The sequence below is a fragment of the Dromiciops gliroides genome, chromosome 2 (genome assembly GCF_019393635.1).
Source record: "Dromiciops gliroides isolate mDroGli1 chromosome 2, mDroGli1.pri, whole genome shotgun sequence".
In the NCBI taxonomy this organism is placed as follows: Eukaryota; Metazoa; Chordata; class Mammalia; order Microbiotheria; family Microbiotheriidae; genus Dromiciops; species Dromiciops gliroides.
Window position 1 is genome coordinate 431,294,744 of NC_057862.1, and position 288,358 is coordinate 431,583,101.

Here is a 288,358-nt window from a genome sequence, read left to right on the forward strand (position 1 = left end):
CATCAGAGGAAGATACATGCCATGTGAATACAAAGTTGAGAGAGCGTGCTAAGAATTGGCTGTATCTGGTAAAGCCTCATGTAAAACATGGCACTTGAGCTGAGCCTTGAAGGGAATGCTGAGGAGGAAGGGCACTCCTGGAATGGGGAACAGCCATGGCAAAATCACTGAGGTGGGGGATGGAATGTTGTATGGAGAGAATGGCAAATAGGATTATTTGTCTGGAATGTAGAATATGCGACTGGGAGTAATAAGAAATCTATCTAGAAAGGTAGGCTGGAGGCAGACCAGGAGGGGCTCCAAAGTGTAAAACAGAGAAGTTTGCATTTTTAGAGACAAAAGGGAACCACCTAAACTTCTTGAGCTGGGCAGTTATGTGACCAGAACAATGCTTCAGGAATATCCATTTGAATGGGGTAAAAAACTGAATGAGGTGAGACTATGATGATAGTTTAGGCAAGAGGTAATGAGGGCCTAGAAAGGGGTGGTGGTTGTGTGCTTGAAGAGATGGGGATGGGAGCAACTAGGTAGTGCAGTGGATAGAGCACAGGCCCTGGAGTCAGGAGTACCTGAGTTCAAATCCGACCTCAGACACTTAACACTTACTAGCTGTGTGACCCTGGGCAAGTCACTTAACCCCAATTGCCTCACCAAAAAAAAAAAAAAATGAAGAGATAGGGATGGATGGGAGGAAAGGTAGGAAAAGGTAGAAGAGTTTACCTCCTCTCCCACAATTTGAGGTTACAGTTTGCTCTATCTGGGTAGCTTGTGCTACCCCAAAAGCAGATATTGCTAATTATGTTTCTGACCCAGCAGCCAGAAACAGTGAGAGTGTCTTTTCTTTAGGCAGAAATGGAGGCACAGGCTTCAAATCTGGGATTTTCTTTAAGGAAGAGTCAACAGAATTCAGGATCAAAGATAGATTGCCTAAGCCCTCGAAAATGCCCTTCTCATTAGATCCAGGATCCCAGAGTATTGATAGGTTTCTGTAGACAAGTTTCTGTCTTTCTCAAGTACCCCCAGACAGAACAGACTAGGAAACAAGACCACTCTAGGCTCATTCCTGCTAGTTTCCCAGGAGTGTTATTTGCCTCTGCTTTGGGGATAGGTGGATTCTAAACTGGGGTATGTATGGGACTTGTTGAGAAGCAAGGGAGGGAAATGAATTAGCTATGGTAGGGACTTGCTGGAGGGCCAGGGAGGTTGTAAACTGGTGGGAAGATCTGGAGTTGTTTCACATATTGGTTTGGCAGATGGTGAAGGGATTTGGATGGGGCCTGCGAGCAAGATTGCAAGGTGTTAAAATAGCCAGTCAGAGCTCATTAAATGAAAGTGTGTGTGTGTGTGTGTGTGTGTGTGTGTGTGTGTGTGTGTGTGTCTGTCCCACTGACAAATGTAAAGAAGGTTTATTCTTGCTGGGGCAGGTCCTGAGGCTGACAAAAGGGTCAGACCCTCCTGCAGGCACGTGAAACATTCAAATTATCCATACCATGACCCCCTATCCTCCTATCACCTACTCTAGGAAAATATCCTACTGAGGCTCAGGGGCCAGAGAACTTAGGGTAAGAATAAGTCACTTGGAGGCCAGACTTAGGGGATGATCTTCCACCATCCTCACTCCACGTACTTTCACCTCATATTTGAGGCTGAGATCAGAGGAAGGAAGGAACTAGGCAACAGCTGGTTTCTCTAGTACCTGCTCTGAGGCAAAGACATTCTGAAGATTGTTCCCTATCTCTCCAATTCTGTCCAGCACCACCTCCATAGCCCTACTAAAACCAGTAAGATCAACTCCTCCTTTCCCCAAGTCTTGGCCCTAATGCAGAAAGACTTCATTCTAGGCAGTTTAAATAAGGGTCCTTTGTTGAATCACAATCAAGTTCTAAATGCCATTCAAGAGCAATACTTTGGAGTAGCATAGATAAAAAAAGGAACTCTAGAATTTAGTGCAGAGCAGGAAGGACCATAGAGTCTGGTTGGGTCAGTGATGGCCTTTAGGCTCAAAACAGTTTTCACTACAAAAATAAAATCTAGTTAAACTTAACACATGTATTTGCAGGTGTATGTATGTATGTATGTATGTATAGAATCACAGAATGTCAGGACTGGGAGGATCCTTAGAGATTTCTTAGTTTACCTATTTATTTTACAGACAGGGAAATTGAGATCTAGGGTGAAAAAATATCTTGCTCCAGGTTGCCCAATGAAATCAGTGTCTGGATCTACTTTATTGATTCCCCATCCAAAAGTTGGGTCAGGCTCAAGTTATTAACTTTACCTGAGAAATGAATAGGGTAGACAATTTAATGTTTGGCTACTATTCAAAAACGCACGGTCGTCTTTCCAGAGGCAAGGACAACAGTTTCTAACTGCTTACCATCTGGTAAATAGAAACCTGGAACTTGAGAGTTAAGGGCTAACTCCCAAAAAGTCCCCGTACTTTCTTGCCAAAATCATTCTCTCTACTTATGCTCTTTTTTTTTTTTTTTTTTTGCGGGGCAATGGGGGTTAAGTGACTTGCCCAGGGTCACACAGCTAGTAAGTGTCAAGTGTCTGAAGCTGGATTTGAACTCAAGTACTCCTGAATCCAGGGCCGGTGCTCTATCCACTGTGCCACCTAGCTGCCCCTACTTATGCTCTTGATCTCCTCTTTCCCTGTCTCCTCCCTTCAATCATCTTCTCTGTTTCTAATTGTTAATCTCTCTTTGGTTCTTTGTCTGTTGACTACAAATATACCCATATTTCCCCCATCCTTAAAAACCTTTCATTTAGCCCTACCATCTCCTCAATCTGTCATCCTATATCTTTTTTTTCCCTTTTACTGCCAAACTCCTAAAAATAGCATCCATCATTTATTGCCTCCATTTCCATAGAGCCCACCTATTTCTCAATCCCTTGTAGTCTGGCTTCCAAATATACAGCTCCACTGAAACTGCTCTAATCAAGGTCATTATCATTTTTTTTTTTTAGTGAGGCAATTGGGGTTAAGTGACTTGCCCAGGGTTACACAGCTAGTAAGTGTTAAGTGTCTGAGGTCGGATTTGAACTCAGGTACTCCTGACTCCAGGGCCTGTGCTCTATCCACTGCCCAACCTAGCTGCCCCATTATCAATTTTTAATTGCTAAATCCAGTAGCCTCTTCTCAGTCCCCATCCTCCTTAATCTCTCAGTAGCATTTGACACGGTTGATTATCCTGTACCTTCCCAATACACTCTCCTCTCTCTATTTTCAAAATACCCATCACCTGGTTCTCCTACATGTCTAATTCCTCCTCTTCAGTTTCCTTTGCTGGATCATTGTCTGGGTCTCAACCTCTATACATGGGTGTACCCCAGCATTCTGTCTTGAATTCCCTTCTCTTCCCTTTCTAAATTCTATCTCTCAATGAAGTCTCATTTCCTTTCAGTTTTATACCACCTTAATGAAAACTACTCCCAGATTTATATATCCTCTCTCTCCACCCCCACCCCATCAGAGTTCCCATCACACATTACCATCTTTTCCTGTTATCTAATTCTACTTGGAGGGGCAGCTAGGTGGCACAGTAGATAGAGCACCAGCCCTAGAGTCAGGAGTACCTGAGTTCAGGTCCAGCCTCAGACACTTAACACTTACTAGCTGTGTGACCCTGGGCAAGTCACTTAACCCCAATTGCCTCACTAAAAAAAACAAAAACAAATAAAGGTACCATCATCACATATTCCTAATGTTAGAATAATCCAATCAACATGTCTTGTAAATTCTACATCAACATCTTTCTTCTCACTACTCACATGACTATGGCCTCATTTCAGGATCACTTCTTGCCTGGACAATTACAATAGCATACTAATTGGTCTTCCAACATTCAGTCTCTCTTCTCTCTAATCTATTCTCCATTCATCTACAAAATTGATATTGCTAATTGATTGATATCGATTGATATTGATATTGATATTGCGTAGTGTGGTCAGACCATGTGACTCCCCTACTAAAGAAGTTTCAGTGGCTTCCTATTGCTTCTTTTTTTTCCTTCTTTTTTTTTTTTTTTTGTGGGGCAATGAGGGTTAAGTGACTTGCCCAGGGTCACACAGCTAGTAAGGCCAAGTGTCTGTGGCTGGCTTTGAACTCAAGCCCTCCTGAATCCAGGACCAGTGCTTTATCCACTGCACCACCTAGCTGCCCCCTATTGCTTCTAATATCAAATACAAATGCCTCTATTTGTCATTTAGAACTCTTCACAATACAGCTCCAACCTGTCTTTCTAGACTGATTTTGCCTTACTCCATCTAGCACATTCTATAGTACATTCCGACCGAACTGGCCCACTTGCCATTCTCTCTATAAGCAATACTGCATGTCCATGGACCTGGGAATATGCATGGGCTATTTCCCTGCTAGGAATGCTCTCCCTCTTCATTTCTGCCTTTTGGAATTCCTAGCTCCCATTAAGGTTCAGTTCAAATGCTTTCTCCTTCAAAAAAAAAGACCCTGATTCCCCAGTTGTTAATGCCTCACCTTTTCAGAAATATTGCCTTTTGTTTATTTTAGGTCTATGTTTTATGTATTCATCTATGTACATGTTGCTTTTCCTTAGTAGCATATAAGCTGTAGGAGGGAAGGAACAATTGTTGATGGTTTTTTCCCTTTTTATCCTCAGCACTGTGCCTAGCACATAGTAGATCCTTCCTTTTCTTTTCTTTTTCTTTTCTTTTTTTCTGGTAGGGCAATGATGGTTAAGTGACTTGCCCAAGGTCACACAGCCAATAAGTGTCAAGCTTCTGAGGCTGGATTTGAACTCAGGTCCTCCTGACTCCAGGGCGGGTGCTCTAGCTGCCCCTCAATGAGCAATTATTAAGGATCTACTAAGTGTGGGGGCAGCTGGGTGGTGCATTGGATAGAGCACTGACCCTGGAGTCAGGAGGACCTGAGTTCAAATTTGACTTCAGACACTTGACAATTTACTAGCTGTGTGATCTTGGGCAAGTCACTTGACCCCAGTTGCCTCACCAAAAAAAAAGGAAAAAAAAAAAAAGAGAGAAATGGAAATGAGGGTTCTGGGCTCCTCTTACCAAACTTAAATTTAGATTTCTGGAAAATCCTGTTATTCCCCTCCTTATACTTCTTTAATCTCTTTCCCAAATCAGGAAACTGATTGTCCCCAGCCCAGATGCTTGGACAGGAATAGTGATCCATCTGTCCTGATGAGAGATGTAATCATATCAGCTCAGCTCCCAGCCAAGTTGACCAAGAGAGAGTCTTTCTGGTTGTTTATTGAAGCTGAGAGAGCCCTGGGGACAGGGGTAACCTTTGCAGGAGTCAGACCTCTTTGGGTCCTGAAGCTATCCTGAATAAGGGCAGGTGTGAAGCAAACAGCTGTAGGGAAAGAGTTCTGAGGCAGACCTTTTCCAGGAAAATGGCTCCTCGGTACTAGGACCTTTGCCAGATGGCAGGATGGTAGAGCTGACAAACTCTGAGAGGGTCTGTTCCAATACCTAATTTCAAATAGAATCCCGGAATTTCAGAGTCCTTAGAGAGTATCTAACCCATCCTTCTAGAGTAAGAATTTTTAACCTTTTCCTGTGTCACGGACCACTTTAATGATCTGAAGAAGCTGGTGGACACCTTCTCAGAAGAGTATTTTTAAATTCATAAAATAAAATACATAAGATTGTATTGAAGTATCATATCACAACAGTTTGAAAAACAAGTTCACAGACTCCAGGTTAAGAACTTTTGTTCTGGAGTCACAGATCATTAGAGATTAAAGGGAATTTAGAAATCATCTCGTTCAACACTTTATTTTACAGATGAGGAAAAGGAGACTTAGAGAGGTGACAATTCCAGGGCTCACTTCCTCTATTGTGAGATAACTGATAGGATTAGGGTCCTCTCTGTGATTGAGCTTAAGAGTCAGCCTGGGGTGTAGTCCCTGACAAGTACAATAACTTTTTTTTTTAATAACATTTTAAGGTTAAAAAAAAGTGACACAGCAGAATCCTGTGGTTGTCCCTAGCTGAAATCCTCTAGTTGGTCTAATGGGGTTCTCAGTCATTTCAATTGTCAAAGGATAAGAGAACCTCTTCTTTGACTGCTCCCTGGCCATCTTCTTGGTCCAAGACACTGTTACCTATCCAAAAGCATTCGCTAATTTCTTCCTTCTTTAGTTTTGTCTAGAGCAATAGAAACAGAGCTCCCATCTCTGCAAAGGACAGGTCAACAAATTGCCCAGTGACTGCTCACAATCCCACTGATTTAGCTGACAAAACACTTCTCCCAGACCAACATTCCCCCATGGTTGTCTTTCTGCTATTAGCTTCTTGAGGACATGGATGGTTTTGCTCTTTGTTTTTGGCACATAGTAAATGCTTTTTCATTCATTCATTCATTCATTCTTCCTTTCTTCCTTCCTTCCTTTCTTTCTTTCTTTCATTTGCATAGATCTAGTAGACTTTCAGGCATACACCTTCTCAGTTCATCACTACCATAGCTTCCCACTGTAGAATAAATGTTTTATTCTCCTGGACTGACCAGGCCAGAGGTCCCAGATAAGCATAGAGTGAAGGCGAAGGATCTGCTCAATTTTGCTGTTCTTATTTGGTACTAGGGAAAGAACCTACACTACCAAGACCCTTTTTTATTTTAAATGTGAAACAGACTTGACTGTAAAAGCACTGATGAAGACCTGGGCTTTAAGGTTAATTAATCTTCTGGCCAAAGAAGCCCATTCACTCTACCTTGAGCTCTGTACTTAGAGAAGACCCAAGATACTAAGACATCCCACCTTGTTTGGGTTTTTTTTGTTGTTTTGTTGGGGTTTTTTAGTGAGGCAATTGGGGTTAAGTGACTTGCCCAGGGTCACACAGCTAGTAAGTGTTAAGTGTCTGAGGCCGGATTTGAACTCAGGTACTCCTGACTCCAGGGCCTGTGCTCTATCTACTGCTCCACCTAGCTGCCCCGTTTGTTTGTTTTTTATTTGATTTTTTTCCTCAATTATGTGTAAAAACAATTTTTAACATTCATTTTTTTAAAATTTTGAGTTCCAAATCATCTTCTTCTCTGCATCTCCTCCCCCTCCTTGAGAAGACAAGCAATTTGCTATAGATTATACATGTGCAGTCATGCAAAACATATTTCCATATTAGCCATGTTGCAAAAGAAAACAGACTAAAATAAGAAAAATAAAGAAAGTTTGGTTTTTTTTTAGAGTATCTTTTGATCTGCATTCAGATTCCATCAGTTCTTTCTCTGGAGGTGGACATCCCACCTTGTTTAAGCTTCTCCCCATATTACATTAAAAAATTTCCATCATTTCCTGCCAGCTAGATTCGGCTTCAGAATGAGTCATTTAACTCCCTTTCAACATCTAGGGAAACCAAAGGCCATAGGGGTCAAAATGACTTGTCCAAAGTCACTTAGGTTGTGGGTAGCAGGGAAGACTCAGTCTCAGGATCTTGGCTCCTAGTCCTTAACCCTCAGTCTCCTTTTCCTTCCCCCATTTCATGGGAACCATCTTTCCTACAGTCAGCCTGAAGGAAAAAAAAAAAAAAGCTTTGTAATGTATTTTGTTCTGCTTGGCTCTCATTCATTCTACAGCTGCCTAATAATAATAATCCTTTACATTTGTACAGCCTTTCCCCATCCATTATCTCATTTGAGCCTCAACCACAGTTTCAGGATAGGTATGATTATTCCTACTTTACATAGAAGACAAGTAAAACCCAGAGAAGGGAAATGATTTGTCTAAGGTCAAACAGATAAGAAACCAAGAAATTTTATCTCCAAACTTCTGATTCTAGTATTTATTAATAATTAATACTCTGGGGGCAGCTAGATGGCATAGTGGATAGAGTACTGGCCCTGGATTCAGGAGAACCTGAGTTCAAATCCAGCCTCAGACACTTAACACTTACTAGCTGTGTGACCCTAGGCAAGTCACTTAACCCCAATTGCCTCACCAAAAAAAAATAATAATAATAATTAATATCTGTGCTTGGTACCAGAGATACAAAAACAAAAGAAAACCAGTTTTTACCCTTGAAGAATTTACATTCCACAACACTAGCTGCTTTTGCTGTTTTAACTGTGGGAATGGCCTGCAATTCATATAGACAACTCATTCAGAGTGTCTAATCTGGAGGTTGTTTTTTTTTTTAATGAAATACATGTACTCCTCTGACTCCTTTACAAGCCCAGTTCTGAGCTTGTAGAGCTTCTGGGAACTGATGATGGAATCCCATTACAGTAGTGTTTTGGCCCAGATCATTTTCACATTGCCTCCCCCGACTGGAAATATTTTTATCCTTTCCTAGTTGCCTGGAGTGATCTATGAGGGGCTGGTTTGATTTATGTTCTTAAAAGGTCCTTCAATGGTTCAGGCTAACGCATCCTTCAGTGACTGGGAAGCTAAGATTTGAGAAACCACATTTCTCTACTGAAAAATGAGGACCCTGATCATGGCCACATTAAAGTCTTTGGATTTCAAAAAAATAATGGCTCTAAAATATTTATCTGTGAAGTATTGATTGTGATGATAAAGCCTTGGAAGGGGTCTAGAAAAAGAAGGAGGAAGATTGCAAAACAACCCTTTCTTGGTCCAATCAGTAGTAATCGCTTCTCCATTTACAAGCTTTTGCCCCTCAAGTGCCTGTTTTTATTTAAATGGCCCAGGGCAAATCTCTGACTAAACCAACATTCCCACGCCAACACTCTCCGGGGCCTCTGGTTTTTGGCAAATTTTTTCCTTAGCTGTCAAGGCAAAAATATAGAAGAATTCTGGTCTCACTTAAGGGCTAGGTTTTTTTTTTCCCCTCTTGCCCCTGGAGACATGAAAATAACTCACAGATGTGCTGTACCTGTTTATATTTGCACAAAGTTTTGCCTAGTGAACACAATTCTCTGTGCTCCCTGTAACCCAAACCCCAGTTTGCTAACCCATTTTTATTTTAACCAAAAGTTGGAGGAGAAAAGAAGAGAGTGGGAACCTGGGGGTGGGGCGGAAGTTCTAAACAGGTTTTAAATGTGTCTGGAGCAAATGGAGGCAAAATTCCAGCTGGCTTCATGGAAGCCCTTACTCAGGTTGCTGGGACTTCTACAAGCTTGGATGCAGAAGCGATTTGTAGAATACCTGAAGTCACACCGACACAGAAGCCAGAGTGATTCACGCCATACCTTAGGTCACGCTTTTTTTTTTTTTAATTAGAAATCCTCACCTTTGAAAAGTTTGTTGGAATATTTTCTTGGAAAATAAAAGGGAACCTTGTTTGCATTCTAAAAAAAAAAAAGATTTCTTTCTGGCTCTCAACAACAACCCCACCCCCCCAGGCAGGACCTGGATAATTCTTAAAGTATCGACCCCAATTTATAAAATTAGTGGGTGGGAATGTAAAGGAATAGAACAATACAATGAAACTGAATGTTAAGTAATCATAATGAACAAGCTTGGCTCCTGGGAGGAAAAAAACAGAGGATAAATTACTCTAATTGGAGAAGTAGGAAACCATGGATGTGGAATAATGAAAAAGCATTTATTAAGAACTTACTAAGCCCCAGAAACTGTACACACACCCCCACACCCGAAGGGAATGATGGGTAGGGAGGAGAATTTTGGTCCAATAAGTCACTGAGATGCTGAGTGGAGTCAGAGCTACCTGAAGATGGCTGGGACAGCAATGTGTCTGTCATCTGAATAAGGGCGGAAAAGTGAAGTTTCATCCCAAAAGGCCTTTCAGAATGTTGTGTATGCTGTCAAGCCTTGTTGATATATTGGGTGGTTTTATTGAATTGATTTTTTTTTCCTTTTCTTTTTTTTTTTTTGGCGGGGCAATGGGGGTTAAGTGACTTGTCCAGGGTCACACAGCTAGTAAGTGTCAAGTGTCTGAGGCCAGACTTGAACTCAGGTACTCCTGAATCCAGGGCCGGTGCTTATCCACTGCGCCATCTAACTGCCCCTCCTTGGAACATTTTAAAAATAAATTCAGGGGGCAGCTAGGTGGCACAGTGGATAAGCACCAGCCCTGGATTCGGGAGTACCTGAGTTCAAATTTGGCCTCAGACACTTACTAGCTGTGTGACCCTGGGCAAGTCACTTAACCCCAGTTGCCTCACCAAAAAAAATAATAAAATAAAATAAAATAAAATGTTCCAAGGAGAATTTCCACCAAACACTGATACACCATGCTATAGGATGAGTGAATTAGATACTGAGGTACAATGTGACATTTGAGAAAGGAAGGTCCCTATGGACAGGAAGAGTGGGTGGATGAGGGAAGACTTTCAGGAGAAGTTGGCATTCAAGCAAGATACTGAGGGAAAGATATTGAAGAAGAATTGAGAATACAACGTCCCTGCCTTTTGGGGAATGGTAGCCTAATTGGGGAGCTGACATACACATGAAATAATTAAAAGATGAAATGTGATAGTATATGTCCAAACGCTAAAGTTCAAGACTTCAAGGGTTAGAATGCTTGACTTAGGCAGTTACTGCCAAATTCTCTCTCTCTCTCTCTCTCACGCACATACACACACAGCCTGACCCACTAACCAGTACTAAAACACATTATTCCATTAACATAAACCAGAACTGACCTTAAAAGGAATCTAATCAGGGGCAGCTAGGTTGCACAGTGGATAGAGCACCTGCCCTGGAGTCAGGAGTACCTGAGTTCAAATCTGGCCTCAGACACTTAATACTTACTAGCTGTGTGACCCTGGGCAAGTCACTTAACCCCAAATGCCTCACTTTAAAAAAAAAAAAGGAATCTAATCGATTTCCCTGTTCACTGAGTAGTACCCCATTTTAAATATTAGCAAACTGAGACCCAGAGCTTAAGCAACAGGAACACCCCTTACTCCAACAAGAAATTTGCCACTCACTTGCTTATACAGGCTACCTGTCAGGGATTCTAGGAACATGTCTGGGCATATTTTGCACAGGGTTTCTGTTCAGGGCTAACTATGAGATAGTTGCTAGCTGTGACCTGGGCCATGGATGGTATGTCAAATATGTATCCAAGAGTCTTCTCACAGACCAGTACTCTAGGCCTATACCTGTCAAAACAATTCAATTTTCTCCCAAAAGCTATTAATGGTTTGCATGGAGAAGCCCAAAAGAATATTTCAAAAAACTACAACCATATTAAAATAGAACACATTACAAATCCTAAAATGACCTTGTCATCTTAGACAAATCTAACTCTCCATGTGAGCCACTTACTTTCTCTCTTCAGAAGGCCACTAATAAAGCCGAGATAAGGGAAGTCAGTTTTCTCTGAGCCAGCTTTCTATTCTATCTGCATGCCTTCTCCCCAGTAATCTCCTAAAGGGTCTTCTTGTCTCCAGTCTCTTTTTTCTAATTCATTATCCTCACCACTACCCAAACAATCTTCCTGCCTTACCATTTTGATCTGGTGATCTCCTGGATTGATTGTTTGATTGATTATGTACACCCTCTATTCAAAAATCTTCAGTGGCTTCTAAATGCCTTCTGAGTAAAGTATAGTCCCCTATCCTTGAATTCAAGGTCATCTAGAATATAGTAAATCCGACCTAGCTTTCCAGTCTGATATTACATTACTCTACTCATTTTGTATTTCAGTTGAACTAGATGACCCTCATTTCCCTTTTTCCATGCTGACATCTCTGGCATCCCATGTCCTATCTATTTCTATGTACTGGGGCAGCTAGGTGGCGCAGTGGATAAAGCACCAGCCTTGGATTCAGGAGTACCCGGGTTCAAATTCGGCTTCAGACACTTGACACTTACTAGCTGTGTGACCCTGGGCAAGTCACTTAACCCTCATTGCCCCACAAAAAAAAAAAATTTCTATGTACTGATGTTTCTTACTTCAAAAGCCTTCTCTCTTTCTCTCTCTCCCCCTTCCCCCACCCCACAGGTGAAACTGGAATCTCAATCCTCAAATATCTCATAGAACATTTCCATAAATTCTCCCTTTTAATTTTCTCACTTTTAAAAAATCAGTTTCTTTGTCTTGTTCCCGTAAAGCTGCTGAAGACTTTGTTTCCTATGTCTTTGATCTTTGTATCTGCAGTGCCCAGCACAGTGACATATCTAATGAATGCTTGATATGTTTTTTGGGGAGAATCACTTGTGTTCCTATATAGTTGATTCAATTCTCTATATATTTTAGATATGAGGCCTTTATCAGAAACACTGTCTGTAAAAATTGTTTCTCAGCTTTCTGCTTTCCTTCTAATCTTTTTTGCATTGGTTTTGTTTGTGCAAAACCTTTTTAATTTAATGTAGTCTGCATTTCATAATGTTCTCTATCTCATCTTTGGTCATAAATTCTTCCCCTCTCCATAGTTCTGACAAGTAAACTTTTCCTTCCTTTTCTAATTTGCCTATGGTATCACCCTTTATGTCTAGATCTTGCACCCATTTTGACTTTACTTTGGTGTATGGTGTAAGATGTTGGTCTATGCCTAGTTTCTGCCATATGATTTTCTAGTTTTCCCAGCAGTTTTTGTCAAATAGTTAATTCTTATCCTGGAGGCTAGAGTCTTTGGGTTTATCAAACAAGAGATTGCTATATTAGTTTACTGCTGTGTTTTGTGTGCCTAACCTATTGCACTGCTCCTCCTTTCTATTTATTAGCTAGTACCAAATAGTTTTGATGATTGGTGCTTTATAATATAGTTTTAGATCTGGTACAGCCAGGCCACCTTCCTTTGCCTTTTTTTTTTCATTAATTTCCTGGATATTCTTTTTTTTTTTTTGGCAGGGCAATGGGGGTTAAGTGACTTGCCCAGGGTCACACAGCTAGTAAGTGCCAAGTGTCTGAGACCGAATTTGAACTCAGGTACTCCTGAATCCAGGTCCAGTGCTTTATCCACTGCACCACCTAGCTGCCCCAATTTCCTGGATATTCTTGACCTTTTGTTCTTCCATATGAATTTTGTTATTGTTTTTTTCTAGCTCTATTGAGAAATGGTCAAAGGATATGAACAGGCAGTTTTCAGATGATGAAATTAAAACTATCTATAGCCATATGAAAAAATTTTCTCAATCACTACTGATTAGAGAAATGCAAATTAAAACTACTCTGAGGTACTACCTCACACCTATCCAATTGGCTAATATGACAAAAAAGGAAAATAATAAGTGTTGGAGAAGATGTGGGAAAATTGGAACACTAATGCACTGTTGGTGGAACTGTGAACTGATCCAACCATTCTGGAGAGCAATTTGGAACCATGCCCAAAAGGCTTTAAAACTGTGCATACCCTTTGCACCAGCAATACCACTACTAGGTCTATATCCCAAAGAGATAATAAAAAAGGGAAAGGGACCCACATGTACAAAAATATTCATAGCTGCTCTTTTTGTGGTAGCAAAGACTTGGAAACTTAGGGGATGCCCATTAATTGGGAAATGGTTAAATAAGTTGTGGTATATGAATGTAATGGAATACTATTGTGTTGTAAGAAATGATAAGCAGATAGATTTCAGAAAAACCTGGAAAGATTTACATGAACTGATGCTGAGTGAAAGGAGCAGAACCAAGAGAACATTGTACACAGAAACAGCAACACTGTGTGATGATCAACTGTGATAGACTTAACTCTTCTCAGCAATATGTAAGGGGCTAAAATTCTAGCTATACTATCTAAAATCTAATGAGTGGTCACCAATAAATTATAAGTGTTAGCAAGAGTATTTGAGTGTTTAAGTATTTATTAAAGACCATTAGGATCAGAGAGAAAGGTAAAAATCTAACTATTTCTAAGAAACCCCATTATCTAACCCACCATGGTGAGGTCAGGAACCAAAAGAGAAAGAACCCCTCCACCAGCTTCGGCTTCCTACTTCATGTCCTCCTCCCAGAAATGGGAGGCTCCTCAAGTTGATTGGCTGGTAGCCTTGATAGACAGTACCCATGAGCAAACGTGACTCCAAGGACCTTGACAACATGGCTTGCCCTCAGAGGCCTTCTCCTCATTGGCAAAGCTTTTCTACAGTAAGTCTCCAGCAGGTGGCATCATTCCAATCATTACAAATACAATGATCCAAGATAGTGCCAAAAGACTTATGGTGGAAAATGCTCTCCACATTCAGAAAGAGAACTATGGAGTCTGAATGCAGACTGAAGCATACTATTTTCACTTTTGTTGTTGCTTATTCTTTCTTATTTTTTTTCCTTTTGTTCTGATTAATATGTACATATGTATAACATGATTGTAATATATAACCTACATGCTTGTTGGCCTCAGGAGGGGGGAGGGAAGGGAGGGTGGAAAAAAATTTGGAACTCAAAAAAATCTTTACATGTAATTGAGAAAAATTGAAGATAAAAATAAAATAGAAAAAAAAATTTATGTTTTTGTTGAATTGAATTTCTACCTCCATGCCTTTTCTTATGCTCTTTGCATGGCATGTCCTCTTCCACTAAACTCACCTCCCATCTCTACCTGTCTGAATTATTCTCATCCTTCAAGGCTCTGCTCAGCTTCCAATTTGTTCCTAATGCCTGCCCTGGTCCTACCAGGCAGAGGTCTTCATTTCCTCCTTAAAACTGCTGTAGCATTGTTGAACATTTACTTCTGAACTTTGTACTTGTCACACTCTACCTCATATTGTCATTATTTTTGTTTTTGTCATATCTCTCCTACTAGACCCTGAGCTCTCTAGGGGCAGGAATCCTGTTCTTGTATCCTTATACCCTTATTCTCTAGGTGTGTGTGTGTGTGTGTGTGTGTGTGTGTGTGTGTGTGTGTGTGTGTGTGTGTGTGTGTGTGTGTGTGTGTGTGTGTGTGTGCTGACTTCCTCTATTAAACTGTAAGGTTCCTGAAGTCTTATTCTGCTTCTTATTTTCTTTTTCGCTCCTACTGTAGAACCTAGTATTGGGCTGGGGACACAGGAAAACAAATTGGCAGCTTGACTCACCCCTAACCCTAGCCATACATTTTATAAATGTATAAATGTATACTATTGATGACCAGGAGAGGAGGGTAAGAAAATAGGAATGGTTCAGGAGAGTATCTCTGAAGCCAGAGACTCTGCTCAGAGTCAAAGTCAGAGTCAGAGTCCCATTGCCCCAAGGTTAGGATTATCATCTGTGTACATAAAGGATTATGCTTTTTAAAGGAATTTGAATGAGCTTCTCAGGGTTAGGAGGGAACTAGAGGTCATCTAGTCTAACCCCTACCAGATCCTTCTCCAGCAGGGGTTCTTAACTTTTTTTGTATGTCCTGGACCCTGTTAGCAGTTTGGTGAAGCCTCCAAACCCCTTCTCAATGTTTTAAAAATTCATACTTGAAGGAAATGCTAAATTTCAGTTAGAGGTTAGTGAAAATGAAAATGTGATTATTTTTTCCCATCCAAGTTCAGAGATTCCTCAAATCTATACACAAATCACCCCCTTACCTTTCCCCCCAACCCCTCCAACTCCCCCAAGTTAAGAAATTTTATTCTCCAGCTTCCCTGATAGCCCATCCAGCCTCTGTGGCTGGGATTCTTAACCAAGTTCCTGGAGTCCATGAATTTATTTTTTGAAAATATTTTGGTAACTATATTTCAACATAATTTGTTCCCTTGGTAATCCTATGCATTTTACTTTGTATATTTAAAAACATTCTGAGAAGATCTCCTTAACCAGATTGTTAAAGGAGCTCATCTCTCTCTCTCTCTCTCTCTCTCTCTCTCTCTCTCTCACACACACACACACACACACACACACACCTTAAGAACCTTTGTTCTGTAGTCTCTACTTGAGCACAGTCAATGATTTGGAGCTTACTGTCTACTTGCTAAGGCTGTCCATTCCATTGATGGTCAGATCTAATTCTTAGAAAATAGCTGCTTACATCAAGGTGAAACTTCCTCAAAACCCTTTGCAGAGATTGAGACCACATTTAGTAGGTAATGATCTTCCTTCTCCAATCTTACTTAGTATTTACTTTTTTTCAAAGCCTCTACTTATGATTTCATTGGCTAGGAAGCTACCAGAGAGGAATACAGATATGTATCTGTTCTGTAATTTCTCATATTTCTTTAGGATGCTTATCATGCACAGTAATATAGCATATTATATTTATGTATAATTTATCCTCCTTCTAGAATGTAAGCTCCAAGATGCAGAAACCATGTCTAAATTTTGTATTTTCCTCAGTCACTGGCCCAGTGCTCTGAAACCTTCTGTGGGTCCATGATCTCACTGATGGGGATGATTTTGTAAAGGCATAGATGTTAATTATCTAGGCTTGAATATATCCTTTTATTGCCACTCATCCTCCACAGGGAGTCCACCAAATATGCCAGGGGAATCCCTTTAGTTCTTTTAACAATACCTGGGTTCCAGTGAAAAATGCATACTGGCAATCTGCTATCCCTGGCTTTTGCTGGATCACCAGTCTTTTTTCCAGTAACATATCTCTCTGATGTCTTTTATGATCTTTTTGCATATAATTGTTAATATAATAAAGCATATATGTGTGTGTGTGTGTGTGTGTATTCATCTCCATCTGAATGACTCAAATTTTTATTCTTTGGAAATACAGTATTTTTTTTTAACAAAAGGAAATACAGTATTTCATGATTTGCAGTCAGATAATATCATTAGAATAATATTGATGTAAAAAAATAAGATGGATTTTTGTTTCAGAGGAATTTAAGGCCTTTGAAAGTGCTATACAATTTCTCAAATACCGACTTTTTTTTTTTTTTGGTGGGGCAATGAGGGTTAAGTGACACAGCTTATAAGTGTCAAGTGTCTGAGGCTGGATTTGAACTCAGGTCCTCCTAAATTCAGGGCCAGTGCTTTATCCACTGTACCATCTAGCTGCCCCAAATACAGAGTCTTTTTCTTCTGTTCATCTCGGTGCCTGGTTCATTTTTCATTTGAAGGGTCTATACTAATTTGTGTCCTGATTGATCAGCTTAATGGGCAATAGGTATTCTCCATCCATTTTTAAATTTCCTGCCTGAACTGTTAGGCCAAATACTCTTTTTTAAAAAATTATTTATTTACTTATTTATTTGTTTGTTTTTGTGGGACAATGAGGGTTAAGTGACTTGCCCAAGGTCACACAGCTAGTAAGTGTCAAGTATCTGAGGTCAGATTTGAACTCAGGTCCTTCTGAATCCAGGGCCAGTGCTTTATCCACTGTGCCACCTAGCTGTCCCCAAGCCAAATACTCTTGATTGGTTTTCTTTTCTTTTTCTTTTTCTCTTTTTGGATTGCTTTTCAATCTCAGTTAGGAGACTTTTCAATGTTCTGGGTTAGATACTAGCAACTAAATATCATTAACAATCGGGAGCATCTGGAGGACCTCACTATGGACATCATCCAATGCAGTGGCAAACATCTTTAGAGAGCAAGTATCTTCCAGTTTTATGTCTCCCTTGATAACCAGAGGAATCTTGGAATAAAGTTGCATCTATCAAGGAATCTTGTATCATCTTGATATTTATAAGGGAGACAACTTGTGGAAGGAAATCCTTTAAGGCTACATTTTACCCAAAGGAATCAAATGTCTTCTGATAGTCAACAAGCAATAAACACAATGAGGCCTTGTATTATTTATACATTTTAGATATAGTTCATTATCGAATAACATTTACCAAGGCCTTCCTGTTCTTATATTTTTATCAATGATGTGCCCCATTCATGTGTAGAGTAAGGTGAGAATACCAATATTCATCCTCATAAAAGTTGTCTAGAGGTAAGAAAGCATGCATGGCACATGGTAGGCACTTGATAAATAAATAAATAAAACTAAAAGAATATTTGCTAATCGACAGTCCTGGCTTGTTCCTTCCTGAGAAACATTTGCTCTGCCCCACATACAATGGGACTAGTCTGAATTCATTTCTGGGGTTACAAAGAGACAGTGGTCCCAAAGCTCAAGGCTGTCTTTGGCTTACTTCAAACCCTATCTACCTCTCCCTCCCACCCATCAACAAGGCCAGCTCCGGGCAGACTGAGCATATTTATGTTAAAAGCACCACTGAATGTTGCCTGCCTGTGTGTGTTTAAATTAAAATTGAAGTTTGCCAAACCTGGTGGGGGCTAAAGTGTAAACAGTCTGGACAGAGTACAGGGTTCTTTCTGAGTCACAACAAAATGCTCTCAGGTTACCTAAGAGCCAGGTTGTTTGTTACAGTCAGTCTCAGACTGGGTAGGGCCTCTATTTGAGCTGCTAGAAAACTCAGAAGTCATTTAGTTCAATTTGGCCATTGCACAGATGAAGAAACTGAGGCCAAAAGAGGGAAAGTGACTCACCAGATGTCATGCAGTGTATTAATGGGGAACCCAGGACCATAACTTATGGTTCCTGACTCCCAGATCAATTCTCTTTTGATCACCATATCATGAGACCATCTTTAAAAGTTTAGTAGGGTGGGAGTTACAGAAAAATGTGAGGCACCTTTGAAAAATAAATAATTCACAAGCCTTTAGGGGATGGTGATTTAGGACAGGTCAGATTCTTCTTTACCACTTTCAAAGGAGAATGCTTTCTATTCTTTCTTGTTATGCTGGAATCTTCACCTTTTGGCCCAATACCTCTCAACCCAGAATTAGCAAATGCTCTTCTCTTTTCTCCCCTCCCTCTGTTTATCTAAATCTTCCCCTATCCTGGAAGGTTCAGTTCTAGCCCCTCCTCCTCCATGAGTCCTTCCCTGGCTCCTCGGGACCAAACAAATCTTCCCTTCTCCGAGCTCCTTACAGTCTATCCCAGATCCCTTTGACTTTCATCATGTTACTTCTGTTTCCAGTAAATTTTGTGAGAGCCGGGACAATGTCTTGTTATATAAAAAAGCGTTATGTTACAGTGGACAACATGGCTTCTTGAATCCTGGCTCTGTTCTCAGTGCCTGCATGACTTGGGACAAGTGACTTCAATTTTTGGAACCTCAGTTTCCTCTTTCATGAAATGAGGAGTTAGACTTGATGATTTCCGTGGTTCCTCCCTTCTAGCTCTAAATGTATAAACCTATTCTCTGCCTCCTCCTCCTCCAACTACCACCCCCCCCCCCCAAGCTGATACAGCATTAGCTTGAACACATAGCAGGCACTCGGGAAATACTTGTTCTTTAATTGAATATGAATTATTGCTTGAAATAAATTAGTTGTTGTATACATCTTGGAATTTTTTTCTTATATAAAAACTTTGTAGAGATTTTTTTTTTTTTAGTGAGGCAATTGGGGTTAAGTGCCTTGCCCAGGGTCACACAGCTAGTAAGTGTTAAGTGTCTGAGGCTGGATTTGAACTCACATACTCCTGACTCCAGGGCCAGTGCTCTATCCACTGCGCCACCTGAGATATTTTTTATAAGTGTATAATTTCTGCCTTGAAATAGCTTGTAATATGGCTACTATTGGCAAGTCAGGTTTGAAAAGGACATTTTAATAGTCTGCTACTGCAATATCAGTAGTTCATTCCCCAAAATCCTTTAGGCTAGTGCCCTTAGTCCTGAAAAAGTTGAATTCCTTCCATGTCTTCCTCGAATGAGCTCTGCTGAGAACCAACAGCTAAAAATGTATTTTCTCTCCAAATCTGTTTTCAGGATAAAAGCTAGGAGTCCCTCTTGAGTTCGCTGCAAAGGTGAATATAGGTAGTTGCAAGATGAACTCAAGTGAAGAGTAGTACATACAAACCTGAAATGTCAACAGGAATCCAAGGCTGAAGATCAGCCTTAGGAAGCAAGGATGTGATAGCAGTTTCCCCTCTGGCATTCTTGTCAGACCACAGCTGTACTAATGTGTTTAGTTTTGGACACCACAGGACACTGATAAACTGGAACACATTCAGAGGTATTAAGTTTAGCATAATGAAATGGGAGTCAGGAAGACCTAGGTTCAAATCACCTTCAGACACTTACCTGACTGAGGAACTCTAAACACTTAACCTTTTGGTGTCTTAATTGCCTCATCTGTAAAATAAAGGAGTATAAAATAAAAAATATGGTCTCTCAGGTCCTTTTAAGTTCTATTTTTTCCCCAAAGAAAAGGCATTTATTGAAATAAGGAGTAATTTCAGGAGCAACAAAACATCTCCACATGAGCCTGGAGGTACATTCTCTGTAAAATGCATGCACACCAGTGGGAAGCAACTCTAAATCTAAGATACTGGGCATTATCCTACAGGGTAACTGGATGGTGAGGATTGGAAACAAAGCTATTCTAACCAGGATAAAGTGAAGGGATTTGGGGATATTTATCCTGGAGAAGAGATGACTTGGGGAATCAGGAGTAAATAATTATTCTCTTCAAATATATTAAAGGCTGTCTTCTGGAAAAGAGGTTTGACTCCTTTTACTTAGTCCTCAAAGAACAGAATGTGGAATAATGGAAAGTTACAGAGAGGCAGATTTTGACTCTTATGTCATGAAAAACAAACCAAAATAAAACCTTCTAACAACTAGGGCTATCTTAAAGTGGAACAGAGTGCCTCAAGAGGCTGGCAGTCTTAGTTGGAGATCTTCAAGGAAAGGGTAGATTACTTCTTCACTTTGAAGGGACATTGTCAAGAGGATTCCTTTTTAGAAACAGAAGTAAGTATGATGTTCCATCTTACAACCATCATTTTGGCAAAGATGACCAAAATTAGAAAATGACAATTGCGGGGGCGGCTAGGTGGCGCAGTGGATAAAGCACCGGCCCTGGATTCAGGAGTGCCTGAGTTCAAATCCGGCCTCAGACACTTGACACTTACTAGCTGTGTGACCCTGGGCAAGTCACTTAACCCCCATTGCCCCGCAAAAAAAAAAAAATGCTATAAAAATAAGAAAATGACAATTGTTGGAGAAGCTGCAGGAAAACAGACACACTAATAAATGTACTGTTGAGAGAGCTGTGAGTTGGTCCAACCATTCTGAAAAGCAATTTGGGACCATACCCCATCAAAATCACTAGCCCATTCATATCCTTTGACTACATATTGGGTTATACCCCAGAGATGAAGGGAAGAGAAAAGCGGATTAATTTGTACAAAACTATTTAAAGCAGCACTTTTTGTTGTATCAAAGAACTAGAAATGGAGCGTGGCTGAGTAATTTGTGGTGTATGTTGGGGATGGATTCAGGAAAACATGGAGAAGACTTGTACATATGATTGGATATAGAGTGAATTAAGTAGAACTAGGGAAGCATTTTTTTTCTTTTTTCTTTGGTGGTAATTAGGGTTGAGTGACTTACCCAGGGTCACACAGTTATTAAGTGTCTGAGGCTGGATTTGAACTCAGTTCCTCCTGACTCCAGGGCTATCCACTTATCCACTGAACCACCTAGCTGCCCCTAAAACTATTTAATAACTATAACATTGTAAAGGAAAGCAACTTTGAAAGACTTAATTAAGTACTTTGATCAAGCAGAAAACCACCATCAGTCCAGAAGATTGATGATGGATCATAAGTTCCCACTCTTGACAGAGAGTTCTAAAAGGTTAAGAATGAGACATGCATTTTCTGACTTGGCCAATGTATAGATCTGTGCTTCTTGTCATTTTCTTGACTATATTTATTAGTGGAAAGAATGACTTTTTTTTGAGGGGGGAGAAATCATTAAGGGTAGGAACAGTAATAATGATGCCAAAATAAAGAGAAAAAAAGATCATTAATGAAATATTTATTAAATACACAGAAGAAATCAGAAGGAAATTCAGAAAGAGACACAGGCAAACGATAATGTATTGGAATTACCATGTTGAATTTATTATAGACTTAAAAAAAATAACAACCATGATTTCAGTATCTGAGATTCATGGTTTCATATGCAATTCTCTTTCTTTCTTTGCATATGCAAATAATCAAGGAGGTAGATATCAAGTTAATAAAATAATTAAAACATTTAATATACTTTTGAAAAATGTATTGAATTAGATAGCCTTTGAAATGTTTTCTAACTCTGGTCTAAGATGGATCATTTGCTTCCAGTTGGCCAAGCAAATTCTGGGATCCATCCTATGATCTTGTGGGACAGAGTGGGTGGAAAGATGGCCACTCAGCTGTGAAGCTTCTGTACTTAACATCTCTCTGCTAAAGTAACCTTTAATGTTAGACTTTGGTTTCCTTTGGTGAAATGATGTTCCAAACAAACAGACTCAAGAACCTAGGAACCCTCAGAAAGTGCTTGAGAATATAATCTGTTAACCAACTTTTGGGAATTGTTTGTAAATAAGGTAGAGAAAGTTTTCAGAAGCTTGATTTGTAAATGAAAAGGTTTCCTAGTTACTCTGGTGAGGGTGGTTGTGATCTCCAGCTTCCTAAAATAATGCATCCAGGCAGGCTCTCTGGTTTCTTGGAAAGAGATTCGTCTGACTAATTTTTGTATAAATCAATGAAATATCTCCTCCAACATCTAACACAGTACAAAGTAGGTGTTTAATCAATGATTGTTTCATGGAAACAAAACAAATATAGACCATAGTACCATGAGGTAGAAGGGGTTTTGACACTTCAATTTATTTTTGAGTGACCCTAACTGGCATAGGTGACAAATATTTTAAGCGTGTTTTCACACATCTCAGACGCTTTCTGGACCTTTGTTGGGTTTTTGACATGGAGTCTATTTATATGGATACTGTTTCCTTATCCTTTGCTCTGAATTGCCCAACTTCACACTGGGCTTACAGGGCCCAGTTTGGAGAATGTAGAAGGCAGGAGTTGGAGGGTGGGGATGGGGGAAATGGGGGGGGGGGTGGTAATACTACATTCTTTGTCTGCACTTCCTCTCACTTCTCAAATCCTTGCGATTTGGCTTCTGACCTTATTGCTCAAATGAAACTCCTCTTTCAAAGTTACCAGTGATCTCTTAATAAGACAAATCCAATGGCTTTTTCTTAGTTCTCATCCTTCTTGACCTCAATGCTTGACACTCTCTGCTCCTATCTATTCTCTTCTCTCTGGGTGTTGTCATCTAATTTTCCATTTGTTTGGCTACTCGTTTATCAAGAGTGAGCATACCCCTCAATCTGCTCTACTGGGTCATCATTCATAGCCTATAATCTAACTGGGTATGCCCCCCAGAGTCTGTCCTGTAATCTCTTTTCTTCTCTTTCTACACCCTTCACTCTCTCTGACATGATCTCATCAGCTCCCATGGATTCACTTATCTTTTTGCTGATGACTTCCAGATCTACATCTATAGACCTCCCTCCCTGACCCCTGGTCCATCATTGATTGCTAACTGTTGGACATCTCCACTGGGATGTCCCATAGGCAGCTCAACTCAACAAATACAAAGAAGGTAGAATTCATTATCATTATTTTTTGTCCCCCCCCCCCCAAACCCATCCATCTTCCTAAATTTCCAGTTTCCTTTGAGGATACCATCACCCTCTCAATAACTTAAGTTTGAAATTGAAATTTTAGGAGTCATCCTTGACTCTTCACTCTCCTCCTTGCCCATATCTAATTAGTTGCCAAGTTTTGTTGGTCTTCCTCCATAAAATCTCTGGCCTCTTCTCTCCACTCTTTTTTTTTTGCTTTTTGTTTTTTGTTTTTAGTGAGGCAATTGGGATTAAGTGACTTGCCTAGGGTCACACAGCTAGTAAGTGTTAAGTGTCTGAGGTCAGATTTGAACTCAGGTACTCCTGACTCCAGGGCCGGTGCTCTATCCACTGCCACTGCGCCATCTAGCTGCCCCCTTCTTTCCACTCTTGAAGCTACCACTCTAGTCCAGAGCTTCATCCCTCTGGACTGGGCTAATGCAATGGTGTCCCAATTGGCCTCCCTGACTCCAGACTCTCTTCTCTCCAAAACACTCTCCACCAGACTGTGGCCACATCCTAAGACTAGGCTCTGTCACTTGTCTTTTCTTTTCTTTCCTTTTCTTTTTTTTGGGGGAGGCAGTTAGGGTTAAGTGACTTGCCCAGGGTCGCACAGCTACTAAATGTCAAGTGACATTTTCTGAGGCCGAATTTGAACTCAGGTCCTCCTGAATCCAGGGCCAGTGCTCTATCCACTGCGCCACCTAGCTGCCCCCTGTCACTTGTCTTTTCAAAGAACTCCAATGGCTCCTTGTTGCTTCTAGGATAAAATAGCATCTCTTTTGGTATTCAAAGCTTTTCACGGTCTGGCTCCAAAGGACCTTTCCAGACTCTTTGCACATTATTCCACTTCCCGCACACTATATTCCTGTTAAAGTGGCCTATTTGCTTCTCTTGGCATATAACATTCCATCTCCTGCCTGTGCACAGGCTTTCCCCCAGCTTGGTATCCCTTAGCCCCTTCAAAATCCAGCTCAAGTTCCTCTTATATATATAGCCCTTCCCGACCCTTTCCCAATGGCTAGTGTCTCTCCTCTCCTCCACCCTATCTACTTTTTATTTACCGGGTATGTATTTCGTGCTTACTTGTATGTGTAGATGTTTCACCCACCGAATTTGTAAATTTCTTGAGGGCTAAGACTGGTTGGTTGTTGTCTTTGTATCTCTAGAGATATAGTTCCTGATATATAGTAGGTGCTTAAATACTTGCTAATTGATTGGATTCGGAGTTTTAGGACCTGCGTTCAAATCCCGCCTCTACTACTCACTACCACGGTGAAGTTGAACTAAACAACTTAACCTCTCCAGGACCTTGTTTCCTTCATCTGTACAATGAGAGGTCTGAATAGGTGACCTCCATGGCACCTAAGGACCTATCTCCTCTAAGAGAGTCAAGTGCATGCTGACGTCATGGCCCAAGGTGTTCAAGTCCCTAGCCGCCTTTCACTGGACCCGTCCTGTCTCCTCGAAGGCCCCAGAGTTACCGAGGGGCGAAGGGGGAAGACGGATGGGAACCATGATGGGTGCACAAACATGCCTGTACTCTACGATTAATTCCGGCGCTGGGAAAGGGGGATTGAGGTCACCCACGAAGTCATCCCCTATCCACCACCCACTGCAGGAAAGCTCTCGAGGGTGCGGCCCGAGACTACTCCCTCCAAACCCACGTCCCCCGGCCCAGCTCCCTGCCTTTTATGGCATTCAGATCAGACAGCCTTTGGGACAATCCTCAGCTCTTCGCCCTGACATTCCTTCCACTTTCCCTATGTTTTCCACCTCTGCAAACAGAAGCCCCCAGAGAGCAGCCCGTAGAGGGAGGCGGGAGACTAGGTCGCGAGGATAGGAGAGAAAGGTTGCTGGGGCTGAGCACACCCTAAGCTCCACTCTCCCGGCCCCCGGGGCCCCCGGTACCAGCCGCTCCTCCATTGACATGCAAATGTATAAAAGACTAGGCGAAGAACAGAAACTTTCTAGCAAGAGCCAAGAATCCCTCCGCAAGCTCTCAACAAACTTTCAGTAGTTTCAGAAACTTTCAAACGAGAAGTAGTCCCTCGGCACGGGACGCCCTGTCAACCCCAGAATAGTGCTCAGGACCCTTTGGGGAGAGCTCTGGACACCCCAGAAAGCATCTTCGGCCCGAGGTCTCTCCGGGGAGCTCTGGAACTGAGAGAAGCGAGGCTCTACAGGGAGGGGGTGGAGGGGGAGCGGAAGGATTCGGGTAAGAGAAAGGTTCACAGCTGGGGGGGAGGGGGAGGAGCAGGAGGAGTGGGAGAGGCGCCGAGCTCGCCGCTTCACTTAGTGTCTTGGCAGCTATAGGTTACGTAGGGCTGAGCCGGGCGCGGCGCGGAGAAGTCTGCGAGGGAGCAAGGGAGCGAGAGAACGAGTGAACTCTGGCAGTGCATGCGCGCCCGCCAGCCTGCAGAGGAAAAGGAGAAGGCGAGGGCGACATTGGCTCCTTGTTCGAGAGATACTGCCTAGGATTTCCCTGCCCGCCCGGAGACCTTATGTCACTTTGAGCCTTTCTGGGATTGCCCGAACGAAGCGCCGCTGGGGGAGAGCTGGCCGCTGCGGGAGGCATGCGGCCGCTCCTAGTGCCCGTCGTCTGTCTGTCGCTGCTGCCAGTTCTCGCACGAGGTAGGACGTGGGGCTACTCCAATGGAGATTGGGACCCGGTGGCTCCGGGGATGGGGAACAATCAGGCAGGGCGAGCAAGCCCGCAAACTCTGTGCGCCGCTGGAGAAAACTTTTCCCCCTTTGGGGTAGGGACGCGGCTGCTCCAGCCAGGATTGGGGAGAGGGCGAACAGGCATGGATAGTCCAGGGGAGGGGGAAGCAACCTGGCTTGGGCGCTGGGGGTCATGGTGGTGGTGGTGGTAGCGGCGAAACTGTGGGGGGATGTCAGTAGCTCCCTGGCAGGGATGGGACCCGATGGAGCACCTTTTCCCAGCTTTGCGCCCCTGGCTACGTCCAGGATGTCATCCATCCCCAGTCCCCCCCTCCCCCCGCTTTTTCGGGAAACTTCCCTTCCACTTCAGGGAGGGCTACTCTTGCCCCATGTTTGGGGGCTCTGTTTAGGGTGGGGATTGAAGTGGCACCAGGAGAGGAAGGTCCGGGAGTCTGGGTTGGGTGTCTAAAGCTGATGGGAGGTGTAGGTCGTGTGGAGGGCTCCAGCCCCCTTGGAGGCTGGGGATGAGTTCTTGAACAATCCCTCTCTGCCTGCTTTCTCTCCCGCCCCCTGCCAAACCTGTATCTCCCCATCCATGGCCAAATCTGCATCTCTCACCCACCCACCCACCAGGACCAAACCTGCACCCTCCCCCTCCTCGCCCAATCTGCATCCCCCCCCTGCCTTTGAGTTTCTTCTCCGCTGGCTGAGTTCTTTTTCTATTCGAACTTGAGTCAGGTTTCCTGTTCTCTCTGGCCTTTTCTTCTCCGTCTGCCCACTGCACTTTCGGGTCGAGGGCTGGGGGCGGATGTCAGCGGCGCGGAGTTTTTGGGCTCAGAACAGTGTTGAGTTTTTGGGGAGGAAACCGACGGAAGCCCGCTCCCCGGGGCTGTGGGGCCCTGCACCCCGGCCGTTCTGCTGACCCTGGCCACCTTGGTGGGACAGCCCTCCCACAAGCTTACAGGAAAGTTGCTTGAGGCTTGGGGAACGGGTAACTTTTTTGCCGAAAACGGGTCAACCTTTTTAAGCATCTGTGACCCTCCCTGGAAAAAGAGGGGGAAAAGTTTCAGAGAACATTCTCAGGCTCCTGTGGTCTCACTCTCTATTTTGGAGTTTCCTTTTCTCCTGGCTTTAAGGAATGACAACTCACGGGGGATTGTGTGAATGATCACTTGCTGGGGGCCCCCCATACAGCTTCCTCCTCCCTCTCAGCCCGAGCAGCGATGAGTCAGGCAGCCCTCTGTCGGGTGTCCTCCACTCACTGCCTCCCTCCTCTCGGCTTCCCACGCCTCATGGGCGCCCCTCCCCGAGCGATGCAAAGAAGAACAGGACTGCCGAACCCTACTCGCCCCTCTTTGGGAAAAAAAAAAAGTGTAAAAAGCCCGCAGACTCCGGGCACAGCTTTTCCCACCCCCTCTCACCCCAAACTCTTAGCTTGAGTTGACTCTTCAAGAAAGGAGTCCTCTAGCTGGGACGGGGCCACTACTTTCTCTTGCTTGATTAATGTTGCTCGAACCCTAATTTGGGGTTTTGGTTTGGGGAAACGCTCACTTCTCTCTGCCCAGGAATGGAACGGCTGGGGATGGGGATGGGGGTGATGGAGCCAGGATTCTGTGAATTGGCCCAACTTTGGACGGGGGAGGGGGGGAGGGAAGAGGGCGGGAGGCGGGTCCGTTGGTGCGGCTCAGATCTTCCCGGGAGCAGGTATTGAGTGTCCCGGGAGGTAAGAGTATTCAATCCCAGCCCTACAGTCAATAATGCAACAAGAGGTGTCTTTAAACGAGCTACAATGGGCGGCTCTGATTCCCGCTTTGTTGGAGTTCAGGGGAAGCTGGGCCCCGCAGCTGTCGCATTTTCCCACGAGCCAGGAGGGGAGTGTGTGCGGCTTGCTTTGGGGCTATTCAGACTCCCCCTCCAGGACTGGCTAGATAAGTCACTTTACCATGGATGTTTGAACAGGCAGACAATTCACTGCATTTCTGAGCGCTCACTGTAGTCTCAGCTCCCCCTCCCTTCCCTCCTCCCTCTCCTCTCCCCTCCCTTTTCCTCTCCTTCCCTTCCCTCCTCCCAGTTGGAGAGATGTGGGTCTCCCCTAAAGTATAGGCTTCTGAGCGGGTGGGTGAGAAGGGAGATCCAGAGAAGGTTGGGAAAGATGCTGGTGGAATTTTTGAGTAGTTGAGTTGGTCAGATTGGCTTCTGGGTAACTTTACTGTTCTTTGCCAAGCTATTGTGTAATTTAGAGCTAGTAGTCTGGGATAGACCTTGGGTAGTTGGCATTATAGAAACAGCCCAACCTTCAGTCTGCCATTCTTCCTTCCTACCTCCTGTTGACTTCATTAAGAATATCAAAGGAAGTCATTAGAAGGGTGTCCACCCCTAAGAAATCTGGTACCTGTGTTTGTGTGTACAAACATACATACAAACATATTTATATATGTGTGTATACACAAATATATGATATAGAATATTGAGCAGATGTACATTTTTCTATTATAACTAATTCAACGATTTCAGCAATAATGAACATGTATTGAGTGCTTATAGTGTAAATAGATTATAGTACTATGGTAAATTGGGTGGGGTGGGGAAAGATACAGAACTGAGGTCAAATAAATAAGAATAAATAAGGGAGTTGGACAAGATGATTTCTAGGTTTCTTCCAACTCCAAATCTATGATTCTATGACTTTTCCTGGGTGCAACAAGGGGGCGGGGATGAGGAAGAGACAAGTTTTCTGGAAGGTTTAAGGGTTAGACACCCTTAAACTCTTGAGGTCTCCAGGGTTGGAAGCAGGTTGGTATGTTAATTAATAGATTTCAGCCCATAAATTTGAGGCTTGATGGGCTTCTTGTACATATCTCCTAGGTTTGCGGTGTTCACAACCTTCAGAAACCTGTCTGAATGGAGGCAAGTGTGAAATCTATGACAATGGAACAGAATCGTGCATGTAAGTATGCATGCACTTGGAGTGGTCTGAGAACCATCCCTTCTGCTTTTATGGGGTCTTGAGTATAGTAGTCTTTGATAGTCTTTACAGTAAGTCATTGTCTTTCCTCTGAGATATACTGCAAGGATGAGAGATCATATGGAAACTTTCATTAGAAAAAGTCTGGCAATCACTTAAAAGTTATAACATTTGCAGTGGTTGGTTTAGTCTAAAAGTTTTTCTTTCCATTTTGGGGTGGAGGGTCACTTTAAGAAACTATTTATGTTTCTTATTAGGGGCCAGAACCTGGATTTACATATCCCTTCTTCCCCCAAGTGTTTCAATAGGGTTGATCTTCCAGTGCACATAGTTCACTTTTTTTTTTTTTGGTGGGGCAATGAGGGTTAAGTGACTTGCCCAGGGTCACACAGCTAGTAAGTGTTAAGTGTCTGAGGCCCAATCTGAACTCAGGTACTCCTGACTCCAGGGCCGGTGCTCTATCCACTGCACCATCTAGTTGCCCCTACATAGTTCACTTTTACAGAAAGGCATACTGAGACACAAGTGGAATTGGTGTTTAGCTTCCACTCCATCTGGCTCATAAATCTCAGTGGCTAGAGCAATGTTCCTGGAATCCATAGGACCTAAGTTCAGGTCCAGCCTCAGATAGTAGCCACGTGACTGAGCAAGTCACTGAACCTTTATCTGCCTCAATTTCTTCAATTGCAAAATGGGAATAATGATCAAAGGAGACAAGATTTGTAAAATTCTTAGTACAGAGCCAGGCGCATTGGAGGTGCTTAATAAATGCTTCTTCCCTTCCTCCTTTCCCTTTTCTGTAGACAAATTTCCATTAGGATAGATTTAATTTATATATTTTTTTAACATTATATGATGTAAGTACCTGAGGTTTAGTTCTCCTGGACTTTTCTAGTTCAAGCATTGGATTCTGAAAAAGATCTCCAATAATACCTTATTGGCCAAATACTTTATTGGCACTTTTGTTTTGGTTTGGTTTTGGATTTTTGGGGGTTTTGGTTTTTTTTGGGGGGGGCCAGGCAATGAGGGTTAAGTGACTTGCCCAGGGTCACACAGCTAGTAAGTGTCAAGTGTCTGAGGTCGAATTTGAACTCAAGTCCTCCTGAATCCAGGTCAGTGCTTTATCCACTGCCCCACCTAGCTGCCCTTATTGGCACTTTTGTTTTTGTTTTTGTTTTTTTAGTGAGGCAATTGGGGTTAAGTGACTTGCCCAGGGTCACACAGCTAGTAAGTGTTAAGTGTCTGAGGCCAGATTTGAACTCAAGTATTCCTGACTCCAGGGCCGGTGCTCTATCCACTGCGCCACCTAGCTGCCCCTTATTGGCACTTTTGAAAGTAAAACTTGAAAGGGGGGGGGGTGTTTGGATCAGGGCAATGAAGAATTCTGAGTTCCTTGAGGGCAAAAACTGTCTTTTACTAGCATAGGGTCTAGTATATAGTAGGTGCTTAATAAATGTTTATTGACTGACTGCATAACTTTTTGAGATCAGGATTCTAATTCCCAGATTATTTGTCTAATCATAGCTAAGACATTTCTTCCTGAGCCTCAGTTTCCTGTTCTGTAAAATGGGGCTTATAATTCTTACTTTTCTTCACTGGGGCTTTCCTGAGGCTCAAGGGAGATAAACAATGAGCATAAGTACTTTTAGCAAGCCCAAGACAGGAAAAAAGAGGGAGGAGGGACTATTTTTTAAAATCTAGTTTGATCAAGTTTTGCCTCTAAGCCAGATGCTCTTCAACTTGAGTTCATCCTTGATGTGAATAATGAGGGAAGCATTTGGTAGTTTTGGGGAGAAAAAAAAAAGAGCGAAGGCATCCCTACCACTGAGGCTTCAGATTAAGAAGTAGCCCCTTGCTCTGCATCTCAGAGGCCCTCTCATTCCAACTGTTGACTGGCTGATTTCCTTGACAACACTGGGCATCATGCTTGTGCATCTGTTTCAGTCCAGCTACCCTGCCTAGTTTGGTAGCTCTCTTCCCTGCCCCTCCTCACCCCACCCCCTTCACCCCCTTCCTCCTCCAAAACTTCAGCAAATTAATCAGGCCCATGAGCAGTTTAATGGACAAAGAGGAGACCTCTTTGTGAGCCACTAATGAATGAACGCTGGGGTTTTTTTTTCCTCCTTTTTGGCTTTTTTCTCCCCCTGCAGAAGCCTCACCGACGCTTGATGCCCTAAATCTTGTTTTCTTTCATTCAAAGACCGACAGCTGGGATTCAGTCGAAATTCGGCAGCTATTGTTGAGGGAGGCAGATTAATGCTGTGTGACTAATCATGTGTGGCTTCCCAGAATGCATAACTCTCCCCATACCCTTCTACCCCACAATCTCTTCTCCCACCTCTACTTTCCTTCTTGGCTATTTTGCCTTACCCCACCCCCAGCATATTTACATATGTACAGAGTTTTCAGTATAATATAATTGGAGATTGAAAAAAAACTTTGGAGAGGCAGCACGACATAGCAGAAGGCACATTCCACAGGGCGTTAGGAATTGGGAGACTTGGCCTCTAATCCTGGCTCCTCTCTCTCTCTCTGTAGCCTTGAACAAGTCCCTCCTCTTCTAGACTTCAATTTCTTAATCCCTAAAATGACTGGGTTGGACAAGGTGTTCTCTAAGGTCTTTTTGAGCCCTGCCATTCTATTCTTGTAGTATATATTCTGGGTCACCAACTTAGATAAGGATACTTCTCAGGTGCTACCGTGTGGTCCCCTGGAGGGAGGGAGGGAGAGAGAGAGAGAGAGAGAGAGAGAAAAGAAGACTCTACCTTGGATAGTCAGCAGTGTTGATGGAGATTTGGGTTGTCAGACATTGAGGTTTTCTCCTCTGGCTTGCTGCCCTCTGTTGGAAACGGAAACTCTGTTGGGGTAAAGCAAGTGATTTCCCTTTACTATGCCTGTGGTCACCATAAGGCACGACAGTGTTGCTAGTGTCAACATAGTCCTTGTGGTTAGAGCTTTGAATTTTCATGGTAGTCATGGGCCTTTTCACAGGAGACCCCTTTTCTCATTGCTAGAAGATAATTTGGCTATTGTAGCCCCTAATCCTCTGCCTTAAGCCCTCTAACATGGAACAGAAGACGTGACCTTGAAAGAGCTATCCCTTAACCCCCCACCTCCTTCCCCTCCTCCCTTCCCAAATATCTCTTTACTGGGAACTCTACTTCCAAGCTTCCTAAGTGAAGCCCAGTCTAAGGCAGAGATAGCAGAAGCTGAGTTGGCCCCTTCCATTTTTGGCCCAGGGCCACACCTCAATTTGGCCTGGCACTTAACACGGTTGGGCCATAAAGGCCCTATTGTGCTTCCCCTACAAATCCAATTAGAAAATGGAGTGAAATAAATACCCCAGGATGACTCTAGTAGGGCAATGTTCTGGCATTTGGGGGTTCTCTGTTACAGCAGGAAAGCAGGGAGCTGTGGCCATACTGAGGCAAGCTGGGTCCAGAATTACCCTTTTTCGATAAGTGCATATCAGGGATTCAAAACATAATTGTTTATGGCACTAACACTAAGTAACCTTTGTCACTGGATGAGAATTCTGGGAGATGGTGTTTGCTGCTGTATATCGTTTCACCAGCAGGTTTTGAAAGCCTAGTTTGAAAGCCTTAACTTCTGTATTGCCAAATTCCCTTGGATAGGAGAAATCCTTATTTGATGTAAGCTGACTGGGAGGCAGCTGCCCCACTGTGGCCCTCTCTGGGAGAGTAGGGAAAATAGGGGTTTGCCCTAGGATTCTTCTGTTCCAGAAACTTTGATAGCGGAATGGCAGATTTCTTTGCAGGGAGAAACAGGCCTTTCGTGTATACATTTAGAAAGGCAAAGAAGGAGGGAGAAGAATGAGAGATTTTGCCTAAGAAGTCATTGAGAGGGATTTGGTAGAGGTACCATTTGACTTTTGTACATTTCTGTGAGCTAGACAGGACAAGGGGATAATAAATCTCCATTTTACAGGTGAGGGAACTGAGACTTGGAGTGTGACTTGCCCAGGGTCACTCAATGGTAAGTAGTAAACTGAGAGTTGAACCCAGGTCTCCTTATTCCTGGTTGAACACTCTTTGTACTATCACTGGGTACCAATGTTGTTTTGGATTGAAAGGGGTGAAGGAGGAAGAGAGGTTAAATCTAATCATTGGTTTCAAGCTGGGAGAGAAAAAATGAGTCTGTTACAGGACTTCCTCTGTTTATGCAGCAATTCTGTCTTATAGCTAGAGGATGTAAGGGTTAGAAAAACACGTGTTTAAAAATACTGAGTGTCAAGTAGAAGAGATTGCCTATAAACTGTGGGGGGGGGGGGAATAGCTAAAAAGATGAGTAATTGGCAAGAAAGAAGGTGCTGCAAAATTTGGGTCTATAATTCTGCTCCTAATGTTTTAAGAAGAACATTTTCTTATGGTATGTATTGGTTCTGTGAGTTACCCAACAGTTTTCCCTGAAAAAAAAAACAACTTTTTTGGGGGGGGGGAACTGAACTGTAGGCTGGACAGGAAGAGGGTGGAGTTGAATGAACAATGGATAAAAGGAAGCTCTGAAATAACTAAACCAAGATCTTTCTGGGTAAAGGGACTCAGAGGCTGTAACCTTGATTTCAGAAGAGACTGTGAGGGGATATAACCCTTTGGTTTTGGGGGGAAGAACAGGAGATAAAAGTGATTCACAGTAGCATGAGGACCCAAGAAACTGTGCCATGCCACAAGGAGAATCAATCCATTACCTTGTGACAGACAGGTCTCTGAGGTGATGTAATTTAGAGGTTATCTACCCAGGTCTGATTAGAGGATGGGGAGGGGACACTCCATCGAAGATACAGAACCATTGAGCCTTAGCATTCCACTAGCCAAACTGAGGTTGGGAAGAGTGATTTCTCCCCCCACTACTTAAGGAAAGGAGGGACCTTTCCTGTTTCTCATGTCTGTTCTATAAATAGTGAAAGGATGTGGCTTTTCTGAGTTGATTGAGAATCTAGATTGCTTTCCTCAATAATGTAACAATAATAACTTTGCACTTTGACAGAAGCTTTCATCTGGAGATCATAAAAGTACTCTTACAGATATTTTGATCCCCCACAAGGTGGTGGTGGGCAGTATAATTATTTCCATTTTATAGATGGGAAAACTGAGGCTGGGAGAGATGAAATGATTTGCCCGAGGCTATGCAGTGAGTCTTTGTGTGAGAACCTAGGGCTGAACTTCCCAATACTCCACTTGTCGGATAGGTCAGGTCTTTTGGACCAATTATACTTCTTGAATTATGACATTCATGCCTTAGGTGATCTCCTATTGCAGTTGGGGCCAGGAGGGGCCCTTTTCCTAGACAAATAGCCTACTTCATCTAGTAGCCAAAAAAACCCAGGGGTAGGAGTGGAAATCATTATTCTATGGCTTGACAGTTACAGATTTCTTTCTTTCTTTTTTTTTTTAGTGAGGCAATTGGGGTTAAGTGACTTGCCCAGGGTCACACAGCTAGTAAGTGTTAAGTGTCTGAGATCGGATTTGAACTCAGGTCCTCCTGACTCCAGGGCCGGTGCTTTATCCACTGTACCACCTAGCTGCCCCCCAGATTTCTTTCAATCTGCAGAAAGTTCAGTTCATTTTTGCATGTCCTCTATTTAGAGCTCCCTGCCCAGGCCTCAGCCACTCCAGAAACCACTCTGGAATGACCCCAAACTGGAAGGGGAAGAGAGATAGCCTTTTGCAAAATATGGAATTATAGGATGATTCCCCCCCCCCAAAAAAACCAAACAAGAAGAAGAAGACACTTTTATTTTCCATTTGCAAATCCACAGAAACAGCAGCCACATTACAAAGAATAGGTTGGTCAATTCCTAGCTAATAAAAGTGACTCACCTTTCTGCTGAGAGGGAAGTTCTTGGAGCCACCTGTCCATGTAGACTGAGAACATCCAAGAGAGGAATGTGGATTGTAGGAAGCATAAACAAATTTAACTAGCGACTGGCCTCAGGGGACAATTAATGTGGTCTGTCATACTTTTTGATCATTTATGGCCTGGTCTTATAACTGAGCTGTCTCTGTCAGGTGTGGCTGGTTTTCTCCCAGAAGAGGCTTTGAGGACAGTAGAGAGGAGATCTGACATTTCTTGGCTTGGGAGCAAGACCAAGTCTCCTTCATCCCCTCTCCCTACTCGACTCCACTTCTATCACTGAGACTTGGGTCCTGGTTTCTATTTTGTCTTGTGGTCAGGGCCAAGTCATTTCCCAACGTCTGGCTTTAGTTTTCCCATCTGAAAAATGAAGGTTTGGACTAGGCATTATCCAGGTCTAACAAAGCTAAGTAGGATGCTAGGAGTCACAGTATTGTGATTGAAGGCAGCGCTTCAGTTTGATTCAGGAATGATTGACAGAAGCTTTGGTTATTCTCCAGGAAAGACAGCTGGTCCCAGGTAGGGGAAAGGTTCTCTTCCAGGTGATTGCAAATGCATATAAATCCTTTTCTCAAATGCAGAGATGTTCAGGGCTAGGCTTGGCTTTGTGCAAGCTTTCTCCTTCCTTTCTCCTTCAATCTTCTGGGGAAAACTTGGGTGTACACTCTAGAATAGGGGGCCTGAGTGCCCTTTGGCTCAGAGATAGTGGTGTCTTTAGGTTAGGGAGCCAAGTGCTAAGGCATTTAGGACAGGCCTCTGGAATAAGGCATTGCTCTCAGGCACTCAATTTGTTGAATGAATTTTGAGTATTGTTTTTGGACTTATTTAAAGTAACATTATTCATAGATTGCTAGAACTTTAAGAGACTTTAATGATCATCTAGTATAACTAGATCCTTATTTTGCAGATTGGTGAAACTCTAACCCAGAGGCTAGGCATTTTGCCCAAGGTGACATAGTAAATTGGGGGGTGGGGGGTGGGAAGAGGGATCTAGGTTAGGTAGCCCAGTGGATAGAGTGCTGGGCTTGGAGACAGGAAGACTCATCTTCCTGAGTTCAAATCTAGCCTCAAACACTTACTAGCTGTGTGACCCTGGACGAGTCACATAACCCTGTTTGCCTCAGTTTCCCTATCTGTAAAATTACCAGGAGAAGGAAATGGCAAACCACTCTAGTATCTTTGTAAGAAAACTCTAAATGGAGTCACAAAGAGTCAGACTCAGCTAAACAATAACAGTCTCCAATCACAGAAATTTTTGTTTGTTTGTTTGGTTTTTGCAGGGCAATGAGGGTTAAGTGACTTGCCCAGGGTTACACAGCTAGTGTCAAGTGTCTGAGGTTGGATTTGAACTCAGGTTCTCCTGAATCCAGGGCCAGTGTTTTATCCACTGCGCCACCTAGCTGCCCCCACAGAATTGTTTTAAAAAAAGAAATAGTTTTATTTTCAGCTAAGTGCAATAACATAAACTAGGTTAACAAAAGTGGTGCCTGTGTTTTAGTGAATGCATAATTTTTTAAAAAATGCTTTAAGTTTAGCATCGCACCATGCTAAGCAGTATTCTGGAGGCTCTTATTATATTTACATTGTTTGCACGTAAATAAAGTGTTTCTAGAGTGAAGCAGTTTGTTCTCTTAAGTAGAGTAAATATAACTCTTGTAATCTTGTTTACACTGCCAATTTACTAGTCCAAAAAGTATTGCTAAAAGTAAACTCAATCCTGTACCTACTTATACTGAGGTAGCCTGATATAGGGAAAACCTCTGTATTTACAGGGACTTAAGTGATAGTGGTTTGGATTGTGGTCCCAGCTCCGCTACTAATCAGCTGTGTGATCTTGACCAGGTCCCTTCCCTTCCCTGAACTTTATCTTTAAATGAGAGTTTAGAACTAGATGATCTCTGTGGCCCTTTCCAGTAGAAAACTGTGAACTCATGTTCTTAGATTCACCTGCACAGTGCCTGAAAGAGTGGCCTGGGCTAGTTAAGGATTGGTTGGGTCCCAGAAAAAAAGGTTTCTTTCCCCTCCTTCCCCTCAGTTGCTTAAATTTAAGAGAATGGAATGCCAAGGTAGGCCAATGTTTTGTGTGAACAGGCTGCGGCCAAAGAAGAAAGTCATTTTCTAATGAAAAGTAATGGGAACTAAACTGGAGGTGCTCTCAGTCCATTATCCTTCCTTTGGGAGTTAATCTCATGCTCCAGTTTAGATCTCCTCCCCCTGATGCCTGGGGCTGTCTGGAGTTAATATTAGGAAAGTTACTCAGTGAACACCAGGCATTTTTCTGGGAGTCAGGACTCTCCAGCCAGGGAGGGCTGGATTTCATAGGGAAACTTTCATGCTTAATCAAGTTGAAGAGAGAAATTATTTGCACATCAATCAATTCCTCTTTAACAAGTTTTCCCTGGTTCCCTGATGGAAGCAGTTGGTTATTTTAGGCCTTATTTGCACACAGAGTGGATATTTAAGGCCTCCCCATTCCTAGATTCACTAGCTGCAATCTGTCAGACAGACAAATAGGCATGGGACTCCCATTGTAAACAGTGGGAGGAAATACTGCTTTGAGAGCAATCTAGTATTTTATTTACAAGGTACAGACAGTGGGTGTTTGGTAAGCACACAGGCCTTGGAAAGATGAGCCTCGACCTTTGTTAGAAGGAACCTCATTTCTACACCTACCAGTTCCTTTCAGTTTTGGTCAGTAAGTGGAAATTATGCACTTACTGGAAACGTGAAGTTTCCAGGGGGATTGATTTTTGTTTTTCTTGTAACAGCTTTTCTGTAAGAAATGTTTAGTGAATGGAGGAGGTTGGCTTTCATCCCCCACCCCACCCCCACCCCCACAGGACCCTTTAACAGGAGCTGGTGTGGCCTGTGATTCTTAGGGAAATTTTTTTTTTTTGAGGGGTGAAGCAGTTGGGGTTAAGTGACTTGCCCAGGGTCACACAGCTAGTAAGCTGTCAAGTGTCTGAGGCTGGATTTGAACTCAGGTCCTCCTGAATCCAGGGCCACTTAGCTGCCCCATAAATGATAGCTGGGTTTTTTTGTGGGGCAATGAGGGTTAATTGACTTGCCCAGGGTCACATATCTAGTTAGTGTCAATTGGCTAAGGTCAGATTTGAACTCAGGTTCTCCTGACTCCAGGGCCACTTAGCTGCCCCATAAATGATAGCTGGGTTTTTTTGTGGGGCAGTGAGGGTTAAGTGACTTGCCCAGGGTCACACATCTAGTTAGTGTCAATTGGCTAAAGCCAGATTTGAACTCAAGTACTCCTGAATCCAGAGCCTGTGCTTTATCCACTGTGCCACCTAGCTGCCCCTATAGTCTCTATTCTTAATGTATGTGTAACATCTGTCGATTTAAGACAGTCTATAATTCCCCAGTCTGTAGTGACTGGGTTCATTCCATAGCCTCTATTAGATAAGCAAACAGATGAAAAATTCAGAGGATTGTAGCATCTTAGACTTGTAGCTAGAAGGGATTTCAGAAGCCATTTACTCCTAATCCTCTCACTTTATAGATGAGAAGAAACTGAAGCCTGGGGAGGTTAAATGACCTGCCCAAGATCACACAGATATTATCAGAGGTAGAATTTGAATCCAGGTCCTTTAACTCCAGAGCCAGTGCTTATTTCTACTGCTCCACGTTGAGAAAGACCACCAGCAATGAGGTGCTTTGGAAAACAAGTTCTGGTCTAGAACTTGGTAGATCTGGGATCTAGTCCAGTCTCTGCAGCTCAGTAGCTTTGTCATCTTAGGTTAGTCATCTCTTGTCTCTGAGCCTCTTGTTTCTTCTCTAGTACAAGAAAAAGCAAATGCTTTTGAAGGCCCCTTCTAGAGACAACGCTTTCAGATCAGCTTGAGTTGCATTTGTCAAGAAAGTCTTTATGGAGGAGATAAGACTTGAAGTAGGACTTGTAGGATGAGCAAGGGCTTAAATCGGTTGGTTTTTTGTTGTTGTTTTTTTGGTGAGGCAATTGGAGTTAAGTGACTTGCCCATGGTCACACAGCTAGTAAGTGTCAAGTGTCAGGCTGGATTTGAACTCAGGTCCTCCTGACTGCAGGGCCTGTGCTTTATCCACTGCGCCACCTAGCTGCCCCCTTAAATTGTTTTTTTTTTTTTTAATGGAGAGAGCATAAGGGAAATCTGATCCTCACACCTAAGAATAGCTCAATTTGTATGGCACTTGGCAAGGATGTAAAAGTGGCAAGTGTTTCCATCTTTCCTACCTGTTACACTGTGCATTTATACTATCTTGCATGTGTTGTTGGGGGGGGGGGAGGTTTCACATGTGTCATAAATTCGGTAAACATTTACTGACTGCTTTTGTGTGCAAGCCATTGTTTCTGTTAGGTGTTGTGGTAAGGGAGGAGGAATACAAAATGAATAACAGTCCCTGCTCTCCAGGTCTCAAGGAGTTAAGCAGTTTAATTGGGGAGACAAGACAGATACACAATTATAAGGACCTGGTTTCCCAAATAGAATGGAAATTCTCTGAGGACTGGGGCTGTCTTCTCTGTATCCTCTATAGTTCTGAGCACATAGTTGATACTTAGGAAAGACCTGTTGATATAATTCATGAATGGTATCTACCCAGACCTTCCCCCACTAGTGAGTGACTGTTACAAATGTCAAGGATTGCAGAGACTGATTGTCTGAGAAGGAATATGCAATTCAATTAGATGCATGAGAGATGGACTCTGTATCCTGGGAGTCCATGATTCTATAAGGTTGATGAAAGACAGAAGCATCTAAGGTCTAAACAGTCCTGTTAGAAAAGAGCAGATTGGATCCAACTGGATACCGCTTATAGTGATCCTTCATTGTTCCCTTTGTAGAACTTTCAGAAAGGATATTATGGGGGTAGATGAGCTGAATCATTCATGGAATCTCTTCATTCCTGGCTCCTTCTCTTCCCGTTTGTCCAGCTTCTGCTCTACTGACTGAGCCTTCTTGGGACAGAGCCATTAGTCTGCTTGGATAGAGAGAAAAGGGGGCTGCCGGTGACAGTTGCTGGCTAGAGAGTGACCCTGTGACAAGCTGACCCTGGAGATGGTCTCCTTGGCCTCTTGGGCTGCTATTAAAATGTTAGACAGGCCTCAGAGTCAAAAGGCGGAGGCGACAGACGGCCCTTTTCATGGTGCCTGTTAAAAGGGGAGGGGGGTTTCTAAGGAGCAGTGTGGAAGAATGCAGCAGAGGCCAGAGTCCCTCCTATTGTCTTCAGTTTTCTCAATAAGGCTGTGGCTGACCCAAGGATTTCTGTAGACTGGAAGGAAGGGACAGAATATAAAAGTCTTTTCAGCATTTCCAGTGTACATGGTTAGGTATAGTGCATGCAGTTCTCTTTTGGTCCATCTTTCCCCTGTGTTCAACCCTCCCCTCAATTCCCCACTACCATCACCAAAAGATGAAAAATGAAAACACTCCTTTTCATTAGACTTGTAGGATCCCTCGCATTTTCCTTTTACCTCTTTTTTCCTGGATGTGTCTCTCCCTTTCCTTGCCTGTCCATCACCTCCTGGGTCTCCTCTGTATTTCTATCTATCCCTTTTATCTGTTCCTGGCCTCAGCCCTGAACCATATGTCTTTTCTTTTATTCTGTGTCCTATATGTCTTGTCTATCCGGGTTTCTCTGTTTTCTCACTCGCCATCCTGTGTCTGCCTATCTTCCCTTTCTGCTTGTCTTCCTCATCCTGTGCCTCTTTGTCCCATCGCCACCCTTCCTTCACCAAGATAAAGACTAGAGTTTGCATCTTTCTTGCTGCATCATTGAAAGAGCTGTCCACACTAGATGCCTTCACTTCTCCTCTCAAACTCAGCTAGACCCTCTGCAGCTGGCTATTGACCTCATCACTCAACTGAAACTGCTCTCTCCAGAGGAACAAATGATTTCTTAATTGCCCAAATCTACTGACCTTTTCCCAGTCCTCATCCTTCTCAGACTTTCTGCAGCATTTGACACAATTGGCTACTCTCCCCGAATACTCTTTCCTCTCTAGTTTTTTGTGAAACTTCTCTCTCTTAGTTCTTTTGCTAACTATCTGATTGCTCTTTAGTTTCCTTTACTGGATATCCATGTCCTAATTGCAGATGTATTCCAAGACTCATTCTTGGGTCTTCTTCCCCTAGCTATACTTTTTCTCTTGGTGACTTCTTTAGTTCCCATAGGCTTAATTACCATTATCTCTATCCAGATCACAAATCTATGTATCCATCCATAATCTCTCCAGAACTCCAGTCTGGAATCACAAGTACCTGTTGGACAATTTCAAACTGGATGTCCCTGTGGCATTTTAAACTCAACCAGTGCAAAACAGAACTTATTATCTTTACCTCTGAATCTAGGTGCTCTCTCTCTTAGTATTTCCCTATCTATGTTGGAGGCACCATCCTCAGACTTTCAAACTTGGTGTTATGCTTGACCCCTCACTCTCTCTCCTCTACATATCTAATCAACAACAAATCTTGTCATTCCCACTCCACAGAATCTCTCAAATCCACCCCCTTCTTTTTATTCACATAGCCACTGCCCTAAATTACCCCTACTTACCATCTTATTCCTGGATTATTGAAGTAGCCTCCAATTTGGCCTACCTGACATAATCCTCTCCTTATTCTAATCCATCCTCCACACTGATGACTGTGATTTTCCAAAGTAGTGCTGCAACCATGTCACCCTCCTGTTCAGCAAATTCCAGGGACTCTTGAGGTTCAAATATAAATTTGGTATTTAATGATCTTAACCTGTCTCTTTGTAGGCTTATTACATATTACTCTCTTCCACATGCTTCATGGTTGGCTTTCTTGTTCCTCAACACAGCATTCCATTTCCCATCTGTGTCTTTGCCCCAGCTGTTCCCCATGCCTTAAATGCTTGCCTTCCTTATCTCTGCTGCTTGGAATCCCTGATTTCTTTCCAGGTTCAGCTTAAGCATAAATTTTTTACATGGGCCCTTTCCTGGTCTGCCCAGCTGCTAGGGCCTTACCACCCCATCCATAATCTTGTATCTACTTGGTATATATTTTGTATATGCCTAGATATATTCAGCTAGGTGGGTCAGAGGATAGAGTACTGGGCCTGGAGTCAGGAAGACCTGAGTTCAAATCCAGCCTCTGACCCTGGGCAAGTCATTTAATCTGTTTGCCTTATTCCACTGGAGAAGGAAATGTCAAACCACTTCAGAATCTTTGCCAAGAAAACCCCATACCAAGTCATGAAGAGTGGGACATGACTCAACAAAAACAAGATATGTTCATGTTTTCTCTCCATTCAAATGTAAGTTTCTTGAAGACAGTGGCTGTCTTTCTGTCCTTTTATCTCCAGCACCCAAGGCTCATAGTAGGTCTTTAATAAAGGTTTGTTGATTGATTGATTGTCTTTGTCTGCCCCATTTGGCTGGAAGTGGAAGAAGATTGAGCTGTGGCAGGCCCCCAAGAAGAGCTCCCATGTCTTTCTCTTTTCTAAGTTATTGACAACAGCTCTGGTCCCCCTCCCATGCCTGCAGTGAGTTTTGTATTTCAGCCTTAGCATGTCAGGATGTAAGAATGCATTGTCTCCCTCCCGGGTCTTTTTTGTCTCAGGAGATCAGGTGATGTTGCATAAAATCTGGGTGGGGTGGCCTGGCACAGGAAAACACACAAACATACCAGGAGGAAGGGAAGACTAACTGCCTTCAACTGTCACTTTAAAAACCATTCTTGTGCTTTGAGAGCCAGAGGGAAAATATGCTCTCTCCTGTCAGTGGTACAGGGTGGGTCTGCTGGAAAGACACATGATTCAGCTTCAGTTGGGAGTTCACCTCTGCCACCAGCCACCAGCCACCAGCCACCAGCTCTAGCCATGACTTTGAGCAAAGAACTTGAGCACTGAGCCTCATTCATAGAATGGGGAGGGTGATACCTCTGACCACCTTCACAGGGCTGTTCTGAAGACTAGGGGGTGTGAAAAGTGCTCTGAACAGCATGAAGAACTTTACAAATGTAAGAGTCTTCTTATCATTGCCTTGGAAAGCCATTAAACTCCCAAAAGCCTCCCCTTCCTGAATTCTACCCAGAAGACTCTCCAGAGATTATAACCTCCAGGCTCCCAGACTCTTCCCATAGATCATAGTGGTTTAGTTTAAAGGAGGAATGAAACTTAATTGTCCGAGGTTCATCTTTTTTAGGAGGGTTAATTTCTTGGTGAAAGGAAACCCCAGGCTTCTTCTAGCTGCCATACATCTTCAGAGATAAACTTGTTGCTTCCATGAGATGTTACCAAAACTCTGTTTGCTTTGGACAAAGTGTGACTGAAATTGCTGATTTAATTTCAGACTCAGCCTTGCTTTGCTCTAACCTTCAGTTAATCCAAGTGCATCCTGTGTGCCCAACCCTGTGCTAGCTGTTGTGAAAGAGGCAGGAGGAGAAGGGGTTCAGTCCCTTCCTCCAAGAAATTCAGAGTGGTGGAGACAGGCCTTCACACAGATAACAAAACATTCAGTTTGATTCAGCTTAATTCAACAGGCTTTTATTAACCGCCCACCAGGCATCAAGGATACAAAGCTTTCCTAGACTCTTCTTGCCCACTACTTTAGTGGGGAGAAATATAAATGGAGCTGAACAGCCAAACACGAGATGAGCATTTAGCTGGGGTTTCTAGGAAGAGATTTCATGGAGGGGGAGAGGCAGGTCAGGGGGAATAGATGGGAACTCCATAGAAAAATCATCCCCAAAGTGGAGGGAAAGGATTCCCCTGCGATTTTCTTTGTGTGAAGTACAAACTTGGCCCTAGGCATGTGCAGGTCCTGAGTGGCTCCTCCACTGCTGGCACTGACTCATCTCACTCCTCAGGGTAGTGTGGAATGGTAGATATCAACCGATATGGGCCTAGTCCAGAGAGACCTCATAGGCAGGGCTCTAGGGAATCTTGAGTTCTCTTCCTGGGACCTCTACCACACAGGGCTAAGTGACCTTTGGCAAGTTGCTTGGCCTCTTTAGGCATTGGTTTTCCTTACTCTTTCTCTGTTTCCCTTGTCGTTCCCCCCTCCCCATTTCCCTCCCTTCCCTCCCCCATACACACAGACCGAGTAAGCCACGTAGCCATGTTCTACACACTTTTGGAGCTGCTCCGAGGAAAGAATAGGGAACAATGAGAATTATTAAGGCATTGTTTTCATGATGGTGGGAAAACAGGCTTCCAGAGATCACCATTCCCAGCTCATTCCTCATCCATTCTCACTACACAAAGGGATTTCTCCTCTTTTCTCAGGCCACACTGCTGGGAAGGAAGGTGTGTCTGTTTTCCTGCATTTCCTCTTTCTCAGAGGAGGAGGGTCGAACAGAGTTAAAAACTTATCTAAGGATGTAACCTGTTGAAAAATATCAAAGGGAAAAGATGACAGAGAATACTAGTAAATGTACTACACTTGGGTGGTGGCGGGGAGGGTGGAAGACAAGAAACTCCAAGGTTTTGGTCTTAGCTCTGCTATTGAGGACTTCCATGAACTTGGCTAAATTCCCTTTTGAGGTTTATGGTGAGACAATTGGATTGGGGTAACTCCTTTAGATCCCTTCTAGGCCTACAGTTGAAAAATTCTATAATTCTCACCTCTGGGCTGACTATGGTTGCCCCTGGTCTACTTCCCAACTCATGGCTGGCCTGAATGGGAAAGAATGTAAATTCAGAATGACCTTTGGGCTGTTTTTCTTCCTTTCTGTCCTCGTAGACTAGGGAAGAGAGAGATGTGCAGGTGGAAGGAAGCAAAGGGATTCCCCAGCCTTCCTCTCATAGACATAAACTCTTTAGGGAACTGCTGTTGACAGGACAAAAAAAAAGTCCCTATACTTGTTCTTACAATGGATGTGATGAGAGCAGAGCCAAGGATGCAGGATGAGGGAGTCTCTGAGGAATTAGAAACGAGTTTATTTTGTGGGAGGAGGTGGCAAGGTGGGAGAAGGAAGAACAGCATTAGGGGCTAAACAGGGGCTGAGGGGGAGAAAGAGGAAAGTTCAGGTGGGTATTGGCTCTGCTCTGCCCTCTCCTTTGGTGTTTTGTGTTCCCAATGAGTAGTCGGTACTGAGCCTTTTTTAGGGGACCCCAGAAGGAGGACACATAAATTGGGACACAGAGAACTTTCTCACTCTGGTTTCCTTTCTCCTGCTAACCACCAAAGCCTGAACTCACAAATCTGCTAGTCCCTCTGCTACTTCAGTCTCTCAGTAGGGAGCTGCATTGAAGCTTGCTGACCACTTGGGACCAGTTTCTCGGGAACACCATAGTTCACCCTCTTCTTCCTCTTTCTTATCTCCTTATCACCTTATCTCCTGCTCTGGGAATCAGCAGGGATTTTCTCCCCCCAGCCCCCGGCCCTCCTGCTTAACACCCCTATCACAACGGCTAAGAGGCTTAGCAGAGACCGCAGTACAGGAAGGCTGCAGGTGGATGGCTCTCAGTAACTCAATCCCACCACTGCCAGGCAGGGTCTACCATCTTGGTAATTAGCCCCCAGAGAGATCAGGTGGAACTAAAGTTTGTGGTTTGAAAGAGCAGGTGTTTGGGGGTAACTGATGTCCCACCACAGCCTCCGCTCAGGTAATCCTTATGACTTGCCTCTTTATACAAACAAAAACCCCAAGTCTGTCACAGTGGGTTAATGCTGGGTGCCCATACTCTGCGGGGTATCCCCCCTCCCACTCTCCAATTCCCTGATGGGGAAGAGAGTAAAAACAGGAGAAAGACACAGTGAGATTTGGAAGAATCAACTTTCAAAACCTACTTCCCCATTTCCCTCCATTCTGCCTACCTCCCCAAAATGTCGGGATATTCCAGATAATTACTTGGGCAGGTGTTCAGACAAAGGCTCTCAAGGACACTGGTGGGGACAGCAGAGAATGGAACTGGGTCTTGGGAGGAGGTCAGCCTTTCTGAGCATGGCCCAGAGAAGAGTTAAATACATATCTCTTTTTGTAATCCCTTCTCTCCCACTGGTTCCGAAAGGAAGCTGGAGACTGCATATGGAAAGAGAGCTGGCAGGAGCGGCTAGGTGGAGCAGTGGAGAGAGCACCGGCCCTGGAGTCAGGAGGACCTGAGTTCAAATCCGGCCTCAGACACTTAACACTTACTAGCTGTGTGACCCTGGGCAAGTCACTTAACCCCAATTGCCTCATTTAAAAAAAAAAAAGAAAGGAAAGAGAGCTGGCTTGAAAAAATAGGATGATATTGAGAACTTCCATTTACTTAGTGTTTTATGGTATACCTAATGTAAAAACATTAGCACCAAAAAAAAAACATTAGCACCCCATAGAAATAGGTAGTGCTCTTCTTCTTCATGGGGCAATGAGGGTTAAGTGACTTGCCCAGGGTCACACAGCTATTAAGTGTCAAGTGTCCAAGGCCGGATTTTGAACTCAGGTCCTCCTGAATCCAAGGCTGGTGCTTTATCCACCTTACCACCTAGCTGCCCCCGGTAGTGCTCTTCTTAATCGCTGTCCTGCCTACTTCCCTAGGCTTTCATAGATGTGGAAGAACTGGGAAAAGTCTAAGAGCATGCTCTGGATTTAAGGTAGTCCTCTGATCTGCTTTTCCCTGGAGATCTATAACTCTAGGTCCTGGCATCCCCTCATGGGAGCATGTTCCAAGTTCTAGAGAGTGTAGGGATTGGAATTAGAGTTGAGGCTAGACTCCAGCATTTTCTGATGAACCAGTGTCCAGTTGAGGTTAGGGCTTAGATTGTGGCTAAAGATAAAAATCTGCCTATGACCATGGAGCACAATGGGCCAACTTGACTTCTAATAAAAAGCTTGAGTATTTCAACACACATTTTCGAATTGGCACAGAATTCTCATCTGCTGTAAACCCTTTGTGAGTGGGAATAAGCAATGAAATATTCCAAAGGATATTTTTTTTTGGTGAGGCAATTGGGGTTAAGTGACTTGCCCAGGGTCACACAGCTAGTAAGTGTTAAGTGTCTGAGGTCAGATTTGAACTCAGGTACTCCTGACTCCAGGGCAGGTGCTCTATCCACTGCTCCACCTAGCTGCCCCTATTCCAAAAGATCTTAAAGGAAATTTGGGGATGGAAGTGGAATTCTTTCAGGTGTTTAGGGATGGCTTTCTTTTCAAACCTCAGAAGCTCCTAATTAGGACTCCTGCATTGTGCTTTTTCAGGAATTCTCTTCAATGTGACATGCTTTTATTAAGTGTCTACTCCATGCCAGGCACCATAAGAGTGTGTCTCTTCATATTTGTACAATGCCTGGCACATAGTAGGTGCTTAATACTCATTGGCAGAGTGAGTTGGGGGAAAATGAGCCTCTGGGAGAGTGTCAAGAAAGGCTTCATAAAGGAGGTGGCGCTTAGGCTGAGCTTTAGGAACTTAAGAGATTCCAAGAAGTGAGGAGGGAGGAAAATGTGCCAACCCTGAGTGACAGACCACTTGTGCTATCCCTGCCTTCAAAAAACTCACATTTTGTTGGGGAAAAATTAGAATGTGCTTGCAGTAGTCTTCTCTTTGGGGTGCTAGATGCCTCTAGACTTGGATCAGGATTTTAGAGCCAGAAGGTATTTTCCATTTTGTGTGTGTGTGTGTGTGTGTGTGTGTGTGTGTGTGTGTGTGTGTGAGAGAGAGAGAGAGAGAGAGAGGCAATTGGGGTTAAGTGACTTGCCCAGGGTCACACAGCTAGCAATTGCCAAGTGTCTGAGGCCGGACCTGAACTCAGGTCCTCCTGACTCCAGGGCCAGTACTCTATCCACTGTGCCACCTAGCTGCCCCTCCCAGAAGGTATCTTGAAATCCAAAGAAAGGAATGTGATCACCCCAGGTCCCATAGGCAATGTCAGAGGCAGAATTTGAACCCCAGTTCTCTGATGCTATCACCACTGTTTTCTCCACCCATACTCTTGGCTCATTACTCTGTCCCTATACCGTGTTGTGTAGCACCTATCTATTGCTAACTGTTGAAGAGTTTAGCCTGAATGCATTGATTGACCTTGCAGGTAAAAAATTACTTTCCTTCCCCAGTTTGAAATCACAGTTAACCTTAAGTAGGTTGATTGAGACGGTACTTCAAGATGGAAGTAGTAGAAGCAGACAGATTTAGGGATTTGGCCTCCCAGCTTTGATCCTTCCCCAGTGCAAGAGAGACCCCTATTTTTATGACGCGGTGAATAACCCATGAGTGGATTGGCACACGGCCACTTAGGCAAACTTTGAACTCTGCTCCATGGCGGTAAGATAAGAGATGGACAAATGCACAAACTAGGAGGCTGATTACTCAGAATGGTAGTAGCAACCTGGACTAGAGAAAGAGCTGTGGCCCATCGCTGGTGCTTTTAGATTGGTGTGCCTGGCTAAACCTGAATGGGATTGCTGGGGCCTCACCCGCCAACAAACAGCACCTGGAAGCATTTATAGCTGGCTGTTCCTGGGGGTGGAGGGCGGGGAGAATGGTTGGGAAGAAGGTATTATTAATTAATTTGAAAAATCAGGCAAGGAAGGAGCCAGGCTAATTAAAGCCATGACCCTTTCCTTCCTCCACTTATTCCCACGGGTCCTTGCACGGCAAGGACGATCTGAAGCAGGGAGTGACCAAAAGGTTACTTGATGGTGCCGAAGAGAGACTTACTCAGCAATCTCAACTCCACTGCAGGGATTTTTCCCCCCTTTTTTGAAAGATGCTCTCCCCTAGCATGAAGCATAGAGTCCTGCTGTCCTGCTCTAACTCTTTTCCTGAACTCCATTGCCTTTTCTTTTTTTTTTTTTTTGTGAGGCAATTGGGGTTAAGTGACTTGCCCAGGGTCACACAGTAAGTGTTAAGTGTCTGAGGCCAGATTTGAACTCAGGTACTCCTGACTCCAGGGCCGGTACTCTATCCATTGTGACACCTAGTTGCCCCTACTCCGTTGCCTTTTGGGGGAAAAACTTCTAGTCTGAGAGTATCTGATAAAAGCTGCTAAGAGATCTCCTTAGGGCTGGTTCTTTCTATTCTCAGATCATGGCTAGTGGACCTCCTGACTTTTTTTTTAATGAACTTGCCTAAGCTCAGCCAAAGGAACCATCAGAATGAAAGAGACACCATGGAATCTAGTTCCCTTCAGTATACAGATGAGTAAATAAACCCAGATAGAAAGTGGCTTGCCTAAGGTCACAAAGCTAGGTAGCAAACCAAAGACCAGAACTACTTCTTAATTTCCAGCCCCAGCCTCCTTTGTGGATACCATGTTCCTTGAAGTCTTCATCACCATTCACCATTCACCAAGTACTTACTGATGTTCTGCTAAAAGTTCCAGTTTTGTGGTTGCTTTTCATAGGAAGCATTATCTAGTTAGACCAGATCTCCTCTCTTCTATTCCCACTGATCCCTAGCCTGTACTTGTATGGTCGATTTATATCTTAACACCAGTGTAGAACTTGACATTTATTCCCATTTGAATGAATGTATTTCTGGTATGTCAGTATCTTTTTGGATACTGACTTTGTCGTTCTATGTACTAGGGATCCCTTTCTGCTTTGTGTCCAGCTGCAAATTTGATAAGAAAATCATCTATTCCTTCTCCAAAGCATCATTAAAAATGCCCAGCAGCACCAAGTCAGAGATAGAGCCCCGAGGCAGTTTTTTGTTTTGTTTTTAGTGAGGCAATTGGGGTTAAGTGACTTGCCCAGGGTCACACAGCTAGTAAGTGTTGTGTCTGAGGCTGGATTTGAACTCAGGTACTCCTGACTCCGCTCTATCCACTGTGCCACCTAGCTGCCCCACCCTGAGGCATTTCAATGGAGACTTCCCTGCAAATTGCTCCCTGCTCATTAATGCATCACTAGTCTCTGCTTCCATCATGAATCTGCCTCTTAGCTACCTAAGTGATACTGAGCAAGTCACTTAAACTCTCTGGGTCTCAGTTTCCTCATCTTTAAAATAAAGGGATTGGGCTAGATGTTCCTTGAGGCCTTTTAAAGTTCTAAATCCTCAAATCTTCTGAGTTGTTTTTAAAAATGCCCAGGGTTTCTCAATTTATGCATTAGGGATCTTTCCATTTGGACAGAAACCAAATGTTTAAGTCATTTTACATGCCAAATAGGTACTGTCCTGAAATATGTTCTCTTTGTAAAATAAAGATTCTTTTTTTTTGTTTGTTTGTTTTTTTGTTTTGTTTTTTTGTGAGGCAATTGGGGTTAAGTGACTTGCCCAGGGTCACACAGCTAGTAAGTGTTAAGTGTCTGAGGCCGGATTTGAACTCAGGTACTCCTGACTCCAGGGCCGGTGCTCTATCCACTGTGCCACCTAGCCGCCCCAAGATTCTTTTTATCAAAGAAACATTCCATAACATCAATTCAAGAGATAATCATTCAATATCAACTGTGTGCAGAGCTGGAAGAGGGATAGAGGAGGGATATGAAGGAGAAAAATGAGGCTCTTTCTTCAAGGAATTTATATGTCCCATACACAGGTTAGCACTGCTATAAGATAGACTGGAATAAGGGCAAATGTGAGGGCTAGACAGAACACTGTAAAAACTTTCAGGAGGAGATGATTTTTAGCTGGGAGGCTTCTGGGTAGGTTGTATCTGAACAGTGGTGCCTGAGCTACACTGTGAAGGAGGATTCACATGTATACTAGAGTGTTTTTGTTTGTTTTTTTGTGGGGCAATGAGGGTTAAGTGACTTGCCCAGGGTCACACAGCTAGTGTCAAGTGCCTGAGGCCGGATTTGAACTCAGGTCCTCCTGAATCCAGGGCTAGTGCTCTATCCACTGTGCTACCTAGCTGCCCCCAGGATTCACATGTATAGAGATAGGAGGAAGTTGATTTGGGGCCTGGAATGTCCGGGAGAGGGAGAACACCAAGGTAGGAGGGGGCAGAATGAGACTGGGGAGAACAGTGGGTAGTTCAGTTTGGCTAGACAGAAGAAAACATAAAGGGGAAACAGTGATAAAAGGCGGGAACCACAGGGCAACGCCAGATTTGGTAGACTATAAATCCTGATCGTCTTAAACTAGGTTTGCTTTAAAGTGAGGCAAATGGATGGAGCCTTGCTAATTCCCTAAGGCCTCAGTGTCATTTGATCCCATGGGTAGCTTGGTCAAGCTTCCCCCAAACCTCTTTGTCTTGGGAATAGGGGTGCTCTCTGATACCCCAAGAAGGTTGGTTCTGTCCAGTTAGATATCAGTGCCCATATGGGTTTTTCCAGTAGGTGGTCTCCTGAAAAGTTTCCCAGACAGGGCCATGGCCCACAGACAACAGGATAAGGAAGTTGTGTTCCCCCACTCTCTCCTCCATACCCCCATGCTTTTGTATGAACCTCAGTGCAGAACAGAGAACTCTTCTGTTACAGGGAAGTCCCTGGTTTTGTGTGTATGTAACAGGTATCTTTTCTGCCTCTCTTCTCTTCCTTATTCCTTTCTCTCCTTCCTGTCTCTGTCTTTCCATCCTTTCTATCTCTCCCCATTAGCGGGTGGAGGGAATTGTCATCTGTCCCCTGGGGGTGGCAGATGGCAGCTTAGCTTAGAAAGGAAAACAGCCAAACTTAGAATTAGTCTTGGGTGAAAGGTCACAGCAACATCTGCCTGAGGATGCTTTCAGGAGTCACATTTCTATAGAGAGCGCGCGAACAGGGAGCCAGCCCAGTGCTGGTGGGGGGAAAAGGCAGGAGCCCAGTACAGGGGAAATATTGAAATGAGGGAACAAAGGGGGAGGCAATATTTTTTGAACCACAGACAGAGCACTATTTAACTTGCATCCTCCCCCCCCTCTGCCGGAAGCCTGTTGCTGCTGGGCCAAGATTGGCTCTGAGGTAGCTTCCTTCAGTAAGTAGTCTGCTCAATTCCCTCCACACTGTCTGAAATTCCCCTTCATCCCCCACAAACCTCCCTTAGAAGTAGTGTGGAGCGGGAGTTTTCATCCTCCTATAGACCAAGGACCAGAATGGTGTGGAGGGAATAGAAAGAGCCGAAGACTGAGAGTCAGTTGTTGACAGGGTTCTGCCTTTAACTTTTGCCTTTAACTCACTGTATTCCCTCGTACAACTTATTTCACCATTCTGGTACTTGGTGATAGATCACAGAGGGGATTAGTAGATTTGAAAGTTCTTTGGGAAGTTAAATGGTATTTTGAGAAGCAAAATCAATGTCCAAGGAAGGGTAGGCATCTTTTTGTTAGTGCAACTTCTTTGTCCACCCATCCCTCTCCCCTTCCCAAAAAATATGACAGTGACAGTGGAGACTGTATTCTGCTGTATACATGGTAGTCACTTAATAAGTTCTTGCTGATTAAAGGGAGTTTCCATCTTGAAAGAGGCTAACTAGGGAGGTTAGTGAAGACTCCTTGTAGATATTATTACTTGAAGTGCTCAACAGATCGAAAACATTTCTGTGCAGATCTTGTAAGTAGAGCCAGTGGTTCATGGTGACACACAATTCTCACCAGAGCACCTTAGGATTGTACAGTGAAGGAACAAGAAAGGCCCTTATAAAGGTCCTTTAGATCAAGTCTTTAATTTTACATAAGGAAAAATTGAGGCCCAGAGAGGGGCAGTGAGATCACACAGACATCTAGTGACACAGCCAAGACTTAGATGCCAGATCTTATGACTCTTATTTTAGTGCAATGCTTTTTCCACCACTTTTTAAAGAGAGGTGAGGGTTTAGCAGCCCTGTGGCACAGCATTTCACATCTGATATCAGTTATGTGATCTTGACAGGCATCCATGATTTTTACAGATGTGATTATACTTGATGAGAAAACTTGAAGAGCCTGAGCTGGTCTTGGGAAATACAGGTTCGGGCTCACTCATCAAAGTGAGGAATGTTGGAGGGAGATGGGAATTCTATGGTCTTTGCATGAGAGAAGTATAACAGAAGTATAACAGTATAACTGCCCATTCTCTCCAAGAAGTGCTTCCTTTAAGGAGCGGGGTGCCCAGTTCTTCTTGCTGAAGCATTTAAAATGTAAAAGACAAGAACCCAAGATCTCTTCTTCCTAAGTATCTTTAATCATATAATGAAGCAGCTGCTATAGACAGATGTAATGAGGTAGTTAAGTCAAGTTTAGTTATCTATTCTGGTACTATGTGCTTAGGGTATGGGGGGGGGGCGGCTCGGTGCTCAATGGAGAGAACACTGGACCTGGAGTCAGAAAGACCAGAATTCAAATTTGAACTCAGACATTTATAGCTGTGTGACCTTGGGCAAGTCACTTAACCTCTACCTGTGTAAAACTAGAGAAGGAAATGGCAAATCACTCCAGTGTCTTTGCCAAGAAAACCCCACGGACATGGACAGAACAACCACTATGTGCTCAGAGACATAGTCTCTTACCCTTGTGGAGCTTACACTTTTGTCTGGCAAGCAGATTTAAAGACCAACAAGAGATATTTAAACAACAATATAAAAACATTTATGATTTGCAAACATGAATGGTTCCCACAATAAGTGTCATAGGAGGAGCTGAGGAGAAGGTAAATCCATGTGAGCTGGGATTTAGGGAAGGTGATTTAATGACTCTAGGGGAGTGAATTATAAGGAGGGACTGATTAGAGGGAAGGAAAAGCAGGCCCCTATGGTGCAGAGTTAATGGCAGCCTGGATTAGAATTTAGGTCTCTTGACCCTTAGTTCGATGTCATTCCTGTGCATTTTATGTGGAGTATCCTCAAGGCCTTTTGTCTTCTACCCTCTCTTTCCCATGTTAGTCTCACTAATCCTTGCTGGAATACATTAGACCAAAATGCATCCTGTGGGCTCTGGCTTGGTTGGCAGATGACCTGCTCCTACCCGCATCTATCACATTAAGGGATTTCTAGTCTTTGGCTGGGTTCTTTTGAAGATCCGGTGTCTTCCTGATAGTCCCAAAGTTTCCCTTCCTCCCTCCTTTTAGGGTGCAGACATTGCCCACCAAGAGGGCTCTGAGTAGAAAGGGACTGTGTATAGGTTAATATGGAAAAATAAGGTAGGGGAGGGGCAGTTTTGCCCCTTGCTTGTTAATAAGTGTGGAGGGGCTGCCTTTATAAGTGCCTCCTTTGAGAGGTTCCTCTACCTTTCTCCCCAACTCCAGGCTGGTTTGAAGGCCTCAGCAGAAGAAACTCTAGATTTTCTTCATCCCCCCCCCCTCATTCCCTGTCACATACACTTAGAATGTAAACACCTAGTGAATCAATCTTCTTTGACAAAGGAGCTCAGTCTAGAATTTTTCTCTGAGATCTTATTACTAACAGGCAATTCACACCTCTAGGAGTTTCCCTTCACAAACGACCAGGACTGGGCTATGATCTTGCTGTCTTATTTGCCCATCTTCTGGAAGTGGGGAGTGGGGGGTGGGGGGATGGGGGGATGGGACACTTTTCCTTTATGATCTCACCAGTGAAGCATTTAACTTTATATTAAACAAAACAGAAAACATTCCCTCCTTCCTTTCATGACCCAAACCTGTTTTCCCCCATGGTGATCCTTAAAGAAACAAACAAAACTAAACTACCCATCCTGGTAGTGAAGCAGGGTAGCACCCAGCATACGGACAACGATGACGGGAGTTTGGGGACAGGCAAACATGCCTTCACTCTTTCCTTGCTCCTGGGCCCACAGCCCCGATGGACAATGGTCTCTCTCATAAGAGCAGCCAGCTCCCAGAGGCAGCCTGTTGCATTCTCAAACTGGAGGATACTATTGAGCCACCCAGAAACCTAGCCTCCTGTCCCTCCCCGCCCCCCATTGCCTTGGTCGGGGCCTGGCTATTGGCCGTCAGGCTCAGCAGCTGCTCTTCCTTATTAAAATGTGCACCTGCTCCCTCCAGCCGCCCTTTGTCCGGAGAGCAGATGCCTGATTTATTAGACACATTTTCCTTCACATTGGTCTGGGATAATACAATCTCATTAACTCAAAATGTCCCTGAATCCTTACAAATTCTCACACAATCCTCAACAATGAAATCCGAATTAGAAAAGTGGAGCGGGGAGAGGAGGGGAGGGGGGAACATAGGAACTTAGTTGTACATGAGGTCTCTCTTCCCTTCTAATTCTGGTTTTGGAAACCAGGTTGTGAAGAGGATGGGGGCTCTCCCAGGTTTCATCTTCGCCAGGTGATGTTAAGTGTTTGGTAAAAGCCAGATGGGATACTGGATTGATTTTTCCTTTTCATGGGGAGGAGGGGGGGGGGAAGAAGGTGATCACTGTGGGGCACTGCATAAACCGAGGTCCATTAGTGATAAAGGCAACTGAGTGTTCTCCCTCTGCCTGCTATGAGAAATTGAGATTGGTTAGAGAGTAAGGGTGCATGCATATATAATTCCTGGATATGAGTCTCAGGGTATTCCTGGGAGGCCAAGGCAGGTCTGGCCCATCTCACCCTTCTCAGCTTCAGTAGACATTCCCCAGTATTCTCAAGTTCATCGTGATGGGAGAGTCCAGCCAGAGGTGGGATTGACATTTCATGTTGAAAGAGGAGACAGGCAAGAGGAAGATGTGTGCCAGCGGGTGTTGATGGGGAGGCCTCAGAAATCTTTGATCAAGTGCCCTCTGTCTCTTCCTAACTACCCACCCCCCCTCCCCTTTCTCCTCCCCATCTTCCTTCCCACTCCCTTCCAGCCATCCTTGTCATCAGCTTGGGAAAGAAAGAAAAAAGAGCCTTTTCTGCAGTGCCCAAACTCCTATCTAACAATAGAGGGCATTGACATTCGCTGGGGGGGAGGGGAGGGGAGAAAAGGGGTGGTGAGTGGGTAAAGATCCTTTTTCCTTTCTAATCCTTCCTCTTGCCTGCTTTCCAAACTGGCCAGACAGAGGGGTATGAAGAGGATGGAGGAATGACTGCTGGTAGAATTAACCCCAACATTCTCTAGTTGGGGCACTTATGCTTATAGGGAAAAGAACACTGGAGGAGTTTAAAGATCTGAGTTCAAATTCAGCATCTGCTGCTCTTGGCTTACTCCAGACCATTTGGTATGACTCTGGGTTTGGACAGTATAAAAGAAATGGGGTTGGCCCCACTGGGGTTGGGGGCCCACTTTGTTAGTTTGGGCCTCTGATAGAAGCAGGACTCTCTTTTCTCTCATACTGATAAAAGAGCTGATGACCAGCAACAGCCACAACTCTGTCCTGTGTCAGGAAACAGGTTAACTCCCCAGGCCATCCCCCCATCCCTCCCACCCCTGGGGGCTTTTGTTTCACTCATGCCAGTTGCTTTGGCCCTTTTGGCTTCTGGCAACAGATGGTGGGGCTGAGTGTCCATTTTGAGTCTCTTTTCTTGATCACCCTCCCTGAGCTCATCAGACAGAGATAAATGACTGGCAGAGGGAAGACAGATTGATTCTCCAACTCAGGTTCAGTTTAGAAAAGAAGGTTGGGGATAAGGCAATGTATACAGCACCTATTGAGAAATGCAGCTCTGTTCTGGGAAGCCATCATAGGCACCCACCTGTCAAAAGGACCCTATGTCAGGGCTCCCACTCTATAAGCTGACTTCACATTGATGCTCTGTGGCATATTCATCTGGGCCTTGACTTCTTCCTGTAAAATGAGGACAAGAAGTGATGTGCTGGAAGATCCCTTCCAGCTCTGAGATCCCCTGTAGCTTGAAAGCCAGTTCTCCTTTGATCTTCTGAATGTGTCCCTCCTCCTGCTCATCCATCCTGGGGGTCCCCCCAACCCTTACGGCTTCTTCCATCACTTCTCTGCTGAAGTCTGGTTTCTATTTTTGTTTTCAAGCTGATCTTGTAGCTGGAAATTAAACTAGAAAGAGAAGAGGAACCCAAAGGGGAAGTTGTTTGTTTTTGTTTTTTTCTAAAAATGGTTTGTCTGTGCAAAGGGTTATAGGGAATTCAGCCTGCTTTAGGAAGAATCCAAGAACAATGGGCCAAAGAAAGGTCCAAGGCAAAAAGGAATTATGTAAGGCAGGCCTAGCCTTTAATTACAAATAAAACCTTATAGGATAGAGCACCAGCCCTGGATTCAGGAGGACCTGAGTTGGCACTTACTAGCTGTGTGACCCTGAGCAAGTCACTTAATCCTCGTTGCCCCACAAAAAAACAAACAAATAAGCAAACAAAAAACCTTATAGTCCTGTCCACAAAACCTGGAATTTCTCCTGGAGATAGCTCTGGCCAATGTGAGTGTTAAAATTAACAGGCACAGGGCCTGGGTGTGCCTTCCATTCCCAGTGACTTGTTAAGGGAAGGTGAGAGAGAAACATAGTAGGCTGGATAAGTCTCATGGGAGTAAGTTAGGTGGTTTGAAATTCTGAGTAGCTGGTTAACTCCTTTTCATTGCTGGAGAGGTTTCCATTATCCTTTGGCAGCTGTGTTCAGAGTAATACTCTCTTCATAGAATACTATTACTGAACATTTGTACGGGGTTTAACTTGGCAGAGAATTCTCAAATCCATTTCAACCATAGGATTTAGAACCGAGGAAAAAAAAACCTTAAAAATTATCTAGTCGATTACCTAGATGAGGAAACTGAATCTCAGAAAGTTTTAAGTGACTCCTCCCTAAGGTGATAGGCAGGTAGTGAACAGCAGAAGTAGGATTTGAACCTGAGTCCTTTGATTCTTTTCACTTCACCAGGGTCATTTCATACTTTAGGACAGAAATGTCTGACAGGATGGATTTTCTTATCCTCATTTTTACAGATGAGAACCCCAAGGCCCGGAAAAGTGAATTAACTTAAACAAGCTCCCAGGGTTAGAGCAGGGACTTTATGTCCCAGGTGCAGTGCCGTTCACATATGGAGGTCTGAGCATCAAGGCTGCCCTGAGCAGCGTACCTTATTCTAACCAGCTTGTGTGAAGGACACCTGACACTGCTCTGGGTAGGGGTGTTGGGCTGGGAAGGGTGATGCTCTGTTGGTCCCAGGGTTTTTTATTTACCCTTCTCTAAGGGGAGGGAAATGGGTGGCAGAGGCGGCTGAGAGATGACCTATCACTTCTTTTAATCAGGTGATTTATGGCTTCACTCATGCTCTGGAAAATGTAGTGACAGGTGGCAAAGTCGGATGGCTGGCGCAGGCAGGCAGGCAAGCATGAAAGGGATTTCCTTGCTGCAGTGTTTAGCAAGGAAGAGAACAGAGGGGACTTGAGGCTTTAGGAATAAATCTTGGGGTGTCCAGGATTGTGGAGTTGCAGGATAATTGCAGAAATGTCTTTTACTTGGAATTTGGACTTTTCTGCCTTCTTTAGTCTCTTGTAAAAGAGACTTTTCTGGAGGCCCTAATTTTTGTAGGGCCACTCTGGTTGAAGGTACTTTCAGTCAAGAGCGTGTACTGTGTGGAGAGTCATGAAGGTGTCCCTGTCCTCAATGGGATCCCCTAGTGTGGTGGGAGAAGACATGGTCTGTGCCTTTGGGGAACCCCTAGTGTGATGGGAAGACAGTCACTTTCCACCCATTTCATCTGATGGGTGGGTATGAGAGCCTAGCTTTTGGAAAACTCCTGATCTGAGGGAATGGGGAGGAAATCATAGAGAAAATAGTTAAAGTCCCAGTGAGAATTGTGGTTCCTAAGTAGCAAGGGTCTAGAATTGGAATTTTTGCTTCTGCTATGTAAGTCATAATTTATTCCAATCTCACTCTTTCCTCTTTGTGAAACTGGTTCCAACAACCCATCTCTGAACTTTGCAGAACAGCTGAGACAAAGAGCTGCCTCTATTGGCTAGGAGGTGGGGGAATTGCTGGACTAGGGACCAATCACTTCTATGTCTTCCACCTGACAGTTGCAGCGGGCCCTATGTTGGTGAGCGTTGTCAAGCCCCCAACCCTTGCCTCAGTTCCCCATGCAAGAATGCTGGGACCTGCCACACTGTCATCCAGGGCAACATCGTGGACTATGCCTGCTCTTGCCGCCTGGGCTTCTCCGACCGGCTTTGCCTGACGCCAGAGGACAATGCCTGCTTGAATAACCCTTGCAGGAACGGAGGCACCTGTGAACTCATCACACTCACTGACTTCAAATGCCGCTGTCCCCCGGGATGGTCAGGTAAGAAGGAGCCTGAACTTCTGTGGTAGGGGTTCTTAACTTGGGGGGTCTGGGAATTTTCTTTTTTTTTTGGTTTGTTTTTTTTATTTTTTAATATCATAATAACTATATTTCAATATAATTGATTCTCTTTGTAATCCTATGTATTTAAAAACACCATTCTGAGAAAAGGGGTCCATAGGCTTCACTGGGCTTCCAAAAGGGTCTGTGACAGAGTGAACAACTCCGAACTTGGGGCTGGCTCCACTCTTTAGCTCTCTCCCCACTCTCAGCCCTTGAAGAGCTGAGGCTGTCCCCAAACCCCTATTTCCACATACTCAGCAAAAGGTACATTCATTGTCCCTTCTTTTACTCACTTAGCCCTCTCAAGGGGTATAATCACCCCAAACTGGGAACAGTATCACCTGAAAATATAGATTTCCCCCCACCACCACCTTTATATGGAGGGGCTGTAATTTTCTTTAAATTAGAGAGGAGTGGTGACCAGCCAGAGGTTCTCCAGCTGGTAAATATTGGATCATGGATCAAAAACTCAGGTTTCCTGATGTCTAGTTGAGTGGTAATATCTGCAATAGATTGAACTTCCCCTTCCAGTGGTGACAAAGGGGAAGAGAGTGCCAAATTAAGAGTCAGACCTTTTTAAGCCTCAGCTTCTTTAAGTGTAAAATGAGGGGGCAGCTAGGTGGTGCAATAGATAAAGCACTGGCCCTGGATTCAGGAGGACGGACCCAAGTTCAAATCCAGCCTCAGACACTTGATACTAGCTGTGTGACCCTGGGCAAGTCGCTTAACCCTCATTGCCCTGCCCCCCAAAAGTATGTAAATTTTAAATGAGAGCATTAGAATTGACTACAAACATCCCTTCTAGTTTTCGATCTATGATCCTATGGGTTTGGATCATGGCTCTGTTACTCTACACCTGTGTAGCCTTTTGCAAATCATTTAATCTCACTAGACCTCAGCTTTGTTGGATTAGTCCTCTCCGGCTCTAAATCCTGTGAAAAATTGCTCAAATTACTCAGCTTCTTGGGCCTTCAGTTTCCTTCTATAAATTTTGAATGACTATACCTGCCCTGTCTACATACCAGGGCTATTGTAAGGATCAGGTGAGATAATACATAGGAAAAGCAGAATGTTAAGTGTGAAGGGTTGTCATTCCTTCCTTCTATCTCTTTCCCCCAGGTAAGACATGCCAACAGGCTGACCCTTGTGCATCCAATCCCTGTGCCAATGGTGGGCAGTGCCTGCCCTTTGAGTCCAGCTACATCTGTGGATGCCCATCTGGTTTCCATGGCCCTACCTGCAAGCATGACGTCAACGAGTGTAACCAGAACCCTGCCATCTGCAAGAATGGGGGCACCTGTCACAATGAGGTTGGCTCCTACCAGTGTGTCTGCCGATCAGCCTTCACCGGCCAGAACTGTGAGCTGCTCTATGTACCATGCAACCCATCCCCCTGCCAGAACGGAGGCACCTGCCGTCAGACCGGAGATACCACCTATGAATGTACTTGTCTGCCAGGTACTGACTCCTTCCCAGCTTCCCCCTCCTTTTTCTTATCCTACCGTAAGTCTTTACTGAGTATGGACTTTGTAGCCAGCTTTGGGCCCAGTCCTGGGAGGGAGATGGGAATTGAAAGCTATAATCCCTATCCATAGAGATGAGTTGTTTGGGAGGCTGAGGCTTCAAATATTTGGGAAAATTGGAGGTCGGACCAAGAGAACATGAGGGTGTACGGTGTTAGACCATGTGCAGAAGGGGAGGCAGCCCGGTGCAGTAGGTAACACAGGGCCTGGAGTCCCATCCTGTTTCTGATGCTGTCTGTGTGGCCTTGGACATGTTCTCTCACTGCTTTGGCCTTCAGTTTCCTCAGATTTGTCACCATGTGGGCTTTGGAAGGGTCTTGAAAGGTCCCTTTCAGATCTTAGAGTGATGACTGCTGTCTTTGTCCTTAGAAAGCAAAGCTAGTCTAAAAACCTTCCTAGAAGAGCTTCCTCCACCTCAGGGTAGCACTCATTGGTGCTGCTCTCCACCAACATTATCCAGCCTGTCAGTTCAGTTGATGGTTCTTGATGGGGGTGGTGTGTGTGTGTGTGTGTGTGTGTGTGTGTGTGTGTGTGTGTGTGTTAAAAAGGGGAAATGAGAGGCCTCTTCAGCCTCAGTCAAAGCTTGTGCCCCAACAGTCTGTTCTCAGAGATTCAGCCACCCCCACAAACAGCTGGGGGCCCCCTGCGTGCAGACACTTGGTTTATGCACTTCCTGAATGTCAACAGCCAGCTGGGGTGGGGGTAGGGGGCAGTGCTGGTGTGCTGAGGTGGGGCTTTGTTTGGCTCAGGGACAGTTTCTTTTCATATCGAAATTGCCTTTCTTATTGTCAGGGACCCAGTGAAAAGCAGCATCTCTTCCCCCTAGGGTTGGGAAATGGTATCAGAAGCTAGTGCACAATCCTTGTGCATGTTATGTCCATCCTGGACTACAGAGAGGGAAAGCTTTCTGTGAGATGAGCTGGGGCACATAAAAGGCCATCTTGTCTGCACCAGGGAACAAATAAGAGCCCTAGATGGGGAGTCAGAAGACCTGGGCTGTAGTCTCATCTTTGCCACTACCTATTTTCTCAACTTTCAGCAGGTGGTATCACTTCTTTGGCCTCCATCTTTTTTTTTTTTTTTTGGCGGAGCAATGGGAGTTAAGTAACTTGCCCATGGTCACACAGCTAATAAGTGCCAAGGGTCTGAGGCCGGATTTGAACTCAGGTCCTCCTGACTCCAGGGCCCTAGCTAGGTGGCACAATGGATAGAGCAGATATCCAGATATGGCACAATGGATAGGGCCCTGGAGTCAGGAGGACCTGAGTTCAAATCCGGCCTCAGACCCTTGGCACTTATTAGCTGTGTGACCATGGGCAAGTTACTTAACTCCCATTGCTCCGCCAAAAAAATAAATAAACATTTCTATTTATAGTTTTGAGTTCCAAATTTCATCCTTCCTTTCCTCCCCTCCCCTCTCCATCTTTTAAATGGAAAGTGGGAATTAGACTAGATATCTAACATTTTGTGCTTCTGTAAGTTTTTATTGAGCACTTCGGTGCCCAGCCCTGTGCTAGGTACTATGAGAGAAGCAGAAGAATGAAACAAGCATCCCTTCTTCCTTCAAAGGGTTCCCATTCTAGTTAGGGGGGGGGAGATGTGACTGACACATCTGAAACCACTAAGTAGTATAGCTGTGTACCATAGGAGTCTGGCAAAGAAAGTGATCACTGTAAATTGATGTAATAATTCATCAAATATTTACTAAATGCCTTTTGTGTGCAGTGCAGGGTGCTGGGGGAAGATATGAACTTCAGATAAGATATGAACCCTGCCCTGATGGAGCTTACAGTTTAGTTCCCTCACCCCCCCCCCCACCCCGAGAGGGAGATAAAGGCATAAACAAAGATAATCATAATCAGGGCTGTAACTAGGGGTGGAGTAACTGATGCCTTGCTTCTGGGTGATGGATGTAGTAATTGGTTGCAGCTTTCAGCAGCCACAGAACTTAACACCTAGTTAGAATAATTAGTTAAAACAGGAAGCTAGCAGTTGTTGGTTTGGGGTAGGTCCGCACAGGCTTTTCCTACTGTGTCTCTCTCCTCTCACTGTCTGCATAAGCATCATCCTATTACAACACTTTCTCCTCTCCTTCCTTCCCCCCCACCCTAAACTGAGGTTGAAATTTTTGCTGGTTGCTCCAGGTGTGGTTTGTGGTACTTGCCCTAGGGACAAAAAAAAATTTCTTTTTATAACTCTGATTATAATAGGTAACAGTATCCGATAATCAACTAGCATTTATTAAGCATCACAGTTAAGTGAATTAGCAAGGTAGATGGCTGCACAAATTCCACAGATCATAGGGAACATACATACTGTTCAGAGCTGGAAGGGTCCTTACATAGATCTAGTCCATCTCTATAATTTTACAGAGGAAGAAACTAAGCCCTAGAGAGGTAAGGTGATTTGCCCGAGTTCGAACAGATAGTAGTATATAGTGAAAAAGCTGAAATTTGAACCCAGGTCTTCTGAATCCAAGTCCGGAGCTTTCCCTCTTTCAGGACAGCTGAAGGAACATTTAAATTGTTTTTTTTTTTTTTTTGGTGGGACAATGGGGGTTAAGTGACTTGCCCAGGGTCACACAGCTAGTACGCATCAAGTGTCTGAGGCTGGATTTGAACTCAGGTCCTCCTGAATCCAGGACCAGTGCTTTATCCACTGCGCCACGTAGCCGCCCCCTAAATTGGTTTTTAAAGGTGTAGGCAGTAATTCAGCACATAGAGAACAGAGAGGGAATATTGCCTCCATAGAAAATGGAGTGAGCAAAGGCACCAAAGTGGCAAATGTTGGTCATGTTTGAAGGGATGTGACCTGCCCATTTGGGCTGAAGCATAGGGTTCTCAGAGAAGAGATAAAGCTGGATTAAGTTTGGATGTGCCAGCTTCTGGAAGACTTTGCATAGAAGGGAAAGAAATATGAAATGTACTTGATGTGTAGTAGGGAGCCAGAACAGAGTTTTGAGCAGAGAAGTAACTTGCTTTACGGAAGAGATAGGTCTTGAGCTGGACCTTGAAAGATGGGTAAGAGGAGAGACCCACCACTGGGATGGTGTTGGAGACACCAGAAAAAGAAGTCAAACTTTCTCAGTAATTGCCTGTAGGGCAAGTTTCTAGCTTTGGACCTCCCCATGATCACCACTGGAAATAGTCCAGTGGACAGCTGGGTCTGGGTGAGGCGGGAGGTAGGGTGAGGGCGGGAGGTAGGGAAGCCATAGCTAGGCTCTGAGGTCTCTTTTCCTGCCTTGGCCTCTGGACTGGTTTAGCTGTCCCCGTTCACTCACAGTCTGTTAGGGCTTGGAAAGATCAATTGCCTTCTTGGAACTGTCTTGCCAAAGCCTACTGTTGGTCTAATTCTAAAAGATCTAGAGCCGAAACCCCCTCTTGGAGGTGGGGAAAGGGAGAGGAGACATTGGGGTTTAAAGGGCAGGATCCTTGCTTTATTCGTCCTGATTGTGGAAGAGCTTGAGTGGCAGGTGAACAAAGCATCGATTGTTCTCATCCCCCTCCCTAATTAACAATTAAGCAAACACCGAGCCCAGGCCCAACCCTCTGTTAGGTACTGAGAGGCATAAAGGAGCAGAAAATGAGAATCCCTGCCCTTCTGGAGCTCACAGTCTATTTAGAGAATATAAAACAACCCAGACAAGACCATCTATCCCAAGGTACTAGAAAACATGCGTGGGACAGACTCTCACCCCTGTGGATCTCTACCTATTTCTAATGTAGAATCTGAGGAGTCTGGTTCAGGTGGGAGGTGGGGATGAGTTCACCAATTTGTTCCCAATTTCTCTGGAGCACAGCATAATGCTTTATCTCCACCAACCACTTTTGTGAGCTTGTGTAAATGCAAAATGATTGGATTCTTGCATATTCCTAAGAGGAGGAGGGTGCCCTATCATTTTCTGTCTGGTATGTTCCATTGTCTACACAGCCTTTGAAGAGCAGGGAACACATTTCACACCACAGGAGGTGAATGTGTCCTGTCTTCCCCTAGTTAAGGCATTTAGGAAAGCACAGGGTTGGATGTTTGTCCCTACTTTGCTGTAAGAAGTATTTGGCTGTGATAACCCTTCTCTTATTTACTATAAACATACCATTGCTCAGAGGAGTATCAGTGATGAGCACCAGGTTATACATTAACAAGCTGGCTTCCTGGTTTCCACTTCAACACTTGGCCAACAGACAGATGGTTTGAAGTCTAGCTCCTTTTTCTCTGTCCTGGGACACTTCCCCCAGCCAAAAGGGGTCAGAAGTTCCTGCCATTTTCTGAATCCGCTATTAATGCATAAGGCACTACTTGATTGGAGATGGGGTATGCTGATTGTCATTGCTTTGGGTCCCTTAGTGGATGTCTGGTAGATTGGTTCATGGGGGGAACAGGGGTGGTCCCCTGATTGTTATGTCCCAGGTCTGAAAAGCACCTTGAGAATGCAGACCTGGAAAGGGATACTTGTTTCCTTACCCGGCCCCCAATTTCCTACTTGGCCCTTCTTCAAGGCTATTTCAGGAGAACGCTCCCTAACTGGCTGGAACTGGAAGAAGAATGGGTATCTGTAAAGAATAGCAGTGTCTGTTCCACAGAAATGCTGCTCATAAAAACATAAGGGCTTCCTTTTCACATTCAACCAAGACTTTTTTCTTCTTGTTGCCAATTTCCAGCTTTGAGTGGGCATGGCTGGAAGGCAGGTAATGGGGTGTCATTGACACTCCTGCTCCAGGGCAAAGCCCAGAGGGAGGGGGCTGAACTAGCTTGGCTTTCTCCAAGGGCATGAGGCAGTTCAAAGGATTCCTTTACTGGGCTAGAGTGTTAATCAGTAACTGGCCACAGGTTTGCCCTGCAGTATAGCAGCCTGAAGCAATTAGAATCAGACCCTCCTGAGTTGATCATTGAGCCAGAGGGAGTGGAACAGATTAATAGGTAACCTGGTAGCCACTATGATTTAGCTATTGGCCCCCCAGGTGTTGAACAGAGTATAAGGACCTCTGTAATTAAGGAATTAAGCCTTATATTATTCAGGGAGCAGACAAGTATTCCTCTTTCTCCTCCCACCTCTGCTACCCTAACACCCCCCCCCCCAAAGCTACTGGCAGTGGGGTATATCACTTTATGAAATAGTCATGTTTCTAAAAAATTAAATATAAATTGAATTTCTGTAGTTTACATTCTTCCTATCTTAGAAGAATTGAACACGGTGAGCTTGCCCAGATGGAAGCACCAAGAAGGGAAGTAATTTACTTAAGGTTGCACAGAGTTGGGCAGAACTAGATTAGAATTCAAATGTCTAATCAGTCCAGTGATCTCACTGATGTGTCACCCCCCCCCTTACTCCACCAGTCTAATCAAGTGATTGAGCACATAGACAGCATATGCCAAGTGCTGTCCTTTAAAGAGAAGTAGACAATTGTCCCCTAATTTGTTGGTAAGCTATGTTTTCATAATAATAGATTTCCAGAAAAGAGAGGTTACTCCTGGGAGTTTTTGTTTTTTGTGTTTTTTTTTTTTTTTTGCGGGGCAATGGGGGTTAAGTGACTTGCCCAGGGTCACACAGCTAGTAAGTGTCAAGTGTCTCAGGCCGGATTTGAACTCAGGTACTCCTGAATCCAGGGCCGGTGCTTTATCCACTGCGCCACCTAGCCGCCCCCCGACTCCTGGGAGTTTTGAGAGAATAGTAGAGATTCTAAATGAGACTATCCCAGCTTGGTGGGTATTGTTGGTATGGTTCAAGTTGAAGAGCTACCAGATCTTGTTCACCTTGGGGTTTTTTGGTTTGTTTTTCTTTTTCCTAAAAGGAAGTAGTAGAACCTGATTTATCCTCCTTCTGTTTCCTTCTTCAGGTTTTACTGGCCAGAACTGTGAAGACAACATTGATGACTGTCCTGGCAATAACTGTAAGAATGGAGGGACCTGTGTGGATGGGGTAAACACCTACAACTGCCGCTGCCCTCCAGAATGGACAGGTGAGGGGCAATTGACAAAAATCTGGCTGACTGAGGGTAAAGCTAATTAATATTAGAGGGGCCAGCCCAGGGAATGGGGTAGGCTCATTCTTCTGTGCTCACGACTTCCCTAGATCCATAGGTATCCTAAGTATTCTAAGTATCCTAAACAAAGGAAGATGATCCTCCTCAGGCCCAAGGTTTTAATGGGGGGCCATTTACCCCAGAGCCAGAGCTCTGGAACCAGGGGTTTGTGACTATCTAAAGCCCACCTTGTCCTTTGTCCTCACCTTGTGAGCCCTTATCTACTCAACCCTTTCAGCCATACCTTTACCAGACATATCAAGCCCACTTATGTGGGAGTGGGTTTATAGCAGTATTGACCACTGCCTACCAGCCAGGTATTCGGAGACATCCTCTTGCCAGTGTTTGACCCTAAGGCAGGATTAGGGTAAGGGTGTTGGTGACCATGTTGAAAATGAGAGGACTCTTCTGTGTCCCAATAATGTATATTCATGTGGATAAGTCTGAGTTGTCCAGAAAAAAATTAAATCAATTTGGTTTATTCTATTTAAGAAGATCTTATATGCATGGATCTCATTTCTGCTTTCCCCTCTTCTCCCCTCCCCTGTTTTGAAATGAAACCTTCTTTAAAGTTCCAACCCATTGGACACACTTAGTACAAAAGAAAGATTTTAAAAAGTGCTATTTGGCTTTGTGTCATATATATAGGATTATTTTAACACACAAGCAAATCACTTATTTCAATTTTTACATGCTAAAACCTTGGTTTTCTGGAACCATTAAAGAACAAATGAATCCTTTTTGGACTTTGGAGTCATGTCTTTTGTAACTTATTTAGTACTTTTCGGGGTTTGCCCCCATAAGTAATAGTACTTTGTATTTATTTTAGTTGGACGTCGTTGTAACATGATTTGTGTAGAGTGTCTCTTTTGCCCTAATTTCTTGCTATTGCCTGTGAAATCACTTGGCTTTAAGGAATAACCTCTTCTAGCTCTCCTCTCCCCAGGGATTGGGTCTGACATCACTCTCCTCTCAATCCCTCCTTCCCAGGTCAATATTGTACAGAGGATGTGGATGAGTGTCAGCTCATGCCCAATGCCTGCCAGAATGGTGGTACTTGCCATAATACCCATGGTGACTACAATTGTGTGTGTGTCAACGGCTGGACTGGTGAGGACTGCAGTGAAAACATAGATGACTGTGCAAATGCCGCCTGTTTCCATGGTGCCACCTGCCATGACCGAGTTGCTTCCTTCTACTGTGAATGTCCTCATGGCCGAACAGGTAACTCTAGGAGGGGAGACTATTTGAAGAGTACTATAGGAATGTGAAGTATTAATACAAGCCCCCACCCAAACAGTTTAGAAATCCAGATAGCTAGAATTTTTATCTGGGTTCTAGGAATGACAAAAATAAGAGCTTCTTTTGGGAACTTATTTGAATATATAATACAGAAACTTTTTAGGTATTAATATACATTAATAAACATTTATTAAGTATCTACTGGGTGCCAGGGTCTGTATTAAACTCTGGAGATACAAATATGAAAAAGAAAGATAATTGCTACTCTCTAGGAACTTATGAAAATCTGATAGCTAAAGACATTCAGCCCAGTCTCCTATGCTGTCTCCTGCTCTATCTTGTGTCTGCAAGGGGTCCTCAGTCAAGAGGACTGAGAAATTAAAATTAAGTCTAGTTTTGATGTTAACCTAGTTTGTGTTCTATCGTCAAATGGATGATGGATTTGTCATCGATTGTCAGGGATATAATAGATAAGATTCCTTTACCAGGTAGGAGTTGAACTATCTCTCAGGGAGCCTTTCAGTTTAAAGCTTTTTGATGTTTTAAATTATATTCTGATTCTTTAAAAACACAACTAGCAACTAATTTATTGAAACATAGCATCACCATCCAAGATACTGGAAGGACCAGAGGACTTGATCCTTCAGTCACTTGGGATCTTAATGCAGTTAAGTTCACATCTCATTTCACATTTTTTTTCCACTCAGGTTTGCTTTGCCACCTCAATGACGCATGCATCAGCAACCCTTGCAATGAGGGTTCCAACTGTGATACCAACCCCGTCAATGGCAAAGCCATCTGTACTTGCCCCTCTGGCTACATGGGACCAGCCTGCAACCAAGATGTGGATGAGTGCTCATTGGGTATGTGGCTGGGCAGGTCCATGGTGGGGAACCTTCTGTCTGCCAGAGGGGCACCAACTGAGTGCTTGTGGTATTGCGATCATACTCAGGGGAAGTAGGCCAGGAGAAAGAGGAGACAGTTCCCCTTGTTACTGGGGACCCCCCTGGTCTGGATCTGGTCAGGAGAGGCATGGTCTAGTCCCTGTCACTTTTATTTGTATCTTTTGGGAGTAGCCTTGGGGTAAGCAAGAGCCACTTAGGGTTCAACTCCCAGGTTTAAACCCATTTTTATATTTGTGTTTCCCCTTAATAGGTGCTAATCCTTGTGAGCATGCTGGTAAATGTATCAACACCCTCGGCTCCTTTGAGTGTCAGTGCCTGCAAGGGTATACTGGCCCCCGGTGTGAGATCGATGTCAATGAGTGTATATCCAATCCTTGTCAAAATGATGCCACCTGCTTGGACCAGATTGGAGAGTTCCAGTGTATCTGCATGCCAGGTCTGAAATGCTGGGTATTTTCTAACCCCATTCGGGTGGACACTTTTAATGGACGTGCACAGGTTCTTGCTTGGTGTGGGGATGTAATGAGTTATGCATACAGGGTGAAAAGTTGGAGTCAAGGAAACTGAGTAGAATTTGGCGCGGGACTTGGCAGTTATCAAAAGTCGGAGCCAAAATAAGAGTAGAAAACTATAGTTAGAACACAGGGAAACTGGGCAAGAGCAGAAAGAATCCTGTTATAATACAGTAAAGCAAGTTATGTGGTCAGAAGCCCAGGAAAAGAGATGGGGAAATAGGAGATACTCGGGAGTAGGATGACATAAAGAAGGGTAAGAACAGGAACATTAGGAACATCTTTTACTACTTGCCCAGACTTGGCTTCCTGATGTACAAGGGAGCGCTGGGCTGTGTGTTAAGTTCTAGACTTGGCTTAGACACTTGGTGTGTGCATAGGCAAGTGATTTCTTCTCTCTGGGTCCTAGCATCCACTCCTAGAGAATGAAGGGGATGGGGGTAAACTAGATGGCTTCTCTAGTTGCTTCCAGTCATGGCATTCTGTGATTGATAATTATGATCAACCTTTGCTGTATCCCAAGAACTTCCTTTTAAGGCATTACTCTCTCCTCCAGCTGGATTCTCCTGGGGCTCATAGGTGGAAAGACAGAGAAGTTCCTGACAATTGCTTATGTACTGAATGCTAGAAACCCTTTCCTCTCTCCCACCATCATCCTTACAACACCAACCCCATTCTCCTCTCCCTTCTCCCTCCCACCTCCTAGGCTATGAGGGTGTTTATTGTGAGATCAACATAGACGAGTGTGCCAGCAGCCCTTGCCTGCACAACGGCAACTGCATCGACAAGATCAGCGAGTTCCACTGCGAGTGCCCCACGGGTAAGGACTAAGGATGGGCTGGCTGGGCTGGCTGGGCGGTCGATAGCCTTGCCTCTCAGCATAAGCCTTTGTAGTGGAAACAAAGTTGAAATTAATCCCCTTGCCAGAGGCAAGTAAGGAAAGGTGGATTTCCATGCCGGCTGCGGAGGCCAGCCCCCTGGAGTCCAAAGCAGCCCACTCCTCTATAGTCAGAATCCTTCATCCACATCAGGGGATGCTGACATTTTGGCCAAAAATGTCACTGGATCAGAGGCTCTGTTCTTCCCCACTTACTCATCAAGGTTCTCAGAGGGCTTGTGTGCTCAGGGGGAGTGTGTAGTAGTTGGAAGGGCACTGGATTTGAATTAGCAGAACCAGGTTTGATCCTGGTTACCAAGTTTGTGATCTTGGGCATTTAACTTCTGAGTCTCAGTTTCCTTATTGGTCTGAAGAGGTTGGACTAGTTGATTTCTGAGGTCCCTTCCAACTTTAAAAGTTAGTAAACCCAAAGAATCATTCCTTTTCCTCCCCTCACTGCTTCCAGATAAACTGAAATTTCTCTGGAAATCATAATTCACATGTAGGCTGTATAGCTGGTCTAAAGAAGTGAGAAAGAGAAAGACCTTGGCTCTATATAGAGCCGCATGGTAGGGATAAAAGGGGAGACATGATGGGTGAGAGAGAGAGAGAGAGAGAGAGAGAGAGAGAGAAAGGAGCACCAAGGAAGAATATAGGGTATAGAGCCAGGAAGATTTGAATTCCAGTTCAAAATCTTATTGTTAACTAATGGTGACCTTGAGCAAACTACTTCCTTTCTCTAGCTTCAGTTTTCCGATCAGTAAAATGGTGGTGTTAGCCTGAAGTGTCTCTCTCAGACCCAGTGCTCTATGATTATAAAGCAACACATGCCCTGTCTTTGGCATGTGCCCTCTTTTATTGGGGAGGAGATGGTTTCTTCCAAAGAAACCTGCACAAGATCTGGGAGAGAGAGATCAGAGTTTCTGAGTACCAGGGGGACAGAGAGGAAAATAGGCATCAGAGCAACTGGGATATTTTTTGAGGAAAACCTTTATTGCTTTTCTCATCTTTGAGAGAGCTAGTTAATATAGAAAAGGGTAGATGTGCTTTTCCTGGATAGATGAAAGATGTCCAGTCATCTTTTCAATCGAATAATTAACTTCAGTACTGCCTGTTGCCTGGGCATGCGCGCGCGCGCGCGCACACACACACACACACCCCACCTTGGCCTCTCCCTCCCCCCACCCTGAGGTGTAGGGGAAGAGAAAAGAGAGGATGGGTAGGCTGGGCCTTCTAAAAAACAGTTAAAATTTAAATAAAAAGTTTGTGATTGAAAAGTCTCCAGCGTGGGAAGCCTAGAGGGAGGACATGCTAGAGAGCTGGTCAGGGGCTTTACTAAGGTGTCAGTATCCCAGGGGAGAAAACAGAGTGGGGAGGAGGGGGGTGGACAATCTGTGAAAGGATTTCGAAGTTCAGATCCTTCACTCCTCTAGAGATGTAAATAAGATGTTCCAGACATTGGGTCAGGTCCCCCCATTCACAGCCCTATGTGGCTGTAGCTATGGCAACCCAGAGTGGGTTTGAAAAAAAATACCAGCTTCTATAGGCTAGCCTGGGGTTGGGGGGTGGGGGGCTGGCAGGATGCAGGGAAGGGACAGTGATCAGAAGGGAGTGAGCTGAAAGAAATGAAGGGGCTTTGGGATAAGAAAGCTTTGGGCTGGGGCAGGAGGAGACACTCAAAGGCAGGAGTTTGAACAGTGTCCTGGAGGGGTATTTTCTGGGATTTCTTGAGTTTGGGGAAGGGAAGAAAGCAAGTATTTGGAAAAATATGTATAGTGTGTTTCATAGTGTGGGGTATGTTGTGAGCAGCTTTGGGGGAATGGGCTGATTTTGTAAGGATGGACTAATTCACAGTGTAGGCTGTTCTTGACGGGGGATGGCCTCACTTTCTGAGGAGGAGCTTTGGAATAGCACCAGAGAAAAGAATCCTTGATGAATTTTCCTGAAAGATTCCTGCTTCCCTGGGACTTAGTCTTGGAAAGAGGCTGCAGATGTTTGGGATAGGAGAGGACAGGCAGTGGCTGATAACTTTTCTCTGCTGGATTTCAGGCTTCAATGGGCATCTCTGTCAGCATGACATTGATGAGTGTGCCAGCACACCTTGTAAGAATGGAGCAAAGTGTGTAGATGGCCCCAACACCTACACCTGCGAGTGTACTGAAGGTACCTGTTTTGGGGGTGGAGGGGTGGGGAGGGTAACATGGGCCCCGGGGGCTTGGTAGGGAGAGGGCTTGGGGAGCTGTTGCCAGGGCTCAAGAGACAAAGAAGGGGAGCCATGACATATAACCAGGATCCATTCAATCCCAGTTCATGAAGTCTCTGTAGCTCCTCATTTTTCTGGTAATAAACCAAAAACCAGGAAGACCCAAATAGATGTGACAAAGCCCTGGACACTAAACCTAGTTGAATCATAGGAGACATTGTTCCTCCCCCGTTCCCCATCCTAGTTACTTTGTATCTCTGAATTTCCATCTTCTCATCAGTAAAGTGCACTAAGGACATTATAAAAAAGCATGCTTTGTCGGTCTCAATGCTGTGTAAATTTTGTGAGCTACAAGTTTATACGTAGTTCTAACAAGCATAGTTATCTGGATTCTGAGCTTGTTGTAGATCTTTGGGGCGACATAGGGGAGGAGTGAGAAACTATTACAAGCAGAAATTATGACAATTTAGAATCGTGTGTGTGTGTGTGTGTGTGTGTGTGTGTGTGTGTGTAAGAGAGAGAGAGAGAGAGAGAGAGAGAGAGAGAGAGAGAGAGAGAGATGAGATTGATTCATCCTAAACTCCAAAAGCCCAGAAGTGTTGCAGAAGTGAGGTCCATGTACCCTTAGACTCTGAGCACAGTATTTGTATCAACCCTGAAAGTTGGTGTATTCCATTTGAAGAGGAAGGGAAGTGTGTGAACATTTCAAATAGATAAAGATTTTCATTCTACTTTTTCCGATAGAATGAGTAAACCCTCAGCTATCTGAAAGACTCTTTCCCTAAGAGTTCTGGAGAGCTAAGGTTTCAGTTTACTCTAATCATAGTAATACTAATAAATCAAAAGATTTATTAAAAATCCATAAATAAAAACAAATATATGTAAAAGATATTTGTGGCACTTATAGCTATTTCTCACCCCCATAAATGCAATGTTTTCTTTTGTAAAAAAAAATATTGATATTTGAAAAAAAATTGTTTTAATTTAAGATTCATTTACCAATGGCTTTCTCTAGCCCCCTGTAGATTCCTCTCTGTAAGAAATTAAGTGCAATCAACCAAAATGATTGATTATATTGGCTGTCTGAAAATATATGTCTCATTCCACGTCTATAGTTTCCCACTTTTCTGAGGAGCACTCGGCATGCTTCTCTACCTCTCTCTGAAGTCATGATCAGACTGTTTTGCTTGAAGGTCTAGTTTTTTGTTGGAATCTTCATATTCGTTGTATTATTGCAATCTCTTTGTAATTTTTCCTCCTGGTTCCAGTTACTTCACTCTGCAGCAGTTCATATAAGTGTTTCTAAGTCAGGTATAAGTCTTTCTTAGATAATTCTTCATTTCTTATAGTGTAGTAATCCATCATTCAGTAGTAGTAGTAGGCCTCCACCAGTCGCTGACTACCATGGATGAGCCCCCTGAAGAGCCACAGACCACAATGTGGCTGTGTGTTATATTTACCCCATGAGGTGTAGCTGGAATGTCCTCTTCAGGGTGCTGGCCTAGGCAGATCAATATGGAAAACAAGCTGTTCCCCATGGAGCAGGTTTTCCCTCTCCACGACATTGGTGGATCCAAAGGAAAGGCAGAGCCAGTACAGTTTGGCACCAGTGCCACCGCAGGAGTTGCCAGAGGGATGTGATGTCCAATATCCAACTGCCTAAGGGGCTCCAACTCCTGAGCTAAGATTTATGCAGTTATTCCCCAGGTGATAAACACTTAGGTTCCTTGTAGTTCCTTGCTATTTCAAAAGTGCCACTAAACATTGTTGTATATGTGGAACATTTTCTAGTGGCATCCTTGGGGTTGATGCCTGGTAGTGGTGTTTGCTGGGTCAAACATTTTTTTTTTCAAGTTATTTTTATACCCTAACATTCCTGTGAGTTCAGTAGCAAAATTGGCATCTCTATACTCCATTTCATAGAGGAGTAAACCAATGTAACATTTCCCTCTGACTAATCAATCCAGGCCCCCTTGAGTGATGCTTGCCCATCTCAGGTGAAGCTGTTGTTTCATTCACAACCCAGTAGTGCTTTCATAAATACTGGGATTATTCATTGTTAAAAACGCCTTTATAAACACTGGGGTTATTGGTTGTTCAAAACGCTTTGAGATCACCATGTGGGAGCAGCTGTTCGGGGGCAGCTTAGGCAAGCTGTTGGTCGTAGCAAAGCATGGGCTTCTCTTCAGGCACAGGGCCCAGAGACCTGAGGAACAACTGGGCAAGCCGATGCCAGCAGCCTGGTGTTCAACAGAGCAGCCTTTGTGCAGCTTTTGTGGGGCCTTCCCGCCAGAAGTCAGAGTGGAGCTGTCCTTAATGAGCGTGCACACAGTGCCGAGCCCAGATGAGAGGCGGGAAGTGTTGGGTGGGGGTGGAGGGTGCTCTTAGAGACAGTCCAAGCCAAGAGACAGTGCAAGGGGAGGAAGAACACAAAGGAACGCTTGTAGTAGACTGGAAAGAGCCCTGGACTTGGGAGTCAGAAGATTTGGCTTTAAATCTTGGCTGTGCTTTTGATTTGTCGTGTGACCTTGAGTAAGTCATTTTTCTTTTGCCTGGGTCTCAGTTTCATAGAATCATAGACTTTTAGAGCTGAGAAGGATCTTGGAGATTATCTAGTCAAATCCCCCTCATTTTTACAGAAGAGGGAACTGAGGCCCAGAGGCATTGTGACTTGCCCAAGATGACAATTGTGTATATAGGTTTAAGATGTGAAGTTGGACTTTCCAAATGGCAATGCAGTGTTCTTCCCATTAACTGTAAAGTCCCTTGGAGGCAGCTGAGTGGCTCAATGGATAGACTCCTGGGTCTGGAGTTAGAAAGACTCAAGTCCAAATTTGGCCTTGGACACTTACTAGCTGTGTGACCCTAGGAAATCAGCAAACCTCTTTCTGCCTCAGTTTCTTCAGTTGTAAAATGAGAATCATAATAGGACCCACCTCCAAGAGTTGTTGTGAGGACCCAATGAGATAGTATTTGTAAAGTGCTTAGCACATTGTCTGGCACATGGTGGACACTTAATAAATGCTTATTCCCTTTTAATTGTAACATTGCAGTTCTAGAGACTGCGGCCATGGCCCACCTCGCAACCTTGGTCCCTCCAATTCAAGGAGGTCTCTTGGTCTCACTTTGTCCCCTTAAGCCTGTATCTTTCCAGGGTTGAAAGCGATGTGGAAGAGTCAATGCTCTAAGGGCTTCTAGAGGGAACTGTCAGGAACAATGTTTTTGGATGGGCATTAGGCCTGGATCTCAGCCATCTAGGTCTTCCTTGGCCTCAGCTGAAAGAAGTAGGAGGTGAGGGGCTTAGGAATACATAACACAGCCACATGCTGACAGCTCCTTCCATTGTCTCCTCCATCAATCAGGCTTCACAGGTTCCCACTGTGAGGTGGACATCAATGAATGTGACCCTGACCCGTGCCACTATGGAACCTGTAAGGATGGCATCGCTGCTTTCACTTGCCTCTGCCAGCCTGGTTATACTGGGCATCGCTGTGAAACCAACATCAATGAATGTCAGAGCCAGCCTTGCCGAAATGGGGGCACCTGTCAGGACCGCCACAATGCCTACAACTGTCTGTGTCTCAAGGGGACCACAGGTGAGGTCTTTCAGGGAGAGGGTGGTAAGGCAAGAGAACCAGAGGAAGGAGTAAGGCTGAGCATGAAGGGTGTGAGGAGTGTGTGTGTGTGTGTGTGTGTGTGTGTGTGAGCGAGTGAGTGTAGGGTTATGACAGAGGCTGAAGGCTTCAAGGGTTGGGGGAGGCTAGACTTTTAAACGTTTTAAAGCTTAAAGCTGCACTAAGACTTTTGGGACAGGCTATATTTTGATAGATCCCTTGGTGAGGCAGTGGGGGAGTAGAACAGAGTAGGAATCAGGCTGGACACTGACCATTGGTTCTCTCCCCACTCCAGGGCCCAACTGTGAGATCAACCTTGATGACTGTGCCAGCAACCCCTGTGACTCTGGCAAATGCATAGACAAGATTAATGGTTATGAGTGTGCATGTGAGCCGGGCTACACAGGTGAGAATCCAATTGAGGAAAGGAGCATGGGGTTCACACCCTTTTGGGGTTCTCTGACACTAGCAACCCCCTGCATCACTATCATGTGTCCACATTTCCTCCATTTAGGCCATATTGGCCCCGCTTCCCAGCACCTGGTCTTGTTTTAGGTCATTCCTACCCTTATGGGAGACAGTCTAGTTGGTTAACAAGCAAGGTTAATGTGTTCAAAGTATAATAGATTGCATGTGAGTTTTACCATTAGTAAGGAACTTGGAAGGAGGGAGAGATCACTGAAGCCTGAGGTGGTCAGGGGAAGCTTTGTGTGGGACTTGAGCTAGGTCTTGAAGAACAGGTGGGATTTGGACAGGTAGAAATTGGGGGCAAAGCATAAACAAAAGCCTAGGTGTTTGAAAAATACAAGGTGCATTTGCAAGTCTGACATCTATTTTGACCACAATAAAAGGAGATTTTTGTAGAAAGTAGGCTGAGGAGCAGCTAGGTGGCGCAGTGGATAGAGTACTGGCTCTGGAGTCAGGAGTACCTGAGTTCAAATCCGGTCTCAGACACATAACACTTACTAGCTGTGTGACCCTGGGCAAGTCACTTAACCCCAATTGCCTTAATTAAAAAAAAAAAAAAGAAAGAAAGAAAGTAGGCTGAGATGAACTTGAAAAGGTAGGCAGAAGCCAAATATGGAAGGTGAGAAACTGTGGCTTAAGGAGTTTGGACCAACCTGTAAACAATAATAATAAGGAGACCTTGAAGGCTCTTAAACAGGAGAACAACATTAGGAATGCATTCTATATTTTAGGGAGATGAGTCTGGTTGCCTGGGGGCAGAGAGACTTGATTAAGAGAGTATCCTAGGACGTTCTCTCTTGGCCATAGGATACCAACCAGCTCCCTGATCAGCACCATTCTAACTGCTCACCGGCCTCATCCCTTCATATAGCTTGGGTTGGGGTGCAAGGGAGCTGTGAGATGTGTTGTCCACAAGAAAGAGGACAGTGTGGTCAGTGAACCTCATTTAATCTCTATGGGTCTGTTTCTTCCGACAAGATGAAGGGGCTGGCCTAAATGATCTCTGATATCCATTTTGGCTCTAAATCCTGTGATTCTGTGATTCCAGACTTCTGGGTCTCAGGGCTATCAGGTTCCTTGCCTTGTTTGACTGGTTGGTTTGATCACCCTGGGCAGAACTGTACCTTGGATCAGACTACTGCTACTTACCAGTGCCTCCTAGGCCTGACCTGGGGCACTAATAAAGGACCCACATCTTTTATTAGGCCCTCCTTGTTGCCTTGAATAAAAACTCAAGAAATGGTCCCTCCCCTAATCAACCAAAACCAAGAATATGCGTATAAGATGTATAGCTGGAGGGGCAGCTAGGTGGTGCAGTGGATAAAGCACCAACCCAGGATTCAGGAGTACCTGAGTTCAAATCCGGCCTCAGACACTTGAGACTAGCTGTGTGACCCTGGGCAAGTCACTTAACCCCCATTGTCCCGCCCCCCCCCCCAAAAAAAAGATGTATAGCTGGAAAGGACTCCTCTATTCCAAGCTCCTTCTGTCTTAATAATAGTATTTTTTTCCAGTTACATGTAAAAATAGTTTTCAACATTTGATTTATAAGATTTTGAATTCCAAATTTTTCTTCCTCCTTCTCTTCCAAAGATGCATGTAATCATATTAAATATATAAGCTCCTTATTCTATAGGTGAGGAAGCAGAGACCCAGAGGAATGGGATTCCTGTTTGGGAAGAGAGATTATATAGAAGGAATGCTGAGAAAGAGAGAAAGAAATAACAAGATGGGGGGAGAGGCACGTCAGGAAAAGACAGATCATTCAAGCATTATTAACAATCCTTTCCAAAGTTCTTGCACACTTGTTTTTTGTTTTGTTTTGTTTTTGCCAGGCAATGAGGGTTAAGTGACTTGCCCAGGGTCACACAGCTAGTGTCAAGTGTCTGAGGCCAGATTTGAACTCGGGTCCTCCTGAATCCTGGGTCGGTGCTTTATCCATTGTGCCACCTAGCTGCCCTTGCACACTTGTTTTGTACGACAGTTCATGTCACTCTCATGAGATGGGTAGGGCACATATAATTATCTGAGCCATAGAGAGGGAAAGCAGTGGATTAGTCGTAGAATTGGAACTAATACCAGAACCCTAATACTCAAGTCCAGTGCTCTTTGGCTATGCTATATTCTAGAACCAGGAAGGGGTCATGGGTAAACTAAAACAAATCCCTATAGCTCCTATGAATGAGGTCATGATATTTAGAGTTTTAGGAGACCTTGAGAGGTCATTTAGTCCAACCATTTTATTTTATTATTTTATTTTATTTTATTTCATAGACAAAGAAACTGAGGCCCAGGAAAATTAAGGGATCTTCTAAGGTTAAGTAGCTAGTAAGCAGGAGAACCCCAACAAAAGCCCAGGTTTTCTGACACCAGAATTACTTCCCTTTCCACTTAACCACCAAGATGCTCGTCATTCTTTACCAAGCTGATGATGGAGAGAGGCTGGAATCCCTTGAAGAAGGCTTAGGGGGTCACTGTTCCACTGATTCTACCCTGTCTTCTTTCTCCTCCCCAACAGGAAGTATGTGCAACATCAACATTGATGAATGTGCTGGAAACCCATGTCACAATGGAGGCACATGTGAGGATGGCATCAACAGCTTCACCTGCCACTGCCCAGATGGCTACCATGATCCCACATGCCTGTCTGAAGTCAATGAATGTAGCAGTAACCCATGTATACATGGGAAATGTCGGGATGGCCTTAATGGGTATGTCAGATGGTTTGGGCTTTTTTATCCCTACCCTATTTCATTAATGGAATCCCTTGGCTTCATTCACATGGCCCTGATTTTCTACCCTCCCTGGATGGATTTGGTCTTCTTCATGACTTCAGAAATGAACCCAACAGAATCTCCTCTTTTCCACATGTACTTTATATACAGAAAAAATAGAAAAGCCTCTGAGTAGTCTAGCATTGTATCTAACTACACACCCGTGCTCAATTATGACCATGCATTTCAAGGTAGTCAGTGAAAAATGGGAGCATGCTTAGGCAAACAAAATGGCTAAGAGACTTTGTTCTTTCTTTAGGTACAAGTGTGACTGTGACCCAGGCTGGAGTGGCACCAACTGTGATATCAATAACAATGAGTGTGAATCGAACCCATGTGTTAATGGGGGGACCTGCAAGGACATGACTAGTGGATACGTGTGCACTTGCCGTGAGGGCTTCAGTGGTGAGTGGTGCCCTGTTGGCACAGGGAGGTATCATGGTATAGAATTGAGGGCAGTGTGGGAGTTCTTTCAGTTTCCCCTTTACTCCTTTGCTATTTTCTGATAATCTACTGATCCTTGGATGTAACTGTTGGCCTCAGATGCATAGGTCAGGGGAGCCAAAATTTGGGGGCCACCCCAGCTCATGGAACATTCTACTTGGATTCCATTCACAAAAAATGTTCATTAACCATTGCTGGGTGGGAAATATCCATTTAATAAGTCATTATTAGAGCACATCCAGAGCCCTCTGGAAAGTGTTAATGGAAATTTCAGAGATAAATAAAACACAGCCTCAGACCTCCAGAAGCTTGTCTATGTGAGTAGACCAGACTCACATACCTAGAAAGTTACATACCACTATAAGAATGTAAGAGATGGCTAGCCATGAGTACCTAGGAAGCAGAGAAGGATGGTTGTCAGTGTTCTATTGTCCTTGGGAATAATGCTTGGAGCAGTGATTCTTTTTACCTAGACTGCTCTGAACGGTATAAATGTGAAATACATTACTGAGGTTGGAGCTCAGGGCAGGACTTTCTTTTGCTCAGAGTAGGGCCCTGGTCAGCCAAGAGAGACTAGGGAAAACAAATTTGGGAAGGGAAATGAATGAGGGTGTGCAAAAAAAAGAAAAAGAGAAATTCTGAGGAGATAAAGAAGGCTGAATGGGACCTTATGCATAATCTAGTCCAATCAATAATGAGGAGAAACTAAGCCCTCAAAGGACTTGCTTGAGGTCAGTTATTGAGTTCATGGCAGAGCTGAGGCTAGAACTCAGGTATTCTTCCAAATCTAGTACTCTTTATACTGTGTCATAAGAAGGAAAGGACAGGAAAAGGAGGAAGGAGAGGGCCCCTTAATCTCAGGGGCCATGCCCCAAAAGCACCTGGGCCTTTATACTGTAGCCATTTATCCTAAGGAAGATTAAGGCCATCTCTGAGAAACTGGAGTTTGATGGTTTGTTTTCCTGTCCTAGGTCCCAACTGTCAAACCAACATCAATGAATGCGCTTCCAACCCATGTCTGAACCAGGGCACCTGTATTGATGATGTGGCTGGCTACAAGTGTAACTGCCTCCTACCCTATACTGGTGAGAAAACATGGAATTGGGGGTAGGGAGGAGGGGACATTGGTAACTGTGGTCCCTTACTTACCAACACAGGTATATGTAGTAGCTACTTCTCCTTTTTATCCAGAGCCTAAAGAAGCTCTTTTTTTTTTTTTTTTTTTTTTTACTGGGCAATGAGGGTTAAGTGACTTGCCCAGGGTCACACAGCTAGTAAGTATCAAGTGTCTGAGGCCGGTTTTGAACTCAGGTTCTCCTGAATCCAGGGCCGGTGCTTTATCCACTACGCCACCTAGCTGCCCCTTAAAGAAGCTCTTTCAAAACTCCTGATCCACCCTCAGGACCACTTTTTGAGTGATTTTTTTTTTTTTTAAGGGAAATAAGTTTGTGGGCAAAACTCTGGGCTAGAGAATAAGGAGGATTAACACACACAATACACACACACACAGCCCCCCAAAAAACAAGGTGGCCCATAGGGAATTTTGAATCATAATCATACTGGGGAAACTAACAAATTATAGAAAGTGCCTGTACAGTGGATTTTAATTTTGGCCAAAGATTTTGTGTATCTTTTTTTACTAAGACAGCCAGACTAGTGCTCACTGCCTTGTCCTATTCACCTGCTTCCTAATGTCTGCTCTGCATCATTTTTCTCTGTCCCTGAAAGAGCCTTCAACATTTCTTTTTTTTTTTTGTATAAGAGTAATCAAGGTGAATAGTAAAGTGATTGGAGATTCCAGTGGTTGGGGGAGGCTGGACAGGATGTGGATATATTTTTATGGGGGCTGAAAACAACTATCAGAAAACACAGTCAAGTAGGGTTTGTGTGAAGGTGAAAAACTGGGAAAGGCTTCCTTCAGAATCATGAGTGTTTGTTCACTGACCACAGGTCCAGTGGTGAAGGCCCATGCAAAGACTTGATTGAAAAAGTCTTTAAACCAGGCTCTCTGAGTTTTTGTTGTGAGCATGGGAATGCATGGATTTCTGCAGTTTGGAGGGAAGGCGACAAATGCAACTTCCAGAACCATGGTCCTAAATCTGTTATTTTAGCCGTGATGGATGCTGCTAAAGGAACCTGACTCAGAAGGGGAGGAAGCTTCCGGATGAGCTGTACTTTGATTTCCCGTGACATAGGGCCATAAGAGAAATATTTGCTTTGACCAAAGATAGGGGCCTGCATTCTCAATTGCTCTCCCAGAGTCAACCGGGTGTTATTTAAGAAAACAGTACAGAGCCCTTGTCTGTTTGGGGGGTCCTGTCCCTTTCCGGGCCTGTAGATGAACAGCATTCTCTCTACTGTTGATGCTCCTTTTTGGAAAAACCTACATCAGAACCCCCTGAAAAACAGGGCCTGGGGGCAATAGTATGAGGGAGAGCAGAGGGAATTAGTGCTGATCTAGTTCCTGTTGGCCAGCTTCCTGCTTCCTCTTGCACAAAATGGCAACATGTGCACAATTGTAGGAAACTCTGGCGAATTTCCTGTCTGCGCAGATCACCATGGAAACAGATAGGAAAAATCAGCTCTGGAAAAATCACAAAGGTCTACTTGGAAGATAACAGTTGACAAGGAAGATAAGATTTCCTAGTCTTTTTATTCCCCCCATATGCCCTGTAAACAGGAAAACTATAAATCAGATTTTATTTTCTTTTTACTAAAAAGCCACATATATGTATCTGTATGTCTATGTAAAGATTTTTTCCATGGGTATGTTGAGGAAGAAAAAAAAATTATTCAAGTAGAACCTAGGGTCCCGGTGCCAAGGCTCTGGTTTACTCTTAGATGACAAATAGGAATGACTTTAGGAACCAGGGGGATGCTTCTAAATGACTGGCTATCTTGGAAGACTGCCAGGTACAACTGGCTAAGTCCTATGTCCTTGCTGGGTGGGAATTCCAAGTGGAATTCTGTCATAGGAGTGACAGTGAGCAACCAGACCAGATGTGATATCAGAGCCAAATAGGATGATGCTGTGAAGTACCTCAGTTCATCACCACATTCCTTCTTCCCATTCTAGGTCTCATTCAGATTGTTAAGTACTTGTGCTAAATCCTTAATAAAGTGTTTTTGTTTTTGTTTTTTTTTAGTGAGGCAATTGGGGTTAAGTGACTTGCCCAGGGTCACACAGCTAGTAAGTGTTAAGTGTCTGAGGCCGGACTTGAACTCAGGTACTCCTGACTCCAGGGCCGGTGCTCTATCCACTGCGCCACCTAGCTGCCCCAATAAAGTGTTAACTAATAATAGCTTAACGGGAATGCATCTCTCTGAAGAGTATTTTTATATTAATTAGGGAACTTTTAAAGACCCTTGGAAGTCTTTGAGAGAAATTAAGCCATACTATTAAAATAACAGACAATTGGATTGATAATTGGGAGAGGGGAGAGAGGTGGAGCCTGGAGCCTAGTAGTATCACAGCTGCACTGGACTCTGGATGTCTTATTCAAGTAAAGCCATCTCAGTTTCTTACCTTGTGATTTCTCTCCCAATGATCAGGTGCCAGCTGTGAGGAAGTGCTGGCTCCATGTGCCAAAGACCCATGTAAAAATGGTGGAGAATGTAAGGAGTCAGAGGATTATGAGAGCTTCTCGTGTATGTGCCCCACAGGCTGGCAAGGTGAGGCTTTAAAAAAATAGCATCCCATGATGCTTCCTGGGGCTCCTCCATTTGGATTTGTGGGGACCAATTTTTAATTGGAGTGTTAGCTCAGTGACCTTTACAGATTCATCTATTAGGTTGTATTCAGGAAGACCACAGGGCAAAGACTCTTGAAGTAACACAGTTCACAATAGGAGAATCATAAGGCCAAATTGGGTCCAGGGTTGGGATCGTTGAGGACCAGTCAGACCAGAATTTAGTAGTCTATGAGGGTCTTAATGTACAGTTTCCCCAGAGCACTGTTCTCTGACCAAGGGTCTCCTATAACTGGAACAAGCATCTACAGCCATCCCAGGAGGCAAACGATTCTTGGCCTTGCCTTTGGCTCATTGAAGGATGTGCTTCCTTCCTTGGAACTTTTAGAATCAGGATAGAAGCCCCAATTCCTTCTAAACTCTCAGAGAATTCCCAGGACAAGGGGGCCGTGTATGTGAACCTCCTGAGCTTGATAGGGATGGTTTTTCATGTTTTGAGGTGGCTAGCTCCTCTGCAGGTGGAGAGATAGGTGGTCCTTAATATGACATAGGCAGTCTAGTGGGGGAAAGGCTGGATTTGAATTCAGATCAGAGTTTGAATCCCAGCCTTGCTATTCTCTAATAGTCTATGAGACCCCAAGCAAATCACTTATCATCTCTGGGCCCATTTCCCACTCTGTAACATTAGTGGGTTGGGTCAGATGACCTCTAAAGTCTCCTGGCTTCACAGCTATGTCCCTGTGATCCTTCATCCACCAGGACAGACCTGTGAGATTGACATCAATGAATGTGTGAAGAGCCCATGTAGGAATGGCGCTACCTGTCAGAATACCAATGGAAGTTACCGCTGCAGCTGCAGAGCTGGCTACACTGGACGCAACTGTGAGACCGATGTGGATGACTGCCAGCCGAGTAAGAGGGGGCTGGGGTCAGGTGTGGGAAAGAGGAACATTAGGGAACAGGGAGGGATTGGTGACCATCTGGATCATTACCATGACCCTTTACCCTATGGGACTCTCCTGGTGTTGAGAAGTAGTTGAGACCCTCCCATGGAGGTGTGGTGGAATTAGGAGTACTTGGGTTCTCTCTAATACCAGCTCTCTGCAATTTATAAGTTTTAATGAGGCCTTTTGGTTTTTTTACACAATAGTTCCCCTTAACCATCTTTTCCCCTTCTCATTTGCATTTAAAACATTTAACCAAAACCATCAGACATATTGGTAATCATGCTAGAGATTATATACCACGGGGCAGCTAGGTGGTGCAGTGGATAGATCATTGGCCCTGGAGTCAGGAGGACCTGACTTCAAATCTGGCCTCAGACACTTGACACTTACTAGCTGTGTGACCTGGGCAAGTCACTTAACCCCAATTGCCTCAAAAAAAATAAAAAAAAAAAAGAAATGTGTTTCATTATTAGTTTTCTGAGACAGACCATTCATTAAAATTAATTTAGAGTTCAACCACCTTTTTGCAGTTTTAGTGCTCATTTCACTTAGTTCTTCCTGTGTATTTTAAATTACCTTATATTTGTTATGGCGCAATAGACCAGAATATATTTTGTCCAAACCATAATTTGTCCAGTCATTCCCAATTGACAGGCACCTACTTTTTATCTTTTTTTTTTTGCTACCACCAAAAAATGTTTCTCTGAATGTTTTGGCTTAATAAGACCTTTTTGCCTTCGACCTCCTTGGTGTATATGTGCCCAGTGGTGGGATCTCTGGGTCAAAGGGTATGAATAATTTAGTGACTTTTCCTACATAGTTCCAAATTGTTTTCCAGAATAAGTGGATCAATTTACAGGACTACCAATTACTTGTTAGTGGACCCCTGTCTTCCTTTAGCCTTGCCAGCCTTTGACTATTTTGGTCTTATGTTTTCTTAGCCCCTTTGTGGGGTGTGAGTGGAAAGTTTAGAATTGTTTTAATTGGTGATTTGAAGCAATCTTTCATATGGTTGTTGATTTGCATTTGACTGCAATTGACTGTTGGTGTGTAACCCCTTAGATCCTTGTCACAATGGTGGTGCCTGCTCAGATGGTATCAATGCTGCCTTCTGTGACTGTCTGCCTGGCTTCCGAGGTCACCAGTGTGAAGAGGACATCAATGAGTGTGCCAGCAACCCATGTAAGAATGGGGCCAATTGTACTGACTGTGTGAACAGTTATACCTGTACCTGTCCATCTGGCTTCAGTGGAATCCACTGTGAGAACAACACTCCAGACTGCACAGAGAGGTGAGAATTGGTGCAAAGGAGGCAGAGATTTCCAAAATGCCCATCTGGTCAGCCTAATGTAGGGAAAAAACTTTGTAAATGTTACAAAACTTTGTAAATGTGGGATGTTTTGGTTATGAAAGCAACACTGGATGGAGAATTGAGAGATTTTCTGGTCTTCTTTTGGTTCTGTTTCTTTCACTAATTTACGTGCTTTGAGACTTTGGGCAAATGACTTCAGTCCCCTGGTATCTTTCTTCATCACTAAAATGGAGAAAACAATAAATATTCTGCCTGTGTCACAGGGGTGTGGTGAGCAAGTAATGAATATGAAAGTGCCTTCTACCAAATGTGAAGTTGAGTTAGATAATGCTGCCTGCCTCATGTCAAAAAGATGATAGACTAATAGGCAGAATAAGAAACCTTTTTGGATGTGACTAATGTGGGATTTTTTTTTTTGCTTGACTATATTTATATGATACAAGGGTTCTGTATCCCTTCTTCCCCCTTCCCCCCGTGGGAGGGTTGGAGGGAAGGAATGCCTGACAATTAAAAAATAATAGTAACAGGGGCAGCTGGGTGGAGCAATGGATGAAGCACTGGCCTTGGATTCAGGAGGACCTGAGTTCAAATCTAGCCTCAGACACTTGACTAGCTGTGTGACCCTGGGCAAGTCACTTAACCCTCATTGCACTGCAAAAAAACAAAAACAAAACAAAAATAATAGTAACAAAGAATTGAATTTACCCTGGCATCTTAAAGTAATAAGAGAAGGAAAATATACTTGCTGCAAGAACTCTATTTTTGGACAGTATCTAGTGCTTGGAGAGCAGGTTTGACTATACACTGAGATGTTTTTGCAGATGGCCTTGAGGTTTGCTGCTTTGGAGCCAAGTGTGGTCAGTGTCCATTGTTGTGATTATAACCAGTAGTTGTACTTCTTCCTTTCAGCTCCTGCTTCAATGGGGGCACCTGTGTGGATGGCATCAACACCTTCACCTGCCTCTGCCCACCAGGCTTCACAGGCAGCTACTGTCAACATGACATAAACGAGTGTGACTCACGCCCTTGCCTACATGGGGGTACCTGCCAGGACAGCTATGGCACCTACAAGTGTACCTGTCCTCAAGGGTACACAGGCCTCAATTGCCAGGTGACTGGTGCTTTCCATGCTTATATATCCCATTGGTCAAACTCTAAGAAAAACCTAATGTATGAAAACCTGGATTTAGACTGAAGATGAATCCATCACCAAGTCTTTGCCACAGTAGTAGTAAAGAGGCATGGTGAATAGCAGTGAAGTAGAGTAGAAAGAACTTTGCACTTAAGTTCAGAGACCCAAGTTTTTGCCCTGGAATAGCTGTGTTAACTGGGGTAAGAACCCATTCTCTGGACTTTCATTTCCTTATCTGTCAAATGAAGAGGTTGGACTAGATGATCTTGGAGAGGTCTCTAGCTCTTAGGATTCTTAGAATCTCAAAAACTAAACACAGAAATCCCCTGCCCTCAAGAAGCTTAAATTGTCCCTTGAGAGGAAAGGATGACATAAGAAGGGTGGAGCAGTTATCAAGAAAGATGATTTGAATTAGATTTCAAAGGATGGGTGGGTAAGATTTGGTTAGGCAGAAGGAAGAAGAGGAGGAGAAGTATTCCTGGTAAGGAGAGAATCATGATTATAGATAGGAAAGTGGAAAATGGGCATGGTATACTTCTGGGACAGTGAAGAGATCATATAAGGAATGATAGTTGATTTGGCAAAAGGATTTTTTCCTCTTACAAGATGAGCCAGTGCAGATCTCCTTTTAGGTGTAGAGATGAAATTCAATTTCAATTAAAACAACTTGTGTACCTTTTAGAAAGAGAATCAGTGTATGTAAAACAAGGCCTGTCTATCAGTTGTCAAAGAAATTAATAGACCAGATTCCCCTTGTTCTATTGGGCCTAACAGAAGGATTTGATTTGTCATTTCCCTTCCCTAGAACCTGGTGCGCTGGTGTGATTCCTCACCCTGTAAGAATGGTGGGACGTGCTGGCAGACCAACAATCTGTACCGTTGTGAATGCAATAGCGGCTGGACTGGCCTCTACTGTGATGTGCCCAGTGTATCCTGCGAGGTGGCTGCCAAGCAACAAAGTGAGCTGCTCTTCCCCTCTTCCCAAGCTGCTCTTCACTCATTGGGTGAACAGGGAAGGGATGGAAGGATCATGAGGTGTTTCAATGCAGGCCCATCCTGGTTGCCAGGGTGCCGTCTCCCTAGGTTTTTTGGGACACAAATGATCTAGCCAATTGCCTATGGAGACTCTAGAAACCAGCCTGCCCAAACTGCTGGACCCATACAGTACAGCTTATGTCATTACTGCTTCCTAATTAGCACACGGTGCTAAGGGGGCTAATGGCACGGGTCTGATCTGTATTCAGGGTAGTTAAAAGGGAAAAATGTTGTTTTGCACCAAAAAACAATTCCTATCATTGTAGAAATCAAAGGGGGCTTCATGGGACTGAGTATTTTATATTTTTATATTATATATTTATTTTATATTTTTTAGTTCTTTCCTTGTGGCTAAAAAAAGAAAGAAAAGAAAGAAAACCCATCTCCTATTAGCCAATCCATTGATTATCACCACATACTGAGCCCTCTTTCCTGTTCTCTGTAGATATTGATGTGGCCCACCTATGCCGGAACTCTGGGCTCTGCATGGACACTGGGAATACCCACTACTGCCGCTGCCAGGCAGGCTACACCGGCAGCTACTGCGAGGAGCAGGTAGATGAGTGCTCTCCCAATCCCTGCCAGAATGGAGCTACCTGTACAGACTATCTGGGAGGCTATTCATGTGAGGTGAGTAGGAACACAAGAGACTGGCACTTCCCAGAGAGACACAACAAACACTCCCATGGATATTTGGCAATGCCATTATAGACTGGATCATCCTGTCAAGTGAGTGCCATCTTGACTGGCATCACTGTGCTAGTTGTTGAAAACTTTCTCATTAAGTCTAATGAGGGCTTACTGCGTCTACAGCCCTATGCTGGTCATATGTATGGTGTCTCAGGCTTTGAGGATCTCAAAGCATCATCAGGAAGATTCATACCATGCAATTCTTTACCACCTTTTTCTACTACCATTACTGCTATACAGGACTAAGGGGAGTTTTGCATTTTTATCTGTTTTGTGGGGGTCATGCTGGCTAAAGAATTTATCACTTAGCATCCAGTTTCAAGATCTTCATTCTTAGACTGGACCTCAGATAGCATGCTTGGGTGTGTGTATTTGAAACCATTTCGGCTCAGCAATCAGACCCTACCAGAGCCTGTTCTCTGCTGAAACAGCCTTTGAGACCCCACCCAGGACCTCCATGTCACAGTGAGACATTAGAGGATGTAAGTATAGAAATAGAAAGCTCTTGCACACAGAACAGAGAAAGACCAGTACCAGAGAGGGTAGAATTACACCTGGACTGTGTGACTCAAGTACTAATTTGGAGAAGGCAAGACAATTGATAACCAGAGAAGGTCTTGAATTGGGCCCTTATAAGGTAACCTGATAAAAAAGTGGGATACAGGCTGCTTTGAGGACAATTTTGTGGGTTTTTTTTTTTCAGGATTTAGAAGCCAAATTGGTAATTTTCCTGAGGGAAATGCATATTTTGTAAAGTAGGTCTGGGGGGAGGTAGAGAAAGGTGGGTGGGTGAGGTACAGGGGAGATAGTGGTAGAATCTGTCCTTGAGCCCATACTGTGGGCAGGAGAAAACACTGACACCCATGGAGCAATAATAGAAAACACATGGCAGTGTTATTTTACTTTGAATTCCTCACTGCTGGTTGTGAGTGTGAGGGAAAGCTTCTGGCTAGAAGTAGGGCTAGCGTTGTTACCCTTTTTTTTTTTTTTTTTTGGTTTTGGTTTTGCATAGGGTAATGAGGATTAAGTGACTTACCCAGGGTCACACAGCTAGTATGTGTCAAGTGTCTGATGCAGATTTGAATTCAGGTCCTCCTGAATCCAGGGCCAGTGCTTTATCTACTCCACCACCTAGCTGCCTCCATGTTGTTACCCTCTTAAGAGTCACAGGAACAGCTAGGTGATGCAGTGGATAAAACACTGGCCCTAGTTTAGGAAGATCTGAGTCCAGATCTGGCCTCAGATACTTGACACTTACTAGCTGTGTGACCCCGGGCAAGTCACTTAACCCTCACTGCCCTGCAAAAAAAAAAAAAAAAAAGAGGAGTCACCCCCTGACCCTCTCAGCTGTTTCTGACTTCACCTTTGAGTATTGCAGGGTCTGGGGAAATGGGGGCCCAGGACTGCTGCATTCTGTGTCTAGCTCAGCCCATAATGGTTAAGGCAGTTGGGTCTGTTTAGGGCCAGGAAGTGATGTTTGCCCTTTTCTCCTCTTCCTTTTCAGTGTGTCGCTGGCTACCATGGGGTGAATTGCTCCGAGGAGATCAACGAGTGTTTGTCCCACCCTTGCCAGAATGGTGGCACCTGCATTGATCTGATCAATACATACAAGTGCTCATGTCCCAGGGGGACTCAGGGTAAGGGAGTGATTTTTACCAGGTGAAAGACCTTGGGTTTGCTCAGGGGAAATGTAAATAGAAAACTCGAATAGAGTCCTAAAGGGCAAAGATGAAAGCCACATATTCCCAGTGAGAAATCGAGGGGGTAAGGAAACACTTCCACCCATGGAGGGAGTTAGAGAATAAAGAAAGTCTTGGTGGAGAAGGCTATCACTTCAGAACTAGCAGCCTTTTTCAAACTCTTGCCAATTTCCCACACATCTGTGTCTCCCACCATCATCTCCTGAGCTCAGTAGTAAGTCTTCACATAAATGAACCATAGATCCTTTAGGGATTTTTATTGTCCCCAGTGGCCATGCTCAAATTACTTCATCAGTTTGTTTTTGTGTTTTGGTTTTTGGGGTTTTTTTGGTGAGGCAATTGGGGTTAAGTGACTTGCCCAAGGTCACACAGCTAGTAAGTGTTAAGTATCTGAGGCCGGATTTGAACTCAGGTACTCCTGACTCCAGGGCCAGTTCTCTATCCATTGCGCCACCTAGCTGCCCCTGGCCATGCTCAAATTAAACCCAAGTGACTAAGTTGGCTTCTTGTCACTCTGCTCCCCCCCCCCCCCCCCGCCCCTGTCAAGTCACATCTATCCCACCTCCTCACCCTGTCTCTCAATATTGAAATGGAACGTTGTGGGGGAGGGAGCCCTGAATTCAGGGAGTCTAGAGACCCAGGTCCCATGTTTTAGCTATGCCGCTAAGCATCTGTGTGACTCTGGACAAGTCATTTCTATCCCTCTAGTGCTCATATTTCTCATTTTATTAAATGGAAAAATTAGACCAGATGATATCTGAAGAATTTGCTACCTGTGTTGTCTATGATGTTGGGGACTGGCTGCTCACTTTCTTCCTCCCTGTGTGGTTTTCCGCAGGTGTGCACTGCGAAATCAATGTGGATGACTGCAACCCCTTCATTGACCCCCTTACGCGGGCCCCAAAATGTTTCAACAATGGAAAGTGTATTGATCAAGTGGGAGGCTACAGTTGCAACTGCCCTCCTGGCTTCGTTGGAGAGCGCTGTGAAGGTGATGTCAACGAATGTCTCTCTAACCCCTGTGATCCACACGGCACTCAGAACTGTGTCCAGCGTGTCAATGACTTTAAGTGCGAGTGTCGACAGGGATACACAGGTAGGCAGGAGGACAGTGGAAGAGAAACTGTCTTAGGGACTGGGTGGGACGAAGAAGTGTTAGGGATGTGGGCAGGATGAATAAAAGGGACCGACCTTCCTCCCTGTCACCAACTCAGGGCGCCGCTGTGATTCTGTCGTTGATGGCTGTAAGGGCAAGCCCTGCAAGAATGGTGGGACCTGTGCTGTGGCAACCAACACTGGACGTGGCTTCATCTGCAACTGCCCCTCTGTACGTAGCTGTGTGATTTGTGAGGAGTAGCAGGAAGGGTGGCAGAAGGAGTGGGAGGGAGAGGGGAAATCGAAGCTAAAGACAGGGTGGTGTCTCCAGATTATCTGTCTGATAACCTGGAGGTGACCAGTTCTGGATGGCTGATGGCTCACTGAACCTTCCTCCCAGAACCCTCCAGAGTTATAGTAAATCATGGGTTATGAGTATAAGGAGTAAGAGATGCTATAAACTCCCTCTGAACTCTCCGCAGGGCTTTGAAGGTGCTACATGTGAGAATGATTCCCGTACCTGTGGCAGCCTGCACTGCATGAATGGCGGCACTTGTGTATCTGGCCCCAAGAGCTCCAAGTGCTTGTGCCTGGGGCCCTTCACAGGCCCTGAGTGCCAGTACCCAGTGAGCAGCCCATGCCTCTCCAACCCCTGCTACAACCAGGGGACGTGTGAGTTCATCCCTGAGAGCCCCTTCTACCAGTGCCACTGCCCTGCCAAATTCAATGGGCTTTTGTGCCACATCCTGGACTACAACTTTGTGGGTGGGGTGGGGAAAGACATCACCCCACCTGAATTGGAAGAGAAATGTGAGATCCCCGAGTGCAGGAAGGACACCGGTAATAAGATCTGCGATGGCAAGTGTAATAACCATGCTTGTGGCTGGGATGGAGGAGACTGTTCCCTCAATTTCAATGACCCCTGGAAGAATTGCACTCAGTCCCTGCAGTGCTGGAAGTACTTCAATGATGGCAGCTGTGACAGTCAGTGCAATAACGCCGGCTGCCTATTCGATGGCTTTGATTGCCAGAAAGTGGAGGTCCAGTGCAAGTAGGTGTTCTTCCCCCTGTGTACTTTCCCCATCCTTCCACTTTGGCTTGCTTCGTGGGATTTAGAAGGCTTTCTATGCTGGTCCATAGAAACAGCCAACTTGATTTTGTGTTCTGATGGGATTTAGTGATTAGGAAAAGCCCATGGCCCCTGTCTCCCATACTCCCCATTCCAGGGGTGGGGAGGGGAGGAAGAGGAGCAAGGGGTTGGTTTTTCTGGTGGGGAACAGCATGAACAAAAGCTCACAGCTGAGAATGTATCTCTGGTGAGTTCAGGGAATGGATTTGGAGAACATCCCAAAGGGTCCCCTGGTGGTTGGTTCTAAGTAGACAAGCTGTCATTCATTTCAAGAGACAGCAGAGAAATCAGTGTCCCGGAAATGACCATGTCCTCCTCTCCCTCTAGCCCCCTGTATGACCAGTACTGTAAGGACCACTTCAGCGATGGCCACTGTGACCAGGGTTGCAACAACGCAGAGTGTGAATGGGATGGTTTGGACTGTGCCGACAACATGCCCGAGAAGCTGGCAGATGGGACACTGGTGGTTGTGGTGCTCATGCTTCCAGAAAACCTGAAGAACAACTCTTTCCATTTCCTTCGGGAGCTCAGCCGAGTATTGCACACCAATGTGGTCTTCAAGAAGAATGCCAAGGGGGAGTACATGATCTTCCCCTACTATGGCAATGCAGAGGAGCTGAAAAAGCACCACATCAAGAGATCTGCCGAGAGCTGGACTGACATGCCTGGTACTGTCTTCAATAAAATGAAGACTTCTCTTTACTCCCGAGTTGGAGAGAGGCAGCGGAGGGAGCTGGACCAGATGGACGTCCGAGGGTGAGTCCAGTGGGTTTTCAGGGGACCTAAATTCATCTTCTTTTATCTGTGTTTTTGTAGCATTTCTATTTCTCAACATATCCTTCCTCCCCCTCCCTTACCCCATGTTACAAAGAATAAAAGGAGAAAAGCAGTTTAGTAGAACCAGTCAACACGTCAGTCAAGTCTGACAGTACATCTACTGTTTTTCACCCCCTCCCCACTTTGCAAAGGAGGAGGGCGGGAAGTATATTCTCATCTCTTTTTGGAAGGATTCAGCTTAATCATCATTTAATCTCATTCTCTAAATAATGCTTCCATATAAACTTCATACTTTAGAAAGCACCCTGATGGGAAGTCAGGAGATCTGAACCTTTAGCCCTGTCTTTGTCATTGTGTGACTGTGGTGAGTTCATTTCTCCAGACTGGGCATCAGTTTCTTCATCTTGACCTAATGGGATTGTTAATGAATATCACATGAAATATGATGTAGGAAACTACTTTAAAAAGCAGAGCAGATCTGGACAGCTCTGAGGCAAGGCAGTTCTTGGGGTAGAGTTCCTAGGCCTTGCCTTCTTGAGTCTATATCCATCACCCTTGTCAGTCTCAGTTCCACTGAATGATGGGGTCAATGTAACATCAAATGTTGCTTTGTTCAGGAACTGCCAAGCTTCTCAGTGGCAAAGTCTTCTAGGTTTAAGACGTTTTCTACCTGACCTGTTCAGAAGGGTTAAAAGAAATCAGTTGCTTCTGGAATGTGGACTACCAAGCAAGGGGTTGGGGGAGAAGAAATGAGAGAACTCTGATGGCTCTCTCACTTGTATCCAATCATCATTCCTACTTCTCCCCATTCCCCATCCATGCAGATCAATTGTGTACCTGGAAATAGACAACCGTCAATGTATCCAGTCATCCTCCCAGTGTTTTCAGAGTGCGACAGATGTGGCAGCCTTCCTGGGGGCCTTGGCTTCGATGGGGAACCTTAATATCCCCTACAAAATAGAAGCTGTACAGAGTAAGTAAGCCCATCAAATCCTAGGGTGTGTATCCTTGTTCAGTGAGATGTCGAATAGAATTCTCCCCACTCTAATGCCATCCTCTCCTTTAGATCTCCTGCCTAGTTCATTCATTAGCCAGTTCCCAGGTCTATATCTGGCTTATATTACTCCTTAGAAACCTTGAATTATTTTATCTTTTTTTGTGGGGGGTTGGGAGAAAGGAAGACAGTAGGGGTTAAATCTGTCTTAATTTCTCCAAAGACCAGCACTAAATAGTCTTTGCCAGCTTGTCTGAGGGGTGTCCCACTTTTGCTGTTCCAAGGTCTGGAAAAGATTTTCCAGACCCCTGAACAGAGTACAAGGGAGACACCTTATGGTACCAATTGTGCCAGCTCTTAAGAATGGTACATCTTTGGAGAAGTAAGCTAATTGGTAAATCATAGTAACTAGGATATCTATCTTTCTGTCCTCATCCACTCTCCACATTCCACTCTGCCTCCCCCTCCCCAGGCCTTTTTTCCCTTTGTTGGGTATTATTTCAAAATCATTACAGCTTTAAAAAAAAAAAAAACCCAAGAATTGATCGGTGTCATGTGAGGAGTTGAAGTTTGTATCTTGAAAATCCCCCCTAAATCCTTTGTCTTAACAGCTCAATGCAAGTGCACTGATTTGAAGTTTGCTAATCCTTTTCCTTAAAGGAGAAAAAAGTAAAAGCTGTCTCCAGATACAGTGGGCTAGTGCAAGAGAGAATTTAGTGATATTTTGCAATTCTGATTAATCATGTATAAAATGACCTTATTTTGGGGGAGAATGATATAGAGCTAGTGAGTTACCTTTTATGAACTAATTTCACTCCATCTGACTACTCCGGTCGCTGACTTGATATGTAGCTCAATGTTCCGCTGCATCCCCTTGCCCTGTCCCCTTTTAGGTGAGACGGTGGAATCCCCAGAGAACTCTCAGTTGTATCCTATGTATGTGGTGGTGGCTGCTTTGGTGCTGCTGGCCTTCATTGGCTTGGGTGTGCTGGTGTCAAGAAAACGGCGCAGGGAACATGGCCAGCTATGGTTCCCTGAGGGCTTCAAAGTGACCGAGTCCAGCAAGAAGAAACGGCGGGAGCCTTTAGGCGAGGATTCCGTGGGATTGAAGTAAGTCACATAGCGGTGATTTTAACCCATCTAATTCCAGGAAAAGTGGGCTGGGCGGAGGTCTGGGGTGGAGGGCTGGGAATAAACACTGTCCTCTTTAACTGGGGTGTTCTGTGCAGTGGGAAGATCTTTCCCCTGGGGAAACTTCCTCTTTTCGTTTCTTGCATGGTGGATTATATTCTGTGAGAGCAGTGGGCATTCAGTGTATTGAGCAATTGTAGATGGGGTCCGGAGGGGAAAGAGTGAGGAGGAGTCTTGTGAAATGTTCCCAGACTCTCTCAGCAAGCATAGTTTATTCTTATCCTTCCCTCTCCTCTTTTCAAAGACCCCTGAAGAATGCCTCAGACGGTGCCTTAATGGATGACAACCAGAATGAATGGGGAGATGAAGACCTGGAGACCAAGAAATTCAGGGTGAGTTCTGCTGCCTGCCAGCTGAAGATAGGTCAATGAGAGGCCCTTAGAAGCTGGCTTCTGATGCCTGGGAGTTTCTAGTATTTGAATATAGCTTATTTGAAGCCTTATTTCTCTACCCCCTCACCTTGCTCTTCCTTTCCTTCCCCAGTTTGAAGAACAAGTCATGCTGCCAGACATGGATGATCAGACAGATCACCGGCAGTGGACACAGCAGCATCTTGATGCTGCTGACCTGCGCATCCCCTCAATGGCTCCCACCCCACCACAGGGCGAGATTGATGCTGACTGCATGGATGTCAATGTCAGAGGTCCTGGTAAGGAGACCTCCCTAAGGCTCCTCACACTTTCTCTACTTCAGCATAACTTGAAGATCTATTTATATCAACAGCCCCTGGCACTGTCCTTTCCCCAAATCCATTAACGACTTCTCTGGCATGTTCTAATTCCCTCCCCCATTCCTTTGCCACATGCAGGTCAATAGCAACATGGTGTGATAAACATTCTGAAAGCCTGCTCTGTTGAATGGGGAGGGAAAACCCTTTTCAGTTCCGTTAGATTTCAAGTTCAGAAAAGGTTGTGGGAAACTTCTCAAGACTGCCAACACAAAAGTGTGTGTGTGGTCCACCCCCATCCCCAGCTTTCTCTTTAGGACAATTCACCAATTTCAGATTTTGAGTAGCACATGGGATATTTGAATGTTCTCATTTCCAGAAACTAAGTTTTACCCAAGCTGCCTCTCTCAAGAAGGCAGAGCATTCTCTTAATCCTAGAGTTTTTAAAACCTCATTCTATATGGGCATATGTTACTTTTCATGGGTGAAGAAACAGGAGTGCAGATATTATACGAAATGAGACAGTGGGGTCATTGACTGAGCTGACAATCCAGAGTTTCTTTTTGTTAAGTTTCACCCTCCAATAAAATCTGGATGGAGGAAGAGAGTTCTATTTTGTCTCTTTGGGAAGTAAAAGCTACAGTAATATTAGACTCAATGGACACTCACCTGCCTCTCCCATAGATGGTTTCACACCCTTGATGATCGCTTCATGTAGTGGAGGGGGCCTAGAGACAGGCAACAGTGAAGAAGAGGAGGATGCTCCAGCTGTCATCTCAGACTTCATCTACCAGGGAGCTAGCCTGCACAACCAAACAGACCGAACTGGGGAGACAGCCCTTCATCTGGCTGCGCGCTACTCCCGTTCGGATGCAGCCAAACGTCTGCTGGAGGCCAGCGCAGATGCCAACATTCAGGACAACATGGGCCGCACTCCTCTCCATGCAGCTGTGTCTGCTGATGCTCAGGGGGTCTTCCAGGTAGGTACCTGCCAGGGACTAATGCTGGGTGGGAGTGTGGAATTTGTGACATAGCTCCTCATAAGAGCTTAGCTAAAAATTATTAGTCTGGATAAAGGCTAAGAAGGTATCAATCAACAAGCATTTTCTAAAGCGCCTGCTATATGGACAGGGACTGTGCAGAAAGTGTCACTTGAACAGAGTTTTGAAGGGAACAAAGGTTTCTAAAAAGTGTGAGATGGGCATGTGTTCCAAGTGCTGGTGTGAAAAATTCAGGAGAGATGGAGAATGAACACCAAACTCTGTGTACTAGAACTAGACGTAGAGTGGGGGGCATTCTTATTCTTAACACATTAGGGTGTAAACTTAAGGAATCTGTTCTCCCCAAAGGTGTTATAGGCTTTAAAGATGAGGTTAGATATATCTTTGGATAATAGGGCCATAGCAGGTTACAAGGGGAAGCAAGAGGTACTGGGGGACATCGTTAGTCTATGAGATGATGTGAAGGGATGGTAGTTAATGACCCTCCTAAACAGTATCCTCATAAGATAATTTGCTGGGAAATCAGAGGAAGAGGGAAGAACCTCAAACTGTTCTCTAGAATCTTTGTCTCTTGATTCTTCTCATCAAGCAACATCCACAGCCAGTTGGTCTAGTTCTCTTCTTGTGGCCCCTCCCCTACGTATGAAACTGTATCCTTAGCCAGAGGTATTGCCTGTAGCCATGAGGTGGATATGGTGTGGCGATTTCTTGTCCTGTGCAGTGAATGAATGTGAAGCTGAGCAACCTCCACAATGATAATAGATTTCTGCTCTTGAGTGCCTGTCCTGTAGAGGTACTCTGTAGGAGTTGGTATAAGCCATTTTTCCCTTAAACAGGAGGAACCTTCTTTCCCTGCTGGCCTACCAGGACCATAAAACAAACCCAACATGGATTTAGAATCATTATATTTGTTTAAGTTTTTTGTTTGTTTGTTTGGAAGGGCAATGAGGGTTAAATGACTTGCCCAGGGTCACACAGCTAGTAAGTGTCAAGTGTCTGAGGACTGATTTGAACTCAGGTCCTCCTGAATCCAGGGCTGGTGCTTTATCCATTGCACCACCTAGCTTCCCCTAGAATCATTATATTTGGAAGGACCTCTAGAAGTTATTTAGTCTAACCTCATTTTACAGATGAGGAAGTTGAGTAAGAGAAATGAAGTCATGTAGTTAGTAAGTGGCTGGATTTACGCAAATGACAAAAATAGGAAATGATGATTTACTGCAAAATGCATTATATAAAAAGAACTCTCTTAATGCATCTAAAATAACATGGATTTGCATATCGCCACTAGTGTTGATCATGACCTACCTGAAGCCCGGGATCAGTGTAGAATGACTTTGTTCACAATGGTTTTTCTTTCTTTTTTTCCTCTCAATTTGTCCCTCCCCTCTCCTTCCATTTCATATATCCTCCATGCTACTGAAGGCAGGCAGTATGAAGGTCTGCACACAGTAGGTCCTCGATAGGCATCTCTGAATCAGTATGTGCTTTTGCTCCTCCTTATACAACCTTTAGGCCTGGGGATGCTCAGACTTCATTCAGTAGGTTGTTGACCCTTGTACTTAGGGTCATGTTTGGCCAAATTGTGATGTAACTGAAGAAATCTCTGATCTATCAGCCCCTCCTCCTCCATGGCTGTTTTCCTTTTCTTGTCCCATTCCTCTCTTCTGTACCAGCATCTTTTCTAAGAAAAGATCATAGGCATTAGAGCTGGAAGGGATCTTAAGCGATCATGTATTCCAAACACCTTTAAAAAAAAAAAAAAGAGGGGGCGGCTAGGTGGTGCAGTGGATAAAGCACCAGCCCTGGATTCAGGAGTACCTGAGTTAAAATCCGGCCTCAGACACTTTACACTTACTAGCTGTGCGACCCTGGGCAAGTCACTTAACCCCCATTGCCCCGCAAAAAAAAAAGAAAGAAAGAAAGAAAATAGGGGCCAGCTAGGTGGCACAGTGGATAAAGCACTGACTCTGGATTCAGGAGAACCTGAACTCAAATCCGGCCTCAGACACTTTACACTTACTAGCTGTGTGACCCTGGGCAAGTCACTTAACCCTCATTGACCCACTCACCACCACCACCACCACCCCCCCAATAAAAAAAAAAGAAGAAAGAAAGAAAATGGACTGGCAGCTCTAGAGGTTCTGGTATCAGGCATTTATGATAACTCAGAGGATCAAAAGGGAATTTAAATTACTGTGTTCCTTCTCCGGGGAGGTTTCTTTATGAAATATGATCAGTTAGTGTAGAATGAGAATCTTGGCCCCTGAAAAGAGGTTTTGGATATTTGGTGTGGGATTGGGAGGGGGAGAATGATTAGAGGATACCTTTTTTTTTGTTTGTTTGTTTGTTTGTTTTAGTGAGGCAGTTGGGGTTAAGTGACTTGCCCAGGGTCACACAGCTAGTAAGTGTTAAGTGTCTGAGGCCAGATTTGAACTTGGGTCCTCCTGACTCCAGGGCCGGTGCTCTATCCACTGTGCCACCTAGCTGCCCCTGAGGATACCTTTTTTTATAATAGTATTTTATTTTTTCCAATTACATGTAAAGATAGTTTTCAGCTTTCATTTTTTATAAGATTTTGAGTTTCTCCTTCCTTGCCCCCTCCCCAAGATAGTAAGCCGTCTAATAGGTTATATCATTATACAATCCTGTTGAACATAATTAGAGGATACCTTTTAAGTCATGTGTATATTACCCATATATCAGATGGCACCATCTCTTTCCTTCTTTTAGAATACCCTATTCTTCCTCATTCACTTAAGCTCAGAATATATTTCAGGCCTACTATGTGTCCAACACTGCATTCTGTTTTGGGCAGTCGCTTGGTTTTTCACCACATGTCTCTGCAGTTGTATTCTGCCCTGACTCTTAAATTCTCATTTTCTCTTGGTTCCTAGATCCTGATCCGGAATAGAGCTACAGATCTAGATGCTCGAATGCATGATGGGACCACCCCACTGATCCTGGCTGCCCGCTTGGCAGTGGAAGGCATGCTAGAGGACTTGATCAATTCTCATGCGGATGTCAATGCAGTTGATGATCTGGGTAGGCCCTGGGGGATGGACACTAGCCCATGGTAGTAAGAAGAGTGTCATGGGGGTGGGGAGAACATTTCCCATTTCTTAACTGATGAATTCTGTTTTGATCTTCTTGTCTTGTAGGCAAATCTGCCCTGCACTGGGCTGCTGCAGTAAATAATGTCGATGCTGCTGTGGTACTGCTGAAAAATGGCGCGAATAAGGATATGCAGAACAATAAGGTAGGTGACAGACCCCATGGCTCCATGCATAATGACAGGGGCAGGGTTGTGGCAGGGGAAGGATTGATAGTTTAAAAGTTAAAGCTAGAAGACTGTATCATTCATGGAAAGGGCACTAGGTTTGTAATCACAAGGACTTGGATGTGAATCTTGACTGCTATTGACTAGCCATGGGACCATAGGCAAGACACTTAACCTCTGAGCCTCAGTTTCTTTTTTTTTTTTTTCCTTTTTCTGGGCAATGGGGGTTAAGTGACCTGCCCAGGGTCACACAGCTAGTAAGTGTCAAGTGTCTGAGGCCAGATTTGAACTCAGGTACTCCTGAATCCAGGGCTAGTTCTTCATCCACTGTGCCATCTAGCTGCCCCTGAGCCTTAGTTTCTTTACCATGAAACTGAGGATAATAACATCTGAGGTACTTTAGAGAGGATTATTGTGGAGATGAATTGGGATAATTTAGGAAAAGCACTTAGGCAAACTTTAAAGAAAATGCACACGGGGCAGCTAGGTGGCGCAGTGCATAGAGCACAGCCCCTGGAGTCAGGAGGACCTGAGTTCAAATTCGACCTCAGACACTTAACACTTACTAACTGTGTGACCCTGGGCAAGTCACTTAACCCCAATTGCCTCACTAAAAAAAAAAAAAAAAAAGGAAAATGCACACAGAGAAATAAATTCTATGGAAGATATTTTTATATCATGTACTATATAAAGAATATACATATGTATGTCAGTTATTACTAACTCTTTGACTTTGATGAAATCATTTAATGTCTTAACTGTTTGATATCTTTGGGTTAGGCCATCTCTTTTTTTTTTTTTTTTTTGGTGAGGCAATTGGGGTTAAGTGACTTGCCCAGGGTCACACAGCTAGTAAGTGTTAAGTGTCTGAGGCTGGATTTGAACTCAGGTACTCCTGACTCCAGGGCCGGTGCTCTATCCACTGCGCCACCTAGCTGCCCCTCTGCCTACCTTTCTTGAAGATCCCTAGGGATAGAAACCACAAGTGGCATTTCTCAGTCTTGCCTTCCCATGTTCACTTTTCCTGCCCAGAGAGCATATTTCGCCTCATTCACTCATCATCCTTTCTCCTTTTTGTATATTTCAAGATACTAATGAAGTTGTACCCTTTTGCATTCTCTTCCCCGGACAGCCTCAGTTCTTTTTCAGGAATACCTGTCCTACTATGGGTAATGGGTATCAGGGAACGGATTAGGAGTCATATATAGGAGTTGGTGGTTGGGCCAGTAGTCCTGCTCTTTACTTTCTCTGAAATAATAACTTCAAAAGAAGTAACTAAAGGTAAAAGTATATATATATATATATTTTTAAAAAGTATAATGATGGGGGCAGCTAGGTGGCGCAGTGGATAAGGCACCAGCCTTGGATTCAGGAGGACCTGAGTTCAAACCCAGCCTCAGACACTTACTAGCTGTGTGACCCTGGGCAAGTCACTTAACCCCCATTGCCCTGAAAAAAAAAAAGTATAATGACAGGATAAGGACCTGTCCCAAAGTCATTTAAGCCTGAACCCTATCAGAAAAAATTAGGAAAATGACTATGGAAAATACTAACAAAAGTCTAATTTGATTCAGTTTTATGTTTCCCTGGGTCTCCAGGGTGTGGGGTGGGGGGACGTAGCAGAGGGGAAAGGGGACTTGGGCGTGTCTCATGTGAAAGTCCTTTCAGCCTGTTTCTTCATCAGTTCTGTTGGCCTCCAAGGTCCCTTCCAATTCTGTAGGCCTGCAAACCTATGACTTATGAGTAAGCATGTGGTTCCCTACCACTTTTTTTTCCTTTTTTTAGTGAGGCAATGGGGGTTAAGTGACTTGCCCAAGGTCACACAGCTAGTAAGTGTTAAGTGTCTGAGGCCGGATTTGAACTCAGGCACTCCTGAATCCAGGGCTGGTGCTCTATCCCCTGCGCCATCTAGCTGCCCTGGTTCCCTACCACTTTGAGAGGATAGAATGTCTTCTTTCTCAAAGGAGCCTCTCAGCCCAGCAGCCTGGCAAAGTGGCACTGTTAGCTCCCTTGTGCACATGAGGAAATGAAAGCCCATCTGTCTGTTCTGTTGTCCCTTCTGGAGAACAGATTTAGGTGTAATCATATGAATCATCATCCAAGATGCCAAATAATTATTAAGTTTGGTAATAGGATGTACTGGTGTTTGCTTTAAACCATCTTATTTTCCTACCTAATTATGATATGGCTAATCATGAAATGAGTTTGTCTTGCATGAGCTCACATGTCCCACTGGTTGATGGAGAGGGCTCTCCTGGGCTAAAACATTCCCCTTGGATAAAATGAAAAAGAGACTTCATTTTAGATTCAGAAAAGCTACCAGATGTGATATGAAGTGTAGCCAGTGTTGTGTAGTAGAGAGAGAGAAAGAGAACCCTGGATTTGGAGGGGGGAGACCATGTTTCAAATTTGCCCCTGTATCAAGTGGATAAAGCACTGGCCTTGGATTCAGGAGGACCTGAGTTCGAATTTGACCTCAGACACTTGACACTTACTAGCTGTGTGACCCTGGGCAAGTCACTTAACCCTCATTGCTCTGCAAAAAAAAAAAAAAATTGCCTCTGACTTCTACTTATCACTTCTACTCTCTACACCATACATTTATAAAATGAGGGGGTTGGACTCTATGAACTTTATGGTCCCTTCCAGTCCTAAAATCCTATGAACCAGGGCTCATGATTCCAATGCCATTCCAATATGATTGCAAATCCTTCTGGACACTACGGTTTAGATTCAGCTAGAGTACTGCAGAAACCTCTACTGACTCTCTCTTAAAACAGTTGTTTGTTCTGTGCTTCTTTCTTCAGGAAGAGACGCCTCTGTTCCTTGCAGCCAGAGAAGGCAGTTATGAGACTGCCAAAGTTCTGCTGGACCACTTTGCAAACCGGGACATAACTGACCACATGGATCGGCTACCCCGAGATATTGCTCAGGAGCGGATGCACCATGACATTGTGCGGCTTCTTGATGAGTACAATTTAGTGCGCAGCCCGCCTCTGCACAATGGGCCACTGGGTGCACCCACCTTGTCTCCTCCACTCTGCTCTCCTAACAGTTACATTGGCAATCTGAAGCCAGCTGTCCAGGGTAAGAAGGCCCGAAAACCCAGCACCAAGGGACTCAGTTGTAATGGCAAGGATGCCAAAGACATCAAGGCGCGTAGAAAAAAGTCTCAAGATGGGAAAGGCTGCCTTTTGGACAGTTCCAGCGTGCTGTCCCCTGTTGACTCTCTTGAGTCACCCCATGGCTATCTGTCAGATGTGGCATCTCCACCACTAATGACTTCCCCTTTCCAGCAATCCCCATCCATGCCCCTGAACCACTTACCTGGCATGCCTGATGCCCATCTAAGCATCAACCACCTGAACATGGCTGGGAAGCAGGAGATGGCTGCACTGGGCAGTGCCAACCGCTTGGGCTTTGATGGGGTGCCTCCCCGCCTGTCCCACCTTCCTGTTGCTTCTAGTCCCAGCTCAGTAATGAATACCGGGTCTATGAATTTTGCAGTCGGTGGAGCAGCCAGCCTGAATGGGCAATGTGAATGGCTTTCACGCCTCCAGAATGGGATGGTCCAAAACCAATATAATCCCCTGAGAGGAAACATCCCAGCAGGGCCTCTGAATCCACCTGCCCAGAGCCTCCAGCACAACATCCTGGGGCCCCTCCACAATGGCCTTTCTTCTACTACCCTATCCCAGATGATGAGCTACCAGGGTATGCCTAACACACGGCTGGCCACTCAGCCCCACATGATGCAGGCCCAACAGTTACAGCAGATGCAACCACAACAAAACTTACAGCAGCAGCAAAACTTGCAGCAGCAGCAGCAACAACAAAACTTACAGCAGCAGCAACAGCAGCAGCAGCACAACACAGGCTCCACCACAACTGGCCACATTGGCCAGAGTTTCCTTGGCAGTGAATTGAATCAACAAGATGTACAACAGCTAGGGAGCAGTAGCATGGCTGTCCACACCATCCTGCCACAGGAGACCCAGATCCTACCAACAACCCTGCCAACTTCCCTGTCTCAGCCCATGACCACTACACAGTTCTTGACACCACCATCTCAACACAGTTACTCTTCCCCCATGGACAACACACCCAGTCATCAGCTTCAAGTACCTGATCATCCTTTCTTGACCCCATCCCCAGAATCGCCAGATCAGTGGTCTAGCTCTTCTCCACATTCCAACATCTCCGACTGGTCAGAGGGCATATCAAGCCCACCTACAAGTATGCAGTCACAGATAGCACACATTCCAGATGCTTTTAAGTGAACACATGGTGTCTAACCACAAAACTGGAGACATCTGGAAATGCTATAAGGATGCTGTGACTTGACTGAAGGATTCCTTTTTCTTTTCTTTTTTTATATGTTTTTATACAGAATTAAGAAATTTTTAATTTTTTTTAGTATTTATTTATGTACTTTTGTTTTACATGAAAACACTGTCTTTTTTATTTATATGTTCTATGTAGGGCTCAAAGGAAAAAGTCTGTTTTGAGACAAAACTAGTTGTTTAGAAAAATGATTTTCTTTAATATGATAATTTTTTGTGCATTTATAAAGATAAGCAAAGATTCATGATTTAGAAGTTGCATTTATTTATTGATAATCTTTCCAAATCTGGAGATAATTGATGGGGAAGGGGGGAGAAGGGAAAGAGTTCTTTTTAAACCAGCTATGCAGAAAAGTTCCAAAAGTTCTATGGGCCTGCAGAGTTTTTCCCTGGCCCCATCCCACACCAGTACCACCCATTGCCTTATTTATCTTCCTCCCAGTGTAGTATCAATGGAAAGCCCAAGCGGTTGTCTCTGAAAGCAGAAGTTGCAAAATGTAAATTTTCAAGAAAACCTAAAAGAAAAGAAAAAAATGGAAAGAGACTTTAAGGTCTTTAGTAGAAGTCCTTTATTAATTTGCATATCTGGCTTTAATATGAATTCAAGGTATCTTAAAATGGAATGATTTTTTGAAATGTACTTAAAATGTTTCCTTGGGCATGCTCAGGGTACATTTTATGGTACCAATCATGAATCTTTGTTTACAATTTCAGTGTTATGTAGTTTTCACATTCTTGTTCTTTCAAAAAAAAGTTTTGGGTTTTGTTTTTGTTTTTATTTAAACATTGATATGAGCAATCAGGCCTTTAGACCTGTGCTCATTATTAAGCTAAGAGAATTGATACTTTAGATGCCAACTGTTCAGAAAAAGAAAGAAAGAAAACAGGACCGTGCATGGCATCAAAAAAGGAAAAGAAACACCTAAATGAGCAAGTTCTGGGATTGAGGTTTGGTATATATACCACACCTTGATTTTCTGTTCCTATTTTTTTAGGAAGTTTTCCAGGACACTTTACCTGTATAAATGTTTTTTGGTGTTTTTTGGTTTTTTTTTTTTTTAAACAAATTCATTATTACCGGTCCAGGTTGTGTGCTTCAGTCCTACCCAGACATCTCTTTCAGCCTTGGGATGTGGGATGTTTGTGGTAAGTTGAAGTTGTATCTGGTTTGGGGTATGCATTGAAGCCTATAGTCCTAAGGACTAGAAGAGTGAGTAGGAAATGCAGCTTAGGACTTGGGTAATGAAGTTGTTTTAAATATAATGTTGGCCATTGGACTCTCTCCATTCAGAGTGGTGTATCTCGGTTATGAGGTGACACATACTTGAGCATGAGGAGAGGCAAAAAGAACAACCTTGTAATCTAACGTATAAGCCTATGGCAATTTAAATGTTTGTAAATAAATTTTAAAAAAGGTGGATTTTGTTTCAAAAATCTAAATGGACAAATATTTCATGCCAATTAGAGATGTCAGAATATTGCTCCACCTGCAACTGAAGAATCGCCTGCCTATGCAGGAATATATTGTTTGTTAACCAAGAAAAGAACTCTCCTGTATTGTGAATATCAGGCCAAATTTGATGGCCAATTTTTCAAGCAGTAATGTTGTGGCATCCCTAATGTGCATGACTAAACATCATATGATGTTGATTCTTTTCATGTTTTATAAACTAGACAGTAGTTTACAGAAGAAAAGAAACCTTTTAATAAAGTTGTCTACATGCAAAATTGTAGATTGCAAAAAATTATGTACTTTTTGTTTTTGTTAACTGATTTGCAATAAATGATTCTGTCATCTAGATTTTACTAAATCTGGGTATGGTGATTGGTTCTCTCCACCACCACCCCCCACCCTTGCCTTTTTTTTTTTAAATATTGTGAAGCAATGAGCAGAATTCTCTTCCAGATACAGATGGCTGAGGGCCAATGGGAATCTTCTGAAGTTGGAGCCATGAAACTGCTTTCCCAAGTCAGGGAAGATTGGAGTAGAGAAGGGAGTTTTGGGTGTCTGCTTTCTCCAGAAATTTTGGGAAATTTCAGAATGAATTAGAATGTGTATCTAGAGACTCAGTCAGTCATGGTGTTCAGGAAACCAGAAGTGGTCTGCTTTAAGCAAGGTCCATACTGCTATGGGGCGGGGGGGGGGGGGGGGGGGGGGGGCGGCACAGCAATGAGAGTTAAGTGACTTGACCAAGGTCACATGGCTAGAAAGTGTCAAGGTATCTGAGGCAGGATTTAAACTCAGGTTCTCCTGAATCCAGGGCTGGTGTTTTATTCACTGCACCACCTAGCTGCCCCCATACTGCTATTTTGAGACTTCATAGAGTCAAGTCAGCATAGACTATTGAGGTATAATTAGGCTATTAGCTTTGTTCAGTTTGTGTCTCACCAAAATGTTATTCAAATACAGCTACCTCCAGGAAGATTTCTCTAATCACTTCCCTCCACCACCCCCAAGTGACTTTTCCCTTCCTTACTAGGGATGGCCCTTTGCATTTCTCTTAGGGAATTTTTCAATTCTTCTATGTATAATGTAACTACTTATTCATTATTCTATCATTCTCCATTGAATTTTAAGGTTCTTCAGAATAGTCAGATCTTGCTCATCTATATCCCCTGCACAATCATAGGGCAAGAAAAAACATGCCAACCATCCTGCCTCCAGCTGAAAGAGGAGAAACTCCATCACTGAGTATGAGACTTCTCCTTTCCAGGGAAGAGGAGAAAGGCCATCCTATTAATAAGCGTCCAGCCTGATCATTTGCTTTGGGGAAAGGGGAGTAGCACATTCCTTCAGCTCCAAGCACATTTGTCCCCTCACCTGAACTGCCTAAGGCTGTCAGAGTACTCTACCTTGAGACAAAACCCTTATGAATCTACCTAAATTCATTCCCGAATGATGAAAAAATTATACACAATCATACCTTCCTCAACCCAGTGATTCTGAACCTGTAACAATCATAGAAACCCCTATTCCTGACCCCAATACCTGATGTTATTCCATTCCCCTCAATCAAACCTTACTCCACCTGATCCCCCTATGTCACACTCTAAAGCTATCCACTGCTTCCCTTGAGCCCTCAGGAATGCCTGCTCCATCCATAGGCAGCAAACTTGCCTTCATCTTGAATCTTTTCCTTTCCCACTCCCCTCATCTTCTGGTTCTCATTGAGACCTAACTCCCTTCTGATGACTGTGAAAAAATAATGGATTTGGCAGATGCCCAGGGGCCCCACCTGAAGATCTGAAAATTGATTTGGAATTGATTGAATTGGGTGAGACTTATTGAGAACCTACTTAAGACTGATTAAATCGAGACCACACCTGACTGGCCCTGAGTGGGGTGTTGTTCTCAGAGGCTATGGACTAGGACATCAACAAGAGACCACACTCAACCAATCAGCTTGAAGGACCTCCCCTTCCAGGGGAGGGGGACAGAAAGTAAGAAGTGAGGCTGGCTTCTTGGCTCTGGTCTTTTTTCATTCCAGAACCTTGGGTTGGTGGCAGAAAGGAAAGGACAAGAAGTAGGTCATTCTGAACCCTAAGGGAGATAGGCTTTTCTCTTTCTGTACTTTCTGTACTCCACGTGTTCTCTCTTGACTCTAATAAATGCTTAATGCCAAAAACTGGTGCTCACGTTTCTAGCTTATAAGTAAACCATAGAAGAAAAAAAAAGTAAACCTTAGCTAGTTCTCCCCACATACTGGGGGTAGAAACAAGGCAACCAGACATTAGATTTTATTTTTATTTATTTATTTAATTTTTTTTTTGGTGGGGCAATGGGGGTTAAGTGACTTGCCCAGGGTTACACAGCTAGTAAATGTCAAGTGTCTGAGGCCAGATTTGAACTCAGGTCCTCCTGAATCCAGGGCCAGTGCTCTATCCACTGTGCCACCTGGCTGCCCCCCCACACACACACACACATTAGATTTTAAACATCTCAACAGCTTTCCTATCCTCCCTTCCCAACATTGGCTTCACCTTCACTCATGATTCATTGGTGAAGGTGGGATAGTTTGACCACTTCTTGCTCCCCATTGCTACTTCTAGGTTCTCCCTCTACCACTATCACTCAGTAACCTCTCCTTTCAAGTTCATTCAATCTGTATCTACCACCCAATCAAAATTCTCATACCTCTTGTCTACTACCTTCTAGAACATTCTCCTTTCCTCAGTGAGTTCGATACCTGGCTCATAGTCTTTCTTCCTCAATTCCTATGCTAATACTAGTAGACTTCAACATACATACTGATATCCCCCCAAACACCCTAACCTCATATACCCCAGTTTCTTCATTTCACATAAACTCATCCACCCCACCTCACCTCCTATTCCACCCCACCTCAGTCACACACAAATATGGCTATAATCTTGATCTTACCCTCCATCACAAATGAAGCACTTCAATATTCATGAATGACAAAAGTTCCCTTATCTGATCCCAATCTATTAATGTACCTTTCAAATCTTGTTCTTCATCCACATCAGGACCTCCAATCCTTCAGTCCCTCAGTTCTTTCTCAGACTATTACCACTGCACTAGCAACATTCTCCTCCCTCCCCTATTTTGACCCCCTGAGTAACTCCACTTTTCCTCTTGCACTGTCCTTTACCCCCTTATCTTATTGCCCATCTTGCCCTGCTAAGCTTCCGCTTCGAATCACTCCACCATTTGCTGTCTTGACTCCTACACAGGTGCTGTTGAAGGAGGCTAGAGAAAAACATGAAACTGTCCTGACTGGGTCCACTGCAAATTTACATTATGTAAGTTCAACTGGTATCTCACTATGGTAGGTACATCTCACTAATTAACTCAGCATTTCACTTACCAGAGTGGTCGTTCCAAATGTTTTCATCCCTCCTCAATCCTCCTGTGGCCGCTCCTAGAGTGGAAGACAAAATATGAGTGCCTCGTATTATATTTTTTTTTTGGTGAGGCAATTGGGGTTAAATGACTTGCCCAGAGTCACACAGTGGTAAGAGGGCGGATTTGAATTCAGGTACTCCTGACTCCAGGGCAAGTGCCCTATTCACTGCGCCACCTAGCTGCCCTGCCTCATTATATTGGGAAAAAAAATTGATCCTTTGTCAAGAGGTCCCTCTTCTCACCTCACATCAACCAGATGTCTTCTGCCACTCCACACATCTCACACATTGCATTATGTGACCCTTCTCCTTGCTAAGGCAAACCCCTCCATTTGCAAAAATGATTCCATTCTGTCTCATCTTCAACAGATAGACCACTTTGTCATCTCTATTCTCACTTATCTTCAATTGCTCCCTGTCTACTGCATGCTTGCCCACTTCCTGCAAACATGCCCACATCTACCCCATTCTCAAAAAAACCTTCCCTTGATCCCATCCATCTCTCCTCTAGCTATCCTATATCTCTTCTCCCTTTTGTGGCTAAATGTCTTTAGGGGGCCTCTTCCTCTCTCAACTCTAGAGTGTGGCTTCTGATCTCATTATTCAGCCAGAACTACTATCTCCAAAGCTGATAATAATAATCTCTTAATTGCCAAGTCTTTTTTTTTTTTTTTTTTTGGTGAGGCAATTGGGGCTAAGCAACTTGCCCAGGGTCACACAGCTAGTAAGTGTCAAGTGTCTGAGGCCCGGATTTGAACTCAGATGCTCCTGAATCCAGGGCCAGTGCTCTATCCACTGCACCACCTAGCTGCCCCCCATAGCTTTTTCTGTCTTTTTTTTTTTTTTTTGGTCTTTTCTTTTTAATAGCTTTTTCTGTCTCAAACTTCTTGACCCCTCTGCAGCCTTTGGCACTGTTGATCATCCTTTTCTTGATATTCTCTTCTGGCTTTCCTCCTACCTCACCCTTTTCAGTTTCCATTGCTGGATCTTCATCTAGGTCATATCTGTTAAAGGCGGGTATCCCATAAGACTCTGTCCTGGGTTATCTCTCTTCGGTATGTATTCTTTCTTTTGGTGATGGCATCAACTCCCATGGATTTAATGATCATCTACAAGCTGATTGATTCTCAAACCCATTTTACTTAACTTATCTGCTGATCTCCAGTCTCACATCTCCAACTGCTTATGGGTCATCTCAAACTGGATGTCCTGTAGACATCTTAAACCGAGCTCATCTTCCTAACTTCCTTATTAATGTTAGTGGTACCACCACCCTCCTTCCTATGTGTCATCTTTTACTCCTAATTATCTTTGCTCCAGTCCCCAAAGAAGTGATAAACCTCTTTGCCAGCACCAATTTGTACCCATAATTCACATTCATTTCCAACATGCAGCTTGTCCCTTCATTTATTCTCTAATCTCTAATCACACTTTTAAAAAAGTAGCAAACATTTTTATTTATAGTTTGGGGTTCCAATTTTTATCACTCCCTCCTTCCCTCCCCTCCCCCCTCTCTGAGGTGGCAAACAATCAGGTATTGGTTATCCATGTATGATTATGTAAAACATTACCATAAGTCATTTTGTATAAGAAAACTTGATTAAAAGAAAAAAATGAAAGAAAGTGAAAAATAGCATGCTTCAGTCTGTGTTCCATCAATATCAGTTCTTTCTTTGGAGGTGGATAGTATGTTTCACCAATAGTCCTTTGGGATTGTCTTGGATCATTGTATTGTTGAGAATAGTTAAGTCTTTCACAGTTCTTCATCAAACAATATTGCTGTCTCTGTGCACAAGGTTCTCTTGGTTCTCTTGATTCTGCTCACTTCACTATACATCAGTTCATACAAGTATTTCCAGGCCTTTCTGAAATCATCCTGCTTGTCATTTCTCATAGCACAATAATATTTCATCACAATCATATACCATGGCTTGTTTAGCCATTCCCCAATTGATGGGCATTCCTTTGATTTCCAATTCTTAGCCACTTCAAAAAGAGCTGCTATAAATATTTTTGTACAAATAGGTCTTTGCCACCACAAAGAGAGCTGCTATGTTTTTGTATATATAGGTCCTTTTCCTTTTCTTTTGATCTTTTTGGGATACAGACTTAGTAGTGGTATTGCTGGGTCAAAGTATATGCATAATTTTATAAATCTTTGGGCATATTTCCAACTTGTTTTCTAGAATGACTGGATCAGTTCACAACTTCACCAACAGCGTGTTAGTATTCCCATTATTTTTGCATCCTCTCCAAGCATTTATTTTCTTTTTCTGTCATGTTAGCCAATCTAATAAGTATGAAATGTTGCCAGTTATTTTAATTTGTGTTTCTCTAATCAATAGTAATTTAGATCATTTTTTCATATGACTATAGATACCTTTAATTTCTTCTTAAAATGCCCTTTCATATCCTTTGATTTATCAACTGGGGAATGGTATTTATTTTTTTTTTGTATAATTTTTTTAATTTAGAATTTTCCCCAAGTTACATGTAAAAACAAATTTGTTTTCACAATGATTTTTTAAAACTTTGTGTTCCAAATTTTCTTCCTCCCTCTTTTGTCAACCCTCCTTAAGAAATCAAGTAATTCAATATGTCATACATGTGTAGTCATGTAAAACATCTTCATATTAGTCATGTTGTAGAAGAAAATAGTCAAAATAACTTTAGAAAGAGGAACTAACAAATAAAATTATACTTCAATCTGTATTCAGACACCATCAGTTCTTTCTCTGTTGATCATTTGCATTTTTCATACGTCCTTCTGATAGCATCCTGCTCATCATTTCTTTCACAGTTACTATTGCTAACTGTATTACCCTCCATCCTCTTCCCTCCCTTGATATTTACTCTATTTTCTATCTTCTTTCACCCTGTCCCTCCTTGAAAGTGTTTTCCTTTTTACTGCCCCCTCCCCCAATCTTCCCTCCCTTCCTTCATCTCTCCCTCACTTATCCCCTTTCCCTCCCACTTTTCTTCAGGGAAAAATAGGTTACTATATCCACTTGAACATGTGTATGTTCTGGGTCTGGAGGCGTGGCCTGTCTGGGGCTGGATCTGTGCCACACTGAGCTCCTCTCTCAGCCCAAACAGCAGATGATCCCAGTCACCTAATTAAGCTGTCTTTGGCTTGAAAATAGTCTCACTCTGTCCTTTTGTGGATTATGTTGCTCCAGAAGTTGTTTTATGGCATTATTTTTGCAGGTATGTGGATGTATTTGTCGGGAGCACAGAGAATCAAAGCCTTTCCTCCACCATATTGGCTCTGCACCCATAGCATTTATTTATTTAATTTTTTTTGGTGAGGCAATTGGGGTTAAGTGACTTGCCCAGGGTCACATAGCTAGTGTCAAGTGTCTGAGGCTGGATTTGAACTCAGGTCCTCCTGACTCCAGAGTCAGTGCTCTATCCACTGTGCCACCTAGCTGCCCCCATAGCATTTATTTTTACAAATTTGACTCAGTTCTCTATATATTTGAGAAATGAGGCTTTTATCTGAGAAACTTGCTATAAAAATCTCTCCTCCTTGGATTATCCCCCCCCCCATTTTCTTCTTTCCTTCTAATCTTAGCTATATTGGTTTTGTTTGTGTAAAGCCTTATTAATTTAATGTAATCAAAATTATCCATTTTACATCCTGTAATGCTCTTTATATCTTGTTTGGTCATAAATAGATCGATGGGTAAACTATTCCACGCTCCTTTAATTTGCCTGTATAAATCATGTCCACATTTTGACCTTATATTGGTATTTGACGTGACATGCTGATCTATACCTGTTTTTTGCCAAACTGTTTTCCAGTTTACCCAACAATTTTGGTCAAATAGTGAATTCTTGTCCTAAAAATTTGGATCTTTGCATTTATCAAACACTAGATTACTAAAGTTATCTATTACTATACATTGTTTATTAAATCCATTACACTGATCCACCGTTCTATTTCTTAGCCAGTATCAGATTGTTTTGATGATTACCACTTTGTAATGTAGTTTGAAATCTGATATTGCTAAGCCCACCTTCCTTCATGTTGTTTTTTAAAAAATCAATCCCCTTGGTATTTGTCACATTTTAGGAAGAGACATTGTGAAGCTGGAGAGTATCAAGTGAGGCAACCAGGATTGTGAAAAGCCTCAAGATCTTGACTCATATTTGGATTGGTTGAAAGTAGTAGGGATGTTGGACAGCTAGGTGGTACAGTGGATAAAACACCAGCCCTGGATTCAGGTGGACCTGAGTTCAAATCCAGCCTCAGACACTTGACACTTACCAGCTGTGTGACTCTGGGCAAGTCACTTAACCCTCATTGCCCCACAAAAAGAAAAACAAAAAGAAAGCATAGGGATGTTTAGTTTGAAGAAAAGAAGACTTCAAGTATTTGAAGGCCAGTCATTGGCCCCAGAACTAGAAGGAATAGAAAGAAAATACAAAGAGACTGAAGTTTGATGCAAAGAAAAATTTTCCCACCACTAGAGCTATCTAAATGTATAATCTGTTTCCTCAGGTTGGTAATGGATTCCGCCTACCTATAGATATTCAAGCAACTACTCTATGGCCACTTTGGTGATTATGCCCTAGAAGGGATTCTTGGTCCTGTGGGTTGGATTAAATGGACTCAGATGTCCCTTCCAACTTCTGGATTTGAAGAAGCAGCCTGGGTCAGTCACATCCGCTCAAGGGACACTGAGATAAAGGAAGTGGTTGTGATTCTAGACACTTTTCAGGGAACACCTCTCAGAAGGAAAGATAAAAGGCTTTAGAAAAGTGATTTTTCACTGGATCCAATCCAAGCTTTCATCACATTCTGTTTCCTCACCCAGGAAGTAAGATCATCCCCAGGAGAACAGGGATTCTCATTCTAATTTCAGAATGGAAGGTATTTATTATGGCAAAATTACATAAAGACCTGGGCTTACCTCTCTCCCTCCTCCCTGATCTCCCATCTAATATTTTCCCCCTTTTGTTTTCAAAGAGGATTTCTCTTTCAAATCCTTTGCAAAACATTCACTTGACCACCGAGATAACTTTTCATGAACTCTCTTTTCCACACTATTAGTATAGCTTTGGCCAAACTGTTCTCTCAGCTCCTGAAATTGCCTTGAATTCTCCTACTTTCATGTCTTTGCTCAAACTGTTGTTCCCTAAAGTCAGGAGTGGCCTAACTTTCCCTCCTCTGTCTGTTAAATTTCTACCAATCCTTTAAAATACAACTGAAAAATACCTTGATGAAGCCTCCCTCCTCTGTCACAACCCTGACAATTAATGTAGTACCTTGTTTTGTACCTCTCTGATGCCTTTACCATGTAATTTTGTATGTAACCATTACCATATTTGTCTTTTGGGGGATTTTGTTGTTGTTTTTATATTCTTTTGGTATATTTTTGTTTGATATTCTTTTCTCTTGTGTGTGCCTTATCCTGTGATATTAAACTGAATTCTTTAAAGAGAAGGATGTGGTCTTACCTAACTTTAAAGTATTTTCAAAGCTGACTTAAAAACTTGTGGATGTTCAGCATTGTAGTGATGATGTGAGTTGGAAAAGCAGTGTTTTGGAGGGTCTCAGATTCCTTTAAAGCTCACAGACTTTCATCCTCTATTTCTAAAAACAGTGTTATTAGCAACAGATATGTTCACACCCTTCCCAATCTATTTTAGGAGATCAAAATATACTAGCTGGTTCTAATCCCTGGTACACTTGGGCAAAAAGCCAGTTACTTAAAACAACAAAACAAAACTATAGGTGGATTTTCTTTCATAGATTGGTTGTGTTCCTGAAAATTGATGTGAGAATTTTTATAAATAAAATTGTGTTTTATGTGAATAAGTTGAACTTTCTATTTTAGAAATTTAGAAATTCTTTTGTAAAGGGGAAACTCACCTTCCCCCACCCCAATACACCATTTGTGAAAATCTGAATTTTTACACTTGAAGTTTGTCCAAAGGTCCAAAGAGACCTTTGCCTGGTTGTGTCAATAAAGCTAGTGGGGTTAGTTTTGTTTTTCTGCCTACATGTATTTTCAAGTCTGGACATTCTCCTTATTTCAACTTATATGATTTACTGCATTCTGTCCAGGGCTCTCTTCTCTTTTCTGTCTATACTATTTCATGTGGTGATCTCATTAGCCCCCATGGATTGAATTACTATCTTTATGTTAAGATTCTCAAATCTAACCTTTTCTTTTTTTTTTTTTTTTTGGGTGGAGCAATGAGGGTTAAGTGACTTGCCCAGGGTCACACAGCTAGTAAGTGTCAAGGGTCTGAGGCCCAATTTGAACTCAGGTTGTTAAGGGGGCTAAAGGTCCTCCTGAATCCAGGGCCAGTGCTTAATCTACTGTGCCACCTAGCTGCCCCCAGATCTAACTATCTTGCTCTAATCTCTGTATTGACCTACAATCGCACATCTCCAATTGGAGAGACGTCTCCAACTAGATGTCCAGTATTCATCTTAAACTCAACAGATCCAAAACTGAACTCATTGCCTTTTCCCCCTAAATCCTCCCCACTCCTGCCTTTCCTATTTCTCTAGAGGGTACCAGCACCCTCCCAGTCTCTCAAGCTCACATTTTAGGTATTATCCTCAACTCCTCACTATCGCTCACCTCCCCATATCCAATCTGTAGCCAAGGCCTTTTGATTTCAACTTCATAACATCTTTTGAATATGTTCCCTTCTCTCCTCTGATAATGCCACCACTCTGGTGGCAGGCCCTCTTTACCTTGTACCTGGACTACTGCCTTACTCTGTTGCTAAGTCTGCCTGCCTCAAGTCTCTCCCTACTCCAAAACACATCTGCTATTTAATTCCCAAAGTGATTTTTGAAAAGTACAGGTCTAGGGGCAGCTAGGTGGCACAGTAGATAGAGCACTGGCCCTGGAGTCAGGAGTACCTGAGTTCAAATCCGGCCTCAGACACTTAACACTTACTAGCTGTGTGACCCTGGGCAAGTCACTTAACCCCAATTGCCTCACTAAAAAAGAAAAAAAAAGAAAAAAAAGAAAAGTACAGGTCTAGCCATGTCATTTCCTAATTCATTGAACACTGGTGGCTCCCTATAGCCTCCAGGACCAAACACAAAATCTTCTAGTTGGCATTCAAAGCTCCAGGTTATGATAACCTAGCACCACCCCTTTTTCTCCCTTTCTAGACTTCTTATACTTTACTCCCTGGCACTTGGATCCAGTTATACTGTCTTCCTTACTGTTCCTCAAATAAGACACTCCATTTCTCAGCTCCAGACATTTTCGCAGGCTGACCCCCATGTCTGGAATGCTCTTCTCCCTTCTTATCTTTGCCTACTGGCTTCCCTAGCTTAGATCCAGCTACAATCTAACCTTCTATAGAAAGCATTTCCTAACCTCTCCTAATTTTGGTGTCTTCCCTCCCCTAATTATTTCCTCCTCCTCCTCCTCCTCCTCCTCCTCCTTCTCCTCCTCCTCCTCCTCCTTCTTCTTCTTCTTCTTCTTCTTCTTCTTCGCAGGGCAATTGGGGTTAAGTGACTTGCCCAGGGTCACACAGCCAGTAAGTGTCAAGTGTCTGAGGCCGGATTTGAACGCAGGTCCTCCTGAATCCAGGGCTGGTGCTCTATTCACTTCGCCACCTAGCTGTCCCTCTATTCATCCTTTATATAGCTTGTTTTATATATTTGTTTGCTTGTTGTCTTCCTTATTAGATTGTGAGTTCCTTGGGGACAGGGACAATCTTTTGCCTCTCTTTGTGTTTCCAGCACTTAGCACAGCACCTGAAACACAGTAGGCACTTAATAAATGTTTATTGACTGAATGACTGGCATTCCAGAATTACCCCCCCTCAAAAAAAACCCCTTTTTCCACTTTGCTAGGATTTTATTTAAAATTTCTGAATTTTTACAAAGCTCCTGATTCCACTTAACAAGTATTTATCTAATAGATGACAGGTCCTGTGATAGGTACTAGCAGAAACAAAATCAAAGATGAAAACAGACTCTGCCCTCCAGAAACTTTACTTTTTCCTAGGGCAGTTGCCTGGATAAGTAAATGTGAGAAAGTAAATACAAAGTAATTTTAAAAAATAATTTAATTGATATATTAACATTAACTAACTTTTATTTTATGTTTTCTTTTTTAAAAATAGTATTCTAAGGGGCAGCTAGGTGGCACAGTGGATAAAGCACTGACCCTGGATTCAGAAGGACCTCAGTTCAAATCTGACCTCAGACACTTGACATTTACTAGCTGTGTGACCCTGGGCAAGTCACTTAACCCTCATTGCCCCACCAAAAAAAAATAGTATTCAACTTTTTCCAATTACACGTAAAGACAATTTCTAATTTTTTTTTAATTTGACTTCCAAATTTTCTCCCTGCTTCCCTCCCCTCCTCTCTCTAAAACGATAGGCCATTTGATATAGGATATATATGTGCAAGCATATAAAACATATCTGATATTGGTGATGTTAATACAAAGTAATTTTGAAAAAGAAGTAACACTAACTACTGAAGGTGATCAAGACACAAACCAAGACTTGAAGGAAAGTAGGGGTTCTAAATAAGCTAAATAAGTGTTAGCTAAGAATGGATTACTAGAAGTTTGATGTCCAGAATGAGGAAGGTCAGAATCATACTATCATCTATCCATCTCAGAAAATAGCTAGAATATGGTATCTGTGCCAGGGTTGCTACATTTTAAGAGGAACATTGAGAAATATAGGACCCATGACTATATGTATATCCCAAAGAGTTTGTTAAAGACAGACAGGATTCATATGAATTAAAATATTTATAGCAGTACTTTTTATTGTAAAAACAGAATTGGGATCAAAGTGGGTAACCATAAGATGGAGAATGGTTAAATAAATTGGGGCACATGAATGTAAAATAACATTAATATACTCATAAGAAAAGACAGTTGAGGCAGCTAGGTGGGACAGGGGAGTAACAGCGTTAAACTTGGAGTCAATGAAAATTGATTTCAAATCCTGCCTTAAACCTGTCTAACCCAGGGGCAGGTAAGTGGCGCAGTGGATAACACACTGGCCCTGGATTCAGGAGGACCTGAGTTCAAATCTGGCCTCAGACACTTGACACTTACTAGCTGTGTGACCCTGGGCAAGTCACTTAACCCTCATTGCCCTGCAAACAATAAATAAATAAATGAATGAATGAATGAATGAATAAATAAATAAATAAGCCTGTCTAACCCTGGGCAAGTGACTGGACCTTTTTTTCTTTTTTTTCCTTGAACTTAATTAATTTAGAATTTCCCCCAAGTTACATGTAAAAAAACCCAATTTTTTTCAAATTGATTTTTTGAAACTTTGTATTCCAAATTTTCTCCTTCTCTCCCTCCCTCCTCAACTCTCCCTAAGAAATCAAGCAATTCAATATAAGTTATACATGTGCAGTCATGCAAAACATCTTCACATTAGTCACGTGGAAGAAAACAAAGTAACTTTAGAAAGAGGAACTAACAAATAAAATTATACTTCAATATATATTCAGATACCATCTGTTCTTTCTTTGCTGATGGTTTGTATTTTTCATATATCCTTCTGATAGAATACTGCTCATCATTTCTTTCACAATTATTATTGCTAACCGTATTGTTTTCCATCCTATTCCCTCCCCTTGATATTTACTCCATTTTCTATCTTCTTTCACCCTATCCCTCCTCAAAAGTGTTTTCTTTTTTACTGCCCCCTCCCTCAATCTGCCCTCCCCTCCTTCACCTCTTCCCCCTTATCACCTTCCCCTTCCACTTTCCCTCAGGGCAAAATATATTACTATATTCACTTGAGTGTGCATGTTACTCCCTCTTTGAACCAATTTTGATGAGAATAAGACTCACTCACTCCCCCTGTTCCTTCCCATTCTTCCCCTCCGCTCCACAAGCTTTTTCTTGTTTCTTTTATGTGAGCTACTTTACCACATTCCACCTCTCCTTTTCCCTTACTTCCAGTGCATTCCTCTTACCCCTTAACTTTATTTTAGAGATGTTATCATGGGTCAGCTAGGTGACACAGTGGACAAAGCACCAGTCCTGGACCTAGGAGGCCCCGAGCCCAAATCCAGACCTAGACATAAGCCACCCCACCCTGCCTGCCCCACAAAAGACAAGGATAAACAAAAAATAAATGCTTTACAGATATCATCCCTTCATATTCAATTCATACCTGTGCCCACTAAGTATATTCCTTTCAGCTTCCCTAATACTGAGAACGGACTGAGAAACTGACCCCAGGGTACCCTCTAAGAAATCCATGATTAATAATTATTTTCTCATGGAGTGAAATGAGCAGAACCAGGAGAACAATTTATATGATGACCACTATCATGTAAAGAAAAACAACTTGGGGGCAGCTAGGTGGCGCAGTGGATAGAGCACCGGCCCTGGAGTCAGGAGTACCTGAGTTCAAATCCGGCCTCAGACACTTAACAATTACTAGCTGTGTGATCCTGAGCAAGTCACTTAACCCCAATTGCCTTACTAAAAAAATAAAAAAATTTAAAAAGAAAAAAAGAAAAAAAAAAGGAAAAACAACTTGAAATGCTTTAGAACGTTGAACAATGCAGGGACCAATCATAACGTCAGAAGACTAATGGTGAAGCATGTTTCCTGTCTTATGGTACAACCATGATTATACCTAGAGGTGTTGAATGAAATATTAATCAATTAATCAACAAGTATTTTTTAAGCATTGACCATTTCCCAGGCACTGTGTTAAACACTGAGGACACAAGGAGAAAGAATGAAATAGTCCCTATTTACAGTGAATTTACATTCTCTTGGGGGAGACAAATACACATAGAAAGTACATAAAGCAAAAGTACATTGGTAAGTATATAAATATAAATATATACATAGTTAAATACAAGTTAGTTTGGGAAGAAGGATGCTAGCATTTGGAGGGATCAGAAAAGGCTTCAATGCAGAAGACGGTGCTTGAGCTGCATCTTAAAAGGAGGAGGTAGAGTCTATAAGACATAAATAAGAAAGGAGGATATTGTAGGCATCCTGGGGTGGCTGGTGCAGAGACACAGACGGGAGATGGAGTGTTGTGTGAGGAACAGAGAGAAAGCCAACCATGGCCAATGTATTGATTTGTTTTGCTTGACCATGTTTATTTGTCATATTTGTCATAGAGGGCTTCTATGGGAAGAGGTGTGATGAGGTCATGGGAAGTGACAGAAATTGAAGAAGAAATGAGGATTAATAAAACATTAAAAATATACAGAAGAAAACAAAAAGGTATTCCGAAGAAAACACAAGGCAATTTTGTTACTAACTTGTATACATATTTAAGAACAAAGTATATCATAGCAGTTCACAGTTTCATATCAATCTTATTTTGTTCTTTATATACTGGGATGTTTGTGATTGTTGATAATTAAGTTCATAAAAAATATTTTTAAAAAGATTAGTGGGGACAGCTAGGTGACGCAGTGGATAGAGCACCAGCCCTGGATTCAGGAGAACCTGAGTTCAAATCCAGCCTCAGACACTTGACATTTACTAGCTGGGTGACCCTGGGCAAGTCACTTAACCCCAACTGCCTCATCAAAAAAAAAAAAAAAAGATTAGTGAAGGGACTCAAAACCATGTCATAGAACATATTGAAAGAGGTTGAGATGTTTAGATTGAAGAGGATTTTAGAGGTAGCCAAGTGTTTTAACTGATGAAACTGTTCTTGATATCAAAAAGGCCTGAGTTCAAATTCTGCCTCAGATACTTAATAGCTGTTATGAACTTATGTTCATAAGTAGTATCCTAGTACCTAATAATTATCTTGAAATATATGATAGCAGGATTTGAGATTTAATGCTATTAGACACAATCAGGATTCAAACCTGGGACTTCTGACTCCAAGTTCTCTCCACTATACCATGCTTACTCTATTTCCTATGGGTATTACAGGGAGAGAGATTTCAGCTCCACAAGGGCTAAAAATCAGGACTACCTAGAAGCCTTTGCTCCTTAAGGAAGTCAGTTTCAGGTAGAGGCTACAGGGTCTGTCCCTGAGCAATGATAGGGGATACCTAAGTTGGAAGAAAGAATATATTTTCTCTTAAAGTCCCTTCTGTCTCCCAGTTCTATGACTAGGTTGAGGAGGAAGCAGCAGAGTTTTCTAGCTCACTGGGGCTAGAAGAATGCTCCTCAGTGCTGACAGCTCTGGCAGGGTTTTGCTTCTCCCTGCTGGAAGATCGATGCCGGTGCAGTCGTTTGTCTCTGATTAAGAGATGACTCTTTCTAATTCATGTTCATAACTCAGGGGAATTTCAGATACCAGAGCTGGAAGGAAACTTAAAAGTCATCTGGGTGTAATCCCTTATTTTTACATATGGGGAAACTAAGGTCCAGAAATGGGAAGTAAAATTCCTCAAGGTCACACAACTAAATACTAGCAGAACCAGGAAAGAGCCTTGGATTTGGGATTAAGGAGACCAGGGTTCAAATCTTTGCTCTGCCACTTCACTACTTGTGTAACCTTCTGTGAGGCACTTGGATCTACTCTGGGCTTCATCTTCCTCACCCATAACATAAGGGGGTTGGATTAGATGACCTCTAAAGGTACCTTCCCATTCTCTGTCTATGACTCATTATGTAGCTCTCCTATATTCCCTGCCCTATCCCAAGTCTGATTGAACCATATTCATTTTCTACTGTTTCCTGCCGAACGTCTCTGCTTCAATCTTTCTGCCACTCAATACATTGTCTCCTCTTGTTGTTTCACACCGGCCAGCCCTCCTCTTGGACTGTGTGCTAAAAGTGGCCTTTTCATGGGAGTCCCCAGTGCCAGGAGCAGTGTAGTGATAAGTCCTTCCTGATCCTGCCTCTTAGATCTCAACTCTTCAAGGCCCAGTTTAAGCCCCTTTCCTAGTTCTCTCCAGGGCTGGTGTTTTCTCTGCCCTTCAAATCATCTTCTATCTATCCACCTATAGGCACGTGAACTCTTCAGTGTAGGCATGTGCTGGTAAATGTCTAACAATGAGCGGGATCCATGATACCACTGCAAACTAGAGGGCAGGGATGGCTTCATTTTATCTTTGTATCCTCAGAGCTTAACACGTATTAGGGGCTTAATAAATATTCAGGGTGATTGAAAACTGACTGTTCACATATGTGTATGTCTTGTTTCCCCAAGTTTTTGATGGAAGGGATCATGCCTTAGGTGTATTTGAATGCCTCACAAAATCTAGGCAATAGAAGGTGGTCAAATATTTACTTAGTGTGCTTCTTTTATTTCTCCTTAACTAAACTACAATCTTTGCAAAGGGCAAAGGGTTGTCTCATTCTCCTGTCTGACATATCACTCATTATAACAAATATTTGTTGGGTTGAATTTTACTTGTAGTTTCCTCATTGGGCTCAATCTCTCAAGTCACACTCAAACTGACCAATAAATAGGATCTTGAGAGGGGCTACTGCTACCTTAGGTTTTGGGGGTCACTCTATGGGTAACTATTTCTTTTTTTTTTTTTTAGTGAGGCAATTGGGGTTAAGTGACTTGCCCAGGGGCACACAGCTAGTAAGTGTTAAGTGTCTGAGGCTGCATTTGAACTCAGGTCCTCCTGACTCCAAGGCCGATGCTCTATCCACTGCGCCACCTAGCTGCCCCTGGGTAACTACTTCTAACATAGTGTTTCATCAGCCCCTACCTGTGTGTTTCCTGTGGAACAATCAGTCAACTGACTCAATTACCTCTTTGAAAAGGTATTTATTTAAATGGTATAGTAAGAACAATCCTTACAAAGCATTCTCCCCTAAAACTTGGACATGTTCTCCCACTAAGACACCCAGAATCTGGTGAGGGACAGTGGGAACAAATTTAAAGTACAACTGAAGTGATAACATATATACATGTAGGGAACATAAGAAACTCTGGAATAGCAGGGCTGGGGTGTGCTTTCTTTAGGAATCCTCATGAAGGCCATGGTAGCATCAATACTGAATGGATAGCTCAGCTGGGCTTGCTTCTCACAGACTCAATCCACTGCCAGGAAGTGGCACTTGGCACTTGGCTGCTGGATTGGCTCCTCACAGGGTATAGCACCTCTTCTAGATATATTCGGGCTAGTAAGTTGCTTAGCTAACTATTCATAGGACATGGCTGCTGCCAGATTGGATCAGCCACATTGTTCAGTCACTGGGCCCGGCTCCTTAAAGGGTAAAACATCTGTGCAGGATGGGTACCACCCCACACCAGCCGGTCTTGAAGACAATCTTCTATGGGCAATGACAGTCTCTGCCACCTCCAATCTCAGGCTTTACTAGGTATTACTAGGCTCTTTCATCTGGGTTTTTCAGTTAGAATGATATTGTGCTTTTTTTCCCCCCCAGAAAGGGAAGAGACCCTTAGCCTTTGATGGGCAGAAGCTTCCTTAGCCTTTAAGAGTCTTGCCTTTGACTTTGGTCATTTCTCTAGCAAAAGATGGGAGAAGTACAAACTCTGTCTTCTGGGTTCAAAAACTGGGTTCCTTAGGTGATGAAGTTCATTCTAATTTATTTTGTGACCATCTCAGTACATTTCTCAAATTCTTCTCTCCCCCCCATTTCCCAAAATCTTTTTTTTTTTTGGCAGGGCAATGGGGGTTAAGTGACTTGCCCAGGCTCACACAGCTAGTAAGTGCCAAGTGTCTGAGGCTGGATTTGAACTCAGGTCCTCCTGAACCAAGGCTGGTGCTTTATCCACTGCACCACCTAGCTGCCCCCATTTCCCAAAATCTTAAGGCAAATGAATGACTGGGAACAAAAGTAAGGAGGCCATCAGTACCTGCTGCAAGTTCATAGACTTGCTGGCCTTTTCATATACAACTAAGTTATTCAAAACCTTAGAATCCCTTCCAAGATATAGAGTGCTTAATTTATAACCTGAAAGTGCCTCACCCCAACAGTTCATAGTTTGCCTTAACCTGTTACTAACTTCAATTTTCCTGAAGTCTAAATAGGGTACACATCATGAAAGAGGCTCTTTGTTTTTGTTAGTTTTTTAATACTTTGAAAATGATCATGAGAAGGAAAGCAAATCATCTGTCCTACCTGGGAACTCCCACTGAGAGCAGGCTTATGATTAGGGCTTCAGGTTAATTTATTGTTTCTGGCTATGGGTATGTACAAGTTACATCTAAATTCAGATTAGTGGGCAATCCATTACCTAAGGTTATAGAGAAAGGGAACTATCAACCAAAGCTATCATTTGAAAGTTAATTGTTTACCTAATTGAGGACACACCAAATCATTATCAGATCTTTGTCAGTTTTTTTGGGGGGACAAATATGTCATTAGTAATTGTTTATGAAATCTGGGGAACATGTGGCTATTGCTAAACAACACAATATGCTTCACTTATTGTGGAAAATGGGTTACATAACTATTTAGTCATAAAATGGAGAGTCTCATCCTAAGTTAACATACACATTCCCACTCCACCCTAGACTAGGTTCAGAGACCAAATAGGAAAATACAAGGTATCCCAAAAAATCTTAGTGAAATTTTAAGCTTTAGTAACTTAACTGCTGGAAACAGACTTTAGGGATAATAAGGAAGGAAATAAACACTTATTAATTGCCTGCTATGTGCCAGACACTCCACTAAAAGCTTTATAAATATCTCATTTGATCCTCACAACAATCCTGGAAGGTATTGTTAGGCCCATTTTACTGATGAGGAAACTGAGGTAAACAGAGGTCAAGTGAATTGCCCAAAGTCACACAGCTAGTATGTAACTACCTGGATTTGAACTCAGGTCTTCTTGACTCTAGGCCTAGCACTCTATACACTGTCCTCTCTAGTTGCCTCTAAATCTAGTCCAACTTCTTTCATTTACAAAGGAGAAACAATCTTAGTAAATAAATCTGATCTGTCCAAGGTCAGTAGTGTTGAATATCAAATATAGTTTCCATACCCATCCTCCTACAAGATAATAAACAGGTTGGAGACATCAATAATCTCTCTTTACAATTTGTTCACCCAGATCAGAAAAGGCTATTTCTGCTTCTCTTACCAGTGTGAGAATATTATTACCAGGCTCAGCGCTCCCGTCCTCTCAGACCTTCCTAAGGTCAATCCAGCATCTGGAACTTACCTCACAAAACTTTGTTCCCGCCAGAGAATCTGAACTCTGACCTCCGCACATTCTGTTCATGAACTGCCTTCAGGTCACATCAATCAGTGGACTTGAATGCTACCAGCCAATTAGCTTGGACCAGTGTGTGGGGACCGCCTCTTCTTCCTGACCCCCAGGGAGCTTCCACTCTCAGAGACACAGGAACTTTCTCTTGGTAGCATGGGTCTGCTAGGTGGAGGCAGCTTTTTCTCTTCTCTCTCCCGTAGATCTTAGCTAGGCTTTCCTATTCTTTCAGAGACACGTGTTCTCTCTTTGCTAACCTCTAAAATACTTTAATAAATGCTTAATGCCTAAACTGTTGTTGAAGTAAATCCTAGCTAGCTTTCCCCACACTGGGGACAGGAATAAGGTGACCACGCATTTAGTTTTACCCATCACACCAGAAGTAGGTACCTCACAGAATCCAGATCAGAGAATGGATAGGAAAAACATAATATCAGTTTAATATTTTGTCCTAAGAAGAAATATATAACACATGATCATGTGGAGACACCCCTCCTAAGAGTGAAGCCCAAAGACTCCCCATTTCAGAGGGTATATATGGTTGGGGGTTTTTGTCCACTGACTACAGGGCATTGTCAGTTTCAATACTATGATACAGGGGGGCAGCTAGTTGGTGCAGTGGATAAAGCACCAGCCCAGGATTCAGGAGGACCTGAGTTCAAATCCAGCCTCAGACACTTAACACTTACTAGCTGTGTGACCCTGGGCAAGTCACTTAACCCCCCATTGCCCCACCAAAAAAAAAAAAAAACCCAACAACAACAAAAAATCAATACTATGATACAGAAGCAAAAGCAGTTTAACAATTTCAGTTATAACAAGTATGGAGGAAATACGGAAGCATCATGATAAGATTACAGTATTCCAAAAAAAGAGTTTGGTAAGGATGAGTAAGTAGAGATGTCACCATAAGATAGGGACTTACTATCCTGAGGGAAAAGAAGTCACTAGATAGAGTCTTTTATCTGCTAGCTATCTGGGTTCGGTTTGGAGTTCGGTTGAAGGATATTTTACTCCTATTGATCCTATTAATCCAGGGTTTCATAAAAAATACTTTTGGATAATAAGGTACCTGCATCAAATTCAGTCGATCCATATACTCATATTAACAGTAGTAAATCGTAGAGCTGGATTTCAAACCCATTGCCTTTTGACACTAAATCTGGTGACCATGTTTTATTTTCCCCACACCCAGGATAAGGCATTGCATGGAGCAGTTCTTCTCTAAAATTATTATAGATTAGTTGAAAAGACCTTGCTGCCTGGGCAAGAATGAAGGGGAACATTAGGGAAGAAACTGGGTAAGTTTGGGGAGACCATTCAAACATGCTTCGCTTTCTTCAAATAATATAATTTGAATAAACAAATTGAACCCTTTGAATCTCTATGACTTTGATAATGGTCACCAAGTGGTGAGGGTTATTTTTCAAATTCTTCTCTATGGGGATGGTTATTATCTTGCATAACAACAATATGCTTGAAGTTCACTTGCCATGGTAATAGCTGGATGCCCCAGAACTTGTTTCTTTCAAAAGTAGTATTGATGCCTTTTGGTTTTACATCAATCATTTCCAAATATATCCCAGCCAGAACCTTCCCTTGAAATTCAATAAGCTTGTAAGCACCCACAAAGTGCTCAGGAAGGGGCAAAGTGCTAGGATACAAATTAGAAAGACAAGCCCCCCCCCCCAAGGGGCTTGCAATCTAATGAGAGAAGGCAACACACAAAAGGAGTCTGGAAGGAGGGCTGGGAACCAACACACCTTCTGGTTCCAACGAGCTGAAACTAAGCAAAGCAACAGATGCAAAGGGGAGTGATTTGAAGATCCAACTTCTGCTATCTATAAAAGAAGGCTTTGAAAAGAGTTTGGCAGAGGCAGCTAGGTGGTGCAGTAGATAAAGCACTGGCCCTGGATTCAGGAGAACCTGAGTTCAAATCCAGTCTCAGACACTTAACACTTACTAGCAAGTCACTTAACCCCAATTGCCTCACTTTAAAAAAATGAATGTTGGGGGCAGCTAGGTACCTGTCTTTTGCCTCTTTTTGTATCCTCAGCGATTATCCACTGCGCCACCTAGCTGCCCCTTGAAGTCATGATTATTTAAAGTTAAAAAAAAATCTCAACTTCTACATGGGTAGAGGACAATCAGTTGATCTCATTATTGGTAGCCATGGCAAACTGAAAGATTTTTTTTTTTGCATGTTTAAAAGGGTTTGGGGTTTTTTAAGGAATAAAGGAGAAGATATTCCAACTTAATAAACTGAGGGTTTTTTCTTTACAGCTTCTGTCCTTTGTCCCAAGTATCTTGACCACCAAGTCATATGGAGACACTTCGGTTATTGGTTTTATCTGGGTTCTCACTCCTCTCCCCCAAAAAGTCAGTCCCTGATGGCTTTCATTCCCACCCCTCTCACTCTGGATTCCATGGAGGAAACTGCAGGTCTTCTTTGGATAGCTCTCCCAGCTAGAAAAATAACTTGCTTTCATCCAAGCACGGGTTAACAGAGACCATATAGAATCAGGGCTGGGGTGGACCTTAGAAACTATTTAGTCCAAACCCCTTATTTTAAGACAGGGGAATCTGAGGCCCTTATAGGGGAAGTGATTTTTCAGAGGTTACACAGTAAATGAATTATCCAAGTTTCCTTTGGAGATCCTTCCAAACAATTAGTAAATCAACTAGAATTTATTATGCACCTATTAAGTGTCAGATGGTATAGTGTCTAGAGCACCATGCCTGGAGTTAGGAAGACCTGTATTGAAATCTAGCTTCAGACATTTACTAACTGTGTGACCCTGGACAGGTCACTTAACCTCTGTTTGCCAGTTTGTAGATCTGTAAAATAGAGCTAATAATGGCACCTACCTCCAGGGTTGTTGTAAGGATGAGATGAGACAATAATTGTAAAATACTTAGTACAATGCCTGGAGCCTAATACATGCTACATAAATTTGAGCTATCATTGTTACTGTTATTATTATTATTAAGCCTGGGGATACAAAGAAAGTAAACCTTCCAATTCCACCCCAAACACTCAAAAAACCCCAACCCAGTTCTGACTGTGTACAAAAGAGATATATAAGGATAAATTGGGGCAGTCTCAGATGGAAAGCACTAAGATTAAGGAGGACTGGGAAAGGCTGCTTGCAGAAGGTAAGATTTTAGCAGAGACTTGAAGGCAGACAGAAAATTTAGGAGGCAGAGATGAGGAGGGAGAAACTTCTGGGCAGCCAGTAAAAATGATCAGTGTCATGAGTGAGGAATAGCAAGGAGGTTGGTGTCAGTGTAGCATAGAGTACATAGAACAGGGTAAGTTGCAAAAAGATTGGGAGGGCTTTAAGAATCAAACAGGATTTTATATTTGAGCCTGGAAGAAATATGAAGTCACTTGAGTTTAGTGAATTCAGTGATGGAGGGAGAGGTCAGAGCTGTACTTTAGGAAGATAAATGTAACAGGTGAGTGAGAGAAAGTCTGAAGTTGGGAGAGACATGAGATAGGGAGACAAACCAGGAGGCTATTGCAATAGGAGATATTCTCATATGTACCTTGGGATGATCTGTAACCAGGTGGAAGGCCCCTTTCAAACTAAGAATTTTTTGATCTGTACAAAATCTTGAAGCTTTTACCAGTAAACGGTATTGATTTTCTACCTTTGTTTGCTACCTCCTGGTAAGGACTACAAGAAGACCTCTCTTTACATTGGCCCCTCTCCTTTCTGAACTTCTAGAGTACTTATGTTGCTCGGGCTACCTTGGGCCAGCACATCACATCTAATTGTTCCATGAGTGTTAGTTAGCCTTGTCTCTCTTGCAAGATTATAATCTTTTCTGAGCAGAAGTCTGAGATAGTGGAGAGAGCAGGCTGGGCAAGGAACAAAGATACTTGAGTTCAAGTGCAGCCACACTTACTAGCAGTTTGACTTTGGGCAAGCCCTAACACTCTGGGCCTTAGTTTCCCCATCTGTAAAGGGGAATAATAATACATTATCCATCTCACCCAAGTTGTGACAAAAGGCCTATTTATTTTCCATTTGTGTTTTCAGGGCACCTGGCTCAGAGTTAGACACCACCTTAACTGGTCAAATAATGACTTATTGAATGAAAGTGGAAAAGATTCCTTAATGTAAATGTTAACTTCCCAGAGATGACTGTTTGCTACATTAGATCTGTTTAAACTTTCCAAAAACAAATAAAAAACCCTGTTTAAGATCCCAACAAAGCAAAACAGCTCTGTTTGATCGCATTAATTCAAGGAGATGGGGGTAACAAATGACAAAACTATTTTTTTCACTTAATGTCTTATGACAGTCAAGTCTCTGAGTCATTTTTGCAATGTAAAAGGTGCTCTGACAATCCTCTAAAGAAAAAAAAAAAAAACTAAACAGCATTAGTAGCATGTGAGGTTTGGTGGGTGATGCAATCACCTACACAGGCCAAGCTTGCAAATCTGTTTCCTAAACTGAGACTCCAATAGTGAAATTATTATAGAGTCTCCCATACCTTTCTCAATCCCTATTTTCTGGACCATTGCACCTCTGAGGTCATCTAATCCAACACCCTCATTTTAGAGATGAGGTTACTGTGGCCTAGAGAGATTAAGGGACTTGATAAAGGTCACATGGTTTCATTAACTCTTAAGTCCAACATAAAGCAAAGGCAGACAGATGGCATCACTGTGATACTTTGTTTTGTTTTGCGGGGCAATGGGGGTTAAGTGACTTGCCCAGGGTCACACAGCTAGTAAGTGTCAAATGTCTGAGGCCGGATTTGAACTCAGGCACTCCTGAATCCAGGGCCTGTGCTATCTAGCCGCCCCCACACTGTGATACTTTGAAAGAAAGAACAGATTTTATTTTGATTGACTTTCACCTGTTTTGATTATCCCTCTTCTTGACCTCATCCTAGAGGCAAAGGAGGCATTGCATTTGGAGTCGGAAGGCCTGAGTTGAAATGCTGCCTCTGCTTACCTTTGTATCATTGGGCAAATCACTTAATTCAAATTTCTCAGTTTCCTCAACTGTAAAATAAGGATTTGGAGTAGATGGCTTTCGAGGTCTCTTATAGCTCCAGATCTATGATCCAAAGAATGTAAACTAGTTTCCCGAGAGTAGGATTCGAACTTGCGAGCTCAGGAAACACGAAGACAACTGTAACAAGCTAGCGTAAGGAAATAGAGTCCCGGCTTCCGAAACCTTCGGTTGTTATTGACTAGGACGCAGGATGTTCTGCGCATGTGTCAAAAATTCGGCCACCGTCTCCACCCCCTCCTACCCAAGTCAAGAAGTTCCACTGGTTTCGAAAAGAAAAAAAACAAAAACCGAATTATAGCGCACGCGCACTTAACCTTCCTCAGCTTCGGTAATCTCCGTAATTGACGGAAATAGCCGAGCCTCCCTGGCGAAGGGCACGGGAATCAACCTTCAAGATAGATTTTCCACATTAACCTGGGGGTAAGGAATGTTGCTTCTCTACACACCACATTTTGTAGGGAGAATTTGGATAGTTTTTCTCCCGGCAAGAAATCACTCCCACTTCCGTGACGGCCAGGACGTCAGCGTCGGGGGCGGGACGAAGCGGGGTCACGCCGTGACGCAGGGGTCGGACACGTCGGCGACGGCGGCGGCCGAGGCAACCGGAGCCGGATGTGCCAAGATGGCTGCAGCGGCTATGGGGTCTGAGCTGGGGGGAACCGGAGCCGCCGTCGCCACCACCGCCACCACCGCCACTGCCGCTACCTTCCCCCGCGGCTTCTGAGAGGAGCGGGCGGGCGGTCGCTCGGGGAACGGCGGTGTGGCCTCAGCGGCCTCCCCGCGGCGGGCTTGTGGGACGGGGGAGCCCGGCCTGACCTGGGCTCTGTCAGGTAAGCAGGGGCTGGGGGTTGGGGGCCGGCGGGGACAGGCCAGCCCCGGCCCCGAGGAAGAACGCGCCGGGAGCACCGGGCGTCCCCACCTTTTGAAACGCTTCTTTCAGAGCCTGCCGGCGCCGCCGCCTCCAGGTAGCCTTCCCGGACTTGGGAAGAGCCGAGAGGAGGGGACCTTCGGTTGGGTTTGGAGGCCAGGAGGTCTGATTGTAAATGGCTCTAATGTTAACCCACCCTGCGACTCTGCGCAAGTTTCGTCTGCTCTCCGAGCCTCAGTTTCTCTTTCTGTAGAATGAGAGTTGGAACTGGGTGATCTTCAAGAGTCCTTCTAGCTCGACATCCTATGATTCCTGGGGACATTCCAGCCCTGACATATCAGGATTCTAACCCCGCACCCGGGAGGCCCGTAGGAAGCCCTCCCCACGCCTGCCCTCGGTGCTCCTTTCTCTCCACCCCCGAATCCCCTAGCCCTCCAAACAGCGTTCTTGCAGTGGTGGAGGCAGGGGGGCACGGTGGGCACCGGGCAACCAGGACACTTGGATTCCAACCCCCTTTCGGCACCCAATTGCTCTGGGACCCAGGAGTTGCCGCTTCTAAAGCGAAGCAGCTTCATGCAATTGAAAGACCCTTGGATCTTGGAGTCAGGAGGATCTTTGTGGGGATTCTGGTTCTTTTACCACCTGTGTATTCCTCCAGTCAGTTCAATTAAACATTTATAAGAGCCTATTGTGTGTAAGGTATTTTCTCTGGACTTCTTTTTCCATATCCGTAAAATTAAGGAGGTTGTAGATTCAGCAAATCTACAAAGATCATCCGGTCGAACTCTTATTTTGTTAGGACAGGGAGGACCTGAGGCCTTGAGAGAGCAAGTGACTTACCCACAGTCCCATAAAGAATTAGTAACAGAACTTGTGTTTAGAATATAGATCTTTTGCCTCCTGTGCTACTCTTCTTGAAATATCACCCTCTTGGGGCAGCTAGGTGGCACAGTGGATAGAGCAATAGTCCTGGAGTCAGGAGTACCTGAGTTCAAATCTGGCCTCAGACATTTACTTACTAGCTGTGTGACCCTGGGCAAGTCACTTAATCCCAGTTGCCTAGCTAAAAAAAAAAAAACAACTAGTGGAGAAATATCACCCTCTTTCAATGACTTGCTTGTTCTCTTCACAGCACTGTGGGGGACCAGGCAAGGCCTCCTGCAGAAGGTGGGGTTTATGTGAGTCTCGAAGGAAGCCAGAAAAGCTAAGAAGCAGAGGTGAAGACATGGGAGACAGCCAGGACAAAAGCACAAAGTCAGGACAGAGAGTCCTGTTCAAGGAAATGTTAATAGGCCAGTACATGTGGACCATAGAAAGGAGAGCAGAATAATTTAAGAAGACCGGACAGGTAGGAAAGAGGCAGGTTGTAAAATGCTATGATTGCCAAACCAAGGGTTTTAAATTTTATTCTGAAGGTAAGAGGGAGCCTCTGGAATTTATTGAGTAGAGGGTATGTGTGACAGTCAGACATTTGCTTTAGGAAAATTGCTTTTGGCAGCTGAGTAGTGGCTGGATTGGAACGGGGAGGCTGTTTAGAAGGCAGTAGTCCAGGTGAGAGATGATGAGGGCCTATAACTAGGGTGGTGGCTGTGTGGTTGAAGAGAATGTACACACAGTATGTAAGTGTCAGAAGCAGCACTCAGGGCTCCTAAAAGTCCAGCCCTAATTTAATTTCCCTACACTGTGTTGTTTCCAAGTGTGTCTAATTACCATTAGCTTTTATTATGGTTTATCCTCCCATATCTTTTCTTTGGGGGGGGGGTTGGGGTTTTTTGTTGTTGGTTTTTTTTGCAGGCAATGGGGGTTAAGTGACTTGCCCAGGGTCACACAGCTAGTAAGTGTCAAGTGTCTCAGCCAGGATTTGAACTCAGGTACTCCTGAATCCAGGGCCGGTGCTTTAACCACCACGCCATCTAGCTGCCCCCCTCCATATCTTTTCTTAGAGCGAGAACCAGGCCTCATCAAAAAAAAATCCAAAGGAAGCACTACTGCTGTTAATCCCATATATATATTTTTAAAGATAAGGAAGCTAAGGCCCAGAGGAGTTTGAGCGATTTAGAGTCAAAAGACCTGGGCTGATAGACTGGCCCTGCCACTTATTCCTATGTGATCTTGGGAACTCTGGGTTTATAGTTCCTCTACTCCAAAATGAGGAGATTACATTCAATGACTCTTAAAATCTCTTACAACTCTAAATCCCAGGAAGAGCCTATTGTGTACGCAGCACTCTACTAGGTAAGATATGAAGTTCTTGGGAGAGAGGAGGGAGGCCTGGTTCCTGTCCTTATAATGTTTGTAGTCTAGTATTATAGTACGAGCACAGATAAGGTAATGGACAATGAACAGGTACAAAACAATGCTGAGTGAAGACTAAGTAGAGAGGTTATTGGGAAGACTTTAAAGGATCAAGAGAAATTCACCTGGCTGAGAGACAAAGAGCCCATTCCAGGTATAAGGAAGAGAATAACTGCACGGAGGCTTGAGAAGTCTGTATTCTGGGGGAGACTCAGTCTATTTGGTTAGAGGGCAGTGTGCTCACAGTGGGGTCGCATGTGATAAGGGCTAAAGAGTAAGGTGGTACCAAGTTTTAGGCAGAGCCTTGAGAATGCCAGGTCAAGAAATCTGAACCAAAAGGACTTATTTTATTTTTCAGAGTTAAAAGTTGGGGGATTAACTTCTGTGAACTTTTTGGTATTTTTCAGAGTTAACAGTGGTTGCATAATCTCTGTGACTCTGGTCATTGGTTTTCATAGTTTGACAGCCAGGTCAGGAAATTTGAACTGGAATGACTTAGTCAAACAGCTGGAGGCAGACCTGGACTAGAACTCAGATCTCCTAAATCCCTGTCCAGGGCTCTTTTTTGAAGCCTACTGCCTTAGTGCTGTTCTAGGCTTAAGAAACATGGAATTGAATTGAAATGTTTTGCTGATCCAAAGGAAGGTTCCTTTAGGATGTTGCAATTAGGGGAAGGTATTGTGGTAAGGGTAGTGCTGTAGAAGCAGTTGGTTGGAGGCAGCAGACTGAGGCAGGGAGCAGATTACAGCTATAGGGGAGTGTTTTGTGGAGGAGGGGAAACAAGTCAATTTAGCAATCATTTATTTACAGTGAAGGGAAGATGCTTTCAAGGATGGGAAAGAGGTGGGGGCGGGGAGGATGTGCAGATCCTTTATTGCTTCCTTACAACTGTCCTATGTCCTTTGTGTAGAGCTTGGAACTCAGTGGCATTCCTATGATAGGAAGCAGTGATTTTCTTTAAGTCCTAAAGGATCTTTATTTTGGTATAAAAATATCAGATGCTCCATTATCAACCAATTTAATGGAGGGGTATGCTGCTGAAGATAAAACTAGGTTTGGGGATTATAGTACAGTACATCTTAGCATGAGCTTGTATTTTAACAAACTGCGTGGTGGAGTTTGAGCTACTGGGGACTTTTTTTTCACATCCAATAGATGTAGAATCATGACTGGTTGAATGTGGACTATATGTCATAAGAACACCCCAGAACTGGGTTGAAATTAAAGGGATTTGACTGTTCCTTTACCTGTAGGCTAAATTGATACTATCTGAAGGTTCTTAGAAAAGTGGTTAAACTTTCTAGAGAGTCCTTGGAGTCTTTTTGACAATCTTCTGTGTAGTTATTTTGATAAATTTCTTTAAAAAAGATTCAGACTCACTTCTTAGAAGAAACCTGAAGCCTTTTTTTAGGAGAAATTGAAGCATTCTGATTTCTAGTCTCTTTGGTCTCTGCTCTGAGATGCTTTATATATAAATATTCTGTCCCTTTGCTGGATGAGAAAGGGTTTTCCTTAGGTATGGTTTTATTTTATTTACTCTTGGATGTGATAGGAGCTTTATTTTTGTTTTCTCCTTTCACCGGTGGCCAGTATTTTCCTACAGGGGAAATTTCAGCTGCATTTTTATTTTTTATTTTTATTTTATTTTATTTTATTTTTAATGTATAAGATATTTTATTTTTTCCGTTACATGTAATGATAGTTCTCAACTTTTGTTTATACAAGCTTTACAATTTCAGATTTTTCTCCCTCCCTCCCCTCCCTCCCCCCTCCCCTAGACAGCAGGTAATCTGATATAGGTTATGTCAATATATCTCTATACATATACATATAGATATAGATATATACACACACATATATATACACATAATAACATTAATCCTATTTCTGCATTAATCCTGTTACAAGAGAAAAAATCAGAGCAGTGATGCAAAACCTCAAAATAGAAAAAAAAAACAACAGCACCCAAAACAAAAGAAATAATATGGTTCAATCAGCATCTATACTCCACAGTTCTTTTTTTCTTTTTTTTTCTTGGATTTGGAGATCCTCTTCTATCGTGAGTTCCCTGGAATTCTTCTGTACCATTGCATTGGTGAGAAGAATATAGTCCATCACAGTAGGTCAACACTCAATGTTGATGATACTGTGTACAATGTTCTTCTGGTTCTGCTCATCTCACTCATCATCTCAGCTGCATTTTTAATACAAGTTTATCATAAGAGGAATTTAAGTTCTCTCTCTTTTTCCTGAAAACATCTACAATAGAAACTTTGTGTCTGAACACTTTGTTAGAAGGCACTTTGAGATCAGGTGGTTCAGTATTATACTTGTAGATTTTAAACTGCTCCTTAGATTGGATGTGTATTGCTAGTTGACTTTTCTTTTTAAATATGTATGACCCTGGGTGTTAGAAGGACATTTCTTATCTTGGGATGTTGCTGGATACCAAGTAAATCAACCTACAGTCATTCGATGTGTGGCTATTATTTTTAAATTATTTTTGTACGTTTCAACTTTATCTTGACTGTGCACTCTTTTTTATTGCTCCATTTTTGGTAATGAGGACAGTGTCATATTGCACAGGAAGTCAGAGGGCAAAGTAATGCTTTATGCCTTTAGTTGTTGACTGAATCACCTCAGCAATTCTTTCTATTCCAAACAGCATTTCTTTAAATTCAGCTGAAAAGCCTTTAAAAATAAGGTGGTTTGTAAGTTAGTCCCCGACTCTGTAAAAACCTTTCAAAGAAACAGAAAAAAGATCTTTGAGTTTTCATATTTAGGTGGGTTGATTTCTTTCTAGCTAAGAGTATTTGGTAGAATTTAGTATGTAGTTTTCATTTATCTGCATTCTTTCCTAGTTCTAAAGTTATTTAAAGAGAGTTGTTACATTAATACCAAGGTAGGATAAAGGCCTCTACAGTAAGAGTTTAGGGTTTTCCTCGACGCTTGTATTTAAATGCTTCTTTTAGCCTAAAATATTTTAAAGGACACGTATTTTATGAATGCTTCGTTTTGGTGATAGCAAGGCATTTGTGCAGAAAATGGAGCTGTACTAGGGTGTTTAACATAGACACAATTCAGCTTAATTGAAGAGATCAGTTTATGAATAATTTAACTGTGAAAAGATAAGTTGGTTTCTTTGAAACAGTCTTTTTGCCTTTATAAAGGTGTCAAGTTAAAGTTGCATAATAATTTTACTCAATGTAAAATTTCCTAGTGAATAAAGTGCCCTACTAACTAGTAATAAACTAAATGCCTGTGCATTAAATAGTAAATAATAGAGGAAGGAAGCTCAAATTGGGGGTGGTTTTGGATAAAGTTGAGTATTGTCACCTGTATATTGGGTTTTTTGGGGGGTTTTTTGGTGAGGCAATTGGGGTTAAGTGACTTGCCCAGGGTCACACAGCCAGTAATTGTCAAGGGTCTGAGGCTGGATTTGAACTCAGGTCCTCCTGAATCCAGGGTCAGTGCTCTATCCACTGTGCCACCTAGCTGCCCTTGTATATTGTTTTAAAAAGGCTGTTTGGGGCTGTTTACATTCCTACATGGGAAGATAATACTTTGAACTCATAAGAACTTTCTCAGTAAGAAATTCACAGAAAACAGGTCTGAACTGAATATGAAGGGATGATATCTGTAAAGCATTTATGTTTTGTTCTTTGTGAGGCAAACAGGGTGGGGTGTCTTATGTCTGGGGCTGGATTTGGGCTTGCAGCCTCCTGGGTCCAGGGCTAGTGCTTTGTCCACTGTGCCACCTAACTAACCCATGATGACATCTTTAAAATAGGGTTGAGGTGTAGGAGGAATAGACTGGGGGAAGGGGAAGGGGAGAGATGGTCTAGGGAGAGGTAGTTCACATGAAGGAAACAAGAAAAAAGCTTATGGAGGGGAGGGGAAGAGGGGGAAGGAGCTGGGGAGTGAGTGAACCTTAATATCATCAGAACTGACTCAAAGAGGGACTAACATACATACTCAAGTAGGTATAGTTATATATATATATTTTTTAGTGAGGCAGTTGGGGTTAAGTGACTTGCCCAGGGTCACACAGCTAGTAAGTGTTAAGTGTCTGAGGCCGGATTTGAACCCAGGTACTCCTCACTTCAGGGCCGGTGCTCTATCCACTGTGCCACCTAGCTGCCCCAGTAATATATTTTTGCCCTGAGGGAGGGGAGGGAGATAAGGAGGGGGAGAAGAGGGGAAGGAGGGAAGGGCAGATTGGGGGAGAGAGCAGTAAAAAGCAAAACACTTTTGAGGAAGGTGAAAAAATTAAAAAAAAAGAAAAAGGCTGTTTAGGGGGAACTTTTGTGGGGGGTAATTTTCTTTTTTTCTTTATAAAATATTTCTAAGTTCTATATAAAATTTGGAAGACTTTTGATTTCTTTTAAAAATTAGGGAAAGATTTAAATGAAAATTTAAAAACCTTAGAATGAAATTCGTTTATAGATTCAGACAACCACCCCTTGTCCATGTCCTTATTCTCTCTAGAGAAGTGAAATTAGGGTCTTAGGAAGAAACGGGGATAAAATGCAAATCTTTAACTTTCAATCTCATGCTCATTCCACTATACCACATTGTTAATTTGAATTAAAAAATCTCTGGGAACAAAGCTCCTCTTAACAAACTCAGGCATAAAGAAAGTGGGATGAAGCCTTATCTTCTGCACTAGAGGGATAGAGTTTTGAAGTGGTAGAGGTGGTGAGGGAATCCTTTGTCCTAGAAATTTCCTCTGCCCCCTCTGTTATGTTTACTTCTAGTAACAAATTAGACTATAAAGTTCCTTGAGAACAGGGTTGTCTTTTGTCTTTCCTTGTATCCCCAGCACTTAGCACAACGCCTAGCACATAGGAGTCACTTAGTAAATGCTAGGTGACTGACAAAAGTTTCTGACAACACAATGTGTTTTTGGAATGCATCTTCTTCATTGATTGAAATATATTCAGTAATAAAGCTATATTTTGTTTAAGTTGAATGGAATTTTAAACCATCATTTCGCAAATCTGAGAAAGATTCATTTCTACCATTAAGCAATAGAAAACTGAGTTGTAGATTTTCTTATTTGCTTTGGTATGGTTCCAGCTTAGCTTGAAATAAATCAATCAACAAGTATTTATTAAGCTCCTACTATGTGTCAGCCTTGGTATTAAACACGGGGTGGGGGGAGGGGTGAACTGTATAAAAGGAATGGAGGATTTATCAGAATCAGTATTTAGGAAAGCTGAGAAAGTACATGGACTAAAGTATATATCAAATTATGAAGGTCAAAGTTATATAATAATTATTATGTTTGGGAGTTTTCATATACATTTCCTTAGAGGGTTTTCACCAAAGTACCTCTATTTGATTAGATAAACTTCTTTAAAAAAAAAGATTAATAGAAAATTAAGAATTTTACCTGACATAAGTATATAACTCATATATGTGAGGAGCTACCTTAAATTATGGATTGTTTCCAGTTCGATATATATTGCTAATATAGATTTTTTTCCCCTTCTCTTTTGTTTTCTACAGGAAGTTTATGGACATGCTGCCAATTTTGGAATTTATAAATTGGGACTTTAGTTTGATATTTAGATGCTGCATTAAACTTATTTTCCACTTTCAGCCTTTTTTTTTTTTAAGTGAGGCAATTGGGGTTAAGTGACTTGCCCAGGGTCACACAGCTAGAAATTGTTAAGTGTCTGAGGCTGCATTTGAACTCAGGTCAAATTTGAAGTCAGGTCCTGACTCCAGGGCCGGTGCTCTATCCACTGCACCACCTAGCTGCCCCCAATTTTCAGCTTTTTTTAAACCCAGGATTTTAATTTAAAGCAGTGTTGCCTGCAGTTATTTTGGCTGTTTAGATAAACCTTGTTTTGTTACAGGTAGATTTAGAACCATCAACTATGCACTTATGCTGCTAGCAAAGTATACTAGACTTGGAATCAGAAATACCTGAGTTCAAATTATGCCTCAGACACTTAGTAGTTGTGTGACCATGGGAAAGTTAATTGACCTTAATCTTCCTCTATTTCCTTATTTGTGAAATGAAGATAATAATAGTACCTTCCTCCTAGGGTTGTCATAAAGTTAAAATGAGATAATATTTGTAAAGCGATTTACAGAAGTGTAAATGCTAGGTATTAAAAACTATTATTTTTTTTAAATGAGATACTAGGGGCAGCTAGGTGGCACAGTGGATAGAGCACTTGCCCTGGAGTCAGGAGGACCTGAGTTCAAATGCAGCCTCAGACACTTGACACTTACTAGCTATGTGACCCTAGGCAAGTCACTTAACCCCAATTGCCCCCACCAAATTAAACAATTAAATAAAAAGATAAATAGATAAAAATGAGATACTTTATATCATGGTATAAAGAACCTTTTAGTTGAAAATATATGTAATTGAATTTTCCTCATTTCCTTTTGTTTGTAAAAATGGAATGGAGAATTTTCTAGTTTATATTTCTTTTTCTTTTAAAAGTTGTTACACCATTTGGTGATGTGCTTTAGTTTTGGTGGTCCTCAACCTATTGTTAAGTCAGATAGATTGTCATTTTGGTGAAGGTAGTGTGGGGATAATGATAACACATGTGTAAAAAAAATTGTTACTAGCAGGGTTGTATTACTAAGTCCATAAATGAATCAAAACCATTTTAAGAACCTTTTCTTTTCATAAAGCGATCTTTGAATAAAAATTAATCAGTATAACTTTTTAAATTTCTTTATAACATTTTGTATTTCTCTAAAATTTCTTATTCTAGCTTAAGGAGAATCTGTCTTCAGCTTCTTTGGGAAAAAAGCATCTGATTTTGCAAGACTGACTTAGCAAGAAGTAAATGATGCAGCCACCACCTCAGACTGTTCCTTCTGGAACGGGTGGACCACCTCCTGTAGGAGGTGCCCGTAATATGTATTGGTCTAACAGTCCATATAGCAGGCGGGCTAATGCACCAGTGACTGCTGTAGCTGGCCCAGTGCAACCTGTAACAGATCCTTTTGCATTTGGCAGACAGACTCCACAAGGAACAGCATCAGGCAATCCGTCCAAAGGCAACTCACTTATTATGCAAGGTCCTTCACCACCAATGTTTTCTCAGCCACCTGGTATGCATGTACCTCATACCCATGCAGGGGATAATTCACAAGGACTTTATACATCTTTGTCTGGACCTGTATCACAACCTGGAGTAAATACTGACTCATTTACAAATGTATTGGCTCCTACCATGATGCCCGGACATGTTATGAATAGTAGTGCAGAAATTCATTCAACTGCAGAACCTGGAATTCAGGCTTCATCTGTTCCTTCACATTATAATCCTGGAGCAGGACTTGAAAATTCTTTTGGGGGACATCTTCAAAGTGGTGTGCCTCTGCCTTGTAGGCCATTAAGTCAGCAAGATCCAAATGGCAGCACTTCAGCACCAAGTACAGCATCATTCTTTCCTCAACCTCATCAGCAAAGCCCAGTCCAGTGGAGACCAGTTCAAGGAAGTCCGCAGTCTTCAGTTCAGAATTATTCACCATACATCGAACCATCTTCTCAGAATGTAGTTCCTCCTGCTTCTGGTAGTTCTCATTTTCTTCCTCAAGCAAATATGCATCAAGTTCCTGGACATCAGCAACATATTCCATTAGTTTCTACATCAGGACCCTTGGTTGGCAGTGAAAGGAATGAGATAGTCCCTTCTCAGAGTAGCAACACAGCAAATAATGTTCAGCCTGAAAATGCATCTAGGCAAAATCCAGGAGTTAGTAGTTGGCCCAGTCAGGATTTTAGGCAGAATCTAGGAGTGAGCAAACAGCATTTACCAGACCCTCCTTTAGTTAATCCCATTGCTCAGGGAAATAGCTTAGAAAACCAACCACAGTGTAGAACTGAGGCTGTAACCAGTCATTTACTCCCAGAAGCAAATTCAGGAACTATCACAATGTTTTTCAAAGGGGAAGAGGCGGAAAACGAGGAAAATCTTTCATCAGAAAAAGCAGACACTACTGTTAAATCTGACTTTGATGGTTTTCCACCAAATTCTGGACATGGAAGCCATCCCCTTCTGCATCCTATGCAGGTTGGAGCAAGTATCCCTTTTCAGGCATCAGTTCCTAAAGGTTCAGCTAATGAGTCTACTCAACAAGGACTAGAGACCCAGCAATACTTTTCTCAATCTACCAGTAACCAACATGATAAACAAACCACTAAAAACTGTGACATTTATGTTAATGATGACAAGGCTTGTACTGTTAAAACTTGTGGTGCTGTTGGTGCACAATATGAAAATGTTGAGAATTTAGAATGCATTCAGAATCAAGAAGTTCCACCAAGTGAACCCCCAAATTTAAATCCTTCCTCTCCAAATGATCAGTTTAGATATGGGCCACTCCCAGGGCAGTCAGGTTCAAAGCACAGTATTGTAAGTTATGCTGAAGGAGGGCCAAATTTAGAAGCACCTGATTCAATACCTCATCCAGTCCGGTCTGATAGTGTATCCTCTAACTATAGCAATGTAAGTCATAGGAGTATTTCTAGTTCAGCAAGACCCCAAGAATCAGTGGGCACATTTATTCAGCAAGAAGTTGGGAAACCTCATGAAGAGACTTCAGATAGTTTCTTTAAGCAGATTGATTCTTTTCCTTTAGTAGGAGAGACAAATGATAACATAAACAAGAATTACCATAGCAATCTCTCCCAGCCCCCAACTCCAAGCCCTCCTAAACCTACAGGAATATTTCAGACAAGTGCAAATAGTTCTTTTGAACCTGTAAGGGCCCATGGAGTTGGGGTAAAACCTATTGAGGCAGATCGAGCAAATGTGGTAGGTGAACTTAGAGAGAGCCATTCCAAGCAGAACAAAAGTAAACCAACTGTTACAGTGCCAGCTGCCTCACCAGGTAATCTGGAACAACCTCCAGACAACATGGAAACATTCTTTACCCCTCATGCACATCCTTTGCCTCTTACAACAACTGATGAAGCTGTTAATGTGCTTCCCCATGGTGGGGGAGTACTTATGGAAAATGTACCCATGCCTTCTGAAAAACGACCCTCAAGGGCTCAAGGTAACACTAAAAAGTGTGAGAGCCCTGCAGCTACTTTGTGGGCACAGAATGAACTACCTAACTTTAGAGGAAATGTTGTCCTCGCACCACCTGCTCCTGCACTTTCTGTACCTGCTAAAACACAGGCTTCTGAAATTATTCAGCCACCAGATGAAGGATTATCCAGTCTGCAGCCAAGAAAACCAGGCTCTATTCCTATACATACCCCTCAGGATGGCAATGTATCCTCTGAAAATCTTGAGAACCCTCCCAAAATGGGAGAAGAGGAGGCCCTTCAGTCTCAGGCAAGTTCTGGTTATGCAAGTTTATTGTCCTCACCACCCACTGAATCTTTACAGAATCAACCAATCTTGATTGCCCAGCCTAATCAGAGTTATAATTTGACACAGCCCATTAATTTTTCTGCTTCCTTGTCTAATCAATTAAGTTATAATGAAAATAATCGTTCTTGCAAAGATACTGCTGTGGGGGACAAGTCTGCCCAAAGCAGTCAGCCTCTGTGTGCTGGTGTACCTGGGGAAAGCATTCCCTTGTCTGGGACTCAAGCTGCATCTCCTGTTAATTCACCATTACCTACCAATCATTCCCATACTAATTTCTCAAAAGGTCCTGGTACCACATCTGAAATGGTTTCTAATCAATCTCCCAACTTACTGGTTCAACCACCATCTCATCAGGTGCCACTTAACTTGGTTCCAGAATGTCAAAAAAATCAGAATTCAGAAAGTTTTCCTTCTGAATATGCTATTAAACCAATGGTTAATTTGTCTGCTATGCCAGGGACTAATCTTTCTACTAGAAACACAGGTGTAGTGTTAGTTCCACCAGTGAACAGCACCCTAATACCCCATGCTAATAAAGCAAATCTCACCAATTATCAGGAAGAAACCTCTGAAGCACTTGACTTTACATTAAACCGGACTTTGGAAAATCAAAGTACATACAGTTCTGTGCGAGCACATAATATATCACATTCTAGTGGTCCAGCTTTTTCACAACAAGCCATCACTAATCATAGAAGTCATTCTGGGCCTGAACTGCATGATAAAGAACATTTCTACCAACAGGTAACAAAAGATATACAGCACCAGAGTGCCCTTGATAAATCCCAGCCAGAGGCCTTACCTCAGCAACAAGGGGCATCAGCTGCTCAGGTGCCCAAGACAACATCTGATCCTTCAAACTCTGGAAATCAACCTGATTTGTTACCATCAGGAAATTCACCGCAGCTACCAAGTCAGGGTAAGGTGGAGCAGCAACAACTCTCACAATCATCTAGCATTCCAACCAGTTCAACTCACTCTGGCCAACCCGCTAGTCAACAAGAGCAGCAGTGGCCACCATCACAGACTCCTCAGAATGCTTTTGGTCCACCTCAGAACCTGTCATCTTATTACTATTACAGGCATCTTTATGATGCCTACCAACCTCACTATCCACCACTCTATCCTTCAGATCCTAGAACAGCTTCCCTTTATTACCCGGTAAGTGTCGGTGCTTTTTTACTAACCAATATTTATAACTATCTTACTGTTCATAGTTTTTGTTTTGCTATTTGGGTCCATGATCAAAATATGTCTTGTCTTATATTACATGATAACCAATGTGTAGATTTATAAAACTTTGCTCTAATTTTTACTAGAAAGACCAGTGTAAGAAACTTTAGAAATAACTTTTGAATCATTTTAACGTCATCAGGGTGGAAGTCTTTAGGAAAAATATTTTAATAAACTAATGGAATCATAGCCAAGAAAAAATGATGAGCATAAATTTTCTTTAATATTGATTAAAACTTAACAGGTAGGGTAGCTAGATAGCACAGTGGATAAAGCACTGGCCCTGGAGTCAGGAGATCCTGAGTTCAAATCTGGCCTCAGACACTTGACACTTACTAGCTGTGTGACCCTGGGCAAGTCACTTAACCCTCATTGACCCACTCAAAAAAAAAAAGTACAAAACTAACAGGTAAAGGGGAAAAGACTGCTCTTTCTACATTTAGTAATATTACTTCAATGCCTCAGAAATCTGTGATTTCATCATGTTGGGGTTTTCTCCACTGATACAGATTACAGACTCTTCTACATTTAGTGGTGATCTTCATGACTTGCCGAGGTCAAAAACATTCCTCACCTGGTGACTAAAACTGTGGTGATTCGTTTCTCTGAATTTACCAGGTCATTTCCTTAGACAGCAATCCCCGGGGATGGGGTGGGGGGATATACATGAAGCTTTCCTAGGTCAAGAGAATCTACCCAGAGCTTGCCCTTCCTTACTTAGTGTGACCTTTAAGAACCTTGGGTCACTTGTGGGCTACTTCCCATGGAAGTGCTAGAGCTAGCTTTCAGGTGGGTATGAAGTGATATTTGTAATGAAGGTTTTGAAAAATCCCTTTGTTCAGACACAAAACTAGCCTATTTGTCTAATGAAGAAAATAAATCTAGAATCCTAGAACTTTAGCTCTATGACTTTAGAGATCATCAAGTTCAAGACCTTTCCCCTTACCAGCCTTTACTCTTCCCTTCCCTTCCCTTTTACAGATGAGGAAACTTAGCACAAGAGAGATTAAGTGACTTGTTCTAAGTCACAAAGATAGTTGGTGTCAAGACTGGCATACAATGCCGGTTTCTCAATTCATAGTCCAGTATACTTTCACGAGCATGTTATGGTTGATTATGTAGGAAGAAAGGATTTGAAGTAGGAGCAAGGTTTTGTCATTTTTGAGTGAATATTCTTTTTAGCCCAACTTTCTAATACCAGTTTTCCTCTAAGATTCACTTCAAATCATTTCATCTCTTGCCTTAGATTCTCAGTCTATGAGTTTTAACACTTAATCAGATATTACTATTAATGGATTTACTTACAGAGAACTTTGAAATTCTTTGACATGTCTTGAGGAAGCCATCTAAGAATAGAATAATGCATAACCAGCTCTTATAACTTTTAGTTTAGTTCTAGCGTATCCAGGTAAATACTATTATTCATTTAATTTCTAGAAGGATGTCTATGCAATAGAGGTGACTAATAATTAGAATCATGGAATCTTAGAATTTTATAGCTGAGGAAGAAACCTAATGGTCCCATGCCAGGGTAGCCACCGGTAGAGCTGGTGTTGTCTGATACTTTGTTGGTGTCTTTGAACAAAATTTCTATAGTTAGTGAACATGAGTAAGTAGTCGGTGCTTTTAGAGAAAGTTCTACTGCTAGATATTTTCATGAATGTAATTTTTTTATGGTGGTCGGTCAAAGCACTGAATTCACTTCTACTGTTTAGGGAAACATTTTTATTCAAACTAACTGTGGTGATTTATTTATTTAATGATGTTTATATTGTAATGTATAAACTTTATAAGACTTCCTCTTTCCTAGGAGGATGCCTATGGCCCATATGACCCTCGTTATAGACATTATGAGAATAGTGCTGCTTATGCTGAAAACTATCGGTATGCTGAGCCAGAGCGTCCAAGTTCCAGAGCTAGTCACTGCTCAGATCGACCATCTTCCAGGTATGGAACTATAATTAGGTTTTCTAGTTTAGTATATTCTGTTTTTCAGTGGTACTAATTTAGTGATTTGGCCAATATGTACTATGTACATTAGGCAATTAGTCTAAATATCATAAATCAACAAATGTAAATTTCCTATAAATATGCAAAATAAATTGTAGGATTAACTCATGCTTGATTTTAATGTGCTAAGAATGTTTAATTGTTCATTTAAAAGTCACTAAAAATCACAAAGCCAATTTTAGTGTAATTTAACATCATATTCTAAGTTGTGAACTGTGATAGAGAAGGCTCCTAGACAGGAACAGTGAAGAAATCTGTGTATAATTTCTGATCTCTACACTTCTCTTCCCCTGTCCTTTTTAAGGAGGTGATTTCTTCTATTTCAGAGAAATACTAAGGAAATTGCTTGTACTACTGCTTACTGCTGGAGAAAGACCCAGCATATAATTTCCCCTATAGTTGAGAAAGTTCTGGAGTCTTGGAAAAAGTGATAGAAGAAAGTAGAGAAGTGCTTAAATACTCTTCCTTTTATTTTTGACAAAGCTGATCACCCAGGGCTCCTGATCAAGCCCCAAGAGCAAGTTTAGTTGGTACTTAAAACTACAGCCTTTTTTGTGTAGGGTGGTGGTTGGTGGTAGTAGGGTTGTTAAGCAGAGAAAAAGCCCCACATCTATTCTTCCTCAAAATGCCAATGATTTTAGTAACTATGGCAATCTATTTCCCTCTCGAGGACATGAACTTTCTTGTATTCTTTCTGAGTTAATAATATTGCTGAGGTGGTATTGGTATTATTTGTAGCTCTGTCTAGATCAGTGATATTGACTCTAGTTATATCTACCTATTACGAAAAAGGTTACAACTTATAATGAAATATTAATTTGCATATTCTGAGACAATGTACAAGTACAAAAATCCTATTATGTAATTGTACACATATATGTGTGTATATTTTCTGTGACTTTTCATAGGAAAAATAGCATCCATGAATTCTATTCTAAAGCCCCTACCATGTGCTAGAAGATAAAATATTTCTTCTTAAATTACTTCCTTTAGAGATTATGACCTTGAAAAATCTTTTGTTTCCTTTGCTTGTAGCTCCTTTTTGTATTTGCCTTTTTCTTTCTTTGACTTGTAGTTTCTACCCTTTCTGTTCTTGACATTTAACACATAAATTTAACCTTCATCCTGGCCAATCCCTTCTTTTTTCTTTTCTGAACTAATGTAGCATTGGCTATAGATAACTTACTTAATATTAAACATTAAGACTTCTGCTAGTAGTAGCATTGTTAATTTTTAATAGTTGATTGGACCATGCCATCCAATGTTAACACTAGTATAACAAGAGATCAGGATAGGCTCATAGAATCTGAAATAAGGACCTGTCTCAGTCTATTACAACTACCTCTGTTAGGCTTTCACCTGGATAAGATTTTAAGCCAGACAGTTCCCCCTCTATAAAATTAAGGGATTGGATTACATGATCTATAACATTTCTTTGGCAGGGGAGTGGGGGTTAAGTGACTTGCCCAAGGTCACAACAGCTAGTAAGTGTCAAGTGTCTGAGGTCATATTTGAACTCATGTCCTCCTGAATCCAGGGCGGGTACTTTATCCACTGCGCCACCTAGCTGCCCCTCATAATAATTCTTTCAACTTAGATTTTATAAAATCTATGAAAGTGTTTTTACATTGCAAAGAGTAGGTTTCTTTTGAAGGGGAGAACAATTTCTCTTCCTATTTCATTTCTACTATAATTAGTAGTCAAAGAGAAAAAGTAGTAAGAGTATATCAATACTGTGGGCAGCTAGGTGGTGCAGTGGATGAAATACTGGCCCTGGATTCTGGAGGACCTGAGTTCAAATCCAGCCTCAGACACTTGACACTTACTAGCTGTGTGACCTTGGGCAAGTCAGTTAACCCTCATTGCCCCAGGAAAAAAAAGAGTATATGGATACTGTCAACTATATTTAAATTGTCTTTCCATTGTCAAATCCTGTACTTGTGACTGCTCAGAGTCATTGAATAGAAGTATCATTGGGCCTCAGGTAAATATTATTACAGAAGATGTTTAAACTTGTATTTTGTATTCTGGTTATAAAAGTTCTCTGTTATGCTGAGAAACCTAATCACTAATGAAGTAATAATTTCAGAAGAATTATTTATTTCATAGTGAATCTTTTAATATTTTATCCGAAGAGAAAAACTTTCTCTTTACCTTACCTCTGTTTATTTGGCTGCATTGTATGTCTGTTATTCTAAGATATACACCTATGTATTTTTTTGTTTGTTTTTTGTGGGGGTTTTTTGTGGGGCAATGAGGGTTAAGTGACTTGCCCAGGGTCACACAGCTAGTAAGTGTCAAGTGTCTGAGGCCAGATTTGAACTCAGGTCCTCCTGAATCCAGGGCTAGTGCTTTATCCACTGTGCCATCTAGCTATCCCACACCTAGGTATTTTTAAAGGCAGGTTTGTTTGTTTTTTCATAGAAGTATTGTATTATTTTGCAGTTACATGTAGAGATAGTTTTCAACATTTGTTTTTATAAGAATTCTAGTTTCAAATTTTTCTCCCTCCCCCTTCCCCAAGACAGCAAGCAATCTGATATAGGTTATATATGTATAATCACATTAAACATATTTCTGCATTAGTCAAGGTGTGAAAGAAGAATCAGAGCAAAAGGAAAACAAAAAAAGTAGAGATAGTATGGTTCTATCTGCATCTAGATTCCATAGTTCTTTTTTTCTGGATTTGGAGAGCATTTTCCATCATGAGTTCTTTGGAACTATCTTAGACCATTGTATTGCTGAGAAAAGTCAACTCTATCACAGTTGATCAACACAGAATGTTGTTGATATTGTGTACAATGTTCTCCTGGTTCTGCTCACTTCACTCAGCATAAATCCACTTAAGTCTTTGCAGGTTATTCAGAAATCTGCCTGCTCATCATTTCTTTTTTTTTCTTTTTTTTTTTTTCTTTTTTTTTTAGTGAGGCAATTGGGGTTAAGTGACTTGCCCAGAGTTACATAGCTAGTAAGTGTTAAGTGTCTGAGGCCGGACCTGAACTCAGGTACTCCTGACTCCAGGGCGCCGGTGCTCTATCCACTTCGCCACCTAGCTGCCCCCTGCTCATCATTTCTTACAGTACAATAGTATTCCATTACATTCATATGCCACAACTTGTTCAGCCATTCTCCAATTGCTGAGCATCCCCATAATTTCCAATTCCTTGCCACCACAAAAAGAGCAGCTATAAATATTTTTGTACAGGTGGGTCCTTTTCCCTTTTTTTATGATCTCCTTGGGGGAAAGACCTAATAGTGGTATTGCTGGGTCAAAGGGTATGCACAGCTTCATAGCCCTTTGGGCATAGTTCCAAATTACTCTCCAGAGTGGTTGGATCAGTTCACAGCTCCACCAACAATGCATTAGTGTTCCAATTTTCTACAGCTTCTCCAGCATTTATCATTTTCCTTTTTTGTCATATTATCCAATCTGATAGGTGTCAGGTGGTACCTCAGAGTTGTTTTAATTTGCATTTCTCTAATCAATAGTAATTTAGAGAATTTTTTCATATGGCAATAGATAGCTTTGGTTTCTTCATCAGAAAACTGAAAGGCAGTTTTTTTTTATAAAGCACAATGACAATTACATTCTCCCTAAAAAAAGAAAAAAATCTCCTTGTGAAGCTTTAAATGTAAGACATTGTTCAGTATTCTAAATTCCATAGATTTCCACCTTGCCATGTGGAAAGCATAGGTTAACCTTAGGTGCTGAAATTTGAAGCAAATGGGCACTTGTTTCTTGAATTCCTTAGAAGTTGGAAAGACAAGAAAGGTTAGGCAAGTAAGGTCCTTCTAGCCTTTCCTGTTTTCTCTCTGCTTATCATGATTAACATAAGTATTAATTACAAGAAGATGGCAATGATACTGAAGAAAACAATCTAGCCAAAGAAAAGGTGAGAGAAGCTGAGACTGATTTTGTAACTGTAACCATGATTGGCTCCCCTCTTACTCTTCTAAGTGAATTTAATATTTCATTTTGGCAGTTTTTTAGGGTGACTCTCATTGCTGTCCTTACTCCACCCCTTTAAAATATATACACAGAGTATGTCATAATACTATCCAGTATTAGCTTGGGAGACTTCTAGGTCATTATAACTCGAGCACCAAAATCAGCCACCACCTTGGGTTGTGAGTATACCTTTATTAGGTGATTTGATCTAATGTAAATGAAACTGTTCATGCATAGCAGATGGATAAGGATTTTCTTATATTCCAGTTTGTGTTACACATTAACTGCAGCATATGTATTTGCATGTACCAGAGTACTCACTTTTCTGTGGGAGGGTACATTGAGTCCTAAAGAGGTCTATGTACATTTATACATATATTTAAAAATCTTAAAAGAAATACAGTGAGAAATTAGAACTTAAAGGAAATCTGTTGTAAAATGTTTGAAAAAGCAGGATTTATTTTGTGATGTATAAATAATTGCCTTATCTGTTTTGTAAGTTTGGATTTGTATATCCAGCTATAACTCTTACACAAATGTATGATAAAACTCTGAAAATATGATTAAACTTTGAGCAAGAGTAGGCATCTTTAATAATGAAGAGTTGCTTTTAATAGCTCAGTTACTTTTTTTCTTTTACTGGGATTGGTAGCACGGACTCTGGTTAGAGCTTGTCTTAGCTCAGTTTTATATGGTGTGGGCTCCAAGAACAGGTAAAGGCCATTTTTTCACAATAAATGGCTGTTACATGGCAATTCTTGACCTGAGATAAAATTGAATCAATAATGTATTGAATAGTAAATTTGCATCAGTATTCCTGTCCCATACTGCATAATTAACATTTTAAATAGCTACAATTGTTCACTTGTTGATATGAACACAGTTTGCCTTAACTGATATCTTGTCATGGTTTAAGAAAAAATATTAACAGTACTGTATTTGATGTTTTTCAGACAGGGGTATCCTGAAGGATATTGTGCTTCCAAAGGTGGATGGAGCAGTCAGAGTGATTACTATGCAAATTATTATTCCGGCCAGTATGATTATGGAGGTATATTTTAAAATTATCAAAGTCTTTAACAGATGCTTCTGGCAGCGGGCAGAGTAGTTATTGTCCAAAGATAAATAATATCCCAAGAAATTACTAAGCAATACTAATGGGATGGTTTTGTTTGGAACTAGCCAATTTGTTACATCCTCTTTGAGTTTTGATTTAGTAGAAGAGTTGAAGTAGTCAGCATTTGTAAATGAAGAAAGTGATTGTATGTGATGAAGAGACTTGGGTTCAAATCCTACCTGTAATAAATAATAATTGTATAACCATTAACAAGTTACTTAGCCTCTCTAAGACTCTATTTCCTCACCTGAAAATGGAATCTATCTCTGCCTATATACACACATGTACACATACACACATATATACATATACATATAGTTGTTTGTCCTTCATTCTATGATGTTATATGGAGATGTATATGTGTGTGTGTATATGATTTCACTTTATTTTATACAGCAAATGTATCTTAACCATAACATTAATGTATTTATGTGACTTTAGCAATTATCTTTGGTGGTCTGTTGATAGTTGTAAACATCGTTTATCTGTTCTCACAGTGTTCCAGTTAAAGACAGTGGGAAATGTTAATATGACTCTTAACTTTGCCACTGATAGTTATAGATTTCATTGCTTCTACAGTGTATTCAGTCCTGATTGGATTTCCTGTGGTTCCCAGAGGTTGTTTATTATTATTATTATTATTATTATTATTATTATTATTATTAATGCAGTCTGCTGCCAGTCAGGGGTATTTAAATATAAATTTTGTATAGTTTTATAGGGAAAAATATATTCATATACATACACATACATACATATATTTATATATAAAAATGTTAAAAACACTATTTATTAATCAGTGAATTTCAGGATTGGAAAAGATTTGGGTATTTCAACCTGTTTAGAATGGCTCAACCTGGGGCAACTAGGTGGCATAGTAGATAGAGCACTTGCCCTGGAATCAGGAGGATCTGAGTTCAAATCCTGTCCCAGACACTAGCTTTGTGCCCCTGGGCAAATCACTTAACCCTGATTGCCTTAAACATCTGGGGCCATCTCCAGTCATCCTGATGAACATCTCGAGACTGGACCCAGATAGCTCTGGAGGAGAGAGTGAGGCTGGTGACTTTGCACAGCCCTGCCTCACTTAAATCTAATTCACTGCAACAGATTTTCAAGGCATCCCATTCCACTTTGGGGCAGCTTTAATTATTATGAAGTTTTTACTTATTTCAAGCTCTTTATCTGTCCTTATGCAACTTTTCATCAGTTGTTCTTAGGCCTTCTCTGAGGTAAATTGAACAAATCTAATTTCTCTTCCTCATGACATCTCTTGAAATACTTAGACATTTTATCATGTCCTTCCTACCTCTTTTCTTCAGGTTAAACCTTCCCAGTTCTTCCTGCTGATCTTAATATGGCATGATTTCAAAGCCCCATACCATTTTAAGTGAAATCTTCTGGATTCTCTCCAGCTTATTATCATCTTTCCTGAGATGCCATGCCCCCAGTTGAACATAATATTCCAGGAGTGATCTGACCAGGACACAGTAGGGTGAGAGATGTCATTTCCCTAGTCCTAGATACTTTGCCTTTATTAATTTAGCCCAAGATAGAATTTGAGAGAGAGTCTGTGTAGTAGATAGAGAACTAGTATTGGAGGCTGAAAGACCTGGGTTCCAGTCCCACTTTTGCCATATGCTGACTATTCGACCCTGGTCTTATTATACCAGGGTGACTCTCTAAGACCAGAAGTTTCACTGAAGGCACTGATCTTCATTTGGTAGAGAAAGTTCTTTATTAGGCACTCCTATACTGATAAAAACCCAGAGCCAGTCAAAAAAATACAAAATTAGCTTTTTTGGCTGCCATATATCACTTCTGATTCATATTCAGCTTGCTGCCCACTAAAATTCTCAGACCTTTTTCAGATTAGCTGCTATCTAGGTTTAACTTCCTCATTTTCAATTTTTCTTGTTAATTTTTTAAGCCCAAGTTTAAGACTTTGTATTTCTCAGTATTAAGTTTAATTTTATTAGATTTGACCCAACCTTCTTCCCTTTTTGAGAAACCTACCTCACAGGGTTGTTGTGAAGATCAAATGAGATAATATATGATAAGTGCTTCCCACAGTACCTGCTACATAGTAGGCTCTATATAAATGCATATTTTCCTCCACCCCTTTAGATTACTTTATATCTTAACTCTGTCATCCATTACATTAACTATCCTTCCTAGCCTTGTCTTGATAATCTGAGATTTTCTTAAGCATGCTATCTGTGCCTTTATCTAAGTCATTAATAAAAATGTTAAAGAGCACAGTGCCGAGCAGAAATCTTTATGTCATTCCAGTAGAAACTTCTTTCCAAGTTGACATTAGCGATTATTTTTTAGGTTCCAAATATATTCAAACAGTTTTGAATGTACCTATCTGTACTATCTTGTAGCCCACATTTTTCCATATTGATATGAATAGTAACATTGATTGAAAAGGCATGCCCTAAGTACTTATGTGTACTTAAGTATACTGTGCTAAGCACTGGGGATACAAATACAAAAGAGATGATGCCCATGGCTTCAGGGAACTAACATTCTAAGAGGGAGAGACAACGCACAGGGGCAGTAGTTGAAGTCACTAGGTCTGTGGGTAGAACCATAGGGTAATAGAATGATGAACATGGATACATGGATGACTTCTGGACCCTTTCCAAAAGCAAAAGTAGTATCATTTTTTCCTAGAGCAAGACTTGATAGAGTGTGTGTGTGTGTGTGTGTGTGTGTGTGTGTGTGTGTGTGTGAGAGAGAGAGAGAGGGAAAGAGCTTGGAAGGAAGATAACTAGGCAGCTGGTGGTACAATGGGTAGCTCACAAGGCTTGGAGTCAGGAAAACCTGAATTCAAATTTGATCTCATATGCTTACTAGCTGGGTAACCCTGGGAAAGTCATTTCACCCATGTTTAACCCAGTTTCATCAACTATAAAATGGGAGTAACAGCACCTACTTCCCAAGTTTGATATGAGGGTTAAATGAGATAATAATTATAAAATGTTTACCACAACATAGTAGGTACTTAATAAATGTATCCATCCTTCCCACTCTATCCCACCATTTTTGTTTATTTACTGTAATCCTTTTGAGTGAAATATATCCTTAAAGAACCATATTCTAGTCATCAACCTTTTCCTACCAAACCACAGCAATACCAAATTTATTTCCCTTTAGTACTATCTGTGGTTTACCTTGATTTGTTACCTTATGCTCATCTCTACGTAGGACACTTGAGGCCATATTCATGGTTGCTGACTCCTTTCTTAAATATTTTTCTCCTATGAATTTCTGGCATTTTTACTATTTATTACTAGTCTTCTTTGTACTATGTTATCCTTTGTGGTGGATAGATAAAGGCAGTTTCCTTTCTCTCTTTTCATTTAAAAGCCTTTCTTGTTATAGCTATAAGACTCAAGGCAAATATGTTTTTGCTTGCGTCATTAGGTATACAACAGCCTGTCATTCCTGTCTTTTGCTGTCAATCAGAAATCCAATACCTGTTCTCAGATAACCTTGTTCTTAAACCATGTTCATTTCACAAATATGCCTTTTTCTCAGTTGGCAGCAGTGATGAAAATTGCCCTCCTCTGAAGGTCTTTAGTTTCTTTCCTATGATTTCATAATTGTTTGGAAAGTTTGATATGCCCTTTCTTTGTTACTATTTTCTATCTAAAGTCTTACAAAGCTCTATGGGTTGAGGTGAGCAAGAAGAAAAAAATAGAAGCTGACAGCAAAAATATTGTATAAAAAATCATGGAGGTGATGTTAATGTACTTATTGTAAGTGGATGTAGATAGATCAATAACTGGTTTCTATTACTATACTAATCTTTATTTTGTACTTGTAGATACAAATCGCTGGGAACGGTATCAATATGATCCCAGGTTTAGAGACCCCAGGAGCTATGACCGAAGGTACTGGTATGATACTGAACATGATCATTATAGGAAAGAAGCATATCCTTATGGTGACAGGTCAGTGTAATAGAACTTTACATACAATGTTTAAAGAAAGAAAAAGTGATCTGTTTTGTTTTTTCCATTGTTTTTGCAATATGTTTAAAAGTTAAACTTGTCTTAAGGATTTAGGACAAGATTTGGTTACTGTTATAACGTGGTTTGAAGTAAGAAAATACACAGTTATTTCTGATAGTGTTTCTGGTTATCATAAAGTTACTTATTTCAAAACTTGTTTAGATAGAAGAAAAAATGTTTCCTCATAAGTTTTTGGAGTATTTAGTTATTCCAGTATGTTCATTGTAGTATTAGCATACTATTATAGTCATACTTTCTTTAACTTAGATTAAAGACTTTTGTACACTTTTAAAAATATTTTATTGATACTTTTTGTATTTTACCAGTCATTTCACAGTATACTCAATAGGGTATAGAGTATACTCCATTGAGTATACTCCCTTATAACAAAGAGCAGTTAAACCAACCTGATTTACAGTGACTCTCTCTCTCTCTCTCTCTCTCTCTCTCTCTCTCTCTCTCTCTCTCTCTCTCTCTCACACACACACACACACACACACACACACACACACCCCTACTTGACAGAATATATAGCATTCCTTACCTATAGTTTCCTCTACTGAGAGCAAGAAATTATATTTCATCTTCCCTTCTCTGGAAGCAAGATTGATCATTGCATTTAATGAGTTCAACTGCCTTTTTTACATTATCGTAGTCATTGTCTTTGTTTTCTTGCATTCTTCATTCTGCATCACTTCTTATAAGTTTTACCACATTTCTCTGAAGTCCTCATAGTCATTGTTGCTTACACTATGAACATGTTCATTACATTCACATAACATGAGTTGGTTAGTCATTCCCCAATCAATAAATAACTACTTTGTTTCTATTTTGACAGAAAAAAGGATGGAACTATTTTCATTTATTGTCATTTATACTCCCAGAACTTAGCATAGTGTCTGGCAGATAGGTGCTTAATAAATTCTTGTTGCTTGATTGATTGCTATGAAAATTCTGGTGAATTTCAAATATACTAGATCTCTTTTGTGGTATTTTCCCTGTAATAGGATCTACATCTACTTTGCTTTACTTCAAAGTCAAATAACCTACTTCATTGTTCCCTCCAGACCCGAAAAATATGATGATCACTGGAAGTATGACCCTCGCTTTGCTGGGAGTTTTGATGATGAACCAGAACCTCACAGAGATGTGTATGATGATGATAGGCGTAGTATCCACAGTGAACATTCTGCCCACAGTCTTCATAGCACCCACAGTCTGCAGAGCCGCCATAGCAGCTTCAGCTCACGTTCTCATCAAGTGAGTTTTGATTGAGATTTTGTATTTTGACAGCCTCATTACTCCTAGCATATAACCGTTTGTTCCCACTGATGTAAATTAATATCAAATAAACCTTTGATGTCTCTTTTCTGCTGAAATATTCCTATTTCTCATTATGATAAGTTTAATATTTCCAATTTTAGGCATTATTTGGTTTTGGTGGGGTTTTTTTTGTTGTTGTTGTTGTTTTGGTTTGCAGGGCAGTGAGGGTTAAATGACTTGCCCAGGGTCACACAGCTGGTAAGTGTCAAGTGTCTGAGAGAGGATTTGAACTCAGGTCCTCCTGAATCCAGGGCTGGTGCTTTATCCACTGTACTACCTAGCTGCCCCCTATTTTAGGCATCATTTATTTACCATGTACACTTTATATAAAATAACTAAGTTATAATGTTTTGTCAAATTTGAGTCCTTTTAAAAGAATTTCGTTCTGAATTCAGCTAATGTTGAACAGATCCTAACTTATGAGTAAGATTTTTGGACTGATTTGTATGTGTATGAATGTGTATATGTATTGGGGGGGGGGGGGCAATGGGGTTTAAGTGACTTGCCCAGGGTCACACAGCTAGTAAGTGTCATGTGTCTGGGGCTGAATTTGAGCTCAGGTACTCCTGAATCCAGGGCCAGTGCTTTATCCACTGCACCACCTAGCTGCCCCTATATGTATATTTTTTGAAGGTCCTCACAGAAACAATACCAGTCTTGTTAAGAGTAGTTATTACAGTTGCAATAATTTTTAACATTTATAACTATCTACAATTCATAAAACTGATAATTTCATCATTAATTGCAAATTTTGTGACATCTTACTTTTCTCCTCTTCTCTTAAAATATCCAACAGAGCCAGATTTATAGAAACAATGACGTAACTGCTAATTCATACGAACGGCCAGCTCCACCAGGCTCCCTTCATGGAGATTATTCCTATGGTGTTTATGGTAATAATTTCAGTGGTGGACAGGGTTTTACAGATTATGGCTACCCTGCAGAAACAGAATGGCCAACTTCAGAACAAGGTATGTCATAAACTTAGACTTTTAGACCAGTGGACTGTTCCCTTTGTATATGCCTCTCCCTTCTATCACCATTTTGTCCAAACTTATAAGGATTAATTAATATCTGGGATTTTTTTACCTTAAAAAAAATCTATACATTGTACAGTATTTCATTTTATTCCAGCCAAGTTTCTCTCAAAAGAAGGAAATGACTATCATTACTGAGTTCCTTTTATTTTAGTTAAGGGCACATTACAGGGTATATCATATCACTTAAAATCAAGGGTATCAACTCTAATATTTCTTTACAGCTATAGGATTTCTCAACATCCAGCACTGGTAAACTCCTTCCTTTCCTAATATGTCCTAATATGGAGCTGACATTTACTATGAAAAACATGAGCAAAATAGTAAGGTTATATCAGGGCACATTGTCTTATATTTTTTATTTTTAAGATTATTTTATCCAGAAGAACATATATTTGATTATTTGAGCCAATAATGATTGTTTATATTTTAGTTAGATTCTTTAGTCATATAAACAAAATGGAGTATGAATGAGAGAAATGGTATTTATAGATTATGGAATTTTTAAATCACAAAAAGGAAAATACTTAGAAAGTTATATAGAATTGAGATATCCTTTATAACTTCTGTAGTGAATTTTTTCAGTGCTCAGAAAAGAATAATTTTAAAATTTTCTCACAGAATATATTTGAATATTATTTTATTTAAATAAGATCTTCTTTTAGAACTATTTACCTATATTGTATATGAAATTTAATTGGCCATGATCTTGCTTTATGCAGTATCAATGACTTCAACTGTATGTTCACACTAGAAATATATTCATTCATCCAGTTGAGAAACATTTAAAAAATGCTTATCAAACCCATTTATCTTTTTCTTTTCTTTAAAACATAGCTCCATCAAGACCAACTACACCTGAGAAATTTTCAGTGTCTCATGTCTGTGCCAGGTTTGGCCCTGGAGGCCATCTTATTAAAGTGCTTCCAAACTTGCCTTCTGAAGGCCAGCCAGCTTTGGTTGAGATACACAGCATGGAGGTAACTACATACATGAGAATTTGGTATCCGCACATCATCAGAAAAAGATAGCCAACGAATTATTGCCATGAAATAGGAAACTAGAGAAAATGTTTACATTTCCCTCAATCTTCGGTTTTTAGACTTTTATCTAAGGCTCTTTTTTTTTTTTTTTAGTGAGGCAGTTGGGGTTAAGTGACTTGCCCAGGGTCACACAGCTAGTAAGCATTAAGTGTCTGAGGCCGGATTTGAACTCAGGTACTCCTGAATTCAGTGCCGGTGCTTTATCCACTGTGCAACCTAGCCGCCCCCTAAGGCTCTTTCTTAATGCCTTTGTGCTTTACTAGTAGATATTGATTTTTTCCTTTTTTTTTTTTTTTTGTGGGGCAATGAGGGTTAAGTGACTTGCCCAGGGTCACACAGCTAGTAAGTGCCAAGTGTCTGAGGCTGGATTTGAACTCAGGTCCTCCTGAATCAAGGGCTATCTAGCTGCCCCAGTAGATATTGATTTTAAGTATTTACAAATATGGGAGGTGACGCCATATGGGATTTTTACTACTCTTCCTTACTATTGTACTGAATAATATGATGCCACTTTTAATTTTGTCACGGTTTTACATTGTGTCTAAGAGCAATAATATGTTACCTTTCTTACTAACGAAATATGGAAAAGTGAACAGCATTTCCAATTTAATTAAAATACATTTTTAGTCAAAACAGATGTCGTATTTATTCAGAATATGCCTTTCCACATCATATAGACAGGAGACTGATGTCTACTTATGTGTTTTGGTTTAGGTTATGTTGCAACATACTTCTGAACAGGAAGAGATGAGGTCCTTCCCTGGACCTCTTGCTAAGTATGTATCTTAGTAATGTTTTTTTATAATGCTTCTATGTAATGGTAATTACTAAGCCTAGCACCTCAGATTCTTTTCTGTTGCACTAAGTGATTTTCTTGTTGTTTTTTCCTCAGAGATGATACCCATAAAGTGGATGTTATAAATTTTGCACAGAATAAAGCTACAGAATGTTTGCGGAATGAAAATCTAATTGATAAAGAATCTGCAAGTCTTCTTTGGGATTTTATTGTATTATTATGCAGACAGAATGGGGTATGTATCTTTCTGTTAGCCTTTACTTTGAAAAGTGTTTAAATAATTTTGAACTCTTGATCATTGGTTTATATATTGAGTAATTATAACAAAGTAACAAGCTTGTGAAAAGAGTCTAAAGTGTGATGCTTATGGGATGAGGAATTCCTTTGGCTGGGTGGGGAAAGGTACTGGGGGAGGAGGAATATGAATAATTTAGGCAGAGAATTTCAACCTTTAATTTTGTAGGTGTTTCTGGCCAGCTCTAGTCTGATAAGGGCTGTGTATTCTGACTTAAATCTTTAGGGATCATCACCTAGCTATTCTCAGTACCATTTTGGGGTTGGGGGGTGGGGCAGTGAAGGTTAAGTGACTTGCCCAGGCTCACACAGCTAGTAAATGTCATGTGTCTGAGGTCAAATTTGAACTCAGGTCCTAGAGAATCCAAGGCTGGTGCTTTTCCACTGCGCTACCTAGCTGCCCTTTACATTCCTTTTCTTAAAATGCCTTTTCACACCTAGATATTGAATCTCTCATAGTTTAATGTTTCTCAAATGTGAGTCAGGCTTTTTGGTCTGACTGAGTCCGGTTGGCTTCTTGAAACATCTCATAGTTCTCTTTTCTTCTCCCAAACCTCCACAGACTGTTGTGGGAACAGACATTGCAGAGCTCCTGCTACGAGATCACAAAACAGTGTGGCTTCCTGGAAAGTCACCCAATGAGGCAAACCTAATTGATTTTACTAATGAGGCTGTGGAGCAAGTGGAGGAGGAAGAGTCTGGTGAAGCTCAGCTCTCATTTCTCACTGACAGTTTGATAACCACTATTGACAGTCTTGAAAAAGAGACAGAGAGGTTTAGAGAGCTCCTTCTTTATGGGCGTAAAAAGGTGAGCAGTTCCTTGATATTCCATTGTGTTGTTAATTTTGTTATTCTGATGAAAAATGAAAAATTTTGCATTCTGGTATGCTGTATCACTTGGTCAGTGGGTTTATTTATTGAATAGATGTAATGGAAAGTAATTGTAAAGGGAGTCTAATGTATGATGCTCATGAGATGAAGGATGAATGTTTGTAATGATCAAGCATCAGTAGTATAGTTCATCTAAGTGCAACAAATGATGAAGATTTGTCTTAGTAACTCAGTCAAAGGTGAATTTTGGTCATGGGATCAAGTTTTTGTATTTAAGTTACCACATCCTAGAACACTTTTAGTATTAGATCTGATATTTGATATATAGTACTATTAATGATCTTACATAGTTGATGTGAATTAATTGATAAGCCCTTTGGCAGAGTAGTGTCCTTTTCTGTTAAGAATATTTCTACTTCTGGGCAGCTAGGTGGTGCAGTGGATAGAGCACTGGCCCTGGATTCAGGAGTACCTGAGTTCAAATCTGGCCTCAGACACTTGACACTTACTAGCTGTGTGACCCTAGGCAAATCACTTAACCCCAATTGCCTCACTAAAAAAAAAATAATAAGAATATTTCTACTTCTAAGCCAGGAAAATTATCTTTGTGTTATTTTATTTTATTATTTTGGTGAGGCAGTTGGGGTTAAGTGACTTGCCCAGGGTCACACAGCTAGTAAGTGTCTGGGGCCGGATTTGAACTCAGGTACTCCTGAATCCAGGGCCAATGCTTATCCACTGCGCCATCTAGCTGCCCCAAAAATTATCTTTGAGTCCTAAATAATTTTCTAGAATTATGGTTCATTATATATATCAAGTGTGAGAGGAATACTTTATCAATAGAGGTGTTAGCCTTAATTGGGAGATTCAGAGGCCTGGGACTAGTCCCTTTTTTAGACCAAGAGTCCAAAGAAAATAGCTTATGAATACTGATAAAACTTCTCTTCAAAAGTGGTTCTAATTCCTAAAATTGTATATTTTTTATACTAAAAAAAAAAAAGCAAGATTTCTCCCCCCCCCAAGATTGAAGAGACTAATTGGAAACTTAAATTCTTGAAAGTAGTATGTATTGTGAGGTTTGTTTTTGTGATTTAGCATTAAAGCATTCTTTCTGAAATAATTGGCATATAATGCATTGGAGTATGGTCATTTGAGTTTGTATGTTATAAGTTGTTACATTCATTTAATATTATACAGGATAAAAAATTGCTTCTCTGCTGTTTTTTGTTGTTGTTGTTGCTTAATTGTCAATAGGATGCTTTGGAATCTGCTATGAAACATGGCTTATGGGGACATGCTCTGTTACTTGCTAGTAAAATGGACAGCCGAACACACGCAAGAGTTATGACCAGGTAAAGAGTTTTAATTTGGGAGTGACTTCTCATGGACTTCTAGAATGAATTCACTATCCATTTAGCTCTTTTGAAGCAACAGGTTATCTTCATGGAATGATAATGCTGCCATCAGCATATTTTCCTGGAGTTATGCTGCCATTTCAGGGTTGTTGTTGCTACATTTATTTTTGGACCCTTTCAGTTAATTCTTGCAGAACAGACTTGAGTGGATTCCTTAATTTCACCTCAAGATCCATGCTTGTCACATTTTTTTCCATGCTTCAGAGTATATCTAATCCAGATCCTTCACTCTCCTCACTGCTCATATCTAGTCAGATGCCAAGACTTGTCAGTTTTATTTTGGTATTGTCTCTCACATCTGTTGTCTTCTCTCCACTGCTATCCTAGTTCAGGCCTCCATTACTTATTGCCTATGCTTATTGTTATGGTTGGATCAAATAAGAGAGGGATTTGAGGCAGGAAGACTGTTCTTTGAAATCTCTCTCCTCTCTGATTTGTCATCTACACAACTACTAAAAAGGCATTCCTAAAGTCCAGGTCTGACTGTGGCACTTCCCAGTTACCTCTAAGATAAAATTCAGACAACTTTGGCATTTAAAGTCCATCACAGTTTAGCTCCAGACTACCTTTTCTGGCATATTATACACATTACTCCCTTTCATTCTGTGTTCTAGCCCAGTTGGCCTACTTGCTTTTTCCTCATATACAACATTCCATCTCCTCTCTCTCCATGCCTTTGTATAATTTGACATCCCCCCCTTCCTGTAAGGTACTTCCTACCAGCATCTACTTCCTAGAATCCCTAGTTCCCTTTAAAATGAGGCCTTTCCTGATTTCCATCCTTTCAACCTTCCAGCTGTTTGCATCCTCTAGTTGTTCTTCCAGAAGCTGAGCTAGTGTTATATCCTTTTGTTTTTATGTTATTACAGGTTTGCCAACAGCCTTCCAATTAATGATCCCTTACAAACTGTTTACCAGCTCATGTCTGGAAGAATGCCTGCTGCATCCACAGTAAGTATTGACCCTCAGAAGAGGGGACTGCACTGCAGACTCTTACCTGATTTATTAGGAATTACTCATGAATTCACATTTTGCTGACCTAGATTGCTTTATTGCATTTGCTAATACCATTCTTTATAGAATTTTAAATCACTTTCCTTTCCCATGTGATTTCTTCTGTTTTTAGTGTTGTGGAGATGAGAAATGGGGAGATTGGAGGCCTCATCTTGCTATGGTTTTGTCCAACTTGAATAATAATATGGATGTTGAGTCAAGGACAATAGCCACCATGGGTGATACCCTTGGTAAGTTAGTTATTGAAGTTAAAAGTATAGCATTTGTCTAACATAAACAAGTTGTTTTAAGTTTATTAAATGTTACCAGAAATATTTATGATAAAGTCTTTTATTTTGCTTCTGTACATTTCAGGGGCCTTGTAACTTTTTCCTCTTTTCAAAAATGATCAATAATAGCTATTTCAGACTGCTTTTCTGTTTTTTCAGCATCTAAAGGCCTCTTAGATGCTGCACATTTTTGCTACCTGATGGCCCAGATTGGATTTGGGGTCTACACCAAGAAAACTACAAAACTTGTCCTAATTGGATCGAATCACAGGTAGGGAAGCAAATGACTGTACTGTGTTTTTGTTTTTGTTTTTTAAACAAGAAGAAAAACCCTGACCTTTTGGTCAAAGCTTCAGATGGCAGTTTCTGGTTATTTTTCACTTGACTTTTGTCAGAACCATTTTTTCATCAAATGACTGATATCTGTGCCAGTTTAAAAAAAAACACCTCTCCTATATGTAGTAGTTCCAGGTGACTCATCTTTGACATATATTTGAGTCACATACTATTGTGGGGTTTTTTTGTTTTTTGCAGGGCAATGAGGGTTAAGTGACTTGCCCAGGGTCACACACCTAGTAAGTGTCAAGGGTCTGAGGCCGGATTTGAACTCTCAGGTCCTCCTGAATCCAGGGCTGGTACTTTATTCACTGCACCACCTAGCTGCCCCATCACATCCTCTTGCTGATTCCTTTTTTCAAATTAATGTTATTGTCCTTCTCTTAATAGTTTGCCATTTTTAAAATTTGCAACCAATGAAGCTATTCACAGAACAGAAGCCTATGAATATGCACAATCACTGGGAACCCAGCCATGCTTCTTGCCTAATTTCCAGGTTAGAATGGATGATGTATTTTGAATCTATAATTTATGAATTTGAGTGGTCAGAGTTGGAGAAGTTTTTTTATTGTTAGTCTTTCTTTGTTTTTTAGTTAATGATTATTTGTTTTTTTTTTTAAAATCCAGTCTTCTCAAGAAAATTTTTTACATGAAATACTCAAAATCAATCAACAAGCATTGTATTAAACTTATATTATGTGCTGGTCACTATGCTAGGTTCTTACTTGTCCAAAAACAAAATAAAATAATCTGTCTTCAAGGAACTTATATTCTATAGTAAGTGATAACATGAATATATCGGTATGTCTAATATATATATATATATATATATATATATATATATATATATATATATATATATGGGGGGGCAGGGCAATGAGGGTTAAGTGACTTGCCCAGGGTCACACAGCTAGTTAAGTGTCAAGTGTCTGAGGCCAGATTTGAACTCAGGTACTCCTGAATCCAGGGCCGGTGCTTTATCCACTATGCCACCTAGCTTCCCCTAAAATATATTTTTAATAAAATGTACAGTGCCCCCAAAATCTTAGTGCCATTTTAAATTATAATAGTTTATAACTGCACAAGGTTGTAAAAAAAAAAAAATTAATGGTTGCACTAAGACTTTTGGGACACCCTGCAGAAGGTAATTTTTTTGTAGTAGAAGTATTAGCAGCTGTGGGGAGATCAGTAAAGGCCTCATATAGGTGATGGTATTTGAATTTAATTTTGAAGTAAAACTAGGCATTCTGAGAGGCAGAGGGAAAAGGGGAATACATTCCTGCATTGGGAACATGGCGATAAATGATATAGCCAGATTTGTCCTTGCAAAATGTTATTTTGACCACTAAGTAGAGGGTAGATTGTCAGCATGAGAGATTTAAGGCAGTGGTAGGATGCAGAAAATAATCCTGGAGAAATGTTTTTTCTTGTAAATTAGAAGCAGTTTGCTTTCAGGATTTTAAAATTATTTGTATTTTCATTTTTAAAACTTTTTGGTTCCTAAAATGTTTAGTTTCTCAAAGTTAGATCTACTTATGAACAATGGCATGAAATCCCTTTATTCTGTCCTATCATAGGAAATGTTGCATCAGAGTTTTAAGTATTTGTTATTGTATTTAGGGGATACAATTTAAACCACTGCACAAGTAATTGTTGTTATAATGAGCTATGTTAGAATAGTCCCCACTCACTCTTCTGGTTTGTTTCTAAACTAAAGACTTATTTTCCTGGGTCTCAGTCACTTTTTTTTTTTTTTTGCGGGGCAGTGGGGTTAAGTGACTTGCCCAGGGTCACACAGCTAATAAGTGTCAAGTGTCTGAGGTCAGATTTGAACTCAGGTACTCCTGAATCCAGGGCTGGTGCTTTATCCACTGTGCCACCTAGCCACTCCCCAGGTCTCAGTCACTTTTAAGTGAGTTGTGACCATCTTTAGCATTATAAAATTCCGAAGCCAAAGGTTATTCTGGAGAAGAAACAAAAGCTAAAATATTAGGATGCTTTTGGGGGGAGTGGTGGTATTGGATATTGTCTGACTTTGTATTTGATATTTGTGTAGAAGGGAGGTATTTGGAAATGATTATGCTCACTAGTGCCAGTGCCAAAGATTTAAGATATATACTTGCAACAATGTACCAGTTCAGATATAATGAGTTACTTTCTGGTGTAAACATAAACGTTAGTGAGAGATCACCAAATAGTAATTGAAAGGCCTGCAATACAGCCTTATTTGATTCTTTTAGGTATTCAAATTCATCTATGCTTGTCGACTGGCTGAAATGGGACTTGCTGCACAGGCCTTTCATTATTGTGAAGTTATTTCCAAAACTATTCTCAAACAACCACGCCAGTATTCACCAGTGCTGATCAGCCAGCTCATTCAGGTACTTACTGTCTTTTCTTTCCTTCTTTCTCTCTTTTTTTTTTTCCACAAGAGACAATTGGGGTTAAATGACTTGCCCAGGGTCACACAGCTAGTAAGTATCAAGTGTTTGAGGCCAGATTTGAATTCAGTTCCTCCTGACTCCAGGGCCAGTACTGCAATGCACTGTATCACCTAGCAGCCCCATACTTACTGTCTTTATTGAAGCTACTTCAGGTTGTCTGTATAAAAATTATGATATGCTTAGGGAGATGAAATACTGACTTTAAAATTAAGCTTCATTTTTGTAATAACTGATTCTTAAGCGAATATTAATTAAGAATTGCATAAATTTTCTTCCCATGATTATTTTAATGTTCATCTTTTGAGAAATGGTTCATATATTTATTAATGATCTTGGTTTACTGAAAATAGTGATGACCTTTGTTCATCAGCATATTAGAAACTTCATTTAGTAGGGTAAAATATTATATAACTTTCATATTAAGCTTGGAATTTTAAAATTAGTCTCTGCCTACCCAGTAGTTTCATTGTTTATAAATGTGCTCCCATCTGTGATATTTTAAAGCAGAACTACATATTTACTATGTATTACTGGTAAATAATGCATAAAGATGAACTTAAGTTGATTTTTTAAAATTAAACAGGTGATTTGCTTGACTATGTGTATATATATATATATATATATTTTTTTTTTTTTTTTTGGCGGGGCAATGGGGGTTAAGTGACTTGCCCAGGGTCACACAGCTAGTAAGTGTCAAGTGTCTGATGCCGGATTTGAACTCAGGTACTCCTGAATCCAGGGCCGGTGCTTTATCCACTGCGCCACGTAGCCGCCCCGACTGTATATTTCTTACAAGAATTTTGTTTATTTTTCCTGTGTTGTTATTTTTTAATCATTAGGAGAAAGGTGGGAGGGAGAAAAAAATAAATGCTTGTTAATTGAAAAGAAATAATTTGATAGTCAAATTATAGGTCTCCAAGGAAATGAGGTCAGGACCTGTGATTTCACTGGTATAGAGAGGCCCTAGTAAAGAAATCGTGCTAAGAGGTCGCTTGCCCAGGGTCATTGAATTCAGTCAATGTATTTCCAAGGTGGGAAATGAACTCAGTTCTTATCAGGCTTAGGACTGGCTCTGTTTACTTGTGCCATGCTATAAACTAAGTTTAAATGAATAAGATTTTTGAAAGACTTGTTGAGTTCATTGAAAACTTCCAGGACTAGCATTAAAGATGCATTTGCCAGGTTTTACTGTTTTGAAAAATGATTTTGGTTTGTCAGATCTTATAATAATAGTAACAGCCTTCATTTTTCATGCTTTTCTAGATAGCCTCCCAGTTACGACTCTTCGATCCTCAAATAAAAGAGAAACCAGAACAGGAATCATTTATTGAACCTACTTGGTTAATACAGCTTCAGCAATTGAAGAGGCAGATAGAGGTATATAAAATTCATTTTAATTATAAGACAGCTTGGTGATTTTATGTCATTTATTTACATATTGGAGATTTCAGATATAATTGTTAAATGATTGTGTTTATGAGAATTCCTAATTAATAAAAACAGGCATTTTGGATTATTTGTTATTTTTATGAAGAAGAGAGAATGAGTGAGAAGTACTAATAATTAATATTTCATGCTCAATTCAGGTTGCTATAATGCAGATTATACTTCCTGAAATTTTTACCTTCTTGAAAAATGGCTGAAATATTTCTCCTATAGGAGGGTGATATAGTTTGGAATCAGGACAGAGCAACACCACATCAGTACCCAAGTACACCAAGCTCTGAACTGGAGCAATATGATGGCACAGGACATAGTCAAGAAATTGGCCCAGGAACCGACAATGCATTATTAGCATCATTGTTGCCTAGTACAGACCAGTCTCACCAAAACATTCTTCTTATGCCTTCTGGTGAGTGCTTTCAATTCTTTATTTGAGAAGTAAATATATATTGTAAAAATCTGTCTTAGGAAAAACCTTTCCAAAAATGAAAGCTTTGAATTTTTCAAATTTTAATGCCAGGGAAAAAAAGGGTTAACAGGCAATTAAGGGAAAAGATTAACCCAGTTACCCTCATTTTGAGAGAGCTGTTTTAACCTTTTATGAATTGTTACTGAAAAAATAAATATGTGTGTATATATATATATATATATATATTATATATAAATAACCCTTTTGCATTATGGCTTCTGTATGCTTTGCATCTGATTATATTATTGAGTGCTATTCTTCACAACAAACCTATAAAGGAAACATTCTTCTTTTACTCTAATACTATCAATATCAAGGAGATGTACAGTACATGTTACTTTAATTAAAAAAACTCCTATCCTACCAATTTTGATTGATTTTCTTGTTTGCCTAATCACTAAATATCAAATTTCAATTCACTCATTTTTAATACAGGTTTCTAAGGAGGAAAGTTAGATATATTTAGTATGGAGTTTTGAATTACCAGTTATTTGTTGCAAGGAAGATTAAAAGTAATTTACATTAGCACAAATGTACATAAAATTGTTATACATTGGTGAGTGCATGTATGACTTTCTGTTCCTGTGACACTGGAAGAAGCAGAGATGACACAACTCACCTGCTGATTCAGTTGTAGTGTTTGTAGTGTTAGTGAAAATTATGTTGAAAAAATTTATAATTGCATTCATAGTTCCCTTTGATACCTTTACTTATGGATAGTCAGTACAATTTTTGCTTCTTCCAAGAGAGTTATGTCTTTGTTTATTCAGAACCATATAAGGTCATATAGTTGTTTACTCTGGTAGCCTTGTGGCAGGAGCCCATTTTGTGATATTTCCTCTTGCTTTCAGTTTATGGTCAGGATCTTTTTTGATAACTTTCCTACTCATTTATTCTGTCTTACTCATTATTCATATCTTCCAAAAAGTGAACATTGATTATGCATTTACTTTGTACAGTGCACTGTGGGAGTCTTTAGAGGAGATAAATAAGACATCTTTTTTTTTTTTAAACTTTGTATTATGATTTTCTTAGCATTGTTGGTTTTGTTTGTTATCCATCATGGACATGTATTGAGGTTCTGGTTAGTTTCTTTTTCTATCGCCATTGCTTCTGATATTTTAATGAGGAAGTTCTATTGTAGTTTGTAGTTATATCTATATTTATTTCCTTTGATCACTTTAATTTTGATAGATTTTTATTTTCTTGAAGACTTTTATTTTTCTCATTAGTGTTGGTTGTTTGGAGGAGCCTAGCTGTTTTTTATCCTATTGCTCTGGCATTTTGGATCTGTCTATCTTTCCTTCCCTTCCCACCCCCACCCGCACCCCCGTTTTGTTTTTTTCCCTTCTCTGCTTTTCCTTAAGTTCATTTCACCTTGTGCCTTTTATTCATTCTTTTTCATTTTGGCATAGACAAAATATCTCATGTTAAAAATGTATTTTTAATGATAAACTTACCTGGCAACAAAAACAATTAAACAAATATACATAAAAGGAGTAATATATTATCTCAAACTCTAGCCTATAACAAGTCAGAAGCAAAGAAATTAGTGAACATTAAGCAAAATAAAATGCTTTTATTTTATGTCCCCTTCCTCACCTTCAGGGAAGTTCTTTTACCTTTCTCTCAGTTTTCCTTCCATTTTTTCTTTTCTTAAAAAAAATAGGATTGTAGTTAATACTCTCTATATAGTTCTGGTTTGGTCATTTTACTATGGCTTTGGATAGGTTTTTACCCCCCAATTGTTAAAAGATTTATTTGTTTTAATCAGCCACGATCTACCTTTTCACCCTTCCATCCCAACTCCCACTTCCCCCTCACTCCCAAATTAAGAATATGAGGAAAAATGAAACCCATTGTAATCATTAGTCCATACAAACAGTTTTCCACATTGGCCATATAAAAAAAAAATTAATCTCATTCTGCATTCTGAGTCCTTCACCTTGCCATCAGGCGGTGGGTATCCTGTTTTAACTTCAGTCCTCTGGAGTCCTGGTTGGTCATTTTGCTGATAAGAGTTCAGTACAATAATATTCCATCACATATCCCATAACTTGTTCATCCATTCATTCCCCAATTTATGGATACTCCCTCAGATTCCCGTTCTTTGCCACTTCAAAAAGAGTTACAGACATTTTTGTAAATCCTTAAAATTTGTTTTGCTAAGAATTAATTCCTCCCTTAATCTATCCTTCAGTAATCTGCTTTCCTTGCCCCCTTCCTTACTCTTTCTTGCCTATTTTTCTGTTTAGTGAAATGGATTTTGGTATCCAACTTTGTGAGTGAGAGAAAGAGTGTGTGTGTGTGTGTGTGTGTGTGTGTGTGTGTGTGTGTGTGTGTGTGTGTGTGTGTGCGCGCGCGCTCTCATTTGACCAATTGAGATGAGACTGAGGTTCAAGTGTTAGCTGCTACTCCCCACACACACACACCTCCCCACCCACCCCTCCATTTTCTCCTTGTTTCTGTAGATGTCTACTTGTTTATTCTGATTATGTGAAATAATTTTCCCTAACTTTCCTTTCTCCTTTCCCTCCCCACTTTGGTTTCCCCTCACTCCACCACAACTCAGTGTATTTCTCTTCCCCTCTTTATCCATTCCTTTTTTTTTCTTTTCCTTTATCCATTCTTAAGATAATCAAGACATAACAGAAGTACTCCTCTAAGGCTTTTCTAATTGAAATCTATGAACCTGATGATGATCGGGTTCACAGGAGACTTTTATCATTTCCCCATATTTGAATGTAAGCATTTTATCTTTCTTTAGTCCTCTATCATTATTTGTTTCTATTTACCTCTTTATGTTTCTCTTTACTCCTGTGTTTAAACTTCAAGGTTTCTTCACAGCTCTGGTCTTTTCATCAGAAATGCTTGAATTTTTAAAAAAAGAAAGAAAAAAGAAATGCTTGAAAGTCTTCTATTTAATTAAAGGCATTTTTTGCCCTGTAGTACTATGCGCAGTTTTTCTGGATAGATTATTCTTGGCTCTAAGCCCATATCCTTTGCCTGTTCTGTGTATTTGTATTCCTAATTCTTTGTTGCTTTTGGTGTCTGCTAAATTGTGTGTGATCCTGATTGTGGTTCTTCAGGTCATGAATTCTTTCTTTCTGGCTACTTACAGTATTTTTTTTTCTTTGAGTTGGAAGTTCTGAATTTTGACTATAATATTCCTGGGAGTTTTCATTTTGTGGTTTCTTTCAGGAGGTGACCAGTGAATTCTATCTATTTCTACTTTGCCCTCTGTTTCTAAGCAATGTAGGCAATTTAAAGGTTTCAGGAAATAAGATGTCTAGTCTCTTTTTTTGGTCATGGCGTTCAGGTAGTCCAGTAATTCTCAAATTCTTCTTGATTTATTTTTCAGATCGGTTCTTGCTGAGATCATTTAATTTTCTTCCATATTTTCTGCCTTTGGACTTTGTTTTAATATTTATTGTTGCCTTATGAAGTCATTGGCTTCTATTTGGTCTTTTCAAGTTTTCAGGGAGTTTGTGGCTTGTACAATGTTTTGTACCTCTTACTTGATGCTGTTAGTTCCTTCTTAAATTCTTTCTCCTATAGCTCTTATTTCTTTAAAAAAAAAATTCTGTCTTGGGGGCAGATAGGTGGTGCAGTAGATAGAGCACCGGCCTTGGATTCAGGAGGACCTGAGTTCAAATCCGGACTCAGACACTTGCCACTTACTAGCTGTGTGACCCTTAAGCAAGTCACTTAACCCTCATTGCCCCGCCCCGCTCCCCAAAAATTCCCTCTTGCATTCTTATTTAATTTATAAAAAGATTTTTAACTCTTTTTTAAAAACTTGATTCATCTCTTCCAAGAAGTCAAATTGAGTTGAGCCCAGGCTGTGTTTTTCTCTTAGACATTGCTTCTAGATGTTTTGGAGTCGTTTTCTTCTGTGTCTGTTTCTTAAGCACCCATGTGACCAAAATAGTTCATTATGGTGGGGTTCTCTTTTTGTTTGCCCGTTCTTCCAACCTATAATCAAGTCTCTGATTAGAGACTTGATGTTAGGACTGGGTTCTGTCTTACTTCTAAAGGGAAGATCTAGGCTGATCCTGTTGCTACATTCTTGTGGTATTTAGGCAGGCTGAGAACGTGTAAGCTTTCAATGTTCCCTGAGTGCTCTGATTGTTGTCCTCATTACTGTCCTTTCCCTGGTCTGAGCTCTGCAAGTTCCTGAGCTGGGTTTGGGTATGAGCAAAAGTAGACTGCTGCCGTACTTCAACCCTTCTCAGACAACTGGATAGCTTTGTGGGTTCAGAGTGGCAGAACTATAAGGCTCCCTTTTGGTCTGGGTTTCCTGGCTTGGATATTCCTCCACAGCCTGAGCTAAGTGCTGGAAGTAAGACCTAACTTTGCACCTGAAATCTGAGCCATTATTGCCACTGCTGTTACAGGCAGCTTCTGAACTTCCTTCTTTCACAGTACCCTGTCCCAGGGCCTCCCTGCTAGGAACACCATATTGTTTTCAGGTCCTTTTCTCACCTTGCCATAGATTTGTGACCTGGTACTGGGGAGTGGACATCAAAGCTACTTGTTGACACCTATTCCCATCAGTGTCCTGGTATGGGCCTGGGACTTCTTTTGTGTTGTTGTGTAGCCTCTCCCTGGGCACTGCTCCACCTGCCCCCAGGACCCTGTCCCCAGTCTCTGCAGATCTCTTTGTCCATCTCCATATGCTGACCTGGGCCAGACAAAAGAGTCATTGTGACTTTTTCTGGATTTCTCTGTCAAGATTTTGTCTGGTACATTTTATAAATCTGTTTGGAGGAGTTGTAAATAGGAGCTCAGATGCATTATTCCTTCTACTCTGTGTTATGCTCCCAGCCCCTCTGCCCTTTCTCCCTCCACCCCATAGGTTTTCCACTCTTTTCTCAGGTGCTTCTTATTTTTTTATTGTAGTATAATATTTCCCTATATTTATTTTTGACTGGATCTTTGATCATATTTTCATAGGGCAGTGGTATCAAACCCAAATAGAAATAAATCCCTATGGACCATATATTGACTTAGAAAACTATAAATTAACATTATCTGTATTGTATTGCATTTTTATTTATTCTGTTAAACATTTCCCAATTACCTTTTAATCTGGTAGTGGCCACCAATTTGATACCTCCGTTGCAGGGAGATTGCCTTTCCACTTAAGTTTGAAAAATGCCTGGGGCATAGACAAGTCAGTGCTGGGCCAGTGTCTGAAATTTTAATCTTTTTTTTTTTTTTTTGAGACACTGAACTTGAATTCAGGGTTCAGGGGTAGGCCAGTTATTTATCTCCCCTGTGTCCCACTGCCTCTCTTTGATGTATATGAATAATACCATAATTGGTTCAGTCTCTAATTCAGTTCACTAATTGTTGGACATAAAAGTGGTTTCAAGTTGTTGTTTTGCTATTACAATCTGATCAACTTTGAAATTGTTCTGTAGGCAGGTTTCCTTTTCTTTTTTGTCATGCTTCTGGGATAGAGTCCTTGCATTAGACTAACTAGGTTCAAGGGTGTGATCATTTTTGTGACTTACGATGGCAACAGTCTGAAATCTTGCTCACAATTTATTATAATTCCTGCTTTTCAGTTTTTCACTTGAGACAAAACCACTCTTCTTCCTTTTTGCTTTTCTAAGCTTTCCTTTCTGCTTTTTTTTAGAGAACTCTCGAACTTTGAATATACCAATGTCTCCTCATTTTTTTTTCTGTTGTAAACAATCAGTAATTAAGTAACTCATAATAATCTATATGATGTCTACATTACCATATTACTACAGTGATGTGGTAGAAAAAATACTGGGCTGGGAGTTAGGAACCTAACCCATCTAGCTCTATTTCTGCCATTTATCTGACATGTGACATTGGGCAAGTGACTTCCCTTTTCTGGGTCTATTACTTAACTGTAAAATGAAGGGAGCCAGAGTAGACCCTTACAAGACCCTTGATATTCTTTGATTCTGTGATTTGTGTTTAGTACAAAATGCACTACCTTCCTGTTGAGTTAAATTTTATGCAACACAAAATCTAGGCTATTTGTTTTTCTTCTTTTATTGTGTAGCTCCTCAGACCATCCTTGAAAATTCAGGCAGTATGCCTACTTCCTTCCATCAAGAAAAACCTGACAATGTACCATTCTATCCAGTGCCTCCTGGACCTATTGGGCATGCCCCTGTGTATGGACCACCAGTGTCTGTACCTGGGTTTTCAGATCAGTATGGTCCTGAGCATGCAACTGTGTATCCAGGGCCTAATGTATCGCCAAGTGGGCAGTCTCTCCAGGTGACAGATCAGTTTCCAGAAGAGTCTAGGAGCCAGGACACAGGTTGGTCTGCTCAAGCAACTTCTGTTTAACTTAAGGGTTTGGTTTTCTGTTTAAATGAAATGGCATGATGAAAACTTATCAGATCCCTTAAAATTACTTGAGTCTTAAACACTAGATACTTTAGAACTTCTCCGGCATCTGTGATTTCATCAGTGTGGAGATTTCCTCCACTGATTCCAAGATGTACATTCATGAGCCTAATATCCCAGCTCTTCCTTGCTTCTGAGGAGAGACAGTCTTGATGAATTGATGTGGTCATCACTTGGTGGCCAGACTTTCAATGGTGAATCTTTCCAAACTAGCCAATGCTCAGATGACAGTCCATCCTTGAGTTTGGAAAGCCTTTCTACCATGGCATTGAATTGTCCACCTTTCTGTTCTTCAGTCTTCAGACTTAGCTCTTCCAGGAAGAGGCATCGGAATAGTGCGCTTAAGTAAAATTTAACTCATAATGCAGAATGTAAATAATAGTGTGCATTCCTATGAAAGTAACTTTAGGATGTCATCCTTTAGGTGGAACTGGTGAATTTCTTCTTGAGACTCATTATGAGACTCACCATGAGGTCACAATAAATGGTATCATGGATTTCAAAACTAAACCTTGTATAGTTTCTACCATTTCTGTGCCCTGATAAGTGTTTGATTTGTTTTTGTTTAAAAATTTTTTTAAGTCAGAATTCAAATGTAGCTTTAAAGAGGGTTAAAAAGAGTTCAGGTAAAGCTTTAGTTTTGATTTTTGAAAGTAGCCCATCAAAAGGCTAAGTGTGTTCCTGAAGTTCCATACTATATTACCATGATTCATATTTGCTTTCATTAAATGTTGTTCAATACTAAAATTCCAATAAAGATCTTTTTAATCAATAGGAAGAGTGCCACAGGAAACATCTATTAGGAACTCTATATCAGAACAAGAAGAAGATTTTGGTGGGAAATTTGCCAATACGGTACTCAATCTTTATTTCTTTATATAGTTACTTTTATGCCAGTGATATTCACTATTGCTGCTTCTTCAGCTGTAGTTGGAAAGAGAAACAGCTCCAATTGAGAAAGGAGTTTGGCATCATATCAACTTTTAAATGCTTACATGAGGAAGCAATTCTAGAATTTCAGTTTTTAAAAAGAACTCCTGATAAAATGATTAAAATAATGGGAGAAAGATAAATCATCTCTAAACTAATACAAGTTAAAAAAGAGAAGAGAGGTTGACCTTTTCATGTTGAGATGAAAGCAGTTATCTTAACTAAGTAAAAGAATACATTGCTATATAAAATTGCTCATTTGTAATTCGTATTTACATATATGGATATTTATATACTTATTATTATATAACTTTTAATAATTATATTCCTGAATCCCTCATCCCTACACTTCTGCCCTCCTAGAGGTTCTATTCTGAGTCCCTGAAATTCTTACCGCATTTCCTAGAATATGGACTTACTTGTTTCCTTTTTCTTTTGTAAATTGTATTTTTTTCAAATTACATGTAAAGATAATTTTCAACATTCCTTTTTTTTATAAGAGTTTGAGTTCCAAATTTTTCTCCCTTCACAAGATGGAAAGCAGAGTCTGATATAGATTATTCATGTACATTCATGTTAAACATATTTCCACATTATTCATGTTGTGAAAGAAGAAACAGATCAAAAGGAAAAAAACATGAAAAAATCCAGTGAAAATATCATACTTCGATTTGCATTCAGCTTCCATAAGCTCTTTCTCTGGATGTGGACAGAATTTTCTATCATGAATCTTTTGGAATTGTCTTGGAGTACTGTATTGCTGAGAATAGCCAAGTCTGTCGCAGCTGATCATCACACAGTGTTGTTCTTATTTTGTGCATTGTTCTCCTGGTTCTGTTCACTTCACTCAGCATCAGTAATGTGGATTTATTTCTTAGAAATATAAATTGGGGGCAGTCCTTAGAAAAATTAACATTGGGAGTTTAAAGTCTTTCATTAAAGTCTTTTATTAAAAACTTTTATTAAGATTGTTTAAAATCAGTACATAATTCATAAGTGTACTAAATATTTTCATTTTCTGCAAGAATTTAAGAGCAAATATGCTTTGCATTTTCCATCAGAATTTATTTAAATGTTTTAATATTTGCAAAGAGACATTTAGTTGCTTACTAATAAGCATGTGGTCACTTTATCAACTAGGCTCCAGGACAAAGATCCAGAACTACCTCGCAATCTTCAGCACACATGGTATAGTACATTTGTGCCACTTTTTCATTAGCTCTTCATTTTTGTTTATAACTCATCTTTTTCTGTTTGAATCATTTTGTTATTTTGCCATCTTAGTAAAGTTTTTTTAAGGGTTCATGTGAAAGTGATTTCTAATCTCTTTCAAGTTAATATGTAAGGTATCACTGATATAAACCCTGGATTCCCCATGTTTTGGAATAGGAGTATTCCAGAAAGTGTGAGAATACGGAATTCTATAAAGGAAGAGAGCGTTCTAATTCTGCTGATCAGCAGCCTTCTGCTTCTGAATTAAAGAGACCAACCAAAGAGGTCAAAAAAGAGACCAAGGAACCTAAAAAGGTAAAATTACATGGTATCCCTAAGGGTGACTTTTAGAAAAAAACAGTATCAACTCTTGTGTGTAAAGTCTTCAGTATGTGATGATAAATAGGGAATTTGGGAGAATATTTTAAAATTTAGAATACAGACTGGTATTGTGGCACATACTTATAAATCCTGCTACTAGGGAAGCTGAGGCTGGTAGATCCATGGAGCTTGGAGGTTCTGTGCTGCAATGAGCTGAGCCAATCAGGTCAACACTAATGCTAGCCATGAGCTGGAGGGATGAACTCCTGAAAGCTGGGACTACCAGGCTGCCCAAGAAGGGATGAACTGGCCTATGTCAGAAACTGGGCAGGTCAAAAGTTCCAGTGATGATCAGTCGGGTTCATTAGTGGCTACTTCTGCACTTCCAATCTCAGAGATAGGAAGACTCAGTCTCCACCATACCCCACCTCTCCCTTGCCAAAAAAAACCAACAACAAAACCTAGGAGACACATGGATCTGTATTTTTGGCCCTGCTACTGACTCTCTTCCTCATCCTTCCTCTCTTGTCCCTAAATTCTTAGGGATGATGTGATACCCTCATTAGCTTGTTGGTATTTTGAAAAAGAAAAGCTTTCTAAGTGCTTGGTTTTATTTTGCTTTTTCTCCCCCACTGTGTAGAGTGGTGAGTCTTGGTTTTCTCGTTGGCTACATGGGAAAAAAAAGACAGAAGCTTATCTGCCAGATGACACAAACAAATCAGTAAGTGTTTTTAAATATGACCAACTAATTTGCCCATATATTTTTTAGCCCACAAATACATTTAAAACCAGGCTGAAGGGCAAGTTTAGAAATTTTAATAAAAATGAGAAATATATCAACAGCTCATAGTAAGTATATGTATAAAATGGAGACAGCTAGGTGTTTCACTGGCTAACTTTGTGACCCTGGGCAAGTCACTTAACCTCTTTTTGCTTTAATCTACTGGAGAAAGAAATGGTAAACTATTCCAGTATTTTTTCCAAGGAAACCCCATGGACTTCAGTGGTATGATCTGGTCCACGAGGTTGTTGACAAGATAACAGAGTTGGACATGATTCAGCAACAATAAAATATGTATAAAATAATTATTAAATGATGTGGAGCCCTCTAATCGCAGTTCTGTCTTCTGTATTTAACAAGTTAGGATAAACTAGATAATTAAGAAAATTAAAATGTCATAAATTAATCTCTTTATGCTGTTTATTTGATTTTAAATCTTTACAGATTGTTTGGGATGGAAAGAAACAGCGCTGGGTGAATTTAGATGAGCCAGAAGAAGAGGTAAAACATTTGCTTTAACTAAGAAAGAAGAGCCTTTTTTTTCTTTTTAGTTTTCATTGATATCTTTTTGTATCACCTTTTTTCCCCAATATGCCTTTCCCTTCTTCTAGAGAGCCTTTCCTTATGATAAAGAATAGAAAAAAAAGAAGGGAAAAAAAGTTCAAAACTAGCCTCGATGTAAACTAAATCTGACATTATATGTATTGTTCTACACCCATAGTCATCCCCTCCCCTGCAAAGCAGGAGGGAGGTATATTCTTATATCTCTCAGAGTCTTTTTTATATTTATACTTTTATGGAATTCAGTTTTGATTTTTTTTTTACTGCTGTTCTTTTCATTTACAATCTTGTGGTCTTTGCATATATTGGTTTCCAGGTTTTACTTCATTTTTCATCAATTCATATAGGTCTTTCCACATTTCTCTTTGTCTACCATATTGATCATTTCTTGCAGTGAAGTAATTTTCCATTATAGTCAAGTACCACAGTTTATTTAGCTATTCCCCAATAAATTAGCACCTACTTTATTTTTAGTTCTTTTAATTACAAAAAAAAAATGCTGCTTTAACTATTTAAGAGTATTTTTGAGAATTTTCTTTTTATCATTGACTTCTTTGGCAGTATATTTCTAGCAGTGTGATATGGATATTTTAGTTACATTCTTAGCTCAATTCTAGTTTGCTTTCCAGAAAGATTGGACCACTTCAAAGGTACACTAACAGTGCATCAGTGTGCCCCATCTTTTGACAGCCTTTCAACATTGACTATTTCTATTTTTTGTCATCTTTACTAATTTGTCATGATACTTCAGAGTTGTTTTAATTTGTGTTGATCTTTCCTTAGACCAGTCTTTCATATGGTTATTAGTAGTTGATAAAGTTATTGGGAGAATTGTTGGTTCATACCTTTTGATCACTTATTCATGGGTGAAGGGCTTTTGGTGTAATATATTTGTGTTCATTCCCCATATACTCTTAGCAGAGATAATTTGATGCAAAGATTTATTTTTCCCCTAAAGGACCACTCACCTTATCCTAGTTGTGGTTGTGTTAATGCAAAAGCTTTTCAATTTCATGTAATCAAAATTTTTGATTTTTTGAATTGCCCCATCATACCTTTTTGGTTATTAATGCCCCCTTTGGCCATCTGTTTCTTTTCTAATATTTTTATGGTGTAACCTTTAATATTCAGGTCATTTACTTATTTTGAGTTTATTATGGTATCCCAAACTCTTTTCTTATTTGGAAAAAAGGCTTTTTAAGAACAAAAAATGGGCTGTTTTCCAGCTATATTTGCAAATTTTATCTTTGCCTCTTGTAAACTCACTAAATATACAATCTTCAATTTTGATCAGATTTTATTTTACTTTGTTCCTGAAGTTAGCTGTTCAATCTTTTTTTCTTTGCAGAACAAACCACCACCTCCACCTCCAATATCATTGCCTAAGCTTCCTCAGGTTGCTGCTCCTCCAGGTCCTGGTGGCTCCCCTAATACTTCTGTTAACATGTTTTCCAGAAAAGCAGGTAACAGTGTCAAAACTGGAATGTAGAACACGCATAGATTTTATTCATTAAACAAGTATTTTGGATTTAAGAACTATAAAACACTGACAAGTTAAAACAGTTTTTCACCTCATTTTAAATGCATTTATTGACTCTTGGGGGGGGGGGTGAGGCAGTTGGAGTCAAGTGACTTGCCCAGGGTCACACAGCAAGTAAGTATTAAGTGTCTGAGGTCGGATTCGAACTCAGGTTCTGAATCCAGGGCCGGTGCTCTATCTACTGTGCCAGCTAGCTGCCCTGCATTTATTGACTTTTATGGGAGTGTGTATGTGTGTGTGCATACAAAAACCCAATTCCTTTAGTATATATAGAATTTTAGAATTTAGAGCTCGTGAGGATCTTAGGGATTATATTGTCCAGTTCCCCATGAGGCCAAGACTGAGACATAGATCCTTTGGCTCTAACTTGTTTATAAATTTTCAGATACTATGCTTTCCTGGTTTGGGTGCAGAGAAATGTAAAATTAATAGAAAATATAAAGGAATAAAAACTTAAGTTTCTTTTTAGATCTTTGTTGAATTTTATTTTCCCCCGATTACACGTAAAAATAATTTTAACATCCTTTTTTTTTTCTTTTCTTTTTTTTTGGTGAGGCAATTGGGGGTTAAGTGACTTGCCCAGGGTCACACAGCTAGAAATTGTTAAGTGTCTGAGACCGGATTTGAACTCAGATCCTCCTGATGCCAGGGCCGGTGCTCTATCCACTGTGCCACCTAGCTGCCCCCAACATCCATTTTTAAAACTGTGTTCCAGATTCTCTTTACCCCTCCCTGCCAACCCCCTGCTTTTAAGAATGCAAGCAATTTGGGCAGCTAGGTGGCACAGTGGATAGAGCACTGGCCCTGGATATTCAGGAGGACTTGAGTTCAAACCCGGCCTCATACACTTGATACTTACTAGCTGTGTGACCCTGGACAAGTCACTTAACCCTAATTGCCTCACCAAAAAAACAAACAAAGAATGTAAGCAATTCAATATAAGTTATACATGTGTAGTCATGCAAAACATTTCCACATTAGTCAGGTTAAAAACTTTTTTTTTTGTGGGGCAATGAGGGTTAAGTGACTTGCCCCCAGGGTCACACAGCAGCTAGTAAGTGTCAAGTGTCTGAGGCTGGATTTGAACTCAGGTCCTCTATAAATTTAATTTTCAAGGATATATAATTTCATTGATTTGAGTATTGCATTGAAACACATCTCAAGTCCTCTGCATGGTAGTGGATGGTCTTGTCTCAGAGTTTCTGTAACACAAAAATCTATTACTTTGTAGCCAACCTACTGATTAGCCTCTTGGAGCATACCTAGCTGCATACTTGGCCAGCAGACACACTATCTGTCAACAGATACAAATCAATAAAACTTGATAGAACCTGCCAGAATTTACATTGCCCTGGCCTAAACTTCTAGAATCAGGATCACCTCCATGACACAGTGAGGCATCAGAATAGGACTTGAACAGAGACGATAATTTAGATAGAAAGCAGTGGGACAATCTTTTTACCACTCTCTTTACCTCTAAAAAGAAAAGCTAGACAAAAAGCATACATCAGATCTAAAGTGTTAAAGGTACTGCATGCATCTTTAAAATTCATTCTTGTCATTTCTTCCCTGACAAAATAAAAATTGAATTTTTGATATTAAAAAAATGGCTGGTTATGTTGGTATTAATTAGGATTCCTTCTTCACAGCAGGAACAAGAGCTCGTTATGTTGATGTCTTAAACCCAACTGGAACAAAACAAAGTGGACCTGTTCCTGCACCCTCAGAGTTATTTGCTCCACTAGCACCACTTCCTATTCCTTCAAACTTGTTTGTACCAAATTCAGGTATGCCAAACAATGAACCTCTGCTTAATACTTCATGAAAGCCTTGCCCTTAACCACAGACCTTATTTCTAAATTCTGATTTTTTGTTTCTTGCCACAAGGATAACGATGACAGAAATTAAAATCTACTCTGTTGCTTCTCTGTAAAGAGCTTTGTTAAAGACTTTAAAAATTAAAAAGCCAAGGTCTCAGCTACACATTTGATAGTTATAATCACTTTCAGAATGACCCCATTGTTAAAAGAACATCGTTAATTTTTTTAAGTGATCAAAATTGAATTTACCAAAGAGATTTTAGTTTGAATAATGGCAGAATGGTTCTCTTTTTTCACTAAAACAGAGGAGCAGCCTTTGGAAAACAGTAACATCGAGGGGCAGTCACCAGATGGATACCAGCCTGATCCAGAGCCTACAACTGAACCACAGGTAAACAGTGAGGAGCAAGAAATATTTACAGTTAACTTTAGGAAATGACTTTTATTCAAAATTAGAAGGGAGGCAGAAAGCTGGGAAACAATTTTTATGGCCAGTACTTCTGATAAAGGCCTCATTTCTTTTTGTTGTTATTGTTGTTGTTGTTGTTTTTTAGTGAGGCAATTGGGGTTAAGTGACTTGCCCAGGGTCACACAGCTGGTAAGTGTTAAGTGTCTAAGGCCAGATTTGAACTCAGGTACTCCTGACTCCAGGGCCGGTGCTCTATCCACTGCGCCACCTAGCTGCCCTAAAGGCCTCATTTCTAAAATATACAGGGAACTAAATCAAATTTATAAGAATCCAAGTCATTCCCCAATTGAGAAATGGTCAAAGGATTTGAACAGGCAGTTTTCTGATGAAGAAACCAAAGCTATCTATTCCCATATGAAAAAATGCTCTAAATCTCTAATGATTAGAGAGATGCAAATTAAAACAACTTTGAGGTACCACCTGACACCTATCAGATTGGCTAAAATTACAAAAAAGGAAAATAATAAATGTTGGAGAAGCTGTGGAAAAATTGGAACACTAATGCATTGTTGGTGGAGCTGTGAATGGATCCAACCATTCTGGAGAGCAATTTGAAATTATGCCCAAAGGGCGATAAAGCTGTGCATACCCTTTGACCCCCAGCAATACCACTTTTGGGTCTTTTTCCCAAAGAGATCATGGAAAGGGGAGAGGGACCCACATGTACAAAAATATTTATAGCTGCTCTGTACGTGGTGGCAAGGAATTGGAAGTTGAGGGGATGCCCATCAATTGGGGAATGGCTGGACAAGTTGTGATATATGAATACAATGGAATACTATTGTGCTATAAGGAAATGACTATTTTGCTGAGCTCTTAAAAAAAATTCAGTTATGTGGCAGCTAGGTGGCCCAGTGGATAGAAAACCGGCCCTGGATTCAGGAGGACCTGAGTTTAAATCCAGCCTCAGACACTTAACACTTACTAGCTGTGTGACCCTGAGCAAGTCACTTAACCCCAATTGCCTCACCCCCCCCCAAAAAAAATTCAGTTATGTTTAAGGTTTTCTTTCCTCATTTAACTTGAGAATAGAAAGGTTGGAAATTGTGTGTTTGTGTTTCATAATTTAGTGATTTTATTCTACTGAGTATAATAGTAAAGGAAATGCCTTTAAAACTACTGTTAATAGTACCAGCAAGGGGCAGCTAGGTGGCGCATTGGATAGAGCACAGGCCCTGGAGTCAGGAGTACCTGAGTTCAAAAATCAGCCTCAGACACTTAACACTTACTAGCTGTGTGACCCTGGGCAAGTCATTTAACCCCAATTTCCTCAAAAAAAAAAAATAGTACCAGCAAAACAAAGGTAGTTTTGACCTCAGAGCATGTCAAAAGTTTCTCTTTTTATAGGCTGGCAGAAAAAAGTTCTTTCTATTAGTAAGGGAAAATCCATTCTACATCCATTGCTGTTCTCTCTGATACCAAGGAATTGAACACTATTTGAGCTGAACAGCCATGACCTTTTTTCTGTTCTTTCTGGTTAGTTGTTAAACTCTGCCACATTGACACCTGGTTCTGAAAACTCAGCTTCAAATATGGACGGTCACCAGTCAGGAGAGGTAGGATTTTTTTTCTCCCTTCAGATGGAACAGTAGTAATTTTTTTACAGTCATTTGTATTGGTTTGAGTTTTTGAAATAGGATGTTTAGTGAGTTTTGTATTCATTATATATTTGGTTTATGAAATATAAATTAAAGGCTAGAAAACAGAGTTGAATGCAAAAAAAAAGTGTCAGATGTGTTCATTTTTCTGCTAGGAACATTTTTTTCTATTTTAAGTGGGTCTTTAAATGTTCCAAAATTAAGAGTTTTAAAGTTTAGGTTTTACTTACTTTCTTCTTCCTCATCCTAGCATGTAATAATTATTTTAATCTCTCAAGTAAGTGCTGCTTTAAAGGGGAAAAGCTGGCTTAGGTTAAATGGATTCAGTTCCTCCCCCATCTAATTATTATCAACTCTAATTATTTCTTACTAAATAAAACTACTTGTTTTAAAAATGAATTTTAAACTAACTGGCTTTGAAAAATTTTATATCTGGTTGACTCTAATGGTAACATAAAACTTTTTAAAAATAAAATTTATGGCTTGGGGCAGTGACATGCATGATGATTTTTTTATTTGTGTGTGTTTTGTGTGTGTTCTTGCTATTTTGTAGCTTTCGCGCTGTAGTTCAATGAGTTCATTATCTCGTGAAGTAAGCCAGCATTTTAATCAGGTACATGTGGCTGGCAGTTTTCAGTTAACGTGGAAGCCTTTTCTGTTTGTTTGTTTCATTCCATTCCCCCCCCCCCCCCCCCGTTTTGGAGGGGGTGGGGAAAATTTGGTGGGTAGGGGGTCTGGATATGTTCACTTTCTAACATTTCTCACCCTATTATTTCTCCAAATATAAATTAAAGATGCAGTGTTCCTTGCAGTATTTGGTCTTAAGGGTTTTGATTTTTAATATACTGATACACTGAAGAGAAAACTTATTTCAAAATATTCATTGTTTAGGAGCATATTATTTGGATTCATTTCCTTAAGTGTCTTAATTGAAATGTTTGATCTCACCAATGTGAGGTATGACTCTGAAGGCTTGAAACAAGGTGCTGCACTTGGGAAATCAAGTTAGACTCTCTGTACTTGAAGTCATGAAGTTGTGTTTGTAGCAATAATAACCCTGTGACCATCCTTTTTAGGCAGTAAAGGAATGCTTCATCTTTATGTGTATCATAGACTTAGATTTTGTTTATGTTGGGGCCACTAGAAAAGTTGGTCATGGCTTTTTATGTTTACATTAAAATAATGAGTGTTGTTATTTGACCCTTTTAAAGTCTTATATAACATATAAACTATTAACTGCTACAGACTACTACTTTAGTAACATTCCATTGGTGCTGGGCTCTCCTAATTTGTGCATGCTTTGGTTTTCAAAGCTTCTTTGATTCTGCATGCTACATTATGTTTTTACCATTTTCTGTGGGCCAATAAATAACCCCAGAGTTACAAGAAGTGCCTAAGATCTGTTCTGTTTCCATGTGAGTTTTGAATCATTTCTCCATAGACATTAGAAATACTTATTTGAAATGCTATCTGTTTTCTACAAATGGGCAATAGGTAAAGTAAATTTTATTGTTTAATATGGTGTTAATGAAGTGGGTTATTCATGGTTTCCAGCCTCCCAGTCTGCCACCACCAGGAGGAGCTACAGTGGGGACAGTACCATTCTATAATCCTTCTCACTTTGCACAAGTAGGTGACATACTTTCTATCTTCACTGTTGTTTATGATATATATGTTTAATGATTCTTTCCCTCCTGTACTTCCCTCCTCACCCCCAAGTACCAGTAAAAATTCTTGGAGCAGGGAGCAGCTAGGTGGCACAATGGATAAAGCACTGGCCCTGGATTCAGGAGGACCTGAGTTCAGATGCGGCTTCAGACACTTGACACTTACTAGCTGTGTGACCCTGGGCAAGACATTTAACCCTCAATGCCCCACCCCCCCAGAAAATTGGAGCAGCTTATCTGTTCTTCATCTTTGTCTTTTTGGCATAACTATGTTCTCACTACCTACACCTAGAGGCAGCCAGGTTATAAAAACAGAGTGCCTGGAGGTAGGAAAACCTCAATTTTATGTATCTTCAGATACTTACTAGCTATGTGACCCTGTTACTTAGCAAATCACTTTACCTCTATGTGTATTGATTTTCTCATTGTAAAATGGGAATAATAATAGCACCTGCCTCCCAGGTTTATGGGCAACGAGGTGGCACAGTGGCTAGTACCCTGGGCTTAAAATCAGAAAGACTCATCTTCACGAGTTCAAATCCAGTCTTAGACATTTATTAGCTGTGTGATCCTGAGCAAGTCACTTAGTCCTGTTTTGCCTTGGTCTCCTCATCAGTAAAATGGACTGGAGAAGGAAATGGCAAATCACTCCAGTATCTTTGCCAAGAAAACCCCAAATAGGGTCATGAAGAGTCAGACATGACTGAAATAACTCAGCAGCAACAACCCAGGGTTGTTTTGAGAACCAAATAAGAATATTTGTAAAGTGCTTAGCACAGTCCCTGGTGCATAGTAAATACTTTATAAATCCTTCTTCCCTTCCACCATTTTCCCCTCCCTTCTTCCTTCTTTTTTCCTTCCTTTTATTAGACTTCCTTTTCTTTCTTTTTATATACACAGCTATGTGCTTCATCTGCTTGTACTTGTTGATAGTTTACCTTGATAGCATATCATTTATTTTTGTTAAATTTGCAACAGATTAGGTTGCAGGACATAGTCTCTCTACTCCTGCACCCTCCCCCTCCCCCCCCCCAAAAAAAATTGTTAGGAGTTTAGCTGCTACAGAAATGTTGACTAATTGAATAAACATAATAAATCATCAAATTATTAAAACTTTATTTTTTTTACTGATAGCCAAACCTAAAGCTTTTTTTGGGGGGGGGTGAGGCAATTGGGGTTAAGTGACTTGCCCAGGGTCACACAGCTAGTAAGTGTCAAGTGTCTGAGGCTGGACTTGAACTCATGTCCTCCTGAATCCAGGGCCAGCACTCTATTGACTGCGCCACCTAGCTGCCCCCACTTAAAGCTTTTTAAAGAGAAAATAAGACTATTTTAAAGGAAGTGAAATTTTAAAATTAGATGACTTTTTGTAAATTTAACATTGAACAATCAGTTCAGTAAGTTAATTTTGTTTAGTTGTCTTTAAATTAGGTTCAGTGAATAAAATATCTTAATTTCTCAATCATTCCCTCTAAATCTTCATCGGGATTCTTGGTAACTTTTGCTGTGTGGTGTTATTTGGTTCACCAAAAATATTTTACAAGTTTGTCATTTCATGAACAGTGATTCAGTATTCCTGTTGCCCTACAGCCTCTCCTAGGGGTTGGATTTTAGTGTATTGGATTTTATTGATTTTAATTATTTTTGCCATTTTGACAAGTTTAAGTTGGTACCTCCAAGTAGTCTTAATTTGCATATCTTTGATTATTAGTGAGGTTGAATATCTTTTCTAGTAATTATTAACAATTTGTGATTCCTCTTTTGAAAAATGTTCTCTTTATATCTTTTTACCATAAAAATGCACTTAAATTTAAACAATTTTTTTTATTTGACACCATAGACAACTTAGGAATTTTCCAAATTCCAGCAGTTAAACTAGTTGCAGTGGTTATATTGTAAAATATCTCTATTCACTTAGAAAAATATACCTCTTTTTCTTTCAGTTGTAATGGCCTGTTTAATCTTTATCATATACCTCCATTTTAGTTTGATTTTCTTCCCCTCATAAGCTATGTAATTATATATTACAAGAAAACTTTTATTACTTCTATATGTAATTGGGACCATAAAGTTTGTGACTTAATGCAATTTATTTCATTTCAGCCATCTACCATGACTGGAAGTTCCAGACTGGGAAGAATTGGTCAGAGGAAATACCCAACACTGAAGTAGACTATTTTATCCTTTGGATTAGCTATTGGAACACTTGAAATTCTTCTGATATACTGATAATTCAGATTTATTGCACATGGTATAGCTACTCTGTTCTGAAATTGACATAGCAGTAATTTAATACTGATTTTTCTTCTGGTTTCCTTTTCTTGTAGTCCATGTGTGAATTATTGTTAAAAATAATTCCACATTACCTTTAAGATCCTAGTTGGAAAGGCTAAATCTATGAAGTTTTAGAGGGAAATAGTTGATGTCTGTTACTCATACCAACTTCAGATCTGCAACCAAAGGCAGTTAGTTCCCTCGTCCTCATAATTTTGGAACCTAGTAGATTGATTTAAGAATGCAAAATTAGTTTTTGCCCTAGTTACAGAAGTGCATTTCCTTTCCTGTAGCAAGTATGTTTCCACTTTTACCTAACTCTCTGTGGCCTTACTAGGACCATGACTAATTTTAATGCACATAAAGTTACAGTGATGTTTGTCTACATATGAAGGGTTTTCAGTTATCAAGAGAGAATCAGCAAAAGAATATGTATCTTAGGCTATGACTGGCGCACACCGATCTTGGGGGCCACAGCTGATCCAAATTAGCCATTGTTAAATGAAAACTGTGACTGTAATAAATTTGGTTTGGATTTTATCTAGTATGTATGTAGCTTGTGTTTAGGTTCATTGTAAAAGAAATTGTATAGTACGAAACGCTCTTGTATAATAGTCAATGTACTCTTCTGAGGAGTGATTTTTTTTTACAGTGCAATATGGTTAAGTTGCTTCTTTTTTTTCTCTCATACTATTGGAACAGTTTAATTGAGATGGTCACATCTTGAAAATGGTTAAACAGAATAGAATACTGTCTGAAATCCTGGAATCTGTTATTTCTGCCCCCAAACAGTTTCTATGTTACGGTCTTAAGTAGCTTATATGTTGAATATTGGTCATGCTAAACTGCAAATATTGACCTCTACCTAATGAACTTGAAAATCTTTTAGGTTTAATTTTTAGAATATTTTCAATACTATTCATACTGGTTAAGTTTGAAGAGGCCCAATGAGAGAGAAGATTTAATATTTATAAAATCAGTAGGTCATACTTTAGGTTTTGCTGGGGGAAGATGAATAATTTGTTACTTTGGTATTGGAACTTCTAAGAGTAGAAGTGATGTAAATGTGGAATTAGCATTGGTCCTTCCTTTTTATCTAGCTAACGTTTGGATTAAATGGGGGGGAGAAATTTAAATTCCAAAATGTTTTTCAGGGTTATACAATTAAACTTAGAATTTTCAACTTATAAAAGGGCAAGTCTTGGTGGAAATACAGTCTTTTGTTTAATGGTCCATAATCTTAACTCCTGGACTCTATTTCATCAACTGTCAGTGTGATTTTCTTTGGTCTTCAAAACTTTGTTTGGATCTTTGGCTTCCTACAGTTCAGCCCTGCTGCCGATTGTTCTTTCCGCATAGACTGCCAAACACCTTTTAATTCAAGAAGGCTTCCTCTGATCTGGGAGCTGCTATTTTTCCTAAAAGTGTTAGATTTGACACTGTAAATTCTTAAATAAAATATTTTGCGCTCTGGAGCACTTTCATATTTTACTTTCCTTGTCGTTATTGGTAACAAACTAAGTGAAATTATTATCCTGGCATGGATGGGTTTTCCATGTGAGCATGTAAAAAAGTCTTGAACCACATCCAAATTCTTCAAAAGGAGACCTATATTACAATCTATGGGGTATTAACCAAAGTAGGAATTACATTTTGCTATTCATTAGACATACATAATAAAACACATTTGAATCCTGTGATAAACAGACTACATACAACATGCTGTTTTAGCTGAAAGTAAAGAAAAAGTAATGGATCACTTGACTGGAAATTCCTTGGTCAGTTTGAACTACTACTCATTGAAATGAAATTAGGTAGGTGGCCTAATGCAGAACTTCTTAAACTTCCCCACTTGGGACCTCTTTTCACCCAAGAAATTTTTACATGATCCCAGATATATAAAATAAATATACATAACCTTTTGTTGTTGCCAAATTTTTTTATCCCCTACCGTTTAAAAAGCTTTGACCTAATGGATAGAACTCTAGATTTGGAATCAGTACTTGAGTTCAAATCTAGCCTCAGACCCTTAGTAACTGTGTTGACCCCAGGCAAGTCACAACTCCCTCTAGCGTCAGTTTCCTCATCCATAAAATAAGGATAAGATCACCTTATAGGATTCTTATGAGAGTCAAACAAGAATGTAACCATGAAGGCTATTTTAATGTTTGTTTATATAGGCAGTGCATCATTAAATAAACAACTGTCAAATTGCTTCTGCAAATAAGGGCCTTTTTTTTAGCCAGATGGGACTTTGAGAGATAATTTAGACTGACCCCTTTACAGATGAGCAAACCAAGGCCCAGGTGACAGTTACCATGTAAAGCCAGGTCTCTAGTGCTCCAATACATTTCAGGGCCCCTTCCCCTGGACTTGGAGCTCCAGGAATTTTGGAATTTTAGAAGTAAATAGGAGCTGTCAGTGGCTGACCACTGACTTCCCTCTGTTCTTTAACTGCTTCCCACTCCCCTTTCATAAACTCTCATCAGGAGCACACAAGACATTTTTTTCCCTGGGGTTTGGGGAAGCTGAGTCAGATCCCACTGACCCTTCTGATGCCTCAAAGGGAGGCAGGAGGGTTGGATTTTTTTTTAATCATAAAAGTATTTTATTATTTTCTAGTTAAATGTAAAGATAGTTTTTAACATTTGTTTTTATAAGATTTTGAGTTCAAATTTTTCTCCCTCTTCTCTCTCCCCTCCCCAATACAGAAAGCAATCTGATAAAGGTTATATATGTACAATCACATTAAACATATTTCTGCATTAGTCATGCTGTGAGAGAAGAATCGGAATAAAAGGGAAATACATCAAAAAAACAAAAAGAAACAGTATGGTTCAATCTGCATTCAGATTTTACAGTTCTTATTTATTTATTTTTAGTGAGGCAATTGGGGTTAAGTGACTTGCCCAGGGTCACACAGCTAGTAAGTGTTAGTGTCTGAGATCGGATTTGAACTCAGGTACTCCTGAATCCAAGGCCGGTGCTCTATCCACTGTGCCACCTAGTTGCCCCCATCATTGTATTTCTGAGAAGAGCTAAGTCTATCCACAGCTGATCATTGTACAGTGTTGCTGTTATTATGTACAGTATTCTCCTGGTTCGGCTCACTTCGCTCAGCATCAGTCCACAAGTTTTTCCAGGTTTTTCTGAAATCTGCCTGCTCATTGTTTCTTATAGCACAATAGTATTCCATTACATTCATATACCACAACTTGTTTAGCCATTCCCCAATTGATGGGCATCCCCTCAATTTCCAGTTCTTTGCCACCATAATGAGAGCTGCTATAAATATATTTGTACATGTGGGTCCTTTCCCCTTTTTTATGATCTCTTTGGGAGGAAGGTTGGATTTTTAACCAATCAAAGCATTACTTGGTGAGCTGGGCTTGGAGGGCTTCCTCTGGCTCAGGGCCTGAGACACAGCCTTTAGCAAAAGGCCCGTAAATCAAACCTCCCCCAGCACCTTGAGAGGAAAGGCTGGTTTTCCAATTCGTGGCCCTTAAAGGGGTAAGGGGTTGGGCGCAGGGAGCTTTTACTGGGAGATCCTTGCCCATGGACTGATGGGTAGGTGGGTAGGTGGGTGGTTGGATGGATTAGACGAGTGGGTCTAATTGGAAGGGCCGGCCAATAGGTAGGCGGCTGCATAGCGTCATGGTCCTCCAGCCGACAGGGGGCGCTGCCCCATCTCTCGTCCCGCCGCCAGAGCCACCACCTCCGGCCCTACTCGCGCGGTTGCTAAGTAGCTGAGCCGGGAGTGCGGTCCGGGAGCGCGGCCCCGGCGCGGGGTCCGGGCAGGTGAGCGCCTACCCTTCCTGAACCTTGGCGGGGATCCCTTTCGGGCCCCATCTCCGGTCCTCATCCGCGAATCACCCGAGGTCCCAATTGTCCCCTTTTTGACCCTCCCCTCCCCCGCGCCCGTCCCTTCCACGTCCTGCCCCGACACTGCCTTCCTTCCCATCCCCTCCAGCCTCCCTGCCGCCCCATTCCTGGCCTCCTCCCTCCTCCTCCGCGACCTTTCCCTCGCGCCCCGTTTCTGGACCTCCCCAGCCCCTCTCCCTTCTCCCTCCCTCCCTGACATCTCCAGCATCTCCTTCCCTTCCAGACCCCCGCCTCCGGCGGTCCCCAAAGCCCAAGGGCCACCCTTTCTTGTCCTTGCCCCGACCTCACCTCCGCTTCCCCACCCCGGTCTCTAGCCTCTGCCCCACTCCCTTCCTTTCTGCCCCCTCGTTTCTTCCTGATTTTCCCACCTCATCCTTACCCCCCAACCCATCCCCATCATTTCTCCTCGTCCCCTCCCTTCCGTAATCTAAGCAGTATTCCGGAGGGGGTAAGTACATTTGGGCAATTGAAGATGGAGAGAGGAAACGTCTGTGAGAGTAAGCATGATTTATAGTCAACAGAATATATTACATTTGCGCATTTTAAATGGTCATACCCACTGTGTCAAGGACGCGGTGATCCTTTCCCTTCTTAGCCACTGCTGATTTTTATTTTTTTTCACTAGGACTGTGACTAATTTTAATGCACATAAAGTTACAGTGATGTTTGTCTATATATGTAGCCCTCTCTGGCTCACGTTTGTAAGTGCCCGTGCACTCTCCCAATATTCCTGTCAGTCCAGGAAGTAGGAGAAAGTCATAGCCCCGGGCCCAGAAATAGTATGTGGCTTATGGGATGTCACACAAAAGACCAAGGAATGAAAACTTGCCTTTGCTCTCAGCACAATCCTTGTCTGGAGGTCTGTTTCTTATGTGAGGATCTCCCACAACCTCCTTTGCTTTGTGTGTGGATTCCCTGGGATACTATTGGTTTTAAGGCTGCAGGAAGGAGTGAGATAGAGAATTGGAGTAGGAGCTAGAAATAATTATTGATGAGCAAAGAGCAAGAACTGGATCTTGCTTAAGAAGGGGAAAAACTGGAAGCTTTTGCCTTGAAGTATAACACCGGTGTTTTATGAATTCTCTTCTGAAACAAAGGAGAAAGTTTTGTTAAGTGGATTTTTATTGATATTGTTTGTTTTCAGATTTGGTAGTTTTCCACTGTATCTTTCCCCCTTTCCTTCCTTCCAGAGAGCCATCACTTAACTTTTTTTTTTAAAGAAAAAGAAGGAAGAGAAATTCAGCAAAACAATACATACGTTCAAAAAATCTGATATTCTATACTGAGTTCCATAGCAGTTGACTTAAGCCTAATGAAAAGGAATGGGAGGAGGAGTTAGATATTTTCTTTGCTAACAAGCTTATTCTTTATCATTTCCTAACAGTCTATGTTATTTTAAGGTAGTGGTTCTATTTCCATTTCTATTTTTATAGTTTCTGTGTACATTGTTTGCCTGGCTCTGCTTACTTAATTTTGCATGAGTTCATGAAGTTTCTCCATATTCACATTTGTTGTTTCTTATGACAGTAATAATCCATTAGATTCACCGTACCACAGTTTGACCATTTTCCCGTCAATGAGCAGCTACCTTGTTTCCAGTTCTTCCTTTACTACCACAGAAAGTGCCACTATAAATATTTCGGTTTATATGGAGCCTTTTTGTTAGTGATTTTCTTGGGTTAATATGCCCAACAGCAGAATCTCAGGATCAAGGGATGGGGACATTTTGGTCACTTGCATCATCAGGAAGGAGAAGGTTAAGATTTCAGATTTCCGTGTAAACTCTCCTCTTCATATTTAGGTATACCATTTGATATTGGATAATAATGATAAATAACTGGCATTTATATAGTTATCTCACTGGGTCCTCACAACACCTCTGAGAGGTGGGTAATTTTATAATGCCTTTTTACAGTGGAAGAATCTAAGGCTGAGAGAGTTTAAATGACTTGCCCAGTGCCACAGTTAGTAAGTGTCTGAAAGAGAATTTGAACAGAGGCCCTCCTGACTCCAAGTCCAGCAATCTATGCATTGAGTTATCTAACTGTTTAGGTGGGTGTTGTTAGAGCAGAGTGTAACTTGATAGAAGACTTGGGAAGTCAGCTTGGGAATTTTTATTTGTTTTGCCCTAGGCAGACGGGTCACTCAGTGTCTGGGTTGGGCTGTCATCATTAAAGTGGCAGTAACAAGGGGTCTTATCTTACCCTTTAGTGTAAAGCTATTTAAAATATATATATTTACAGGGGCAGCTAGATGGCCCAGTGGATAAAGCACCAGCCCTGGATTCAGGAAGACCTGAGTTCAAATCCAGCCTCAGATACTTGACACTAGCTGTGTGACCCTGGGCAAGTCACTTAACCCTTATTGCCCCTCCCACCCACCCCAAATATATATATATATATATATATATATATATATACACACACACATATATTACAAATATATATTTACTAATATAATTATACATAGATTCCATAGCATTGCCTGTGCATTCGTTGATTACATGCTATTTCCCTTGTATCTTTACAAAATCCTTTGTGTTAAATTTGACATTAATTAGTATGATTTAATAAATTCTAATGGAATGTTGTTTCCCTTCCATTCAGAAATTTCTGTGTGGCTCCATGAACTCAAGATTTCCAACCATGCACCAATTGACTGTGGCCATTTTACACCATCCCAGGCCCCAGAGTAAGGTATCTATATGGTCTTTGACTTTGGTATTTGGGCTTTCCAAACCCAAATGCATATCCAGGATATTCAAAGGGATAAGTGGTGAATTAACAAGGTGAGTTTTCTCAGGAAGATCAAGCTCCCAAGCTTGGTGAGGGGTATGGACACTCTCAGAAGATGCCAACCAAGCCAGTGATAATGGATCCTAAGCATTCAGTTTCCCAGCAGCCAGTAGCCTGTGTGAGTCCACAAACTGACACAATGCTAAAAGGAGCAGGGCTGAAGAATGAGTTGCCTGAAAGGAATGAGCCTTGTGGGAGCACCTCAGAGTTTCCTTTCAATAGACTCTTAAGACTTACAACTGAGGAAATGAAATTTAACATGAAGGTCAAATCCATCACCCCCAAACCACCCAGAAAACCAAAGCTGGAGCGAACATTTTCCTTAGATGAGAGAGGCTGGAGGAGAAGGCGTTTTAGAACAAGCCGAGAAAGCCTGACAGACCCTAATGAGACAGGGTCATCAACTGGCTCCCTACAGGAGGTGATTCCAAGTCCTCCAAGTTTGACTACATTAGCTCATGATGGCAGTCATACTCACAACCTCAACAGTCTACAGAGTACCTCTTTGCAGAATATTCCTGAACCAGGAGACATAGGAAATAGTACAAATCCCCCTTCCTCCATGGATATTGTTCCTCCCACTGTGACAAGTGGCTCCCTGGAGCTTCTGCGTGGGGTTACAGCTTCAGGGAATAAACTTAGACTTTCCAAAGTATTGCCACCATTACCACTTCCCCCTTTGGAACTGAATGTAGCATCTGAAACTCTAAGGACAACTAATAAAATTGACCCAGATTATGTAAATTATAAGCATCATGCTCAAAGTAAATTGCTCCGGCCTGATAGTAGCCTGAGTGATAGTAGATTACAAAGCAGTATGGTATGTGATAGCTCTTCCACAACCTCTTTGAAGTCCTCATTCAGCCTTCTTACACCCATTCAGTCAAAGGATGTCAGAAGCAGGTAGGTGCCCCTCTTTAAAATTTCATCCTGTTGATTTTCTGTAAGTGACAGCTAGAGTCCCATTCCTCCAAGGAGATGTGGGCCCAAGATGAATGGAAGAGGTTAGAGTGTTGTATTGATATATTTTATTTTCTAAGAAAGCATCCAAAGATTATAGGCCTAATGACAGTTTTTCTATCTGCAATCCAAGGACCCAACCCAGCAAAATCACTAAATTGACCTTGAGATGATAATTTTTTTGGCCCCAGCAGCTCTCAAATACTATTAAATTGTAGAAAGGTTGCAATCTATATCTGTGGAGGGTGTGCCCATACAGATGACATCACAGTTTCTTGAAGATAACTACTATTACTGATTCTTCATCTTTCTACAGACTATGTGAGCTAACAGCTCTGTTAGTTTTACTGTAAAATTCTGTGCTGGGTAGAAGTTATCTTTAGATTAAAGAATGTTGTTTGGGTTTTTTTTGGTGGGGCAGTGGGGGTTAAGTGACTTGCCCAGGGTCACACAGCTAGTGTCAAGTGTCTGAGGCCGGATTTGAACTCAGGTCCTCCTGAATCCAGGGCCAGTGCTCTATCCACTGTGCCCCCTAGATTAAAGAATGCTTTTAAGGGATAATGATTTCCTGTAATTTGGCAGGATGTAGCTTTAATATTTAATTAATATTGACTTTTTATGGCCTGAGAGAATTCACTGTGCCTCCAGTATGTTTTCTGATTCACTGCCAGGTGAAACCAAATATACTGTAGTCCATTTGTCATTTAAAATTTACATGCCACCTTATAATGGAGTGAGTTAAAAATTACAAGAATTCTTGTATTGTTTTTTGTGGGGTTTTTTTGTTTGGTTTTTTTTGGAGGGGCAATGGGGGTTAAGTGACTTGCCCAGGGTCACACAGCTAGTAAGTGTCAAGTGTCTGAGGCTGGATTTGAACTCAGGTCCTCTTCAATCCAGGGTCGGTGCTTTATCCAGGGCACCAGGGTTTTTCTTATTTCCTTTCCTTTCCCCAACGTTTAGCCTAACATATGGTAAGTACTTAAATGCTTGTTGCCTATGACTGACTCAAGGTCACACAATGAATTAGTAACAGAACCAGGACTGGAACATGACTCCCAGGCCAGTACTCTTCCCACCTTACTGATAGAGCCCAGAAAGTAACAACAAAAACATACCCAAGGTTGAATTTTTATGGATCTTTCCCTGTACTTTTAAATAAAGGGAGAATTGAACAGCTTTTCCGTCTTTTATCTTAGGCATCAAAAGTAATCTTTTATCTGTGACCAGGCTTGCAGAGCTAGATTTGGAAAGTGCCTTTGGGCAGCAGAAATTTATGAAGGACTTGTCAAGAAGATCGATATGAGTGAGTTGTATGTTGATGCCCACCAAACTATTGTTTTCTGGTTATCTGAAAAATGATTCAGGAAACAAGTTTTATATAGCAGGGGTCTTACTTTGAAAAATGTTGAAGGTGAGTTGATTTTTTTTGGAAATTGAATCTTATTTTAAATTTGGAAAAGGAATGGAACATTGTGATGAATTATTTGTTAACGTGAAGAATTTTATAATGTGCAAAAAAAATCATCCCCTAATATATACATTGTGTTAAATTTAGTGCTTTGTATATTAGATTTTCATAAAGTCAGGACAAATCCGTTTTTATTAGCCACTATAGCATAGTAACTAACAGCTGAAAGTAGAATCATGCCAATTCTTTTTCAAATCAGTTTCTAATCACTCCCCTATTTTGTAGGCAATTTCCATGAACAGATTTGATTCAAGAAAACTGATATCTTAATATTAAAGTTTTGTAATCCTTCTTAGAAGAATGGATATTATTAACAAACTTTGGCTGCATCTCTCCAGAGAGTATATTTACTCAGATGTTTTTGCTGTATTTCTCCTTTGAAGACCTGTACCATTTGTAAGTACTTGGTAGCTTGATTCTGGAGTTCGTGCCGAATTATTTTGAACCTAGTCTATTTCATGCTTTTTCTAGGAGCTATATGGAAGGAAACCTCTTAGCTAGCGGTGCCTTATTGGGAGCAGATGAACTAGCCCGATACTTTCCAGATCGGAACATGGGACTCTTTGTGGCCACATGGAACATGCAGGGCCAGAAGGTAATCGTATTTGATCTCAGGGATTTTGCAGCTTATAGAAGTGAGAGGGGGAAGATCAGAGCAGAAGGAAAATCTATATATAGTGACATTGCAGTTATAGAATATGACAACAAGTGGAAATTCATTAATTCTCTTCTATGACCTGCTACTTGATTACTCTACCATGGGTAAGCAGTATGATGTAATGAGGTCCTGTTGTCTTTTTATCCCCACATGGAAAATGAACAGTGTACAAGCAGCTTGGCCATTTACCTAGATAGAGTGCTTCAGAGATCGATGATCTATTGTTAATAAATAGTAACAGTTTTGGCTTGTGTGAAATAGAACAAAGAAAGTATTATTTCCTCTATCATATCCATTTGTAACAGATCAGTGAAGGAAAATTTGCTACTGCCACAGATTTAATCCAGTTGGAAAAATATTTTATTCTGAGGTTTCATTATAAGGCTTGGTAAAACCACTTATATAGATCATTTCCCCACCAAAAATCATATTTTCAGAAAGCAGGAGGGAGTTTGATAGTTTTGTACATGAAGAATTTTTCTTGTGTCTTTAATAGGGTGTTTTAGAGGTTGTTGTTCCATATGTTTCCTTCTAAAATGAATAACCTGTATCAATCTGGTAGTCTCCTTTGTTAAAGCAGGATCTGTTGTTATAGTTCTTAATAATCTCTGAATGGCTTATACCCTAAAAATGAGAAGTCTGATGGCTCTTATTGAAACAGATCTACCTGCTGCCCAAGCTGGCCATGACCATGCGGTTTCTCTGATTGTCCTCACTGCCAGAAATCCAGTTAAAGTCCGAGATATAATAAATATTTCCATAAATAAGTTGAAAAGAACATTTGAGAGAACAGCAGTGGTGGCATTAATATTTGTCAGTTGCACTTTTATAGTTGGCATATTTTCTCTTTACAAGGTTTAATTTAAATTGATCACCCTAAAAACTTGTGGAATGCATTGCCTTTGTTTGAAAACATAGAACATAGAATGTCAGAGCATAAAGAGACCTTGAAGATTAGTCTAAACCCCTCTCTCATTTTATGGATGAGAGAACTGAGGCCCAGCACTGGAAATTTGCTTGATTAGATGTAACTGAATATTTAGAAAGAGAAAATGATGTTATTGTTTAAGCTTCACCAAACATTTGTTCTTTGACTTTGAGCAAGTCATTTATTTTCTTGGGACCACCTTTGGCTAAAAATAAATAAATAAGATAACCCAGTACCCACATCCCAGTAAGAAATGGAGTGTCTGTGATCCTGTAATGAAAGGTAAATTGTGTTATTCTTCTTGCGCCTTACTGTGTTTCTGATTGTCTTGTTTATATTTTACAAGTCTTTACATTGCTACTTGTCATCTCCTTTGGTCTAACAAGTTTGTTCAACTTTTGTTCAGGAACTTCCAAATAACCTGGATGACTTTTTGTTACCTTCTGAGGCTGACTATGTCCAGGACATGTACGTTTTAGGAGTGCAAGAAGGCTGTTCAGACAGGTAGTATAGCCAGTGTAAATAAGACCAGTTAACTTGTTAAATTGTATCCTTGTTTCATGTGTCTCTCCTCTTCCCATATTTATTCTTCTTGCTTTTCTAGTTCTTACCATGTTTTGTATTTGCCAAATTAAAAACCAGAACTGCTAATTATAAAAAAAAACTGTGATAGCTAGAAGATCTTGCTTTAAAGCTCAACTTTTCTGTCTGCACCTAATACTATCTGAGATATAGTAGATAGATATTGCTTATTATCATCAATAAGAATTTGGGAAAGCATCTACTTATGTGAAAGGCTCCATGGTACGTGCTGAGCATACCCAGTCTTATTTCCTTTTCTTATAATGGCCAAACTTATTTTAAAAGCAAAATATTCTTGTTTTACTTCCTCACTCCTCCCACTTTTTCTTTTTTTTTTTTTCTTTTTTGGTGGGGCAATGAGGGTTAAGTGACTTGCCCAGGGTAACACAGCTAGTAAGTCAAGTGTCTGAGGACTGATTTGAACTCAGGTCCTCCTGAATCCAGGGCTGGTGCTTTATCCACTGCATCACCTAGTTGCCCCCACTTTTTCTTAAGGAAGTGATTGTTATATAATGTTTAAAAATTTATTAAAGGCCAAAGGGAAAACACTGAGTATTCAGTTAGAAGCCCTAGCCTGTCATTTCTCAGCTTTTGACTTGGATTTCTGAATTTTGTTCTTGATTTTCCTGTGTAATGTCCAGATACTTGCCTCGTGTTTGTGGGTTGAAGCTTTCATATTATGTAGATAATACTCTGTTATGGGTGTATTAGATCCTGATGCATTCATTTTAAGATCGACTGAGAAGTCTATCCAATTTGGGTATACTCATAGAATTTTATTGTGTTTTACTTATTGTTGACATTTTTGCCAGGTTACCATGTCATCAAGGAAGAGCTTAGAAATCAGTAATCTCTGTACACAGAAGGCCCTAGAACAGAGATGCTTCTTTTTATCATGAGCCATGCTTTTCACAGGAGCTTAATCCTTTTCTTTTTATAATAGAAAGTTGCTTTAACCTTTACATGAGACTGAAAATGGCTAGTAAAGGCATCACTATGTTTATTGTGAGGAATTTAACTGTAATAATTCCCTTTGGTTAAAATAGCTTGGATTTTGTTGTTTTTTTACCTTAGGGTCTGCCCCCCCCTCCCCCTCCCCCCAGTGAGTTAATGAATAAACCCAGTAGTTTGATTCTTAACTTTGCCAGTATTTTGCGTTTGTTCTTCTGATTTTTTTGTGGGGGGGAGCAGTGAGGGTTAAGTGATTTGCCCAGGGCCACACAGCTAGTAAGTGTCAAGTGTCTGAGGCTGGATTTGAACTCAGGTCCTTCTGAATCCAGGGCCTGTGCTTTATCCACTATGCCACCTAGCTGCCCCCCCACTCTTCTATTTTGAAAACAGAATGAAAAGTTTCATATTTAGCTGTTTTGTTTCTGTCATTTCAGAGCTTGAAGTGTAGACGATTTGCTTTTATTTTCTTTCCCACAGGCGGGAGTGGGAGATCCGGCTACAGGAAACATTGGGACCCCACTATGTAATGTTGTACTCAGCTGCCCATGGTGTACTGTACATGTCAGTATTTATAAGAAGGGACCTCATCTGGTTCTGTTCAGGTATGAAATAGGGAATGAAAGAAAATAGGAATAATAGGAGGTAGGAGTGGTAACACTACTCTCAGTGGAATTGGAAATACAGTAGTGCTTCTAAAAAAACCCTGATCTTTTTTTTTTTTTTGGTGAAGCAATTGGGGTTAATTGACTTGCCCAGGGTCACACAGCTAGTAAGTGTTAAGTGTCTGAGGCCACATTTGAACTCAGGTACTCCTGAATCCAGGACCGGTACTCTATCCACTGAGCCTTGTAGTTGCCCCTGACCTTTTGTTAACATTAAAGGATGGCATCTATATACTTGTTCTTGTTACAGCACATCAGTTTATAATGAATTGCCTAAGAACAGAGATGCAGAAGTGTAACACAGATTAGTTTCTTTTACTATTAGGCTCTAAGAGGGTTTTTATTTGGAAAAACAAGTTCACATAAGAAAGTCAATACCTATTACAGATTTTCACCCCAGGTTACTTTATTAGAGGCCCCTTAAATACTTGACTGTATGTGGATTTTGCAGTAATGTCCCACTTCCCTAGCGGTCAGATTTGGAACAGCTTCAGCCATTTGGAAACATAGCTGTGCAACCTATGGTAAAAAAGGCCCCCGAGCTGCCAAAATGGCAGTGACTGAAGTTGACGCACTTTGTTCTTCAAGAGAGGTCCTGGGAGCCTCACTCAAGTCTATTTGTTGAAACCACTAAATTTATTTCACAGAAAATCTTAGCTTGCCCAGTGTTCTCCCTGCCTAACTGATTAGAAGCGGGGAGGGATAGCTCTTAGTGGTAGGAATCCCAGTAACTGATATCCTGCCAGTGAGGGTAGAGGCAGGAGAATTCTAAAATGTAAACACAATTCTCAAAACATAGCAGTCTAGGGTGATTTAGTGTTGGGGCAGATAGCCCCTGCCCCCTGGAAAGAATGAGTAAACCTCTCCTGATAAACTTGTTAGATGTGCCTCTTTGGGAAAGATTGAAAAGGCAACAGTATTATAAACTAAATAGTATAAATAGGAAAGTAATTCTGTGTTCTTTTTCTCTTGTTCCCACACACAGAGGTAGAATATTCAACAGTAACAACTCGAATTGTGTCACAGATAAAAACCAAAGGGTCATTGGGAGTCAGCTTCACCTTTTTTGGCACCTCCTTTCTCTTTATCACATCTCACTTCACTTGTAAGTCATTTATTTTCTGAATTAAGTTGTTCTATTTTAAAAATTTCTCAAAGCTTTCACCTCTTTACTTGAATAAATTATGTAAAGTACCACATAGTTCCTCATGCTTGATATTCACAAAACTACTGGATGTTTTTAATCAGTGGATTCCTCAGTCTGTAAACTGAAGGTGCCTCCTTCACCTCTGCACCCTAGAATCCCTCAGTCCTTTAAGGAGTAGCTTAGGTACTATCTTTGCTACATTACAAGGCCTTTTCTGATCCCTCAGTCACTGATGATCTCCTGACTTCGCAGAGAAGTGGTATCCACTTGTTTAAATCCATAGTGTATTTGTGGATTCTTTGAGGGTTGAACATGTTTTCTTTTTTTTTGTATCCCTAGATCTTAACATTTTGCCTCAGACATAGTAGACACTTCATAAAGATTTGAGTTGAATTAAGTTGAATAAATACAGCTTATGAATTCAGAAAAGCCTTACTCCAAATATGTAAAAATGCAGTTAATTTGTACATGTTATAATTGCTCCAAATACAGTATTTCAGATAAATCCAGGTTTTTTTTAAATGTGAGGAAGAAAACTTAAGACTTTCCTTCTCTTCTCACTACCAAAAATATATAATGCCTAGAGGGCCCCATGGCAGGGAAAATGAGAAGAAACCATGGTTTTCTTACTCAGGCCAGTTCTGGATACTTTTGGGATTAAAGTGGATATGAATTACTGATTTCATGTTCAGTATTAGATCGAATGTAGCCAAATTGACAAAGTTTGATAACTTAATACCTACAACAAACCTGTAGGGTAAATTCTGTCACTCCATTTTACGCATGAAGAAACTGAAATAGACAGATTAAGTGAATTGTCCAGGGTCACACAGCTAGTGAGGATTTGAACTCAGGTCATCCTGACTCCAAGCCTGGCACTCTATCTAGTGTACAGCTTAGATTTTTAGAACAAACTTTACCCTTCCTCCCTCCTCCTTACCATCCCCCCCCCCAAAATAAAATTAATCTTTATGTAGACTTGGCAATATCAGTTATCTCCAGATTTGGGGACCTAGTTCTTGAGGCATCAGAATAATAAGGACTGAATTTTGTGGCTGGTTACCTAATATACTGTAACACAGCATTGCAGGAATTTTTGTTGAAACTTCTTTGCATCACCAGTTTTTTTAACCCTTCAGAAAGCTAAATAACTATTTTGACCTCTTGATACCTCAGAAATTGTGCTAATTTCCAAAAGCTTAAATAATTGAGACATGTAAATCATCATAGCTCAACCCTTCAGAATTCTCTTCTTCCATCTCCTTCCCATTCCCCTGAAACAGCACTCTGTGAATACTTGCACAAAGGAAAGTCTTCAGTTTTGTTTTTGGTGTCCTTGAAGACCGGACTATAACCTTAGGGAAGATAGTCTTCTCAGTATAGTTGAATGGCACAAGACCCAAGGTAGCAGAAAGAACACCAGAATATGAGATGAGAGTCACAACTTGGATTATATTCTCAACTCTGTCTGCTGCTTTATGACTTTAAATGAATATCTTGACCTTTTGGTCTCAGTTTCTTCGTATGTAAAATGAGGGGCTTAGACCCCTCATAAATGATGTCTTTAATTTCTGACAAATCTGAAATTCTATTATTTTATAACTGTTGTGGCAAAGCTTCTGCATATTTTTTTTTGCTTTTGCATATTTATAAAACAAGAGTCAAAGACTGGACCCCACATTTGTAGATACCTGGTAGTTTAAATGCAGTGGTCAGGTCTGCACAATGGGTAATTCATTTTTTCAGGGTGGGGAGATAAGATACATGTTCTGGTTTAAATCCCCAAACTTTGTTCATTTGGCTATATTAGATTGAGTCCTGAAAATACATTGTAATGCAGGAGTTTGTGTCTTCTTTTTTTTTTTTTAATTTTTGCAGGGCAATGAGGGTTAAGTGACTTGCCCAGGGTCACACAGCTAGTTAAGTGTCAAGTGTCTGAGGCTGGATTTGAACTTGGGTACTCCGGGTACTCCTGAATCCAAGGCCAGTGTTTTATCCACTATGCCACCTAGCTGCCCCTTGTGTCTTCTTTAAGTGCATCGCACTTTAAATACCCAAAGAGTTTCTAGATTTGTTTGAATTTATGAATGTATGTGTCACATACCTTCTTTAATTCTTCCCTTTTTTTGCAGCTGGTGATGGGAAAGTATCTGATCGACTGTTAGACTACAGTAAAACTATCCAAGCACTTACACTTCCTAAGAATGTCCCAGATACAAATCCATATCACTCTAGTTCCTGTGAGTATTCAAATCTAAATGTAAATTGTTTCTAAAAAACACTGACATAAGCATGTTCATATGTCGTTTGTAATGAATCATTCAGCCACTTAAACAGAAAGCATATTTTCTGTCATGCCTTAGAGAGTTGTGTAATAGAAAAATGTTTTAATTAAAATGCAATAAAGTGGGGGCGGCTAGGTGGCAAAGTGGATAGAGCACCGGCCCTGGAGTCAGGAGTACCTGAGTTCAAATCCGGCCTCAGACACTTAACACTTACTAGCTGTGTGACCCTGGGCAAGTCACTTAACCCCAATTGCCTCACTTAAAAAAAAAAAATGCAATAAAGTGGGGGCAGCTAGGTGGCACAGTGGATAAAGTACGAGCCCTGGATTCAGGAGGACCTGAGTTAAAATCTGGCCTCGGACACTTGACACTTACTAGCTGTGTGACCCTGGGCAAGTCACTTAACCCCCATTGCCCCACAGAAAAATAAAATAAAAAACCAAAACAAAATGCAATAAAGTAAGCATTTATTAAGTGTCTGTTGGGTGCAGAACCCTTTGCAGGACTCTAGAAGTGATATAAAGTTTAGATGAATCATGATTCTTGCCCCTTATAGTCTCCTGTGGGCACAAAAGGTAACAGATATATATTATATATACACACACACACACACACACACACACACATATATATATAGAGAGAGAGAGAGAGAGGTACAAAGGTACAAAACAAGAAGGGACAGAGGGGAGGTAATTTCAAGATCAACACTTATTAAAATAACTTCTAGCAAACTAGTCTCATTCATATAAAACAGCCTATGATCCTCCTTATTACAAAGTATGAGAGGGCATAATTTAAAATCTCACCCCCAAGTGTCTTCAAAGGCCATTTTATATTTTGTTTTTGTTATTCCATTTTGCAGAAGAAAAATTGAGATACAGAAATAGTACCTCGTTCATGCTAGTTAGTATCCCAATTTGACTATAATACTGTACTTTGTCATTGGATGAATTGTAGCTTTTTTAAGTGGAAGTCAAAAGAATCAATAGAAATTTTAAAAGTTCAATATTTTATTTAAATGTTAAAATTTAAATATTTTATTAAAAACATAACGTTGAAGATCAATATAATCAACTAAACTTGCTTAGGAACTATTTACACTTAAGTTAATTTCAAAGTATGAAATGGTAAAATTTTCTGCCATTCTCTTAAAGTCCTCATGAGGATTCTTTGCCCATTCACTCTCATTCAATTTTCCTCTTTATTTGACTGTAATTAAAATATAATATGTTCTTTTGGTTCTACTTTTTTCACTACAAAGATCTGTCTTCTTTGAATTCCTTATACTTGTTGAGTCTAATTACATTATAGAATTCCAATACTTAATGTACCATTATTTATTTAACTACTTTCCTATTATTGAACATTTCCCACTTTTTTCACTTATTCATAATGCTCTTAGGAAAATCTTTGAACAGTCTCTAAAAAATTTTACAATATCTTTCAGGGTCTGTTCCCAACAATGAATTTTTTGTGTCAAAGGGTACATGGTTCTTTTTGTAACTTCTAATACATATTATCAGATTGCTCTCCAAGAAAATTCTACAAATTTGAAATTCCACTGGGAACGAAAGATTATGTTTGTTCCTTCATAACCCTACCAGCATTTATTTTTGTTGCTTTTAATTATTTTTGCTAATTTAATGAGTATGAATAATTTGCACCTTTCTGAATATTTGTTAAAAGTAATTAATGTTTTACTTGATTATTAGAAACTTGTTTTCTATTTTTGAAACTCTCTCTTCATATCCCTTACCTTTTTATTAGTGTGAATTTGTCTTTGCTTTTAAATTTCAAGGAAACTACCAAATAGTGGGCCATTGCATAGCCAAGAAAACACTTCTGCTTATCACTTTGCCACAGATCTAGACAGACTTCTCTGTCTATTTCAGAACTGGTCCTCCTTTTCTCTAGATTGTCAGTCTTCAGAATTTAATGAGTACCTCTTGGGTGTCTTTGTTGGGCCATTCAGAGCTTTATGTACAGTAAATATCCCTACTAGTTTCTTGTGTTGTAGTGCTCAACTAGGAAATAGAGCACTAATGAACCTTCTAACATTTGCTTCAGTGGATGTCACAAGTCGATTTGATGAAGTGTTCTGGTTTGGAGACTTCAATTTTCGACTGAATGGTGGACGGATGGCAGTAGAGTCAATCCTGAAACAGAATCTTGAGATGAACATGTCAGAACTACTTCAGCATGACCAACTTATTAAAGAAATGAAGAAAGGTAAGTAAGTGGTATAGCTATTGTTTTCTGTTCATTTTTAAATGTTGGAAGGCTAAGTTATTTTGGCCTGATGGACTTTGTGAAAACAAAGGCAGAACCTTGAGATAGACAGACCTTATCATTCTTGCCTTGCCTTTGTGCCTTGCAGGATCCATCTTCAAGGGGTTCAGGGAAGCAGACATTCACTTCTTCCCTTCATATAAATTTGATGTTGGAAAGGACAGCTATGACAGCACTTCCAAGCAGAGGACGCCTTCTTATACAGTAAGAGGTCTTCATTCCTTACCCTTCCTTCTAGGGAGGCAGTGCCTTTTTCTCAGTGTTGAACTGTATTCTTACATGTTCCTGAGAGTATGGCAACAGCTCATAATGTTTCCCTTGGACGTGGCTAGACATGTATTTTCATTGAATTAGTCTGCTTTCTGAGTGTGACACATTGGATAGCACTACCTATGGCCATCTGCCAAAACAAATATTTATTGTTTGAAAAAACCCGGACCTTACTAAGTCCATTTAATTCCAAAATTGATATCCAGCTGGAAAATCTGCACATGTGGACTTTTGGTTGTCACAATGATCATAAAAATAAAAATGCCACTATGTAGAAACTGCCTAGAATTTTAGCCAATGATATTTTTTTATTGGTTCCATAGAATCAGATTTGATTTCAGCAGACTTTGGGGGAATAATGTTATTATAAAGACTATATCATCTGATTAATTATAAATAGCCTTAAACACTAAAAGAAAAATACCATATATTTTCTGAAGCTCCCATTTCTACTAAATGCATTTGTAGAAAACTCAGATTCCTTTGCATAAAGGAACTGGCAGAATTAATGTTCTGTGAATGTAACTAACTTCTTATTCTTTCATAAGACATGAGAAAACATACATCCTGCTTGTCAATGATTCATTGAATACCAATGAACATTAGTAAAGAAATGGATTTTTTTATTCTAAGGTATACTTTAAAATAGCTTTATAGTCTAATATCCTAATCTTTGAATACAATACAAAAATACATTGAATACAATTGAAATTGAAATACATTGAATACAACACAAAGAATGCCTGAAATTGTAAACACAAGTAACTTTCAAGTGAAATAAATTCTGTGGAAGTGAAGTGAGTCCTGAAATGGGTTGAGTTGAGTGATTTTGTTTTTTTTGTTTTTGTTTTTTGGCAGGGCAATGGGGGTTAGGTGACTTGCCCAGGGTCACACAGCTAGTAAGTGTCAAGTGTCTGAGGCTGGATCTGTTTTGTTTTGTTTTTTTGTTTTGTGGGGCAGTGAGAGTTAAGTGACTTGCCCAGGGTCACACAGCCAGTGTCAAGTGTCTGAGGCTGGATTTGAACTCAGGTCCTCCTGAATCCAAGGCCAGTGCTTTATCCACTGCGCCACCTAGCTGCCCCTCGTCTGAGGCCGGATTTGAACTCAGGTCCTCCTCAATCCAGGGCCAGCGTTTTAATCACTGCGCGCCCCCCCCCCCCCATATTTGTTTTAAACAGGAGAATAGTAGAAGTGAAAGGGGAAGAAAAAAATTAGAAAAAAAACAGATCAGGTCCCTTTCATTCACTCCTGGGGTTAGGGGGAAAAATTGTTAACCAAACAAGCAAAAAAAAAGATCACAAAAGATAAAATAGATAATTTCAATTACATAAAATTGAATGCTTTTGCACAAACAAAATCAACTTGGATAAAAAAGGGAAGTGATTGAACAAAAAATCTTTGCAGCAGTTATCTCTAATGAAGATATATAGGGTATATAGGTATATCTAGGGTAAATACAAATTTATTATGACCAAAATTTATTTCCTTTGCTTAAATGCATATTTGAAAAAAATTTTAAATATTAACAATCAATCATAGCAAAGATTGCTTTAAATCACCAGTAGATGGAGACTTGCAATTAAGAACAACTCTTGAGGTTTTACCTCAAACCCAGTGGACTGACAAAGATTGGCAAAGGTGAGAATAGTCAGTGTTGGAGAGGCTGTGAAAAGATAGGCACACTGGAACTGCAAAAGCTGTTAATGGAACTGCAAAGTGGTCCAGTCATTCTGGAAAGCAGTTTGGAATTATGCTAAGAAAGTGACTAAAATGTCCATACCTTTTCAATGACAGATGCCCCTCCAAGGTGATTTAAAAAAAAAGTTCCTATATGTCCCAAAATATTACTTTGAGCACTTTTTTGTAGTAGCAAATAGCTAAGAACAAACTACATATCCATTGATTGGAGAATTGCTGAACAAGTTAAAATTCATGAATATAATGGAATATTACTGTAGTGTAGGAAAAGATGAATACAGGAAGACATATGAACTGATATAAAGAGAAATTTTTTAAAAAACAGGAAACCAGGGAGTGGCTAGGTGGCGCAGTGGATAAAGCACCAGCCCTGGATTCAGGAGGACCTGAGTTCAAATCTGGCCTCAGACACTTGACACTTATTAGCTATGTGACCCTGGGCAAGTCACTTAACCCCCATTGCCCCGCAAACCCACCCTCCCCCCAAAAAAAACCCAAAACAGGAAACCAGTTTACACAGTGACCACTACAATGTAAATGTAAAAAAGAACAGATAATAAAAACAAAAGGCTGTGAAATTATAATGATCCAGCTTGGTCCCAAAGGAAAGATAAGATAATTCATCTCCCTCCCTTCTTTGTAGAGATGGGGAAACTATAGGTGTGGAACATTGCATTTAATGTCAGGCTTGGTTGATGTGTTGGTTAGTTTTGTTGAACTGGGTTTTTCCTCTTATTTGTCAAAGAATAACTCTCTAGAAAGGTGAGGAAGAATAATGTATTGGGGAATGTACATGAAGTAAGAACAAAATATCTCTATAAAATTTTTTAAAAAGAAATGAAATGTGAGCAGACCATGTGTTCCTGTAGAATTCAGCCTAGTTTCCCTGCCTTTTGTAATCTCTCCCTATAGGATCGAGTTGTATATAAAAGCCGTCAAAAAGATGATATCTGCCCAGTCAAGTATTCTTCCTGTCCTGGAATCAAGACTTCTGATCACCGTCCAGTGTATGGTCTGTTCCGTGTAAAAGTGAGACCTGGGAGAGACAAGTCAGTGTCCCATTCATGCATCTCTTTTCATGAGGGGTCATATCAGCTGATCTTAGGGTTAGGACTTCCAGAGTTCACAGATTCTTGTCAGGTCTTCAGGTGGTGGTGTTTGAATTTGGGATTTGACTTGATTTAAGCTCAGCATCATATCTTCACATTTTGGAGCTCTGTAAATCAGAGATACCACTACTATGGATGAATAGCCCATGTTAAAATGATTGTTCTATATTGATTTGTTTGAATGCATTTGTGTAATACCTCCCAAAAAGTTCAGATCTTTTTTTGTTGTTGTTCTACCTAGAAGTCTTGGTGATTTTTAAAAAAATTCTAAGTTGCATTTGAATCTCATGGATTACAATTTTCTAAGGATATATATATATATATATATATATATACACATACATATATATATATATATACACACATACACATATACACACATACACACACATATGTATATATTACACACACATATATACTTTCTACATGCATACATATACATTTATAAATACATATACATATAGTGTGTGATCTTCATTGTTATCTCAGGAGGGCAAGAGGTCAACTCAAAATCATCTCTAAGATAACTCATTGAGGGGGCAGCTAGGTGGCGCAGTGGATAAAGCACCGGCCCTGGATTCAGAAGAACCTGAATTCAAATCCAGCCTCAAGACACTTGCCACTTACTAGCTGTGTGACCCTGGGCAAGTCACTTAACCCCCATTGCCCCGCCCAAAATAAAACAAACCAAAAAAAAAAAAAAAGATAACTCATTGATAATAGGCCCAACTTGCTTCCATATTGTTTTTTCTTCTTAAAACCAAGTTTTTTGATACATATTTCAGTGGAACATTCAAAGTTGGATGGTAAACCAGCTCTTCAATCAGGAGAATATAATCCTTAGATCGGTTGTTTTTTGTTTTGTATATCCAATACCTTGAACACGTTTGATAAATCATTTTGCCTTGAGCATTAGAAAACTAGAGCAGCTAGCACCAGAAAGGAAAGCTATTGATGTATTATTCTCTAAGACAGTGCTCTCCAAATTGGGGCCCCTTTGAGGGGTTTTTGTAATTAATCCATTCTGTTTCAATCTCAGGGCAGCTAGGTGGTACAGTGGATAGAGCACTGACCCTGGAGTCAGAAGAACCTGAGTTCAAACCTGGCCTCTGATATTTAATAGCCGTGTGATCCTGAACAGGATCACTTAATCCTTATTGCCTCAAAAAAACCAAAAACAATGTACCTATATTCTGCCCTAACATCACCTTGTGATTCTAAATCCCCCTTGGCAAGTGGACTCTGCATTCCAGACTTATTCACTGCATTGACCAGTAAGAGCCCTGCCTCCTAGTTTTGTATATTGAGTGGGACATAGTAGTTGCACTCGATGAACGGACACAGATGGATTGAAAACTACACCACAGATTTCATTATGTTATCTTTCCCCTCCAATTTATTCCTCTTTCCAAACTTCCCTAATACTATTAAGGGCACCACCAGCCTTCCAGTCATCCAGGTTCACAAGACTCCTGACTTTCCCTCATCTCACAAACAGATCCAGTTATTTCCCAAATCTTATTTCTACCTACACATTTTTCACATCTGTCCCCTTTTCTCTATTCACACTGCCACAACCCCGATTAAGGTTCTTAAAACCTCTTGCATGGTGTTTTATAAAGGCCTCCTTAATAGGTTGCCCTCCCTCAGGTCTCTCCCCTTTTCCATATAACTGCCAGTGTCAGTGGGGTACTCAGTAAATTCCAGAGGCTCTCAATTACATCTAGGATCAAAGGTTGTTATTTCATATTTATTTTATCCTTTTTAATTTCTATTTTCATGTTTTATGATATATATATATAATTATTAGGATAGCAGTACATAAATGTAAGAAATAAGCAAATATACATACCTAGTTGGCGGTGTTTGGAGACCACTGCCTAAAGCCACTCTTGTACTCAACCACAAAGAGCCATTTATAAAGGCACCGGGAAAATGTATGCATTTGCCAAAGGGAAAGAAATCTTGTTTTGTTGTAGCTTTTACTCAATCTAAATTGTTGCCTGGTTTTGCTATTAAGAAGCCATATCCAGATCAGTTTCTTTTTCCTTTACAGCATTCCTCTAGCTGCTGGCAAATTCGATCGAGACCTCTATTTATTAGGAATTAAAAGACGCATTTCAAAGGAACTTCAGAAACAGCAAGCACTTAAAGATCAAAAATCCAGTATGATCTGTACTGTTTCCTGAGGAAGCTGGCCTTGCAAGAACCTGACAAACTGACAGGAAGGGAAGATCCCCCCAGCGAGCCAAATGAATACTTCAATCTGTATCTGAAGAGAACTCACTGTAAAAGAGTGAAATTGTTTTGTGAGTGATTGATCACCTATGCCATCTTTAAGGACCCATGAAGACTATCTGAAAAGTGGTTCTGTTCTCTGTATCTTACCAAAAATGTAACATGCTGGCTGTAAAAACTTAGTAATGGTGTGGGACCTAATTTGTCAGTGTCCCAGGAAGGACAGATATCCGGAGAACAATTTGCATTCCTTGTAAATAAATAAATCACTCCTTTATTTGCTGTACTTCCATTATGAGCAAGGCAAATTATACTTATTGACATTTCAGGTAATACTAGCCTTTTTCAGGGTTGCAAATATTGTGTTCTTCCAATAGAACATTAATACAATCACTGGCACTCTGCTTTGGCAAACACCTGAATTACAATTTGCCCTGAACAGCTTATATGATCTAAGGCAGTACTTTATTTCCTTAATATTTTCTGCCAAAAAGTTCTCTATAACCTGACTAAATTTCACTCTTTAAAAATAGATATTTTGGCCATATACCCCACAGCTATTGCATCTTAACTCTTCTAGGTCCATCTGTGTTCTTCCTAAATTTAGCCTCCAAAGATATACCCAACCCCTGCAATATCTATGTCTGTCGATCTATCTGTCTATCTAATCTATCTAACCTATCTATCTCCTTTCCTGTATACATAATTCCCCTAATTACTATTGAATAGAATGCCACAGGATAGTGAGCCATTTGCTTAATGGCCCACTTCTCCCTTACCCACAGGCATTGGATCATGGGAGTAGAGTAGGTAGTTTGTCAGTTGTGCTCAGGGAAGTTTTAAAGGCTAACTTTGTGGCTTAGGACCACTTAGGATTGTCCTTGGGACATGAACCCCAAACCCAAGAGTCACTAGTAAGAGGACAAGAGGCCATGCCCTTAACAATCCCAGGAGATAACTGAAAGCTAGCTTGACTCCGGGGAAGGGGAGTACACAAGGTGATTCTTTAAGATTGATACTATACATGCAGTGTCTTCACAGAACTTCATTCATCCTTAAGACTTTTATCTCACAGAAGTTACCCCTAAGTGTCATTTTATGTAAATGACTTCAAGATCTTTGGGAAACAAGGGAACATTGTAGAAAGGATATGTTTGCACATAATCTTGTTTTACTCTGTTTAGGTCATTTGCTTTTTTTTTTTTTTAAGAATCAGCCACAGAATAGTATCGTTTAAAATCCTTTTCATTTACTTGCCTAACGGTTTGGATATTTGGATATTTTGCACTAATCCTGGAGAATCAACTACAGATTTTTAAGAGGGTTTATAGCAATACTTTTGTTTTCTTTCTTGTCTTATATTCAAAAAATGTTATGCCTTGAATATGTGGCAGTCAAGGTAGAGTCAAATCTAGTCTTCTAAATTAATATTTATTTTTCATATTTATATTTTAAAATAAATATATATTAAAATTTTTTAAATGAACATAGACCTTACCTGTAGGTGTGTTTACTTAGTTATTTTAGAGTTCTAACAGAAAAAAAGTGACATTCAAAGTTGAAAAGTTAAGAATGAAAAAACAACTGACCAGAACCTTTCTGAATTTCAGTTACATAACTTCTATTTTCTAGTCTATAAGTAAAATTTACTGTAAATACATCAGAAAATAGAGTATATTTAAGCGAGTCTCCCAATTTCTGCCACAGGAATGGACTACAAAATTTGAATCTCCCATATAAACTTGTGTTTGTGTCAACAAAGAACATTTTTTAAAAATTCAGCTTTTAAGACATTTGGAAAATTCTATTTTATCTCATAGGTAAGATCCTATTAGGAAGAATTTTCCATTCAATTTGTTTTATTTTACTGGGATGTTGTATAAAATATTGCTTAAATAAGTGGCCCATACATTTCACTTGAAAATCATTGTTGTGTTGGTTTTTGTTTAATAAGATTTGACCTCAGCAAATTTTTGCAGATTCAGAAATTTTTTTTTTCCAAATGAAGAGGAGAAATAAACTTTATTTCTTCAACTTTAAAGTAATTCGAGGGGCAGCTAGGTAGCGGAGTGGATAGAGCACTGGCCCTGGGTTCAGGAGGACCTGAGTTCAAATCTGACCTCAGACACTTAACATTTACTAGCTGTGTGACCCTGGGCAAGTCACTTAACCCCCATTGCCCCGCAAAATAATAATAATAACAAACTTTAAAGTAATTCATATATTAATTGATTTATACAGTAGTTTGTGATTAAGAACTTGGAAGGCACTATATAAATCTGATTTTTAAAATCACTAATTCTGTGTTGAGTAAATTGCTTAACCATGAACATTTAGATTCTTTATGAAACGAATTCACTCCTGGAAAATTATAAAGTAATTTTGATTAAGCATAAATTACTATTGTACAATTTCTGGATGAAAAAAAACTTATTTGCTAATTTCCCAAGCAATAATCAAATCTGCTTAAAATTTGATTAATCTGAGTTGCTTATATAAAAGATTTTTGTTTATCAGGTCTCTGATAAATTGTTTTCATCTTGATTTTTTTTTTTTACTTAAGCTATACTTTTTTTGTACTTACACAATTAAAACTGAGTTGCCAAGAAACAAACCCAAAATATGGTCTGTGGTTTCCTAATCTTCCTTTGGTATTTTTTTTTTTAGTTAACAAAAATCTACTTTCCCTTCAGCCTTTTCCTTTGTCCCCCGCAGCCCCCACAAAACCAAAAAACAAAACCTTTAAAACACTAGTAAAAGAAATATTCAGTCAAACAAGAGATTCCCACATTGAACATGTCCAAAAAAGTAAGTCTGATTCTTCATCTCAAATTTATCACTTCTCTTTCAAGAAGTATGTAGCCTGCTTCATCATAGATCTTCTGGTTGGTCCCTGTAGTTATTAGATTTCTTAAGTATTTCAAAGTTATTTGTCTTTATGATGTTACTGTATCAATTGTTCTATTTCATTCCGTTAATTAGTTTATACAGGCTTTCCAAGGATTCACTGAAACTATCCCTTTCATTTCTTACAGGATGATAGTATTCCATTCTATTCATATACTAGAATTTGTTCAGTCATTCCCTAACTGATGGGCACCCTGTCTTAGTTTCCAATTCTGTACCACTACAAAAAGAGCTGCTATAAATACATCATATGCGTGGATCCTTTACCTTTCTTTGATCTCTTAGGAGTACAGGCCTAGTAGTGCTATCTCTGGCTCAATGAACATGTGCAGTTTAATAACTTTTGGGGCATAGTCCCAATTGCTTTCCAGAATGGCTGGACCAATTCACAGCTCCGCCTACAATGCATCCATGTGCTTGTTTTCCTGCAGCCCTCCCAACATGTCATTTTCCTTTTTTGTTGTTTGCTTACCTGTTAGGTATGATTTAAAAGTTCAGAGTTCTTTTAATTTGCATTTCTAGAATTATTAGTGTTTAGAACAATTTTTTCATTTGACTATAGATGACTTGGATTTCTTCCTTTGAAAGCAGCAGCAGCCTGTTCATATCCTTTGACCATTCATCAATTGCTTCTCTTCGTACTTCAACTTGATTACTAGTAAGGTATGGTTATTTTCTTTTCTTTTTTTTTTTTTAATAAAAGTACTTTATTATTTTCCAGTTACATGTAGAGATAGTTTTCAACACTTGTTTTTATAAGATTTAAAATTTCAAATTTTTTTCCTTCCCTTCCCTAGACAGCAAGTAATCTGATATAGGTTTTATATACATATAATAACACAAACATATTTCTGCATTAGTCATGATATGAGAAGAATCATGGCAAAAAGGAAAAACCTCAAAAAAGAAAAACAACAGCACCAAAACCAAAAGAAATAGTAAGGTTCAATCAGCATCCATACTCCACAGTTCTTTTTTTTTTTTTCTGGATTTGGAGATCCTTTTCCATCATGAGTCCTTTGGAACTTTCTTGTACCATTGTATTGGTGAGAAGAATCTAGTCTATCACAGCTGATAAACACATAATGTTGATGATATTGTGTATAATGTTCTTCTGGTTCTGCTCATCTCATCATCAGTTCATGCAAGTCCTTCCAGGTTTCTCTGAACTCCTCCTGCTCATCATTTCTTACAGCATAATAGAATTCCATTACATTCATATACCACAAGTTGTTCAGCCATCCCCCAACTGATGGGCAGCCCCTCAATTTCCAATTCCTTGCCAGATATGGTCATTTTCTTAAGAAAGTTTCAGAAAGGTTCCTCCTAATTAAGCTAGCATGCCAAAACTGCCCAGAAGCTTCTATTAGATCAAGAACTGACTTGTGAATGATACATAAGGTATCTACACAAAGCTAAGGACATTTTGTTCTCTTTATGAAGTAATCCATCTTAACATCAGAAATGTTGAAGATATGTTAGATGCTTACGCTTCTGAACTATTTCCTAAGCTGTCTAGCAAATCTAATATTTGGCATTAGCATGCTCCTTATATATACTGAACCATGTGTTAAGTAAAATAAAGATAAAATCTTTGCTGTCAAGGAGCTCATATTCTTTTTTTTTTTTCCCTTTTTTGGTGGGGCAATGGGGGTTAAGTGACTTGCCCAAGGTCACACAGCTAGTAAGTGTCAAGTGTCTGAGGCTGGATTTGAACTCAGGTACTCCTGAATCCAGGGCCTGTGCTTTATCCACTGCGCCACCTAGCCGCCCCCAAGAAGCTCATATTCTGCTGAGGTGACATAACTTGTACGTAATATGCAGTAATTTGAGGAGAAAACATTTATCATTTGGGATCAGGAAAGCTTGAAAAGAACCTTGTTAAAAGAAATTCTAACAGTCAAACATGAAGAAGGAATACATTTAAAACTGTGCAAAAAGCAGGAATATAGGATTTGGAATGTTAAGTGTAGGAATCACTAACAGGCCTGTTTGGTTAGAAAATAGTGTGTGAAGAGGAATAATATGAAGAGGTCTGGAAAGGTAGGTTGAAACCAAATTATAGAGAACTTAAATGTCAAATTGAAGAATTTGTATCTTTTCTTAGAAATAACAGAATTTTTTGAGTAACCTGGTAACAAAGAAGTATGACTTAGAAATAATTTGGCAGCTGCATCAAACACTGATTGAAAAAGCCAGAGACCAGAAACAAAGACAGTTAGAAGGCTGGCCAAAGGTGCTAAATGCCCAAAGTAGGGAGGCTGTTTGAGTAGAACAGTTAAGAGATATGAAAGTACAATTGACTAGACAACTGATTGGCTGTAGGGATGTAAGGGATAGGCTGACTGAGTTTGTGAAGCTGGGTAACTGGAGGTATAGTAGTCCCAAAAGAAACAGGCAAGTGTAGAAAGGAGGAATATTTTTTTTGGGGGGGGGGGGCGTGGTATGTTCCATTTTGGATATGTTGAATAGGTCAACAGTTGAAGAAGCTCAACAGTTATTGGTATGGGACTGGAATTCCAGAGTGTAGGGCTGGATATATAGATCTGTGTATTATCTGTAGCCAGATGATAAAGCCATGAATGCTGTTGAGACCATTATGAGTAAGGAGATGAGGGACTAGGTCAGTCTTAGAGACTTCTGTGCTCAGAGGGGAGCTGAATGATGATCTAAGAAGTCATGTTGCCACACATAGGAAGATAAAGCAATGACACATGCCAAGGAAGGAGAAGGTAGCTAGGAGCAGAGGGTGGTTGAATAGCATCGAAAGCTACCAAGACATTAAGAAGGATGGAGGACCCAAGAAAAGATCATCAGATGTGGCAGTTAAGATTATGTTATTTTGGAAATAGAAATTTCATTCCAGTGGTGGGGCTGGAAGCAATGCTGCAAGGGATTGGAAAGTGAGTTGGTGGTGAAAAAAAATGACAGCAAAATTATTATAAACCACTTTTCTTAGGATTTTGGCTTTGAAAAGAAGAAAGATATAATTTGGACTTCATGCTAAGATGCCTGCCTCACTGAGAGAGGCAGGCAGTCCAGTACCACATATTTCAACAAAACCCTAAGTTCACTCCCTACTAAATGATAAAAAAAATCCAATGAAAATCCCTAAGTAATTTCTTCCACACCAGAAATGCAGTCAGCCAGAAGCCCATAGGCAATAGAAAAACCTATTCTGCTTCCAAAAAGCCAGTATGAAAGCCAAACACCACAGGCAGCTAGGACAAGGCACTGTGTCCAGAACCAAGAGTGGAGGGCTCCCTTGAAAAAACCCCATGGTGGTGAGCTTCTAAAATGGCAGCAGGTAGTGATCAATATGCAGACTAGAACTAAGACAGCCTAGGCCTAGGGGCTCTGAGGTCCCTAATACTCTGGCCTAAGGCACCACCCAAGAGGGCCCTGAAGATCCAATTAGGAGGAGCTATGTGATGTAGTGCTAACATTCCAATGGGAAAGAACCTGTCTTCAAAAGGCAATGATAGTGGTCCTGGGGTTGGATAAGTTCAAAGGGTTTGAAAAGGGGAAAAAGGAGTGGGAGGGGAACAGTAAAAGGAAGAGGAATAGATTAAAGTAATAAGGAGGAAAGGAGGGTGATACAACTTATTTTTCATAATTGAGGTGCATGAGGTGTGGGGAGACTGGGCATCAGATGATCCTCACTTTTCTGAAAGGGTCAAAGGAGGGTTGAACACACAAAGTTTGGTGTAGAAATACATCAGAGTCAACAGAGAAACAAGTAGGAATGGGGTGGAAGTTAAACCAAGAGGAAGGATAATACTGGGGAGGAAATAGAAGCAAAACAAACTACTTGATCCTAAAAGATTAGAAATGGGTGCAGAGGGGACAGCTAGGTGGCGCAGCAGATAAAGCACTGGCCCTGGATTCAGGAGTACCTGAGTTCAAATCTGACCTCAGACACTTGACACTTACTAGCTGTGTGACCCTGGGCAAGTCATTTAACCCCCATTGCCCTGCAAAAACAGAAAAAAAAGAAATGGGTGCAGAGACTTAGGGATAAAATCTAAAGGGGGCATCTAAGACTGCCTCTTACATAGCTGGGATATAGCTGAACAAATTGAGGTATATGAATATAACAGAGAGGCAATGGTCTCAAGGTTCAGAAAGAGACATTTTTGGATATGATCACTATATAGATTGTGCTTGACTATGATTATAACATATTTACACATTTCGGAAGAGAAATTCAGAAGACAAGCAGGCTAAATTCTGAAAGTAAGATGTAGATTATATGCTTTAAGAAAAAGTCAAGTGGTATGAATAGATTTAAGGTTTTATATAAAATCCTCTTGGTTCTGCTGTATATATGAAAATGCTCTTTTGTATGTTTAAGTTTAGAATTTTAAAAAAAATTAAGCTACAGGGGGCAGCTAGGTGGATAGAGTACTGGCCCTGGATTCAGGAGGACCTGAGTTAAAATCCAGCCTCAAACCCTTGACACTTACTAGCTGTATGACCCTGGGCAAGTCATTTAACCCTCATTGCCCCGGAAAAAAATAAATATTAAGCTACAGAATGATAACTTGACCGGATAGCATGATCAAGTGAAAATTGTTTAAGGATGAAAAAGTCCTGGATAGATATATTTGTAAGCATGGAGAAGCCGGATGATAATGAATAATCAAAAGGGAAAACTCATAGGAGGGCTCAAATAAAAGTGTGTTTTTTTGTGGGGCAATGGGGGTTAAGTGACTTGCCCAGGGTCACACAGCTAGTAAGTGTCAAGTATCTGAATCGGGATTTGAACTCAGGTCCTCCTGAATCCAGGGCCAGTGCTTTTATCCACTGTGCCACCTAGCTGCCCGCTGTGGTTTTTAAAAAATCAAGTCTAATTAAAATATACAAACATTTCCAGCAACTGTGAAATCCATACATTGTGGGTATCTACTATTTGATTTAAAGTTTCACTTCCTGTTCTGTGTGGCATAAAACCTGATGAGAGAACACTACCAAACGTTAATGTATTTATGTTAAAAATTTATGTAGATAATAGCCAATCTGTACCCTTAAGAGGTAAGTGGGTTGTAAATAGAATGGGTGACAAAAAGAATAATTTCTAGCAAAATATGGAACACGTTGCATGTCATTTAAAAAAATCTTTTGATTTCCTAGAAACGTCAACTGGAAATGGTAGTGTATATGGATGGCTATTCTAGTTCAGAGGCCAGGCTTTCTCACTATTAATAAAAAGGTTTGAGGAGCCATTCCTTTCTATAGAACAACAAATTATTTCTCCTCTCTGATCTCCATCTCATTTGAGTTTAGCACACAACAAAGATTTCTGTTTCATTCAGCCAGAATACTTTTTAAGACATTTCTATGTAAAGATACATAGATATTTACTACACCTTTCTTACTCCATAGGAATGATTAGCCAATCATTCCTATGGCTTTCCAAATATTTTAATTACAAAAAATAGATTTAAAAAAATTTCCCCTTATAAACCATGTTACTGCTTCCAGGCTTAAATGATCAAGAACATATTTACTAATGTTTGAGTCAAGCAGGGCACTTTCAAGGAAACTTGATGGAGAAAGTCTTCATTTATTCAATACCTATGAAGTCCTAGGAAAGCCATATGCTCTTGTGGGTTAGTTTTCGCAAAGGCAAGGCTAACTTCCAGGGCAAAACTAATGAATGTGAAAGTCTGAGGAAAAAATATACTTACCTTGTCTAAAACAGTAGTTTTGAAGGAAGAACTGAATGTTTCCCATGTAATTTTGAACTTCCTTTCCAGTTCAAAATTAGATTTAAGAGAGGTAGCTAGGTGGTGCAGTGGATAAAGCACCCGCCCTGGATTCAGGAGGACCTGAGTTCAAATCCAGCCTCAGATATTTGACTTACTAGCTGTGTGACCCTGGGCAAGTCACTTAATCCCCATTGCCCAGCCAAAAAAAAAAAAGTGAAAATTAGGTTTGAGTACACTTTTAATTTAGTATTTTCTCTGGGAACTTCAAGTCAAGCAGGATTCATTTGTATGCTAAGTGATCTCTGATGAAGTAGAAGGAAGAACTGTTCTTCATATTATCATTACATATCCATTATACTGGATAACCCATATTCTTTTACCCAATCTCAAAATGTATGTTGCATATCATTTAAAAGGACAAGATTTGGGCAGCTAGGTGGCACAGTAGATAGAGCACCGGCCCTGGAGTGAGGAGGTCCTGAGTTCAAATCCAGCCCCAGACACTTGACACTTACTAGCTGTGTGACCCTGGGCAAGTCACTTAACCCCAACTGCCTCACTTAAAAAAAAAAAAAAGGCCAAGATTCATGCTAAATATCAATCCATCTCTAACACTGGCAATTATTTTTAGTTGTTAGCAACCTCCTCTTTGCCTTGAAGAAAGGAAGCATTATGCACTTAGGTCGTTAAACATTTATTCCAGTGGCCATCATACTTAATCTTGAGGGAGTTAAAATTGAGTTGTATGGTCTGGAAAGGTTTAAGTTAGGAGTTCATCTAATACTAGAGAACAGTCCAATTTGTTTTATTCTGTATAATTAAACATCTTTTTTTTTGTACTAAATTACAACAATTCCTAGAATAATACATAAAAAACATGCTCCCCTGGATTCTCAGGGTGATTCAGGCTTTTTCAGTTCCTTATCGGAAAAGCCTGTACATTCTCGGCAGTCGTCCATCTTTACTAGTTAGTGCTGCTTGAATGTGTTCATATGTTGGCAGGTCTGTCAAGTCTCCCAAGGCAGCTACTGCAGGTTTACCCCGAAGCATTTTAGTAGCTACCCTCTTGATATCATCTGATTTCACATTACCTAGGACAGAGAAAAACAAGCAAGTCTGAAAACTTCTTTGCTCTGAAAATACTTTTGCTTAAATTAGAGCTGCTATTTTCAAGATTAAATTCATTTTGAGGACAATAAACAAATTAAGAAAGTTCACAAAGACCTAACTAGGAGATGAAAGATGAGAATTTCCGTGGGTTAAGAGGTGGTTAAAATTTGTTTGTGCTACAATGAATTGGTCAAGGAAGGGTTAGGCCGGTAGGAACAGCCTGAGCTCTTTCTTAGTGGTGGTTCTGTATCTGCTCTAATTAAAATCCCGTACACCTCTATCCCAAGGAAGCTAGGTGGAGCAGTGGATATCCTGGCATTAGAATAAGGAAGACTCATCTTCCTGAGTTCAAATCTAACTTCAGTCTCTTATTAGTTGTGTGACCTTGGGCAAATCACTTAATCCTAGTTGTCCTGAAACAAATGAAGAAAAACCACCTTTATCCCATCCTCAAGTAGTCAATCTAAAATGTACATTATGGAGGTTTTTACCATCTTGAAGCAACAACTTTCAATCCCTTTGGAGATATATGGGTTGATATGCCTTAATAAACTACTTAAAGGATATAAAGATCTCTAGAGATGAGTTCTGCACATAACAGATGCTCCATTAATGTTTTTGTGAGAGGATGAGGATGGAAAATCATCTAAGTTCCTTTTTTGAAGGCCAAACAAGATTAGCATGACAAAAGTGGCTGTTATTTTCTTTGGGTTAGCATAATTATAAGTATAGTACACATATAGATGTAATACTCACGAATGAGAGCACACAATTCATGAGGTAGTTTTCTGGAGTTTGTTGCCAGCACCTGCCTCCCTACATCTTCAAAAATTACAGGTCTGGATTCTAGGTTCATCATGAGCATGGACATCAGTTGTGTCTTGGCTCTCTCAAGCTCCACCTAGATGTTTAAATAACCATTTCACAAGATTTTATGAATATTAGTCATGTGAGAGTTTATTAACAATACTGAATATATTCAACTTTGTCTTTCATTTATGCCTACAATTGAGAATACATGAAGTAGCAAAGTCCTCAGAAGATGGGAATGTTTTCCTGAGTTGAAAATCAGTAAAAGATGGGGATTCCTTTGATTTCAACAATGCCCATGTTTACAAAATCAAGACAGGGTTTTCCTCCACTTTAACAAATTCCAGTAAATCTGTCCATTTGAAGTATGACATTGTTTCTTTTCTTTTCTTTTTTTTTTAGTGAGGCAATTGGGGTTAAGTGACTTGCCCAGGGTCACACAGCTAGTAAGTGTTAAGTGTCTGAGGCCAGATTTGAACTCAGGTACTCCTGACTCCGGGGTCGGTGCTCTATCCACTGCACCACCTAGCTGCCCCCAACATTGCTTATTTTCTAAAATATCCTGGTCTTAATTCCTATGACCTTGAACTTAATTCCACATCAGGGATAAACATATCTTAATTTTCATTATTACCCATGCCAAAATGCCTCTATAATAATCCTGAACTCTTAAATTTCTTTCTCTGATAATGACTTCCTGCCTTTTCTATCTCCCTCTGTGCCTCCTTCCTTCAAACTTGTTCTCTCACCTTTACCTCTAAATCCTTTTACCCTTTCCTGTTTGCTCTGCCTTTACTCTGCTCCCTTCACAATTCTGACCCTACAGCTGACCAGCTCAACCATATATACTATCATCAATCCTAGCATCTCTAACCCTTAGTCATACTGGTATTCATGACCTGCTGAAAGACTACAGAGAGTAAAATTTATCTATTAAATGTGAAGTGATATACATGTATGTGTATGTAGCCACACACACAAAGATATCTATAAACACACACGTATGTAAGACCATACTATGCATATTTCCACTTGTCATCTCCTTCTCTGGAGGTTGATGGTATCTTCCTTCATAGGTCAAAGTCTTTCCACATTTTTGTAAGTCAACCAGCTCATCATTTCCTATGCCCTAGCAGTATTCCAACACAATTACATCCTAGCTGATAGACTGTCTATGAAGGTTCTTTCCCCAATTTTCTGCATGCCTTCTATTTTGGCTACACTGGTTTTATTTATACAAGGGAATTTTAATTAAAATAATCAAAATTATCCATTTTACACTTCAACAATACTTTTACCTTATAATATAGTTTAAGGTCTCTTACTGCTGAATCTCCTTTCTTTATATCTTTTCTCCCTAGTTCCTTTGAAATTCCTGACCTTTTGTCCTTCCAAATGAACTTTCTTATTTTTTCTAGCTCAGTTTTCTATAGAGGTCTATCATTTCTAATGTTTCTCAAATTCTATTTATCTCCTTAACTTCTTTTTATTTTATCTAGTTCTGAGAGGGAAAAATTGAGTTCCTACACTATTATAGTTTTACTGTCTATTTCTATTTTCTCTTCATTTATTTCTCCTCACATATAACTCATGTAACACTTCCTTTAAGAATATGGATGCTGGGGCAGCTAGGTGGCGCAGTGGATAAAGCACCGGCCCTAGATTCAGGAGTACCTGAGTTCAAATCTGGCCTCAGACACTTAACACTTATTGGCTGTGTGACCCTGGGCAAGTCACTTGACCCCCATTGCCCCACCAAAAAAAAAAAAAAAAGAATATGGATGCTAAGCCATTTGGGGCATAGATGTATAATGAGTGATACTACTTCACAGTCTACAACATTTAAAGCCCTTCACTATCGAAGTTCAATCTACCTCTCATATTACTGTCCTTCACACACTCTTATGTTCCAGGTAAACTGGCCTTCTAGCAGTTCTCTAACAGTCTATCTCTTGCCCCCATATCTTTAAACAGACTGCCCATCCTCTCTGCCTTGAGTGCACTCACCTCTCTGAGGTCATCTTAAGTGCCTCCTATCTGAAGCCTTTCTTTATCTCTCAACTGTTTGTTTTCCCTTCTGAAGTTACCTTATTTACTTACATATTTATGTATTATATTTCCTTAGAATGAAAATTCACTAAGGACAGGGACCATTTTTATTTTGTGCTTGTATCCAATGTGTTTATCATAATGCTTGTATATAAGTTCTTTTTTTTTTTTGGTGAGGCAATTGGGGTTAAGTGACTTGCCTAGGGTCACACAGCTAGTAAGTGTTAAGTGTCCGAGGCCAGATTTGAACTCAGGTCCTCCAGACTCCAGGGCCAGTGCTCTATCTACTGTGCCACCTAGCTGCCCCTGTATATAAGTTCTAAATGGATATTTACTAGGTTGAGTTACTCAAAAATAGCTGGGTCATTATCTTTCAAAGGACTTATGTGACCATAAAGGTTTTTTCCCGAATATGCAAGCAAGGGGACAAACTTTCAGTGATCAGATGGAAAAATCTGTCTTTCTCTTGTACCTCTATACTGTTTTCAAGAGTTTCTGAGATCAAGATGCACTGTGGGGATAAGAGGAGGGTGGTTAAGTGATGGGGGCACAGAACTGACTTACTGCACTTCAATTTTTAGCTTTTCTAATATAAGTAAAATTAGGTCCAAGATTGCTCAATATCTTGAGTCTACGACATGCTATGAAATATCAAGGGTGATGTCCTTTTTATGGCTATAATTTGCATTATTTGTACCATCTTTTTAGAGGGACTTAAAAGCTTTTTTCTTTATTATAAGAGTTTCAGGTAGGAAATTTGGGAAATGTGAAGGGAGAGAAGTCAGAAAAGACTCTCCAAGGAACCAGGAAGCTGTCAAAATCCTAAGGAAAAGTAGTAGTCCAATATACTATAGCTTTTTTTACAAATAAAATCATATTTTTTAGTTTATGTTTCAGTGAGATGATGTACAAAAACGTGTTCTATTTTTCAGTTTTAAGCAAATAAATTAAGGTGAAAAAATAAATACTAGTAAGGTGAAGTTTATTTTTGATCCCCAAATTATGTATAAACATGAATCTCATATTCCAATTGTATTTCATCCTCTTTGCTACCTGCCCCTTATTTACATTTAATATTCAAACTGAGCAATATGTTTGGGGTAGTGAAAACAATTTTTCTGCCTTCAATGTTATTCTAATAGCTAGTCTGCTGCAGCTGACTCCGCCAATTACAGCATATAGAGAAATGCAGGGGCAGCTAGGTGGCACAGTGGATAAAGCACTGGCCTTGGATTCAGGAGGACCTGAGTTCAAATCCGACCTCAGACACTTGACACTTACTAGCTGTGTGACCCTGGGGCAAGTCACTTAACCCTCATTGCCCTGCAAAAAGAAAAAGAAAAAGAAAAAGAGAAATGTATAACTTACCTCACCCACAGCTCCACCCATTAAAATAAATTCCCTTGTAATGATTTCTACCATTTCTCGAACCTAAAAAAGAAAGTGGTGTTGGAGACAATAATTAAAAAGCAATGGTTTATTCTTTATGTAGTTAAATAATTTTTAATAATAAACCTAAATGCAATCTACAAATATAGCTTTTCATTGTATGATAATAACTAACATTTGCACAGTACATCCCAGTTTACAAAGCACTTGGGCAAAATACATGATTTCATATGATAATCAAATTACCCTAGAAGATATGTGTGTGCACATACACACATATATACATTCTCTTCATATATTATCACCTACATCTTACATATGAAGATATTAAGGCACAATGAAGTTAAGTAATCTGTCCAAGGCCATAAAGCTAATAAATGTTGGAGCTATGAAGTCTTTTAATTTCCAAGTCCATTGTTTTTTTCCTTGCAACACAGCTCCTTTCCTATATTTCTAGGGGACTCCCTAGGAAATCTGCAAGTAGGTCATATAAGTATTTCATAATGTACTTTAATATTACGATAAATTTGGCTGACTACATTTAATTAATAAAATTTAATCAGATATTGAATCTCAGAGGCTTTATTAAGCTTTAGAAATTTAAAATAAGCCACCACATTTACCTGTCTGGGATCAGCACTAGCATGAATACACAAGAGACCTGTATCTTCATAACTATGGTGATAGGAGGTTGCATTATACATCCAATGGTGCCTATAAATAAAAACTCAAATTTTAATGTGACACTTTTCTTGTCAAATACAAAATGTGTATATGAAGAAATGCAATCATTCACTCTAGCTTAACGACCCTGAGAAAAACTCTTTCTAAGGCTCCCACCAACCTGTTTAGCACATTGAGATAAAGTCTGGTAAACATTCCCTTTCCTGGTCCACCAGCTGAAAAAGAACCTCCTCCTCCCATCATCATGTTTAGCACTGCAAAGGGGATGAAATCTTCTTCCTGTAGGAGATTGGAGAAAAAAAAGAACCAAATCAGTGACTGGATTAAACATTCAGCAATACAAACTGAGGCATAGTGCTTCTTAACGCTTACCAAAAAGGAACAGCTCTCAAGTCCTATCATGATATGTGTGAGTTCAGGGATTGGTGTGGGTCCTAGACTCACATCAGACATGTCTCTTTCTATCTGCAAGGAACACAAGTACAAATGAGTAAAGTATGCCTTAAGAACTAGGTCTTACAAAAAATAGGTGGTAGATACAGTGCTGAACTTCTGAGCCAGTTTAAATAGACCTAAGTTGAAATGGTTTTTTTCAGACATCATAAGTAAATTTCAGTAAATACAGCCAGATCAAACTTTGAAACTTTTAAAGTTTCTATTGAAAACACTTATCAGATAGAGCACCAGCCCTGGAGTCAGGAGGACCTGAGTTCAAATCCGGTCTCACACTTAACACTTACTAGCTGTGTGACCCTGGGCAAGTCACTTAATCCCAATAGCCTCACCCCAAAAGAAAGAAAAGACTTATCAGCAATATAATAGTATGATGAAAAAAGTCCTGGAGGTCAAAAGGCATAGGTTCTAAGGTCACCTGAACACTCAGTTTCCTTATGTATAAAACCCTGTCCACAACACAGGTTTATAACAAATGTGAAAGTCCTTTGTAAAATGCTATATGTATATAAGCAGCAATAGTAGTTTAGCCAGCAATACTGCTTATAATCTTTTTTTTTTCAAGTATCTGTAATAAACTTCAATACTGAGTAAAATTCATTTCCAAAGGTGCCATCTAATTTTTAATTCCTTTGACAGAATTTTCTAAGTTTTACTGAAGCCTTTTGTTTTCCTATTACAGTTATTTCTGGATCTACTTCCCCCCATTTCCTCCCCCAGAATTAAACCATCCCCTATAATCAAGAAAAAGAGTTTAGTATAGTTATAATATTAAGCACAGTGACAGAGTCTAAGAATGCATACAACAAACAGTCTGTCCTTATAGTTCACCACCTCTTTTCAGTCCCTTAGCAATAAACATTAAAAAGTATCTAAATCAGAATTCAATTTAAAGGTTTTATGATGCCACTGGAAGTAGTTATAATTTGATAGTTCACTTTGGCATTCATTACCTTGATAATCCCTCCAGTATACTGTGCAACAGATTTGTCAACATCCTTGGCCTGTCCACTACTCCAAACTGGATCTATTCCTAGGAGATATTTTCTGGCACACTCTACTAATTGCTCATGTTCTATCCCTACACCAGCCAGTACCATCCGGTCAGGAGTGTAATAGTTTCTCAGGTATGAATGGAGTACTTTTTGATCAATTTTGGAAATATTTTCTGCTGGACAGAAACGGTGGAGGCCCACTGTATTTTCCCTGTATGCAGCCTGAGAAGAGAAGAGAGACATGAGGAATTGAATAGGAATTAGAGCTTTGTGTTTGCCCAAATATCAAAATAAATTTTACCCCTGTTCTTTTATACTTACAATGCATTTGAGAAAACATTACATGTTTCACATTCTCTGGCTATTTCTAGTATATCAGCTCTATTTAAAAGTGTTTTTAGGTCCTCTTAACAAAGAGTAACCACCTACTTATATAGTTAATATTTCAAGAATCGATGGTATAAGACTCCTTTTGTCTTTGTAAGTCATAACCCTTCCATGTTGAAAACATGGCATATTACGACAGTAAACAGTCTTCATGGGTTTTTGTGGCCAAAAAACATTACCTAGTGATCAACAGTTGAGTGATGACCCTCTTTGAGCTCTGGTAGGTTGATCCTTACATGACAGACACACATACATTCCACCAGAAGGCCTGTATTTAAAGCCCTTTCAGTTTGATAGAATCTATCAAAGATTATACTCAACTGCAACAATTTCTAAGAACTCAATTTTTCACACTGTGATGAGGCATCTGAGTAGGACTTTGGTAGAAGCATGTGTTATCAATATAATGATCATGTCTACATCTCAAAAAAAAAATCTACATCTCCAGATGAAAAAAAAAATTTTTTTAAATGTTAAAACTAAATGTTTTTGAAGGAGGTAGTTTTAAGGACAAATAAAAGTCTTCAACCTTTTTATACAAGAAATTGTATAACTTAATTCCAAGGAAGTTTTGATTTCTTGTGTAGATAACAGATCTGTAATGGGTTAACTTGTGTGGATGAAATCACAGGCATAAACTATCAAACTGTCCTTTGGTGATAACATGAGAAAGAGTACACAGTCTATACGGATGATGGCTCTAAACCAACTGTGGCTTATCTTACTTCATGAATCATCTCTGTGAGAAGTGGCTCTGGATCAGGTCTCATATTTAGGTCCTCTAATTCAAACTGGACAGCCATTCGAGTCATATCGATTTCTTCATCTACAAAAACACAAAGAATCCAAAGCATAAGAGCCACTAACCTAAAGCCAAGAAAAGGCACAAGAGTAAGAAGCTGACTCATTTGTCCCAAGGTACAAAGAAATATTGTATTAAGAGCATTCAAGTTGACACATTATTTAAGTTCTGAGTTCTCCAACTATGTTCCTATGTACTCCAGACTCAAACTAGCAGAAAGTACTTCATGTGGTATCAGGGGAAAAGTGGTGAATTGGGGCAGATTCTACATTTAATTCTGTCTCTACCTACAGATATGACCATAAGTAAATCAAGTTCTTTCTGCCTCACATTCCTCATTTGCAATGTTAGGATATTACCTAGATAGCCTATCGCTTGGGGTTATTGAAGGCTTAAGTGAAATGATGAATGGGAAAGCCCTTTAAAGTGCTGTGCACAATTAAGTAATAGCAACAGCAGGATCAATTTTGTCAACATATTGAGTATCTATGATTTCAGTGCTGTGGAAACCTCTTCCACCCAAAAAAGATCAGGATCTATCTCTAACTAGAAAGAGAAATCTACGAAAGGTTTTGAAGTCAAGATTAAAATGAATCTTATGGTGATATCTCAGTCACTGTGTAGAAGAAACAGCCTCTATAGCTTTTCAAATAAAAGAACTAGATTTCACTAAAACCTGAAAAATACAAAATTAATCTATTAATTTAGAAAGAATAATTTTTATTATTAAAGGGTAGTTTTCAACATTCGTTTTCATAAGATTTAGAGTTCCAAATTTTTCTCCCTCCCTCCCTCCCTCCCTTTCCTCCCCCCTCCACAAGATTGCAACCAAGTTATATATGTACAATCCACAAGTGCTCTTTTTATCAGTTCTTTCTATAGGGGTGCACAGTAAGCTTCCTCATTAGTTCCTTGGGATTGTCTTGGATCATTGCACTGCTGAGAGTAGTTAAGTCATTCACAATTGCTCATTGAACAATACTGCTGTCACTATGCACAATGTCCTCCCACCTCTGCTCACTTCACTACACATCGATGTTCATTAGTCTTTCCAGGTTTTTCAGGGATCATGCTGTTTTTCATTTCCTGTAGCACAAGACCATTCCACTACAATCATATAGCACAGCTTTTTCCATCATTCCTCAATTGATGGACATTCCCTTGATTCTCAATTCTTAGCCTCCACCAAGAGTTGCTATATTTTTTGTACAATTTTTCCCCCTTTTCTTTTTCATGATTACTATTGTTAACTGTTTCCCTTCCATCCTATTCCCTTCCCCATGATATTTATTCTATTATCCATCTTCTTTCATCCTATCACTCTTCAAAAGGGATTTGCTTCTGTCTGTCCCCTCCCCCCACTCTGCCCTTCCTTCTTTTGCCCCTCCCTTTATCCCCCTCCCCTCCTATTTTCCTGTAGGGTTAGAGAGATTACTCCACCCAATTGAGTGTGTGTACATTACTCACTCACTGAGCCAATTCTAATGAGACTGAGGTCTTTGAGCCAATTCTGATGAGTGTTAGGCTCATTTACTGCCCAGATTAAATAGATTACTCCACCCAGTTGGGTGTGTCTGTTAGTGCCTCCTTGAGGCAGCTCTGATGAGTTTTAGGGTCTTTGAGCCTTTTCTGAAGAGTGTAAAATTCATTTACTGCCCTGCTCCTCTCCCACTCCATAAGCCTTTTCCTGTTTCTTTCATGTAGGATTTCACCTCTGCCCTTCCCCCTCCCCCAATGAATTCCCTTCACCCCTCAATTTAACCCTAAAGATGACATCACCTAGCTAAGTGACACAGTGGACAAAGCATCACCCCTGGACCCAGGGGGATCCCAGCCAAAACCTGGCCTCAGACACAAGACAGTCACCCACTGTATGATCCCAGGTATGTCCCCCAGCTCCAATTTTTTATGGTTCTCTAGGGTCTTGTATTTGAAAGTCAAATTTGCCATTCAGTTCAGGTCTTTTCATCACAAATATCTGAAAGTCTTCTTTTTCATTAAAGTCTCATTTTTTCCACTATAAGATTATGCAGAGTTTTGCTGGGTAGGTGATTCTTGGTTGTAATCCCATTTCCTTTGCCCTTTGGAATATCATATTCCATGCCCTCTGGTCCTTTAATGTAGAAGCTGCTAGATCTTGTGCTATCCTGACTAGGGCTCCACAGTACTTGTTCTTTCTTTTTGGTAGCTTGCAATATTCTCTCCTTGACCTGAGAGCTCTGGAATTTGGCTATCATATTCCTAGGAGTTTTCCTTTTGGGATCTCTTTCTGGAGGTGATCGGTGGATTCTTTCAATTTCTATTTTAGCCTCTTCTTCTAGAATTTCAGGGCAATTTTCCTTGAGAATATCTTGGAAGATGGTGTCTAAGCTCTTTTCTTGATCATGGTTTTCAGGTAGACCAATAATTTTCAAATGATTTCTCCTGGACCTATTTTCCAGGTCAGCAGTTTTACCCAGAAGATATTTCACATTGCCCTCTATTTTTTTATTCATTTGGATTTGCTTTATTGTGTCTTGGTTTCTCATAAAGTCACTGGCTTCCATTTGTTCAATCCTAATTCTTAGGCAATTATTTTCATCAGAGAGCTTTTGTACCTCCTTTTCCATTTGGCCAATTTGACTTTTCAAGCTGTTGACTTTTTTCTCATGTCTTTCCTGCATCTCCCTCATTTCTCTTTCCATTTTTTCCTCTACCTATATAACTTTATCTTCAAAGTCCTTTTTGAGCACCTCTATGGCCTGAGACCAATTCGTATTTTTCTTGGAAGCTTTAGATATAGGGGCCCTGATGTTGACATCTTCCTCTGAGGGTGCCCCTCGGTTTTCCTTGTTACTGAAGAAACTTTCTGTGGTCCTCACCTTTCTCTGTCTGCTCATTTTGCCTTTCTTTTACTTGACTTTTAGCTCCTTAAACTGGGGCACTGTTTCCAGTCTGCAGTATCCCAAGCTTAAGAAGTCCCAGGTGGTATGATTTAAGGAGAATCAGGTTCTTCACTTGATTGGCCTGTTCTCTGGTCCTTAGATGACCCCCAGACCAACTTGCTAATCAACCAGCTTTGTGTGTTGTGGTTGTTAGCTCCAAGGAGCCTGTGCCCCTCCCCCACCTGGGCCACTGCTACTCAAGCCTACCACCTGGTTCTCAGCAGGAGTGTAAAATCCAAGTTCTGCCTCAGCACCAGCATAGACCCCTGTAGTCTCCCCCCTGCCCAGGATTCAGCCCACTCACCAAACTGTAAGCTTAGTTCCAGACAATACTGGTGCTTCAGCTGATTCAGAGGCTCTGGGGGTCTCCTTCTCTGGTGAGGCCTTCCTGGGACTGGATCTGTGTCAGGGTGACTGTGGGGTTGAGCTTGACTCCTGTATCAGCACAGCAGCTCCCTCCTTCTGACCTTCCAAACCATTCTTGGTTAGAAGATGATTTCAGCACATTCTTGTGTGAGTTTTGCTGCTCCAGGCATTTTCCTATGGTGTTATTTGGATGTTTTTTGGAGCGATCGTATCATGAGATCGGGAGTTCACTGCCTTTCCTCCGCCATCTTGGCTCTGCCCCCATAGATCTATTAATTTATAAAACCTAAGAAACTACTACATTACTAATCATTATCACATCACAAATGAATTTTTTTCATCTGCTTTGCTTGCAATTTTTGCATAAAGGTATTGCTTATATGATGAGGCATCTGAATAGGTCTTTGGTAGAAAATAATGGCTTTCCTAGGAAATAATGGCTTTTTTCATACTATGATGTATAATAGCAGATACCTGATACAAACTGACACTGGTTCCTCAAAAAGTACCAGAGAATCGTACCTGATAAGTTTGGCTGCAGCACTACATCAGCTAATAAACCAACCACAGTATCCAGTCCTTTTGTATCAGCAGACACAGCATACATGGTAGTATCCCTGAAAAAACACAAATTATTTTTGTCATAGAATTTGTGATCAGAAAATGACTTGGATTTGGATGGTTATGTTTAGCTTTTTAAGTTCTGTCACTTAGGATGAAACATCATAGAGGGAATCAACTATTTCTGTGGAGGCAGTCTCTCAGAAATAAAGTTACAATTTATTGGATTAAACCTGAGTCAGTAAATATTGATGGTACTTTTAACACTGGCATATTCTATTTCCTTCTAAGACATTTTCATTCTGTACCTTAAAAATTAACTGGCCAAAATTTATGGAGGATATGTATTAGGTGCTAAGTGGAGGGGACAGAGAAGAAATGCAAACCACAGGAACCTGGAGTGGTTGAGGGGACAGTGAACTGGCCAGTCTGGCTGAGTGTAAAGTTCATGTTACAGAGCAGAAATAAGTGAAGTTGAAATAGAAGAAGCCAAATTTTGAAAGGACTTGAGTATGAATGGTCAGTTTGAGTATACATTTTATCACATAGGCAATGGGGAGGTCACTGAAGGAAAGTCAAGAAAAACGGATACACTGATACCCACCTTATAACCTTCTCCCTTGTGTTACATGTTTGTGTTCACTAGTATAATGTTCTATAGATCTATTTTTCCATAAAGATATGCTATTATTTGGTCTCTTCTCCACCATATAACTTGTAACTTAGGTGTAATGAATGGAATGACACCACCTGCTGGAGAGTTACTGTAGGAAAGCTCCACCATGAGGAGAAGGCCTCTGAGGGCAAGCCATGCGGTCAGGTCCTTGGCATCAGGAAGTGACATTTGCTCGTGGGTACAGTCCATCAAAGCTCCCAGCCAATTAGCTTGGAGCTGTGTGTACGCGTGTGCAGGGGATGTGCCCAGCTTCACAGGAGGCGTTGGGTCCTTGACCTTGCCATGGTGGGTTGCATGATGGGGTCTTTTAGAAATAGATTTTTACCTTTCTCTCTTATCCTAATGCTCTTTAATAAATACTTAAACACTTAAATACTCTTGCTAAAGCTTATAATTTATTGGCGACCACTCATTAGATTTTAGATAATACAGCTAGAATTTTAGCCCTTACATAGGCAAGGTCCATCCCACGCTACTTTGAAAACTTTGTGGCATCATGTGATTTTGAATGATGATCAGAGTCATGACTTCTTGCAGTCCCATCTAACACTAAATCTATGATCCTCTGATCACTGTTTAGATGAAACTAAGCATTATTTAAAGTAGCTGACCTTTCTATCAATGATTGCTTAACTACAGAAGTAAAAAGAGACATGACCTGCTAATAGGCAGTGTTGCTTAACAGTTTTGAGGGAAAGTGCTCTGAAGGAAAGGTTTATTTGTAGAATGGTTGGGAAGTGTTTATTATGTTAAAAGCTGTTCACTTAACCCTCATTGCCCTGCACAAAAAAAAAAAAAAGCAAGCTGTTAAAAAGAAATTCTTTTAAAAAATTGTTTTATGTAGTAGCTGACATACCTTGATGTCTGGCAGTCACAAATGCCCCCATGCTTTTCCAAGGTAAGAAGAATTTCATCTTTGCTGCCAAATCTGGCAGTAGACTAGGGGAAAAAAAACATGCCTTGTAAGTTCAAATTTTTAAAAACAATCTACTTTTAACTTCAAAGTACATAAAAATAATGAAATCTCCAGGAACAAAAATAAGTATCTCCAGTTAAACTGCTTCAAAGGTACTCTTTATTGTATTAATTTAGTGGTTTAATTTGGTTTTTTTAAAAGATTTCCTTTGACTTTTTTTGCTGAGGTGAAAACATGTCCAAATATATACTTCCTACTTCACCAAAGTTGTTTTTAGCCATCAACATTTACTTCTTTACTGTTATTACAGTGAACAGGAAGTCTGGCTTGATAATCAACCAAACAGTAAGCATTTAGTAAGTGCTTATGATATGGTACACTCTGTGCCAGGCTTGGGGATACAAAGACAGAAAGGAAAGTCCCTGCCCTCAAAGGGTTCCCCTTATATTCTACTAAGAAAGACAACAAGAACATATTTAAGTATATCCAAACAATATACAAAATGAATACTAGGTACTTTTGGAGGGAAGGGGATGGAGTGGGGACACTACTAGCAGCTGGGAGGAATCAAGGAAGGCTTCATGCAGAATGTAGTACTTGAACAGTTTTGAAGGAAACCAGGAATTCAAAGAGGCCTATGTAAAGAGGAAGTAGATGACAGGCACGGGGGACAGTCAGTGTAGAGGCATAGACACAGGAGAAAGTAGGTCATGTGTGAGGTTCAGCAAAGCCAGTTTGGTTGGCCTATAGAATGTGAGAAGGAAACAATGTATATTAAGATTAAAAAAGGTAGGTGAGGGCCCACGTTGTGAAGAGTTTGGGGTTTTTTTTGTTGTTTTGGGGTTTCTTTTGCAGGGCAATTGGAGTTAAGTGACTTGCCCAGGGTCACACAGCTAGTAAGTGTTAAGTGTGAGGCCGGATTTGAACTCAGATCCTCCTGAATGCAGGGCTGGTGCTCTATCCACTGTGCCACCTAGCTGCCCCAGTTGTGAAGAGTTTTAAAAGCCGAACGAACAGATGAACTTATATTTGAGGCAACAGGGTGCCACTGAAATTTATTGAGTAGAGAAATGATATAATCAGTCTTACACTTTAGGAAAATCACTTTGGCAGCTGTGTTTAGGAGGGACTGAAGAGAGAAGGGACTTAAAGCAGGAAGAACAGTTAGGAATAATTAAGAGCAGATATGAGGAAGGCTTGATGGCGAGACTATCTACTTGGTAACCCTCTACAATCACATTCTCCCAAATTACAAGCCAGATACTGACCGAAAATGCCAGTTTTTCCAAAAAGTGAGCAATTCCACCAACATATTTTGCTTCATGTCTTGATCCTGAATTAATCAGAACTGATAAAAAAAATTAACAAGTTAAACCAGAATTAATAGAAAGAACAAAAGAGAATGCTATCATCTAGAAACCAATTTCCTACAATACTTAATGACTTTAATTATGACTAAATCAAACAACCCTTTCCCTTTTTCAATGTCTAGTAAATAAGGAATATATTCTATGCAATTAACTGTTTACTAGAAGACATGTACAAACTAAATGAGACAAATAATTAGCCACTGACCAGCCAATGTACTTACTTCCTACTGTACAAAATTGTCCAAATTTATTTTGGGATGCCACACGAAGTCCATTCTCTAGTGTTGTGACTTTGGTTTCAAATTTTTCCTGTCCATCAACTGTTGCAAAAACAGGTTTGGGCACTCCAGGTAGGGGAGAAGAGAGAGGAATGTTGGGGTACGCACTGCCACTACTAAACCGTCTGTATGCAGTCAGTCCAAACCTAAAGCAGGGATGCATGCTCAATTAAAATAGTAGTTACTTGTGATATTACAAATAACCAGTGATACTCACCTTCATGCAGATGATATATGGATGACTAAGATCTTCCTTTCTAAAGGATATTACACACATTCCTGTATCCTAAGGAAACCAGCACTAGCCAGGAATCAGGAAAGCTGATTTTAAATCTCAGCTCTGGCACTTAAGAATATTATTATTGGGCAAGTCAGTCCACCTCTCTAAACCTGAGGTTCCTCACCTATAAAAAGGGATGGTATTTGTACTAATGACTTCAGTGCTTCGTTGGGAAAGTGCTTTGTAAAGCATAAAGCAAAATATAAATAAAATTAGTGAGTTTTTTGAAGCAGTGGATTAATAGTACAAAAAGTACTGAATCTGGAGTTAAAAGAACACATCTGGAGTACTGCATCCTTGGTGTCATATTTTAAGAAGAACATTTGATAAGCTGGAGAATGTTCAGAGGAGGGCAAACCAAAATAAGGAATGGCCATGGGTTCATGCCATATGAAGAGTAGTTGGAAAAACTGGAGGTATTTAGTATGGAGAAGTGAATTTTTAAGGGAGAGATAATAGTCGCCTTCAAGTATCTGAAGAGTTAGGACAAGAAAAAGGATTAAATGTGCTCTATTTGGCTCTATAGCGCAGAAGTAGGGACAACTGGTTAAGTTGCAGAAGGACACATTTAGTCTTGAGGTAAAGAAAACAACAGAGATCTCCAAAATTGAATCGGGTTGCAGTGAGAGGTAGAAGGTTCTACCTCACGGGAAGTCTATAAACAAAAGCTGGAAGACCACTTGGTCAGGTAAGGGATATGGTTTCCCTGTTTCTATTCTCTCTTCACTACAATTCATGCTCCATACAGCTGCCAGTGACATTTCTAGAGCAGAATTGTGACCATGTCTGTTGTAGTGAGTCTTCATGACCCCATTTGGGGTTTTCTTGGCAAAGATACTGGAGTGGTTTGTCATTTCCTTCTCTAGCTCATTTTATGGATGAGGAACTGAGGCAAAGAGGTAAAGTGACTTGCCAAGGGTCATACAACTAGTAGGTGTCTGAGGCCAGATTTGAACTCAGCAAGATGAGTCTTCCTGACTCTAGGCTCAACATCTATCCACTTTGCCCTGTGACTGTCACTCCCTTACCAACACTCCAGTGGATTTTGGCTCAGTTTGGCTTTTAAGCCATTTACAACCTGGCTCTGATGTACCTTTCCAGGCTTATTTCACGACTCTCCTTTATGAATTCACCATCCCAACCAAACTGGCCTGCTTCCACATAGAACGTTAAATTTCTGACCTTTGAGCCTTTGCAAGGCTGTTCCATGCCAAGAATGCACCCTGTTCTCACCTCTTAGAATCCCTAGCATCCTTCAAAGTTCAGCTCAAGCACCACCTCCCATATGAAGCCCTTCCTGATTTCATCCTCTCACCCTCTAGCCCTGAAGACCTGATAGTACCATTCTGACCCACCCCCTAAATTTGTTCTTTTTACTTTGTATATATTTGCATCTACTTATATGTGTACAGCTTGTCTTCTGTGAAAGAATATACGCTCCAGCAGGGCAGGAACTGCTTTCTTTTTGTCTTTGTATTCCCAGTGCATAGCACAGTACCTGAATGGAGTATGTCCTTAATCTGTGCTAGACTGACTAATGTCCTGTAGAGGGGATTCTTACGTAGAGGCTGATGATTTTGGATGTAATTTTCTGCTCTGAGATTCCATATTTATCTTTCCTTGCCCAGACACATACTACCTGTAATCCCTTAAATGGAACCTTTCTAGACTTAATTTTTCTCATCTGCAAAATGAGGAGGCTGGACCAGAGGAGCCTGAAGATTTCCTTCAGTTCCAAATCCTATGAAAGAATATCAGATTGGGAGTTAAGAAATCTGAATTCTAGTTCTTGCTTCTTTAATGACCAACCATGTGTCATTAGGCAATCCATTTATCACCTTCGATTTCTCCATCTGTAACTTAGGGGGTCCAGCAGTCCTATTTACTGCAATAGTTATTTACTATTGTTTTTTTGAAAAAAAAAATATATATACACAAACACACACACACATATTTTTTAAACTACCTTTGAGTTCTACACTAATGTCTCATCATGAATGGTGGTGAGCTGACACTCTCAACAGTTAAGTCAACAAAGTGAAAGCTCAGATACACTGAGTTTGGGCCTGGCAATGGACTGTGCATGCACACACACACACACATGTATAGATACATATGTGTGTATATATGTGTATGTATATTATCATGTGCTTACCTAAATTTGGAAAGGCTCATCATCATAGTGACTGTAATTTGATTTTTTGGCCATAGTAACAGTCAAAGAACAGAATCTATCAAATCACAGAATTGTAAGGAATTGAGATGGTCAGTGGAGTTCCCAAATTGACAAAACTAAAGATCCTTAAAAGTACTGAAGTATGTCTTAAAAATATGGTTCCAGGGGGCAGCTAGGTGGCACAGTGGATAAAGCACTGGCCCTGAATTCAGGAGGACCTGAGTTCAAATCTGACCTCAGATATTTGACATTTACTAGCTGTGTGACCCTGGTCAAGTCACTTAACCCTCATTGCCCTGCCAAAACCAAACCAAACCAAACCAAAAATGTGGTTCTAGATGTATTTGTACAGTGTCTCAGTGAGACCATGTTAAAGAAAAATTTGGGATGAAATAAGGCAAAGCTTTTTATACAATGTATAAAACAGATGCTGCCATGATCAGTAGTTTAGTGTTAACTGCTACGAAAGCTGAGGTCAAAATCACTTGCTTGAAAGTCATTTATGATCTGAGGCTAGGATCCCTTCAGTTCCAGTGGCTTCTTCTTTAAATCATGGAAGGGCTGCTCTTGGGCAACCACTATGGTCACTCTGGAAACTGAAGTAGCCTGGAATGTTAGAAAAAGCACTGGCTCTGGAGCTGGAGGCCAAAAGGGCTCAGATATCACATTTACAAGCTGTAATCTTGGGTGAGTCACTAAATTCCCTAGATCTCAATTTCTTCATTTGTAAAATAAGGGAGTTAGACTAGATAGTCTTTGAAGTAATTTCCAGCTCTAGAGCTATGATCCTATAATTTCAAATAGAACATTCTGACCATCCTGTGATGATGTACAATGAAAAACCAAAGGCATTTTGGGACCAAATTATACTGCATTCCCCTCCAGCAACATGTGGTAGGTGAGAATGCTTTCCCAATATTTAAATCACTAGTCCTTATGATTAAGTTCAAGTGAAAAGATCAAGTTTAGACTTCAGAAACCTTAGATTAAAGTCACAGTTTAGCTACCTTACCTAATAACACCTGTCTCTCCCTCTGTAAAAGTGAAGGCATTGGGCAAGGAGCTCTCTAGGGTTGTTTCTAGTTCCAATGTTCTTATGGGTTGCTTAGAGATCTATGGTTTTTACACTTCTCTGAAGACAGTGCAATACAATCTGCCAGTCAAAGTAGTTGCTTAACCTGATGGATAGAGACCAACCAACTCTGGCAGTTGGTTCCCTTTATCTTAATCAGCACAGTCTTACAGAAAACTGAAAGCATCTGAGAGTTTCTGGCATACAGGTATCAGAGAAGGCTTAAAGGACTGGCCCAGGGAACACAGTCCTTGATCCAAATCATAAAGTCCAAGAGTGAAAAACTATTCATTTACAGAGACTATACAGCACATGTACAAGGGGAGGAAAAAGCTATTAATCAATCAGCTGGCTCTCCAGTCATATGAGGACACAATCCTTACAAGTTACAGCAGGAATAGCATCGGTGAGCATAACTAAGGCCGTACACAATACACTGATGGGTATGACAGAGGAAATAGGAAGATTTATGACAAAAATATTTGTATTCAGCTTAAATTCCACCATAAGCAGTAGAAAATAAGGAGCAGCCAGAAACAGTCAGAAGAACCAGGTTTTAATCCTAACTGTGATATTTACAAGATGTATTACCATGAGCATTTGACAATCTCTCTCAACTTTCCTCATATATAAAAGGGGGGTTATATTTACACTACCTCTTTCATAGAACTGTGTGGAGAAAGTATTTTTGTAGTTATTTATAATCATGAATTGTTAGGCACAGCTCTGTCATTTACTCTGACTTAGAAGAAATCATAGCCTTTTATAGCTGGAAAAAACCTGAAGAATCATCTAGTCCAACTCTTATATATCAAATTTAATTCAACAAGCATTTATTAACTACCTACTATGTGTATAGTATTAAACCAAGTGCTGGGAGATATCACACGAACATATAATTATAACATAATTTACAGTCTATTATGGAAATAAGTCACATACATCAATAATAATAATAATGCATAAATATCTGGAAAAAATTCTGGAAAGGTACAGAACAATATACTTAATGAAGTCTCAAGTGGGTGAAATCATTACCACCTGAGAATTAAGGCTTCACGGAAGAGGTAATTTTTGAAACGAACTTTAGGAATATGGGCTCATGCCCAAGAAGTAAGGGGGACGGAGGATATTTCAAGCTTAGAGAATTTTATGCCATAAAGGTAAGGGAACAGAGGTCGTTTTATAAGGATTGCAGGCAAAATAGTATTACCATTCCTTCTGAAGGGCATTCTAGGCTGAAGGAACTACACAGATAACGGCATGGGGATGGGAAAGCACAGGCGTATGGAGGAAGCATAGGGTATGTATGGTAGGAGCATAGGGTGAAGGTATTGTGTCTTATCTCTACATCTGAACCTGGCCAGGGCCCTGCCGGACTCACGGAGAATTTTAATGGGAAAAAATAAGGAGCATATTGGAGAACTGCGTGTTTGCTGGGAAGCTTAATCTTAAGAGCAACTAAAGAGAGGCGTTAAAATTTATCAGAGAGAGACTTTGGGCAAGTCACCGTGGACACACGTGCCTCAGTTTTCTCCTCCGTTAAAAGGGGGACTCAACCACTTGGTCTCTACAGTTCTCCCAGTCCTAAATCTAAGTGGCTTATGCATGGTCATACAGTAAAGTCTTGTTTTCCCACGTGCCCACTTCGAGGTGGAAACGCCTCTTAGTGGTCCGATGACCTGCCCGGAGCAGAGGAATAGACGAAATGACCCCCGGCAGGCTCCTAAGGGTGAAGGTTCCAGGGGGCGGCGCCCCGAGGGCCGGGAGCGAGGCTGCAGTCACGGGCCGGCCCTTCTGAGCCTCCTTCAGAGTCCCGCCCGACGGGCCTGAGACTGGGTCGGGCAGTTCTGGCCTTTCCCCGCACATGGTCCTGCTCCCTCCATCTCTCTGTCCGTCAGTCAGTCCTCCAGGCTCACCCCTCTCACCTCATGCGAGAGCGGCCCCAGACGCCCCGTCCACGCAGCACAGCCGCTTCAGCAGCCCCGGCTAGAGACACAACCGCTGCCGCCATCTTGAGCCTCCGCCCAGCGCTTCTGCGGTCACTTCCGCTTCCCCGCCCCCTCACGGCCCCGCCCCCGCGGTCTGGCTGCACGGCCGCCGCCGCCGCCGGCGGCACGCGAGGCGAGAGATCGCGCTTCCGGCGCCCGGTGGGCGGAGCGGAAGCAGCCTCGCGAGGAACCGCGGTGGGGAAAGAAGAGGGAGGACACAGGAGGCGGGCCCAGGCCTGGGCAAGATCCGTGACTAGCTGAACCGGGCGGAGCCAGGTCGAGCTGAGCTGAGACTATGGAGCCCAGGTAGTGGAGGTCTGGCCCCGTCCACGGGCAGAAGCGAGGCCGTGCGGGAATGTCCGGCTACACCCGCCGCACGGGGATCACTCCGCTGTCCCGAGCCCGGAGTCTCGTCATCCAGGACGGTGAGACCTAGCGACCGAGACAGGCACAGCCGCCCTCTCACCCCTACCCTCCTGACTGGCATAGCTGCTTTACCTTAGGCGTTAGAGTTGGAAGGAAGGCTACCTAGAGATCTTCTAGGCAGTCCCCACAGAGTACAGAATTGGAAATTGGGGTCCAAGATTGGCCCGGGGCGGGGGACGCTACTTAAGACTTCCTTAGCCTCCTGGGAGCGGGCCAGGCTCTTAATAGCACAAGGCCTGACCTAACTCTAAGAGTTCTCTGTGAAGTTCTCGTAGGAGTAGGGGAAGGGGCGTGGGGGTGGGGGTGGGAGAGTCTCTTAGATTGCAAATTGTTTTAGAAACCCAGAGTTCGCCACTGCCCGTTTTATAGAGGAGGAAACAACTGGTGATTTAGGACGGTTCTGAAAGGCATTTCTCTGAACTCCTAATTTTGATTTCCTTTTGTCCCTTAATTTTGCATCTGACTCTTGAATCACAGAATCACCCAGCCCAACCATTGTACAAATGGGGAAATGAGGCCCAGAAGAGGCAAAAGTCTTGCTCAAGTTGCTAATTAGTCTTGGAGGTACCACCTTCTCTAGGGAGCCCCTTCTCTGAATCCACCGTTCTAAATAACTCCAAGGACCTTCCAATTGACTGTACAATCCTATGCCCCCAATTGTCCATACTGAGCCATAGAATCACCAGTAAGTTAGGGAATATAGAAAAATCTAGAACCAACTCCTCTCACTGATAATATGGGAAAAGACTGTAGCATATAAGTAGTTGATGACAGAGCTGTGATTTAAATTCGTAGTTTCCCAGTCCAGCACTGTTATATTGTTATCACATTACATGTGTGCATTGGGGATCTTTCAAATGTGAGTACTCAAATGTTCAAATTGAATTTTGACTTACATTGTAGTCATTTGAGTTCCTTTTGTGTGTCCTATGCTACATGGAGCTTAAAAAGGGAAAGACACTTAAACTGCTGATTTGGCTTATCAGGTATTGCTTCATGACATCTTTTGTATTTAATCTTTTGTGTATACCATGTGATTGCATAGATTGTAAGTACTTCCAGGACTGCTACCATGACTTGTCACTCAAATATTTACTGTAGCAGAGGTTACTCTGGGAAAAATACTGTCCCTCCTCTCAAGGAACTTAAAATCTAAAAGCATTTATTGCCTGTATTGTTTCCGTAGTGCTAATCCTGAAGTACTTTGTGACATGCTACATTCTTTACCTTTTTTCTTGGACATGTCTTATTCCCCCAAGTAAACTCTTGGGATTGTGTCTTCCCTTTTTTTATCCTCTTTAGCACCTAGTACTGCACCATGTACATAGATACTCAGTAAAACAAACAAACAAACTAAGAAGAAAAATTAAATGAGATCCAGAAAGTCTCTGAAACTCAGACAAAAATACATGTGAATGGGATTCATGTCTGGGAGAGACTGCTATGAGGTGGTGAGGTCTGGGAAGGGTAAAGTGAGGTTAGAGTTGAGCCTTGAAATATTGGTAGGTTTTGGATAAGCCCAGATAAGAGGGAAGAGAAGGGCATGGGCAAAAGTATGGAGATAGGAAAATACAAAGCAGGTAGGGATGATGAATAAATGAGTCTTCAGAGTATGGGGGGAAATAATATCCTAGGTTGGAAGTGGGATGGAGTTGGACTATACTAACAGTAAAAGAGCTGAAGGTTAGATGTTGGATTTGGGGAGAAGAGAGCTGAGGGATGAAGAAAGCAAGAAGCTTAGAGACCTGTGGCAATTGATAAGAATGCATAGAAGGGCTAGAAGGAAGGTGTAAAAAGGTAGCTTGGCTTAAGAGATTCTGAAAATCAGGATAGTGCAGTTAACTATGAGAGACTGAAAGCAGTAGGGAAGTAGAAAAGTAAAGCAAGTCACAGAGTGGATATGGAAACTTGAGACAGTTGCCAGGTAAAGTTCTCTGAGGTAAAGGAAAAAGAATGAAAGAATTTAGAATGAAGTTACTTGTAGAGGTGTCTTGTTGCTAGTAAGTGTTAGGTTTCTTGTGTCTTAATGGCACCTCAGTTCACATCAGTTCAGTACTTACCTTGTTAAAATCAATTATCCTGGGTCAGTATGGGGCTTGGTGTTCCTAAATCTGGATTAGATGATAATGCTTATAAGAAAAACTAAAAGGAAGATTTCTTTCTAATAAATCTGAATCACATTAAAGCATTTATGAAATATTATTTTCTTATTTTTAGATGATAATATTGAAGATCTGGATGAGGCAAATCCATTTTCCTTTAAAGAATTTCTGAAAACCAAGAACCTTGGCCTGTCCAAAGAAGAGACAACTAATGCTAGAATTTACACTAAGGTAAGTTAAGTTCAGTGGGGGTGGGGGGATCTCAATGAACTTTTGCTACTGGTTTACATTTTTCCTAGGATATCGTTAATCATGGAAGAGTTTGCCATCTGTGTTGCCATAAAATCAAATCATCTAACTCATTTTAGATAGATAAGTTTTACCGTAATGCCAAAAGCAGATTTTTTTTATCTTCCCAGTGTTTCATCTATCTTTTCAACTTCTTTTGAATGAAGTAAGGTATTTTATTATAATTCTGAAATCAAAAACACATGGAACATAAGACTAAAAAATTACTAAATAGTTTTATTAACCGAGACTTATAAAGAAATTCTTCAGTATAACTTTTGGTTTTCTTCTTCTTTAGGAATCTACGAGACATACATTAGGACTTGAAAATAATTCCCCAACTTCTAAAACTGTAGGATATGGTTTAGAATATGAGGAACCTTTTTTCCAAGATCCAATTGGTGCTGGAGATTTGTTGGATGAAGATGAAGATGATGACTGGAGTGGAACTTATAGGCCATCTGCCATGGAACAAACTCATGCTTCCAGAGTTGCTACTAGCACATCACCACGTAGTACATATATTTCTTTTTTTTCCAATTCATCTGAACTGTCAGGCATTGAGTCTCTTACTCCATGGACCTTAAATGATAGTGACTCGTGTGTTCCTCCTACATCTCAAGTGAACAACACAAACAAGGAATTTGCTGTTCATGGAGAATACTTGGGAGATAGGCATTTTCGGTCGCTGCAGATAAGCTATGAAGCAGTAAGTGTGGATGGAATGCTCTTCACCTACCTGCTAAACCTCAAATGTCTTGGGGAAGTTTCTCATGGAGAAAAACTAGTGATATTGCTTTCCTAATGGCCTCTATGCCTTTGGAGCAAAGGACACAATCAGCCCTAATGTGCTACCGCAGCTTGTTGATGCTTACTATGGTCAGTTATTTTGGCATTGCTCACAGATATGAATGCAGCTGCTTTAGACAGTACTGTATATTGAATGCAAGTACAGGAGATGTGAGTACAATAGAACACTTGTGTCATAGCTGGATAAACCATCTTAGAAACCTAAACATCTTTATCCATTGTCTTAGGTTTCTTTACCTTTATAAATAAGAAATTTCATGACTAATTGTATACAGGCTATTTACCATTTAGAACCTTGAATTTCTCATTTTAATTTTCTTTTTCTGCAGCTCAAAGAAGAAAACTCTAAGCTAAGAAGAAAAATTAATGAGATTCAGAACTTCTCTGAGTCTCAGACAGAAATGTATGTACACTTATATGATAAATTTCCTTTCTGTTTAAAGATTTCCTGAGGAATTCTTCATCCAATTTTTTGTTGAGTTATATAATAGAACTACTGCGTGAGATGCAGTATGGCAGAAAGAATAAAGTGCTAGCATTGGAGTTAAGAACACAGTAGTTCTAATCCTACCTCTGCTACTCTCTGGGTGACCTTGCAGAGCCTCATGTTCCTCTCCTGTAAAAGGGGAGAGAAATAATATACTTGTGATATCTATCTTGCCCAAATGAGAATGTATGTAAAATGTGTTACAAACTTTTGAAACGAACATTTCACTCCCTAAATAATAAAACTGGCAAGACAAACTGACTAAATAAGAGGTGTTATGAAGAGTGGAGAGACAGTGGATTTGAATTTAGATCCCAGGGTCATCAAATTAGAGCTGGGAGGTACTTTAGAAGGCATCTAGTTTTAAGGTCCTCTTTTTACAGATGAGGAAACTGAGACCCCAAGAGGTTACATGATTTTTCCATGGTTATATAGGAAGTTAGTGGCAGAGGCAGGATTTGAACTCAAGTCCTGTGACTCGATATAATTTATCTTTTTCCAAAACCTATCTGGGGCACAATGTAATGCTGAGCAAGTAATTTGAGTTCCTGAACCTCAGTTTTCTCATCTGTAAAATAGGGATCGCAAAGTTGGTATGAGAAGCTATAAAATATGTAAAGAGATTTGAATTCTTAGTAATCAGCTACTTTAAAAAAATTAACTGAAAGATGCAAATAAGTTATTTGTGACCCAAGCAATGCCTCTTAATAGTTATGCTACAACTGTTCCCTATTTTATTTATATATATATATATATATATATATATATATATATATATTTTTTTTTTTTTTTTTTAAGTGAGGTAATTGGGGTTAAGTGACTTGCCATGGGTCACACAGCTAGTGTTAAGTGTCTGAGGCTGGATTTGAACTCAGGTACTCCTGACTCCAGGGCCAGTGCTCTATCCACTGTGCCACCTAGCTGCCCCTGTTCCCTATTATATTAAAGCCTTCTTTGAAGGAGCCAAGGTCATTAAAATAACCCATCTTTTTCCTTGTCCCCAAAAAGGGTGAGAACACTTGAGCGGAAATTGGAAGCAAAAATGATAAAAGAGGAAAGCGACTATCATGACCTTGAATCGGTGGTACAGCAAGTGGAACAGAATCTTGAGTTGATGACTGTAAAGTTTTTTAAGATTTTCTTTGAATTCATTTTCTGAGAGACTGTAAGGTGTATGTGTGTATTAAGAAAATTCCTTTGGAGGAAGGAATTATTATCTATCAGCTAGAAGATGGATCTAGCATTATCTTAATATTTTGTGCATTTTGTCTATATAGCTAGTGTTACAAGCATCCCTAGGCAAATCACCTTGCACCTTAATGCTCCAGACAGTCCTTTATGGTGGTTAACTTGCTGAGTGGGTGTCTTATCTGATCTGGTTGTGGGAGTTTCCTTACTGGAAGTTCTCTGTACCCATGAAATTATAGGTTTAGTCACAGCAAAAAGTGCCAAGTACTCCTGGATTTTACTCTTTGTGTTCACTTGAGTCACAATATCCTTATATAAAATTGGGTTAAAAATAGGACCTTGTAAATCCAACTTTTGGGTTCAGAGATAGGAGAGCTGCTTTTGACCATCCAAGATGCCTGTGGAATACAAAAGAATTGGCTTATTTCTGTGGAAACTCAGCAGGGCAAGAGTAGAATCAGTTGTTAAAAGTTAAAAAATTTCAGCTGAATAGAGATTAGAATTTTCTAACAATCCAAGCTATTCCAGAAAGGAATAGTAAGGAAATTAATATCCCGTCATTGGGAAGCTTTCAGACATCGATAAATGCCTATCTGGAATGTTGTAAAAAGTATTCCTACTATGGGCAAGCACTTTAACTTCTAAGTTAAAGATTAGAAAATTGTATGGACTGACTTAGATTTTAACTGTATAAACTTTTTTTGGTGAATTTCTTGGAGAAAATATCAATTTTATTTTACTATTTTGGTTTGAAAATTAATTGGTATTTACCTGCAACATACATTATTTTAGTGCTTAAGTACTTATGTTGTGGTAGATGCTAATGACAATTGAATGTGATTCAATTCAATAAGCATTTTTTAAGCATCAAAGTGCTGGATAACATAAAAGGCAAGGCCTTTGATTTCAAAGATGTATAATACCTTTCTTTGAGAGTTGAGATTATTTCTCAGGCAATTTATTTTCCAGATAAAAAGCTTACAAATTGGGGCAGCTAGGTGGTGCAGTGGATAGCACCAGCCCTGGATTCAGGAGGACCTGAGTTCAAATCCAGCCTCAGACACTTAACACTTAGTAGCTGTGTGACCCTGGGCAAGTCACTTAAACCCAATTGCCTCACTAAAAAACAAAACAAAAAAGCTTACAAATTTAACTTTTTCCAAATTTTGGTTAAGAATATTCATTCAGGTGCTCTTGGTATCTAGTAATATAACAGCAGGTATCCATTTCTTAAAGATATAACTAACTGTGTGGGTATTTAAGGAGAAACCATGTTAAATTATCAGGAAACTTTACCAAACATTATCACATCTTTTTTTTTTTCACATTAACATCTACTCTCTCACTCCTCACATCCAATCACTGGTCAAGTCTTGTTGATTCTTTTTTCACAGTGTATGTTCTGAGAGAAAATAAAGAGTTTTGGGATGCCCAGAGGGGGCACCCCTCCCTCTCCCCAGGATTATATTAAGATTGATTGGATTGACTTTGCTGATTAGCTCACTTAAAGTTGACTTGATTGAAACCATGCCTACCTGAGAGCCTGGCCCTAAAGGGAGTGTGTTCTCTGAACTCTGACCTCAGCACTGTTCTGCTCATGGACCACCTGAGAGCCTGGCCCTAAAGGGAGTGTGTTCTCTGAACTCTGACCTCAGCACTGTTCTGCTCATGGACCACCCTCAGGTCCAGTAAACCAATAGACTTGAATGATGCTAGCCAATTAGCTTTGAGCAATGTGGAAGGGCCGCCTCTCCTCCTGACCCAGAGGAAGCTTCCACTTTCAGGCTCTCAGAGTGCTGTGGAGGAGGACTTGGAGGAAGAAGCAGGCCAGGCTGAGCTCTAGGCTGGATAGGCCTTTTCTTTCTGATACAAGTGTTCTCTCCTTACTAATATCCAATATACTTGAATAAATGCTTAATGCCCAAAACTGGTGCTAAAGATGCTAATTTATAAAGTAACAAATATATTAGAAACCCCAGCTAATTTTCCCTAAACTTGGGATGGACCACATATAATTTTAAATGCCACAGTTTCATCTAACCCTTCTCTTCAGTCACACAGCAACCACTCTAGTTCAAGCCTTCATCACTTCTTGTTTACATTATTACAATAGTCTTCTAATTGCCTGCCTCCATCTTTTTCCTTTTCCATTCCTTTACCGAAGTGCCAATGTGATATTTCTAAAGTACAGGTCTGACCAGGTCACTTTTCCTGCTCTCCACACTGTCCCCCACCCCCACTTCTATGGTAAAATACAAATTTTTCCATTTGACTTTTAAAAGCCCTTCACAATCTGACTCCAGCCTATATATTTCCAGACTTACTGTATATTACTGTCTTTCACACTCTCACCATTCCAGCCAAATTAGCTTGCTTGCTATTCCTCATACGTATTTAATCTCTCCTCTTTATGCCTTTGTACAGGCTCTGTCCTCTATACTTGGGCTTCCCTTCCCCATCTCTGCCTCCAGAAATCTCTAACTTCAAAGCTCAGCTCAAATGATGCCTCTAGAAATTTAATCTCCCTCTCCTTAGTTGCCAGTGACTCCCCCTGGAAATTGCTTTGTATATATTTTAGGTTTAAATTGGGGGGGGGGGATTAGGCAATGAGGGTTATGTGACTTGCCCAGGGCCACACAGCTAGTAAGTGTTAAGTGTCTGAGGCTGAATTTGAACTCAGGTCCTCTTGAATCCAGGGCTGGTGCTCTATCCACTGTACCACCTAGCTGCCCCTATGTAATGTAAATTTTACTCCCTTGATAGGATATAAGTTCCTTGAGTGTGGGAGACATGTACTTTTTATATGTGTATCCCCAGCATTTGACAGTATAGTAGGCACTTAAATGTTTGTTGAATGAATAAATAATAACCATTTGTTTTAAATGGCTTTCAGAATTATTGTTATAATATCAGTGATTTTCTTGTGACAGAAGCGGGCTGTGAAGGCAGAAAATCAAGTTACAAAACTGAAGCAGGAAATAAATATGCTCCAGGTAAAATACATTATTATTAGTTCCTTTTCCTTCTCAACTGGACTAAATTAAAAGTAATTGGGGATAAGTCCTAGAATTTATGATTCCATAACTGTGAAGGATTCCTTTTTACTTAAGCAAATCCAATTCTACCAACACTTATCAAGCACCTAATTAATATATAAGACACTGAACTAGATAGGGAAGGGGATACAAATAGTAGCACTAATACTCTCACATCTATAGAGCAGGTTACACTTTACAAATCACTTCCACATACATCATTTGGTTCTTTTATCAGCCCAATGAGATTGATAAAGCAGGTATAATAATTCCCATTTTGCAGAGGAGGAAAATGATCTGGAGAGGTTCAAGTCAATGGATATTGATAAAATCCCTACTCTGCAAAAAAAAACCTTGCTGACAGTTACACAGACAATAAGTGGCAGGACTGAGATTGACTAGGTTCTTCTGAACCTAGTTCAGTGCTCTTGTCATTATACTGTGCTGCTTGAAAGATGACTAAGGCAGTCCTTGTCCTCAAAATTTACAAATTAGTAGCAGTAATAAGGTGTACACAAGTAGAATGTGGATGTGCCTAAGAGTTCAAAGGGGAAGAATTTGGGACATAATTTTAGCTTTCATTATTAACTATCTGTGCAAAATATTTTTACTACGTTGATTTGACTGGATAGGTGGCAGATCTTGAGTCCAGTAACTTGGGGGGAGGGGCGGGGCAGTGGGGGTTAAGTGACTTGCCCAGGGTCACACAGCTAGTAAGTGTCCGGCTATCAACTAGGAAAACTTCATAACTACTATGAATGACAAAGTCTATACCACTTTTATTTTGAGATTTCTAACGAGAAAGCTACCATAGGCATGCTGTTCTGCCCAGTGTTTGACTTTGTATCATATGTCTTAATAGTCCTAACTAATCTTAATTAAACTGTATCATCTTTCTTCTAAAGGCTCAGCTTACTAATTATAAGAGAGACAATGAAGCCCTTCGATCTGGTCAGTGTGCCAATTTGACAGTAGTTAAACAAAACACAGATGTTGCCTTGCAAAATCTCCGAGTTGTCATGAACAATGCACATAGTTCAATAAAGTAAGTTTTCTGTATAATATATGACACATTGCTACAGTGGTGGGGAATGTCCAATTTTTTAAAAAAATCTTAGAACACCTGGTATGATGAACAAGCTTAATGGAATAAGTGATAACTGCTCTTCCTATGATGATGTACTCAAAAGATAGATGGAATGGAACTGGTCGTTTTTGGTTTTTTTTAAATCATAAGAATAGTATAACATCTTTTGAGTGAGCCCCTTAATTCATCTTGTTAGTTTTGTTTAAAACACATGAGCTAATCTAAATTTTTTTCTATTTTACTTGATCTTTTCCTTAGATTCTAGAATTCTCTGCTTTACTTCTAATGGGCACTGTAAATTACATACACTGATTAATTTTGGAAATATTTATTGCATACCTACTATGTACAGGGCTTTGACAGGGTGGAAAAAGTAAAGATGAATGAGATTTGCCCCCAAAGGAGCTTACAATCAAGTAAGGAGAGAAAAATTGTACATTTTATATCTGTTTATGTTTTTATTCTAGGCAGTTGCTTTCTGGAGCTGAAACATTGAATCTTGTTGCTGAAATCCTTAAATCCATAGACAGAATTTCTGAAATTAAAGAAGAACCTTGACAAACTGCTGAAATGTCTTCTAGCTTAAAGCTCTGCTTAAATGCTGAAATCACTTCTTGCTTTACTTGGGGAATACAATTGTGTCTTTAAACATGCAGTCATCTTCCTCAGTACTCATCATGAAATACAAATTTCATGACCTAAAACTGGGTTATTAGCCTTAAAACTCATTTGGGTGGCAACTATTGGACTTGAGGTGGGTCTTGCAGTTTATATTAACTCTTTTAGGTGAACTGTCATATTTCACAAGTTCTAATAAACAAAGACTCTCTTACCAACAGTTGAAAAGGGGGGAAATTAATCTGTTTTTAGGGAATTTTCTAAAATGAAAATGAGTTCTGGAATAAGTATTGCTTCCTACTGTCTGTTATAGTATTTCCTGGATATTAATTGCAAGATGAGCCTAACTTGAGTGTCTTTTGTTAACACTCCTTTAAAGAAAGAAAAAAGAATAAAAATTATAACACAAAATGTACATAATAGAGACTACTGACTTTTGCCTAGGGAATCTGTGCCTCTTAAGTATCTCCCAATGTTCCTAAAGACTTGAAGTTCACACTTGTGCCTTCAAGAAATATAGTTTTAAAACATAGATATATACATATATGCAGGCTGTAAGTACTAATTAAAGTGCTACAAGTTGCTGCTCTTCTAAGTTTGCTTCAGGAATTGTTCAGTTAATATTCCATAGTGTTAAACTCATTAAATGTACCTTTTTACCAGGTTTCTCAATATTTAAATACCAACTCTTCTGCTGTGGCATATTGTTAAGCTTTTCAAATGATATTTTATACCGAAAAATTTAGGATGCAACAGTTTTAAGACATTTCCAGGTTGGCATGGGAACATTCTATCTTGTGCCTTTCCAGAACTTTTCTATGATGTGGATAAGGGCACTAAAAGTCTACAATTTTTTTGCTGTTTGATGTAAATGGGTTTTTTTAAAAAATAAATTGTAGTTTTTTCCCACCTGTATAATGTGACAGCTTTGATATTTGCTAAATTAGGGCATGTTGCAACTTCATTTCTTACAAAACCAGCTGCCCTTCATGTTCAAACATTGTTACTACTTCATCACCAGCAGGGCATTCCCTTTCAGTTGATTGACAAATGTATTTACTGACTGATTTTTACTTTGAGTTTGCCTGATGCTTGGGGGACAAGGAGTACAGTCTACTTGTCAAATAGTGAAGCTAAGTGGCCCATATGGGGATGTCTAGCCCATGATGGTGGCCTTTTTGGTACCATGTTGTATCCAACTTTTTGCATATTGATTCTTGCAGATCAGATTGGTCTTGCTGAGGTGGAGAAAATGGGTTCAAACGTGTAAAATGCACAGCATACATCCACCCCTGCTAGATATTATGTTTGGCTTATAGAACTGCTAGTCAAAGTATGCTGACTGCTGAATACAGAGTATAGACTACCTAACATGATACAACTATTAAGACATAACCTACTGCTGCTTTTATTAAAGTGGACTTCTGTCTCTGATAGTCTGTTCTAGTGAGAAAAGCACTAAACCAAAGAGTCTAGGAGACGAATTCTAAGCAGTACAATCTTAGCTTTAACTTCTTTGACTCTTTCCCCATTTATAACAGGAGAGTACCTATGCTATTTACACTGTCCTCTTACTGACAGAATGAGACAATGTGAAAAGGCTACAATGCAAGCATTTATTATATGGTTGCCATATACTGCTTGTAATAAGAATGTTTACCTTTGGTGTTTTTTCTCTGCATTATTGTGGTAATAGGATGTCTCTTCTCTTCAGTTACTCTGCATCAGAGACATACCTTCAGGTTCACAGGCTTTCACATAGCAGTAGGAAGGAATTATAGGGGTATATTTAACAAGAGATGAGTAGTTATGGTAAATTTAGAATTGTTTTCCTACAGGACCCTGTCAACACCAAGTACTAATTGCCCCTTTCCTCCCTCCCTTCCCCCAAAGCAGTTAACCTAAGTTTGCTAGGTCAGCTGATTTCAGAGACAAACTACTACCCCTGTTAGTGAATCTACGAACAGGTATTAAGCACCACTTAAAGTTGTTGAGATTGCTTCTGGCCACACGCCTTAGGAAGAACCAAAAAAAAAAAGGCTTTTAGGAAACTCCTAGGGAAACCAACCAAGGAAACTATCAAGGAAGGAAATACTTTATTTGGAGTAAGAGGACCTGGGAGAGGTCCTCTTTGCAACCTAACTGCTACTTACTAGTTAAGTAATAAATTCTGTTATCAAAGTGTCAGAGTTGGGATCCCAAACCAGGTCTTTCTGGCTCCCTAGTATAGCCACTACGGATACTATGCCAGGCTGCCTCTTTAGGGTCCTGTTTAGCTTTGACATTCTGTGCTTCTTGGCAGATTTCCCTCCTCTCCCTGGAACATCATCCCAGTCCCAATGGAATTTGACCCCTGTAGAAGCATATTTAAAACTTTGTTTATAGTAAAACTGAAAATGCAAAAAAGTACTATTTCCCTCTCCAGACTCCAGGATGAACTACCTTTTCTTAGGGAAATGGATTAAAAGTGGTTTTTTACAATCATTTCCTTCCCAGCCCCTAAAGTTTTTTGGTCACTGACTCCTGGGCAATCTCCCCATTACCTGTGTAGTGATATGCTGGTTAACACCCATTAGTCTTCTTTTGGAAGGGATTCCAATATCTATGGAAAGGAAGAGGAATTAGCTTAATTAAGGCAGTGATTGATAGGCTGGATAGATAAAGAGTGTCAGCTGGGGGTCCAGAAGGCCCAATTCAAATCTAGCTTTACAAGCTAGCTGTGGTCACTTAACCCTGCTTGCCTCAGTTTCCTCATCTGTAAAATGAGAGAAGGAATGGAAAATTACTATAGTAGCATTGCCAAGAAAAACCCAAATGGGGTCACAGAGTCGAACATGCATGAACAAAAAGGGCACCAGTCCCAGAGGAATGGGATAATAAACTTGTTTATCCAATTCTGGAATGTTAACCCAAAACTGTATTTTAAGATATCTTAGTACAAGAATCCAATGTTATTTGAAATCTTGGGACAGTCATGTTTGAGGATGTGGGGGACTGTGCTAGATTGGACAGCTCTCCAAACTAGAAATGGCTCAGATATAGATTAATGTTGAATTACTTCTAGAAGACTTGAACCAAAGTCTCAGAGTACAGTATAAGTATTAATATTTTTTTCTTCAACACCCCAAGCCTACCTACATTGTATTGTTAATCTTTCCACGTCTTCCTTTTTCTCCACTAAAGTCCTACCCTAATGGCACATCATGGATGGCACGGAGGTGATCCTGGGTTCTTGAAGGCTGTGGCATCAGTGACATCGATTTTATCAAGTTGGAAAGTGTTGGGGATATGGGCCCAGTGATGGACTACAGGTCTGTTGCAGCACCTGTCCAGTTCGGTTTGAAGCAGCTCATCGACAGAATGACCGCGGGGTGAATAATTTTTTCAGCTACAGCTGTTCCCCAAGACTACTAAACTATATGATGGTTACACTCTTTGTTGCTAAAGAAATAGTGGGACCCAAACTGCTGAAATCATAGTCCTTAAAGTATTTCAGTGTCATCCGACGTTCCCGCGCCCCCCTCTAATCCCTCGGGATTCAAAAACCAGTTTAAGATTAGCCAAGACCTAAAACGGCTGCACCACTGGCTGCGTGGCTGGGTGCTTTTCTCCATCACTTAGAGAAAGCCATGCTTCCCGATCTCTCGGGGTTGTGCAGAAGACTCCCCTCACACTCTAGGGATAAGGCCTGGACTGGGATTTCCGTGGTTTGGGGAGGGCTCCCCAGGGGAGGAAACGCCTTCCACCAATTAAGGCGGCGTTGGCTCCAGAACTTGGAGCTCTCAGCGGGAAAGGGGGAGGTGTCGTGCCCCGGGCCACACCTCCAGGAGACGTTACGGACCAGAGACTAACCCAAGTTTCACTGAGTGAGGCCTTCTCTCTGCCGGCTGCCCGACGCGGACTCTTCAGGCGACCAGTGTGGCGGTCACGACGACGCGCGCGGCCTTCCGGGCACTAGCGAGTCACTAGGTGCACGCTCCGTTGCCATGGCAAGCCGCCGTCCTTGGGGTTACGAGTGGCGACTGCCAGGGGACTGGGCCTTCCTCGGTAAAAAGAAAAGGAAGACGCTCTTCTTTGGGGGAGGTTTGCCGTAGGGCCTCCGCCTCCGCCCAAGGACCTCCCACGGGGGCGGGTCTTCCGGTACGTGAGAGGGTGCGTGGAACAACTTCCTCTCAAAGCCGGAAGACCGTTAACCTGGGTCCCTCCTCCGGCTTTCCTGGCGCTGGAAGGTGAGCAGCGACTCTCCAAGGTGGCGGGACTTGATGGGGCTGAGACGTGAGGGGGGAAGGTTCGGACTGTGGGGGAAGATGGGAAGGCGACTAAAGAGGAATAGATGTTTGGGGTAGGAAAATTGCTAGATAAGGAGGGGGAGTCTCAGGCGGAGAGGAGGAAGGAGGCCTGAGATGGAGATTGGAGGCTGCTTGCGGCAGAATCAAATACTTCGAGGGGAAAGCTTTGCCTTAAGTCATATGAAAGTAACAAAGCTAGAACTCGAACCCAAGATTCCTGATGGTTCGGTGCGCTTTCCTAATGTGACCGTGGGCTAGTCACTTCTCTCTGAGCCTCAGTTTCCTCATCTGCAGAATGGAGATACTATCTACCTCGCAGGGTTGAGAGGAAAGCATTTTGTAAACCCTGGGTGCTAAACAACTGTGAATTGCATTGTCATTTTCATGGGCAAGGAACATAAAGAAGTGTGACATTAGCTCCTACCTTGATTTAATTTAACAAGTCAAGTAAAATCAACAAGTTCTTGTAAACGCCTCCTCTGTGCCAAGCACTAGGGAATACAAAGAAAGGCAAAAACCGTCCCTGGCCTGCCTTCAAGAAGCTATCTAAAGGGGCAGAAAACAGCTGTGTATAAATGAGATATACAGGATAATTTGGAGATAATTAACAAAGGAACGACACTACCATTGAGGGAAATCAGCATGGGTTTCTTGCAGAAGGTAGGAGTTTGGTTGACACTTGAAGGAAGCCAGGAGGCTGAGTCCAAAAGGGAGAGAATTCCAGACAGTGAGCCATCATCGAAAACTCCAGGAGTAGGAAGATGGAGTGGCTTGTTCGAGAAATAGCAAGGCCAGTATCATTAGACAGGAGTAAGGAGACGTGGAAGGTAAAAAGGGACCAGGTTATGACAGGCTTTAAAAGCCAGACAAGATTTTATATTTGATCCTGTAATTGGGAGCCACTGTTGCTTATTGAATGGAGAGGAGGGGAGAAGTGGTGATAATTATAACCTGCACTTTAGGAAGTTCACTTTGACAGCAGAGTGGCAGATGTACTGGAATGATGAGAGACTTGTGGCAGGCAGATCACCCAGAAGGCTATTGTAATTCTAGGCAAGAGATAAAGAGGGCCTGCACCCAGGTGGTGGCAGTGTCTGAGAAAAGGTACTTACATAGAGAGGACTTGACAGTAGATTAAATGAGGACACCTAGACTGTGAGCCTAGGGGACTAGTAAGATAATGATTCTCTCTACAGTAATAGTAAGTTAGGAAGAGGTAGGTCATTTTTGGGGAAAGATAATGAGTTCAGTTCGGGGCTTGTTGAGAGTTTGTCTATTTGAGATGTCTGGTTGGTAGTTGAAGGTGTGATGATGGAGGTTAGGAGGGCTGCATAAATAGATCTGATTTGCATAGAATTGGTCATTGAATCTGTGAGAGCTAGTAAATTCACCACAAGAAAAAGTTTAAGAGAAGAAGGCCCAGGACTATTTCCATTTTATGTTAACCCAGACCCATTTTGGGGTAGTTACTTGTCTGAAGTCAGAGAATCATGACTAGTGTCTGGGACTCCTAGGCCACAGTTCTTGCAATTACACTTGTTTCCTTCTTGGTAGTAGCTCACTATAATGTTTTGCCTGAGGGGGTTGGTCCATGTATTTTCCCCTCAATTCAATGAAGAAGCATTTTGTGCACCTACTATGTGCCATGCCCTGTTGTAGGTGCTGAGGTTAAAAATACACAAATATAACAGTCCCTGTTCTTAAGGAACTTACATTCTACTAATTTAAATAATAGCTGAAGTGGATGGACTATGAAACATTAAAACAATTATTTAATGAACATGAAAACACCCATGTAATACTTAAATTTTTAAGGAAATACTTTCACCTTGAATTTTAAAAAATTATTAGTCCCTGTATTTTGGGTTTTTTTTGTATGTTTGTTTTTTCGGGGCAATGGGGGTTAAGTGACTTGCCATGGGGCACATAGCCAGTAACTGTCAAGTGTCTAAGGCCGGATTTGAACTCAGGAACTCCTGAATCCAGGGCTGGTGCTTTATCCACTTCACCACCTAGCCACCCCCAGTCCATGTATTTTAAAAGGTCATAGAAAATGCAAATTAATAGCTCATTTATAGCTATAAAGGACACTGACATCTCTTATCTCAGTTTACTGACCTGGGAGGTCAAGGAGTATAAATATTATCCCCCTTTTTGGGGACAGTGAAACTGAGACAAAGAGAGAGAAGACAATTTATCCAAGGTCATACAGGTACTAAGTGTTAGGGACAGCACTGGAATACACATCTGACTCCTTTCATGCTACAACAGTTAAGTTATTCGTTTAATATTCTATTAGGGGAGCGACTAGACTTTCTTATTTTTTTTCCTAATGTCCTTTGCTCATGGAGTATACTGACAGTCCAGTAGGGGAGATTAGACTGACAAATACACATAATTTAAAATTGGACAGAATGAGATAAGTGCTTGGAAGGCAGCATGGCATAGTGCATAGAGAGCTGACCCTGGTGTCAGGAAAACCAGGGTTCAAGTTCCACCTCTGACATCAACTAGCTGTGTGATACTGGGCATATCACTTAACTTCTCTGTGCCCCAGGCAGTTTTGTGGGGTTTTTGAGTATTAATTACAGACCAGCTGCCCATCTGCATTAATACAGTGAGTATTTTCACTTGGAGTTTCACAGATCACACTAATTTTAAAAGCAGTCCTTAGGAAAAGTACAAAAAAGTACTGTGTGAGATCTATCGGTAATAACAGAAGTCTAAGCCATGGTTGTGTATTCATTACAGGATATTGGGACTCCGGTAGCACCAATTATAGTTGGCAGTGTTCTTTCTGTTCCTCAGGAAAACCAAAGATGGGTCTTTTCAGTAGAAGTTTATTAAATTCTTTCTGTGCGTGTGACTTTGGAAGATATAAAGATGAAGTACCATATAATCCTTGCTTTAAGGGAGCTTAAAGTCTGTTTTTATAGAACTTGGAGAAAGACATGAAATATATATTCAAGAGAAGTTACTTTTTGTGACAAAACTAATAATGGATTGGATTCAGTTGATCATCTCTTCTCTAGTTCAATTCAATAAACCTTTATTAAGCTCCTGCTATGTACCAAGTGCTGGGGATATAAAAGGAAAAATAGTACCTGCCCTCAAGGGGGACACAACACACAAAAGGCAGCAGGAAAGATGAGAAGGAAGGGCACAATAGGGTCCCCAGCTTGGGGCATCTTGCTGCTTCAAGTTGAAGCTAAGGAGAACAGCAGATGCAAAGTGGAGTGAGCCCCAAAGTCTACCTTTTGTCTTCTGTAAATGAAGACTTTGGTAGGAGTTTGATATCCCACCCTCCAATTGGAGGGGAGAGGGGGCTGAAAGGGTGTGGTAGGCAGCATGGTGGTGAGATAAAGAGTGCTTAACCTGAGAGCAGCAACATCTTCCCTGGAGTTGAAAGCAGACAGGGTAGCAGATGCAGAGTGGAAGCTGGAAAGATAATGTTATTATTCTACCATCAAGACATGGATTTGGAGTTTTCACTTCAGGGTGGAGGTAGCATACAGTAAAGCCCCAACCAATTCCCATGATTCTCCATTTGAAGGATGGCTATTAAGGGTACATTTTATGACCTGAGTTAGGTGAGTCAGTCTGTGGCTGGATTTAAGGGCTTAAGTCTGTGGACTAAAGTTAGGTGTATAGTTGGTGGCCAGAGTTAAAGACTTACCTGCTATTGAGAGGTTGTCATTTATGTGGCTGAAGAGAATATTCACACTGATGAAATCAGTAAATCCTTTAAGTATTGAATTAAGTTCAAAGACTGGGACTACATTGTTACAGTTCATTGGTTATGCTAAGTTAATTTTTTGTGTTTGTGTGAAAGATAATGAGTCATTGTTAAAGTTGTTGCATCTAAAATGTACTTTGGCCACATTCATTTCTGAGATTAAGAAATTAATTGGGGGCAGCTAGGTGGCGCAGTGGATAGAGCACCAGCCCTGGAGTCAGGAGTACCTGAGTTCAAATCCGGCCTCAGACACTTAACACACACTTACTAGCTGTGTGACTGTGGGCAAGTCACTTAACCCCAATTGCCTCGCTAAAAAAAAAAAAGAAATTAATTGAACCATATGTTAATATTAATGCCTTTTATATTTTGGGGACAGGCCAAAGTTATTTCAGAGATGGATTTAGATGCAGAAAGAGAGAAGATCACAAAACAAATCAAGAATCTAGAAAGGATTTTGGATCCTAAAATGGCAACAATTGAAGTCGTTGTCTCCGATTCGAATCTAGATTCTAATTCAGAAGCAGGTGAGTTTTATGTGATTTTCTTCTTGTCATAGATCATTTGTTGTTGTTTAGGGGTTTCAGTTATATCCAATTCTTTGAACCCCTATTTGGGGTTTTCTCGGCAAAAATACTAGAGTGGTTTGCCATTTCTTTCTCCAGCTCATTTTATAGGTGTGGAAACTGAGGCACACAGGGTTAAGTGACTTGTCCAAGGTCACACAGCTAGTGTGTGTCTGAGGCCAGATTGGAACTCAGGAAGAGGAGTCTTCCTGACTCATGGCCTGGCACTCTATCCACTATGTCACCTAGTTGCCCATTGGTGGAGCTTTCCTACAGTAAGTCTCTGACCATGCTGTGGGACTCCTTCCTTCCTCCTGTGTCTACTACTTGTTTTTATCACTGTTCTCCAAGGTTTTGGACCCCTCTGTAGAGTGGACGTTGGAGGTCGGGCTTCCTTGCATTCTCCCTCTATTTGGAAGCCTCAGAGGAAAGGGGATATAAATCCCTAGTGTGATGTAACAGATTTTGATACTACACCCAGAGGATATCTGAGAAAAGACTTTCAGAGACTTTAAATGAACAGTTTTGTTTTGTTGTTTTTCTTTTTTTTTCCTTCTGTTATTATATACACCATCTATAACATGTACTCTCTGCAAAGGCCCTCCCTTTGCAGGCCTATGTCAAAGCGCCAGTTCATGAGGGAATGCCCCTCTGGACAAAACTTTCCTCTATCCCTTTTCTATATTGTTATTAACATATTGTTAGTTAGCATAGGGTATTATATTCTGTTATTTTTGACTGTTTCATCAAGGAAACACCCTATTTCTTGAAGAAACAAAGAGGGGACTGTAATGATTGGAGTGATGCCACCTGCTGGAGATTTACTGTAGGAAAACTCCACCATGAGGAGAAGGCCTCTGAGGGCAAGGCCATGCGGCTTTTCTTTGGCATCACCGACGTTGGCTTGTGGGAGGAAGAGGGGGTGAGGTGGACACTCTGGCTCTCTCACTTTAGTCAGGACTCTGGTGGAGAGTGGAGCGAGAAATGCGCTCTCCCTTTAATAGATAGATGAATCTAGGCCTTTCTCTCTTTCTTCACCAAATTCTTATTCTCCTTAATAAATGCTTAAAAGTCTAACTCTTGCTAAAGCTTATAATTTATTGGCGACCAATCATTAGATATTTTAGACAGACTAGCTAGAATTTTAGCTCCTTATACCATCATAGATCATAGGCTTATAGATTTAGAACTTTCAAGAAGATTAAAACCTATCTGTATATTCCAATTCTGTTATTAAGTCTGTCTTTATGATTACTTTTGGACAGATTGCTTTTAAACTATGATTGTGGAACCTTAGATAATTTTTCACTTAAAAAAAATTACATACTTTGGTAAAGCTGAGACGTTTTCATACTATTTCAACTTTTTTTTATTTTTTGAGGTTTTTCCCTTTTGTTCTGATTCTTCTTTCACAACATGACTAATACAGAAATATGTTTGATGTGATTGTACTATATCATATTGCTTTCTATCTTGGGGAAGGGGAAGGGAAGGGAGGGAGGGAGAAAGAAAAATTTGGAACTAGAAATCTTATAAAAACAAATGTTGAAGGCAGCTAGGTGGCATAGTGTGGATAAAGCACCAGCCCTGGATTCAGGAGGACTTGAGTTCAAATCCAGCCTCAGACACTTGACAGTTACTAGCTGTGTGACCCTGGGCAAGTCATTTAACCCTCATTGACCTGCCCAAAAAAGAAAAAAAAATGATGAAAACTCTACATGTAACTGGAAAATAATAAAATACTTTTATGATTTAAAAGACTCAGATGTTTTCAGGTTTACTATTTAATTTAACCAATTTAACTATTTATTTAACCAAGGGGGAAAAAAGGAAAGAGAAACTAATACTACTTTCTTAGGAATGGGATTATTGATCATTGCTGTTTGTACCCAGAATGCTTTAGGGCTTGAAGGCTAGGTTCATGGTTAATAAGGTAGTTCTAGTTCTATGCTGTCCTCACTGAGCAAGTCCCTTTACCATTAAAGGGTGATAGAAAATCATGTAGGTTTTGCATGTCAGGTAGCCTGTGCATGGAGTGCCTGCTGTGTGCCAGCCCTCATACCACCTGTCACAGATTCTAAGGGTTTGTACTTTAATTCACCTTGTATGTTGTGCAGCCTAGGTAGTACAGTAGATAGAATTGTTGGACTTGGGAGTCAGGAAGACCTAAATTCAAATCCTGCCTCAAATGATTACTGACTGTGTGACCTTGGATAAGTCGCTCCCTTAATATCCTTTGGCCTCCATTTCCTTCTATGTAAAATTGGTTTGTTTCTTTGTTTTTGTTTTTTGAGAGTTAAGTGACTTGCCCAGGGTCACACAGATAGTAAGTATCAAGTTTCTGAGGCCAGATTTGAACTCAATTCCTCCTGAATCCTGGTCTGGTGCTTTATCTACTGAGCAACCTAGCTGCCCTGCTGCTTTGTAAAATTGGGATGATAATAGTACTTATCTCACAGGGTTATTGTGAGGATCAGATGAGAAAACATGCATAAAAGTGTTTTGCAAACCTTAAAGCACTGTGTAAATAAATGCTGATTCACTCTCACATATCAGACATATCCAGTCATTTGCTAAACCTTGTCATTTCTCTTCACAAGATCCCTTAAATATGTCTCTTTTTTTCTATTCACAAGCTACCACTTCAATTCAGACCCTTATCACCTCATACAGTAGTCTTCTGGTTGGTCTTTTTGCTTCATGTTTTCTCCTTTCCGGTCCATCACAGCCACCAAAGTCATTTTCTAAAGCACATCTCATCATATCACTCCTTGGACACAGTCAACTCTAGAGGGTCCCTTTTACTTCTAGGATCAAGTTTTAAATTTCCTACATTTAAAGCTCTTCACAGCCTGGCTCATTCCTACTGTTGTAATCTTCACACACACACACACACACACACACACACACACACACACACACACACACACACACACACACACACACACACACACACTATTCCTCCATATGCACTCTATAATCCAGATCTTATTGACCTAATTCTGTACCCATAATGCTTCAGTTCCTGTCTCCACACCTTTACACTTACTTTCCTCTATGCTTAGAATGCATTTCTTCTTTATCTCTGCCTCTTGGAATCTGTGGTTTCCTTCAAGACTCAGCTCAGGCACCCACTTCTTGAATCCTTTCCTGATTTCTCCTCCTTGCCCAGCCAACAGCTAGTATACTCCCCAAACTACTTTGCATTCATTTTGTATATTTCCCCTAAAGGAATGTAAGCTTCTTGAGGGCAAGGACTGTTTAACTTTTGTCTTTGTATCCCCAGCATTTTGCACAGTTCCTGGAATATTGAAAGTGCTTGTTTTACTATTTGCTTTTTAATTGATTGATCAAATTTGCACTTTGTTGTTGCTCAGTTGTTTCAGCTGTGTTCAACTTTTCATGACCCCATTTTGGGGTGTTCTTAGCAAAGATTCTAGAGTGGTTTGTCATTTCCTTCTCTAGCTTAATTTATAGATGAAGGAACTGAGGTAGACAGGGTTAAATGACTTGCCCATGTCACACAGCTAGTAAGTATCTGAGGTCAGATTTGAACTCAAGAATATGAGTCTTCCTGACTCCAGGCATGGTACTCTATACACTGGGCCCCTTAGCTACCCCTCCCCCCCAAAACTTGTATTAGGTACTTATTATTATAGAGAGCACTTGCTAGGCACTAGGGATTCAAAGAAAAAAATTAGACATGTTCTTGCCCTCAAAGAGTTGACTATGCCTATAATTATAATGTAATTCCCAAATATGCATAAATTACCAAAAAATAGAACACATGCATGAGCAGGGGGTGTAAAAAAACACCTTATCCAAGTAGGGCATATAGCTTTTCGGTATGTTTTCACCATTTATTCACCTAAACTCTTTACTTGCATTCCTAACAGATTCCTTGGAAGATGACGATTGGGATGAACACATTCATATGGTAAGTAAGCTAACTGCTATACCCATCATCAAATGATAATGTCCTCTGCGTCATTAGAGAGGAAGGAGGCAAAGTATTCTGGGATCAGGTTGGGCTTATCACATCTTCAGGGAGGGAGAATTTGTGCAGATGTAAATGCTTTTGAGATATTATGAGATGAATGAAATAGGAGAAAGAATCTTCAGATTTCAGTAAGTGAGCATCTTTAAAGTACTTTGGCCATCCTGGGAAAATACTAGAGTCCTAAGTGTCCTGTGTCTCACTATAAATAGCCATTCATTCCTGAAGTGGGCAGTACTTTTCAATTTCCATATTTTTGCTATTTCTTGTTTAATTTTTTGTGAAACCAAGCTCAGTTTACAAAGATGCATACGACTACTTGTTAAGTTGCATTTGTGTCATTTTAAAATTTGGGCAGTATGTGAACTAATTCCAAGTTTATATTTGGCAACCTGTGCTACAGGTGATAACAAGCACAGCTTAACCAAAGAATATAGCTATTATTTGGCTCGAATGCTACACTAAAGTCTCTGGCTTCTAGTTTATTTAAAATTTGGATTAGTATTCCTGTTAGGAGTTGGGGTGGATGGCCTTCTGTCATGAGAGTATATTGAAATCTGTCAGGATTCTCATTTCCATCTGGAATCTACTTTCTAATCTTGCTGCTGGGTACACAGGTCCCTGGTTGAAGAAGGCCTTCATGTAGTGAAGGAGCCAGAGCTGGAAGTGTAAGGAAAAACTTTTTTTGTGGTGACAGCTACAGTGAAGTCAAGATAGTGACTTCCTTGGGAGGAGGAAGCATCTTGATGTTCAGATCAAAATTAGATGGTTACTTGTAAAATAAATTATGAAAGGGATTCATACTTTGGCTGGGGATTGACTTAGATAACATCTAAGATCACTTCCAATTCAGAGATTGTGATTCTTTAAGAGTGGGATGAAAACATTCAGTATTGGGCATGTCTTAAAGGCACTGCTCTATAAAACAGTTATAGAAAGCAGCCACAGGAGGAAAGATAGACTATTAATTTGGTTTGGGTAGACTATTAATTTGGTTCAGGAAGAGGAGCTTGTCAGAAGTTGGGACTAGAAAGTTCAGAGGGGAAATATGTCTCATTTTCCTGTACATGATTTTCTGCTTTTAATCAGGAGGAAGAAAGTTGGGGAGAAAGCGATGAAGATGATGACTCAAAGGACCAAGCCCTTCCCAAAGACCCAGAGACTTGTTTACAGTTGAACATGGTATATCAAGAAGTCCTTCAGGAGAAAATAGCAGAAATTGACTTACTTCTGGCTCAGAATAAAGAGCAACAGGTACAGCTGATGATGATGGGTGGGTGGGTGCATTCCTGACTTTATAGATAGTTATAAACCAAGTGAAACTTTTCCCATACTTACCAGTACAATTATGGTACAGTCATGTGGCTTAAAAAAGATCTGTATGCATGCTAGTGATGCCCAGCACTGTCCAATCCAGTCTGTCCGTCAAGCTTCAGTCCTGCATTACCAGTTAGTTGCCTGTTGGGTTTTTTAAACCACATGTCCAAAACAGACTCATGACCTTTCTGCCCAAACCCACATCTTCATTTAGACTTCCCTGTTTCTGTCAAAGGTACCACCATTCTTCCCTTTTTCCAGTTCATAATCATGACATTTTCTTTGATTCTTCACTCCCCCTCCTTATATCCAGTCATTTATCAAACTTTGCTATTTCAGCTTCCATGACATGTTTCACTTCTCACCCCTTCTCCATACCCATACAGCTACCACCTTAGTTTCGACCCTAGATTATTGTACCTGCTTCCTCATTGGTCACCCTGCTTGAAGTCTCTTCCCATTTCTGTTATCTTCCTCACAACTGCCAAAATAATTTTCTGACCATATCACTCCCTCATTCAAACTCCACTGGCTTCCTATTTCCTCTAGAATCAACTGTAAACTTGTCTGTCAAAGCCCTTCACAACTTGGCCCTACGCTTATTATACAATTATATCCAGCCTCATTATAGCCAATCTAACTAAAGTGGCCTCCCCTCTGTCCTTCACACTATTCCATCTCCTGTCTTCATTCCTGGAATGCAATTCCCTCATCACCTCGACCTTGTTGAATCCTTCTCTTCAAACATCACTTTCCAGCTAAGCCTTTTTTCATCTCCTCAATGGCTAGTACTGCTCTCCCTCCCAGACCCCTTTGTATTAAGTTATTTTCTATTTATTTGTATTTGGTCTCCTTGTATTTATTTATGTTTTTGTTGTCTCCTCTGTTAAAATGTGAGCTCCTTAAGAGGAGGGTCTCATTGTATTTTTATCCCCAGTATCTGGCATGCAGTAAGTGCTAAAATTCATTGAATGGTTGAATTTCTTTCAGGTCTCAAAGCCAGTTTTGATTGGTCCCAATGATTTCATGTTAATTACTCTGAGTAATTTCCATCTATGTCTATGTCACAGGAAGAAGTCATGTGGGATCTGGCTGGTTCCAAAACCCCAAAGACCAAAGATGGAAAGAACCTCCCTTCAAATGTATTTGTGGGTCATTTTATGAAACCGTACTTCAAGGATAAAGTCACAGGAGTTGTGAGTAATTTGTGCCTCTTGTATGGCTGTGAAAAGAATCTGGACTTTATAAATTCTTTTTTTATTATTACTTTTGTATGTGGATATCCTTTAATTCATCTCTGTTAATGAGCATGTTGAAATTCAGTGTAACTTCATCTCACCTTAAAAATGTTACATGCATGTGTTTTCAGTCACCTTGAAATAGCCATGTCTTCCTAGTGTTTATGCAACTTTAGAACTTGATATTTGTGAATGACTTGCTGGGAGTATGTTTTTGCCTATAAAATCCAATCACAGTGGTGGGCACATTATCTGGAGCTTAGGAGTAGGTAAAAGCAACCATAACTTAGTTGGGCTATATGGGGATGATTTGGTTAATCCAATCCAAATGTTCTATATTACTTCAGTGGGGCTATCCCCACTGTCTCAAGAAAGTTAAAAACATGCATGTTTGCTTTTGAGAAAAGCAGTTAACTGTTATCCCCTGTGACATCTCAAATGAAGGGGAACCAGACATTAGCTTGGGACCCTGAGATGTGCCTGTGTTGACTCCTTAGGTTAGTACTGACCTACACTATATTTTCCAACAGGGACCTCCAGCCAATGAAGATACTCGAGAAAAGGCGACACAAGGCATCAAGTCTTTTGAAGACCTGATTGTGACCAAATGTAAGAGCTTGGAGTTACTTGGGGACTGATGTAGGCTTAACCTTTACTTTCACCAATAGACCAATTCTGTTAATTCTCTTCTCTGAAGTTTTTCTTTGGAGATTTGGCTCAAGCTGATAGGTGACATAACCCTAACAGGAGACCATTGCAGTTGTAGACATACTTTTACTTGTAGCTGTGCAGGTACTGTCACCCCAGTCACATTTTTTTTGTTCTGTTCAGTTGCTTCAGTCGTGTCCTATTCTTCGGACCCCCCATTTGGGGTTTTCTTGGCAAAGATACTAGAGTGGTTAGCCATTTTCTTCTCCAGCTCATTTGGCAAATAGGGTTAAGTGTCTGAACTCAAAATTGAACTCAGGAAGATGTCTTCTGACTTTTGACCCAGCACTCTCCACACCATCTAGCTGCCCATTCACATTTTTTACTAGCCTCTAAATTCTTTTCCTGTCTTTTCCATAATTACTAGAATCTTTGTGATAATGGATTTATGGCAGGACCTGGGAGAAATAAAACAGTGTGGTGCTAGTATTATTCCTGCTTTCTCTTTATTTTTAGTAAATCTCTTTCTGCTCTGGTGAGGAAGATTGATATTTCAAGAAAAATATAATTTTGTTGAGATTGGCCTAATGATATGAATGGTAAAGAGACCTCCTAACCTATCCCTCATCAGCTTACCTTTTTCAAGGTCCTTGGCCAAACACATAATCCTGTGTTTTTTTCCAGGGAAAACTTGGGAAAAGACTTTGCTTAGGAAGTCGGTGATGAGTGACCATCTGCAACGTTTGCTCCAACCCAAGTTATTAAAGTAAGGTGTTTGTGTGTTTATTTAATTTCAGGCCAATTTTGGATTTCCCAGTCTAAATTTATCTTCTCTGTTCCCTTTGTTGGTCTCTAAAGGACACAAGGGAATCTGCAGTTCATCTGTTTTGGTGTTGATTCACATTTCTTGTCATTTAGTGGTTTTGGGTGAATCTTTTGGGGAAATGCTTGTGATCAATTAGGAAATAAGTTAAGTGTGAGTGTAGTGCTTGGGAAAAGGGGAAACTCATGTGTCACATCATAGACTCATGCTCTATAAAGGCCATGTTTTTAACTAGCTGGGATGAATAAATTAATGCTTTGGTTCTGGGCACACAGGCTTAGTCAACTATTAAAGACTATATCCTGTAGCATTTGTTTTGTTTTGTTTTTGTTGTTGTTGTTGTTTTTAGTGAGGCAATTGGGGTTGTGACTTGCCCAGAATCACACAGCTAGTAAGTGTTAAGTGTCTGAGGCCGGATGTGAACCCAGGTACTCCTGACTCCAGGGCCGGTGTTCTATCCACTGCGCCACCTAGCTGCCCCTATCCTGTAGCATTTGAACAGTTAGAAGTATTGGCTTTTACTCTATGTAACCTTTTGTTCGAAATTTAGGATCAGAAAAATAAAATGGTAAATGGACATCTTTTCAGTCTAATTTGGGTGACTAGTTGACTGACATCCTACATGCAAGTAGGATTACACCTAAGGTCAGATACTCCTGTCAGGTAGTACTTGTGACTTAGAATAGTCAAAAGTTGGCTATTGAAATATGGTAATGGAGAAGACTTGGTTTTGGCATCTCTTATTTGTTTTGAATTGAAAATTTTAGTTTACTTCAGCAAGCAGCTGCAGATTTTAAAAAATCAGTCCTCTCTGTACCCTGCCCTGGAAGGACTCTATAACCTTGTTTAATCATTGGGACACAGAGGCTAGTGGACCTAGGGGAGGCCATTCCTACTTCAGGTATGTGTTAGAATAGATTAGCGGTTCTCAAACTTTTTGCTCTTAGGACCATTTGCCCTCTTAAAAATATTGAAGACGGGCGGCTAGGTGGCGCAGTGGATAAAGCACTGGCCCTGGATTCAGGAGTACCTGAGTTCAAATCCGGCCTCAGACACTTGACACTTACTAGCTGTGTGACCCTGGGCAAGTCACTTAACCCCCATTGCCCCACCAAAAAAAAAATATTGAAGACCCCAAAGAGTTTTCACTTATGTGTTTTATCTATTGTAGCTACCATATTAGAAATTGAACTCCTAAATTTTAAAAATATTTAATTCATCTAAAAATAATAATAAACCCATTACATGTTAACTTAAATAGTGCTTTTTACTTAAAAAACTATTTTCCAAAACAAAAAATTTAATGAAAAGAGTTAGTATTATTTTATATATTTTTGCAAATCTCTCTGTTGTCTGGCTTAACAGAAAACAGCTAGATTTAGTGTATCTGCTTTTGTGTTCAGTCTCTTACAATATGTTGTTTTGATTGACTTTTATATGAACAAAATCTGGCCTCACACAGATAATGTATTAGAAAAAGGAGGATTATTTTAGTTAGCAAATAATGTCTTAGTATTACAATGAAAATAGTTTTCACCTTGCAGGCCTCCTAAAAATGTCTTGGGGATTAACTGTGGAACTAGATAATCTGTGAGATCCTTTCCAACTTGGAGATCACATGATTCCGCAAAGCACCATATTGGAAGTAACCTTTACCAGAGAGGTTATAACATAGTTTGTCAACTCCTTCATTTTAATCCCACATCATCATATTGTTTAATTCTTCAACAGGCTTGAATACTTAAATCAAAAACTTGACAAAGTCAGTAACTCAATGGAGAAGCAGATCTTGGAAAAGCAGATAAAGAACACTGAGAAGGAAATTGAAGACATCAAGTGAGATGAGACTTTACTGTGCTCTAATTTCTTTGCCTGGAAATAGTAATAGATATCCCAGAATTAATGATGTTGCCATTGTCCCCTGCTCTAGTCAGTTACCAGAAGAGTCTTTGTTGGGAGATAGACTTGATGAGCGAGATTGGGAGAAGATCTCCAACATTAATGTAAGTAGGTATGATGTAATTGAAGCTACCCTAGAATCAAATATAGCATTGTGTCATGGAGAACTAGGGAAATTTGGTAGTGTTGCTATTGGTGGATTCAGACTGAAAAATATATGTCACTAGAACATGAGCTTTTAATTTTGTCTTCAGAAGTGGGAATGACCTTCCCTTGCCTCACCTCTCTTTAAAAAACAAACAAAAAACCTTTTTCATTTCATTATTTCCCTATTACATGTAAAAGAATTTTTAACATTCATTTTTTAAAATTTTGAGTTCCAAATTTTCTCTCCCCCAACCTTTCCCCCCTCCTTGAGAAGGCAAGCAATTTGATTTTGATTACACATATGAGGTCATGCAAAACATATTTCCATATGGTTCAATCATTTTTCAGTCGTGTCTGATTCTTTGTGATCCCATTTGGGTTTTTCCTGGCAAAGATACTGGAGTGGTTTGTCATTTCCTTCTCCAGGTCATTTTACAGATGATGAACTGAGGCAAACAGGGTTAAGTGACTTAGCCAGGGTCACACAGCTAGTGTGTGTCTGAGGCCAGATTTGAACTCAGGAAGATGGTGAGTCTGTGTGTGTGTGTGTGTGTGTGTGTGTGTGTGTGTGTGTGTGTGTGTGTGTGTGTGAATTTTTTTTCACTTTTTGAACCAAGTTAGATGTGAAGTTCAAGCATTGCCTCCTCCCCCACCCCCACTGTCCCATACACTATAAAAGCGCTTCCTTGTGTGCCTTTTTTGTGTGAAGTAATTTTCCCCATTCTTCTCCCTTCCCCCTCCAAGGGCATCCCTTTTTCTTTCTTATCCATTTTTTTATATATATCATTACAACATAATCAACTGTCTCCCATACCCTCTTTCTATATAGAATCATTTTAACTGCCCTAATAATGGCAAAGTACTTAGAAAATACATGTATCATCTTCCTACATGGAATGAATGGTACACATTTTAACCTTATTGAGTACCTTATGATTTTTCTTTCCAGTTTTTATGCTTCTCTTGAGTTTTGTGTTTGAAGGTCAAATTCTCTATTTAGCTCTGGCCTTTTGCCTAGTCTCTTTCTTGACCTACAACATGCATTTATTAAATAACTATAGAGCCATGTTTTCTGTCTGTATTGTATTGGAATGCAACATGGAAAATTTTTCTCTATGCTGAGCCAGACAATTTATATAGTGATGAATTCTGCAACAGAGACCTGCCTTTTTTAATACCATGCAGAAGACTGGGATTGCAGTACTCTGAAAGATGAAAACCATGTCTCTGTTAACCTTTTTATTATTCCAAGTACCATGCCTACAAATGCAAATGGCATAAAAATGAATTGAGCCATGTTCTACAAAGAGTCTCTCTGTTTTGGTGCAGTTTGAAGGCAGCCGAAGCGCTGATGAGATTAGAAAATTCTGGCAGAACTGTGAACACCCAAGCATCAACAAGCAAGCATGGGTTGAGGAAGAGACCAAGCGTCTGAAAGAGATTGCAGCAAAGTACAATTACTTGGAGTGGCAGAAGATCGCAGCAGAGCTGGGGGTGAGGCCCTTGATATCATAATCCTAGCAGACCAGGCTGCCATTGTTACTGCTCTGGAGAATTCAGAGGGCTGGTCATTTGGCTGGTCATTGAGGGAAGAAAAGTTTCTACTATATTACAGACTTGGTCTGTCCTCCAGGTTACCAGGATAAGGACCTTCCATTGGAATAGGAGAATTTCTCCAAAGTTGGCCTAATCATAAGAGGCAGCACATATCGGGGCTTAAGCCACTGCTCTTCTCTTCACTATGTGGGAAACGTATAGACCTTCTGATCCCAGATACTGATGCAGGGCACATGTCCCTCTGCGCTCAGGAAAAATTTATAATCTTTATAAAGCCAGAGGGTTTTTTAAAATTATTATTATTAAATATTTCTTTTTTTTCAATTAACAGAAATAAATTTCTCTCCCACTCTTCCCATCATTGGAGGGAAAAAACTCATAATAACAAAATATTCATAATCATGCTAAACAAATTCCCACATTGGCCATGTCCAGTCAATAAATACACTAGCTTTTTTCTTTTTTTAAATGTTGACCTGAGTCACACATTTTAAAATGTGGAACCTGAGTCCATCACCTCTCTGGTGGGAAGTACATAGCATGGTGAATCATGGTCATTGTATGGTCATTTGTATAACATAATTTATTTAGCTATTTTCCAACTGACGGGCATCACCTGAGTTTCTAGTTCTTTGTTACTGCAAAAAGAGCTACTTCTAAATATTTTTGTAGATGTGTGCCCTTCTTTCTTTGATCTCTGTGGGATGTATAGTCATATCAGTAAGTCAGAGGGTATTCACAGTTTATTTACTACTTGGACCTAATTCCAAACTGTTAAAGCCAGCATTGTACGTTGAATGTGAGAAATGTCTTTAGTGTGCTAGCTAGCATTCAGGGTTAGATGCTGTCCATGCATGCACAGGGCCATACCAGCCTGGAAAGAATCCTTTGTCTCTGAATAATTTCTATAATACTACCTGAGACCAGCCACCCTTGCCTTATTAGTTATTTCTTCTGTTCTTGAAATGCTGTGACCCAGGAAGGGGGAACTGTCATTCAGTAAGGACAGAAGAAGAAGAAGCAATGGCCTAAATTTGCACCAGGATGATTTAGTTTAAACTGTAGGAAGATATTCATGTTAAGAATTGTGCAGAAGGCTAAATGCAACATCAGGAAAGGTTATAGTGACCGATCTCTTACCTTATAAATTTGTGATCCTCAGGGAATCACTCATTACAGGGTTAGAGCCATGTGCTGCTCAGTATCACAGAAAAGAAAAAGAATAAATACAAAGACCCTGCAGTCTCGTTTGATTCCATGACAGTTATTCTCTTATCTGGAGGCTTACTTTGGTCATCTCAAGGGTGGTCCTCAGGCAGGATGGAGCTTAATACTCGTCATTTGAAGAAGAGTTTTAAAAATCAAGATGAATGACTCCTGGTTCTATAAATCTATAAGTGAAGCAACAAGAAAGATTATCTTCTTGTCTAACTTGAAACAGCAAAAATTGCTTAATCTTTTAAAGGCTTTGCTAGGGGGGATAGGGGGAGGGTCATTTCCCCTTTGCAAACTTCCCTTTATCCTTCCCAGGTCCTTAAATCCCTATTTTCAAAAGAAGAGATAGGGTCTTCTGGGAAACTTTTTGACTCTTGCAGTTCATATTTTTACCACTAGGGGGAAGCCCACATATGTGGTTTGGGTTAAGGGCAATTTGTCATCTGATGGATATAAATAATTTTTACATCTATCAGGTTTGTTTAAAAAAATTCATTATAATTGCATTCTGGTGCTCACAGATCACAAAAATGAAAATAACAAATTTATAGATGTTGGACTTATTCCTCCTCTGCAACTGAACCAGAAAGGTCCAGACCCCAAAGATCGGACACAAATAATATACAAAGAAAGGGATATCAAACAAACCCTCCTCAGAGGTGCTTACACCTGCTAGGTATCAGACACTAGGTCTGTTAAACAAATTAGGTACTTACTAAGAAGCTTATGGTATCATCTAAAAGTATGAGATTATTTGCCTTGGAAAGAAATAAAGTCTTAGATTGCTTTTAAAGAGACATATGACATACATCATGGCTATCTCATCTCTTATAGTTTTAGCCTAAAAGTGTAATGGTTTCTGCTATTTTAATTTATGGCATGGTACTGTTAAGGGCTAAAATTCTAGCTAAACTGTCTAAAATATCTAATGAGTGGTCGCCAATAAATTATAAGCTTTAGCAAGAGTTAGGCTTTTAAGCATTTATTAAGGAGAATAAGAATTTGGTAAAGAGAGAGAAAAAGGCCTAGATTCTTATCTATTAAAGGGAGAGCACATTTCTAGCTCCACTCTCCACCAGAGTCCAAAGGAAAGAGCGTGAGAGCGAGCGCCAGTCTCTTCTTTCCTCCTCCCACTAGCCCGCGTCACTTCCTGACGCCAAAGAAAAGACTCCTGGTCTTGCCCTCAAAGACCTTCGCTTCATGGGCAGAACTCTTCTACAGTAAGTCTCCAGCAGGTGGCGTCATTCCAATCGTTACAGTTCTGGTCTTTTGTGAGCTATTGAATATTAATATTTTATCAGAAATTCCAAAAGTTAACACTGTCAAGTAGTTGACACCCTCCTGGTTATAAGTCTCTGTACTTGTAGTAGTTCTTACTCTGTCACTAAGGCTGTGCTCAGAGCTTGGTAGAAACCATCATACCATGTGCCTTCTTATTGCCCAGCCTTCAGGAACCCAGTGTCATTTCCATGCCACAAGGAGGCATCAGAGAACTTTTTCCTAGGTGCAATTTAAAATATGCTACATTCTTTTTATTTTTTTTTTTAGACCAAGGAATAGCTCATTTATTTATTTATTTATTTATTGTTTTTTGTTTTTAGTGAGGCAATTGGGGTTAAGTGACTTGCCCAGGGTTACACAGCTAGTAAGTGTTAAGTGTTTGAGGCCGGATTTGAACTCAGGTACTCTTGACTCCAGGGCCGGTGCTCTATCCACTGTGCCATCTAGCTGCCCCTATTTTTTAAAATTAATAAAGTATTTTATTTTTTTCCTGTTACATGTAAGATAGTTCTCAACTTTTGTTTATACAAGCTTTCCGATTTCGGATTTTTCTCCCTCCTTCCCCTCCCTTCCCCCTCCCCTAGACAGCAGGTAATCTGACATAGGTTTTATGTATGTGTGTGTGTGTGTGTGTGTGTGTGTGTGTGTATATATATATATATATATATACACACACATAATAACATTAATCCTATTTCTGCATTAGTCATGTTATAAGAGAAAAATCAGATCAATGATGAAAAACCTCAAAATAGAAAAAACAATAGCACCAAAAACAAAAGAAATAGTATGGTTCATTCAGCATCTATACTCCACAGTTTTGTTTTTTTTTTCCCCTGGATTTGGAGATCCTCTTCTATCATGAGTTCCCTGGAACTCTTCTGTACCATTGCATTGGTGAGAAGAATATATTCCATCACAGTAGATCAACACTCAATGTTGATGATACTGAATACAATGTTCTTCTGGTTCTGCTCATCTCACTCATCATCAGCCCACGCAAGACCCTCCAGGTTTCTCTGAACTCCACCTGCTCATCGTTTCTTACAAAATATGCTACATTCTTAAGTGATTTTTTTGTTGTTGTCTTCCCCCCTCCCCCGAATCTTTCATACGGCATTTTTTTCCACTGGGAATACATCTCCAGTTTTAAAATAGCAGTCACTGAGAGAATGATTCGATGTATAGAAGTCACTGTATGACTTCTCAGGAAGTTGTGCTGCTATATCAAATGGTTGTTCCTTCGATTAGCCCTCCCTCTTTGTATAACTTCTTTGTTAGTCACACCAAACTTAGTGTTAAGGGCTCTTGAGAACTGGTACAGGTAGTTTAAGGTGATGGGGGAATGCTATATATTCTTTCCTCTTAAACTCAGAGTGTAGAATAGTTTTCTCTTTGTTTTCTATTTGGGTTCCTTCAAAAGACCAACCGAAGTGCCTTCCAGTGTCTACAGATGTACCAACAATACAACAAAGACTTGAAGCGAAAGGAATGGACAAAAGAGGAAGACCACATGCTCACACAACTCGTTGAGGAAATGAGAGTTGGAAGCCACATCCCTTATCGGAAAAGTGAGTGTTCCTTCTTGGGTCTTCCCATTCCACTTCTCAAGGTAGCTCTGTGCTGTAGACCATTTGTGGTGAGGGGCCACTGGGTTAATAGAGTCTGATATAGTCTGATGCCTCCTTTATTTGATAAAAAATGTTCCTCATGGGTGTTGTTCTTTTACTAATGGAGTTTGCAAAAGTTAAATATTTTACTAAGTCATGATAATTGCATTTAGCTATCAGTCTAGAAATATGCTTTCCAGAATTTGTTTCAAAAGACTCTTGTTTCCTAGTTGTCTACTACATGGAGGGTAGAGATTCAATGCAGTTGATCTATCGTTGGACCAAGAGCCTAAATCCCAGTTTAAAAAAAGGATTCTGGACCCCAGAAGAAGATGCTGTAAGCTTGCCTATCCCCTATTCCCTATTGTCTATATGCATCACCTCCTTATATTTCAGCTATACACATATGCATTTTATGTCAGAAAAATTTAGTCTAATATGCTAACACACCATCCATGATGCCAAGGAACTTTTTGTGGCAAAGCTTGATTGCCCTTCATAAAGTTATGCTCAGAATATTGTCTAAATCAGAGGTGTCAAAAACATGGCCTACAGACCATATGTAGCTCACAACACACTTGAGTACTGCCCAAACCAGATTAAAATGTAATTGGGACGTGTTTAATAAAATAAATAGCAACACAATAAAACATAAATAATGTTAATATGTGATTTTCTAAGTATGTTTAAGGATCCTGGTGTATGGTTTAGTGGCCCCTGTTTCTATTTGACTTTGACACCTTTAGTCTAAGTAGTTAATTTTGTCTTTGGTGCTATTTATGAATTATGAGACCTTTTTTTAAACCTTTTTCCATTGATCTGAAAACTGAATGTAGGTGAATTGGGATTTTGCTTTTTAATTTGTGTATTCCTGTTCACAGAAATTACTCCAAGCTGTTGCCAAATATGGAGAACGTGATTGGTTTAAGATTCGGGAAGAGGTGCCAGGTAGGAGTGATGCCCAGTGTCGAGATAGGTGAGTTGAACTGAGCTCTGTAGCAAATGAAGTCTACCTGTTGTTGGTTCATTTAAAAATGTTTCAAGAGAGTAGGAAGCTTTATCCAATGTGAAATGGAGGACCTGTTGTTGTCTGTAGCAAAGTGATTTCTTCATAGTGTTAAGGGAAGATGGCTGTCACTGGGGACCTTGTGTATCCCTTAATATCCACCAAGGCATGAAAAGTTGGTCACATAGCATTCCTAAAGGTAGCCAGTGCTATTTATTTTCATTTAACTTGCCCTCTTGGAATTAGATATAGAGCCAACTAAGGGACAGTTTTCTGTCTCGCCTCAGAAAACCAACCTCCTTGGCTCACTTGCTAAGGTCACTGGAGAGGTGCCTTTACAATTTGATGGGATATCTTTTGGGCAAAGTGCACTTCTTAAATGGATTGAGAACTGTATTTCAAGCTAATTTGGTAGTGTAGTCTCAGCATTGGGCTCAATGACTGAAACAACTACTCTTCTATATTTTCTCATGTGAAAATTGGGTGATCATGCCTTACTCTCCCCCTTGTCAGAGCAAATGAGATGATCTACCTGAAACTGCTTTAAGTTTCTCCAAAGGAGTTACTTTTTAAACCCAAGGTGTTCATGCTCTTCTTTCCCTTTCATCAACCCTTAGAAATTTGATGTGTCATTACTATTCATCACACATTTGTGTCAATCCAGCCTGTTTGCTACTCCCAGCATATAGCACTGTATCTTTCATCTTCATGTTTTGGGTTTTGGTTTTTGGGGTTTTTTTTGCAGGGCAGTGAGGGTTAAGTGACTTGCCTAGGTTCACACAGCTAGTAAGTGTTAAGTGTCTGAGGTCCGATTTGAACTCAGGTCCTCCTGACTCCAGGGCAGGTGCTCTATCCACTGCGCCACCTAGCTGCCCCATCTTCATGTTTTTGTACAGGCTGCCCTCACCATGCCCAGAATATAGTCTTTCCTCACTTAGAATCCCTAGATTCCTTCAAAGCTTAGCCCAAATGTTACTTCTTCCAGGAAACCTAATTTGATCTCGCCCAGTTGCTGATGATCACCTCCTGGTAATTACTTTGTATGTGTTTTACTTAATTTTCTACATATATGCTTCCTACCCTCTTTCCACCCACATTAAAACGAATGTAAGTAAGCTCCTTGAAGACAGAGATTATTTTATGTTTATCTTTGTATCTTGGCTCTAAATGCAATACTTGGCACATATTAGGTACTGGGAGCTGTTGTCTCCAAACCCCCAGGCCCCTCCCCTTTCTTCCTCCCTCCCTCAGCGAGTTTGGTGCCTGACTCACAATTTTTCTCTTCTTCCCAACTCTTGCCCTCATACCTGAGCATTCAGCATATGTATTGATTTTACCTCAGATACTCTCACCACTCAGTTTCTAAACCTATTCACTTTCTATAATCTCTACCTCTGGGGGCAGCTAGGTGGTGCCGTAGAAAAAACACCGGCCCTGGATTCAGAAGAACCTGCGTTCAAATTCGGCCTCAGACACTTGACACAAGCTGTATGACTCTGGGCAAGTCACTTAACCCTCATTGCTCTGCAAAAAAGCCAAACAAACATAATCTCTACCTCACCTTAGCCACATGCAATGATGGTCATACCCCCCGATCTTTCCATTACCCACAAATATACCACCTCCGTGTTCAAGAATTACAAAATTCCCTTAGCTGACCATAATTTAATGGCTTTTTATCTCTTCCCACAGCCTTACCTCACCAAACCCTATACTTCATTTACACCCTGACCCCTCATTTCTCTCCGAGGCTCTCTCCCCTGCACTAGCTTCTCTTGCCTCTTTTTCTTGTCTTAACCCCTTGGCGAACCAGTTCAGCTCTGCATTGTCCTCTTTTCTTGAGTCCCTGTCCATTTGTCATATTGTGATCATACTGCCAAACTCCAGATTTGCACTTCCAGCTGCTTTTCAGACAAATCAGACAGGCTGTCCAGAAGACATTTTAAACTCAACATGTCCAAAACAGAACTTTTTCCTTCTAAACCTTATCCCCAGGGGGTGGCTAGGTGGCGCGGTGGCGCAGTGGATAAGCACTGGCCCTGGATTCAGGAGTACCTGAGTTCAAATCCAGCCTCAGACACTTGACACTTACTAGCTGTGTGACCCTGGGCAAGTCACTTAACCCCCATTGCCCCGCAAAAAACAAAAAAACCCAAAACATTCCTAAACCTTATCCCTCCCTATCTTCCCTAGTACAGTCGAGGGCAATACTGTTTTAGTCTGACTCACAGCCCAGGTAACACCCTAGACTTGTCACTCTCACTTTTCCATATCCAAGCTGTGGCCAAGGCCTGTAGATTTCACCTTTGTAACATATCTCCGTTATGCTCCCTTCTTTCCTCTTGACGCTGCCATGGCTTTGGTGCAGGCTTTCCTCACCTCATGCCTGGACTATTGGAATAGCCTGCTGGTGGGTCTGACTGCCTTAAGTCTCTACCCAATCCAATTCATTATCTACTCAGCCACCAAAGTGACTTTCCTAAAGTGCAGGTCTATTCATGTTGTGTGCGGCTCCCTATCATGTCCAGGATCAAATACAAAATGTTCCATTTAGCATTTAAAGCCCTTCTTAACCCTGAGACAGCTCCTACCTTTCCTCTTCTTACACCTTCCACGTACTCTTTGACGTAGAGCCTCTGGCACTACTCTGCTTTTCCAGGAGCAAATCACTCTATCTTTTGGGCTCTAGGCATTTTCTCTGCTTGTCTTCCCTGCCTGATATACTTTTTCCTTCCTCATATTTGCTTCTTGGTTTCCCTGGCATTCTTTAGACCCAACTGAAACTGTCTTCTACAGGAAGCCTTTCCTAACCCTTCTTAATTCTGGTACTTTCCCTCTTTTAATTATTTCTTCTTTATTCATATTCTCTCTCTCTCTCTTTCTCTCTCTCTCTCTCTCTCTCTCTCTCTCTCTCTCTCTCTCTCTATATATATATATATATATATATATATATATATATACATACATACACACACATGTATATGTATAGCGTGTGTGTAAATATCCAAATGTATTTACTTGCTTGTTGCCACCTCCATTAGATTGCAAATTACTTGAGGACAGAGGCAGTCTTTTGCCTCTTTTTTGTTTTTTTGGGGGGGTGGTGGTGTTTTTTTTTCTTTTGCCTCTTTTTGTATGCCCAGTGCTTAACCCAGTGGCTAGCAGTAGGCACTTAATGTTTATTGACCAACTTATGTGCTTATGGAATGAATAAATAGAAAGGAAAATCTGAATACTTCATGCAATCTGATCAAGTTTTTTAAGCCCTCTCCCAAAGACTAGCCTCTGTCACTATATTTGAAAAGGAAATAAGCCTGTTTCAGAGAGCAGAATGCTCTTATAGATGAATCTCTTTAGGCTCTCTATCACAGTTGTTTAGAACATGGTTCTAGTGATGGTCAAGGGTTTGTTTTATGTTCTGGTTGGTTTTTCTCCCTAGCCCAAGTTGCAGCATTAAACCCAACCTCAGAATTTAATTCAGAATTCAATTTGATGAGGTAAGCCTCATCAAATTTTCTCCCACATGCTATTGATCACATGAAGGCTGAGAGAATGTACATGTATCATTGAAATTTGTTCCCTCTACTATGGTAGTACTTTAAAAGGGTTGCTGGTTGTAGGTCAAGAAGTAGATAACATCAGGTAGATCTTATTTCCTGGAGTCTAGACTTTTAGTAATGAAATTATAACTAAGAATAATGCATCAAAGAAAAATCCAGTCCTAGGAGAGAATAGAGGAAAAAAATAGTATTTGTACTCCTTTGACTTTAAAACATAACCAACCCAGGTGGGGGGGAAACCCACAAAAACATAACCAGCCCAGAGAAAATGAGGAATAGGAGCAAACAACTCTCTTATCTTCTAAAATGTCCACTATCTGTCTTTTACTTTTAGATATCTAAGAAGATTACATTTCAGCTTAAAGAAAGGAAGGTGGAATGCAAAGGAAGAAGAAAAGTTAATTGAATTAATAGAAAAATATGGTGCTGGTAAGTTAGTGTTCACGTATTCTCTTTCACTGTCTTAACAAATTTGAATTCATTTCCATTTGCATTAAAAGGTTGGAAAAAGTTATAGTAGTGACACTGCTTTGAATTGAGAAACATATCACAGTTTGCAGCATGTCCTCTTTGTCATTTTACATGCTATAGTTCTCATTTCCTAGTAGAGCATGAAGGCTCAACTGTTAGGTGTGTAGTTTCAAATAATTTCAGTTAAATTCTGCAAATTCTGCTTTCTGCAAGTCACTAGGAAATACAGAGGTGAACAGAGACACAGTCCTTGCTTTCCCACCTTATGATCTCCTGAGAGAGTTATCAAGGGAAAGATGTGGGGAATTCTAGATCTGAAATACTGGTTGTAGCAGCTGTGCAGAAGCCACTTCTTAGGCTATAAATGAAATTCATTAGCGATGTAGGGAGTTGTTTTCCTCTCCCTTATTATTTAATTGCCAGAACTTGGGTGAAGGATGAAATAAGTGGGAAGATTCCCCTGCTGCCCCCCTCAGCACATTAGTCACTAAATCTGGTCTCTAATTCACTTGAGCTTCTCCAATCAAATTGTTGTACATATAACTGAGGGAGCACAGCCTTAGCTGTTCCATGAGAGGCTCTAAAATAGCCACTTTCTAATGTTTTACTTACTGAAAAGTTATGCTTCAAGTATAGATTATTTTGCTCTAGTCTGTAAGTCCCAGTCCCTCAAGAAAGATTTTCTGTGTTGTTTTCTTTGATATTGTTAGGTCACTGGGCAAAGATAGCCTCTGAATTGCCTCATCGGACAGGCTCCCAATGTCTGAGCAAATGGAAAGCCTTGATTAGGGTAAGGTGTGGGAGTTGTTTGATTTTTTTTTTTAATGAATATCTTCCTTTGCCAAGACCTAGGAGCACATCATCTGACAGAGAAGGCTGTTGTAGTTTTTAGAGCTGGAAGGGACCTTAGGCAACATCCTGGAAGGAATGATCTTAAGTAAAGGAGCTTTTCCTTCCGGTGACAAGGCTTTTTAACTCTGCTGATTCATAAGCAAAAGAGTCCTTGTCTAGGCCAGAAGCCCTTTGGGGTTTTTAGCTTGGCTTTGAGCTGGGATATGCTGTCATGCCTCTGCTCGAGCCTCCAAGTAGCTTAGCACTGACATGGCTGCTTTGTAAGAGGGGCTGTCTGTCCAAAGCCAATCCTGATGGCATCTCCTCTGAGGAAATCCTGCACTCCTTGAAGTCCCCTTTTGTTATTCAGAGCCATTAGTAGAATTGGGCTTTATTGTTGTTTCTTAGGAAATGAGGGAGGAATAGAGACTGGAAAAAGGTAGAAACCAACCATTTCCTTCCCCACAGAAAAAGAAGAGGCCCGGAAAACGGCAGAAGCCCCGGAAGAAATACAGCTCCAACTCTTCTAGCAGCAGCAGCAGCAGCAGTGAGGAGGCTGAACTGGAGTGGCATAATGACTTGGAGAAGGAGAAAGATGCTAAAGTAGCACTAGAGGCATGCCAGTACACAGTGCCTGACATAGACATGTGGGTCCCCACCAAACCAAGTCACACTGAGCTGTGGAAAGATCCAGGAGGGGGCTATTCCAGACCCTCCACTCTTTCCCCCTGCCTTTCCAAAGCATCTGTGTGCTCCAGAGTAGACTCCAAAGAAGGCAGCAAGGCAATTCCAAATGCAGCAGTGGCGATAGGAAGGGAGCCCAGCACTGTCCCTATGGACACCGACTGTGCACAGTCAGCTGACATTGGTCTGGAGAAGTCACCACAGGAAGAAGAGGTAAGCCATTTGACTAGCCTTCAGATGTAGCAGTGTATACTGTCCAAAACAAGACATTTTGGTGTGTGTAGAAGTGAGAAGGGGCTTTTCACATGCCTTGATAGTTACTGGCCGTTGAGTTTAGGATCAGTATTTACTGAATCTGATATTCTTCATGTAGCTTGGTAGAGAATGCAGCCAATGTGTCCTCCTGGGTATAGAGTACAGACTTCAGAAATGTGATGCAAATTTTATATACATAGTACTGTAGTGCCTGGGGAAAGTCTTACCTTTGTGGAAAGAAAAAAAAATTCAGTGCAGTACAGTGAATGAAGGGTTTTTCTATAGTTGGTAAATAGAACGAACTATTGTCTTTTTCTCTTCATCATGTCCATTTGCTTTTTGATCCAGGCCTCCACAACTGAAAAGAGTGTCCTGAAAGTTGCCCTGAGTGATGTGAAGAAGGTGATAAGGATCAATACCTGTTTGGAATACCAGAAACTGGTAAGGCCTCTTGTGTAGTAACTTTTTTTCCCCCCTTTTACTAAGGACCTCTAGTTTTCAAATTGCTCAGTTTCTACCAGCCTTACCCTTCTTTCCAGTCATAACTGTGACAAAGAATATACAACCTATGTTGGCGTCTTTGCTTTGTCTACATTTGAGTGTCCTTTAAAGACTCTCCCATTTTGGATCTATCCTGTTCTTGGACAGATTTTTTTCCTCAGGGTTTTCCCATTTGTTTAAGAAGGATGCAGTGTGGGGCAGCTAGGTGGCGCAGTGGATAGAGCACCGGCCCTGGAGTCAGGAGTACCTGAGTTCAAATCCAGCCTCAGACACTTAACACTTACTAGCTGTGTGACCCTGGGCAAGTCACTTAACCCCAATTGCCTCACTTTAAAAAAAGAAGAAGAAGAAGGATGCAGTGAGGGAGCAGCTAGGTGGCGCAGTGGATAGAGCACCGGCCCTGGAGTCAGGAGTACCTGAGTTCAAATCCAGCCTCAGACACTTGACACTTACTAGCTCTGTGACCCTGAGCAAGTCACTTAATCCTCATTGCCCTGCAAAAAAAAAAAGATGCAGTGGGCAGTGAGACTGCTTTGTGATATAATAGGGAGAGGGGCGAGGTCAGCAGGAATTGGGAGTGGGAAGGTGTCTTTTGGATAACAAACCCCGCCACCATCATCTGGGCCTAAAGAAAGGTCCATGTTCTGCAATAAGCCACTGTCTTTCCTCCAACTCCAGCATTTCTCATCAGTACCATTCCCTTTGTTCTGGCTAGCTGAGAGTAGATGGCTACAGAACAGATGTCTGCTGGCCAGATTTGGGGTGGTCAGAATAAAGTGGGAATCAACTCCCCACCTGATTCTCCTGATTTTGGCTCAAGTCCATGTTTAGAATTTGCCCCAGATAAAAAAATATCACACTAGAGGTTTGGGGGAAATGTCTGATACTGTATGTGTGCAAACAGTACTTCCAAGGAGTGCTGTGATATTATTGTAAAATAATTCTAACAACCCCTCTTCCCTCCCCTCCCCCGCTTCTGCTTCATAGAAAGAGAGGCTGAAAAAGACCCATCTGTTTACCTCATCTCTGGTATCCAAAATGGATGGTGGAATGGGCATAGAAAAAGTGGTGCAGGTGTGGCACAAATCTTTTCTGAACAGACAGCGGCAACAGAAGATCGGCATACAGAGGAAGAGGTTGGACCGCAAGCTCTTGATGGCTGTGACTCCCTGGGTGGGCGATGTCATCATTCCTTGTTGGAGTTCTAGGAAGCCTGTAACAGTGCAGACTCGAGGTACCACAGAGGGGTAAGGGAGCAGGGGGGAGGTCAGGGGCTTTCTTCTGTAGGCCTGGTGTCCAGGAAAAGAGGAATAGATGGAGTCAAAAGATATATATCATCTTTTGGACTGGTGCTTACAAAAATCAGAGGGTTAGTGAATTAGGTGATCTGAGGAGATAGCTATTTTTAAGAGAATAGACATTTTTCTAATGCCCTTAAAATGTTTGAAGAAAATTTAAATTTGGGGAGGAAACCCCAAAAACATAAAAGAGGAAAAAACAAATTCAATTCCTGGTTGACTAGAGAGTAGTGAATATGTATGAAATCATATGTACAGAATGTTCAGAGTGTCATAACATTTGGAGCAGGAAGGGGACCGTAAAGAATATCTATTCCGTAGGGTCTCTGAGTGTGATCCCAAAACCTTTTCAGGGGAGCCACAAGGTCAAAACTGTTTTCATAACAATACTGGTTTCCTTTCTAATGCAACATGTGTGTTGTATATAACATACATGTGGGCTTTCCATGTATTGTGTGGGCATGTACGTGTGTGTGTGTGTGTGTGTAAATACCCACTAAAACTTGGGGAAAGGGACTTGTCCTCAATTTTTAAGTGTGTTAGGGAGTCCCGAGACCTAGTCCAATCCCTTCATTTTAAGAGATAGGGAAATAAATCCCAGAGATGTTAAGTGACTGACCTAACATGAAACAGCTAGTAATTAGATGAAATTGGACATGTTCAGACTGAGAGGCAAATTGTCTGGCGGTATAGAAGATAATAGTTGCCTTTAAAATTTTGAAGAACTGTCATATGGAAGAGAGATTAGTTTCAGAAAATGGAATGGGACCACTGGGTAGAAGAGCCAAGGAAGCAAGTTTGGGCTCAATATAAGGAAGAAATTTAACTGTCCAAAAATGGAGCAAACTCCCTTTCTAAGTAATGAGTGTGAATTAGAAATTCCAGTCACTGGAAGGATTAGAAAAAAGAGGCTAGCTAAACCAGCAACCAGGTATGGTCATAGAGAGTATTTTCCTCCATTAGGTGGGAGAGTGGACTTAGTGGTTTCTAAGGTATCATCAGGCTAAAAGACTGGTTCTTTGTGCATCCTATTTCACTGGATCCTGTTCTGTACTGTATGTATGTGTGCATACCTGAGAGAATAAAAGAAGAAACGTTTATTAACTCCTGAGGTGCAGAGAACTGTGCTAAGTACTGGAGTATAAGTAGGAAAGCAGCATAGTCACTCTTGGACATCCTGGTTGTGTCAGGAGGGGGACACAGCAAAGGAAGTTTCAGCTGCCGGTCTGGTGGAAAGGCCCTGTGGTCCTTAGGATGCAGCAGCAAAGCACAGCATAAGGCCACCTCTTTAATGTTATATTCCCACTGATAAAACCTGTTTTTCTGATGTTGAGCCTTCAACAAAGCTTTGGTCATGAGAACTTTTCTTTTCCAAGTCTTCAGTCACTGTGGCTGCTAAGGAGGCAGTGGCTACAGGCCTTGCAGGAGCTGTTGCCATGACTGATTAATCCAGGTTGATTCCCTGGATGATGGCTGCAGGGACTAGGATGGAAATAGGCCTAGTGTTCTGAGGGTGCTGCTTAATGTAGTTTATTGATTGATTGAGGCAATTGGGGTTAAGTGACTTGCCCAGGGTCACACAGCTAGTAAGTGTCTGAGGCCAGATTTGAACTCAGGTACTCCTGACTCCAGGACTGGTGCTCTATCCACTGCGCCACCTAGCTGCCCCTCATTTTATATTTTTTTAAAAATAGGGGCAGCTAGATGGCGCAGTGGATAGAGCACCAGCGCTGGAGTCAGGAGTACCTGAGTTCAAATCCGGCCTCAGACACTTAACACTTAACTAGCTGTGTGACCCTGGGCAAGTCACTTAACCCCAATTGCCTCACTAAAAAAAGAAAAAAAAAATATATATAAAATGAATATCACAGAAGAGTTTAATTGGGGCCTGTCAGTGTTGTTTTAACTAGATTAAGTTCCTCAGGCATAGAGACCTTGTCTCAATCTTTGTGTCTCCTGTACCTGGCACAGTGCCCCAATACATAATAATTTGTTGATTAGAAAAGAGTCCATGAAGAGGGATATTTGCATGTCATCTTTTCCATCAACTTTTATATTAGAGGAAGGTTAATGTTGATTGACAGTGCCTTATCCTGATTTAGGGGTCTAATATTCCCTTTCCTTACCACTGCCTCCCTTGCTGATCTCCACTCAGTGGGGAGCTGGAGTTGGAAATCTGCAGGAGATGAGAATGACTATGACAGCTCCATGGTTTGGTAATTTCTTGATATCTTCAAAGTATCGGGTTCTAGCATTGTTCCTTCTTGCTCCTTCTAAAACTGAGACCCCACTCAAACCTCCTGCCTTAGTTTACATGCCAAGGAGCTCCTGGACATTGTTGAAGGAGAGAGGCTTTGTGTCTGGAGTTATCTTTTACATTGGACTTTTTCATCTCCACAGCAGAAGCCATCATGACAAAATTGCAGAGGATCCATCTGACAAGTACACCTGTGTTTACATTATTTATTCAGGTAAGCAGAGATTGACCTTGCTCTGATGAGCTTTTGGTTTATACTAAATCTGTTCTCTAAAGGAGCTGCATAGTTGACAACTTTAGAGGTCTCACCACTCTTAACCATTTAATGCCTCAATGCAGGGTCAGCAACTTGTGTTTCCCAATCCACTATCATGTAAGCAGTGCCTGTAGGGAGCCCAGAGAGGCCTAAGGCATAATCTTGAAAAGAGAAGGGCAAAATAGAAGGAAGGGAGGGGGGTAGTAGTCCATGTATCTTGTCTGAGTGTGATACCACCACCAGAAATTGTCAAAAGTGATGTCCTTAGGACTCCTGTCCTAATACCAGGAAAATGCAATTGAAAATGAAAGCAAAGATAAATTCCTTGAAGTCAAGGATCTAGATGCAAGTTGGATGCAGTAGAACATCTGTGAAATGTAGGTGCATTCCATCCATGGACTCCCAGTAACTTTGGGTTCTCCTCATTGTGGGTACTTTCTCCTCTCTTGGTTTCCCTAATGCCACTTTCCCCTGGTTCGTCTTCCTATTGGAACATTCTTTGGTCTCTTGCTGGGTCAGCCATTATCTTCTGTCCCCTAAGCATGAGTGACCCCCATGCCTTTGGCCTGGATCCCCTTCTCACCTCTTTTCATATTCTTTCCATTTGTAATCTCATCTATTCCCTTGGCTTCATTTATTATCCCTATTCAGATGACTCCCAGATCTATATAGTTAGATCTAATCTTTATCTGGAACTTCAGATTCACTTGAAGACATCTCCACTTGGGTATTTCAGAACTTCATATTCAGTATGTCCAAAAACCAAACTCATTGCCTTCTTTCCAAACCTATCCTTCCTCTAAACTTTTCTGTTCTTGTTGAGAGTTCCACTATCCTCTCCTGTTACTCAAGTGCATCACCTTGTTTACATCTTCAGTTCTTTCTCTGAGGCAGTATGATATAGTGCATAGTGTTCAACTTGGAGGAGTCACGAAGAGTTGGGTTCAATTCCTACCTCTGACATTGAGCAGCTTTGTGACCCTGATCAGCTTAATTGACCTTTCTGAGTTTCATCTCTCACTTAGACTATTGTAATAGCTTCCTAATCGGTCTCTTTGAATCTAGTCCTTTCTCTCTGGTTCATCCTACATGCAACTACTAAAATTGTCTTACTGAGACACAGGTTTGGTTGTGTTAGCCCCTTGCTCAAAAAAAGGTCAGTGGTTCTCTATTGTTTCTGGGTTAAAATACAGTCTCTGAAGTCTAGACTTTCAGACCCTAAACAGTCTGACTCTAATCTAGTAGATGTCTCCTATTTTACATTACTCCCCTTCATATACTTATGTTCCAGACAACCTGGACTACTAATTACTTCCCAAACTGAACATTCCATCCTCAGCTGCCATGCATTTGCCCACAACATGCTTTGTGCCTGGAGTGAGCACTCTTCATTTCTCTTCCCCAGAATCCTTACTTTCCCTCTGGGGTCAGTTTAGGTGCCATCTCAGGGAAGCCCTCCTTGCTCTCCACAGCTGTTGATGCTCTTTCTATTCTCAAATTACCATGTAGTTCCTCACCTGCATATGTTTATTTCTTACTCTTCCCCACTACCCCAAATATAATCCCCTTCAGGGCAGAACCTGTTTTCTTTTTGTCCTGTGCACCTAGCATTTTGCCTTGCAAATAGTAGGCCCTTAAATTTTTTTTTTTTGAGT

The 288,358-nt window shown here is 40.8% G+C and overlaps 6 protein-coding genes and 2 long non-coding RNA genes across 18 annotated transcripts in view; 5 read left to right on the forward strand and 3 right to left on the reverse strand.

Annotated features, from left to right (window-relative positions):
• Positions 1–25,522: 25,522 nt before the first annotated feature.
• NOTCH1 (notch receptor 1) lies at positions 25,523–106,000 on the forward strand. The gene is made up of 34 exons (XM_043985768.1): positions 25,523–25,842; positions 28,738–28,819; positions 58,363–58,625; positions 59,808–60,146; positions 66,046–66,168; positions 67,222–67,455; positions 68,181–68,336; positions 68,629–68,814; positions 69,597–69,710; positions 71,817–71,930; positions 75,333–75,566; positions 75,880–75,990; positions 78,571–78,763; positions 79,086–79,231; positions 80,242–80,355; positions 82,823–82,942; positions 83,719–83,871; positions 84,969–85,197; positions 86,128–86,329; positions 87,156–87,309; positions 87,831–88,015; positions 89,580–89,712; positions 90,614–90,871; positions 90,990–91,102; positions 91,353–91,921; positions 92,327–92,755; positions 93,601–93,749; positions 94,664–94,880; positions 95,206–95,293; positions 95,445–95,610; positions 96,313–96,608; positions 99,527–99,674; positions 99,791–99,888; positions 102,717–106,000. Exons 1-34 carry the CDS (start codon positions 25,785–25,787, stop codon positions 104,187–104,189), a joined length of 7,647 nt encoding a protein of 2,548 aa, XP_043841703.1. The 5' UTR covers positions 25,523–25,784; the 3' UTR covers positions 104,190–106,000.
• LOC122741899 lies at positions 104,636–130,420 on the reverse strand. The gene is made up of 3 exons (XR_006354886.1): positions 130,190–130,420; positions 109,082–109,135; positions 104,636–104,767 (listed from the first exon to the last, which is right to left on the reverse strand). It is a non-coding gene; the product is annotated as an uncharacterized LOC122741899 (long non-coding RNA).
• A 439-nt stretch (positions 130,421–130,859) lies between these two features.
• SEC16A (SEC16 homolog A, endoplasmic reticulum export factor) lies at positions 130,860–188,882 on the forward strand. 6 transcript variants are annotated; one of them, XM_043983474.1, is made up of 33 exons: positions 130,864–131,082; positions 140,159–142,738; positions 143,522–143,938; positions 145,821–145,957; positions 150,923–151,020; positions 154,922–155,048; positions 156,176–156,368; positions 157,228–157,402; positions 158,306–158,448; positions 159,226–159,287; positions 159,404–159,542; positions 160,164–160,409; positions 161,687–161,784; positions 162,717–162,798; positions 162,974–163,091; positions 163,290–163,401; positions 163,857–163,962; positions 165,707–165,847; positions 167,174–167,287; positions 167,570–167,762; positions 173,866–174,129; positions 174,994–175,073; positions 176,289–176,336; positions 176,538–176,675; positions 177,322–177,402; positions 177,907–177,963; positions 179,372–179,486; positions 181,213–181,350; positions 181,689–181,774; positions 183,334–183,408; positions 184,004–184,063; positions 185,005–185,079; positions 187,221–188,882. In XM_043983474.1, the coding sequence occupies exons 2-33, from the start codon at positions 140,234–140,236 to the stop codon at positions 187,287–187,289; spliced, it is 6,492 nt and encodes a 2,163-aa protein (XP_043839409.1). In that variant the 5' UTR covers positions 130,864–131,082; positions 140,159–140,233; the 3' UTR covers positions 187,290–188,882. The 6 variants fall into 6 exon arrangements, with proteins under 6 accessions (XP_043839405.1, XP_043839408.1, XP_043839407.1 ...); XM_043983470.1 differs by having other exon boundaries at positions 130,860–131,082; positions 140,159–143,938; positions 181,216–181,350; XM_043983469.1 differs by having other exon boundaries at positions 130,862–131,082; positions 140,159–143,938.
• A 2,195-nt stretch (positions 188,883–191,077) lies between these two features.
• Positions 191,078–215,001, forward strand: INPP5E (inositol polyphosphate-5-phosphatase E). Of its 2 annotated transcripts, XM_043988974.1 has the most exons (11): positions 191,078–191,189; positions 193,880–194,971; positions 196,968–197,091; positions 198,489–198,586; positions 200,093–200,217; positions 201,263–201,382; positions 203,557–203,664; positions 205,777–205,938; positions 206,087–206,202; positions 208,879–209,015; positions 211,132–215,001. In XM_043988974.1, exons 2-11 carry the CDS (start codon positions 194,124–194,126, stop codon positions 211,262–211,264), a joined length of 1,971 nt encoding a protein of 656 aa, XP_043844909.1. In that variant the 5' UTR covers positions 191,078–191,189; positions 193,880–194,123; the 3' UTR covers positions 211,265–215,001. The 2 variants fall into 2 exon arrangements, with proteins under 2 accessions (XP_043844909.1, XP_043844910.1); XM_043988975.1 differs by lacking the exon at positions 208,879–209,015.
• Positions 215,002–220,720: 5,719 nt separating this feature from the next.
• Positions 220,721–241,285, reverse strand: PMPCA (peptidase, mitochondrial processing subunit alpha). Of its 2 annotated transcripts, XM_043986902.1 has the most exons (13): positions 241,158–241,285; positions 235,645–235,847; positions 235,322–235,401; positions 233,994–234,076; positions 232,423–232,517; positions 228,534–228,634; positions 227,380–227,643; positions 226,346–226,438; positions 226,134–226,252; positions 225,913–226,003; positions 225,269–225,331; positions 221,798–221,942; positions 220,721–221,022 (listed from the first exon to the last, which is right to left on the reverse strand). In XM_043986902.1, the coding sequence occupies exons 1-13, from the start codon at positions 241,241–241,243 to the stop codon at positions 220,853–220,855; spliced, it is 1,593 nt and encodes a 530-aa protein (XP_043842837.1). In that variant the 5' UTR covers positions 241,244–241,285; the 3' UTR covers positions 220,721–220,852. The 2 variants fall into 2 exon arrangements, with proteins under 2 accessions (XP_043842837.1, XP_043842838.1); XM_043986903.1 differs by lacking the exons at positions 235,645–235,847; positions 241,158–241,285 and having other exon boundaries at positions 233,990–234,076; positions 235,322–235,377.
• Positions 241,286–241,341: 56 nt separating this feature from the next.
• ENTR1 (endosome associated trafficking regulator 1) lies at positions 241,342–252,445 on the forward strand. Its single transcript, XM_043982912.1, has 8 exons — positions 241,342–241,645; positions 243,864–243,979; positions 244,335–244,745; positions 245,176–245,249; positions 246,342–246,453; positions 249,452–249,514; positions 250,462–250,601; positions 251,111–252,445. Exons 1-8 carry the CDS (start codon positions 241,576–241,578, stop codon positions 251,199–251,201), a joined length of 1,077 nt encoding a protein of 358 aa, XP_043838847.1. The 5' UTR covers positions 241,342–241,575; the 3' UTR covers positions 251,202–252,445.
• LOC122740561 lies at positions 246,447–255,247 on the reverse strand. The gene is made up of 4 exons (XR_006354754.1): positions 255,114–255,247; positions 253,805–253,863; positions 252,922–253,012; positions 246,447–246,919 (listed from the first exon to the last, which is right to left on the reverse strand). It is a non-coding gene; the product is annotated as an uncharacterized LOC122740561 (long non-coding RNA).
• Positions 255,248–255,356: 109 nt separating this feature from the next.
• Positions 255,357–288,358, forward strand: part of SNAPC4 (small nuclear RNA activating complex polypeptide 4) — a 44,200-nt gene continuing 11,198 nt past the window's right edge. For 3 of the 4 annotated variants that reach the window (XM_043982909.1, XM_043982907.1, XM_043982911.1), the window contains exons 1-19: positions 255,357–255,490; positions 259,666–259,813; positions 263,749–263,789; positions 264,939–265,103; positions 266,237–266,362; positions 266,935–267,013; positions 267,737–267,818; positions 269,607–269,711; positions 269,806–269,878; positions 271,251–271,415; positions 275,398–275,545; positions 275,815–275,921; positions 276,466–276,560; positions 280,485–280,579; positions 281,332–281,411; positions 281,921–282,349; positions 282,740–282,832; positions 283,880–284,126; positions 286,591–286,661. In XM_043982909.1, coding sequence (XP_043838844.1) covers positions 259,684–259,813; positions 263,749–263,789; positions 264,939–265,103; positions 266,237–266,362; positions 266,935–267,013; positions 267,737–267,818; positions 269,607–269,711; positions 269,806–269,878; positions 271,251–271,415; positions 275,398–275,545; positions 275,815–275,921; positions 276,466–276,560; positions 280,485–280,579; positions 281,332–281,411; positions 281,921–282,349; positions 282,740–282,832; positions 283,880–284,126; positions 286,591–286,661 — 2,331 coding nt within the window. In that variant the 5' untranslated portion in view covers positions 255,357–255,490; positions 259,666–259,683. The remainder of the gene's footprint in view (positions 255,491–259,665; positions 259,814–263,748; positions 263,790–264,938; positions 265,104–266,236; positions 266,363–266,934; positions 267,014–267,736; positions 267,819–269,606; positions 269,712–269,805; positions 269,879–271,250; positions 271,416–275,397; positions 275,546–275,814; positions 275,922–276,465; positions 276,561–280,484; positions 280,580–281,331; positions 281,412–281,920; positions 282,350–282,739; positions 282,833–283,879; positions 284,127–286,590; positions 286,662–288,358) is intronic. The other variant, XM_043982908.1, reaches the window with a different exon arrangement.

What these genes read in the sequence shown, in the direction of transcription:
- NOTCH1 (XM_043985768.1), top strand. Translation starts at nt 25,785, where the DNA reads ATGCGGCCGCTCCTAGTGCCCGTCGTCTGTCTGTCGCTGCTGCCAGTT. An exon ending in TGTGGATGAGTGCTCATTGG is followed by an intron (nt 68,337 to 68,628) that starts GTATGTGGCTGG and finishes TCCCCTTAATAG; the next exon opens with GTGCTAATCCTTGTGAGCAT. An exon ending in CCAGTGTATCTGCATGCCAG is followed by an intron (nt 68,815 to 69,596) that starts GTCTGAAATGCT and finishes CCCACCTCCTAG; the next exon opens with GCTATGAGGGTGTTTATTGT.
- SEC16A (XM_043983469.1), top strand. Translation starts at nt 140,234, where the DNA reads ATGATGCAGCCACCACCTCAGACTGTTCCTTCTGGAACGGGTGGACCA. An exon ending in TCAGATCGACCATCTTCCAG is followed by an intron (nt 145,958 to 150,922) that starts GTATGGAACTAT and finishes GATGTTTTTCAG; the next exon opens with ACAGGGGTATCCTGAAGGAT. An exon ending in TGATCAGCCAGCTCATTCAG is followed by an intron (nt 165,848 to 167,173) that starts GTACTTACTGTC and finishes ATGCTTTTCTAG; the next exon opens with ATAGCCTCCCAGTTACGACT.
- INPP5E (XM_043988974.1), top strand. Translation starts at nt 194,124, where the DNA reads ATGCCAACCAAGCCAGTGATAATGGATCCTAAGCATTCAGTTTCCCAG. An exon ending in GGAACATGCAGGGCCAGAAG is followed by an intron (nt 197,092 to 198,488) that starts GTAATCGTATTT and finishes ACTTTTGTTCAG; the next exon opens with GAACTTCCAAATAACCTGGA. An exon ending in CCTCATCTGGTTCTGTTCAG is followed by an intron (nt 200,218 to 201,262) that starts GTATGAAATAGG and finishes TCCCACACACAG; the next exon opens with AGGTAGAATATTCAACAGTA.
- PMPCA (XM_043986902.1), bottom strand. Translation starts at nt 241,243, where the DNA reads ATGGCGGCAGCGGTTGTGTCTCTAGCCGGGGCTGCTGAAGCGGCTGTG. An exon ending in TTGAGAGCTGTTCCTTTTTG is followed by an intron (nt 226,253 to 226,345) that starts GTAAGCGTTAAG and finishes AATCTCCTACAG; the next exon opens with GAAGAAGATTTCATCCCCTT. An exon ending in CTAGTGCTGATCCCAGACAG is followed by an intron (nt 225,332 to 225,912) that starts GTAAATGTGGTG and finishes TTTCTTTTTTAG; the next exon opens with GTTCGAGAAATGGTAGAAAT.
- ENTR1 (XM_043982912.1), top strand. Translation starts at nt 241,576, where the DNA reads ATGTCCGGCTACACCCGCCGCACGGGGATCACTCCGCTGTCCCGAGCC. An exon ending in GAGTCTCGTCATCCAGGACG is followed by an intron (nt 241,646 to 243,863) that starts GTGAGACCTAGC and finishes TCTTATTTTTAG; the next exon opens with ATGATAATATTGAAGATCTG. An exon ending in TGCAGATAAGCTATGAAGCA is followed by an intron (nt 244,746 to 245,175) that starts GTAAGTGTGGAT and finishes CTTTTTCTGCAG; the next exon opens with CTCAAAGAAGAAAACTCTAA.